At 38.4% G+C, this 288358-nt stretch overlaps 3 protein-coding genes and 1 pseudogene across 7 annotated transcripts; 2 read left to right on the top strand and 2 right to left on the bottom strand.

The window, feature by feature from the left end:
* The first annotated feature begins 25914 nt into the window (after positions 1-25914).
* Hnrnpa3 (heterogeneous nuclear ribonucleoprotein A3) lies at positions 25915-34724 on the top strand. 3 transcript variants are annotated; one of them, XM_042688260.1, is made up of 11 exons: positions 25915-26004; positions 27780-27902; positions 27988-28134; positions 28210-28420; positions 28728-28817; positions 28900-28995; positions 29084-29164; positions 30028-30171; positions 30864-30986; positions 31070-31138; positions 31231-31601. In XM_042688260.1, exons 1-10 carry the CDS (start codon positions 25999-26001, stop codon positions 31120-31122), a joined length of 1074 nt encoding a protein of 357 aa, XP_042544194.1. In that variant the 5' UTR covers positions 25915-25998; the 3' UTR covers positions 31123-31138; positions 31231-31601. The 3 variants fall into 3 exon arrangements, with proteins under 3 accessions (XP_042544194.1, XP_042544193.1, XP_042544192.1); XM_042688259.1 differs by lacking the exon at positions 31231-31601 and adding an exon at positions 33879-34724 and having other exon boundaries at positions 25937-26070; XM_042688258.1 differs by having other exon boundaries at positions 25937-26070.
* A 5741-nt stretch (positions 34725-40465) lies between these two features.
* On the bottom strand, positions 40466-75375 carry Nfe2l2 (nuclear factor, erythroid 2 like 2). 2 transcript variants are annotated; one of them, XM_042688256.1, is made up of 5 exons: positions 75211-75375; positions 44945-45211; positions 43777-43866; positions 42785-42976; positions 40466-42169 (listed from the first exon to the last, which is right to left on the bottom strand). In XM_042688256.1, the coding sequence occupies exons 1-5, from the start codon at positions 75253-75255 to the stop codon at positions 40937-40939; spliced, it is 1827 nt and encodes a 608-aa protein (XP_042544190.1). In that variant the 5' UTR covers positions 75256-75375; the 3' UTR covers positions 40466-40936. The 2 variants fall into 2 exon arrangements, with proteins under 2 accessions (XP_042544190.1, XP_042544191.1); XM_042688257.1 differs by lacking the exon at positions 75211-75375 and adding an exon at positions 74124-74146.
* Positions 75376-177841: 102466 nt separating this feature from the next.
* On the top strand, positions 177842-285224 carry Agps (alkylglycerone phosphate synthase). 2 transcript variants are annotated; one of them, XM_042688231.1, is made up of 20 exons: positions 177842-178203; positions 204820-204909; positions 210247-210337; positions 213722-213842; positions 214038-214112; positions 218298-218369; positions 221204-221283; positions 223833-223913; positions 227772-227897; positions 230717-230825; positions 236268-236395; positions 243307-243358; positions 247232-247308; positions 249223-249335; positions 255572-255641; positions 257358-257419; positions 258769-258858; positions 267114-267213; positions 270554-270611; positions 283290-285224. In XM_042688231.1, exons 1-20 carry the CDS (start codon positions 177872-177874, stop codon positions 283409-283411), a joined length of 2049 nt encoding a protein of 682 aa, XP_042544165.1. In that variant the 5' UTR covers positions 177842-177871; the 3' UTR covers positions 283412-285224. The 2 variants fall into 2 exon arrangements, with proteins under 2 accessions (XP_042544165.1, XP_042544166.1); XM_042688232.1 differs by lacking the exon at positions 270554-270611 and having other exon boundaries at positions 177859-178203; positions 283290-283412.
* LOC122114970 lies at positions 192504-192918 on the bottom strand (annotated as a pseudogene).
* Positions 285225-288358: the final 3134 nt, after the last annotated feature.

The following is a 288358-nucleotide window of genomic DNA, read 5'->3' as shown; positions in this document are numbered from 1 at the left end:
ATGTATATATATATATATTAAAAGCAAAGAAGTCAATAGATCATATAATATAATAAATATTTATAGCATTCATCAATTTCAAAGGCTTGCAGTTATTTGACCTGTGCTGCTTGATTAATGATTCATGGTCATTGTAATTATCTCAGGGTAATAAAAGATTTTTTTAAAGGACATTAGTATATTACCATGATCTACTTCTTAGAAAAGAATTTCCAGTTATAGCTCAAAATAGAGCATCAAAGAATATTATACCTCCAATACAATTGTACTGTACAATTTAGGAAACATAAATAGTGAGATCCCAAAGTCCACAAAACACAGTCCAAGTCTATGCTATTCACTAGACTATGTCTAACATTTTAAAACACTAGTAACTAGCTGGGTGCTGGTGGCTCATGCCTGTAATCCTAGCTATTTAGGAGGCTGCAATCTGAGGATTTGAAGCCTGTCTGTGCAGGAAAGTCTATGAGACTCTTATCTCCACCTAATCACCCAGAAAGGGAACTGTAGCTCAAAATGATAGACCACTAGCCTGGAGCAAAAAAGCTCACAGACAGTGCTCAGGCCCTGAATTCAAGCCCCAGGACTGACAATGAATGAATGAATGAATAAACTACTAAGACTTGGGAAATAATAGTAAATGTATGCTTAGTAATAAAAGGCAAGAAGGAGAGAGATAATATCATAGAAAGTAAAGGAAAGAGCATTACACAAATTCTACTATCAAGCCTTTTTAGGGTGTGGCAAAAGTTATTACACTTTTTTTTTTTTTTTTTTTTTTGGTTGGTCGTGGGGCTTGAACTCTGGGCCTGGGCGTTGTCCCTCAGCTCTTCAGCTCAAGCTCTACCACTTGAGCTACAGCGCCACTTCTGGTTTTCTTGTGGTTTATTGGAGATAGGAGTCTCACAGTCTCTCCTGCCCCGGCTGGCTTTGAACTGCGATACTCAGATCTCAGCCTCCTGAGTAGCTAGGATTACAGGTGTGAGCCACCAGCGCCCGGCCAGTTATTACACTTTTTATGAGTAAGATGCTTGATAGAAACCAATGTACCAAAGTGGCGCTGTAGCTCAAGTGGTAGAGCGCTCGCCTTGAGTTGAAGAGCTGAGGGACAACGCCCAGGCCCAGAGTTCAAGCCCCACGACCGACCAAAAAAAAAAAAAAAAAAAACTACATAGAGAAACCAATGTACCTTCCACCCTTTATTCCAGTGGTGGGGACTGAGCTCAAGGCTTTGAGCAATATAAGCAAGAGCTATTCCTCTCACTCCAAACTCAAATCTTTTCAAATAATGATTATTAAGATAGAGATGTAGGCTGGGAAGATGGCTCAGTGGTAGAGTGCTTGCCTTGCATACATGAAGCCCTGGGTTCAATTCCCCAGCACCAGAAAAAGCAAGAAGTGCTTTTTCCCTTAGAGCAAGAGAGAGGCATGGCCGTAAAGGTCACCTGCCAGAATAGGTATCCCCATGGAAAAGCATTGAGAAAGCCCATGGTATTCTGTAGGAACCAGTCATGGGACAAGCCATTTATGCTCAGGTATTTCAATGATCCACTAAAGCTATTTTTATGGCTTTATTACAGAATGAAAAACAAACTGTTGGGGCTGGGAAGGTGGCTCAGTGGTAGTGTGCTAGCCTTGCATGCATGAGGCCCTGGGTTCGATTCCTCAGTACCACATAAGCAAAAAGAAAAAAGCCAGAAGTAGTGCTGTGGCTCAAGTGGTAGAGCGCTAGCCTTGAGCTGAAGAGCTGAGGGACAGCGCCCAGGCCCAGAGTTCAGGCCCCACGACCGGACTCAAAAAACAAACAAAAAAAAAAAAAAACTGTTACAGAAACCCCTTGAAAACAGTTTGGACTTGGTCTTTCCCTCTATTCCTTAAGCCTGATTTGTCAGGCAGGATATTTATAATGTGGGTGAGGCTATTGCTAGCTGGAAGAGATTGAATGCAGTCAGGATGGAAGGTGAATCATGTCAGGAGAACAGACAAAAAAAGGGAACAAATATAACTAACAAAAATATGGGTGGAGGAAGCCAAGATAACGAGAAAGTAGATATGGCATGAGTTGCTTCACTCAGGCACCTCCAAAGAAAAGCTAGATAAACTGATGCAGTCTTGCTAGTATTGGGGAAGAAACTTAAGCCCAAACAACAGTTGGAACCTTTTCTCTCTGTTCCCTCTATAAAGGAAAGAAGAATTCCCACACTAACATTTTGCTTACAGATGGATTCCCTCACTCCCAAAAGGAGGGATAAAAAGAGGTCGCACATGGATCTCACTACATACTGGTCCTCCAAGAATAAGATGATCATTGCTCTAGTAGATCTGGGTTCTGAATGTTCACTGATCCACGGCAACCCAGAATGCTTTCTAGGACCCTGGGTAGTTATTGAAGGTGGGCATATAACTATCAAAGTAAAAACAAGAATTGGAAAGTGCCCTCCCCCTTATTTAGTCCTAATCTGTCTGGTCCTTAAATTATAGTGGTGTGTCTTCCATTAGGAAAGCCATTACAAGCCTCTCTAGGGGAATTCAACCCAAAGCATATGTAGTAAATGTGATATTGACAGAGAAGCAGTATTGGACCCTGTCAGCCTTCCTACCTCTAGACAGGTATAAACACTAGGCAAGCTGCTGGGAAGACATGCTGAGATTGGAGAGACAATAAAAGAATTAGACTACTTCAGTAGTCTAATTTCTTGTCTGTGAAAAACACTGACTAGAACTTGAAGAATGGGTACAGACTCCACAGCACCAGTTTGTCTTCCCTCAAGAAAGCATGCAGTGGACATTCGCCACTGATATTGTCCGGCTTCATTAAAGCAATGATAACCCTAATTGCTGAGGATTACATATTCTTACAGGACACGGTAAAATGACTTCACACTAACCTATGCACAAGGGGGTGGGTTGTTATTATCACTGGTCTAATTGCCCTCTATCCCTTTTTCAAATAAAAGTTTTTACTCCAGCTACGGCCACTGCTTACAAACAGCCTCACAGCATGCTACCTAAACAATGCTAAAGCTTTTCAGGCATAGTCATATGCAGAAGGGCTAACACATGAGACTGTAAGAACTGGCTAGGAGGAAGAAATTTATGGATTTGACTTAACATGACTGAAGCCATCTTGAGTCATAATCACTGTGATTGCCCCTGAGTAGCCATGCTTGGTTTTCCAGTATAATTCCCCATTAAACTATTAATAAACAGTCCATTGCAGTGGTATGATATAAAGCTTTGACTGGATCCAGTGCCGAACTTTTTGATAATAGCTTGAAATAAAGCATGTACATTCTTGTGTCACTTCGTTTTCTTTTAACACTTTGTGCTTATAACCACTTTGCATATTTTCGTCTTTTCTAAGGGCAATATTGGGGATAAAACCTAGGATCTTGTGTATTCTAGAGACAAGTATTCTGCCACTAATCTACACCTCAGCACATGTCCTGATCACTTCATAAATTCCTGTCTTTGGACTCAAATCATGGGGATCTATTTGTTTTTTTAATTTTGTTTTGCTTTGTTTTTACTGCTAGGGATCAAATCCAGGACTTCGCACTTGCCTGGCAAGTGTTCTAACACTGACATAAATCCCTAGCAGATCTACTTGATCTTGCTGCCACCCAGGACCACCTTTTTCACAGTAAGACCCCAATCAGCTGAGCTGTATAATCCTAGGTCTGCCTATTCCCTCCAGTCTCCCAACCTTTAGGGATGTTCTAGAACAGGTACCTTTGAAGCCACAGAAAGGCTTGAAAATATAATACTATGCTTGTTAAAGTGAAGTAAGGAGGCTGAGCCTGAATACTTTCTTACAACCATCCTGGTGGCTAGGCAGGAGATGGGGGCTGTCCACCCAGCTCCAAGGCCCAAAGGTGAGACAATCCATCTTTTGAAGTGCCAATGCCTGGCTCAATGGGGTGAACTAAGAGGCCTCTGCTTTAGAGAAATGCAGATGTCACAGCCTTAGGAAAGATTTGCATATAGACACTGCTCTGATTCTGCATTGATTAATTCCCTAAATGTCTTGAATCAACAGCCTCTGAGTAGCCTCTAAACATATACTATAAGGAAGGTTAAGGCCCATCTTCCCTAGATGGAAAACTTCTGCAGGTACTTGGGTATGTCCATTTAAGGTCTGACATCTTGTCTACATGGTGGGAGAGGGTGATCCCCCCAGGTGATCAGCATATAGGCATAACTGGATCCCTGGAGACAGGGGTGGGCACTTGGCTGATAGATTACTGAACCTGTTAGTCCAGTGCCTGAGACTGGGAGTGCCCCCTGGCCTGGCCCTATTTAGGCATGGAAGAGTATTGGCACTTGGATGCCAAACCACCTGTGTCTTCCTGATTGTGTCCTGTGTCCTGTCTCCGGGCTTGTCTCCCATCATCATGACATCCCAATGTAGAACTGAATTGGTTTGTTGGTATTATTTTTGTTCTTTCTTTCCTCTCTGGCCTGTTTCCTAGCTGTGTTAAGTGTGCTTGTGGGCTGCAGGCTTTCGTAACAACTGGTTCGTTGTGGCCTGTTGTGTAATCAAGACTCCAAAATTCCATCTTTTAAAGTGTGGCTTCTCTGATAATGTACCTTACAATCAAAGTATGCAAAATCAAGTATTGATAATACAAAAAGCCATCCTGCCTAAAATCCCAGTATATGTAACTTTGTTAGACTAGGGCAATAATACAGGCTCCTAATAAGCCAAGAATATGCTTTCTAGGATATTAATACATTTAATACTTCACGAAAATAGCAATACTTCCTCCTTATGAAATACAATAAGAATAAAACAAGAAAAAGAAATGTTAGAAAGTGGCACTGTGGCTCAAGCGGTAGAGCGCTTGCCTTGAGCTGAAGAGCGTAGGGATAGCGCCCAAGCCCAGAGTTCAAGCCCCACAACCAACAACAACAACAACAAAAGAAATGTTACTGAAGAAGTGAGTGGTTTTCAAGGCAAAGAAAGATGAGGTCTCCTAGTAACGTATCTCAGAATCTGAGGTCTGCAGGGAGAAAGCCTTGGGAAGAGACTTGCTTCAAACTATGTATGACCCACCATTTTGGATATACTGTCCATGGTCGGGTGGGGTGGGGGTGGGGGAGGAATGGTAAACACAGAGAAAAGTTGCAGAAAATATAATGTTACAAAATTATCTATTTGTCAGATATTAGGCCTCTGTAGCTTACCACAACTGATGACCCTGGAAGAGATTAAACATTGTATATTGCTTTAGGATACTAACTAGTCTTGCATCTATTCATAAGTTCATCTTAGCATTCCTGGTTCTGTGTGTATTTATCAATACAATACTGATGCTTACTGATAAAATATATTCTTCAAATCTTTTTTGAATTGGTCTTGTTACAGATTCACATCCTGAGTTAGGGAAATTTTTGACACATGTGAATTTTATAAAGCATTTTCATATTTACATGGAAATGTCCTTTTTCTTTTTAAAAATTATAACCCCACAGATGTTTCTAAAAACATTTTTATTCATCTGTAAAGTTCAAAAATAAATTTTGGTTTTTCACTTTCAAAATGATACCCATTTTGTAATTAATCTAATTTCCTAATTTTTTTTTTCAGTTATGGGGCTTAAACTCTGGGCCTAGGCACTGTCCCTCAGCTCTTCAGCTGAAGGTGAGTGCTCTACCACTTGAGACATAGTGACCCTTACAGTTTTTTTGGTGGTTTATTGGAGATAAGAGTCTCACACACTTTTCCTGCCCAAGCTGCCTTGAACTTGGATCCTCAGATCTCAGACTCCTGAGTGGCTAGGATTACGGCGTGAGCCACCGGCACCTGGCAATAATTTCCTAAATTTAAATAAGAAAAAGTGCCAATCAGAAACTTAACAGAGGGGTTTGAAAAGAAGAAATTACAAATTGCTTTAAGATCAGATCTTTGATTAAAAATGACAAGGGAATATAAAGAGAATTAAAAAAGGACCATTGCTTGCGGTCTATGGTTTTAATACCTAACCTGGGTAAAGATCAACAAGGCAATTAGTTAAATAGATGATTGGTGAGTATTTAAGGGGGAAAAATGATTGTTCATTGGCCCAGAATCATGATTGCAGTGAGAATTACTGTGGAGCCAAATCAATACACCCACTCAGAATAGAAACCAAGTAAGTGTGCAAGTGTGCATGCGTATGTGTGTATTGGTCTGAAGCTTGAAATGAGGGTCTGGGCATTGTCACTGAGTTTTTTGCCCAAGACCAGAAATATACTTCTGGAGCTACAGCTCCATTTCTGGCTTTTTGGTAGTTAATTAAAGATAAAATACTCACAGACTTTCCTGCCCCAACTGGCTTCAAACCCTGATTCTCAGATCTCAGCCTACTGAATAGCTTGGATTACAGACCTGAGTCACTGGTGCCTGGTTCCAATACACTTTTGTTTGATCCATACTTGTATGTAGGTACTTGTGATCCACAAAGATGCTTTTTTATTCTTCAGATCATTTACATTTCTTCCTAAATAGTTTATTTTTAGTAATCTCACAATTCTGGATCCTTAAAAGAAATTATTTGTCATCCAGAGCAAGTGGCTCAAGTCTATAACCTCTACCACATGAGTGATGTCCTTAGGCCTTCTTTGTTCTAATTATTTTTCAGATAGGGTCCATTGTTCTTTTGGCCAAGGCCAGCCTCAGGCCTCACTCTTCCTACTTATGATCTCCCAAGTAGCAGAAAGGACAGACAGCAACCACTGTGTGTCCAGCCTAAATTCTTTAGTTTTCCTTCCAGACTAACAACAACAACAAAAAAATATATATATATGACATATATAACATGTATATATAAATATATGTTAAATAAGGACGTGAAATATATTTTCCAATTGTTTAATTCACTCATCTCCAAGATATTCTGTAAATTGTCATATGTTTTCTTTCTGACGCAAATAATTTTATGACATAATTCAACTTAATAAATATCTATTAATTCTTAGTGAGCAAGAAGTCACCTTCCCATCAGAAATGGTTGTTTTTATTAATACAATTTGGAGCAGAGCTAGTTGCTGGTGGCTCATGCCTATAATCTTAGCTACCCAGGAGGCTGAGAGCTGAAGGTCCTGGTTTAAATTCAGCCCTAGCAGGAAAGTTCATGAGACTCTTATCTCCAATTAATCCCCAGAAAACCAGAAGTAGGACTGTGGCTCAAAGTGATAGAGTACTAGCCTTGAGCAAAAGAACTCAGGGACAGCACCCAGGCCCTGAGTTACCACAATTGGAAAAAAAGAATGGAAAGAAAAATTTAGAGCAGGGCCTGGTAGTACATACCTCTAATACTAGCAGTTCGGAAGTAGTAGAAGGAGGATTCAAGCTTAATGCTAGGGTGGGCTACAAAATAAGACCTTGTCACCAAAATTAAAATAAACAAACAAAGGAGATGGTAGGGGAAAAATAAAAGAGGGTGTAACAATGCTTGATAGGAAATGAATTCATTACCTTGCTCATGTAACTGTAACCCCTCTGTACAGTATCTTTACAGTAAAAATATATATTAAGAAAAAAAAAAACAAAGAAATGAAAATTTAAGCCAGGCACCGGTGGCTCACGCCTGTAATCCTAGCTACTCAGGAGGTTGAGATATGAGAATCGCGGTTCAAAGCCAGCCTGGGCAGGAAAGACCGTGAGACTCCTATCTCCAATAAACCACTAGAAAACCAGAAGTGGCGCTGTAGCTCAAGTGGTAGAGCGCTTGCCTTGAGCTGAAGAGCTAAGGGACAGCGCCCAGGCCCAGAGTTCAAGCCCCATAACCAACAAAAAAAAAAAAAATGAAAATTTAGAGGGCCCTTTGAGAAATTAAAGAGCCAGATTTGAAGTATTTATACAAACTTGGTTTATTACTATTCTTAATGCTTTAAGAAAAATTGTCAAATTATGAATCTTTTTATATCATAGTTTTTCTATCATAAATTCTATAAGTGAGATGTAGGGGATCTATAATAAGCATCTTGATGATGACAAGAAGAATTCAGGGGCATACTCCACACTTGGGATATAGAGGAAGAAGGATATCAAGAGTTCAAAGTCAACTTGGGCTACATCGTGAAACTGACTCAAAACACAACAAAAGAAGAAGGAGAAGAAAGGAAGAGTAACAAGAAAGAATGGGAAGTAATGCACAGGTATACTACATGGAAAAGCTTCCAGGAAGCCAACAGTCAATTCTGTATTGCATCATCCAGAGATTTTGGCAATCATTTGTGAAACTAGAGAGCATGCGCCTTGGTGTAGTGTTCTATCCAAGTCCCAAGGTGAAAAGCCAGGAATTCCAAACACATGACTAGTACAACACTTGCCAAGTAGAGCTAACCTCTTGGGTATGCAACTGTAGTCAGAAAATATGCTGATGGTTAAGTCAGAACAGCCTGCCCTGGAGCAGGGAGATTGGAGGAAGTGTTCATCTTAAGCTATCTCTACTGTGAGCTTGCCTATCAAAAGGTTCAGAGGACAGGAAGAACTTCTCTGAATTCTTTCTCAGAATACTCAAAGGCAGCTTGACGTGTTAGGTACCACAAACAAATAGGGCTCTCTTCCCCAACTTCACTTTGTCTGCACATATCAAGTTTTCAGATCACTTAAATGTAATTTTACTTTAAGATAAACAAGGATCCCTTCTAGCTAGGAAGCAGCAGGAGCCAGCCTCTCTATGTTCTGTGAAAGACATGTTATATAAAAAAGCTATGACAAATAAAAATTTATTCTATGGCAATTGGATACATTTATCAGAAGATCCCCAAGGAGCATCCCCAAGGAAGTAAGCTATTGACAAATTGTTACAAAAACTGCAGGAGAGGAAAACTCACTTTGGTTTTGCTTTTCAATGACAACTTTCCATTGTAGGACCAGCCCCTTAGGGAATGGAATAATTCTACTCTAAATCCACTCAGGGTAATAAGGCATTATTTCAGGACATGGAGTATGAATAGGAAGGGAGGCCATCTTCTCTTTCAATCTCCTGTTTATATTCACACTGGAGGACCTCTCAAGTATTTTTGTAGATACTCTAATCCATCCATTTATGGGGGGTACACATAGAGGAGTAAAGTACTGTAGGGAGGACAGAACAAAAAGGATACATCAGGCTCTGATGTGTGCTCTAGAGTACTGGATCAAGAAATGCAGGGCTTCTAGAAAGCTAGAGCACCATCTGGAAGAAAATTATGAAATTGCCTATTTTGCCTTGTGGCTACTCTTTTCCAAGAATTTCTAGCGGTGTCCTTGTACTGCTTATTGTCTGCACATGACACATTGGCATTTGAGGTAAATGGCTATATACATTGCTTATTAGGGGTGAAAGGCTATTTGTTGCATAGCATTTTTGTCTTGTCATCCTACTATGTAATCTAGCCGAGGAATTTATCACTAATATTCAATAGTTTACAGAGCATTTCTTTTTTCTTTTCTTTTTTTTTTTTGTTTTTGCTTTTTTTTTGTGCTTGTAATGGGACTTGAACTCAGGGCCAAGGCACTATTCTTGAGCTTCTTTTGCTCAAGGCTAGCACTCTATCACTTGAGCCATAGCTCCATTTCCAGCTTTTTTTGGTAGAGATAAGAGTCCCACCAACTTTCCTGCCCAGGCTGACTTCAAACTGTGATCCTCAGACCTCAAAGGCCAAATAGCTAGGATTATAGGCATGAGCCACGGGAGCCCTCTCTCAGAGAATATTTTAAACACTGAAAAACCAAAGCTTATGGGGAAAAGATGTTAGGAGTTATGTGATGAAAGATTACTAGGTAAAAATTATAGCTTCATTTTAAATTGCTTATTGAAAAATACCTGCTTTGTTTTCTTGTACAGAAGCAGGTAGAGAGGATGTGAGGATTTAGCCAATCTTCCAACCCAGTTTCTCAGGAAGAGCCCTTGGAAATAATTCATTCCTCTGACATAAGTTTTATATGTTATTTTGATCACCATTTGTGCCATTTTGTCTTCAATCTGAGAGATCTATTATCTCCTTTTAAGAAAGTAGCTCATGGTTTAATTTATACTCCTCAGCTCACACATCTAGTTACTTGAGCAAAATACAGTTAACCTCTAAATTTCATATTAATTTGGAAAAGAGAAAGAAGTCTTTGCTGAAAGCCAGTTCTGAGCTATAAGAAAAAATTACCTGGGACTGAAAGAAATGAGTGGGGAAATATGTGGAGCAATAATAATTGAAAGCCTTGTTCAAAGACATCCAAGAAAAAGCAGCTCCAGTATAGATGTCCAACATTACCCTGCATCTCAAACAATAGAGTCCCATATGGAGAATTTCACTGACAACAGAAGAATTTAGTACTATGCCTATTCACTCATTCATTCATTCATTTATCCTTCCGGACAAGGTTTTGCTATGTCGCCCAGGCTAACTGGGAACTCATGCTCCCCATCTCTGGAATTACAGGTATGCACTGCCATGCTCAGTATCCTAATTTTCTTTTGTGGTATTTTAGTCAAAGTGACCTTTATTTGAGAAAACTGAAGTTTCTACTGAACAGCCATTGTCTTCCTCCTACACAGAGGCCAGAGATGACTTAGCCACTGCTAGTACAACTGTTCATTGAGGCACAGTCAAGAAGAAGGGCCAAGCAAGTTGCTTATAGGGTAAGATATTTATATTACACTCTGTTCCTGGCCCGACCTCACATGCTCCTCTAGTCTTTCATTAGATAGACAATGATTATAAGCAAATTGATTAATTTCTCTGATTCACAGTGACCTGATGTCTTGGATAGAGATGATTAACCCACCTACCATCAGTAAAAGGATTAATTAAAACAGTACACATAACATTTGTTTGTTTTTTGTTGTTGTTTTTTGGCTTTTGGTGGGGTTTTTTTGGTCAGTCTGAGGTCTGAACTCTGGGCCTGGGTGCTGTCCCTGAGCTCTTCAGCTCAAGGCTACCATTTGAGCCACAATGCCACTTCCTATTTTTTCTGCTAATGTGGTGCTGAGGAATCAAACCAAGGGCCTCATGCATGCAAGGCAAGCGCTCTACCACTGAGCCACCTTCCCAGCCCCACACATAACGTTTTGACAACTAGTATGTTCTTAATCTAAGTTTCCACATAACCTCCTATCTTTTAAATATAGGTGGAAATGGGAAGTTTCATTGTACCTACTTTATTAGCTTTGCTGCCTAGACACTCAGGCTCACAACACAGGAAACAATCAGAATTTGAGAGCTGCACTGCTCTTCCAGAAGAGTTCTTAAATCCAGCAAAAAAAAAGTTCCCAAAGGAATGAGCAAAAGAGTTTGTTAAGCTAAGCATGGTGACAAGCATGGTGACTTATGCCTGTTATACCAGTATATGGGAAGCTAAAACACTAGGATTAAGAGTTTGAGGCCAACCTGGACTCTGTCTCACAAAACAAACAGAACACAGGATTTAAAAAAAAACATCAGGCCTGGGGACATGAGAACCATGCTAGGCAGATTCAGGCCTAGTAAATTTGAGAACCAGTTCATATCTCAATCTCTCTCTCTCTCTCTCTCTCCTCTCTCTTTCTCTCTCTCTCACACACACACACACACATACACACACACACACACACACACACACACACACACACACACACGGTAGGTATGTAAATGGATAGATTATTTTTTAATGTTTTGCTATTTAGTACTTTTAATTTTTGCATATTTTTTAGAAATAATCCTTGCTACTACACACATTAAGGGATACATAATGACACCCAGGTCTCAGTGTAACACATACTTCAAAGTTGCATTTGATGAAAAGCATTGACTCCTCACTTGGCCCCGGAAATTGACTGACTAAAAGCAAAACACCCTAACTTCCATTTTGTTCTCTTTCTCCCCTTCTCTCCCCCTCTCTATCTCATTGAACAGTTCTGTTCAATTATTCTTTCATGAGGAAAACTTTCCCCAAGAAAGGAACAGCAAAGTCTCCCAGAGCAGACTAGCTGCCAGGCAGCAATGAATCTCTTATTGTAACAAGACCTTGCCTGATCCATCCTGAGGTGCTCAGCAACCAGACCACCTGAGATTACAAACTCTGACCACTGGTGCCTACCTGGGGCCAACACTGTTCAATAATTACACATACCTTCTCTTCCTACCTCCTAATTCTCCCTCTACTTAAGCCTAAAACACATGTCTGATCAGCAAAGATTGGCTAAAATGCTCCCTGGAGTTGGGATTGTGACTTTAAATTATGGTTTCATTAGCTCATACTATCATATATATATATAATATACATCATATATACACACATACATACATATACATATGCACACATATATACACATATATATACCTATGAGTATATGTATATATATATATATACATGTATGTGTGTGTATATATATATATATGTATATATATATATACATATATATATATACATATATATATATGTATATATATAATCTTTACTAGAATGTGATGCTCTTGGGACCTAAAAATAAAATAGCCTGGTTTCTGTCAAAGCCATCACTAAAATACAAACAAAACTGAAATGTTGTCACAGAACTTTAAATGCTATTAGAACATATATTCCTAGAAAATAAGATGGTACCTATTCGAGAGCACTGTAAATATTTAATAAATATTTAATCAATCTTTTGTTATAAAAGAGCATAAAGCACAAAACAAAAAATTTAATATAAAAATTAAAATATTGCTGGGCACTGGTGGCTCACACCTGTAATCCTAGCTACTCAGGAGGCTAAGATCTGAGGATGGCAGTTCAAAGTCAGCCTGGGCAGAAAACTCCGTGAGAATCTTATCTCCAATTAACTGTCACTAAACCGGAAGTGGTGCTGTGGCTCAAGCAGTAGTGCGCTTGCCTTGAGCTGAAGAGCACAGGGACAGTGCCCAAGCCCAGAGTTCAAGCCCCATGACTGACCAAAAAAAAAAAAAAAAAATTAAAATATCAATATCAATAACATGTTTAATGTCTATGTATATTTGCTACTCTATTAATGATAGTTGTAGAAGAATCATCTAAAAGTTGGTTTGTTTGCTAATATGAAAACCATAAATGTAGCCATGTTCTTATTTTGTAATCATGGACATTATGATTCAGGGAATACAAATTAAAATGAAAATCTACCTTGCTAACATTCAGGTAATTTTTATTGTTGTTTTTTGTTTGTTTGTTTAGGATTTTTTTGTTGGTCGTGGGGCCTGAGCTCTGGGCCTAGGTGCTGTCCCTCAGTTCTTCAGCTCAAGGCTAGCACTCTACCACTTGAGCCACAGCACCACTTCCTATTTTTTCTGCTAATGTGGTGCTCATGCATGCAAAACAAGCACTTTACCACTGAGCCACCTTCCCAGGCCCACATTCAGGTAATTTTTATGGTACAAACAAATGCAAATCATTAACAAAGAGGAGGCCTCAGTGTATTTCCTTATGAAACAGTGCTTTATTTTATGTAGTCCAAGGCTTTTCTTATTACTTTTGCCACCTTAGTACCATGTGGTAATAAGAACTGGAAGAATAAGCCAGGCTTCTGGGTCTTATGCCTATTATTCTAGCCACTTAGGAGGCTGAGATCTGAGGATCAAAGTTTGAAGATAGCCTAGCGGACATATCCCAGAGATTCTTATCTCCAATTATCTAGTACAAAGCTGGAAGTAGAGCTATGTTTCAAGTGGTAGAGCACCAGTCTGGAGCAAAAAAGTGAAGGGCAATGTGAGGCCCTAAGTGACAAGAAGCCTAGCCTGGCTGACATCTGGCCTAGAAACCTGAAATAAGCCATGACTCCTTCTCCTTCAGGGAACATTCTCCTGATAAGCAAAACCAGCCACTGTTGTAACCAATTTAGCTATTAAGGAGCCTGAACAAGCTTGGCCATTCACTAGCTTCTGTAATCACACTTGCTTCCTGAGCTATTTCCTACATTCCCCTCCCTACCTAAACTTGCTTACAAATACTCTGTCCAAACCTCTAGTTGGCACTCAGACTTTAAAATGGGACTCCTAGGACTGGGAAAGTAGCTCAGTGGTAGAGCGCTTGCCTTGCATGCCTGAGGCCCTGGGTTCGATTCCTCAGCACCACATAAGCAAAAAGAAAAAAAAAAAAAAGGAAGTAGCACTGTGGCTCAAGTGATAGAGTGCTAACCTTGAGCTGAAGAGCTGAGGGACAGCACCCAGGCCCAGAGTTCAGGCCCCACCACTGGACCCATAAATAAATAAATAAGTAAATAAAACGGGACTCCTCTGGCCCTTCTGGTGTAAAGTAAACCTGATTTACTACAACTGCTCCTAGTATTCCACTTGGTCTCTTGATGGTCCAGTCATCTTTCCTTAACAGTACCAGCATAAAAAAAAATGTGAAGAATGATATATGGTATATAATTTATGAGGGAAGAAGGCAATATATTTTCTATAATTTCTTCCAGATCTAATATTCCAAATTCTTTATTAGTAAAACTTCATAAATAATATTGTTAGAAGAGGAAAACATCATCATAATGATAGTAACTGATTGAAACTCCAAACATTAGAATCTTTCTGGTAACTCAAGCAATTTTTTTTTTGTTTGGAATTACATCGACATTCATTATTATGAAAAGAATTATAGTAATTCAAAGATATATATCAATTTAAATTTATTAAATATCAAGAGAGAGAGGCTGGGTGCTGGTGGCACACACCCTGTAATCCTAGCTACTCATGAGGCTGAGATTTGAGGATTCGGATTGAAGCCAGCCCAAGCGGGAAAGTCCATAAAAACTGGAAGTAATGCTATGGCTCAAAAAGAGTGCTAGCCTTGAGCAACAAAACTAATAGCCCATGACCAACAACAACAAAAAGAAAGATAGAGAGAAAAACTTGCAGGGCTTGGTGGTATACCCTTGTATTCTAAGCTAGGAGGCAGAAGCAGGAAGATTAAGAGTTTGAGGCCAGCCCAAGAAAAGTTAGAAAAACTGTCTGGAAAGCAAGAGTTGGGCATTTGGCTCAAGTGGTAGAACACATGAGGCCCTTGGTTCAATATCCAGTACTGAGATCTAAAAAGAAACAAACAAAAAAAAAACCCCACAAACAAACCAACAGAAACTTTTCAGTAATCTTACTGGATTTTATTTGTCCTTCATATAATGTGCATTATTTGCTAATAGAATTTTTGAAACCTACATGTATTTACAAACCCAGTGACAGGAAACAGAATCCAACTCCAGCTCCAGTGAGCTGCAGAACCTTACATCACTATTTCCCTTATCAGTGCTCCTATTGTGCTTCTGTAAAACCAGGAATGAACTACATGACCTGTAAAGACTTTTCCAGCTCTAAAATACTGTGATCACCCTTAATGAGGGTTACTCCTTTTGAAAATTCTAAATATTTTCAAAAATGTCAAAGTATCAAAAGCCTCTCTAGTGTAAGAAACAACTTACTTTTGCTGGGTCCTGTGAAATAACTAAAAGTCTCTCAACTTTGTATCTGTGGCCTTTGATCTGAGCTCTAGTCACTTTATAGCCACCTTGGGCTCCAGGAAAGAGAAGATTGGATAAGTACCTGATAAGTTTATTGTTTGGAAGGCAAATTACCCCTCAAATAATCATCTTATCATCTTAAAGGAAACAGCCAAAAACTCAGGAGATTACTACCAGGCAACTCTGTCTCAAGAATAAAGTTCACCAGAACTCCTCCAGAGACAGACTGAGCTAATAGTCAAGGAAACAATACCTGTGAATTGAGACTCTTCTAATTATACATATTTTTCTCATCCTCTGCCTTAGTTCTCCCTATTTAGCCTGAGGCCAACATCTGTAACTCAGAAGATGGATGAAAATGTTCTCTCTGCCATGTAAACTCCTTTTTCTGTCTTTCACCATGTCTCCTTGGCCATTTAAGGCTGTGGCCAGATCTGACATTTTGGGCCTTGGGCCTACAAACTCGGTTTCAAATATATTTGATTTTGTGAGGTGTTTATTTTTACATATTCCCCATACTATATTTAACTAATTGGCATAGATTTCAGTTCCTTATTTACAAAGAAATAAAGATGAAATGGCTTGGGCTATAGACCTACACAGATTTGTGAAAGGGAGTAAGGAGAAAGCAATACTTGAAATGAATCATAGTAATACCTAGAGTCTGAGCATGTACTAAGTTGCTAGATTATAAATGCCTAGCCAGGGATACTGGGAGTGGCTAGCCTGGTCTTTTTTTGTTGGTGGTGGTGATAGTGCTAGTACTAGGACTTGAACTCAGGGCCTAGGTGCTGTCCCTTACCTATTTCTGCTCAAGGTTTGTGTTATATCACTTGAGCCACAGCTCCACTTTTGGATTTTTTGGTAGTTAATTAGAGGTGAATTTCAGAGAGGGCTGGGAAGGTGGCTCAGTGGTAGAGCGCTTGCCTTACATGCCTGAGGCCCTGGGTTCGATTCCTCAGCACCACATAAGCAAAAAGAAAAAAGCCGGAAGTGGCGCTGTGGCTCAAATGGTAGAGTGCTAGCCTTGAGCTGAAGAACTGAGGGATAGCGGCCAGGCCCAGAGTTCAGGCCCCACCACTGGACCAAAAAAAAAAAAGAATTTCAGATAATTTCCTTCCCAGACTGGCTTCTTATTCTAATCCTCAGATCTTAGCCTTCTGAGTAGGTAGAATTACAAGCATTAGGCACTGACACTCAGCCTAGCCAAGTCTTAACTAACCCTAAATGCTCCCTGAGCTGCAAGACTAGAAACCTACAAAGATGGGCCTGAATCCAGGAAACACAAACACCCACCAGGGAAAGGTACACTTATCCACCCCACAGCTACATCAAGGTGGTAAACTTGGGTTAAGAAATGAAAGTATAGGGCTGGGAATGTGGCTTAGTGGTAGAGTGCTTGCCTTGCATTCATGAGGCCCTGGGTTCGATTCCTCAGCACCACATAAGCAGAAAAAGCTGGAAGTGGCACTGTGGTTTAAGTAGTAGAGTGCTAGCCTAGAGCTGAAGAGCTAAGGGACAGCACCCAGGCCCAGAGTTCAGGCCCTACAACTGACAAAAAAAAAGTGAAATGAAAGTATAATTGGGGATGTTCAGTAATAACTATCTCCACTTGAACTATAAGAATGATAAATAGGAGGTTTCATAAAAAAAAATCAGAATGCAGGAGTCTTTAACTCCCATTTCCTTCATGGGGAGCAGGAAGTATTTTTTTTCTATTTCTCCCTATTTTAGACTTAAGCTAAAATGAATCCTTACTCAAACTTATAAAAAGAAAGAAAGGGAAGGAAACGAGGAAAGGAGGGGGAGATAGAGACAGATTGAAACAGATAAAGGAAGGAAGCAAGAAAGGAAGAAAGAGGAAGGGTGAGAGACAGAAAAGAAAGAAAGAAAGAGAGAGAGAGAGAGAGAGAGAGAGAGAGAAAGAAAGAAAGAAAGAAGAGAGAAGGAGGGGAGGTAGGGAGGGGAGAGAGAAGGAAGGAAGGAAGAAGGGAGGGAAGGAGAGGAGAGAGAGAGAAGGGAGGGAGGGAGGGAAATAGGGAGAGAGGGAGAGAATCAGAGTGCAATTAGCAGAAGGGAACTATGCTAGATAAGTCAAATCTCAGAATCTACCCCAGAAGGTGTAACTAAGGAAATTCAGAGAAGTTGTGGTAAAAGCTAATATAAATATTTATGCCTTTTTAGAGTTCCATATAAGGCCTATTTGAAAGAAAGTTAGTTTTCAAGATTCCTAATAGGAAAGCATCTCCTACTCCAGTTAATTACTCATCCCTGGTGTGTGTATGTAGTGTTGGTAGGGAGAGTACTGTAACTCATTATCTGAACATATTAATCTGATTTGATTACTACTTCAGCCTCTGGAGAGGAGGCTGGACAATTCCTGGAAGATTCTTAGGAGTACACAAGCACTGTACCAGGAAAACAGAGAAAATAGCCACACCTCAAAGAACAATAGATCATTTCACAAAACCCTTCAGAAAGTTCCATACTTCAGTGTTACAAAACTGTAGGTTAAACAGAGGGAAAAAAGAAATGAAAAAGAGAAGGATCCAGAAAGAAGCAGTTATCACTGAAGGGGAAAATCATGTCTATAATAAAGATAAGGCAGAAGAACATCATGAAGAAAAGTATCATTTTGTGTGTGTGCATCTGACACTGGGACTTAATTTGAGTATCTCATGCTGTCACTCATTGGCTGGCACTCTAACGCCTGAGCCATGCCTCTAATCTCCAAGAAAATAAATGTCACCTCTGGGTTATGAAGGGTTAACAGTAAGAATAGGAAAATAGAGCTGGGAAAATGGCCTAGTGATAGAGTGCTTGCCTAGCATGCATGAAGCCCTGGGTTCCATTCCATAGCATCACATAAATAGAAAAAGCTGAGAGTGGTGCTGTGGTTCAAGTGGTATAACACTAGCCTTGAGCAGAAAAAAAGCTCAGAGACAGTGCCCAGGCCCTGAGTTCAAGCCCCAGGACTGGCAAAAAATAAAAATAAAAAGGCAGGCAGGCAGGCAGGAAGGAAGGAAGGAGAGAGGGAGAGAGGGAGGGAGAAGGGGGGAGGGAGAGAAAGAAAAAGAAAGAAAGAAAGAAAGAAAAAAGAAAGAACGAAGGAAAGAAAGAAAGAAAGAAAGAAAGAAAGAAAGGAAGGAAGGAAGGAAGGAAGGAAGGAAGGAAGGAAGGAAGGAAGGAAGGGAGAAAGGAAGGAAGGGAGAAAGGAAGGAAGAAGGAAGGAAAATATATTTTATAGTTTGGTAAACATTTGTAATCTTGCAGAAAGAATTTCTGTAGCCCAGGCCAGAAGTAGATTACTTAAGAAATGGGTGGCAAATCCTTCCCCAAAGAGCAAATGATAAATTATCCCAAAGAGGAGAAAGACAGACAGACAGAGACAGAGAGACAAAGAGAGACACAGAAACAGAGATAAAGAGAGAGACAAAGACAGAACAGAGACACAGAGAGAAAGACAGAGAGGGAAGGCTAGAGGAAGGGGGGGGAGAGACAGAGAGAAAATGAGACCCCTACAGTCTACTCTAAACTAGGAACCTGTGGCCGGCTTCACAAGTATATGACTTTCACACTCCCACATGACATTGCTCATAATTTGGCTTAATATTCTGATGTCACTGTTTTAAAACACTGTTTTAAAACTTAATTTTAAAATTAATTAAGGGGTCTAGGTTTTTATTTTGTACTAATCCCCACCCAAAATGTGCAGTAAGTCATCTAGGGCTTTGAAGACAATCTGATATATTTCATTCATTGTTCATTTGTTATTGAACAATAAATAGTCTACTATACAACCAGACACTGTCTCTGGAAATAAGGCAGTGTTTTTGTGTGTGTGTTTTTGTTTGTTTGTGGGGGGTTTTGTTTGTTTGTTTTTTGTCAGTCGTGGGGCTTGAACTCTGGATCTGGACGCTGTCCTTGAGCTCTCCAGCTCAAGGCTAGCACTCTACCACTTGAGCCACTTTCAGTTTTCTAGTGGCTAACTGGAGATAAGAGTCTCACAGACTTTTCTGCCCAGGTTGGCTCTGAACCTCAATGCTCAGATCTCAGACTCCTGAGTAGATAGGATTATAGGCGTGAGCCACTGGTGCCAGGCTGTTTGTGTAATGTGTGTGTGTGTGTGTGTGTGTGTGTGTATTTTGTTTTGTTTTTTGGTCAGTTGTGAGGCTTGAACAGTGGGCCTGGGTGCTGTCCCTGAGGTCTTCAGCTCAAGGCTAGCACTCTATCACTTGAGCCAGTGCCACTTATCGTTTTCTGGTGGTTAAGTGGAGGTAAGTCTCACTAACTTTCCTGCCTGGGCTGGCTTAAAACTGCGATCCTCAGATCTTAGCCTCCTGAGTGGCTAGGAGTACAGGAGTGAGCCAACAGTGCCCAACCATGACAGATCCTTTTTTTTTTTTTTTGTCAGTTATGGGGCCTCAACTCTTGGCTCTTGGCCTGGGTGCTGTCATTCAGCTCTTCAGCTCAAGGCGAGCATTCTACCACTTGAGTCCAGCACCACTTTGGGCTTTTTCTGCTTATGTGCTACTGAGGAATTGAACCCAGGCCTCATGCATGCAAGGCAAAGCACTCTACCACTGAGTCACCTTCCCAGCCCCATGACAGATATTTTAATAGGAAGTTTTTTGTTATGTTTTCCTTTTTTTCTTTTTTTGAGACATCTGAACAATTTAATAAGGCACAGACATGGCCTTTAACCTACTATGGGTGTTAGTCACCACAACCAGGATGATAGAAAAGTCTTTTAAGGAAAATTTGTTACTCTTAACAATATTAAAATTACATGACATTCTATTTCATGCCAACCTTGGTCAATTTACTCATGTTTCTGAAGTCCTAGTTTTCTTACCTTTAAAAAGAAGACAGGTGCCAGTGTCTCATTCCTGTCATCCTAGTTACTCAGGAGGCTGAAGTTGAGATCTGGAGGATTGAGGTTTGAAGCCAACCAGGCAGAAAAATCCATGAAACTCTAACTCTAATTAGCCAGCAAAAAGTAGGGCCAGAGATGTGTCTCAAGTGGTAGAGTAACAGCTGTGAGCAAGCACAAGGCCCTGAGTTCAAACCCCAGTAGAGGAAAAACAAAAACAAGAACAAAAAAACCACCAGAAAGAATAATAACAGGACTTAACCTTTAAAATTATTAGGGGAGGGCTGGGAATATGGCTTAGTGGTAGAATGCTTTCCTAGCAGGCATGAAGTCCTGGGTTCAATTTCTCAGTAACACATAAACAGAAAAAGCTGGAAGTGGCTCTATGGCTCAAGTGGTAGAGTGCTAGCCTTGAGCATACAGAGGCTCAGGGACAGAGCCCAGGCCCTGAGTTCAAGCCTCAAGACAGGCAAAAAAAAAAAAAAAAGGATTATTAGGACAATTAAATGGGATCAGGAATAAAAGTAATTAGTACACTTCAATAATGTGAGTGTCAGGATCTCCTGGTACATAGCAAGAGTTTGATAAATAATTTTGTTTTTATTAAAAGTGGGAGTGAAAAAGAAATTTTAGATAAAATGAATAGATGTTTGTAAAAATGAAACACATTTGTTTATTCTACATATCGGTAAAGCACTGATTAGACCAAGAAAAGGTAAAAGAATATATGTAAAATTGTTGGTTATAGTCAAATCTAAAAATAGGATTTGGGAAAGGAGATATTTATTTTGCTTTGCATTTTACTTTACATTTTTCTTACTGAAAAAACTGTATTTTAGCTAGGCACTGGTGGCTCGTGTGGTAATCCTAGCTATTCAGGAGGCTGAGATCTAAGGATTAACGTTCAAAGCCATCCTGGGCAGGAAAGTCTATGAGACTCTTACGATTCAATTAACCAACCTAAAAACTGGAAATAGAGTTGTAGCTCAAAGTGGTAGAGTGCTAGCTTTGAGCAAAAAAAGCTCAGGGACAGCACTCAGGCATTCAGTTCAATTCCCATGATCAAAAAAACAAACAAAATAGATAACGAAAGTACTACCGTATTTTAAGTACAGGGATAGATAATGAAACTTAAAATGTATTATAATTCTCCCCTTCTAAGTATTACCTTTTTTCCTGTCCAAATATTTTTTTGTTCAATTTCCATTTGTGTTTGACTCTGCCATAATTTGCTATTAGTCTTGGAAAAATCAACTCCTTACTTTGTTTTGTAGTTGCATTACTCATAGATAAGACACATAATCTAGTTAGGGTATTCTGGTAGCTCTGAATGATATTAAGAAATTGACCCTGCAATGGAGGAGTTGAGAGAGGCTAGAGGCAACCTTGGCCAGTACTTGTTATAGTGAGCAGCCTTTTTAGGGTTCCTTAGAACATCCTGGGCAGCATGGTTTAGGACATATGCCAAGGAGGCAGTGAGTATTGTAGCACTTGCAGTTTTGCTGCCTGTGGATCACTTGGACAATAATATGTAAGGTACTCCATTGTCTATCATGGACCAGAGGCATTGGAGCCAATGCATAAATCTGTGTGTGCAAGGTAATATAGCACACAGCCCTGTGGGGCAGTGATAATGTTAGGTTTTTAAAAAGAGGTCATAAGAACTGCACCAGCACGCACGTGGTATTCAGGTAAGGGGTAGGTTTATTCAGTAGACCTGCTGGGACCAGGCAAGGTTGGCACTCCACGTGGCTGGGAAAGGCCTGGGAATGAGAGAGAGAGCTGGGAAAGAGAGGAAAGAGCTAGAAAAGAGCAGAGAGAGGGGTAAGAACAGTAGCACTCACGTGGTATTCAGGTAAGGGGTAGGTTTATTCAGTAGACCTGCTGGGACCAGGCAAAGTTGGCACTCCACGTGGCTGGGAAAGAGAGAGGAAAGAGCTAGAGCAGAGAGAGAGCAGAGAGAGCTAGAAAAGAAGAGCAAGACAGCGTCTGGGCCTGGGCTAGGCCTTATGTAGGGTATGGGCAGGGAAAGGTGTGGCCACATCAAATTCAGATGTGACCTCAGCGGATGCAGATGTGACCTCTTCCAGGTGTCCCAGTTGCATAGGTAACGCAGGTACTGGGTGGAGACTTTGATGCGAGGAGGGTGGAGTCTGCTTGCCATCCAGGGGCGGACCTTACAGATAAGAGATGAGCCTAGCAGACTAAAGCTTCTGGTGGGATTAGCTCTACCCAGAGTTTTTTTTTTTTCCTTCCTTCCTTTCTTCCTTCTCTCCCTCTTTCCTTCCTTCCTTCCTTCCTTCATGTTGTTCCTAACTCAGGACTTAGGAACTGTCCCTTAGCTTTGTCACTCAAGGCTAGTGTTTTAAAACTTGAACATTAGCTCTACTTCCAACTTTTTGATGGGGGGCTGGGAAGTTGGCTCAGTGGCAGAGTGCTTGCCTTGCATGCCTGAGGCCCTGGGTTCGATTCCTCAGCACCACATAAGCAAAAAGAAAAAAGCTGAAGTGGCACTGTGACTCAAGTGGTAGAGCACTAGCTTTGAGCTGAAGAGCTGAGGGACAGCGCTCAGGCCCAGAGTTCAGGCCCCACGATGGGACTCAAAAAACAAAACAAAACAAAAAAAACCCTACTTTTTGATGGGCTTTTCTGTCAGGCTAACTTTGAACTGAAATCCTCAGATCTCAGCCTCCTGAGTAGCTAGACATGAGCCACGGTTGCCTGGCTACCTGTCTTTATTATTTTTCTTCACATACAGTGGACGTTTCTATCTCTTTGCAGAACCAGTCTTTTTTTTTCTTCTTCTTCTTTTTGGTGGTGCTGGGGATCCAAAGCAGGGCTTTGTGTAAGGTAGACAAGCACACTGCTACGAGCTTTATTCCTAATTGCCCTTTTGGTGGCATCTGGGCTAACTGTTGTCAATGCATTCATGTTTGAGAGGTAATTTTTCTGTTTTTTTGTTTTGTTTTGTTTTTGGCCCTGGGTCTTCAACTCAGGGCATAGGGGTACTGTCCATGAGCTACTTTAACATTCTACCACTTCAATCAGAACTCCACTTCCTTCATTTGTGTTTGAAAGCTTGAGTTTCAATACAGAAATTTGGATTAAAAAAAAGTACTATGGAGTTTGAAGTCCATTTGCATTATCACATAAAATGACATTTGTCAATAAAAGTTTTGTTAGACTCTTTAAATATAACTGTAAATTGTGAATGGTTATAAAAAATGTTTTCATGTATTTTACTACTTATAGATCAGAATTTATCAATGAAATTGTTCAGAATATGAAGAATTCATCCATAAAAAGTTTGGATCAAAAGTGCAAAAAAATCAGGAACTAAGTGACTCACATCTATAATCTTAACTACGCAGGAAGCTGAGATATGAGGGCACCAACCCAGGCAGAAAAACTCTGGAGACTTGTTTTTAATTGACGAACAAAAAGCTGGAGGTGGAAGGGTGGCTCAAGTGATAGGATGCCAGCTGTGAATAGAAAGAGCATCAAGGGAGAGGGAGGCCCTGAGTTCAGGCTTTTGTACCATGGCTTGAGGGAAAAAAACAAAAACAACCCTGCAAAGTTTTAAAAAACAAAAGATACTCGTAGCTGGGGACAGAAGAGAAAAACTGGGAAAGAGTGAGGGAAGGGGTGACATTGTTCAAAAAGAAATGTTCTCATTACCTGACTTATGTAATTGTAACCGCTCTGTGCAGCACCTTTATATAATAACAACTTAAAAAATAAAAATAAATAAAAGGCAAGAAACTAGGTTCAATTCTAAGTGTTACAGGGTCAAGAACTGCAGGACTCTTCTGAGTTACCAAAGGGCCTCAGCTCTGGAGGAAATGCTTAAACAAAACCATGGTCTAAAAAACACATATACTCAGCATGAATAACAAATCTGGATGAATTCAAAGGTTGAAATAAACCCACATTTAATTAAAGGGCAAAAAAATCAGAATAAATGGACTGACATACTGTTCTTACCAGGTTTCATTCAAATGAAATACAATTCAAAGAGAAACAGAAGTTATTGATTAGAAAACACCTAGATAAGGCTGACCTATAGTGAAGTCAGGTGATCATTCTTAATGATACAGATCACCCTTTCAGTGTCTCAGTGTAAAGACTTTCTTACTAACGTCCTTAACACTGGGGTTTTTCTGTGTTCCCAGAACTGATCAGGTTATCAGATTCCCAAAATGCTGGTATTAACTAGATAATAAAAGTATTATCTTTCTAATCTCAAGCCTGATAGACTGTGTACATAAAAATTTGCTTGTCATGCTGGAATCAGAGCAGCAAGAAAATAGCATTTGGAAGGTATTTCATCCAAATTAAAAAACTAGGTGACCAGTGCTCACAATAGAGTATAGCTTTGTCCATGTTTCCCAAATAATGTCTGGCTTTCCTGGACATCTACACATTCTTACCCTTTTCTGGTCCATTTTCCAAAGTCCAAGCCGTCCACTTCGCACTTGGTAGCACAAATTTTCTTTTCAAAGAATTTACAATGGAACTAATTATATTTCTAATCCTTTTGAGAGAAGTCAAAGATACCTTTTTCTTTTTTTTTTTTTAAGAAGTTGGTTATTTGGATTGCTAAAGTGAAATACAAGACATTCCCTAGCAGGGAAAGGTTTGTCAGTTGTAGCATTTAAAAAGAAATTCAGTTTCTTTAACTATGGACCTACCATTTATTAACAGGCCTGTCGTGAGCCCTGGGAGACCACTTAAGCTTTTTTTTCCACTTTCACTGGGGGAAAACGAAGTTCATGCAAAGTACGGTAAAAAGACGTAAACGTTCCCTGGATAGGGAAAGTATTAGCTCTCTAGAGTTCTCATTCACAGTCACCTTCACAAACGTTGGCATTTGGCAGTAGGTGGGCCATTGACGGAGCGCTTCTATACCTATTTCCTCTCACTCGTTTCTCTAGATGCTGTGTCCTAGGGCAGACGTGACCGCTTGTTTGTTCTCCACAGCTAGAAAAGCATTAGCGAGCATCTGCGACCTAACCTGGGATCAGTGTGCCTAGCGCCCTGACCTCCGTCAGCCCGGCCTCAGGTCGTCAAGGGGAAAACCAGTGTGTCAGCCTCAGGCGAGGCCCGGGCCAGGCCCAGGACACAGGCAATGTCACCGTCGTGCGGATTTCAGGACAGGCCCTCCCCGGTGGGCGTCGCAGTCACTGGAATCCGGCAACTGAAAACGTTAGAAGTTATCCATTGGACACGGAGGGCTTTCTAGCAATTTACGGTACAGGAAAATGTGTTTTTTAACTTCAGAAACGGGACCGGGAAGGATTCGGAAACAGGGACGAAGAGGCCCGCGCGGGGGAGGGGCAGGCCGCGCGAGAAGAAAGGGAAAGGCCTTTCTTTCAGGTGACGCGCGGTCAGGAGACGTTCTCCCGACGTGGGCGCTCACCATTGGCCGAGACCTTTTTGACGTGCCGACAGCCGCCCAGGCGCGAACAGCGACCAGGGCGGCACTTCATTGGATGTTAGTGAGGCGCGCGCGCTCCCGCGACCCGCCAAACCTCCGCCCGCCAACCCGCTGGTCTAGTCCCCCTTCGCTCCTGCCTGGCCACGCCCCTTCCCGAGATCGCCCCTCCCCCGGCAGGCCGGCGGCGCGCGGAAAGAGCGTCACGTGACGACTAGCCCCGCCTCTTCCTCTCGGTCCCATATTGAACTCGAGTTGGAAGAGGCGAGTCCGGTCTCAAAATGGAGGTAAAACCGCCGCCCGGTCGCCCCCAGCCCGACTCCGGCCGTCGCCGCCGTCGCCGGGGGGAGGAGGTATTAGGGGGAGAGCGGGGGGTTGATGGGTAGCAACCGGCTTGGGGGGGCCTGGCGGGGAGCGGGGAGGCCGGGTGGACCGAGTCGGCCGTCCCGCGCTCTGCGTTGAGACGGGCGGCGGGTGGGGGAGGGGAGCAGGCCTGTGAGGCCTCCTCGGGGCTCCTGGCCCGCCTCGCCTGCACCTTCGGCCTCACTGGTGGCCCACGGAGACGCAGCGTGGTCGGGGGACCCCTTAGGAGGCCAGACGGCCCGCCGGCTGCGCGGCCTCGGATGCGTGGCCGAGAGCGGCATGGCGGGCCTTCCCGGGAGCGGTTGGGAGGAGGTGGTGGGGGAGGGGAGGGGACGAGCAGGCACATCCGGGCGACCGAGCAGGCGGGCGGCGGCCACATCGACTCCGATCCGCCGCCGCGTTACGAAATGGCGCATTGGTCCGCAATGGCCGCCGCCTCGCTGCGTCGCCGGGAAAGAGCGCGGGATTGGAGAGAGATGGCGGGAGGCGGCCCGGCGTTGCCGAAAATGGCCGAGAAGCTCCGGGGCGCGGTGCTTTTACTGAAGTTCTCGGGGCGCGATTCTAGGCCTTTACGGAGCACGGCGGCGACCAGAACTGGTGAAATTGTTTAGCCTGTTAACAGCTCCCGGTTGGGGTTTTTTTTTTTCGGAGAGCCTGCCGATTTAAACTGCTTCCTACAGTATTTAGAATGGTACTACTCAGATCACCATGTGGGTGAAGTGCTTTTTATTGTTGTAGAATTTGAAATTTACATGTGTAGTAGTGAAATAGGAACTTAGCTATTTGAAAAAAAAAGCCTGAATATCCCGTTGCTTGTTTTGGATCTGGTGGTATTTTATGAGTTCTAGTTCCTTAAGTGTTTGAGATTTGTGTACGTGTTCTATTTCTTCAGTCAGTTTTCCTGTTCTTACGAAATACTTTAGCCAACAGGGAAAGTGGATTAACAGGCTGTTAACCGTTTAACCTAGCATACGAAGATCTCCTAACTTCTGTTTCTAGAGGACATTAGAATATAAATGTGAACCCTTTAATTAAAGGACTTCAGATGATCGAAATTCGTGCAAGATTGTGGCCATTTTGTAGCATTGGGAAACAATTTCAGGTTGCATCTTAACTTTTTAATGAGCATTTCTGTTTTGTGCTTAACTCTGGTCAGGCAGTTTATACTGTACACGTCGTAAGTTGTATTTGGATCACTTTGACCATATGATGTAAATGCATATATTGTATCATGTAACATTGATAGCAGAAAGCTACATGGTTTGCTTATCTTTCAAAAAAAATTTTTTTTTTTTTTGTGGAGAGATGTTGGTTTAGCCTAGGAATATCTATTGTAATGTTGATTTTTCTCTAGATTTGCCAGGTGTATTTTGCAGGCTGTCATTTCAAGTTAGATGTTGGAAGTGTAGATTAGAAATACTTCAAATGGAGTGGTTGAACATTCTGGATACCATGCTTCTTAGAAAATGACTTATTAATTAAAATGACTTATTAATTAAAATAATCTCTTCCTGGACACTTAGTTGCAGCGTTGAAGAAAGGATTTTTTTTATTCTGGAATTATTTTGACTTAAAGTAATTCTTGGCGCCATTTTAGGTAAATTAATTGGTCAAACTGTTAATGCTACAGGAGCTTACAAAGAATGCAAATTTTAAAAAATTACAAGAAATAATAAAACATAATGATTCTTTTTCCTAGGGCCATGATCCAAAGGAACCAGAGCAGCTGCGGAAGCTGTTTATTGGTGGTCTGAGCTTCGAAACTACAGATGATAGTTTAAGAGAACATTTTGAGAAATGGGGCACACTCACAGATTGTGTGGTAAGTTAAAGGAAGAAAAAGATTCTTAGGAAGGGTAGAGGACCTGTGGAGGTATACTAAATTTTTTAAAATTTTTATTTTGTAGGTAATGAGAGATCCTCAGACAAAACGTTCCAGGGGCTTCGGTTTTGTGACTTATTCTTGTGTTGAAGAGGTGGATGCAGCCATGTGTGCTAGACCCCACAAGGTTGATGGACGTGTTGTGGAACCAAAGAGAGCGGTTTCTAGAGAGGTATTTCAATACCTTGTTGTATTATATGTGGAACAGTGAAAGTTTGGCTTTTTGACTTAATTTCTTTATCTGTAGGATTCTGTGAAGCCAGGAGCCCATCTAACAGTGAAGAAAATTTTTGTTGGTGGTATTAAAGAAGATACAGAAGAATATAATTTGAGAGACTACTTTGAAAAATATGGCAAGATTGAAACCATAGAAGTTATGGAAGACCGGCAGAGTGGAAAAAAGAGAGGATTTGCTTTTGTAACTTTTGATGATCATGATACAGTTGATAAAATTGTTGGTAAGTAAAAATACTGGAATTTGAATTTTTAGTTTCAACTAAATTTGCTAAGTTGCTTAGCAAATTTTGTTGTATTTACTAACCTAAAAAGTGGGTAGGTCACTTTCTGTAAATTGTACCTGTGTGACCAGCATCTAGTTCAAGAAATCAACATTTTAACTTCCCAGAACATTCCCTTACCCTCACTCAAGACTCAGCTGTCTTACTGACAGTGTGTTAATGAGGTGCATAATGACAGAGGTTATCATTTTTATGTTCTTTTCCAAACATAAAATAACTTTCTTTTGTTTGATTAAAAAAATTTTAGTTCAGAAATACCACACTATTAATGGGCATAATTGTGAAGTGAAAAAGGCCCTCTCTAAACAAGAGATGCAGTCTGCTGGATCACAAAGAGGTAAGTAGATCTGTTACACGTATATAATAAATGAGTGATGTTAGTGAAATTCTTAAAAACCTTAACTTGGCCTGTGTTAAAGGTCGTGGAGGTGGATCTGGCAACTTTATGGGTCGTGGAGGAAACTTTGGAGGTGGTGGAGGTAATTTTGGACGTGGTGGAAACTTTGGTGGAAGAGGTAGGATATATACTTCAGTTGTAAGTACAAATGTATCTTGAACAGTAACTTGCATATATAATTTTAATTATATCTTCGCTTTCCTTAGGAGGCTATGGTGGTGGAGGTGGTGGCAGCAGAGGTAGCTATGGAGGAGGTGATGGTGGATACAATGGATTTGGAGGTGATGGTAAGCTTACGCTTATTTTGTCTAAATTGGATTAGATGGATTAAATATACTTTTAAACTTCAGAAGAGTGAACTTTCCCCTTGGAGATTGACCGTTAGTCCTTTTTGGCCAAAAAGATATATTTTACTGTGGGCTAAGGATATGACTCATGATAGAGCATAGCCTGCAAGCTTGAGGGCCCTACTCCTTTTTTCACCCCCACCCCCAAGATTCATCTGTGTTAGCAGTTGAGTTATTGTGGCTTTTTTGGAGGGTGCAGGTACTCAGGCCTACTTCACTCAGTTTATTTGCTCACTACTTGAACCACACCTCCATCTTAGCATTTTGCTGGATAATTGGAAATGGAGTTTTGTGTGAACTGGCTTCAGACTTTGCCCCCCTGATGAAAGCACCAGGGCCAAGCTGGCCTTGTTTTTCTTTGTGAAATTTAAATATTTAACAGATGAATTTTGTTTTCAAGATTCAGTTAAGATTCTTACTGTTAATGGCTAAGCATTAGGGGTTTTTGTTTTTTGTTTTTGTCGGTTCTTTTTGGGGAGGGGGAGGGGCGGTCCTGGGGCCTGAACTCAGGGCTTAGGCAATGTCCTGGGCTTCTTTTGCTCGTGCCACTTGAGCCATAGCACCACTTTTGGCTTTTTCTGTGTATGTGGTACTGAGGAATCAAACCTAGGGCTTCATGCATGCTAGGCAAGCACTCTACTACTGAGCCACGTTCCCAGCCCTATTATCAGGTTTTCTTTTTGCTTATGTGGTGCTGAGGAATCAAACCCAGGGCCTTAGGCATGCAAGGCAAGTGGTCTACCACTGAGCCACCTTCCCAGCCCTTTCCCTTATAATGTTTTATGTGGCTTGTTTTCATTCAGGTGGCAACTATGGCGGCGGTCCTGGTTATAGTAGTAGAGGAGGCTATGGTGGTGGTGGACCAGGTTATGGAAACCAAGGTGGAGGATATGGTGGTGGTGGAGGAGGATATGATGGTTACAATGAAGGAGGAAATTTTGGTGGTGGTAAGTTTGCTTTTATTCATTTGATAAATATTCGATACTCTTTTTCATTACAACTGTTTAAAAGATGTTTTTAACACTTTAATAAAATACAATGGTAGAAAAATACAGACTGAAGCTAATTTTCCTTGGCCATAGAGTAAAGGAGTAAAAGTATCCTTACCTCTTAGAAGTTGTAAAGTGGGCCCTTCTAAACTAGGAAATAGAACATGCAAATTGAGTACTTGAATTTTGAAGTGAATAAGGGTACCATCTGTGGTCTTAGCTAAAATGTTTTTGGGTTTCTTTTTTTTTTGGTCCAGTCGTGGGGCCTGAACTCTGGGCCTGGGCACTGTCCCTCAGATCTTCAGCTCAAGGCTAGTGCTCTACCACTTGAGCCACAGAGCCACTTCGGCTTTTTATTTTTTGCTTATGTGGTGCTGAGGAATCGAACCCAGGGCCTCAGGCATGCAAGGCAAGCGCTCTACCACTGAGCCACCTTCTCGGCCCTGGGTTTCTTCTTTAACCCATTCTTGGGTCTGTTATGAAACCTCTGTGGTAAAGGGAGGTTGGTAGATTTCTATGATCTTGGTCATTACATTGCATGTAATTGTTGTAGAGTGTGCTACCATGGTCGTCAGAGGTAGAATTCCATAATTTTAAGGGGATAAAACTTGGGTCTGGGTAAACTACAAATAAAATCTTTGTAATTTTAGGTAACTACGGTGGTGGTGGCAACTATAATGATTTTGGAAATTACAGTGGACAACAGCAATCAAATTATGGACCCATGAAGGGGGGCAGTTTTGGTGGAAGAAGCTCTGGCAGTCCATATGGTGGTAAATAATTTTTAGTTAAAACTTTTAGAGCCACTTAAGCTTAAAAGTTTGTGTATTTGAAAATTCTGCCTTTGTATTCCCAGGTGGTTATGGATCTGGTGGTGGAAGTGGTGGATATGGTAGCAGAAGGTTTTAAAAACACCAGAAAAAGGGTAGGTATCTTTAAATTTTTATTATGATGATAAATAATATGTGGAACTGTTCACTGACTGTAATAATTTTTTTATCCTGTATTATTCAACAGGCTACAGTTCTTAGCAGGAGAGAGAGCGAGGAGTTGTCAGGAAAGCTGCAGGTTACTTTGAGACAGTCGTCCCAAATGCATTAGAGGAACTGTAAAAATCTGCCACAGAAGGAACGATGATCCATAGTCAGAAAAGTTACTGCAGCTTAAACAGGAAACCCTTCTTGTTCAGGACTGTCATAGCCACAGTTTGCAAAAAGTGCAGCTATTGATTAATGCAATGTAGTGTCAATTAGATGTACATTCCTGAGGTCTTTTATCTGTTGTAGCTTTGTCTTTTTCTTTTTCTTTTCATTACATCAGGTATATTGCCCTGTAAATTGTGGTAGTGGTACCAGGAATAAAAAATTAAGGAATTTTTAACTTTTCAATATTTGTGTAGTTCAGTTTTTCTACATTTTAGTACAGAAACTTTAACAAAATGCAGTTTTGAAGGTGTTTCCTTGTGAGTTAACAAGTAAAGATCATTGTTAATTACTATTTTGTATGAATTTTGCTAAAGTTAACTGTAAAGAAACACCTACTGACTTGCAGTTTAAGGGGAATCTATTCTCCTCATTTCCAAACCATGATACGAATGGGCGCTGACATGTGGAGAGAATAGATACTTGTATGTATGCATTGTGTGTTTTAGATACATAGGATTGGGTATTTAAATTAGCATATTTGTGAATTTAATAGCATTAAGATTACCTTCAAATGAAAAAAAAACCCTCAAAATCCCTATTTGGTTTTTGTGCATTTTCTTTCAATGTAATCATGGTTTTAGTGTGTTTTAAGATTTGCTGAATCGTAGCTGTGTTTAGAACATCTCCATTCTACATTTACCTTGATCACATTGAGAATGACTGCTACCATAGTTTTGGAGTGTAAAGCATGTCTGCTGCCCTCTATTTAAATTTGTAAAGGGTAGTGGATGTTTTCCTCATCCCTTTAGAAACCATTCTTAATTTTTGATTCAGGACCACTAAGTGTGCAATGTCTGAGCATATTAGTGGATACCTGATTTTATTCTGTTTTTCCTTTGAGGCCCCTGAGGCCTATAAGTTTTATTACTTTCCTTGGTTTAATTTCTCCATGCAAGTTTTCAGAGCAAGAGAATAAAAAGACACTTCATTGTCAAATCCTTAACTGGCTGGCATGCTTTCCTGTTTGTACCCTACACATTTTTCTGAGTGAATCCAAGGATAAGATATAATTGTCCAAAATAACAAATGCAGCAGATATGTAGCACAGTTGCTTAGTACAAGCTTCTCACTTCCCAAAGACCTGGATTGAAATTTGGGTAGTTTTTGAGTTCTTAGTTAAATTCCTACAGAACACACTGTTACTCCTGTGTATATTTCAATCTAAATCATGTTGGTATGAGTTAGTGATCTTGTTTGGAAGACTGGTTGAGAAGAGATTTCAATAATAAGGTCATACATTATATAAACCAATGTCTACTGTTTGCGCCAGCTAGTGCTTTCAATTTCACTCATACCCTTAGTATGTGCCCTGCTGTTACTCTTTATTTGACAGTGAACGTTGAATTCAAGATTTTTACGTGGTTTTTAAAGTACTAAGCAAAACAAGCAATAAAAAGGGGAATGGGGCGTGCTAGTGTTTGAATATGCTCTCTTGTTGCTCTAATTCTGTGCATTATTAATATTTGGATGCATGCAATGCCAGCATGGAAATCGGTCTTCACAGATACTGAAGTTTTCCAGAAAACACTCAAACCAATAAATGTATCAAGACAACATTCCATTGTTAATGGGCATATGTGAATAAGCAGTGTAGAAAATAGGCTTATATTAGAAAATGGTTAAGTCTTATTAACATCAAGTGTGGTATATAAATGGACACTGTCAATGTTCATAACTTGGGTACTTGGTCAAAATAATGCTTGGGAAACATTAAAATTGAGCTAAATTGTCTCAAGTTTTTTTTATTCGTTATAATAAAGGTTGAAGGAATGGGGAAGATTTAACATTTCCTGTTTTTATGTTTGTGAAATTGTTTGACACAACCTTGACAGTATCCTTTAATGGCATCTAAGGTTAATTGTACTGTTAACCAACTTTTATGTTCTGGAACTAGTTTAATAGTTAAAATATTTCTCAGTAAGTGGATGTTTACAACCTATAAGCAGGTGTGTTCTGTATGTGACCTGTTTATAAGTTGTATTAGGTTAGCTTTGATGAACAGTGTGGAAAAGTAAGCCATGAGGAGGGTGATTAACCAGCTTTAAAGGACCTAAGTTATGCTTTCTAAAGCACAGTGTGGATCAAAGGAAACTCACTAAGACAGGACTTCAGCAGCCTTTTGATTATGGACAAGTCAGCATAAATAAAGAATGAGAAGGCAGCAGCAAGAGCTTCAACTACAGAGGAGTGAAAGCATAAGATACTATGATGATAGTGAGCAGCTTTCCAAAAGCTAGTTAAATCTGCTTATTACAACTGAAATATCGAAGAAAGTCTAGCAGGAAGGAGTTCTTCGCCTTTTGGAACATCAATGAGATAGTTGCCACAGACACTAGGTCTAGCATTTAGACCTGCAAGGAAGGGCAATAAGGATTAGGTAAGGCTTGAATTTGAATTTTTTCACTAATTAAAGAGTGATTTTTTGTAAAGCAAGGTAAGAGTAATCTTTTTGATTTGCAGGTTGAATGTGAACCCTACTTGCCTAAATGAGGAATGTCTTTCCTACCATCTTAAATACGAAGGTTTCTGGCTGGGTAAGGTTTGTAGCTCACAGTAAAACCTATGACATTTATTTTCCCACAAATCTATTACATATTTAGAATTTCATCCCCCACTAGTAGGGACATTGGCGAGATTCTCAAGCTGAATTTTTGGTACCACATTCAAACTTTAAAGCCTTCACTTTTTTAATTCCCCTGCAATAACCATTAGTGTTCATAAGTTAGACATGGCATCTTTTTTTCATCTATATAGATAGAGTTCATTTTAAGTGTCTAGGGTAATACAATTTCCAGTAAAAGAAAGTATGAAAACGTTATTGTTGTAATAAGCATAACTTCTGACATGATTAAGCTGCCAATCCTCATGCTTAGGAAAAACACAATGAATTTAACAGTTGATGAAACAAGATCTCTGTTCAAGTGTCCTCAAGTTACCTTGCACGCAAACTCAATTATTTGTACCAGCAGGTTAAATTTTGTTTGGTTTATCTAAACAGTAAGGTTCTGATACTATTTCTAAAAGACACCTTTCCCCCCCCACATTTTGGTTGCTACTTAAATCAGTTGCTGATTGTCATAAGGGCTACTTTTTCTGCCCTAAAAGGGCTTGTTAAAAAATTGAGGTTTAATAACACTTTTCAGGGGACAGTCACTCCAAATGTACTAGTTTCTAAGTTGTAAGTCAGTGTCTTAACATGAACAGCAATAGCTCACCAGGGTGTATTTGCAGAGAAAGGTTGGGTCTAGATCAGAACTGGAATTTCTCAATCAGAATTAAGGTAATAACCTTTCTACATGGTTTAGTTAAAAAAGGGAAACTTTCTTTTAAAGGTATTTTCATTTCATCTGAAATAAAGTGATTTTATTTAAACACAGTTCCATTGTCATTTCTGAAAAATCAGTTATAGTGCCAATAAAGGATGTTATAGGAAATGGTCAGGGGAAATTTCAATCTTTAAACCTATAGGTTATTGTTTCCAATACTGCATTTTTAAGGTAAACTTTACATATTTTTCATGTCCTAAAAATAACTGGTAAAAGTCTCACTGTTAGAGGACTAAATAGAAATAGGCTTGAATTCAAGGTTTTCAGTTGTCTCAGTATGAAGTACTTCTCAACTTTCAGGTTGGTGTCACAAAGGTAGTGCATAAGCATGCTAATGTTGCAGAAGTTGTGTATGGTTTGTTAGCCTGTCCACAATTTTAGAGCTTGTTTTCTGATTTTTAAGACATAAGAGGTGGTCTGTAATGGATTTAAATGTTTCATTTGTAGTATAATGAAATGTTTACAGAAAGATGACTTTTTCATTAAACTATTTTTTAGAAATTTGTGTCTTGTTTTGTTACTTTAGTGTTCATAATACAGGTAAAACTTCGATAGCAAAAGCTTGCTTTTTTCAAAGGAAGTCTGTTGAATGGAAAGGTTAGAATAAAGGTACTTTTGAAGATTTACTGCTGTTTTTAAAAGGACAGTTATATCTTGGACAGGAGTAATTGGGCAATTGGGTGCATGAGAAGAAACACTGGGAAACAATTGTGTGTTGGGGGGTAAAGTGGTTTCTTACACCTGAATAGACAGATGGAACATAATTTTATGAGTAGGGGAAAGGTTATATGAAAACATTTTAACCTACAGCAAATTTAACCCAAGTGAAAGGTACAAGCATATGCTTATAGTCACTAGATTTGGTTATATTGGTTATAGTTTGGGTTGATAATTGGTTTTAAAACTGCAGCATTGCATATTGGTATTTCTAGCTTTAATAGCTGTTAGTATCATTTGAATATGCTTTGAGTTGAAGTATTCTAGAGTCAGATAAGGATTTTGTGGTTTGCTGTTAACAGGATCCTAAGGTTCTCATATCAAACTGGTTTTATATAAGTATTTGTGTTATGTACAGTTAAGTGATCTTAAGTAGATGTATATCTTAATACATGAGTCCTGAAGTCAGAACAAGAATACTTCCAGGAAGCATACTTTTTTTTTCAGAATGAAAACAACTGGGAAACATTTGAGTGTTGCAGCTATTAAATTGGAAAATGCAGTGTTTCTTTGCAAATATGGGACTTTGTTATATATTATATTGGTTTAACTTTGGATTGAATGAATTACGTCAAGTTTTGGGCCACTTAACAAAATAGGCCAATTTTGCTTATCCTGATTTCAGATTACCATGTAATGGCAAGGGGTGCAGTTCGTTGAGCTGCATGCATGTTCATGTAACTAATTGGCAAAGCTCTGAAAACTAGCTAGAAAATAATTCCAGTGTTGGTGTAGTAATGGGTCAAGTTAGGCAAAGGGGTGGGTTAATGGCTTTGGATTATTTTAAAGGTAGAGCTGGTTAAATTGGGCTAAATTACATCCATGTATAGTCATGAATGTAATTAAATGGTTTTTAACAGGAAAGGGTTCTGTTAGATATTAACAGGCTTTTCTTAACAAACATGTAGATTTACATTCTTTTACACCAGGGCTAGAGGTATGGCTGAAAGCCCCCAGTTTAAACCCTCGTACCACCAAGGCATTTGTCACTTTCATTGGGTTGTCGATTTGTAGTCAAATCTTGCTGTCTTGATTTCAATAGGTATTAAAGAATGTAATTAAGATTTTGTTACTCTCTCATTCTTAAATTTTGTCAATCCGCTTTAAACAACTTAGCTTTGTTTTGACCATTGTCAAGTTATTTGGAAGTTTTGTGTTCATTTCTTTCTGGCTGTTTGATAATACCAACAGACCTTCTCAAATGGTGACCTTATGTGCATACATGTGGAGTTTAGATATTTCAGTGACTAATAAAGTATTTTGTGACTTAGTAATGTGTGCTTTATACATTAAATGAGGTCTTAGTGAATCTAACATCTACATTTTGAGTTTACATGGTTGTCAACAACGATCAGATTTGTGCTGATTGCAATAAGTCAGCACTGAATCCCATTGTGGTTTGTTTCCAAGATTGTTGAAGGAAATACTATGAAAATAACCCATCAAAATTCTAAAACTTAAGTTCTATCCACATTAAGAACTTAAATTTCTGGAGCTTGGCTTAGTGGTATAGTGCTGCCTAGCATGCATGAACCCCTGGGTTCCATTTCTGCACCACATAAAAAGAAGTGCTGTGGCTCAAAATGGTGGAGTGCTAGTCTTGGGCAAAAAAGCCTCAGGGACAGTGCCCAGACCCTGAGTCCAAGCCCCACCCAGAACTGGCACCAAAAATTCATGTGCGGGCTGGGAAGGTGACTCAATGGTAGATTGCTTGCCTTGCATGCCTGAAGCCCTGGGTTCGATTCCTCAGCACCACATAAGCAAAAAGAAAAAAAGCTGGAAGTGGCACTGTGGCTCAAATGATATAGTGCTATCCTTGAGCTGAAGAGCTGAGGGACAGCGCCCAGGCCCAGAGTTAAGGCCCCACGACCAGACCCAAAAAAAAAAAAAAAAATTATGTGCAAAGTGAAGATAATGCTAACACCAAATGATTTGGCATTTTAATAGGTTGACTAGGTAGTTGAGCTAGTACCTAAAGTTTTGAGATTATTTTTTAATGCAGCACTGGAGTTTTACAGTGATTTTCCCTCTCAGTATAGTAAGACTGGTAGCTTGTAAGTAGGAAGAATCTTGAATATTAAGTGTGGACACATCTGAACAGCCCTTCAAAAGAGTTACAGAAATTTCAGCAAACATGTAGGTTTTATATTAATATGAAATGAAAGTTCACCTCATGGCACAATAGATGTGAACTACAGAATTGAACTTAGAACTAAAGTATGGTTTAATAGTTTGAGGTCAGGTATAAAAGTAGAAATGGGCCAGGTACAGGTGACTCATGCCTGTAATTGTAGCTACTCAGGAAGCTGAGTGCTGAGGATCATAGTTTAAGCCAGCCTGGGCAGAAAAGTCCCTGTGAGACTTTAATAAACCACTTAAAAACGAGTGGTGCTGTGGCTTGAGTGGTAGCATGCTATCTTTGAGCACAAAGAGTTTTGGGGATAGTGCGCATACCCTTAGTTAAAGCCCCACAACCAAAAGAAAAAAATGACAAACGTAGGATTTGTTCTACTTGGAAAGCTAAGCAAATCTTATGTTAGTGTTTGATATATGGCCTTAAAATTCTATCTAAGCCAGCTAAATTACATAGTGGAGCAATTTTTTTCTTTCTTGTCAGTAGTGGGGCTTGGACTTTGGGCCTGGGCACTGTCCCTCAGCTCAAGGCAAGTGCTCTACCACTTGAGCCACAGCGCCACTTTGGTTTTCTGAGTGGTTTGTTAGAGATCAGAGTCTCATGGAATTTCCTGTCTGGGCTGGCTTTGAACTGTGATCCTCAGATCTCAGCCTCCTGAGTAGCTAGGATTACAGGTGAGAGCCTTCTTTATGAAATACAGATGGAGATCTGCTTCCATTTGCTCGAGAACTGCTGTTCTCCCATCACCAATTCCAGGTGCTCCCAATAAGGCTGCCCCCAAAGATATGCCTCCAACTCATTTGCAATTTTGTAAGACCATTGTTCTGAGATTGGAAAAGTTCCTCTCCTTTGCCATCATCACTAAAGGAAATTCTTGATGGCACAAGAAAAATAGGACACAGCATTTTCCCATGTCCCAGATCCATTGGTCCTTCAACTCATTTAAAACCTAAGCCTTTTAGTCATGAGTCCAATTCTGCTACTGAGCTCATTTTGTTTTTGTCATATAGCCCCAAATACCCTATTGCAAGGCCAAATAAGATAGGTAAAAATACATTTATAAAAGTTCTCAACAGGTAGAACTTCTGCTTTACAAATGAGGAAACAAGCTTTGAGTGTTGAGTTGCTAGAAATCTTTCTAGGAATTGATGGGCAGTAAGCCCAGTTAGTCTATTTCCAGGGCTGGTAGACTTGTACACCGTTTGGTCCTAATGGATTGATAAGACCAAGGGAATGATTAGCTATGAGTGCCTATTCTAAACATTTTTTGACAGCAGACAGAGCACAAATGACAACTGTCTAGGTGGAGTAATTGGTGCTGTGAATGGTGTGTGTTAGTCCTGGTTTTGTGGGCTGTTTTTGCTGTTGTTTTGGTGCCACCAGGGCTTGCTCTCTGCTTCCCACTCAGGTTTTCTTGGTCACAGCTAATGCTATCACTTGAGCCACAACTCCAGACCAGCATTTTGCTTGTCAACTGGAGGTGGAATCTTAGGGACTTTTATGTCCAGTCCAGCTTTGAACTTCAATATCACAGGTATTGGCTTGAACAGTTAGGATCACAACAGATGCAGCACCTGAAGCCATCTGAAGACGTTCAGTTTAGCTATGTCAGATCCACATCTACAATTACAGCATTTCTGGAGGTAGAAGCTGGCTTGAGCTATGTGGCAAAACCCTTTCTCAAGAAAAAATGGGACTTGAGGATGTAGGTCTGTGAGATTGCTTGCCTAGCATGCACAAAGGCCCTGGGTTTGATGGCATGTTTGGTGGCACCCATTTTCAAAATATTTTGAGGGGGTCTTATTTTTGTATCCTCTATAATAGGTGTCCAAATACATTTAAATGTGAACTTTTTTTCCAACCTACTCTATTGAGTTCCCTATTCCTGGGCAACTCAATTCAATCTCTTAAAAGGTATTCTGAAATGCAAATCCAATACCTTCTACCCTTTGCTATTATGGTCCTGAATCAAAACCAAGCCACTGTGATAATTTATTAACTAACTTCCCAAATGGTCTCTCTGTCCCACTCTAAACCTCATCAACCAGAAGGGCCATTTCCTGCTTAACATGGTGATAGCTCCTCACTTGACTCTAGGCTAATGCCCTTCTAAAGGCTTACAAGGCTTTGTGTTGTGCCTGCCCTCCATACTTCCCCTGGCTTCACACTTCTTCTGGTCCATTAATGATGTCCATTTTTTCAATTTGGCCTTGGCCTTTGAACTTGCTCTGTTTGCAATTTCAGTATGGCTTCCTATTTACAACCCAGTTAACCTTTTATCTGTCTTCCCACTCTTTTCTAATAATGCTTAACTCCCCTTCATTAAGATTTAAGTTCTGGGAGCTCAGAGATACTAGTTTTGTTGTTGGTACTACAAATAATGGAGGCATTTATTTGTTGATCTAAAAAAAAAAAAAATCAAGGTTTTCATGTCAACAGGTACCAACACATTTACTTGGTTGAAATGTACTTGGCTATCAATACACTTTCTTTGTAACCTTAGTACCATGCTTGCACCATAACAGTACCATACTGTTCTTTTTGTGGATGTGTGTTCTGGTTCTGGGACTTGAACTCAGTGCCTGGGTGCTGTCCCTGAGCTTGCTTTGCTCAGGAGCAGATCTCAACTACTTGAACCACAGCTCTACTTCAGCTCTTTTGGTAGTTAAAAGGAGGTGAAGAGTCTCATGGGCTTTCCTGTCCCAGTGGGCTTTGAACCTCAGATCTTAGCTTTATGAGTAGCTAGTATTATAAGTGACAGCTACCAGCACCTGGCTCAAAACCATTCAAAAATAAAATTTCCATTGTGTTAAGTAGGTGATTATCCTATAGAAAATACTGTTGTGAATAAAAAAATGAATCCAAACAAGTAACAATCATAATACTCCTTTATTAGTGCCAGCGCTTTAAGTTGTTTTTTTGCCTGCATTAAACAATTTAATATAAAAATGCCATTTTTCATATTTATTTTAAAAAACTATGGTTAGTTTTGCAATGATTTGCTTTTAGCTGGAGGTCCTGTCCTATCATATAAATCTATGAATGTAACAAATGAGATTAAGAACAGTATAAATAAGTCCTGTAGTATTTACACTTACACAAAAACTAGCTCAAACTGTGTCTTAAGAAATTAACTTCACTGTTAAAATGAAACTACTGATTCAACATACTGATACTTTAATGTTTTTTAAAGTTTCATATTTTCTACACTAGTTTCGGCTATTTTGCATAGAATTACTTTGTAAAGTATGTTTCTGTATTTCACATCACAGGAGGTTTTAGTGTAAACAATACAAAAAACCCCACAAAATTCATGAGCTCAGAAAAGGTCAAATCCAAACCTAATTTTTCTTAACATCTGGCTTCTTACTTTTGGGAACAAGGAATACATTGCCATCTCGTGTTTGCTGCAGGGAATATTCACTTGGAGAGTAAGGTTTTCCATCTTCATCACGTAACATGCTGAAGACCTCAAGATACAAGGTGCTGAGTTGTTTTTTCAGTAGGTGGAGGCTTTTGTCATTTTCTCCTTTTTCTTTGAGTAATTTTTCTTTTTCATCTTTTAAATGACCTAAGTCTTGCTCCAGTTCTACTATATTTTCCAGTTTTCTTTTTCTGCAATTCTGAGCAGCCACTTTATTCTTACCCCTCCTACGTATATCTCGAATTAAGGCAAGTTGAGCTTCATTGAATTGTTCTTTGGACATCATTTCATTAAAGTCATCAACAGGCAGATTAATGATTTTTTCTACAGGGAATGGGATATGAAGAGCCTTTGCTCTAAGCTCATCTCTTGTGAGATGAGCCTCTAAACGGCTTGAATGTTTGTCTTTTGTGAATGGGGCTTTTCGATGACCAGGACTTACAGGCAATTCTTTCTTTGGTGTGTTTTCACACTGGACATCATGCATAGGAGCACTGTGCCCTCGAGTTGGTGACGAAGGTTCCACTGTATTCTCAGAATGCACTACTGGCTGTGTTTTAGTACTATTTTGTTTGACACTTCCAGGAGCACTATCTGGCTCTTCCATTTCAGAATCACTGAAGCCTGGTGGTGGGTCTCCATAGATGGAAGATTCTACTGAGTGTTCCGGGGATGCTATGCTGAAACTTGTGTTAAGTGAAATGCCCGAGTCAGAATCATTGAATTCTGTTGTGCTTTCAGAATGCTTTTGGTTGAAAGCTTTACAGAATGATAGATCAGTCTCATCAATGAACCCACTGAGGAATTCAGAGAATGATTGGCTTGTAGTAACAGAAGAGGGCAAGCTGTTGTGGACAGTGGGTTCTCCTATAAAAACAGAATAGCAGTCATCACCCAAATCTGTGTTTAATGTGGCATTTGGGTTTATCGAGTTCACTGTCAGCTGGCTGGGATCTTCTGTAGAGAGGATGCTGCTGAATGAATCCTCAAAATCATTAATAAAATGTGGACTGCAGTTTCCTACTTCCTTTTCCAGTGACGGGATTGAAGAGTACAAATGGTAATTGTTGTCAATTTCTGTTGGTTTGCCTTCTGGGCTTGGAACCTCACTAGTAGTCACAACCAGCTTTTCATTTTCAATATTAAGACACTGTAGGAAAGAAATTTATATTTATGATTCAAGATTAAATGTTCTTTAATAGCTAATCCAATCTGGTAAATTCCCTACTCTCTTCAAGATGTTCTAAAATTCAGAGATAATTTCCATTTTGAGTTGATGAATACACCTAATCTTTAGGTACCATTTTCAGTGTTCCTAGGGCACACTTCAGGTTTAGAACTGTTCTTAAATATTCAGCCCATTTAACAAAAGTGCTGTTAAAATTGAGTATTTGTTTGGGGAGAGGACAAAACGGCGGGTCACACAAATGGAAGAAGAGTGAGCACGTGTAGTTATATTCATTGTGCATTATTATATAAATTGAGGGTAGGGGTGGGAGGTGGGGTAATGGGGAAGAATGATGCGGGGGCGGGGGGGGGGTGACCAAGAAGCATTGTACTTGACTTACGTAATTGTAACCTTTGTATGACTTGATTTTTTTGAAAAAGTGAGCCTGGACAGCTCTCATGACTAATTTAAAAGCACCTTCAAATACTTCTTGTTAAGTAGGTAGCATATAACTAATAAACAGATCTCCCAACTTAAAGTATTAAATATATAATATACGAAATATGCTTCTTCAGTACTGCATTAATTCTTGGTTACCTGCAGTTCTGGAATGGAAAGTAGCTCTTCCCAAACTTGCTCAAAGTCCTGCTGTATGGTGTTTAAATCAGTCATGGCTACTTCAAACGGTGTTTCAAGTGACTGAGCCTGATTAGAAGCTGCAAAGCCTGGGCTCTCCATGTGACTGGGAATATCCAAAACGAGTGACTGATGAAACGTAGCTGAAGAAACCTAAAATTGACAGGACATTTACTATATGAGTAAGCTCCAAAACACTATCCTAACACTTTAAGACAGAACCAGCTAGTTATATACTTTACTGACTTACAATTCTTATACAGTATTTTCCCACTACCCAAATGACTTCAAATTTATAATTTAATGGCTTATTTTTATCCGAGGCATAAAAAAACCTTCAAAATGGGTAAGAACAAGTTTTAGAACCCAGTTTGTATCTGTAGTATCTAGTATAATTCATCAAACAACAGACTGAATCTGGGTGCTGGTGGCTCACACCTGTAATCCTGAGATCTGAGGTCAGATTCAAAGCCAGCCTGGGCAAGAAAGTCTGTGAGACTCTTATCTCCAAGTAACCACCAAAAAAGGAGGCAGAGCTGTGGCTTGAAATGATATTTATCCTTGAGCACAAAAGCTTAGGGATAGTACCTAGACGCAGTTCAAGCTGCAGGACCAACACACACACACACACGCACACGCACACGCACGCACATGCACTAACTCAAGTCTTCACTTGTTACTTAGCTTTAATGGTTCTTAGCAAAAAAATCTTTATACCTATAATAAATGAGTTATTTCCATGGTTATGCCTATTCATGTTTGTGGTTATGCAGTAACAAAGGTTTGTGGTTTTGTATTGTTTAAGGGTGTTTTTAGAGGCAGATATACTACTGCTTCCTTGACAAAATATTTCCTTGGTAGAAGTTTTCCTCCTATTGGAGTCACATTAAAGGGATTAAACTAGGATATGTTCAATGTAGTTACAGAATTTTACTATTAATCACATTTTATACCTCATCATCATCTACAAATGGGAATGTCTCTGCCATAAGCTGCATGCAGTCATCGAAGTACAAAGCATCTGGTTTGGGAATGTGGGCAACCTAGATTAAAAGGGAAAGACAAAAAGGAACAAAAAAGTTAAAATTTTAATTGTCATGCTAAAGATTTGTGATTTGTGTAAGGTTCATGATTAAGTTCCATAAATGTTTACAATCTAGTAATTATTTCAGCAATCAGTTTGGTGCACAAACTTAAACCAGACTACATAAATCTTAGCTTCTCCTTTTTAAAACCTAATTAATACATTGCTGGTAGTCAAACCTAGGGCCTCATGCACATTAGGCAAGCGCTTTACCACAATTCTTTTGAATGAAACAATCTGGGAAATTAATTTGAGCTTTTTTTTTGGTCAGTTGTGGGGCTTGGTGACTCTGGGCCTGAGTGTTGTAGCTTGAACTCAGTCTAGGCACTGTCCCTAAGCTTTTGTGCTTAAGGATAAGTACTCTATCATCATCACTCTCTTAGAACAGAGAGTATGCTTAAACATAGGAGTGAAACTATATCCAAGGTTGCAGAATAATGAAACGGGGCAGTTGGGCTTTGGGCCAGGGCTCTGACAAAACCATCATGCTGTTCAGTCTTCCATTTTTTGTTGTTGTTGTTGGTGGTGGTGGGGCTTGGGAGCTGTCCCTGCACTCTTCAGCTCAAGGTGAGCGCTCTACCACTTGAGCTACAGCGCCACTTCCAGTTTTCTGGTGGTTAATGGGAGATGAGTTTCCTGGACTTTCTGCCCCGGTTGGCTTTGAGCCACGACCCTCAGATCTCAGCTTCCTGAGTTTAATTTGAGCTTTATTTGCTCAGTTACATTAAGACAATTCCTGCCATAATATCACATATTACCACAAGCCTACATACTAGTTTCATTACTGTCTGCATTTTTGTTGCCAATAATGTAATTTACAAGGTTCTTTCATGTGATTTGTGGCTCTCTAATCTATAAAGTAATTAAGTAGCTCAGGTATTGAACTAATCAGGAGGCTGAGAATGGGAACTTAATAAATTGACAGGGTCACAAAGACATAGTAAAAGGCAGAGTTGAAACTCAAATCCAGATATTCTATTCTGTTTACATTTCCTTAAACCCTGCTATATACTTCCCAAGAATTGAGTATGTCATACCTGGGAGTAGTTGGCAGATCCACTGGTTTCTGACTGGATGTGCTGGGTAGACTGAACTGGGAGGAATTCACCTGTTTCTTCATCTAGTTGTAACTGAGCAAAAAAGGCTTTCTCTTGTTCCTTTTGGAGTTGTTCTTGTCTTTCCTTTTCAAGTTTTTTCTGTTTTTCCAGCTCATACTCCTTCTGTCGCTGACTGAAGTCAAACACTTCTCTACTTACCCCAAGATCTATATCTTGCCTCCAAAGTATGTCAATCAAATCCATGTCCTATGTTTAAAACAAAAACAGGAGAGATCATGGTTAAGATGGTCCACATAGGTCAATTCACATAGGTCAATTCACAGTATTCCATTGTTCACAGTGGGCAACTACAAGCAAAATGAGAATGAGAACACAAATTCAGTGTTCTGAAATAGCCAGTTAATTCCTTCAATCTTTTTACCACCACATACCCATCCATTCTAATGTATCTATCACTAATAAAATGATTAGGTTGGTAGAGGTGAGAAAAGTTAGAAAGAAATGTTCCACATGTCCTTGAATTAAATCTCAAGCCAGGCATTGGTGGCTCATATCTGTAATCCTAGCTACTAAGGAGGCTGAGATCTGAGGATTGCAGTTCGAAGTCAGCTCAGGTAGGAAAGATTGTGAAACTCTATCTCAACTACCAAAAGGCTAGAAGTAGAGGTGTGGCTCAAGTGGCAGAGTACTAGCCTTGAGCAAAAAAGCTCACAGATAGTACCGAGGCCCTGAAATTGAGCCTCATAAATGGCAGGTATGCACACACACAAAACAACTCACACTTGAGTCTTAAGAGCATACAAATTGCAGTATGACATATTATGAGAAAGAGGATTTCAAGAACATCACTGAAAACTCATGGAGTTTTCTTTTTTGGGGGGGAGGGGTCTGGTTGTGGGGCCTGAACTCTGAGCCTGGGCACTGTCCCTCAGCTCTTCAGCTCAAGGCTAGCACTCTACCACTTGAGCCACAGCGCCACTTCCGGCTTTTTTTTTCCTGCTTATGTGGTGCTGAGGAATCGAACCCAGGGCCTCATGCATGCAAGGCAAGCAGTCTACCACTGAGCCACCTTTCCAGCCCATCATGGAGTTTTCTTTACCTTCCTCAGCATGTGTAGTTGGTAGAGGGACATCTCCAAGTTAAACTGACAGTTATAAAATAATTTTTATTTTTCCCCTTATACTGGGTTATCTTCATTTCCTGTTACTCTTGTCTCTGTGATTTACCTATTAAATAATTTCCTGATGACTTGAGCTTTACTTCCCAAGACATGAACAAGTTGGTAAAGAGAAAAGCTGCCTGAGTTGAATTTATAAATACCTTTTTTGGGGTAAGGATGGTCTGGGGACCCATCCTAGGGTCCTTGGCATGCTATAAGTAAATTGTATATCACTAGGGGTGACACCTCTAGCCAAAAACTGAACATTTCTCTAAGGAAAGACTGATGGTACAAAAAATTTAAATATACAAATATTCTTACAAATAGGAAATGGTCATTTTGTCTTAGTAAGACACCATATAAGAAAGAATGTATATGGTACACTCTCAACCAAAAACATGCCAAAGCAGCTTTTGATTTGTTGCCAATTTTCTGAAAATTATAAACAAGTAGAAAATTTACATCAGTTTATATGTAATCATTCATATTGAAAATAAAGTGAAACTGAGGTTGGAAAAATCAAGACATGGGAAAATAGGAGTTGTCTGATGGCTGGTGGTTATGGTATGTAAAAATCCTAGTGCTAGCCAGGTGCCAGTTGCTCACACCGCAATCCTAGCTACTCAGAAGGCTGAGATCTGATGATCATGGTTTGAAGCCAGCCTGGCCATGAAGTGACTCATCTCCAAATAACCACCCAAATACTGGAAGTGGAGCTGTGGTTCAAAGTGGTAGAGTGCTAGCCTTGAGCAAAAAGCTCAGGGACAGTGCCCAGGCACTGAGCTCTAGACCTATGACTGACCAAAAAACAAACAAGAAACAGCCAATGCTTCAGTTCTTACTAGGGTTGGCACAGCACAAGACTGACTGCATGGTAGAGATCTAGAGCTCCTGCTCCTCTAGCTTTCCACGGACAAAAGTAACCACTGTTCTTCAGTCTGACTATTTTTACCCAACAAACAAAGCACAAGCTGCTTCTGGAACTAGCACTAGCTGGCCTCTAGCTAGTAGTTTGAATCCTAAGTGGTATGGAACTGAATTCATAGGAGTCACCCTAGTCTTGGACAATAAACTTGTTAAGAGTTTCCTTATATGCAAGGCACTGTTCAAAATACAAACAAACTATTACATAAACGATTACATTTTACAGATAAAGAATACTGAAGTTTAGTCTGAAAGTTACTCACCAAAAGTGGTTAAGTAAAAGTGTAAATCCTGGCAGTCTTACTCAGGAGTGTGATTTTTTTTTGGGGGGTGGTCCGGTTGTGGGGCCTGAACTTTGGGCCTGGGCACTGTCCCTCAGCTCTTCAGCTCAAGGCTAGCGCTCTACCACCTGAGCCACAGTGCCACTTCCGGCTTTTTTCTTTTTGCTTATGTGGTGCTGAGGAATAGAACCCAGGGCCTCAGGCATGCAAGGCAAGCGCTCTACCACTGAGCCACCTTCCCAGCCCAGGAGTGTGATTTTTTTTTTAACTAATTGACCAGTGGCTCCTAAACTGGGCAGATAAAAATCCACTGAAGGGAGTGCTAGCCTTGAGCTGAAGAGCTGAGGGACAGTGCCCAGGCCCAGAGTTCAGGCCCCACGACTGGACCCCCCCCCCCCCCATAAAAAAGAAATACACTGTAATGGTTGTGTGTGTACATATATATGTATGTATATCTGTATATAGATCTAAACACACATACACTTTGCCTTGCAATCTTGATGTCGTCAGTGTACTGAAGGTTGTTTTAAGCACTTGTCAGCTTCCCAGACAAGAGCAACAAAACATGCAACATAGGACAGTCTGTCATTTACAAATAGCTAAATTCGCAGTGAGTCCAACTTAAGCATAACTCCATTTTAAAACTGATTTGTGCCAGGCACTGGTGGCTCACGCCTGTAATCCTAGCTACTCAGGAGGCTGAGAGCTGAGGATCACGGTTCAAAGCCAGCCTGGGTACAAAAGTCCGTGTGACTCTTACCTCCAATAAACCACTAGAAAACCGGAAGTGCCTCTGTGGCTCAAGTGGTGGAGCCCTTGCCTTGAGCTGAAGAGCTGAGGGACAGAGCCCAAGCCCAGAGTTCAAACCCCACAACCGACATATATATATATATGTATATATATGTATATATATATATATATATATATATATAAATATATATTTGTGTTTCCATTTAATAGACATGTTTATCCATGTAAAGAGGGTCCAGAGTATCCAGAAAGCCACTTTAAAATTCCAATTTCATCATTTCGCAATGACTCTAGATACAGCATAGTATCCTATCTAGACTTTTCCCCCTCAAACTGAAGCTATCTGACTGAGAGATATTCAATATATTCACATCTAAATGCTAAATTAAGGAATCTAAGGAAGTCATGATCCTGTGATCTTAATTAAACTCTAGTTTCTCTCTACAAAACAGGTAGAACCTGTTCCTACACCTCTTGTTGGACTCTTCATGGATCAATATAACAAACCCAAATACTTCATCTGTACTTGAGGACTACTTCACACAACCTAGGCAGGAAAGTTTGTGAAACTTATCTCCAAATAACCACCAAAATGTCAGAAGTGGAGCTGTGTCTCAAGTAGCAGAGCACTAGCCTTGAGCACAAAAGCTCAGGGACAGTGCCCAGGCCCTGAGTTCAAGACTCATGACCAGCACAAAACAACCAACCAGAAATGGAGTGGTAGCTCAGTTGGTAGAGTGCTTGCTGCTAGCCTTGAGCAAAAAAAAAGGGAAAGCACCTAGACCCCAAGTTTAAGCCTCAGTACTGACACACAAAAGAAAAGAGCCTATAAATGTAAAATATGCAAATGTTGTTCAGCACGTTGACAATGATGGGTACTTGCTTTAGGTGAGAACAAACTCTAGGCCAGTGGATAATAACCTATGGTCTTTACAAGTGGGGCCTAAAATAACATTGTGATTAGTTAGAAAAAAATCACTTTTCCCAAATAAATAATATCACTGAAGCAATGAAGCTGTTTGGTCTTTCAAAGAACAAATCTGAAAATGACAACTAGACATGCACATGTAAGTTTAAACATTAAAATAATAAAAGGATTGAAGCACCTTCAGAAGCAAAGCAGAGGACATAATTTTTGTGAATGACAGTAGTGGTTCTGCTGTTTGTTACTATTATGACCAGATGTTAAGAGCAGTATACCTCAACATACTATTCTGCATCCCATTCGATCTCCACTCGGTTCTTACCATGACTGTCCTTCAAAGTACACTCCAAACAAATTCAGTGTTCTTTTGTTTTTAATTTTCTATAACATGATGAGAAAAGAACCTCTTGATGGATCTTTATCAACAGACAAGAAACATGAAGCAAGAAACATCATTTAGATCAGCTTTAGACCATCCTGTTTCTCAACACGTGATCTGAAACAATGCTAGATTCAGTTACACAGTGTCTACAGCCTAGGTCTTGTCTCTACCAGGATAGGGGCACCAAGAGTTTCTTTCAAGTAACATCTAATTGTCCTTACATCAGGCATCAGAGCATCTAGTGAGATCATAATGGCCCCTACAGGGGTTCATAGTATTTTGAGATGCTTTACCCTCTGTATTTGCAGGTTTATGTTGAGAGGTCTCTAAAACTGCTTTTTTTTTTTAAAGCTGAATTTTAAGCAACTACTTTGGATTTTTAAAATCAGACAATCTCACCAAATTTGGAATGCAGAAACAATGGGGTTTTATTATGGCTAACAATGTATCACTCAGATTGTCATACAGTTTTCAGATTGGAAATGCCTGCAGAGATTTAATATGTGAAACATTTTCAAGTGTTGCACTGAAAAAGAACAGCAGATGTTTGTTAACCTAAAGGCCTTGCTGGGTGGGCCAACAGGCTCAGTGCTGCGCTGTGCTGACCACACAGACATACATTTCCTGTTAGAAACCCTGTGACTGGGCGCATGACTTACACCACAAACAACCCATCTCTGACCCATCTCTGCTAAGCCTGAACATTATCTAAGAGGAAATAATAGTTGGGGTGTAGCCCATAACAAACAAGAACATGACATCAGACATCAGGGAAGGGAAGTGCCAAAGGAAGAACTAAAACTGCTCTTCTACATAGAAATCCAAGGCTTTGAAGAAGTGCAGCTGTCTGACCCTCAGTGAGTCCCTATCAGACAAAATGTCAGATAAGCAAAGTGTGAAGAGGGAGAGGAAAACAGGTTTGTTTGCACAGCATTTCAACAGGTATTTCCTTATAACTGGTGAAAGTTTCCCAAGGGAAACCCAAGAGCTGGTGTGGTCCTTCTAGTGGCATAATGCTGGCTACCACTTAATGTCTGAATTTTTTTTATCTGTCCTTTAGTGAATTTTAAGTGTGTTCTAGATTATGTTTCAAACTTGGCTTATACAAAATAAGGCACTAATAAGGAACAGAAATGTTGGACAATGTGAAATAACCATTTGGTCTAACAGAAAAATGTTGGGAGCCAGTGGTTTGTACCTCTAATCCCAGCTACTCAGGAGGATAAGATGTGAGGACAGCAGGGCAAAACCAGCCGTAGCAGGAAAGTCCATGAGACTCAGCTCCAATTCACCACCAAAAAGCCAAAAGTGGAACTGTGGCTCAAGTAGTTGAGTACTAACCTGAGCAACAACAATCAGGGATAATGTCCAGGCCCTGAGATTAAGCCTCAGGACTGGCATACAAAAAAAGTATACATTTGCCACCTTGCTTATTTTATGGGAAAAATGAAATTAACTCATACTACTTTGAAACAAAGTATTATAATAAGCAAAGATGAGATCTTGAACACAGAATCCATATTGATTTTGTATGTGTATGTGTGCTCACGTGTGCATGTGCCCTGCTACTTCTGGGGCTTAAATTTAGGGCCTCATGCTCTCCCTTACTTTTTTTTTTTTTTTATTAAATATATTATTATCAAGGCTGGTGATCTACCACTTGAACCACACTTCTACTTCCAGATTTTGTGCTGGTTAGCTGGACATTTAAGAATCTCTTGGATTTGTCTCCCCAAGCTGGCTTAAAACTGCAGTCCTCAGATCTCAGCCACAGGTACCCAGCAATATGTTAAATATTTTTGCAAGCCAATTTTAGTACTTTGAACAACACTGTCTGTACTCTAAATAAAGCTATTCAGTAAACTAAGACTTTGAAATAGTATGTGAAATAAAAAAGTTACCTTTTACACATATACACATATATAAGTAAGGCTTGTACTCCTCAACCCTTTCCTTTTAAGAATTGAATGGTAGCATGTTTCTTTCTGGAAATAAATTTTATGAAATTGCTAAAAATTAGTAAACTGTATTAGTAAACAGAAAATAAAAATTGATCCTTGCTTCTAACTTGACATTATTAAGTTAATTAAGTCAGTTAAGTTACTCCTTAAAATAATACATTCCTGGCTGGGCACCAGTGGCTCATGCCTGTAATCCTAGCTACTCAGGAGGCTGAGATCTGAGGATCTCAGTTCAAAGCCAGCCCAGGCAGGAAAGTCCGTGAAACTCTTATCTCCAATAAACCACCAGAAAACCGGAAGTGGAGTGGTAGCTCAAGTGGTAAAGCACTGGCCGTGAGCTGTAGAGCTGAGGGACAGCGCTCAGGCCCAGAGTTCAAGCCCCACAACCAACCAAAAAAATAAAATAAAATTCCTGTTTTAAAAAATCCTACTTTAAAGCATGTTCCATCTGCAAAACAACACTTACTCTCCTAAAATCTATGATCCATGTATTAGTTACTACAATTTATAATCTAAATTATACCTATATTTGTCCTTCATCCTTTTTTATTGTGCCCAGGTGACTGTATTTACCTAATTAAAATCTAATCTGCTTTAGTGTAGTTTTCCATAGGCAATATCAAATATTTTAAACAAAACCAGACAGAGAAAAGGAATTAATGTTTTTACTGTCAGTATGACCAAATTAAGCTATAGGAAGCTACAGAAGCAACAGAAGGCATCAGTGAACTTTGAAGAATTTATTAAACAGCAAAATAATCTCTTGACACTTTCATATATTTACTAACCTCTGAACAATGCCTAAAACTGTTGATTTTATGGAATCACAGCAAAAAGACTATTTTATTGTTTGATTCAGTTAGTGTATGAGTTATCTCTCTTGCCAGTTACCCTTAATTCCAGATAAAGCAAACTCCTGGTAGCTTCAGAGTTATGAGATGTGAAGTTTAATATACTTTCCAGTCATAATTTAGGAGGATATATTCCCTCCTTGTGGCTTGTTTTTGTACTATCTGAAGGCTAAATGTATATTCCATGGCAGGTAAATACATCAACTTACCATTTCATATAGTAGATATTTTTTTTGGGGGGGGGGTCTAGTCGTGGGGCCTGAACTCTGGCCTGGGCACTGTCCCTCAGCTCTTCAGCTCAAGGCTAGCACTCTACCACTTGTGAGCCACAGTGCCCCTTCCGGCTCCCCCCCCCCCCCCCCCCCCCGCTTATGTGGTGCTGAGGAATCGAACTCAGGGCCTCATGCATGCAAGGCAAGCGCTCTACCACTGAGCCACCTTCCCAGCCCTATAGTAGATATTTTATTACTAGACTATCACTATGAAAACCATGCCAAGGGGCTGGGAAGGTGGCTCAGTGGTAGAGCGCTTGCCTTGCATGTGTGAGGCTCTGGGTTCAATTCCTCAGCACCACATAAGCAAAAAGAAAAAAGCCAGAAGTGGCACTGTGGCTCAAGTGGTAGAGCGCTAGCCTTCTGCTGAAGAGCTGAGGGACAGTTCCCAGGCCCAGAGTTCAGGCCCCACAACTGGACCCCTCCCCCCCCAAAAAAAAGAAATTATAAAAAAGAAAACCATGTCAAGTCATAATCACATGGTAATATATGCTCAGAAATCATGCTGTTTAAAAATTATTTATATATATACCTTGATATCAAATACTTACTTGCAGTCACAATGCTCAATGACACCAGTGTTATTCAAGGCTGAGATCTGAGGCTCATAGTTCGAAGCCACCCCGGGCAGAAAAGCTCCCGTGAGACTGGTAGCTCCAATTAACCACTCAAAAAAACAGAAATGGAGCTGTGGCTTAAAGTATTAGAGTGCTAGCCTTGAGCAACAGAGCTCAGGTTTAGCACCCAGTCCCTGTATTAAAGCCCCATGACAAAAAATTTAAATGACACCAAAAAAATTAATAAAATAAGATAAAATGACACCAAGTAGACGTGTGTTTTAAAAATACATCTTGTTGGGGGCTGGGAAGGTGGCTCAGTGGTTGAGCGCTTGCCTTGCATGCTCAAGGTCCTGGGTTCGATTCCTCAGCACCACATAAGCAAAAAGAAAAAAGCCGGAAGTGGTGCTGTGGCTCAAGTGGTAGAGTGCTAACCTTGAGCTGAAGAGCTGAGGGACAGTGTTCAGGCCCAGAGTTCAGGCCCCATGACCAGACCCCCCCCCCAAACAAAACAAAACAAAACAAAACAAAAATACATCTTGTTGATGACTAGCCTGGGTGCCACTTGCTCATCCCTATAATCTTAGCTACTCAGGAGGATAAAATCTCAGGATTGCAGTTCAAAGGCAGCCCAAGAAGGAAAGTCTATGAGACTCTTATTTCTAATTAACCACACACATACACACACACACACAGCCAGAAGTGAAGCTGTGGCTCAAGTGCTAGCTAGCCTAGAGCAAAAATGCACAAGCCCTGAGTTTAAGCCCCAGTACTGTGTACATACACAAAAAAACTCTGTTGATAACCAACACAATGCAATTCTAATATTTATCTACAATTTTACTTTTGTGTTTCATATTATATTACAAGAAAATCTACAATAGTAATGTCAACTGTTTTCTCAGAATTCTAGAGAAGGCTGATAGATGACAGATCATTCTTTTTATTTTTATTTTTTGGGGGTCCGGTCGTGGGGCCTGAACTCTGGGCCTGGGTGCTGTCCCTCAGCTCTTCAGCTCAAGGCTAGCACTCTACCACTTGAGCCACAGCGCCACTTCCGGCTTCTTTCTTTTTGCTTATGTGGGGCTGAGAAATCGAACCCAGGGCCTCAAGCATGCAAGGCAAGCGCTCTACCACTGAGCTACCTTCCCAGCCCCGACAGATCATTCTTTACAGCCTGTTCCTATACATATATTTTGGGTATATGAACATATTCAAATGGTATATTCATTTGCTAACTCTTGATTATGTTGCTACAGTAATTATGAAGTAGATGATTAAAACTTTTATAGAATGAGGCTGGGAATGTGGTTTAGTGGTAGAGTACTTGCCTGGCATGCATGAAGCCCTGGGTTCAATGCCTCAGTACCACATAAACAGAAAAAGCTGGAAGTGGTACTGTGGCTCAAGTGGTAGAGTGCTAGCCTTCAGCAACAGAAGCTCAAGGACAGTGCCCAGGCTCTGAGTTCAAGCCCCCAGGACTGGCAAAAAAAATTATAGAGCCAGGTGCTAGTAGCTCACGCCTGTAATCCTAGCTATTTAGGAGGCTGAGATCTGAGGATCACGGTTCAAAGCCAGCCCAGGCACAAAAGTCCATGAGACTCTTAACTCCAATAAATGACTAGAAAACCAGAAGTGATGCTGTGGCTCAAATGATAGAGCGCTTGCCTTGAGCTGAAGAGCGCAGGAACAGCGCCCAAGCCCAGAGTTCAAGCCCCACGACCGACAAAGAAAAAAAATTATAGAATGATTAAAAATGCAGTATAGTAAGATGGAGAATGGTGGGAGAAAAAGAAAGCCTTACAGCATTTAAGCTAAGTGTACATGGTTTCTAGCTTCATTTTTTATTAACCATAGCACCATTAAAAAACAAACAAACAACTGATCTAGCAACCTGTTGTTATATACCAACAGATCTATATACATTCTCTCCCCATCCCCTTTCTGGACTGGGGAGTGAACTCAAAGTTTGACACTTGTGAGGGAAGTGCTTTCCCATTTAAGCCCTAAATAGATACTAATTATCACTAATCCAAGTTTTCCTTCTAGAGAAGTCTTACTATTATTTTCTTCAATCTTTAAAGCTAAGAGATTTTATTTGCATAAAATTTCCTAAATACATACCAAGAGGACTGACTCAGTAAGTTAAATCACTAAAGTACCTTTCCCTAGCTACAGAACCATCCATATCCTTTTCTTTTGTCTTTCAAATAAAAAGTGGTCATTTCCTCACAGTCTTGCAGGTTACTATGTACAGACATTTTCATAGGCTGCTTCCTGTTCACAAACAAGTTTCTCAGCAATGACTCAATCTAAGAAATCTGATCCAGCCAGCTTACTGGAACCCTCAGCCATTACGCTTGTCTGTAAACTGCAAAGTATGATGCAAAGATAAAGCAAAACCAGAAAGTGAAGGCAGTCGGCACCTGAACTTTCTCAAGAGACACATATGAAGTTTGGGCAAAAATGGAATCAGAACAGTTAACTGCCAAAATAGTAGGTGATTCCCCACTTTAAAATTTTCAAAGCTCTGACTTTTCCATGAGATACTTCATACGTTGTTCCAGCAGTTATTTTGTGGTTGTTTGTATTGGAGCAGAATGCTACTGCTAGGCTTCAGAGGGGTTATAACTACTTTGCCAAGAGAATCCATTATTTTGACAAGCAACCTTTAGGATATGGTTTTGTAATCTCTTCCCCATTTTGAATGAGCTAAATTGTACTCAGTTCTGAATGTTTTCCTCAACACAGGGAAGACATTCTTGGTTTCCATTACTGTCAGAATGATTCTACGGGAAAATAGGTACATGCACATCCATGTTACCAAAAGAAGCTTCTGGAACACTGGGTCTATTTCCCTAATCAACTTCACCTAACCTACAGGACATTGGGCATGGACTAAGCAGGTGGCTCAGATATCCACTTTGAAGTCTTGTTGCATGCTCCCTGGATCTTCTACAGGCTGCAAAGGCTCTTTACAGGAATTTCTAACACTTCTACACTCATCCAGGATATTCTTTTTTTTTTTTTGGGTCCGGTCGTGGGGCCTGAACTCTGGGCCTGGGCGCTGTCCCTCATCTCTTCAGCTCAAGGCTAGCACTCTACCACTAGAGCCACAGCGCCACTTCCGGCTTTTTTCTTTTTGCTCATGTGGTGCTGAGGAATCGAACCCAGGGCCTCATGCATGCAAGGCAAGCGCTATACCACTGAGCCACCTTCCCAGCCCCTCATCCAGGATATTCTTTACCCTCTTCCTAAGTTCCATTTCAAAAAAGAAACAGTGTAGAGTTCACTCTTTAGGGTCCCCTTCAGACTTAACAATTAGCTAAAAATAGAATCTATAGTAGCTATCCAATTTAGGGGTTCAGTAAGATTGAAATTTGTTGCTATTAGCCATAGGACCTTGGGTGATGTGGTAGGAACATAAATGGTGACCATGACTTGTAGATACATATATAATGATTACATTATATAGTATAGACCATCCAAAACATTCAGCTTTTTTTGTTGTTGGTGGTGGTTGTGGGACTTGAACTCAGGGCCTGGGCACTTCCCTGAGCTTTTTCACTCAAGGCTAATGCTCTAACAATTTCAGTTTCTAGTGCTTAATTTAAGATAAGAATCTCATGGACTTTCCTGCCCAGGCTGACTTCAAACTGGCTTCTTAGATCTCAGCCTCCTGAGTAGCTAGGATTACAGACGTGAGCTACCGGCACCTAGCACATTCAGCTTAAAAAAAAACAAAAAAAAAACAAAAAAAAACTGTCAGGCACCGGTGGCTCATGCCTATAATCCTAGCTACTCAGGAAGCTGAGATCTGAGGATCACGGTTCAAGCCAGCCCAGGCACAAAAGTCTGTGAGACTCTTATCTCCATCTGTGAGACTCTTATCTCCATTAACCACCAAAACCAGAAGTGGTGCTGTTGCTCACTGGTAGAGCGCTCACCTAGAGCTCAAGAGCTGAGGGCAGTGCCCAGGTCCAAAGTTCAAGTCCTGTGACTGACCAAAAAAACCATAAAAAAAAAACAAAACTATATATACCTTTAAAATAGTTTCAAAGGGGTATGTTTGCTTATTTTCCTTTCTTTAGGGCTTTTCAGGGTGTGAAATACTCTCTTAAGGTAATAAACTACTAATGACCAAAACTTCATTTTGTCAAAGTAGTTTAACAACTACTTTGTTAGTTATAGAAGTGATCAAGAGCCACAAGACTATAGTATAGTTTACCCTGCATGTATTATACTAGCCACTCTTTGACAGGAGACAACAATAAATAAGATAGTTATGAGGAAACATGATGAGAAACATGAAGAGCACAGGCAGCACAGAAGTGACATTACACTTACACAGAAAGATAACACAGAGGTGACAGCTGCCATAAAGTACAGTAGTCATGACTAAACATCCTGCCCATAAAAGAAGGAAAGGCCTGGCCCAAGTGAACCTTCAAATGAAAAGGAGCTAGGTATGGTGGCACACACCTGTAATCAATCACAGGACTTGGGAGGCTGAGGACTGTGAATTTGTGACCAGCCTGGGATACATAACAAAGCCTGTCAAAGAAGAAGAGAGAGAAGAGAGAAGAAGAAAAAAAGAAGAAAGATAAAAGAAGGCTATGAAAATGGCAAGAACACACAAAAATAAACACCTCTCTACTCTTTACTCATTCTTGGTTGCCACCCCCACCTGGCATATGGTTCAATTCTCCAGTTCAAGGAAAATTCTCACATGCAAAGAAAGAGACTTCCTTTTTGCATTTGGACTTTTAGGTAATAGTGACTCATCTCAGTTGACATGGGAATGGCTGTTTATGCCACACAGTCACGGAAGGCTACTACTGCAAGGGGCCACCAAAATCACCCAGACAGCACCTCTCATTTTGCATAGAAAGAAACTGGACTAGAGGATGAAGTAATTTGCACAAGGGTAGTAGGTAACATTATCCCCATCTACACTAATTTTACAACTCATACAAGTTACTTGACAGTGAGAAAAAAGATACACATACATCTTTGCTTTACTCACTTTTTTTTTTTCTTTTGATGCTGGTTCTGGGGAACTCAGGGTATGGGTGCTATCCCTGAGCTTTTTTGCTCCAGGCTAGCAATTTACCACTTGAGCCACAGTGCCCTTTATGGCTGTTTGGTAGATAATTGGAGGTAAAAGAGTTTCATAGACTTTCAACTGCCTACGCTGGTTTCCAACTGTGATCCTCGGATCTCAGCCTCTTGAGTACTAAGATCACAGGTATAACTGGCTTACTTTCCTTTTTTTAATTTTTTTTTTAAGCTAGCAATGTTTCTCACCAAAACCTCACTACCATAGCACAAGAGGTCATCTTCATTTCTGGATGAGCACATTAAAAGCTTCTAATCTTGAAATTCTGATTTTGAGCCTGGGAGACATCAGCTCACTTGCTCAACCTCCTTTGCTCCTTAGTATTCACATCCCAACATGCCAAATTCTGGAAGGAAACTAAGACCTGGAAGTCTGCCCCCTGGACACTCAGGTAGGTTTTCTAAAACTTCCTTTGCCTAATACAACAGTGGTAAGAGACTCCCAGTTCTCAACCCCTGTATGCAGATCATCACCACTACTAGGCCTCCAGAGTTACCAGATGAAGAGCATACATGGCCCAAAATTAGTTTAGACTCATGAACCATCAGATCATGTGGGTCAAGGCCATGTACCCACAAATGCACACTGTAAATCCCACTGACTCATCCAAGTGCTCCCCAACGTGGAATCAAGCATTAGCTCTCTGCATCCAAGGGCTGACATCTTTAGCACTTGAAGGTCACAAAATACTTTCAACTTACGTCTTTATGTTATTTAATTTCCATATTACTCTGTGTGAAAATAAGATGAAGATGCTGATATAGGGTAAATATAAAAGGATATACAGCTCATCAGTTGCATTTGCCACTAATGCAATTTCTTCAAATCTGAGAAATACAGCCACATGTATCAAACTGTCACTAGTAAATCCTAACTCTCCTATCTCATCCCTTGTACTCAAACAGGAAATTTTGAGGGGAAAACTGGGAGAGAGTTAAGGAAGGGGTGACATTGTCCAAAAAGAGATGTACTCATTACCTACTTATGAAATGGTAACCCCTCTGTGCATCATCCTTAGCCTAACAATAAAAAAATTTAGTGGAAAAAAATGAAGTTTCACTTCTAAGATATGTTCAATATAGTTGTGGTTGGTTCTTTATTTAAATAAGTTTTGTAAATAACACCATAAAAACAGGTCTGAACTTTTAAATGTTCTGTGACCCCTTTAACTAAATGATTATTACATAAAGTTAAGTTCTCAATCATTTTACTCAAGGACAAAAGCCACAGGTCTGGTAAAAGTCTTCTCATTTTGGGAAAAAATAATGTTAAAGTATCAAAACCAATTGTGTATAGTTTTCCAAAGAAAATTTTTACATAAAATATGGAATTTTTATCTTATTACTCTTCCTCATCATAATACATAGCAAATACCCAACTGATCACACTGTCCATCTACTGCTAGGCATAGTACCTGGTAATTTCTGCCACCCACAATAATTCTCTTTCTCTCTGGCTAGATTTCTGGTTTTTTACTTACTTTGATTGTGTTCACATCTGATTTGTTTTCTACTTTGTTAAGATTAATTCCATGCACCTTGTGTGAGTTTTGGCCATATAAGCCATATGTTAATGGTGCTTGGTATGGTAAGACTTTGAGACTGAAGTCCCCTGCCGCCCACCAGCACCCAAAAAAGACCCCAAAATTCAGCCCTTTAAGTGGTGGCTTCTCTGTTTTTATGACTGAATCTACCATACATTGTGTATGTGCATATGTGTAGGAACGGGGCCTGAGCTCTGTGCTGTCCCTTAGTTTTTTCCATCAAGGTTGTACTCAACCACTTCTTGCATTTTGGTGGTTAACTGGAGATAAAATACTCAAGTCTTTCCTGTCTGGGCTGGCTTCAAACCCCAATCCTCAGATCTCAGCCTCCTTAATAGCTAGGACTACAGGTGTGAGCCACTAGTTCTCAACTTCCCCCCAGGGTTTTTAGAAGGTTTCTTTTCTCTCTCTCTTCACTAATTGCTCTACTTCGTCTCCACTCCCCCCCCCCCCCCCCCCCAGTACTTAGGTTTTAACTCAGGGCCTTAAACTTGATGGCAGCACTCTTAACACATGAACCATACTACAAACCCTTTTTTACTTGTTATTTTTCAAGTAGGAAGTAGGATATCTCAGTCTCACTTGTAGTTCAAGACTACAGATACATACCACATACCACATCCAGGTTGTGTGTGTGTGTGTGTGTGTGTGTGTGTGTTTTCAGGTCCTAAGGCTTGAACTCAGCGCATGGGGTCTGAACCTGAGCCTCTCTGTCCTCAACGCTAGTGCTCTACTTGAATCAAAGAGCCACTTCTGGCTTTTTCTGTTTATGTGGTACTGCAGAATCAAACCTAGGACTTCATGCATGCTAGACAAGCACTCTACCACTAAGCCATATTCCCAGCCCACATCCAGTTTTATTGGTTGAGAAACAGACTTTCATTAACTTTTTGCACGAGATGGCCTCAAACCTTAGTTTTACAGGACCTCCACCTCCCAAGTATCTGGCTGCTTTGCCTTTAAGCCCAAAGACATTCAGGGATAGCTACTAGAAAAGGATATTTTAAAGCCTTTAAATAAAGGAGTGGGGCCCAAGAGAGGAGAAGGAGACATGTTCAGTTCATGTTTGAATTTCTCTTCCACTACTCTATTGCTACTCTTCAAACTCTTGTCCAGACATCTGGAGAGAACATTAAGTTTTAGGTCCTCAACTTTATAGAAGATGGCTTGTCACAAGTGGAGAAGAGGGTTTTGTAAGATGGCTATGAAGGACAAAAGATCCAGAAGACACGCTAGATCACCAGAGGAGTCTGAGCAGGGTGTAGGACCCTTGCTGAGCTGAGCAACATGAAAGGTCTGGCCAGGAGTTGTTTCCTGCCTCAGAGGACTGTCTCTGCAACAATTAGGTCAGACATGTGTAAGGAAAACTGTAGGAGAATGAGATGTTTATAGCAAAGTGAAAAATACAGCATGAATGTTTGAAATTCTGCAACTAGAGTTCAAGGAGGATTTCTTTTGAGTGAACCAAAGTCTCTATAAAATGATAAAATGGCTGCCATTTGTTCAGTATGTTCCATGTGCTAGATTCTATGTCTATTCCTTCATCTTACTGAATTTTACAGACAACGTAACCATGATGACACCCAAGCACATCCTACTGTGATGCTAACTTCTTTAAAGAAAACAGGGAGAATGCTCATTATATCTCAAGGTGGCACAAGATAAAAAGAGTCTGTTAAAGCACTTAGCATTGTGACCAGCACTAGGGAGAACCAGAACACTGCAACTGCGTTAACAATGTTAGACAGACACATCTGTTTGCTTGAGGCTCATAGGCTTGACGGAGTATACTGTTGGGTTTTTCTTTGCTTGGGTGAATACTGATAATCATTATGACTGAAAGCCAAGGAAAAGGCTGTTACAATTGGCTGCAAACTTATCTTAGAGGAAGACAAAAAGAGAATCTTTTTAAGAATTTATTTTGAAAGCTAACTGACAACTTCTGCCTGGATTTCTAGTCTATTAATGGAATGAATGAAGGTCAGATGAGTTTTGTTTTTTTTTTTTTCCTGAGTCAATATCAGAGCGTGCAAGGTTAAGTACAAGTGGTTTCATGGTGAAGCCAACTGGAAAAAATCCATTCCTCTCATTTTCAAAAAGGGTTTTGAAAAATGTTTAGTAAGAGCCAGGTACAGGTGGTTCATGCCTGTAATCCTAGCTACTCAGGAGGCTTAGCTCTGAGGATAGTGTCTGAAGCCAGCCTAAGCAGGAAAGTCTTTGAGACACTTAACTCCAATTAACCACCAAAAAGTGGTAGTCCAAGTAGTACCCTTGAGCAAAAGGGCTCAGGGACAGTGCCCAGCCGCAGAGCTCAAGCCCCAGCACTGGAATAAAAAAATGGCTAGCTAAAACGTCATTTTGTTACAATGACAGACCTTCAACTTAAGTGTTGATGACAAACTGATGAAGCCATCCTAAGAATGCTCACAGCACAGCACACATAGCACAGCAACAGCCCCTCACCTTCTCTCTGCCTCCAACCTGTCCATCTTTCTATTCATCACAAAAAATTCTTGACCACATCCAACTCCAGTGCTTTGCCTTTTCCAAAAGGGTCCAGTTTCCAGGTGCCTTGTATAAACCTGAAATGCTGAACAGGAGTGCCCATGGTTCTCTACACACCACATGGTAAATTACCCTTTCAGGCCTATGCACATAAGAATGCCATAGTCTAGCTTATGCCTGCTGCATTACTGGGGCTTCAATGGAGCCTCCATGCGAGAATCAAATGACACATACTAATCAAGTGCCCTCTCTAAGCATCTCAGGTGGAAATGACATTTTCTCATATGACACTATCATCGCCCTGCCATCCATCACAGACTAGCTTGTATTAAATATTAAGTTTCCAGAAGGTAGTTGACACTCTCACACTGAGCAACTATTAAATAGACAACAGGCACAGTGCTAGACATTAGTTACCAAAAGGAACATAGTCTTTACCTTAGGCAGAGACAACAAAGCCATTAACTATTATATTAATTGTGATATAAAATACACTTTACACTTCAGATGTGAAAAGTCAAGGGATAGATGAATTAGGAGGGACAATTTGAAACACAGATGATCTTGAAGGAGAACACTTGCTGCATTATCTTGGAATATTAAAACAATTTCATGTGCTCCAAGTTTCCCAGGGTGTGTACAAATGTAACAAATATTTGCAGAATGAGTAAGTATGTATTATTTAGGTTCAGAATCTATTATTTTCATTTTCATTGTATACCTAAGGTGTCTGAGGTTAGAGTCCAAATTACTTAAGTAACAAAGGCATTAAGTTTTATATCATTTATGACCCAACTACTTGTCACACAAACAAAAACTTGTCTAACTTATTTCCCAGTAACAATACTTCAATAACTTCAAAATTAATTGAAGTACAGGAGTACTCTACTATAAAGTATAATATCTTAAGAATCATTAGTACAGGACTGGGAAGGTGGCTCAGTGGTAGAGCGCTTGCCTTGCATGCCTGAGGCCCTGGGTTCGATTCCTCAGCACCACATAAGCAAAAAGAAAAAAGCCGGAAGTGGTGCTGTGGCTCAAGTGGTAGAGCGCTAGCCTTGAGCTGAAGAACTGAGGGACAGTTCCCAGGCCCAGAGTTCAGGCCCCACGACTGGACCAAAAAAAAAAAAAACCAGAATCATTAGTACATACTCCTTCACGTATGTCTCTTCAATGTAAAAATAAAACTGATTTAACAGAATAAATGTGACAGTATCTTAAAATGTCCACTGAAAGATCTTTAAGATTTGGAAAATATAGGAATATAACTACTGATATTAAATGTATTTTTCAGAGGATACTATTTCACTTAGGCTGGTGGTCAAAGAAAAGACAAATGGATACAACCACTTTGCCTTCATAACCTACACTTTTTCCTTTATTCTTTCCCATCCTGAGACTTGAACTCAGTACCTGGGTGCTGTTCCTGAGTTTTTGTGCTCAAAGTAAGCACACTTGAGCCACAGCTCCACTACTGGCTTTTTGGTGGTTAATTGGAGGTAAAAGTCTCATGGACTTTCATGCATGGGCTGGCTTCAAATGAGGATCCTCAGGTCTCTGCTAGGATTGCAGGTGTGAATCATGGGTACTTGGTTAAATTGTTTTCTTTTTTTTTTGGGTCCGGTTGTGGGGCCTGAACTCTGGGCCTGGGCACTGTCCCTCAGCTCTTCAGCTCAAGGCTAACACTCTACAACTTGAGTCACAGCGCCACTTCCGGCTTTTTTTTTTTTTTTTGCTTATGTGGTGCTGAGGAATCGAACCCAGGGCCTCATGCATTGCAAGGCAAGCACTCTACCACTGAGCCACCTTCCCAGCCCCCTAAATTGTTTTCTTAACACATTAAAATTAAAAGGATAATGTTTATCTTTTTAGGCCCAACTCCTTGCAGATGTGGACTTGGGTATCAGTCTAACAATTGCCATATCAAATAACATTGCTCTCTGTGTTAAGGAATCTGGACAAGTCACTCTACCTGACTAAATAGAATGAACCTATTCTATGTGGTCTCTAGAGTTTTCTATTTCTATATACTTTCTATGATCTCATTGCTTTTACCACCTTTCCTTGAGAATAAAAGTTATTAACAGGCAGCCATCTGGGGAGATTTGGTACTGATGGAGTACCTATATAAAACAAGGAAGTAAGATTCTGAGCTTTCTTGGCAACAAGCAGAGACATCCAGGGTTAGCACTTTCTCTGGAAATTATATCCTCCAGGATTGCATTGAGGATGACACCACCAAGCTGGGAACGTTTGGAATTGTGTGAGGTAGGAGTGGGGTGCTTCTTGGCAGTCATAATGATGCTAAGAATCAGGAAATGGGGACAGCCCTCTACTCAAAGAGAAGTTGGGTCCATGTGCCAACAGAGCTCCATTTTGAATGAGATCCTAAAGGGAGGAATTTTAAATTCTGTAAAGGAGTTCTTATTTTAATTTTTTTAGCATCAAGCAAAATGCCCATCATCCATAGAAAAGAACAGGGAGGAGGAGGGAAAGAGTAAAACTAACAAAAGAAGGATAGGGATTATAGACATTAAAAATCCTTATTCTGCCACAGTTAGCAGTGTGCCCTGAATAAGTGACTTAAACTATAAAAATGGAGAGGCCACCATATACTTAATGTCAAGATTAAGTTAGAAAAAAAATATAGGGCTATACATTTATGTTCATTCTATATAGTACTAGCAGAGTTTCTATACATATTCATTTCTTCTTCCTTTTCTTTCTCATTAAATTTCTACAGTCAGCCCTCCCTATCTCTGGGTTCCCCATTTATAGACTCAAGCAACCTCAAATTGAAAATACTTAAAAAAAATCTGAATGCTGAATGACACAATTTTTTTTTTATAATTCCTTAAACAATACAGTAAGAACTATTTACATTGAACTAGTTTATTATAAGTAATCTAGAGATGATTTAAAACACAAGGGAACATTTGCACAGATTATGTGCCAGTACTGCACTATTTTAAACAGGGAACTTGAGCATCTATGAATTTTGGGATCTACACGGTATTAAGAATCACAGGCCCTCAGATATTGAGGGGTGGTGTAATTAGATCTCTTACAACCCCAAAGATTGGCTCCCTTTAAAACATAGGAAGTGAGGGCAGGAGTTGGCTCAGTGTTAGAGGGCTTGCCTTGCATGCATGAGGCCCTGGGTTCGATTCCTTGGCACCACATAAGCAGAAAAAGCCGGAAGTGGCACTTATGGCTCAAGTGGTAGAGCACTAGCCTTGAGCTGAAGAGCTGAGGGACAGCGCCCAGGCCCAGAGTTCAGGCCCCATGACCGACAAAAAAATAAAAAAAATAAAATCTAGGAAGTGAGTTGACAACATGAAGTAGTTTCCTCCATCTCCTCTAGCACACAATCACTGACGCTTGATTGCTCAATTGTTATCAAGTGAACTTTGAAAACCTAAAGCACACACAGGCTCTAGGAGCCCCATACTTTTAAGAGTCTTGCCAGGACAGAACAGAGAAGAGAAGAAATTTTTACCTCGAGGAGTTATTTCTATTCATATCCCTCAGGGAGGAAAGACTTTACCTGTCAAAGTCAATAGAAGTGATAGGTGGTTACCTATTTCTTAGGAGACTTCCCTAACTGCTACATACTAGGCGTGGCCCTTGGATCAGTTGGGAAGCCACTGCCCCAACAATTCTCCCAAACATGCACTTCTAGTGAAGCGTGAGGTTCTGTCTCTGGAAGAAAAGAAAGACCCACAAGCCTGATTTCTGCCCTGAGAACTAATGAGAGAACAACTTGTGTCATTGTTTTTTGTTTTGTTTTGTTTTGTTTTTTAAAAATCAGTCCTGGGGCTTGAAGTCAGGGCCACTGTCCTGAGCTTTTTGCTCAAGGCTAGCACTCGACCACTTGAGCCATAGCATCACTTCTGGCTTTTTCAGTTTATGTGGTACTGCAGAATTGAAGCCAGGGCTTCATGCATGCTAGGCTAGCACTCTACTACTAAGCCATATTCCCAGCCCTGGACTTGCTCATTTTCACCACCCCACTCCCAGTGACATAAACTAAAATTGTCCAGTTTCAGTCCCTTGAGATTAGTTTTTCAATATGATAAAAATCATTTCATTATGTTTTACTGAGAATTACCAAGAACAAAAACAGCTTCTTCTCGGTGTGGGAGGGGGGGAGGGGGGGTATGATTGGGTGGGGGGGGAGGGGGGAGGCTGGGAAGGGATGTGAAGGGTAAACAAAGGAGGAGGCTGCAATGCTTGGTAAGAAATGTATGCATTATCCTGCCCATGTAATTGTAACCCCTCTGTACAGTATGTTCTCAAATAAAATAAAATTAAATTAAAAAACAAAAAAACAAAAAAAACAGCTTCTTCAAACGCTGACAGTTTTTCCTATTAAAAGTAAATAAAACAAAACTGTAATTAATTTGGGAGTGGTAGTTTTCATCACCAGGATTTGTTTGTGTGTCCAAATCTGGAACTTGAACTTGGTATCTGACACTTTCACTCAATGCCTGGATCAACTCAGCCACACCTTCAATCTTCATCGCCAGGATTTTAAAAGATCAGTGAAAAAAAAAAATCTTGTAGGAGAGGGGGTTAAAAAAACGTCATTCTTTAATACTCTAGCCATATAAGTAAGGCTTTGTGGATCTGGTATAACAAAAGGAAGCAAGAAAGAATACAGGTCCTGCATAGGCCCTCAAACAATCTGTAGTAGCAGTATAATCCATCCTTATCCTATCATTCTACCTCTGTGCCTGTTCCCCTCACAGAAGGCAACTATGTCCAAAATCATTCCCACTTTAGTTCTCCTCCCCCCCCCCCCCACCCCCCAGTCCTGAGGCTTGAACTCAGAACCTGGGCACTTTCCCTGAGCTTCTTTTTGCTCAAGGCTAGCACTCTACCACTTGAGCCACAGCTCCGCTTCCAGCCTTTTCTGTTTATGTGGTACTGCAGAATTGAACCCTGAGTGGTAGAGTGCATGCTAGGCAAGCACTCTACCACTCAGCCACATTCCCAGACTCCTACTTTAGTACTAATGCCTTCCTTTGATACAACATGTTTATACTGAAGCAGAGCAAAAAAGAGAATATCAGCCTGGAAATATGGGAAAACTCCTTACTCCCTTTTTAGTGGGATGATCACTGACATACACAATCAAATAACTCCAAACTCAGGTCATATATCTCATATATCCCACGTTGAATGTCAAACTACATGCCTGCCAAGGAAGGAAAGGACATGTGATAGAAGAATCCACTCCAGAAAATACAAGTATACATTACATTCTATACAGCCTAAATGTAACACTGAAATTCTCTATTTGAAAGATTTTTAAGGGGCTGGGAAGGTGGCTCAGTGGTAGAGCACTTGCCTTGCATGCCTGAGGCCCTGGGTTCGATTCCTCAGCACCACATAAGCAAAAAGAAAAAAGCTGGAAGTGGCGCTGTGGCTCAAGTGGTAGAGCGCTAGCCTTGAGCTGAAGAGCTGAGGGACAGCGCTCAGGCCCAGAGTTCAAGCCCCACGACTGGACCCAAAAAAAAAAAAGAAAGATTTTTAAACACATATCATGTGCATCACTAGTACAAAATTTTAAAGAGCAAATAAGATTTAAGATACCATTTTCAAAATCTTAAAGTAATAGAACATGAATTTCATCACAACTCCCTGAGAAGTGACTCCATACAGGATATATTCCACCAGAGAGGCACTGAACATGACTTTTGTTAAACCAAACATGATCTGCCCGGTAACTGTGGGGAAATGAGGAGGATGGCTGTGAGTACAGAGGGCTAGTAACTAGGCTGGCCTCAGATCTACAACACACCAAGGCCTTTCAAGTAGGACTACTGTGTTGTATCCCTCCCTTGTTTCCCCAACTTGCAGACCGTTTGGAATATAGACCTCAGTTCCAAGTGTGTGAACCAAAAACCATTCTGAGATGTACAAGTGGTAGTCACTGTAGTCAGGATGCTTGGAGTTTATCAGAAGGATGCTGAACAAAAAATAGAGCTGCTAAACATTACTGTTGAAACTTAGAGGTTCTTTGTAATGGAGAAAGATAATGAAGTCCAGGAACATAGAACACTCTGGAGTGCAGCAGAGTTCTGTCCTGGCCTTAAGAGTCCAACCAACACATTATCCTTGCCTCTAAGCCCTATATTCTCATTGACTTTTCATATTCTATCCTCCAATAATCTAGCCTGCAGGTTACCCATAGGCCACATTATTGAAACATGGAAAAATTCTGACTCACTTGGGGACAACCTTAGCAAGGTTATTACCCAAATCCTCCCAAGGTATTTATAGTGTTCAAAGTTGTGGTTACTGAATTTCAAACATTCACCAGAAACCTTAAAAAATAGTCCATAGATTTAGGCATTGATCACAGTGGTCAAATATAAAAACAATTATTTAAGCAAAACATCTAAATGAGCTTTTTTCTAAATTGACAACACATAGGGATCCATAACAATAGCAGCTAAGCCCATTCCCAAACATTTTGATTGAAGTGTGTGGCATGGACATTAGTATTGTAAATACAAATGGTGAGATTAATATACAACCAAGTTTGAGAACCACTGTTGTAGGAAACAAAAAGAAATATAAAGCATGGAAGTAACAGAAATGTCCATCAACTGATGCTGAGTGGACAAATTAAATATGGTTTATTTACACAGTGGAATAGTCAGTAATGAAAAGTAATGAAGACATAGGATACATGTTGTAATAAGACTAAATTTTGAAAACATCTTACAAAGAAGCTGGTCACAAAAAAGGCAACTATTACGTGGGTCTACATTTATGTGAAATGTCTAGAATAAGCAACTCCATAGTAGAAGAAAACAACTGTGAACTTGAAGAAAATGGGCAGTGGCTGCAGTGGGTTTGTTTTTTGTTTTGTTTTGTTTTGTTTTTTGGGTCCGGTCGTGGGGCCTGAAATCTGGGCCTGAGCGCTGTTGTCCCTCAGCTTTTCATCTCAAGGCTAGCGCTCTACCACTTGAGCCACAGCGCCACTTCCAGCTTTTTTCTTTTTGCTTATGTGGTGCTGAGGAATCAAACCCAGGGCCTCAGGCATGCAAGGCAAGCGCTCTACCACTGAGCCACCTTCCCAGCCCTGCAGTGGGTTTAGAACTTCTTTGGTGGGACTAATAAACAATGGGGTTGTACTACTAATACACTAAACTGCCAAATTAAGTGGGTGAATTGTATGGAATGCGAATTATATCTCACATAAACTGTACACCTAGTTCTCAAGAAGCTTACAGTCTAGCTCTAGAGAGAATCAACCGTACATCTAAGACAAATACTTGAAGGCCGAGACAACTGCCTAAATAATACAAAATATAAAAGCAATACACTCAGGATAGCATATGACATCAAAGCTGAACAACCTGTTGTTTTTCTTTTCCTACTCACTTTTCTTCTCTGACTTGAACATCACTAGTCAGATCTTGTTAGTTGTTATTGATTCTACAAACTCCAAAGTCTCAATCTCTAATTTCATATAAAAGGAGTGACTACTCAGCATTGCCAATGGATTTTAAAACAGATTCTTCAGAATGCAAGTTGTTGACACGCTGTGATATATTAAAGAGTAGTCTTGATGGACATGGTACTTCAAATCCTACTTATGTCCTGGATTTGTCTTCTTTACAACCATTGTCTGGGCCAAGTAAGGTGGCATGCTAACACACACACAGAAAGACTTTTAGGTCTAGAGCTGTAGTTTAGTGGTCAAACCCTTGCCTAGTGTGCACAAAGCCCTGGGTTAAATTATTTAGTGTTCAACATGTATATGCACACATACACAAAGACTTTCAGATATGAGGCTCTGCAACACACAAGTAATTATAGCATATTTGCTGTAATGATGGATTAGAAATGGTTCTTATCCTTCAAGAGTTCTTAAAATTATTAATGTAATCCGTTAAGTTGCTGTGGTAGGAGCTGAGACATAAAAATTTAATTTTAAGATAGGATACTACCACTTAAACTGGAGCTCCACTTCTGGCTTTTTGCTGGTTAGTTGGAGATAAGAATCTCATAGATATTCCTGCCCACAGTTGACTTTGAATCATAATCCCTAGATTCAGCCTCCTGAGTAACTAGGATTTAGGCATGAACTGATACTTGGCAATTTTTAACTTTTCATTTCCAGGAAACATATCAGTAATAACTGCAGAAGTGCTGGCCTATAAGTTTAAAGTCTTTTCAATGTTTGTTGGCACTTATTTAAAAGCAAGTAGCAATAAAATTGCAGTAATATTTGTTGATCAAAGTCCTATAGCACATTTAATTCAGAAAAATCAGACAATAATTTCTAAAACAATTAAAAAATAAACACTGTAAAATGATTTTGAAATGTACTACTCTCAAAGTACTAAGTAAACTTCAACCAGATAGACTTGAGTCCTTATGCTTGCTCCAATTCAGAAGTGCCAAAACAGAATTAGTATTTAATTTGAGCCAACTGGTTTCTGCTAGCTGTTTTCAAGTCAAATCCCCCTCTGTTCTACCTACTTTCCTTCAAAGGAGTTTAACCCTAGCAGTCAATACCACTGTTCAACATATCCTCACTATAAAACTTTTTTTGGTAATGAGCCTAATATTTACTAGGCAGGCATTCTACCACTTGAGCCAAAACTTAATTTGGGTAACTACTTCAACATAAAAATACTTAAACATAAAAAAGGCAGTGGAGGCTGGGTGGTGGTTCATGCCTGCAATCCTAGCTACTCGAGAGGCTGAGATCTGAGGATCACGGTTCAAAGCCAGCTGGGGCAGGAAAGTCCGTCCGTGAAACTCTTATGTCCAATAAACCACCAGAAAACCGGAAGTGGCACTGTAGTTCATGTGGTAGAGCACTAGCCTTGAGCTAAAGAGCTGAGGGACAGCACCCAGGCTCAGAGTTCAAGTCCCACGACCAACAACAACAACAACAAAAAGTCAGTGGAACTGGAGAATGTACCAACTAACAAGGCAAATAAAAGCAAAGGCTCTAGTAGCTAAGAGATTCAATAGAAGAACACAGTCACTGGCAAATGTAAGTTAGAAAACCACCACTGAAATCCTGGAATTTTAAAAATGACTGTTGTATTAAGAAATAGTCCTGCCTACCTAGATAAAATTCACCTATGTCTATTTCTTTTTGAGAAATACAGGAAGCAAGTACATGGTGGTTTTATTCCCACTCACTATAATTAACAGGGTCCACCTTCCTCCTCTCATAGTTATTATTAATAGTTCTGCTAAGTGGAAAAGGTATAGACATGCATTTTTTTCATTCCTGCCTTTCAATTTTTCCTCAGTCTATTCACTTATAAAGGGAGAGCTTTTACACCTGCTTAAACTCTAACTACTCTGGGTCCACTCAACAACTCAACAACTGGGTCAAGAAGCTTGAAGATTCTTGGCCTTCTCTTTTTGTGCCTCCTTCCTAACCTGGAAACCTGAGACAATAGTATTTCCTGTATGGATACTGTGAAATTATGCATGAGAAAATTATATTGCCTGGCATGTAGAGAAATACCCAATAACTTATCTATTATCTTGGTGCCAAATTCTTCTTGTCTGCTGAAAAGTTAACCTGGGTTCAGGAAAAATTAAAGATGAAGTATTTATGCAAAATCCCCTATAAATGCCTTCAGTCAAGTCAGAGGACAAATCTAGGGGGGAAAAAAAGTGGCCTGTAATCCATAAGGGCTTCTTTTCTCATGCAGCTTTGTTAAGTATAATTAATCTCAAATAAAAATAAATATTACCGAGGCTGGGAAGGTGGCTCAGTGGTAGAGCGCTTGCCTTGCATGCATGAGGCCCTGGGTTCAATTCCTCAGCACCACATAGGCAGAAAAAAAAAGCCGGAAGTGGCACTGTGGCTCAAGTGGTAGAGCGGTAGCCTTGAGCTGAAGAGCTGAGGGACAGCGCCTTGGCCAAGAGCTCAGGTCCCACGACCAGACCCAAAACAAACAAACTAACTAACAAACTAAATAAATAAATAAACATTACCAAAAACAATGTATTTGGCTTTCAACTCTTCCTAGTAATCCTAAAGAAAGAAGGGTTGCTTGATAACTTTGTTTTTAAGGACCCAGGTTAACAAGAAAGATGCTTCAAAATGGTCCTATTTTTAAGGCAGAAAGACTGGTAAGAATAGTGCATTTAACCCCCACAATGCCTCAAGAGATTTTCCACATTTAAAACAAGTTGTTCTTTGCTTAATATTCATTCTGAAGATAAGCTTTTCTCTTTGTCTAACTTTTAAAAATAATCTCATTAGTCCAAAATCAGCTTCATCCTTTATCTTCCAAAGTACTTGAATCTCTCCAAGACATCTCTCAGAAAGTAACAGTTCTATCTAATGGAGACACAAAATCTTTGGGTTTCCTTATTGTGTTGCTTAACAACATTCTCTTTTCTTAACAAAATTTAAATTAGCATATATTAATAATTCTATAGATGAGTACAGTGTACTTGACACAAGTTCATCCCCCTCTATTATATTCCCACACTATACCTCTCCTCCTCTTACCATCTTCAGAGTGAAAAGTTATGTATTAGAACCACGCCACTTTGGAGTTTCTCTAACTTTTGGTTAAAACTTTCAGCTCTGTTCAATTCCTTCTGGACTACAAACTTGATTTTTAATAGACATGAAGCTGATTCTACATTTAACTTTTCCTACTCTCCAAATATGTACACTGATGTCATTTTTTTTTTTTTTTTGCCAGTCCTGAGGGTTGAACTCAGGACCTGGGCACTGTCTCTGAGCTTCTTTTGCTCAAGGTTAGCACTCTACCTCTTGAGCCACAGTGCCACTTCTAGCTTTTGTTGTTGTTAATGGTACTGAGGAATCAAACCCAGGGCTTCATGCATGCTAGACAAGCACTCTACCACTAAGCCACATTCCCAGCCTTCCTGTCTGATTTCAAAGGTGGAAATGCCTTATGAATGGAAAAATTCACATGTAAGAGAAATCAGTACATATTTTATGCATTTCTGTATATGATATGCTGTTCTATGAACAGAGAAAAACTTAAAAACTGAAGTTCAGCCAAATAAGCATTCCTATAGATTGCTAATGAATAGCAGACAATCAAAAAGTACTAATTTTCTTCTTTATACTAATGAGAATCAAGAGAATAAAATCTTAATTGTTTCTGGGACCATGTTTAATATAAATAACTTCGAGGAGGAAAAAAGGTATACTTAATGCACTGTCAGTAACTTAAAACCTTACCACGGCTTTAGGCTTCAATGGCTCACATCTGCAATCCTAGCTACTTAGGAGGCTGAGATCTGAGGATCACGGCTCAAAGCCAGTCTGAGGAGGAAAGTCAGTGAGACTCTTATTACCAATTAACCATGAAGCTGGAAGTGACACAGAGGCTCACAGTGGTCAAGCGCTAGCCTTAAGCAAAAAAGCTGAGGGGCAGCGCCTAGGCAGAGTTCAAGCCCCACAATCGACCCAAAAAGAAAAGAAACAACAAGGACAAAACTTTTTACCACATATCTGAGATCTGCCTAAAACCTGACATTTAAGAGCATAAACAAATGTATCGTCCTATGAAGTTGCATTTTTCCTCGAATTGAACTTTATTTTACCTTAAAAATCCAATTAGTACGCCTAAAAATCCAAAAAGTACTCCTTTAAAAGTTCCTGCGAAGTGTGAACCAAGCTTTTCTTTTTCACTTTTACAAGAATGTATAAAACTTACTATCAAGCGTTCTAAACCACAAGTGTCTCACCCTCAGGCTCTTACAAAAGGAGAGGAACAAGGGAAGGAACTGAGGGGGCAAATCCTGAAACAAACCAACAAGAAACTACACAGGACCCTTGGGGGAAATAACAGTAGAAATCACAAAAACCTAGCAATAGCCAAAGAACAATAGACATTCTGCTCTCCTCTTACCCCGGACAGACAGAATAGAACAGAAAATCCTGCCTTACACATTTTGGAACTGCACATCTGTCATGCCAAATCCAAAGACAAGGCCGCGAGGGGTGGGGGTGGGGGGAATAACAATTGCGCAACGGATCCACAGCTCCAACTTGTCCCTCGGCCCCCGCACGAACCGGCTCGCACGCTACCAGGCAGGAAAGGGCCAACTGAGGGCCGCTGTGACAGCCAACCGGCCGCTGTCACCCGCGGCCGAGGCTCTGCACAAGCGTGGGCCACGGAGCTGCGCCGCTCTCCAAACAAACCCGAGTCCTCACATCTGAGTTCCCGGACCTCGTCCGCACTTTCTAACGCGGTGACAAGGGGACAACTTTGGGTCACCCACACCGACCCTTCGCCTGGCCCTTTAGGAGTGATGGAGCCCGGCCGGCCGGCCGCACGTCGAGGCTTCTGAACCCGCCGGGGGTCTCTGTGACTTTCTCCCCTGGCTCCCGTGAGCTGGGTTTTCTAGAACATCGCTTTCCGCGCGGGACCGCACGCACGGGTTACGGGGGAGAGGCGCCCGCAGACGGCGGGGCTGGGTGAGCGCGCCGCCCCGCGGGGAGCCCCGGCCGCGGGGGGCGCAGGTCTCGGCCGGCCGCAGAAGACCTCAGCTCCCCCGAGAGCGGCCCCGTGACTAGGCACATTCCGGCCGGCTCCGGGACTGGGGAGCTATAAGGCCCCGGAAAGGGCCGGGCCGCGCCGGCTCAGACCGCTAGCGTCCGCCCCCTCCTGCCCCATCGCTCGCGGGGACGCGCCGACTCTGGGGGCTGGGGCTGGGCATCCCGGCTTCGGGGTTCAGGCTGGCGACTGGATGCGCTACCGCAGCCCCCCACGCCCGCGGCCTCCGCAGCCCCCACCCAGCCGCCCTCGGGGGTCGCAGGCAAGTGACAGCGGGACCGGCCGGCCGCCCCCCTACACCTCTTCCCGTTTCACCGTCCTCGCCGCGCCCCCCGCCCGGCTCCCGCACACACTCAGCGGCCGCAGGGCCTGGCCAATGCGCTCCCGGCTCGGGCCGTCCGTGCGGGCAGCGCGGCCCACTCGCGCCCCGGCCCCCGCCCTGCCAGCGTCGCGAGCGCCCGGGGGCCACGGCAGCACCTGCTGGGACTGCAGTCCCGGCGGCGGCAGCTCCAGGTCCATCATGCTGAGCCGAGGCCCGTGTGCTGGCGGCTCCCCCGACGGCGACCCCGCGCTGGCGGCTGAGGCGCGGCGCGGACGGCGGCGGCTCCTCCTCCGGGATCCCTGGCACTCAGCGTCCCGCAACTCGGCCAAAGGTGCTGGGCGCCCCCCGCCCCGTGCTCCCTCCCGCCCCGCCCCTGGGGGCGGGGCCTGAGTTGGGCGGCGGGCGCGGCCGAAAACCCCCACCCCGTCACGGCTGACGCACGGGCTGAGGTCCGGGGTTGCGGCCGGGCGGCGGGCGTGGCTCCCCGCGGGCGGGGCGAGGGAGGCGGCGTCCTTCGCCGGCTCTCCGCGCTCGCCGTGTCCTCTCCGCGCCGAAGGACAGCGTTCTCGCCGCCGAGATGAACAGTTCTTTGCCGAAGGTCGCTCGGCCCCTGGCGCTTTGAACAGTTTAAACAGTTAAACAAACGCGCCGGGAGCCCCGGACTTGAGCCCCATGAGCTTTGATTTGGAGTTGCGGAGCCTCGCCCCAAGCTTTATCTCCCTGCCGCGGCCGCGAGTGGCGCCAGCTCCGGCGGAGGGGGGAGCCCAGGGCCCCGGCCGGCGCGAGCTGCGCGCTGGCCTCTGGCCCTCGGGCCCCGGCCGGAGGTGCGGGTCGCGCTGGGAGCCCCTGCGCGCCGCACCCCGGCCGCCCTCGCTCACTCCCACGCGCCCGCCACGGACGCACAGAGGAGGCCGTGGGCCCGCCAGTGCCGCCCGGCGAGGGCCCCGGGAGGACGGACACGCGAGGGGGCTGCACCAAAGCAGGGTGCAATACGAGGTGCTGTCGCCTTTTCCAGTTCCTTCTCGGGACTCGCGCCACTGTGGCTACTGCCGGCAGTTCTAGAGTTTAAACCGAGGGACGCGTGGCCATGTGAGCCCCACCCGGCTCCGGTCCTTCCAGAGAGGGTCTGCTGTGTCCACCTGCAGTCCTCCTGCCTCTGCCGCGGGCTTAGGATCTAAGACTCCACACATACCCGAGGTGACCTTCCCGCAAGAGAAGAACCTAACACGCGTCGGCTGATTGTGTGGGAACTCGCAGCGTCGTTGAAGGATGCTTGCTGAAATGTTGATAGTTGTAAAACCATGGGTTTTGTTGTTTTAAGAATGTGTGTTAGGCCGGGCGCTGGTGGCTCACGCCTGTAATCCTACCTACCCCGAAGGCTGAGATGGGAGGATGGAGGTTCAAAGCCAGCCCGGGTAGGAAAGTCTGTGAGACTATCTTCAATTAACCACCAGAAAACCGGAAGTGGCACCGTGGCTCAAGTGGTAGAGCGCTAGCTTTGAGCTGAAGAGCCGAGGGACAGCACCCAGGCCCAGAGTTCAAGCCCCACGACCGACCAAAAGACAAAGAAAAAAGGATGTGTATTTAGGTGTATTTTATTTTTCCCACATTTTTAATAGCATCAACAGTTATAAAGGGGGTTTCATTTTGACATGTCCATATCTGCATACAATGCACTCATCAAACTCACTCCCCTTAAGGGAGTCTGTTTTAAATCTACGATGAATATTTTATATGACTTACTACATTTAAAACATTTTTAAAACTATTGCCCACCACAAATTTTAGGAAATGAAAACAAATTTTGCAAATTTTTAAGAGTTTAAAGAGGAAAGGAAATGATTTGGAGAGTTACCATTATCAACCTAAACTCACAAACCTGACTTGCAGTTTCTAGTTCCTTGATACTATTTAAAAGCAATGGAAGACAGAGTGGAGGTGGTGGGAGGGAGAGGGAGGAGAGACTTACTTTCACTTAGTTGCATAATTTGACACTCCCAGGATTTACTTGTAAATTTATATGTACATATATTCCTCGAGATAAGTGGAGCCTAAATTAATTACTTGTGATGGAAGCAAGCTTCTTCAACCGTAATTAAATCTTTAAATCCTACAAAATGATCTATACCCTAAAAATAAGTTTGGGAGAACTTATTTTATGAAGAACTTGACACAAAAGAGACAGAAATATTATAATGAAATGTTTTTTCTGCATTAAAGAAGTACTCAAAAGTATGGGTTAACAATTTAGGTCACTTATTAAAACTGCAACATTAGCCAGGCCTTGGTGGCTCATGCCTGTGTAATCCTAGCTATTCAGGAGGCTGAAATCTGAGAATAAAAGTTCAAAGTCTACCTTTGCTGCCCCTCTCCTCCCACCCCCCCCCCCCCCAATCCAAGTCTGTGAGACTATTGTTTTAAAAGCCAGAAGTGGAGACAGGGCCTATTCTTGAGCTTAAGCCCCAGGATGGGCACAAACAACAACAACAACAATAAAACTACAACATCAGAAAGATTCACAATGAACCCTAGGGGGTAAAAGATACCTAAATCACTTTGACACTGCTCTGAAGGTTTTTGTTTTTGTTTTTTGTACCTTTTTTAGTACTTGATATATTTTTTTTCTACTGTGGCTTGATATTATCTTGTTAGAAGACAAAAATTTCTATTGGATGAAATAACCATTATCTTTATAAATCTGCAATTTGCTGGGAGTATATTATTTCATGCACCCAAAGAGTACAAAGGGAAAAGAGCAATATAAGAATCTGAACATGTTAAAGAAAAAATTACTACGGGCTGGGAAGGTGGCTCAGTGGTAGAGCGCTTGCCTTGCATGCCTGAGGCCCTGGGTTCAATTCCTCAGCACCACATAAGCAAAAAGAAAAAAGCTGGAAGTGGCGCTGTGGCTCAAGTGGTAGAATGTTAGCCTTGAGCTGAGGAGCTGAGGGACAGCGCCCAGGCCCAGAGTTCAGGCCCCACTACTGGACCCCCCCCAAAAAAAGAAGAAGAAAAGCTCTTTGAACGGTGGTTCAGCATAAGAAAAGGGAATCTCAGTCTCAGACCACCCATGTCAAGGTTTTCAGTCTGTAGACTCTGAAAAACAGTTGTCCTTCCTGTGAAAGCCCAGACTGATACATTGCCATCTAAACTTGCCACTAGTGCTGTGGAGTCAAGTTGTGCTCCTGTATGTTGAGAAGCATCAGGAAAACAGAGGAGGAAGAAGTAGCTTTTTTTTTTTTCTTTCCCATTTACTGCTAGGCTTTCACACATACAAAAGAATGGGGGGGGGGTTGGTTTGTTTGCTCATGCTAGTATCAAACCTAGGATTTTACATGTGTTAGACAAGTGCTCTACTGCTGAGATACTTACCTCCCCACTTACAGTTTTAATATCTCCTCAATTTGTTGGCTATTTTTTTTTTTTTTACTGTCTTTGAAAAGACAGCCCTCCATGCATGCTTGAGATCAGTCTAAACCGTGATTCCTTGATCCAAAATCTCAAAGAACATCATCAAAAGAAGGCTTCTGAGGGCCTTTGGATGATAATAGTTAACATTAACCCATTGTTCCCCTTTCTATTGCTGTAATGTGCCAACTACTTCAAAATTTGCCATTAGTTCAGAGCTTCTCCTTCTTACTAACACTTCCCCTCACTTATATTCCATATGGGAGTCAGAAGATAGTCTTTTGGAAATATACTGGAAATTCTACTTTGTTAGACTATTCAGAAACAAGTTTCTAAAGAGGGTACCCACCCAATCCAGAGCTGTGTGTGTAGTTCAAGGCTGGCACTGGGACTTGCTTCGATTTACAGAAGTAGCCTTTCAGTGCCACTGTTCCAATCTCAGTCTAAGCCTTTTATAAAAGGCCTGACTGCTTTCAATTTTATAACTTTGGGAGTTAGCCATTATGTTATAAGTCTGACTACCTTGGTAGAAAAGGAAGCCATGCAGGATGAATCTGAGTGGAGAGCATATATGAACATAGGCACTAGACATGTAAATGAAGAAACCATCTTGGAAACCTGCCAGCCTGCCTAGACTGCAGCTACAACTGCAAGCAAGACAACAGAAGCCTGCCCAGAAGTCAAACCAGAGAACTGAGAGATCATAGTAAATTGCTTTCAGCCACTAATTTGGGGATGGTTTGTTTCACAGCAGCAGATATCCAAAATGGCATATATTGACTACCAGATGGGACACATCTCTTGGGTGCTTTTGTTTGCTTAGCATCACGGGGAGCACATAGAAGGACAGTGTTTAGTGATGAAATAGAGTCTCAGACCCTCAGAAGATTTCTCTGAGAATGAGGAAGCTATCTTTCCCATAATGTGTACTTTTTGTACATACAAAGTAAAATGACTTCATCACACCATTCATCTGTTTTATACCATTACATAGACAACAGTAAGAGAGTCTCCTTATTAAGTTACACTAGAGAATACAGATATCTAAGTAGACAGTAATATAAATTAAAATAGAGGTTCTGACCCTGATATGACCTGATTAATAGTGGTTATATAAGGTGCTTGTTGAATATCTATCTGCTGAGGAAATTTGAACTTGAGGAACAACCTGCCCAGTGGCTAAACACCAGCATAGCAGTGTCCAAATAATTGATGTGTTCATTTCAAAACACACCCATAACCTTGGTTGCCTAGTTTGCACACTTCACTATGCAAACTTAAAGTACAAAGAGCTGCATGTCTACACAAAGGGAGTTTTAACTCATGCAGTTTTACCTGTTCCTAATAAAAAGAGTGCTCTGTAAGAATAGCAATGTAGGGAGGAAAGGAAACAAATAAAAAATCACCACCAAAAAAAAAAAAACCTGAGGCTTTAAAATAATTTTTTTAATGATAATCTTTGATATCCACATAAATATATGTATGTATGGGAAAAAAGGCTGAGTGGCTACATCTCAAAATATTGACCAGTATTAATCTAATTAGTTGGAGATTTATGCTTTTATTTTTCTCATTTTTTTCCTATTCGTATTTCCTAATAAACATACATTACTTTTCAATAAGGAGGAAAAAAAGGTGTGTGTTTAGCAGTGAGGTGTAACATTTCCTTTTATTTGAAGCCAGAAGATCTATTTTATTTTGCAATTGGAATTTTAACCACAAGCATTCCGTCTGTACTGACTTGAGTAGAGCTTAAAGAATTTAAGTATGGTTGTGGCAAGAGTCTGAGGAGCTGTGGTAAAGTGGATCATGGACTTAGGCTATGGCTTAGTGCCCTAGTGGGAAGAAAAACCCTAATAATTCTTTTTTCTTTCCGTTTACTGCTTTCCTGGAAAAATCTCATTCAGTAGAATAGGAGTTCCCAGACAAAGATGGAATTTTGAATAGAGATTAAACATTGCGGCTTTAGAGTGATCTACAAAGCTGCCCACCTGTAATATTTCCATGTGGGGAAAAGAAAATACAGGAAAACATTTAGGCCTACAATTCTATGCCTGCAATGCTGAATTGCAGATATTGATAATGAGGCTATTCTGGGAGCCAGTGGCTCATACCTGTAATGCTAGCTATGCAGAGGCTGAGATCTGAGAAGCCAGGTTTGAAACCAGAGAGGCAGACAAATCCCAGTCTCTTATCTCCAACTAATTAGCAACAGCCCTGTGTGATTCAAGCCGTTAGAGAGCCAGCTGTGATTAGAAATAGCCAAAGCAAGAGCTTGAGGCTCCCGAATCTAAGCCCAGTACTAGTACACATATGCACATGCATATGTGCACACACACACATTAATAATAATAATAATGGGAGTAAAGTATAAAATAATTTTAATTTCCATCTTTGTGCTTATCTGTATTCAGATCTTTACAGAAATTATTTTTAAAATTAGGGGAAAAAACAGTTTTCATTTTTGACAAAAAGCCAAACATAATGAATAGAAGAGTACACTATCCTCAAAAACAGCCTTTGCAAGTAAAATATATAGCATTCTTAAAGGCTGGAAAGTAACAAAGGCAAGTGACACTAAGATATTTTCTTTTTCTGTTTCTTCCCATTTTGTCCTTTGATATTAGAATTAAGAGCAATATTAAGCAGGAGTGCCAGTGGCTTATTATAATAATTTTAACTACTTGAAAGACTGAGAACAGAAAGACCAAGGTTCAAATCCAACTCCAGGCATAAAGATTCTCTAGACTTTCTCAACCCATTGCTGGGCACAGTGGCACGTGTCTGTCATGGTAGGCTGTTTGTGATGATCACAGTGCCTGGCCAGACAAGTAGAAAAGTTTGAGAGACTCCATCTCCATGGAGGAAAGTTGGCCATGTCTGTGATTCCAGTGACAACAGAAGGTCTAACACAGGTAGACCATGCGCTCAGGCTCAGGAACCTATCCTAAAAATAACCAACAAAAGATAGAGCTGGAAGTATAGCTCAGAAGTATCCACTTAGCCTAACAAGCTCAAGTTTAAAATTCCAGACGACCTGAGTTCAAACCCTCCATACACTAAAACAAACAACAACAACAAAAAAAACACACACACACAAAAATTTGACTGGTATCAATGTTCACACCTATAATCCTAGCTACTTAGGAGGTTAAACTCTTAAGGACCACAATTCAAAGCCAGCCTGGCAAAAAAGTCCTTAAGATTTATCTCCAATTAACTACCAAAGGCTGGAAGTAGATCTGTAGCTCAAGTGGTAGAACCACCATCTTTGAGTGAAAAAGCTAAGGGACAGCACCTAAGTTCAAGTCCAAGTACAGCACAAAAACAAGAAAACAAACAAGAAAAAACCTTAGCCATCTTCTATCTCAGAGATGACAAATAAGTTTCACTTTGGTTGTCAGCTCTGATCTATACACTGCCTACTATCTTATAAGACTTAGAAATATTCACAAACAGCTCCTCAACTTTCTTTTTTCCTATACTGAGGATCAAACCCAGGGTCTCATACATGTTAGGTAAGTACTGTAATCCTAAGTTGAGTATTTTAAGTCCCAACTTCCCATTTTATTAGATTAATAGCATCTGCTGTGGGCACAGAATTACAAAAGCACTGGCACTTATTAGGTAATTTTCCTCCATGATCCAGTTCAACCTCTGCCTTTACATCCTAAGTAGTCTCCTAATCACAGAGCCAGCTAATGACAGAACCCAAACCAATAAACATTTCCTGACTCTAGGCATTATGTTCTTCCCAGATAACAAATTGAGTTGGACTTTTGAAAGCATATCTTATACTCAACCACACTTAAACAAAGGCTAAGTAAAAATTTTATTTACATACTAGCATGCTATTTTTTTTAATTGTGAAAATACCTTACAGAGGTGTTACAATTACATGGGCAAGATAATGAGTACATTTCTTATCAAGCTTTGTTGCCTCCTCCTTTGTTTCCCCTTCCCATCCCTTCCCATCTCCTTCCCCCCTCCCCCCCCACCAAAGTTGTAAAGTTCATTTTTCAACATAACGAATTGTACATCTCATTGTTGCAATGGGTCCACCTGTATCCCAATTTAAACAGTTTGTTTTTGCCCTTCCCATCCACAAATTATACCAACATCAAATACAGTGAAAGCAGGGGTTATACCGTGGGGGAGGGACATATAAAGCAACAAAGAAATCATCTTATAAATATGTTAGAAACAATCGCATAAAAGAAAAAACATTTGAGTACTTATCGTGGGGTTCATTTCACCTAACATCAACTTACCTGACCTTTTCTGCTTGTCTCAGACATATACTAGTTATTGCAAATAAGGGAAACCATGGGACGTATATTTCTTTGGGCCTGGCTTACTTCACTTATAATTTTTTCTAAGTCTTTCCATTTCCTAACAAATGAGGCGATATCATTCTTTCTGACAGAGGCATAGAATTCCATTGTGTACATATACCACATTTTCTTGATCCATTCATCTACTGAGGGACATCTGGGTTGGTTCTATATCTTAGCTATGGTAAATAATGCTGCAATAAACATAGTTGTGCTGGTAGCTTTAGTATGGTCTTGTTTGTGATCATTTGGGTAAATGCCCAAAAGTGGGATTGCTGGGTCATAGTGCAGCTCTATGTGGAGTCTTTTGAGGAACTTCCATACTACTTTCCAAAGTGGCTGAACAAGTTTACACTCCCACCAACAATGCAGTAAGGTTCCCTTCTGGCCACATCTTCTACAGCATCTGTTATTATTAGAGTCCTTCATTATAGCATTCTAACTGGCGTTAGGTGGAACCTCAATGTTGTTTTGATTTGCATTTCTTTTATGGCTAGAGAGGTTGAACATTTCTTCATGTGTCTATTGGCCATCCTTCTTTCCTCTTCAGAGAAGTTTCTCTGTAAGTCTTTAGCCTACTTATTTATTGGATAGTTGTTTCTTTGAGGATTTGTTGTTGGGGGATTTAATTTTTTGAGTTCCAAGTATATTTTAGAGATGAGACCCTTGTCTGTTGTATGGCTAGTGAAGATCTCCCAATCTGTGGGCTTTCTATTGATCTTGCTAGCTATGTCCTTTGCCAAAGCATGCTATTTTTGAATGGATTAATAATTAATTTATTAATGATAGAAATTGTTATTGCATATATTTTGCAAATACTTCATACACATCAAGGAGATGTGACTGAAACCAATGAGGTAACAAAATAATTTTAAGTGATTTGCTGAAAACTCAAGAAAAATATCTGAAAATGGTTGGTTCCAAAGTGCAGGCCTTCGTAGTCCATGTAGGGCAATTCTCTGTAGTCTCTTTACTTGTGGTCTATTTACTGAGAGTATTCACAGCAAAGCTCCCTGAAGATTACATTTTTCCACATTCTGTTTAATTAATTCCCTGTGGACAGACAAAGTATTTTTTCACTAGAGAGAAAACTTGTAAACAAATATGAAAACAGGGTTTCTACACTGAAAAATTTTGAAATGAAGGGAAAAGAGAGAGTAAATGAATTCTTTGCAGCTGTAGTCTTTCAATAATGGCAGCGTTCTTACTTTTCACTTTTAATGAAAAGGCCCAAAAACAACATATAAAATATTCTAACAATACGATAAGCTATTGTAACTTTTGCAATTATTCCAATTAAATTCATTTTTTCTAATTGAATGCTTTTAATAAGTCTAACTTGCAGATGAAGTTTAGTGTCCGTTCAGAGGTATCCCTTCCTTCTTTCAAGATTCAGATTAGCGCCATCACATTTTTCTCTCTTCTGATTAAAGATGGAACATTTCAATTTGTGGAGTACATAAACATAAAGCAAATGCGCTAATTCTCTTGCGATTTACTTTTGTTAACATTTATTATGTATTTACTTTGTATCAGAACAGTAATTTTCATATTATTTTTTATACCATATTAGGCTTCTGAATAGCAATAATAACCCCAAACAAAAATAACATATATTTATTGATCACTGGGAATCATGAGCATTACATGATTAAGTTCATTTATTTTTTTCAAGAAACAAGACATAGATACACTATTATTCCACTTTAAAATTGAGGTGACAGAGGCTTTCAGGGGTTAGACTGTTTTGTATGTGGTAAAACATTAAGGACCTAAGCAAATCACTGACTTCAAAGTTTTTTGTTTTTTAAATGTCAGTACTGTGGCTTGACTTATGCTCATTTGGCTTTTTCACTCAAGGCTGGCACTCTACCATTTAAACTTTACCGCTTGTTCAGCCCTTTTGTTGGTTAATTGAAGAAAAGAATCTCTCAGCTTTGTCTTCCTAAGCTGGCTTCAAACTATTATAATCAGTTCTCAGCCTCTTAAGTAGCTAAACTATAGGCCTAAAAACCAGTACCTGGCTTTTTTTTAACAACAAAAGAAAACTAGGTAACTTATTATTCACTTAAACATCAGCAGTTGAGTATTTAGTGAGAGACATCATGCTAGGAATTTGAGGGAAAACAGAGTGGAGTTGAATATGGATTCTATCTTCAAGGTCCTGACAGTCCAGTAATAAAGCATCACAATGACCTACAGCTAGGAAGTAGAAAAGAAGCAGGCAGTTGATCTATCCAACCTGATGGCAGAGGAGTCTAGTTTTTTCCACTTTATGCAAGATAAACACAATTTTCTATTTTCTCCCCTTTATCTCTCAGTCTTCCTCCCTTTCTCAAGGGAGTGTTGAAGACTTAACCAAGGGTTGTACATATACTAGGAAATATTTTTTTTAAGAAAAAAAGCTGCTTTATTGAAGTGAAACTGACATACAGTAATTGACATATATATATTTATATTTAAGGTATATAGTTTGGTAAGTACACAAACATAGCTTCATGAAGCCATTACTACAATTAAGATAATGGACACATTTTATTCATCATCCAAGAAACTTGCTGCTCCTTTTTGTGTTGCTGGGGATTAAACCCAGGTTTCACACATGCTAAACAAGTGCTCTACCACTGAACTACATCCTCAGTGAGCTTTCTTTTATCTCAATTTGGTTGCGGGAGGGAGTCCAAGGGTTTGAACCTGGGGTCTTATGCTTGCCAAGCAGGCCCTCTACCACTTAACCCATTCCACCAGTCCCTTTTAGTGTTGGTTATTTTCAAGGTAAGGTAAAGTCTCACTTAATGCCAGCCTGGCATGAACTTCGATCATCCTGTTTATGCTTCCTTTTGTCTCTGGGATAACAGGCAGAGATATCATTGTGCCCAACCACTGGTTGAGATGTAGTCTTAATTTAGTTTTTTGTTTTTTGTTTTTTTTTTTTTTGGTTGGTCATGGAGCTTGAACTCTGGGCCTGGGTGCTGTCCCTCAGTTCTTCAGCTCAAGGCTAGCACTGTACCACTTGAGCCACAGTGCCACTTCTGGTTTTCTGAGAGGTTTATTGGAGACAAGAGTTTCACAGCCTTTCCTGCCCTGGCTGGCTTTGAATTAGGATCCTCAGATCTCAGGCTCTTGAGTAGCTGGGATTACAGGCATGAGACACTGGCGCCCAGCTCAATGTAGTTTGTTTTTTTTTTTTTTGTCGGCCGTGGGGCTTGAACTCTGGGCCTGGGCGCTGTCCCTCAGCTCTTCAGCTCAAGGCGAGCGCTCTACCACTTGAGCTACAGCGCCACTTCCGGTTTTGTGGTGTTTTATTGGAGATAGGAGTCTCATGGTCTTTCCTGCCTGGGCTGGCTTTGAACCGCGATCCTCAGATCTCAGCCTCCTGAGTAGCTAGGATTACAGGTGGGAGCCACCAGCGCCCGGCTCAATGTAGTTTTATAAATACATTAATCTCTTTTATAACCAGACTGGCCTCTAACCAAGCTCTCCTATCTCTATCTTCCGAGTAGCTAGAATTACAGGCTTTAGCCCATGTGCCCTGACATTTTTCTCTAAATTTCTATTCTTCATCTTTCTGCCTTAATTTTCTCCCTCAGAAACCATGATCTATTTTCTGTAATTATGGAGTCGTTTGATGTTATAGAATACTACAAATGGAATCATATAATATAGATTCCTCAATCTGGCTTCTTTTAGTCCACATAATTGAAATTGATCTGTGCTGCTGCATGTAGCAGTTCTTTTTCATGTATTCTGTTGTGTGAATATATTGAAATTGGTTTATTCATTCACATGTTGATAGAAACTTGGGTTGTCTTCATTTTCTTACTATTGAAAAAAGCTTTTGATTACTCATACACAAGTCTTCATATAAACAAACATTCCATTTCTCTTCAGTAAATACCTAGAAGTAAGATGGCTAGGTCACATTGTAGGAGACATTGACTTTATAAGAATATGTCAGGGGGCTGGGAAAGTGGCTCAGTGGTAGAGTGCTTGCCTTGCATGCCTGAGGCCCTGGGTTCGATTCCTCAGCACCACATAAGCAAAAAGAAAAAAGCCAGAAGTGGCACTGTGGCTCAAATGGTAGAGCGCTAGCCTTGAGCTGAAGAGCTGAGGGACAGCGCCCAGGCCCAGAGTTCAGGCCCCATGACTGGACCCAAAAAAAAAAAAGAATATGTCAGAGTTGGGTCCATGGCTAAGTGGTATAGCACCTGCCTAACAATGAGTGAGGCCCTGAGTTCAAATGCTTTTTTTTTTTTTTAAGTTTTTATACCATTTTACATTCCTAGGAACAGAGTTAATTTCCTCTCAACTTTAACAAGGCTAACTAGTATAGTGATTTTAATTAAATACATATTATAATGTTATACATTTTCTAGTTTTGCTTTTTGTTTTTTTCTTTTTGCTTATGTGGTGCTGAGGAATTGAACCCAGGGCCTCAGGCATGCAAGGCAAGCGCTCTACCACTGAGCCACCTTCCCAGCCCACATTTTCTAGTTTTTATAAATGCATACATACACATAATTGTGATTTTTAATTTGCATTTCCAAAATTCTGACTGCCTTTCCAAGGCACAGTGTTTTTAACGTATAATGTGCTGTTTTTATTTATTAACTGAGAGAAGAGATTGTATCCCTACAATGAACTTGAGTATTAGGAACTTTACTGTTAGATAATCAAATAAGAGTTATGGTAGGAAAATAATTAACTATGGATAAGATAATATAAAAATTCCAGGAAATACAAAGATGTACCTTAATGCAAAGTTGAGTTCTTAACAATAGAAACTACAAAAAAAAAAAGGTAAACTTTCTGTAGGTAGGGGCAACTAAGCAGCAGCCAGGTACTGGTCAGCATTCACGAGGCCTTAAATTTAAACCTTAACACCTTAAAGAAAATAAATGTTCTCTGCTACTGTTCATTGATGAACTCACTAATATTTCCTGAGCTGCCGTAAAAACCAATAACTCTTATTTCTATTTCCTCCTGACTATTCTCCCTGTAAAATCCCAATTGTTACTGCAAACAACTGTAATCAAGGTGGCTAAAATTACCTACTCTGACAGGATCACTGCAGTCTTAGCTTTTTGAAAAGCTCTAAACACTGAATAGAAATTTTTGTAACACTATTGATTTAGAAGGTAGAAGTTCTTTTGTTTTGTCTTGATTTTTGTATAGTATAGACTTTTCCATAAAAGCACATTATAAGGCTACTTCTTGCTAAAGTTTACACAATCCAGCCTTGGAGAGAAGTGTTATAGTAACAGCAGCAGTAAACATACTTTTTTTATTCAATTGTCCACTGTAGCTAGTTGAAAGTGATTACCAACACTTGATCTTTACATAATTAATCAAATTTTATTTTTAAAAAAGTTGTGTGTGCTGTGTGAACTGTCCCATGTGAAACTTGAAAAATTTGAGCACAATGTGTAAACTCTACTTCTTGATACCTTATATTTGCCATTACTAATCTTTGCAATAACTTTTTTTTCCTGGGAATAAAGCCTAGTTCAATCTGAATCAGGACTTGGCCAAGGTCACATAACTTTGTGATTCAGTAACTTAGCTAAGGGTCAACAGCAGAGTTCATGCGATATCCTACATGTAGCTCATTCAAAAAACCTTTGCCCATATCACTGGGTCAAAGTAAGTTACAAAACACTGCCCAATGTTTTGTGAATAATTAAACATTGTAGAGACTATACTTTTCCTACCTACCCCTTTGTCATGGTTTAAAGTGGGAATCATAATTTTTTGCCATTGAAATATAACAAAGCCATATATGCTATGTTTTTGTTTATTGTGAAAATACCGTATAGAGGGGTTACAATTACATGGGCAAGATAATGAGTACATTTCTTATCAAGCATTGTTGCCTCCTCCTTTGTTTCCCCTTCCCATCCCTTTGCTATTTTTAAAAATGTTTTTAAGACAGAATCTTCCTGTGTAACCCGGGCTGGCCTGGAATTTGCTGTCCTCCTTCTTCAGTGCTGAGATTACACACTTGTACTACAACATCCAACCATGCTATATACATTTCATGTTGAAATTCAATTTAATTTTGTAATAATTTTTCAATAATTTTTCTTTTTCTGTGTATGGAATATTTTTATTTTTATGGGGGCAATTGGTCCTGAGCATAGTAAGGGAAGTTCTACCTGGTGACCAGAAGAAAATATATTGAGAGCGTTTAGAGAATGTGCCCCACCTTTGATTGCTGCCCAGCAACCATCTACTATTGACCAAATCTATCTATAACTACATGAATTATAAGGGCTCCTAGAAACATGTAACTGATTGCAAATGGTTCGCAAATGGTTCTTGGGTGAATTTGGAGAGTATCTATCCTCCTAAGGAACATAATTCAGATTTATGGTCTGATTCCATGTTCTAAGGTCTTCAGAACCAACTGCCAACCTGTGCCAGAGTCAATCATGGGACTTTACTCCAATTACTTCTTTTACTATAGATCACTTTCATAATCTGAAATATTTGTACCCTGTCCAGAGAAAGCTGTGCATTGATAACTGACTACAGACTGAATGTCTTCAAACAAATGTGGTGACACATTACTGTAATCCCAGCACTTGGAAAGCAGAGGCAGGAAATTGGACATTTAGGCCACAGAGTACAACTGCCTTGCTTCTAAGAGAGCTCAGCTTCTCTGAATTTTTAAGTAGAAGAGAGAGTGTGTTGCCAGGAGAATCCTGCCAATGTTGAGAAAGAAAGGAAGGAAAGAAGGAAGAAAGAAAGATACCTTTCAAAAATCAGGAATGTAGGGGCTGAGAAGGTGGCTCAATGGTAGAGTGCTTGCCTTGCATGCATGAGGCTCTGGGTTTGATTCCTCAGAACCACATAAGCAGAAAAAGCTGGAAGTGGCGCTGTGGCTCAAGTGGTAGAGCACTAGCCTTGAGCTGAAGAGCTGAGGGACAGCACCCAGATCCACAGTTCAGGCCCCACAACTGACCAAAAAATTTAGTAATGTAATATAAAATACTATAGTATCTTTGAAGACATAACAGACTTGAAATGGGTAGAGATTCCCACTGTCATTACTCTCCAGAGAAACCACAGCCAAGGGTTGGCAGAGGGGATCATTGGGCAAAGGAGAAAAGTCTTTCAAACAAAAGATGACGATAGGACAGTTTGAGGAGAAAGAAATATGACAGGAAAGAAATAGTAATTGTACTTATCCATTGATCATTTTAATGCAAGGTATTGTAAGACCAAAACTAAGTTACCCAGCCTCAATTTATGGACCTCATAAATAGATTGTATTTACACTTATAGTAGTCTCAATAAAATTCTGCATAAAGCAATTGAGGTGTTACCAGTCAAATGGCAATCATGTATTCTTACTGTAGTAACACAATTATAATTTCTGTGGCCCATGTTTTGACAAATCCTGCTGGATACTATGGTATAAAGAGTGTAGATACTAGAGTCAGGCATATCCGGATTTAGTTACTTACTAGCTGGGTGGTCCTGGGAAAGTTGTTTAATCTCAAAGTCAGCAGTCTCCCAGGCTGTGAAATAGGGGCTGTTATGAAGCTGACTGGCAAAAGGCATTTAAACTCATAAAGATGAAGCATAGTTAGATCATCTGAAAAGATCATTTGAAAACAGATACTATGTGAAAAAACACTAACTTATTAGACCATTTCCAAACCATAAATGCAAAACATTTAGTCAGTATAGAAATTTATATTTGACATAATGAAAAGAAATACTAGTCTGAACTTGAGATATGTAGAAGTTCTTAAATGAAAAAATAAAGAAGTTAACTAAGGCTTCATTGTCTCAAGAGCTAGAGACTGCTATTCATCTTCTTAGCCCTATCACTTTTTACTTTACTCAATATGGGGACACACTGGATAAATAATAAATGCTAGTTAATTGAATGGCTGGTTATATGAGTCAATGTGCTGATTTCTAAAGTTTATTCTAACATCAACACATAGCTTTTATAAGATGGGGGAAAGTATGTTATATAAACACTGTTCTGTTGTGTTTTAAAATACCAACTGCTGGTTTGGCAAGAGATCTTGGTATTTATATGGAAATGGGGTGGCCATATATTTTATCATGTAGATCTTTTTGTTAACAAATATTTATTATACTAAATTTCTATCCACTGAAGAATTTTCTGAGGCAAAGAAACACAATCTCAAGTAGGACCTCCAGAATTCAGTTTGCTTTATTGTACCAGTGAAATATCAGGTTTCACTTAGGAAATACTTTTAGTAATTTTTAATAGTGGCAGTAGAAAATAAAGGCAGTGGAAAATAATCTTTGCAACTTAGTTTTCACAAACTTTGTATGTTTGTAATTTAGGAGCCTTTGCTGGCTGACTTCCGTGGTATTACTGCCAAGAATTTGCAGATAGCATAAACATTTTCCTTTGTTGAAATCTTAATGTTTTAATTTCAAATCTACACAATCTTAACCCATTAGGCCAAATGGCTTCTACTGTTTGTTTATTTTTAAAGGCAAACTAGAGTTTTCAAACTAGAGTTTGAACTCAGGGCTTCATGCCTGCCAGGCAGATATTTAATACTTGAACAGCACCAACAGCCCTTTTTTCTTCCCCCTCTGGTTATTCTTTGCCAGTCTGGAGATCCAGACTGATCCTATTTGTGATTCCTACCATAGCTTGGAGGACAAGTAAATGACCATTCCCCAGCCTTTTCTGTAGAAAGGGGGTCTTGGGAAAGCTGTTTTGAATTGTTATACTCTCAATATACTCTCAATCTGATTTGTGTGTGTGTATGTATGTGTGTGTGTGTGTGTGTGTGTTTGTGTGCACGTGCACACGCTATTCCTGGGGTTGAACTCAGGATTTCAAGCTCTTGCTTGGCTTTTTCCCTCAAGGCTGGCACTCTACCACTTGAGTCACAGTTTCACTTCTTTGGGTGGTTAATGAGGAGAAGAAGGAGGAGGGAGAATGCAGTCAAGAATTCAATGCATATCCTACAAAATTAAGAAAAATGACAGAAGGGATGTGTGAGACTGTTGAGAGGGTTGGCATTGATTAAGATGCGCTGTATTCATAAACTGCTTTACTTAGTGGCAACTCCTTCATTCAACTACTTAAAGATAATTTTTTCAAAAGTAAAGATTGAAAAAAAAAAAAAGAATCACACAGAGTTTTCTGCCTGGGCTGGCTTTGAACTGGGATCCTCAGATCTCAGCCCCCTGAGTAGTAGAATTACAGATGTGAGCCACTGACCACCAGCTATAATTTGTTTTTAAAATTGCTCCCTAATTAAGATTCATTTTCTACTCCCAAATTTAATATAACTGAGCTCATGTAGACGAGGTATGCTATGTAAGCTCTGGGGTTTACTATAAGCTTACAGAAATGCGTTTATCTCAGCTTTTTACTTTTAAGCTAAGTGAATGTGACATCAGAAAATGTGGTTTTCTTGCTTAAGATTTTTAAGTCTTTTATCTGTTTGTCACTGACTAAATCCCTTCAGATATTACTGACTGTTGGTAGTCATATTATTGAATGGTAAATTTAGGGTTATGGTAAATTTAGGGTTATAGGAATTTTACATCCTACCTCATATGCTTCTGAGTTACATGTTTGATGATTTATATATTGAACAAGCAAGACAGCTGGGAGGCTGATATCTGAAGATCGTAATTCAGTCAGCCCATATAGGAAAGTCCTTGGGACTGTTCAATAATACCAAAAAGCCAGAAGTCCAGCTGTGGCTTTAGAGCACTAGCTATAGTACAAAATCAGAGACAGCACTCAGGCTCTGAGTTCAGGACCTGCACAAAACAAAATAAAGAAAAACCGTGCTCATGTGTCTCATTGGTCCCAACCAGAATCCAGAGAGGAAGAAAGTCTGCAATAGCTTCTAGGAGCTTCGAGTTGGATAGGGAGGTAAAGAGTGGGTCTACAAGTGCACAAGGTGTGTCTAATACAGATGCCAATAACAGAGAACAAAATAGCCTCTCTCTTTTTAGTTAAAAACAAAAAAAATATTATGTGTGGCAAAGCAAATTTCTTGAAACTTTACCTTTGTTTACTAGGAAAAAATAGGGAAGGAGTAGGAAGGGGTCTCAGGCATTCTTTTTTTTTTTTTTTTTTTAATTTTATTTTATTTGAAAACATACTGTACAGAGGGGTTACAATTACATGGGCAGGAAAATGCATACATTTCTTACCAAGCATTGCAGCCTCCTCCTTTGTTTACCCTTCACCTCCCTTCCCAGCCTCCCCCCTCCCCCCCACCCAATCATACCCCCCCTCCCTCCCCCCCACCGACATTGTAAAGCTGGTTTTGACATGACATTTTGTACTTCTCATTGTTGCAACAGGTCCACCTGAATCCTTAAACGACTTGTTTGTCCCCGTCTCCTCCACATGTTATACTGACATCAAATATAGTGAAAGTGGGGGTTACACTGTGGGGGAGGGACATACAAAGCAACAAAGAAATAATATTATAAATGCGTTAGAAACACCTGCATGAATGAAACAAAAACATTAAAATACATATTTGAGGGTTCGTTTTCCTAACATCACATTCTCTGACTTTTTCCGCTTGACTCATACCTATACTAGATATTGCAAATAAGGGAAACCATGGGACCTATGTTTCTTTGGGCCTGGCTTACTTCACTTAATATAATTTTTTCCAAGCCTTTCCATTTCCTAACAAATGGGGCAATGTCATTCTTTCTGATGGAGGCATAGAATTCCATTGTGTATATATACCACATCTTCTTGATCCATTCATCTACTGAGGGGCATCTGGGTTGGTTCCATATCTTAGCTATGGTAAATAATGCTGCAATAAACATAGTTGTGCTGGTAGCTTTAGTGTGGCCTTGTTTGTGGTCATTTGGGTAAATGCCCAAAAGTGGGATTGCTGGGTCATTGGGGAGCTCTATATGGAGTCTTTTGAGGAACCTCCATACTGCTTTCCAAAGTGGTTGAACAAGTTTACATTCCCACCAACAATGAAGTAAGGTTCCTTTCTGTCCACATCCCCTCCAGCATCTGTTGTTGTTAGAGTTCTTGATTTTTGCTGTTCTAACTGGAGTGAGGTGATATCTCAATGTTGTTTTGATTTGCATTTCTTTTATGGCTAGGGATGTTGAACATTTCTTCATGTGTCTATTGGCCATCCTTCTTTCTTCTTCAGAGAAGCTTCTCTTTAGGTCTTTCGCCCACTTACTTATTGGGCAGTTGTTTCTTTGAGGATTTGTTGTTGGGTGGTTTAATTTTTTGAGTTCCAAGTATATTTTAGATATGAGACCCTTGTCCGTTGTATGGCTAGTAAAGATCTTCTCCCAGTCCGTGGGCTTTCTATTGATCTTGCTAGCTATGTCATTTGCCCTGCAGAAGCTCTGCAACCTTATACAATCCCATTTGTCCAACCTTTCTTAGGAAGGGGTCTCAGGCATTCTTGCACAGGAGCCTGCTGACACCAACCTTTGCCAAATCTGATGTTAGTAGGTCCATGAATTGCATTTCCTAATCTTGAACTCACTTTGAAGATCAAGCTTCTCGAATGTAATTTCTCCTATATCTATTAGCTTTTTTTTTTTTTTTTAACTTTGCCAGTCCTTCCTTAGATCTAAAAATAATGTTGTAGAGTGGTGGCTGTCAGACAGCTCAATTGTTAGCACAGGACCCAGACACTGTATCTTCTGGGAAGGATCCAGCAGAACACGCCCGCTTCCCTGACACTTTGGCCAGTCTCCAAGAGTGTCCTGCTTCAGAGGTCCTCTGGCATCAGCATGCTTGGCCATGGGAGCAATAGTTTCATCTGATTGTATCATGTGATTCCTGCCCTGATGAGCTGCTTCTTTTTCTGCCAGATATTTGGAAAGTATTCCAGACTGCATAGCATTCCTGGCCCCCTACCACACAAGCTGCATATTTGGAAAATATCATCAGTCACAAATAGGGTTGCCTGATAAAATGTAGGCTTCCTAGTTCAATTTTATTTTCAAATAAACATGGGTATACTTATACCAAAAATTATTTATTGTTTGGGTAAAATTCAAATTCAACTCATCATCCTGTATTTTCTGTGCTAAATTTGGCAACTCCAGTCACAGAGCTCTTCCCGAAATAATCCTCAGTTGTGCTTTCTGCCACCACCTCCTCCTTTCCTCCCAACTCCAAAATCCTTACCCACAAAATAGGTTCATTAAAATATTAAGATAGTCTAGGAGGGGTATTATTAGATCTATAGGTCACAGTGGAGATTCTCTTTGAGGGCCTCAAATTTAGCACAGAAAATACTGTGCTTTAATCCTTATCATCTGACTTTAATCCTTATCATCAGGAATTTTTTCTATCAGATCTGTAAATTTGTTACATAAGCACTAATGACATTTCAGAGATGGTTGAGAACAGGTGAATTTTTGAAATGTTGGATTTTAGCAGGCATGTATAGGAGTAGAGATGGAGATGGGGGTGTTCAGGGTAGCTTCAAGGAACACATTCAGGAAAAAAAACTACTGAGGGGAAAATAAAACTTAACCTTATATTGCCTGGCTAGGATCCTAGCCGTATTTCTCTCTTGCTTTCTCCTTTCATTTTCTTCAATCTTTAGATGGAGGATACGAGCTGGGTAGGTTCTGAAATACAGAAATCAGTAGACATTGTGAAAATAGGAAACAACTTTCATCTGGGGACAAAATAGCCTTGGAGAAACAAAACCAAGAAAAACTTTTAAATGAGGTGCTTGACATTTGAGAGACAAAAAGCCCAAAGTTGGCCAAGGATGCTTGCCTATTGCAGGATTCAAAACCTCTGAGTGACAAAACTTCTGAAAAAGGAAGTGAGGGTAGCAGGAGGCACCCAGCTGATCTGTTTGCACCCATCCCCACAAGTCAATACTTCTCTATTCTCAGCCTTCCTGCAGTCACACACCCTAGAGACAATGGTGCACTCTCCTTGAATGCTTTCCTTGTGAATACACCAGACCACAGCCTCACTTCTTTGGGTCAGCTTTCCCAAAGGCTGTGGCCCAATATACCAGAGTTTGGTCAATCTTGTGTCAGGATAATGTGGCTGCTCCCATGTGACATCTAAGACCATGCCCAGGAAACAATCATTCAGAGAAGCTGGCCTGGTAAAACTATGTTTGTGGTCCCCAACTACTACTTTTGAGTTATACATACAGCTTGGGGGCCCCACTAAAAGAGCCTGTTTAAATCCCACCTATCTAGAAAGGCAGAAGAGTTTTGGACTCCCAACAAGCTGGATGGGCCACTTGTTGCCACTTATGTCAGACTTTCCTGGTTTGAACACTAACAGTCCTTCTACCCTAGAACTCTCTCTTCTTCCCAGTTCCAGCAAGCTAGGATAGTTGGTTACTCTAAAATTAAGACATTTAGATTTGGTAATTGCATATCAGTTTCCTAATTTGTAAAATGCTAGGATTAGCTAATATAGCTTCTAAAGTTACCACCACATCTGAGAATTGGTAATTCAGCCTCATGTTCCTGTAGCCCAACTCCCAAAGAAATTCTACTTGAGCGAAGGCCTGATCCTTCACCCAGTTGTGTAAGTTATCCATCACTGTGTTAACAGGAGAGTCTATAAGGTTTACAGCCAAATTTTATCGATGGCTCAATGAGGAAGGCGTGTGGCTACAGCCAGAGGGCTCTTACAGTGGTGATTTCTGCTGGACCGGGGCTGAGGCTCTGTGTAATCCTGAGAGGAAGCTAATTTTAATATGGTAGGTTATAGGGCAGCTGGCCCAAAACATCTGGTTTGATGTGCTGCCACAGGGTAGGACGGGGCCATGGGCAGGGCAATGTTGTCAGACTTGAGCCAACTTTCACTTTAGGAATTGAATAAAAGTTAGCAATTAAAACCAGAGACTGCAGAGAAAGGAAGTAGCCTGCTAACAGCACTACTCATTTTTTAATGCATTTGCTGCAAATCTAGGTGTGCCATCTAAAAGACATGCAGCTATCATTCTGGGTAAGGTGAGAGTTCAAAATCTGTAATTAATGCCTACTAAATCTGTGCTACTGGATAAATAGTAGGTTCAATCATACGAATATGCTGTTTGACTTTCTTTTTCTTTCCTAGCAAAAGTAGCAACTCTACATGATTCAGTATCATAGCCTGTTGCTTTTTTTTTTTTTCATTTCCGTATGTGTGAAATATACCAACTTTTTGAGGGCATGTGAGAACTCAATGAAAAAAGACATATGTAAGGTAGTGAGAGCAGCTTCTGATTCAGAGTCCATGCTCAGCCCTGGCAGCTTTATGGTCACTACCTTGCCTACTGATGATTCCATCTGAGAAACATGGAAAGCCCAAGATCTTTCTAGAAGGGTCATGGACAAACCAAGACACTCTAGCTCAACTATGGAACTTTATTCCAATTTTAGGGTGAGAAAAGCACAAGTAATTTGGAGAAGTACAGGCTTGCTCTTCCTAGTATAATCAGTCACCAAGCAAAAGCACAAGTTGGGCTTTTGCTCCAACAGTGAACCACATCTGCAGCCTATTTATTTACTTATTTTTGTGCCAGTACTGGCACTTGAATTCGGGGCCTCATGCTCTCACTTGCTCATAGCTGGTCCTCTACCATTGAGTCATGCCTCCAATCTCTCATCGGCAGCCTTTGTCTCTTTCTAGCAACCATGGTTCATGACGATCTTATTCAGTTTTATTAACACAAACCAGAGTCCACAATGTTTCACTCCATTTCTTCTCTCACCCAACAGGAAGCAATAAAAGAAAGAAGCACAAAAGATTTGTTATATATTGTCATCATAATTAAAATTTATTAACAAGCAAATTTGCTTGGGCTTTTTACAGCTCAAGGATTCTAGGAAATAGTTTTCTTACATTTAATGAGGAAGTACATATTTAGGTGTCTTTATATGTCTCTTTAAGTTCTCGTTTGGTAATAAAGCAATCCATTCATGAAAAACCAGGAAGCCCTATAACCCACAGTTAAATAATGACTGGGCAACTGTTTGACCTCCTATCCCTCCCTCCCCACACTCCCACCCCTCCAACCCCTCAAACCACTGTGAAGATCCCACAGATATGTCAGAAATCTCAAACAGGAAAAAACTTTGAGGGCTGGGAAGGTGGCTCAGTGGTAGAGCACTTGCCTTGCATGTCTGAGGCCCTGGGTTCAATTCCTCAGCACCACATAAGCAAAAAGAAAAAAGCCGGAAGTGGCGCTGTGGCTCAAGTGGTAGAGCGCTAGCCTTGAGCTGAAGAGCTGAGGGACAGTGCCCAGGCCCAGAGTTCAGGCCCCACAACCGGACCCCAAAAAAAAAAAGAAAAAGAAAAAAAACTTTGAATCTAGCTTGGTTTGAACTTGGTCTCAAATAGGACTCATTCAAATGAGAGAAAGTTCAGTTCTGAACATACAAAAGGTGTTTACAACAGAATCCTTGGTTGTCCTTAATAATGGCTTTTATTTTTGAATTAATTCCTTCCTGAGGAAAAAGGCAAGGCTCTTGAACTGCTGAGTATGGCGAGGTACAGTATTTTTTTAAACATATTTTTATTGTGAAAATACTGTACAGAGGGGTTACAATTGCATGGGTAAGATAATGAGCACATTTCTTATCAAGCATTGTAACCTCCTGCTTTGTTTCTTCCCCTTCCCATCCCTTCATATCCTCCCCCCCTTCCCCCCCCACCAAAGTTGTAAAGTTCGTTTTTTTTTTGTTTTGTTTTGTTTTTTTGTCGGCCGTGGGGCTTGAACTCTGGGCCTGGGTGCTATCCCTCAGCTCTTCAGCTCAAGGCAAGCGCTCTACCACTTGAGCTACAGCGCCACTTCCGGTTTTCTGGTGGTTTATTGGAGATAGGAGTCTCACAGTCTCTCCTGCCCGGGCTGGCTTTGAACCGCAATCCTCAGATCTCAGCCTCTTGAGTAGCTAGGATTACAGGCGTGAGCCACCAGCGCCCGGCTAAAGTTCGTTTTTTTTGACATAATGACTTGTACATCTCATTGTTGCAATGGGTCCTCCTGTATCCCTGTTTTAACAATTTGTTTTTTCCCTTCCCCTCCACATATACCAACATCATATATAGTGAAAACAGGGGTTGTGAGGTACAGTATTTTTGCTTGGTTTGGCTCTCTTACATAGATAAAAAGCTTGGTTGGGCACTTGGTATTTTGTGGCCAATAATTACTATAATTGTTATTGTGTATTACTGAAATTTCATTTTTCGGTTAAAAGCCAATTGTAATTTTTTAAAACAAGTATCTTTTGCTTTAATGGGATTTAGAATGATCTTAAAGTCCATTTTACAAATAGCTTATAGTACATATTTAAGCTTTTGAAGTCAGATTGTTTTTGACCTTGTTTTGTCTTTGGCTATCAGTCAAACCAACTTTCCTCAGCTTTTACAAGCAGTGTGCTCTCTCTTCTGATGCTTTTGTAATGCTTCCTCTTCCCTACACCAGTGTGGATGTACTGGACACGGGGAAATGCTCCCATCTCGAATCTATGATGATCATAATTGAAGCAGGGGGAGTGATAAACAAAAGAGCCAAAGAAATATGTCATCTTTTCATGTTTAGAAGACCAGTCACAGGGCTGGGATGTAGCTCAATGGCAAAGCACTTGCCTAGAAAGTGCAATGTCCTATGTTTGATCCCCAGTAACAAAGAAGAAAAGACACCCCTACCCCCCCCCCCCCAAATAAAAGGAAGATCAGTAACCTATGGATAGTCTTTCATTGCTGTAGTTCTTTTCAAAAGATCAGGTCCCCAATCCTTAACTAAAAACCTTGTCACCAGGAATGTAGGATCAAGCCATAGATGGTAGAGCCATAGAGGATCAGGTGGACCAGGATGGTACATTTAAAGACCCATTGGGTGGGAGAGTCCTAACTTGCTAGTCTCCAAATGAAGAACTCTCATTAATGCCTCTTTTCCTCATTGTTAGCTTCAGAACAATGACACAATCACCTCACAAGGAATCGATGAAGTTAAATATGATATACTTGTGACTGAGAAATGCTTTTTCTTTTCATGGTATTCCCCTATCTCTTCTTCCCTGCCTTCATGCCCTGGAAAATAGGCCTCTTATTGCATTGTTTCAATGTAGGGAAATACTGTGATAGAATAAAACAAAATAAATTCCTTCAAAACAAGAACAACTTGGCTCTGCATGGTGGGGAACACCTAAATCCTACATATTCAGGGATTAGAGATAATGATCATGGTTTGAGGCAAAAAGTACTCAAGATCCTATCTTAACAAACAAGCTTGAAATCACTGCCTCTCTGAAGTCATAAATAAGATTTTGATATGAGGCTGGCCTGGGCAAGAAGTACAAGAGATCCTATCTGAAAAATAATTAAAACATAAAAGGGCTAGTGGCATGGCTCAAGTGACACATCACTTATCTATTAAGAGTAAGGCCCTGAATTCAAACCTCAGTAGCACCAAAACAACAATAACAACAATGCAGCTTTTCTGAGTTGTTTTATGTCATAAAACATACAACAAGGATTTGTAGTAAATCTAAAGTGTTTGGAAAAAAAGGGTATGAGGAAATGATATTTCCATAGAAACCTAGAAAGATTTCCTTAAGTTGATGGGAGAAAAGAAGAATGAAAAGGAAGAGGAATAGATAGGATTAGACCTCACTTTTACTATCTCAGTCCACCCCAGAAGGCAAAAAGCCTAGGGAGAAGAATGGCTGTGTATTAGGTCTGTAGAATTTCCCAGGATCTGCAATGTCTCAATGTAGCAGGAAGCTGGTGAATGTGACTGGACCATATAGTATAGGAAGAAGGCATAGAGTTATTAGTAAAGGTAGGCTCAGCTCTTGATATCTTGGTTAGTGACTCCTAAGAGAGAGGACTCCATCAAGGAACAAATAGATATATTAATACCTGCCCACCCATTCTACCTCATCCTATTCCAAACTTAGACACATACTTAAAGGCAGAGAAATAGTGAAATGATAGATGTCATTGACAACATCTTCCAACAAAGAATAGGAGCTTGAAACATAACTGGGTGATTTACAGAGACGCAAAGATATCTTACTTACACACTTAAATTCGTACACAGGGAGCTGTGTGTCTATTCTGAGCCTCTGAGGAAGATAGTATGATGGAATGGAGAGACCACTAAATAAATGCTGTCACTTACAAGGTGACTTTAGATAAGGGATGCAACTACACTGCGCTGAGTCTCAAGATGCTCAACTATAAAATGTTTGACAAAACTTGCCCTGACAAGTTATAGTCCTGTGGTAAGGCATGGAATGCTGCTAGTGTATGTCACAGAAGATATCTGGAGGCAATAAGGTAACTTACAGAGTACCAAGTGGGAAGCAAATTCCAAAGGTAAGTACTAGATAATAATTTCAACCTCTATGAATTTGTAGCAAAGACTGATTAAGCACTTGACAATTGAATGTTGTCTTCCTGGCATTTCTCAGCTTCCTTGTGGTTAGGATGGGGCTATGGGATTGGGTTCTGAATAATGAGAAGTAGTGATGATGCTTTCTGACATAGCCACAAATCCCTCAGTGTGGACATTATATACACACAAATATACAAATACACATACATATCAATTTATATTCCTACCTAACAATATGTATTAGAGTTATTTGCATATATATACCTATACATATGCATATATCTATCTATATTATATATTGTACACATATATCTATATACATGCCTATATATACCTACAGGTATATACCTATTTTATACATATATACATATACCTATATATATATAGATAGCTCTATATCCCTCTATATAAATATATATACAAAATATAGATATAGATACATAGGTACTTAGATATATCTATATATATATGTACGTATAGATATATATATACGCACGTATATATATATATATGTACAATACTACGACCTTTATATTTAAAATTATAATGTTAATTTTATTATATTAATCATATCATATCAATTATACTACATTTACTATTAATTATTATAATTATACATATAATGTATATGTATATATACCTAATATACATATATGTCATATATATACACACTTAGAAATGTGTGTATATATGTGTTTGTGTAGATGCTCTATCACTTGAGCCAGTCCTTTATTGATTTTACTTGTTTTTTATTTTTTTTCAGATAAGGGCTCCTATTATTCCGTAGGTTCCACCTTGGCGCACAGTCTTCCTACCTATGTTCTCCTGTATAGCTAAGATAACAGTCTGTGCTTTCATGCCCAACTTAATGATTAAGATAGGGACTTGCTAATGTTTTGTTTTGATTGATCTCAAAGCATAATCCTCCTGCTCTCTGCCTCTCTAGTAGCTGAAGTGGCAATAGTGGCAACTGTGACAACAGCTGAGGATAAATGTTGAAGATAATAGCATTTTACATCCTGAACCCCTCAGTTATAACATGGAGGAGTCACCTAGGAAAGTTACACTAAGTTACCATACATGAGATAAATTTTCATTACATTGTTAGTAATACTTTAGGACACATATGTTGATTCATCCTATGCTGAATAACACTATACTGTAAGAGTCTAGTAAATGGTGAAAATAGAATTTATTATTATAATAGAATATATGTACTTTTTATGTATGTCCACATGTACATATAAAGTCCCAAAGTTTGAAAAAGTGGATCAATTGACACAAAAGTTTACTTTATGCTGTTCTTGGGAAAAGATGTCATAGGCATCACGATGACATTCAGGTCCATGTCTGGCTTGCTCAGTGGCACCACATTCATTCAGAAAGCTGTGGGAAAATTCTCACCTGGAGCTGGAAAACACACCGGCCTCTGAACTATCTCACCTCAGCTGCTGAGGTTTTGTTCTTGATGCATCAGAATCTGATGCATCAGAGTCTCTTATGTCCCAAAGTCTCAAACTCTCCAGACACTCAGCATACTTGTAAGGAGAACCCAGGGGATGCTGTGGATCCAGATAATGAAGATCTGTACTGCAGGGAGTATAGCTGTTACAAAACATCTCAAAGCAGTAAGTTTTGCCTGTTTGCTTATTGCTATGTGCATTCCCCACATGGGTCCAACATGCATAATTGCTGCTTAATATCTGCTCAGGCCAGCAGAGCAGTTTGGTACAACTGATCACTTAGTCCTGCAGGCTTCCCAACTGCAGGCAGCAGGGCAGTAGTGCTTTCCCTAAACATTGTCTTTGTCCAGGCAAAGAAGCTCAGTTATCTTCAGGGCTTTAGGCTTCAAATTATCTCTACTATTAAGACTAGTCACCACTGGACAGGCTTTATTTCAATGCTTTCAGGTCAGGGAGAAGAATCCCTAAGGATTGCTGAGCACTTCATTCCTCCATTAGTAAATGGAGAAATGGAACTACTCTCCTTTGGACCAGTTAGCTCAGGTTGATCTATGCAGAGAATCCTGCCCAGGGGATATGCAGACTTGGGCCATTGGTCAATAAGTTGAATAAAGATCCATAAACACAGTAGGAAATCTGACAATACAGCTAAACAAAATCTCAAAGCTCCCATCCTACCAAAAGTTGGTAAGGATGTTAAATCATCTTCAGAGAAAGAGAACTGACCTTCAGAAATGGAAGGCATTAGTATAATTTCTATTGGTATTATCATAATTCTAATGAGAATTGGTAACCTGAAGAATCAAGATACTTCAACTGGCTTTTTTGTTGTTGTTGTTTTGTTTTGTTTTTGTGTTTTAATGGTTGTGGGGCCTGAACTCTGGGCCTGGTTGCTGTCCCTCAGCTCAGCTAGCTCAAGGCTAGCCTACTACCACTTGAGCCACATCGCCACTTCTGGCTTTTTCTGCTTATGTGATGCTGAGGAATCGAACCCAGGGCCTTATTCAAGCAAGGCAAGGCTACTTTAACTGTTTTTAATCATTGGTTGTATTTATTTATTTATTTAGTCAGTTGTGGGGCTTGAACTCAGGGCCTGGGTGCTGTCCCTGAATCTCTTTGTGTTCCTGGCTAGCACTCTTACACTTCAGCCACAGTGCTACTTCCAGTTTTTGAGTGGTTAATTGGAGATAAGAATCTCACAGGGAGCTGGGAAGGTGGCTCAGTGGCAGAGTGCTTGCTTTGCATGCATGAGGCCCTGGGTTCCATTCCTCAGCACCACATAAGCAGAAAAAGCTGGAAGTGGTGCTGTAGCTCAAGTGGTAGAGTGCTAGCCTTGAGCTGAAGAGCTGAGGGACAGCGCCCAGGCCCAGAGTTCAGGCCCCACAACTGGCAAAAAAAAAAAAAAAGAATCTCACAGGGAGTTTTCTGCCTGGGCTGGGTTCAAACCTCAATCCTCACGTCTCAGCCTCCTGAGTAGCTATGGTTACAGGCATGAGCCACCAGCACCCAGCTAATCATTGCTTTTTAATAGAAGCTTTTTTTTTTTTTTTTGTCAGTTGTGGGGCCTGAACTCTGGGCCTGGGCACTGTCCTCAGCTCTTCAGCTCCAGGCTAGTGCTCTACCACTTGTGTTACAGTGCCCCTTCTGGCTTTTTCTGCTAACGTGGTCCTGAGGAATTGAACCTAGGACCTCATGCATGCAAGGCAAGCACTCTACCAGTGAGCCACCTTCCCAGTCCCTCTAATAGAAGCATTTTTAAAATCATGAAACTGTTATGTGCTTATTGTAGTACACTTACAAAGTACAGAAAGGTATATAAATGTCTTGATAACGCTTAGCTTTCTGTCTTGTAATACAGTTAGTAATGTACATGTCCATCTTCCTTTATATGTTCTTCATGGAGTGTCAGCAGTGTTGCTCAAGTGGTAGACTGCCTGCCTAGCAAGCACAAGGCTCCAAGTTTAAATCTAAGTAGCTAAAGAAAATATGATCTGTCCCCTAAAAAAAAATATATATATATATATATACACACCAAAAAAAAATGTTCTTGCTGGGCATCGGTGGCTCACAGCTGTAACCCCAGCTACTCAAGAGGCTGAAATCTGAGGATTGTGGTTTGAAACCAGCTTAGACAGGAAAGTCTGTGAGACCTTATTGCCAATTTATCACCAAAAAGCCAGAAATGGAGTAGGTTCAACTAGTAGAGTACTAGCTCAGAGACAAAGCCCAGGCCCTAAGGACCAACACCATACAAACAGACACACACACACACACACACACACACACACACACACACACACTATCTATCTACCTATCTATACATGTATATATATATATGTGTGTGTGTATATATATATATACATATATATATATATGTTCTTGAGGGAAGAAATTGCATTTCTTTGTTTTCATATAACTCATAACAATCATCACAAATATTAAATGAGAATAAAAGTCATTCAATGGGTTTAGGATAGTTGCATTCAGTCCTTTTGTGGGCCAGCGCTTCCAAGGTTGAAAAAACAAAAGGAGAATTATATCATATACCACAGTGTGGGTATATATCTTATATACAGTGTGGATTAAAAAAAACACTAGGCCCCTGCTTTCACTATATTTGATGTCGGTATAATTTGTGGAGGAGATGGGGAAAAACAAGTCATTTAAGGATACAGGTGGACCCGTTGCAACAATGAGAAGTACAAGTTGTCATGTCGAAAACGAACTTTACAACTTTGGTGGCGGGGGGGGGGGGGGGGGGGGCAGCGGGGAGGATTGGGTGGGGGGGCGGGGAGAGGCTGGGAAAGGATGTGAAGGGTAAACAAAGGAGGAGGCTGCAATGCTTGATAGGAAATGTACTCATTATCTTGCCCATGTAACGGTAACCCCTCTGTATAGTATGTTCACAATAAAAAAAAAAAAAAAACACTAGGAAAAAACCTGCAATGAAGACGACCTATAAGCAAGTGCAAGAAATATAAAAATATGGGCTCTGTTCTGGTTACCCTCACTCTTGAACACCGCTGAGGTTTGATACTGAAGGTTAATAGTTGTTCTGGGTCACCCAACATCTAGTCTGTTTGGAACTGTCATAGTTTCAGCATTCAAAATCCCATACCTTGCTTTCAGGTAAACCTGGATAGTTGCTCATCCTGCAGAAAAGTTAGACACACCACATTTGGTTGATATAGTGCCTCTATAGAAGTAAAATATAATACTTTTGCTCATTTTGATGACCCCAAAAAAGTTATGTGGTCACAGAGAATTCCAACAGGTGAGGAAGGGGCATATTTTGAGGATGTATTTGATCATTGTTGCTAATGACTAGTACATATGCTTTTGCCTTCCTTCCTCCATCTAGGTTTATAGTTTCCCTCAGGTAGCAGTCCACTCCAACACACATTCCTAAGACAGTTATTGTCAAGGGACTGTTGATTATCCTCCTCTACTCCAAGAACAACTTATGTAGTAAACTGGGCAGTGGGTTTCAAAGACAAAATCAGATTCTCCCTTAATGAATATATATATATATATATATATATATTCATTTGATTAGTGGATTCATTTATTAGACCAATGTAGAAAAACCCTCTATTAATGATGGACATGTTCTATGTATTATGACATGATCTTCAGTACAAAACTGAGGTAATATTACATTTTTCCTATGCCATTTGTAAATCTCATTTCCCCTATTAAGTTATTCTGTGAGCAATTTGTTATTTTCTCTCTTGAATCTTCTCAAAACTTACTGAAGACCAAATTTATGGGCTTAAAGTATGTAACATTACTGAGATAGTTAATTGTTATTATCAACTTGATTGGACTTGAAAAGTATCTAGGACATAAGTAAAGCATATCTCTGGGAGCATCTGGGAGGGTGTTATGAAGACTGATGTAATAAATGTTTTCATTCACTGATGGATTCAAACTTTGAATAAAGTCAGGCACTGGTGGCTCAAACCTGTAATCCCAGCTATTCAGGAGGCTGAAATTGGAAGATCACAGTTCCAGGTTAGGCAAGAAAGTCCACAAGACTGTTATCTCTAATTAACCACCAGAAGACTGGTAGTAGAGCTGTGGCTCAAAGCGGTAGCACTAGCCTTAAGCAAAAGAGGTCAGGGATAACACCCAGATCTTGAGTTTAAATCCCACAACTGACAAATTTTTTTTGAATAGACTATTAGGAGGAAGGTGGAGTTTGACTGGAGAAAGTAGATCAACATAGGTATGTCTTCAGGAGCTATAGCTTTTGGTGGAGTTTTTTGAACCTAGCTCTTCAGATCTCAGACTCCTGAATAGTTAGGATTACAGGCATGAGCCAGTGGTGACCTAGTAATAGTTAATTTTGATTGTCAACGTGATTGGATTTGAAAAATGTCTAGGATGTCAGTAAAGCACATTGGAACATAAATGTGGGTGTTTTTATGAGAGCATTTCCAGAGATCATTGAACACTGTGGTCTATTGGGAAACAGTGGGACTGTGGAAAGTGGAGCCTGGTTGGAGAAAGGGTTGCTGGGAGCACTTCTTTGGGGGGAATATATCCTGTCCTTTTCCCTTCCCATGATTGTTCTACTGTTTCTGTCTATTAGGATGTAAGCTGTTCTACCATCTCTTCCCCATCATAATGAATTAAAACCTCTAAAACCATGATAAATATTTTCTCTTTTAAGTTGCTTATATCAGGAATTCTATTTCAACAAATGCAAAACTAACTAATTACTAAAATGCTCAAACTAATAGGCCTATACCTGCTATGCCCAAGAGCACTGCCTATAAATGCCAAATCAGGTGCTGGATTTTGGGAAGGGGTAAGACTTAAAATTCAGAAGTTTTGACCTCCCATGAGTCTTCTTAAAAGGTACAAAATAATAGGTATGTAGGATAAAAAAGTCTAGACATCAAACGTAAAGTCTGAGAACTATGGTTAATAAAATTATATTAGGGATTTATGCTAAGTAAGTAGATTTTATCTGTTCTTATCATATGGGAAAAAACTGTGTGAGGACAGATATGATCATTTGCTTCATTGGCATACCATTTTATGATCTGCACATATCCAAGAACTTGTTATAACTCCGAAGTATGCACAATAAAATGTATTTTAAGCTGGGTGTGGTGGTTCATAACTATAATCACAGCATTCAGGAAGTAAATGCAGGAGGATGATAAGTACTAGGTCAGCCTGAACTCCAATAGTGAGAACCTGTCTCCAAAATCCAAGGGCTAGGGCTCCATGGAACAGTGCTTGCCTAGTAGGCATAAAGCCTTTGGTTTGATTCACAAAACTAAACACAGAACTGTACTTAGGAAAAAAATAATATATGAAAAGTGTCTGTTATTTAAAATGTATATGTATGAAATGGATTGATGCCAGTTTGCTTCCCCAATGATTCCCACTGCTACAGTTCTTTTCATCAGAGACAATCACTCAAGGTTCTTGTATACAGCTACAGGGGTGTTAGCTGTACATAACAACTGTACATAACAACTGCTGTACATCCCAACTCTTTTTAGAAAGTTTTCATGATAGCATGCTATATATAGTATTTTTCAATCTTTTGTTTTTGTGGTGACTGAGAAAGAAACCCAGGCTCTAGGCAAGTGGTCTAGCTCTGAGCCACACCCTCAGCCTTAAAAAAAAAAAAGTCAAGAAAAGGAAGGAGAATTAGTCACATTCATCAGTACTTACTAGCATATCCTCACTAGTCTCCTCAATCTCTCTTCAAAGATAAGACCATGTGTGAGAAGGGAAAATCACATCCCCAGAAAAGAAGCCAGAGAGCGGGGACAGTGCAGTAATGACCTTCCACCAAGATCTACCATATCAACACTCCCACACTGAGGACCTCACTTCCAACACATAAATCCTTGGGGAAGAAAACACATACAAATCATAGCAGAGACATCAAATAAGATTTTGACCACTGCCGGGCGCTGGTGGCTCACTCCTGTAATCCTAGCTACTCAGGAGGCTGAGATCTGAGGATTGCGGTTCAAAGCCAGCCCGGGCAGGAGAGACCGGGAGACTCCTATCTCCAATAAACCACCAGAAAACTGGAAGTGGCGCTATAGCTCAAGTGGTAGAGCACTCGCCTTGAGCTGAAGAGCTGAGGGACAGTGCCTAGGCCCAGAGTTCAAGCCCCACGGCCAACAAAAAAAAAAAAAAAAGATTTTGACCACTGTTCTTGCTTTCCTCATTCCTGATTCACAGAGGCAGTCTAGCTAGATCCTACATGGATACAACATACTAATTTTTCTGCACTTGTCCTCAGGCTGTCTGAATGAACTGGTTATGTTGCAATATTATTGCCTCTAATCATAATATGTGCCTCTTGGAGCCTGAGCAATCTGACATCAAATTGAATTAAATTTTGGTTCAATTTGGTAGCAAGAGATTTAGTTCAATATGGAAGGAATATAGTTTAATGTAGGAGGCAACTAGGCTCATGGTTTGAAATTTAAACAAATCTCAGCTGGGCATAGTGATACATGTCTGTGATCCCAGTTACTGGGGAAAAATTCAAGTTTGAGGCCATTCTTAAGAATGTAGCTAGACCCTGTCATCTAAAAAATTAAAAATTAAATAAGGCTAGTGATATAGCTCAGTGGTAGAGTGATTGCCTAGTACGTGTGAGACCCTGGGTGCAATCCCTAGTAACACACATATCTTTGCCTGATGGCTTTACTTCTTTAAGCATTTATTTTGAATTTCTGAAACATCAGAGGAGGCTAACACATTTTCCTGCTTTCTTTTTTTTCAGAAGAGTATAAAAGTAGATCACACTTCCTTTGATCAGTTTCATTTGCCAGAGGTAAGATGTAGAAAAAAACGGTTCGAATCTAGGTCTGCCTGACTCTTCATGTTCTTGCTTGCTCCATCCCAGCTCTTTCTCCTCATTCCACTAAAATTGCTCTTTGAATGCTCATCAATGGCTGTTTAGTTGCCAGTCTAATGCCGGTCTCTCTCATTCTTTGTTCTGGTGGCTCTGCAGTGTTTGAAACTGATGACTTCTTTCTCTTTGAAGTTATCTCTCATATTTGCTGCTCTGAGCTTCTCCTGGGAAGTTTCTCCTCTGAGTTCACTTCCTTCTCTCTGTCCCCAGAGTGATCTTTTCTTGGCTCTGTTCTCTCTTGGTCATCTCATTCATTCTCTACTTTGCCATCTATTGGAATAATCTTGAAGGACATCTGAAAGTCTTTCCAGCTCTGAGATTTTTCTCTCAATAGTCACAACTGTCTCCTGGTTATCACTGCCAATTGTTTCTCTACTTAAATCAAATATGTCAATAAGTGAGTTAAGGTTTCCCCCAACGCACCTGCTACGTCTTGTATCTTCTTACTGACCCAAGCCAGAGATTTCTCACTTTATGTCATCTTCTACCTACCACCTATGTCAGTTCAGCTGATTCGAACCACCCAATGTTTCAAACATTTTCTCTATCTCAGTTCTCAAAACACATCAGATGTTGTTACTCTCACTGCACAAAGGGGTTTGGTTAGAAGTCAGTAACTGGCAGCTATGGCAATCCTATCTATCTTGCTTCCTTCTGATGAGTGTAAGACATGTTGCCACCACATTCTGAAAGGATGCTTGTGATCAAAAACCTTTAGTGGCATCTTCCTGCTTAAGGTATAAAATATACAAGGTCTATTGCCTGACATATGCCTCACACATAACCCTAACCTAGCTTTACAACTAAAATTTTCACCTTCATCTCCTTTAATGTAACTTACAGCAGTTAAACCGAATTATTTCTGTAGCAAAAACTGCCCACTTTCACACCACCTTTCCTAGCACCAATGTTCTCCTTTCCTCTAACTCTGCATTCCCAAATTCCACTTATTCTTCAAAGCTCAGCATCAGGGTCACTTTTCTAAAGCCATGAATGACAGCTCTGTCCTGCCCCACTAACTAAAAGTCACCTCTCAAGTCTCTGAGTTCTCATAGTTCTTTATCTAAACCTCTCTTGGAGACCAAATACATCATTGATCTATTAAAGTTACTTGCATAAGCACAACTGACATCCTTTGCTAAATTCTCCTCTCTGTCTCTCTCTGTCTCTCTGTCTGTCTCTGTCTCTCTGTCTCTGTCTGTCTCTGTCTCAATCTGTTTCTCTGTCTGTCTCTCCATCTGTCTGTCTGTCTCTCTCTCTCTGTGGTTTGCTGGGGAATGAACCCAGGTCCTAATCTATGTTGAGCAAAAATGAGCTTCACCCCACTCTCCTTTGTTAAAATTGTAATGTATTTTCTTGTTTAAGCCTCCAAATGATTTTATGAAATATATCATTATTCCCATTTTCCAAGTCAGGGAACTGAGCATGGGGAGGTCAAGTGACTTACCCAAATGGACTCAGATGAATAGAGCTCTGCCTCCAGAGTACATACTTCTGGCCTCTATGTCAAGAATACTATTCTGCCTTAGTATATTGGAAGTTCTTGGATGTCAAAACTGTGTGCTACATCTTGGCCCCTCTCCAAATCACTAATGTCATTCTTTACACTTCACAAAAAGATCTGGAAAGAGGCCAAAAGGTTTCTTGGCTAAATGTTCTTTACTTTGGAAAAAAAAAAAAAAGAGTAAATGGCATTTGGTGCAAATACTACTGTTGTTCCATTTTTCCTTCGCTTTTCCTTTATCTTTCCCCTTTCCTGCCCTCAGCCTGTGAGGAATTCTTAGGGGTAGCAGAAGCTTCCTGAGCAGCACTCAAGCAGCAGTCCTCTGTAGCTGGCAAATGTTCTACAGTTTGCAATCTTAGCTCATTCCAGAGAATGGCCCTTTAAACAAACACAGGGGAACAGGACCTTGTACTCCATATAGGACTGAGCCGACTTGTAGTTGTGGAAATGTTCTGCTATGCATTGATCATACTTCTGTTATCTTTCAAAAGGAAAGGATATTCTGTTCATTGAGTGGTAAATTGAGTTAAATACAAAGCCAACTTGTATTAAATCCTGCCGACAGACCCTGAAAAATACTTTCTAATTTGTTTTTGACTTTTTGTCTTTCTTCTCCTTTTTAAGACACAATTTTAGGTTGGGTTGGTATAATTATGTTTACAAATACATAAAGTTGTAAAATTGGTTTTAAGATACAGTCAAAAAAATATATATGGCAGGGGGAGGATGGGAAGGGATGGGAAGGGGAAACAAAGGAGGAGGCTACAATGCTTGATAAGAAATGTACTCATTATCTTGCCCATGTAATTGTAACCCCTCTGCACAGTATTTTCACAATAAAAAAGAGAGAGAGAGACAGAGACAGAGAGAGAGAAAAATAGAGACAGAGACAGAGAGACAGAGAGAGACAGAGAGATGATGTTATATATTTAAAAACAAAGATTAATTTGAGAGTCAAAATATATACTCTTTAGGGTATTACTGGAAAAGGAATTATGATAAGACATAGCTGTAGAACTTTTAATTTTACTTTTAGTGTTGGCTACTAGAGCAGCTTTCCTGTATTGAATAACATAAATAGGCAGAATTTCTGGCTACACCAATATTAAATATTATTTACAAATTGATAGTGCTATCATTGTCAATGACATAAAATATAAAATAATAACATGATTTATTTCATGTTTCATAATCATTTGTTAGTTATTTCCACTGAGACTTAAGGAATAATTGAGAAGCTAGAAGGAAAGCTTGGGCCACAGAGACACTGAGTTGTTTCTACTCAGTGCCTATGTGTGCTCAGCACTTTGGAGGACGCAAGGGAAGTGACGTTAGGACATTGAGGAGCAATTTACCTAGTTGGGAAAAGAGCTCAATACTAAGAACTGCCAACTAATACAACAAAATAAGAAACAGACTGTCAGCAAAGTATATGGTGCTCATTTCACATATGCTTTGTGCTTTTTATATTGAATTACAAAAAAGTCATACACCTAAGCTGCCCAGATTTGGGACTCATGCTTGTTAACTTAGCTATTCAGCAGGCTAAGATCTGAGGAACAGAGTTCAAAGCCAGCCCAGGCAGAAAAGTCCACAAGGCATTTATCTCAAACTAAATACAAAAACATCTGGAAATAGAGTGGTGGTCAATTGGTAGAGTGCTATCCTTGACCAAAAAGCTCAGGGACAGCACGGAGGCCCTGAATTCAAGCCCCATGACCAGCACACACACACACACACACACACACACACACACACACACACACACACCTACACACACTCATACATTTTAAAATCCACTGTCAGGAATAAGACTGTTATGGCCACCACTTACTCAAGACTAAATAACTAGCAATGTCTGGCACTTAGTAGGCAATTGATAAATACTACTAAATAACTGAGTAAGTCAGGTATCATGATGAGATATTCCTGCCATATAGAATATTTTAAAATAAAGACGGGGAAAACAAGGTCTGAATGTACTGAAACATGCCTGTAATACCAGCTATGTGGGAAGCAGAGATTGGAAGAATCATTGCTTGAGTCTAGACAATACAAAAAGTTAGGGAGATTCCCATCTTAGCAAACAAGCCAGACATGGTGGTGTGTGTCTGTAATTCCAGTTGTACAGACGGCACAGGAGGAAGATCATAGTCTGAAGCTGGCCCTAGGCAGAAGGCAGCACCATTCAAAAATAACTAAAGCAAAATGGCTAGAGTATGATTCAAGTGGTAGAGTGCCTATCTAACCAGTGCAAGACTCTGAGTTCAAACCTCAGTACCACCACCCAAAACCCAGCAAAATAAAATAAAACAAAGTAAACAACCAAAAAACAGATCCAAAAATACATGTAAACGTAGGAAATCTTATGGAACAAGTGGTCTTTAGTCTGGTCCTGGAAAATTCCTTAGAGGATTTATAAGCTAATAACACATTGGATAGCAGATTAACAACAGATTGAAGCCATCAGTGTTGGAGTTCTCTTGTAGTTTGACATTTTTGTGGTGTGTTGTGCCAACTCTTACTTTTTCCTCAGGCAAGAACTGGGTTTTTGTTCAAAGTCCAAAAGCAGAGAAAGACAGGAAAGCAGATGGTTGGTAAATGCAAAAGTGTAAACAGTAGTAGCTCTACTGTCAGTCTTTATGAGTAGGACTAAATTCCTCAAGTACACAGGTAACTTAGAAAGACTTTCAAGTATCCCTGTAGTATTTGGCAATGTATACCAAAGTCTTAAAATCTTTTTTTATCTATTACTTTCCCTGTTCATATCCAAGCGCTAATCAGAGCTTCTGAAATATTGTGAACTTGCATGTGTTCAAGATGGTATGGCTGTAGATACCTTCTTTTCTATGAAAATATGCTAATGAAATAATCAGAAATGGGAGCAGAGACTTTTTGGAGTGAATAAAAAAATCTATACTCAATATGAAATAGGACTTAAGATTATTAAAAAGTCATACACCTAAGCTACCCAGCTTTGGGACTCATGCTTGTTAACCTAGTTATTCAGGAGGCTAAGATCTGAGGAACAGAGTTCAAAGCCAGCCCAGGCAGAAAAGTCCACAAGGCACTTATCTCCCACTAAACACAAAAAGATCTGGAAGTAGAGGGTGGTCAAGTGGTAGTGTGCTATCCTTGATCAAAAAGCTCAGGGACAGCACAGAGGCCCTGAGTTCATGCCCCATGACCAGCACACACACACACACACACACACACACACACACACACTGTCAGGAATAAAACTGTTATGGCCACCACTTGCTCAAGACTAATTAACCAGCAATGTCTGGCACTTACTAGGCAATTGATAAATACTACTAAATAACTGAGTAAATCAGGTATCATGTTACAGATAGAAGCCCATTTGTACATGATATTAAAAACATGGCACAAAATTGTATATATATATTTATGATAGGTAGATGGATAAATTATCCTTGAATAAAATATTATAGGTTGTTTTGCTTGATTACATAAAATTTATAAATACAACAACTCTGGGTGGTGATTTAAAGGTTCTTCCAAAAACAAAACACAGGACTTCCCTATGACACAGCCATACAACTCTTGAGCATCTATCCAGAACATTACAAGTCAAGATATGGGAAAGACACATGTATATCCATGTTCATTGCCACACTATTCACAATGGCCAAGTTCTGGAAACAGCACAGATACCCTACAATAGATTAAAAATAATATGGTATACATATACAATGAAATTTTGCTCATGTACTAAAAAGTAAGATTATGTCATTTGCAGAGAAATGGCTGGACTTAGAACAAATCATGTTAAGTGAGGTAAACCAAGTTTAGAGAGACAAATGGTGCATGTTTTCTCTCAGATATGGAAGTGAGATCTAAAATACAATGGGGCATCATATATTGTACAGGACTCTAGGTATTGACACACGAGACTAAAAAAGGATATTCTTAGGGGAGGAACCCAAAACCTTAACACCTCTGAACATTTAAAATACTATTTATGTTGGGCTGGGATGTAGCTTAGTGGCGAAGTGCTTGCTAGTAAGTGCATTGCCTGAGTTTGATCCTCAGTACCAAAATGATAAGACAAAAAAATACAATTAAAGTACTATTTATAGGAAATGGAAACATGTTTTTTTGTTGTTGTTGATAGTGTTGTTGTTTGTTTGTTTATTTTTTTCTTGCTGCTTTCTTTTGTTTGTTCTTTTTTCTGTCTTTGAGGGGGACAAGGAGGGAACAGAAATGGAAGGAGGAAGGATGAAAAATGCAGGCATGGTACTCGGTAGACACTATATAGAAAATAAACTATGCAACTTGTGGGCAGGGACAGGAGAAAGGGAAGAAAGGTATGAGATTATCCAAAAAGAAATGTACTCATTATTTGACTTATAGAACAGTAATCCTTCTGTATAACATCTTAATAATAATAAAACTATATTTTAAAAAGTTATAAAAGTCTTTGAGGGGATGGAGGTATAGCTTAGTGGTAGAGTGTTTGCCTAGCATATTCCAGACACTAGGTGCTGGGTTCAGCACCTAGCATTGCAAAAAGTGTAAGTAGTCTTTAAAATTTATTAGAGGGCTAGGAATGTGGCTTAGTGGTAGAATGCTTGACTAGCATGCATTAAGCCCTGGGTTTGATTCCTCAGTATCACATAAACAGAAAAAATCGGAAGTGGCACTATGGCTCAAGTGGTAGAGTGCTAGCCTTGAGCAAAAGAAGCTCACAGTGCCCAAGACTTGAGTTTAAGCCCCAGGACTGGCAATAAATAAATTAATTAATTAAAAATTAGTAGATGTCTTGATTAACATCCATCTAAGTTACTTCCTTGTTTCATTATCTTTGACTGGTCTTTGATCAGAGTATTTCACAACTATAGAGAAAGAGATTAATATAGATAAAGCAAATACTTCTTGGCTGTAGCTATGTAGATAATTCCTGTTCATGTCTAGGCAAATGAATTTTGTCTGGTAGATAATGTAAATCAAATCCTTATTTCAATCACTTTTAACATGGCATTTCCTTCATTAATTAGTGTACTCAATAATTTTTATTATGGTCAGTTAATACTTATATATTTAAAGCACAATGTGTTTTCATATATTCAACACACTCATGTAATTAGTAGATAGCCCATGAAACAGAACATTATTACAACCCCAAGGTTAACTTTATGCCTAATTTCTTGTAGGTAAACACTATCCTGACTTTCAACATTGAAGATTCATTTTGTCAGATTTTGAATTTTATATAAATGTGATCATAATGTGTTTTCACTTGTATTTAGTTACCTTTGTTTATCATCATCTTTGCGAAATATATACACATTGTCATGTAATTTAGTTTTTTAATTCCTCTTCCTCTGTAGTATTCTATTATATAAATAGATGACAGTTTTTTTTATCCATTCTACTGTAGATGGGCAGTAGATTGTTTCTGTCTTGGTGCTATTATGAATTAATACACCTTTTGTACATGGTTTCATGAAAGTATAAATACATTTCTGCTGTCTATAACAGGTATTCACTTAAATCATTAAAGATTAACCAAAAAAAAAAGCTTCCATTTTCTCTCTACATATCATTCTATCAATATAAAATTCTCTTACTGAAGTCTTTTTTTTTTTTTTTTTTTTGTCAGTCGTGAGCCTTGAACTCTGGGCCTGAGCGCTGTCCCTCAGCTCTTCAGCTCAAGGCAAGCGCTCTACCACTTTAGCTACAGTGCCACTTCCGGTTTTTCTGGTGGTTTACTGGAGATAAGAGTTTCACGGACTTTCCTGCCCAGGCTGGCTTTGAACTGTGATCCTCAGATCTCAGCCTCCTGAGCAGCTAGGATTACAGGTGTGAGCCACGGGCACCCGGCTTTACTAAAGTCTTTTAATTGTAAATTCATTCCAGAAGAATTAATCCTTATTCACTGTTGGGAATTTCTATGATCTTATGAGATCAACAGCTAGTTGATAAGTTTCCACTGGTGCCTAAGGGTAGTAGAAAACCTGGGGTAAGAAAAGGAAAGTGGGATGGGCTGGGAAGGTGGCTCAGAGTGCCTTGCATGAATGAGGCCTTGGGTTTGATTTCTCAGCACCACATAAGTAGAAAAGCCAGAAGTGGTGCTGTGGCTCAAGTGATAGAGTGCTAGCCTTGAGCTAGCTGAGCTGAGGGATAGGGGTCAGGCCCAGAGTTCAGGCCCTATGACAACCACACCAACAACAACAAAAAGAAAAAAGAGGAAGGGAAAGTGGGAGATTTGGTTTTGGTAGAAGGTTTTGCGGGGAGCAGGAAGGGGGTGACTTTTCCATTTACTCAAGGTCTTAACTGATGCCCCGTAAGTAGGTTACAGTTGGCAAAGTGCTTTCATACTAGTTACCTCATTTTTGTTGTGCTCTTGACAAGGAGATTTGTGTTTACCTTACTGTCCTTGTTTCTAATGTTTAACACTTAAATTGGCTATCACAGTTGGACTATTGGATTAGCATTCCAATTCCTCTCTATTGAGGCCGGGCTACGTGATCTAAGTGAGTCTAGTTCATTTTCTCCATCAATTTGGTAACTCCCTAGTCAGTTTCCCTAGTTCTTTCTCTCAGAAGCAGGAAAAAGTTGCAGAATGTATGTCCTCATTACCTCTTCTATTATCAACTAGTGCAGATCAGTAGAATTTGAATTTTGTAAGTTATCCAAGGAGGAAGACAGTGTATTGGATGAGTGGGTGAGGGTGGGTGGATATTTAGGAGGGACCTCATCCAGAAGATCTGGTGGGGTAGGGGTTGGGAACAGCAGGGAGGGTGGCACTGGAGTTGTTCATCACAATCCAAATTAGAAGGAAATCTTACTGTACTCAGGAGAGTTGGGAAAAATGGTGCAATGGACAGAATGTCCTAGGGAAGTGGTATTGAATTTGGGAGTGGAAGTGTGATTTCTGGGGAGGAGGCTGTTGTGGGAGTGTAGCTACAAGTTTGAAATCTTGGAGGTGATGTACAAAGAGAGCCAGCTTGGGATGTTGGCAGGCACCCCAGGTCATATGAGGGAAAAGACTATTGTCCGCAGGATCTCTAGAACTCCTATTGGGACTTGTGCTATTTGAGATCCTGAACTGGTTTCAGTAGAGCTTGCCAGAAAGCACCCTTGGCAGTCCTAACATAATAGGGAAGGTGGCGGTGGCTTTCTATGGATGGCCAGGCAAGATGGAGACAACCCCTGACAGGTATTCTCTTGCATACTTTGCTTCAATGCCCTGAGAAAGGATTAAGTCTGATCCACGCCAACTCTGCCAATGGATTTATTCTAAATAGGCAAGCTTATTGTTCTTGCCAGCTTCCAAGTGTGTGTTTTCTTAGAGATGGAGTCCATGCAAGAAAAATGCTATTCTTGTTGCCAAGACTAAGTAAACAAATTGCAAAATGTTAAAGGAGAACATGAAGATGGCTTTGGACTTATCCCCTTGGAGCTATGGTCTAACCCTTCCACAGTAAAACAAAACAAATATGCTATCGACATGATGTGCTATATTCTTTTGTCTTTAAATAAATATTTTAAAGCCTGTTCTTACACATTAGGACCCTAGCACTGTATGCTCATAGACAGCTTCTTACTCAACTTGAAGAGTACACAGTATTGTTTCCATTTCAAATCTAAGACATCAAAACAATTTCTCAGATTAAAGCTATTAAAATTAGATCCCTTGCTTGTAACTATTCATCATCCATTCAAGCATTTGTCTTCCATAGGGAACATACAGTAATGTCCCTTCAGTGTCTCCTGATTGGGACCATTAATACCACAATCTGGCTAGGCTACCAAGTTGGACAGATTTCTACTGGGCTTTGCCGAAGCCTTTTCTTCACAAAGATCAATAGGATTTGGCTCATCTATAAGTCCCTGAGCTAAATGCCTGATTGTCCTTCAGGATTTCAGTGTTGTTCTTTGGGGGAAGCCCAACCCTAATTGCTCAATTTTTCAGGCAGAAATGCAGATTAATCATAAGTATGTGAATTTCTCTCTACATTAGCTGAAGTTTCTTGGATAACTTTTAAATGCAATATAGTGGTAGCTTGTTTAACATTTTGGCTACAAATGGTATTTTCTAAATATATGTTGAAAATCTAAAACAAATTTCTTACATTATATATATATATATAAAGTTTGAGTTGCATACAATTTCTTAAAACACTATATATGGAGAAAAACAATTGAGAAGCTAACTACCAATTCTAAATGTTTTATATTTGAGAAAACAGTTAATGCAAAATTGTGATGCTAGAAAGTACCAAACAAATAAATAAAATTATTTCCTAGCATTAAAAAGTGCCCCACTTGAGGTGGCAGCAGTAGGAGATGAGATGGTTATAAAAAGAGAGTTGACTACTCAAGAGGTTGAGAACTAAGAATCACAGATTGAAGCCAGCCTCGGCAGAAAAGTCCTTGTGAGGCTCTTGTTCGATTAGCCATTTAAAAATCAGAAGTGGAGCTGTTCTAGCCTTAAGCAAAATTGCTCATGGACAGTGCCTAGGCCCTGAGTTCAAGTACTATGACTGACAAAAAGAAAAAAAGAAAAAAAAAAGAGAGTTGAGTCATAAAATCTTGTTGAGTTTAGAAAAGAGCCCATCAACCAAGTGAAAGTGGAAAGGGAATCGTACTTACTGTTCCAACATGTTGTCTCTTTTCTTTTCTTTTTAAAATATACTTTGACAACAGGGGTTATACCGTGGGGGAGGGACATACAAAGCAACAAAGAAATCATCTTATAAATATGTTAGAAACAATCGCAAGAAAGAAAAAAAAACATTTGAATCTTTATCTTGGGGTTCATTTCACCTAACATTAACTTATCTGACCTTTTCTGCTTGTCTCAGACATATACTAGTTATTGCAAATAAGGGAAACCATGGGACCTGTGTTTCTTTGGGCCTAGCTTACTTCACTTAATATAATTTTTTCCAAGTCTTTCCATTTCCTAACAAATGGGGCATGTCATTCTTTCTGATGGAGGCATAGAATTCCATTGTGTATATATACCACTTTTTCTTGAACAATTCAGAGGTTGGTATACTTTGTGGAGGGGTAGGGAAAAAACAAATTGTTTAAATAGGGATACAGGTGGACCCATTGCAACAATGAGATGTACAAGATGTTATGTTGACAAATGAATTTTACAACTTTGGCAGGAGTGGGGGAGTGTGTTGGGGGAGATGGGAAAGGATATGAAGGGGAAACAAAGGAGAAGGCAACAATACTTGATAAGAAATGTACTAATGGACTGGGAAGGTGGCTCAGTGGTAGAGTGCTTGCCTTGCATGCCTGAAGCCCTGGGTTCGATTCCCCAGCACCACATAAGCAAAAAGAAAAAAGCTGAAGTGGCGTTGTTGCTCAAGTGGTAGAGTGCTAGCCTTGAGCTGAAGAGCTGACTGGACAGGCCAGTCAGCTGAAGGGCTGACAGGCCCCACGACTGGACCCCCCCCCCCAAAAAAAGAGAAATGTACTCATTACCTTGCCCATGTAATTGTAACCCCTCTGTATGATATTTTCACAATAATAAAAGAAAAAGAAAAAAATACTTTGAGCATATATCATCTAAAAATCTGAAATCTGAAATGCTCCAAAATCCCAATTCTGATTTCTGATTTTTAGTTTAGGGATGCTTCCCAAAGTACATGCAAATATTTCAATGTTTGAAAAACTGAAACCTTATATGTTTTTTGTTCTAAACATCCAAGATAAGAGCTACTGACCTTGTATATAATTTTCTTATTACAAAAAGAATTGTTCTCAAACTGGTTATTGGTAAGTCTCATCTGTAATCCTAGTTACTTTAGAGGCTGAGATCTGAGGATTACAGTTAGAAGTCAGCCCAGGCAGGAAAGTTCCTGAGACTCTTTCTCAAATTAACCACCAAAAAAGCTAGAAGTGGAGCTGGTAGAGCACTAGCCTTCAGTGAAAAACCTCAGAGATAGTGTCTAGGCTCTGAGTTCAAGCCATAGCACTGACATAAAAACAAAACAAAAACACAACACAAAACAAAATTATCTAAACAGAAAATCTGATCTCTCTTTTCCTCTGTCTGCTTCTCTCTCTCACACACACATACTCACACAGAGACCAATGGATAGACATAGAATGTTAACATCATCATCAAGGATTACCAGTATCTGTGCTTTCTGGGTCTTTTGTTTTAAAGTTAACTTCTAAATTAAGAGGAGAGTAAGAATTACCCATGAAAATTTCTGAAATCACTCATTCAGTGTTGGTACATAATGTTGTTTGACATTTGGCAACTAATGAAGTGTTATGATGATAAGCTATGTTACTTCAATGTTGGCAAACAAAAATAAATACTGTTAACACTAAATTTACTCTTAGCATGACCAGATATTCAAAGTCAGAAAAGCAATGGGACCAGAAATGATCAAGTTTGAATCATCTCTTTCATATTTACTTTAAGCTAAGTTCATGGTAATTGAAAAGTCAGATAAAAATCACCACGCCGTTTTAAATACCCTCTCCTGTTCTATCTCTCCCATTGCATTTTTTTTATTATTAAAGATACTATACAGAGGGGTTACAATTACAGAAGGAGATGAGTACATTTCCTATGGAGCATTGTTACCCCTTCTTTTTTTCCCCCCTACTATCCCTTCCTTCCCCACCTCCTCAACTCCTCTCCTGTTCTATTTCTCCCATTTCATTTTTTCCTCTTTTTTCTTTCTCAGTTGCCCCCCAACCTACCCCAGTTTAGGTGAATACTAGTTTATCTAAATACAAAATGATATGATACTATTGGATTATTCTCATTCTCTCTCTCTCTCTCTCTCTCTGTGTGTGTGTGTGTGTGTGTGTGTGTGTGTGTGTGTGTGTGTGTGTTCTAGGGCTTCAACGCAGGACTGGGGCACTGTCCCTGTATTTTTGTGCTCAAGGTTAGCACTCTCCTACTTAAGCCACAGCTCCACTTCTGGCTTTTTAGCAGTTAACTGGAGATAAGAGTCTCAGGGAGGGGGCTGGGAAGGTGGCTCAGTGGTAGAGCGCTTGCCTTGCATACCTGAGGCTCTGGGTTCAATTCCTCAGCACCACATAAGCAAAAAGAAAAAAGCCGGAAGTGGCACTGTGGCTCAAGTGGTAGAGTGCTAGCCTTGAGCTGAAGAGCTGAGGGACAGTGCCCAGGCCCAGAGTTCAGGCCCCACGACCGGACCAAAAAAAAAAAAAGTCTCAGGGACTTTTCTGCCCAGGCTGGTTTGAACTGTGATGCTCCCATCTCAGCCTTCTGAATAGCTAGGATTACAGGTATGAGCCACCTGCAACTCTGCATTCCTACTTTTGTATGTATCCTTCATAAAATACTGTTTTCTTTTCCTTTTCTTTTCTCTCTTTCTTTTTTACAGTATTGAGATTAGAACTCAGGGTCTCAAGATTACTTCTGGGCTGGACTCTACAGTTGAGTCATGCTTTCAAACATCCCCCCCCTTTTTATTGAGATTACAAGTGAGAACTGCCATGTTGGGTTATTATTTAGTGGTAATGAGACTTGAACTCAGGGCCTTGAGCTTACCAGCAAGTATTATACCACTTGAGTAGCTAACCCCTCTTGTTCTTCAATAACTTCGAAGAACTTGGCTCTTTGGTGCCGGTCCTGGGATTTGAACCCAGGGCCTGGACACTGTCCCTGAACTTTTTTTGCTCAAGTCTAGTGCTCTACCACTTGAGCCACAGCCCCACTTCTGGCTTTTTATTGATTAACTGGAAATAAGAGTCTCATGGACTTTCCTGCCTGGGCTGGTTTTAACCGGCCAGATCTCAACCTCCTCAGTAGCTAGGATTGTGAGGGTGAGCCTCAGGCACCAGCTTTCAATAACGTGTGTGTATGCGTGAGTGTGTGTGTGAGTGCGCGTGCATGCACGCCATTCCTGGGGCTCTGAATTCAGGGCCTGGGCAATGTCTTTGAGCTTCTTTTGCCCAAAGATAGTGAGTCACTACTTAAGCCACAGCTACACTTATGGCTTTTTTTGATAGTTTATTGGAAATAAAAGTCTCATGAACTTCTCTACCTAGGATGGCAGCAAACTTTGATCCTCAGATCACAGCCTTCTAAGTAGGTAGGATTACAGTCTGAGCCACCAACACAGGGCAACATGTAGTAACTTTTAAAGTCACAAGATTTCATAATACTAATGAAAAGCATCCAAGTACAATATTCCCCCATGTATGTGGTTTAGCTTTCTGAGATTACAGTTCCATAGGCAACCAAGGCCCAAAAATAATTCACAAGTTTTAAATAACTTTCAGAGTTACTGTTATGGTACCATCATTTATGTCTTACATGTTTAATTTACAAATCAAATTACTGTAAGTCGTTAGAAAAGACATTAAATTTGCTATGTATAGGAATAAACATAATATATATAGTATTTGGTACTTGCTGAGGTTTGACACATCCACTAGGTATCTTAGAACATGTCTTCTCTTGATAAGGAGGAATTCACAGCTCAAAAATCATAAAAAGAAAGGTTCATCTCCTTTTTTAATTCTCTTTTTTTACTTCTCAGAATTCTTCCCACTTCGGAGATGGAGACAAGCCCCAGACATGGGCAGAGGGAGTGAGCAGGGACTTCTTTTTGTATTTTATATAACCTGTGTGCTTTGTGACTGTGTGTGTGTGTGGGGGGGGGGTTAAATCATTTGGGAAGGATCGAGGTTAAAAACATGAAGTCAATCTGTCATTTTGAACCACAGGCCCTTTAAGGAGCTTTTTTGGGGAGGGGGGTAGGAGGAGCTTCTCCTTAGCCCAAACTGGCCTTGAACCCAAGGTCTTCCTGCTCTACCTCTTCTGAATGCTGGGATTATAGGTATGTGTCATCACATCCTGCTCTTTAAGAGGTTTTAGAAGCACACATACACAGGCACACATTTATCTATGTTGCTAAAATAAAATCAATTGAATACATATTTGTTATTTAAACATGTGTTTTTCCTTAATACATTTTAGACATCTTATCACATTAATAAATATTTATCTATAATAGTACTGGAACAAAGTGTAGACCCTAGACTCAAAGTCCAGGAGTCCCAAATCAGGTCTGGCCACTCACCTCCATATGTCAAATAAAGAGACATGGTGAAGGGCAGTGGAAGGAAATTTATTACATGGCAGTCATGGGAAGACTGCAACCGAAGTGCAGACATCTACTTCAGGTTAAATAGGGAGAATGTGGGGGCAGTAGGTGAGAAAGGTATGCATAGTTAAAATAGTCTCCTGTAACAGATATGCCTAAATTGATCATTAGCTCAGTCTTTGTCCTGGATTCCTGAGAAGTTGTTATCTTATTAATGGAACAGAAAAAGAGCCAGATGGTCTCCTGATTTTTTGGCTGATTTCTTTAAGACAGTAAGATGAAGACATTGCTTATTTGAGTGGCAATTTGCCTTCCACACAAGATTGCTTATCTGTGAATCTGGTCTTTCTTGGAGCCCATGGTGATCACCAAGTTGACTGCTCAGATATAGCTCAAATCAAAGGACACAGGTTCAAAGTTGGGGGGGAGGGCTTTTAATTAATTCACAGGACCCAGGAAAAATCTCTTTTCAGTTGCCTCTGACACTATTTTAAGTGTAAAAAGCATAATATTATACGGATATGTTTAATTAATCTCCTATGTTGGGAACTTAAGTTGTCTTTAATGTTTCTGTATGTTAAGTATACCTTGAATGATTTGCCTAGTAGCTCAGTCTTTTTGTATATTCTTAATTACTTCCAATAGTAGAGTTATATAAACAAATGCGTATTTCCCCTCTTCCATACAGATACTAGGGATCCAATCCATGCAAGCCTTATTCAAGTGCTCTACCACTAAACTATATCTCCCTCAATATATTCCTTTCTAAGGCCTTTGAATACATCAAGTACTTGTTGTTTCTTATATTTTATTGTATTCATTGCTTTTAACATTTAATTTTTTTGTTAATATGTATAAATTGTATATACTCCTGGGGTGTTTAGTGTGATATTTCAACACATGTACGCCTTAATCAAATCCAGCTTCTTTATTTACCCTACCTCCATTTTTCTTTTTTTACAGTCTGGGCCTGGGCACTGTCCCTCAGCTTTTCAGCTCAAGGCTAGTGCTCTACTACTTGAGTCACAGAGCCCCTCCAGGCTTTTTCTGCTTATGTGGTGCTGAGGAATTGAACCCAGGGCCTCATGCATGCAAGGCAAGCGCTCTACCTCTGAGCCACCTTCCCAGCCCACCTACCTCCATTTTTCTTAACCTCTAGTAATCAATATTCTACATTCTGGCCAACTTTCTAAGCTTTCACATATGACACAGAACATGTGGTACTTATCTTTCTGTGACTAACTTAGTTCACTTAATGCCCTCCAGTTCCATCTATTTTGTTGCAAACAACAGGATTTCATCACTCTTTGTGACTCAATAATATTTCATCATGTATATATGCCATATTTTCCTTACTCATTTATCCATTAATGAGCACCTAGGCTGATTCCATATCTTAACTATTATGAATATTACCTCAATAAACATGGTCATGTGTGCTCTTACATTTTAACTGCGTAATCTAGAAGCTAATAATGAGTGTAGGTTTTTTCTAGGTTTTCTGCTTTCATGTCAAGATCTGCTTCATCTTCTGAAGTGAGAGTTAACACCATCAGGCTTGTGGGAGTGGAAGCTTAATCCCTTTCAGAATCAGCAGTGAGTCACTACCAGCTTCCTATCTCCACCCTTCCTGAGTCCACACATATCCCTGTTTCTTTTTTTCATGAAGTAGAATTCAGCCTATAGGGTCACCAATTCTAGATCATTATTATTTCCAGACTGGAATTCTCTTGTCTCTTAAAGCAAAGCTACCTAAAATTCTTAAGAGGAAACTCAAGAAATCTTGATCAGTTTCACATATGTAAGCAAAATCTTCAAAAGTTTGTGAAAAGTCTTACTCATGAAAATTGTATTTTTGATGATGCTCAATGGATGAACTAACTATTCCTAGTACTATAATTGTCTTGATTAGATACCAGTACTGCCAAAAACAAACAAGTAAATGTGGTGCTGAGGACCAAACCCAGGTCTTCACATATGCTGAACACATGCTTTATCACTGAAAAGTAATGAAATGAACTTAGGATGGACAGCTGTTTGGGTGGTAAGATGAACATATGGATAGATTCTTTATCTGTTTGGTGTTCCTTCCTGTTTGAACAATGTAAAATGAAGAAAACTCAGCATACAAACATGTACACTTTGCCTATCCTACATTGTACTTTTTGTTTTTCTTCCTATTGCTTTTATCAAACTACTACCACTGAGATCTAGCAATGGTTTTAGAATATAATGTCTGGCTGAGCAGGATACTTTCTAGAGTTAAAAAGCAAAGAAAACATAACATTTTCTTTTCTTCTTTTCTTTTTGGTTGTGGGGTTTGAACTCTTGGCCTGGGTGCTGTCCCTCAGCTCTTCAGCTCAAGCCACAGCACTACTTCCGGTTTTCTGGTGGTTTATTGGATATTAGAGTCTCCTGGGCTTTCCTGCCTGGGCTGGCTTTGAATTGCGATCCTCAGATCTTAGCCTCCTAAGTAGCTAGGATTACAGGCATGAGCCACTGGTTCCTGGCTAACATTTTCAAAAATCTATAGTGTTTTATAGCTTCTGAGCTATAAAACACATCCACCTATACTATCTCATTTGTTTTTATAATAGCCCTGTTAAGTAGGTAGGTACTATGACCCCTTTTATTTTTATTTATTTTATTTATTTATTTTTTGGCTGGTCATGGACCTGAACTCTGGGCCTGGGTGCTGTCCCTCAGCTCTTCAGGTCAAGGCTAACACTCTACTACTTGAGCCACAGCGTCACATTCGGCTTTTTCTGTTTATGTGGTGCTGAGGAATTGAACCCAAGGCCTCATGCATGCAAGGCAAGCACTCTACCACTACGCCACCTTCCCAGCCCACTCTGACCCCTTTTTTACAGACAACAAAACAGGTGGACGGAGGTTTAAAACTTTCTCAAGTTGAGTGTGGTGGCGCATGAGGTGGATATGAAAGGATCAGAAGTTCAAGGACAGCCTGGGATTCATTAATGAGGTCTTGTCTCAAGAAAACAAGAGCTGAGGATGTAGACCAGTAATATAGCATTTGCCTATCATATGCAAGGCCGTTATTTGAACACATTCCCCTCTAGCACAAATAAATCTCTCATGATAAGATCTCTTTCAATTTAGCAGTCTTCCTTCCCTGCATGTGTGGTGCTCATGAGTCTCACCCTCCTGAAATTTCTCTTAATTTGAAGGGAAAGCAACAAAATGAATTGATCACTCAGGAAGAGCTATGGATTTTTTGTTATGTGTTTCTTCTTCTGTTGTCCATAGGATTATGAACTGTTTGGCTATACCTACCTGACAATGGAGAAAAATAGTTCAGATTCTCCCTTTCATGATAATAAAATCTCAGATGAATGCTTTCAGCAAAAAAATAGGTCCTAGAGTAAGTGATCTTACCTGGGCCAATTAGGGATTAAATTTCAGGAGATTTCAGATTTTTTTTAGTAAAGGAAAATTAGAAAATGATAGGTCATTGCTATAAAATCTTAAATAACCTTTTCCAGAATAAACTGGGTGTGAAGGTTCAGGCCTAGAATCCCAACTATTCCAGAAGCATATCGAGGAGGATCAGAGTCCAAGGCTGGCCCAGGCAGAAAGTAAAGCCTCAACTGAAAAGTAACTAAAGCAAAAGTTGCTGGAGGTATAGCTCAAGTGATAGAGGACCTAACAAATACAAGGCCCTGTGAAAGAGACTCTTGTACTTTTGTGCCTTCTCCCACTTAGATATCAGAACTCATGTTGCATTCATAGCCAGTCCTTAGAAATACTTGCTTTGTGAGATTAACTGGGATGACTGGCAAATTTTGATGTGATGGGTCTTGGCAAAGATGAATTCTTTGAGATGGTAATAAGAGGTTTGTCTAAGACCTGAAAGGCAGAGCAAGGGTGGATTACTAATGAAATAGATTACTAATGAAAATTCACATAAAAGAATATAGAGTCAATCTATAGCAAAAGCTTCGTCACTAATCAGACCTATTGTCTTCAACTCTAAGATGTGAATAATAAGAGCAATTACAATATAGGCTCATTATGTGGATTAAGACAGTGCACATTGAGTAATTAGTAGAGTGTTAGTCAAATAAAATTGGCAAAAGGTCAAAAGCTATTTACATATGATCATATAAGATGATGCTAAGCGAAATGAATCCTAAGATAGTAACATAAGAGGTTTTATCTTTGTCACTGTTGTCTTTAATATACTATGTGATTTTTTTTGTTTCTTTTGTATAATAACTTGTGTAAGACTGAGAAAACTTCAATTGTTCCATTTTTTAAAACCCTGCAGGGGTGATTGTTTGAGCTTACTTAACAAATTTTAGGAAAACATTCCCTCATGCTTTTTAAAACAATTACTTGCAGTTACTTTCTTAGAAAAGCATTCTTCCTCATCCCCTCCCTCCCTCTCTTCCTTCCTTCCCTTCCTTCCTTCCTTCCTTCCTTCCTTCCTTCCTTCCTTCCTTCCTTCCTTCCTTCCTTCCTTCCTTCCTTCTTTCCTTCCTTCCTTCCTTCCTTCCTTCCTTCCTTCCTTCCTTCCTTCCTTCCTTCCAATAGGCAAGCCCATTAGCAGTCATTTATTTCAGCCCAAAGCTACATTTCTTAAAAAGTATCACATTCACATTTTCCCACCATGTCTAACCATGGTTTTCTTTTATTCGTGAGCAGATGGATGCTTGCTAAAACTTCTGAATGAGAACACAGGGCAACAAGATGACATTCAAGAGGCAGGGCAAGAAAGAAGAGGCAGAGCAGCTGTTGGAGGTGGCTATTGCATCAAGGAAGCATGGTAATTGCTACGAATTGCTTTTATAGATCACATTTGAAAAGGAGCTCACAAGGCGGGAGTGTACCCAGTGGTAAAGCATTCACCTGGCATGTACTGAGACTCTGGATAAGAAACTTTAATTTCCAAATTTAGAATCAGCTGTCGTTTGTTTATTTGGGGGCTCTTTTGTTGATGTTGTTATTATGATTCTTGGGTTATTTGTTTTGGCAGTGCTGGAAATGGAATCCATGACCTTATATGCTTTACAACTGAGCTATATTTGTAGCCCATAGCAACTGGTTTACTAGTGTAAAACATAGTATGCGGGAACTGGAAAGTTAAAAACTTTATTTCTTACTTTTCACCATACATAAAAGCCAGTATCAGATGAATTGTAAATCTAAATGTGAACAGTTAAGCAATACATTTTCAAAAGGAAACCCAGGCAAATACTCTTCTGACCTCTGAGTTAGCAAAGATTTCTTAACCTGAGACATAACAAAAAATAAATGAACCATAAAGGAAAACATGTGACAAACCGAGCTATATAAAAGAATAAAAAAACAAGTCACAGAGTGGCAAAAGAAACTCTCAATACATATCAAAGGACAACAATAAAAAATGTCAGGCAATACAATAGAAAAATCAAATGAAAGGATTAAACAGGCATGTCATGGAACAGGATAGCCCAATAGCTAATAAGTATATGTAATAGTGCTTAACTTATTATACATCAGAAAAATGAAAACTACGACCATAATGTGATTTCAATACATTGTAATTAGCCTTTTGGAAGAATGGCTAAATTGCTAGGTGCGGCTGTATACAATTGTAATTCTAGTACTCAGGAGGCTGAGGAAAGAGGACTAAGAGTTTAAGGCCAGCCTGGGCTACATTAAAAAAAAAAAAAAAAAAAAAAAAAAAGAGCCAGGTACGAGTGGCTCAAGCCTGTAATCCCAACTACTCAGGAGGCTGAGATCTGAGGATTGCGGTTCAAAGCTAGCCCTGGCAATAAAAGCCATGAGACTCTTACCTCCAATAAACCACTAGGAAACCAGAAGTGGCGCTGTGGGTCCAGTGGTAGAGCACTAGCCTTGAGCTGAAGAGCTGAGGGGCAGTGCCCATACCTAGAGTTCAAGCCCCAGGACCAAAAAAAAAAAAAAAAGGAGTGAAAGAAAAAAGAGAATGAGAGAGAAAAAGGAAGAAAGAAAAAACAATAATTGTATGTTAAAAACTATAAGTCAGAGCAGCGCTGGTGGCTCCCGCCTGTAATCCTAGCTACTCAGGAGGCTGAGATCTGAGGATCGCGGTTCAAAGCCAGCCCGGGCAGGAGAGACCGTGAGACTCCTATCTCCAATAAACCACCAGAAAACCGGAAGTGGCGCTGTAGCTCAAGTGGTAGAGCGCTCACCTTGAGCTGAAGAGCTGAGGAACAGCGCCCAGGCCCAGAGTTCAAGCCCCACGACCGACAAAAAAAAAAAAAAAATTATAAGTCAAACCATTGCAAGTCAGAGTCCATCTGTCCTTGGGAAGATTTAAAAAAATAATTATTATTACTATTATTTATGTGCCTGTACTAGAGCTTGAATTCAGGATCTGGGCATTGTCTCTTAATTTTTTCCCTTAAGGATACCACTCTACTACTTGAGTCAAAGAAACATTTCTGGCTTTTTGTAGTTAATTGGAGATAAAAGCTTCATGGACTTCTTTGCCTGGACTGCTTTGAAGTGTGACCCTCAGATGTTAGCCTCCTGAGCAGCTAGAATTCTAAGTGTGAGCCACCAGTGCCTGGCAAGAAAACTAATGGTATTTATTCAAGCTGTTCATATGGGTAGCTGAAATTCCAATTTTACACTTCCAAATGAAATGAATTCATGTGTTCACCAATGTTCACTATAGCAATATTTGTACCACTCCAAACTTGCTAACTACCCAAATGCCCATCTGCAATAAAATGTATCAATTGATCTTTGTCCTATAATGAAATACTATATAGCAATAAAACTAGATAAACAACATCACTAGATAAAATCACTTCATACTACATGTAGGAACCTCACAAATATAGTTTTGGCAAGAAAATTCAGTCATAAAAGAGTATATGCTGTTCCATCCTATTTTGTTCAAGATTTGAAGCTAGGCAAAATGGTCTGTGATGTTTGTTTCATTTTGCTTTCAATGCTGAAAAATGAACCCAGGGTTCATTCAGTCAGTTCCAGGTGAATAATAGTTAGAAAAGAACATAAGGATTGTGTGATATGCTAATGATTTCTATGTGCTGAGTTGGGGTCTGGCTACATGTGAGTGTGTTAAATTTATAAAAATTTATCATGCTTCTTAAATTATGATTTATACATTTTTCTGTACTTATATTATACCTCAACAAAACTAATTTATAGATTAAACAAGAACAGGAATTATTTGTTCTTAGGCTGTCCTGCTAAGAGAATTCTGTATACAACTGAGATTTCACCAGCCAGATAAGTGAATAGATGAAGAAGATAAAGGGAGATGGAAGCTATTTTCCCTTAGTTTCACTGTCATATTTTGAGATACATGCTACTTTAAGTGGAATTGTCAGTTAGTAGATTTTCTATGCCTCATCAACTTCCTTGGTGAGAAATAGTTGTGACAATAGCAGTGATGTCTAGAAATCCGAGCTTCCTGATCTCTAGACTGTAGCTGTGTGGCCTGAACAGGAGGCCAAAAAGCAGTCATCCACCTTCTGTTTACCCTGTCCTTCTAATGTTTTCATAAGAATATGATCCTAGTATTCAGTTTCTAAAATGGCATGTGGGTAGGTTCTCAACTGATAGATCAACTAATAACACAACTGAAAGGCAACCAATTAGTACTGATAGATCAATTAATAACACAACTGAAAGGCAACCAACTAGTAGAACTGTGATTGATTTTATTTGGCTGGGAGAGAAGAAGGAAGGAGGTGACACTGTCCAAAAAGAAATGTATTCTTTTTTTTTTTTTTGGTTGGCCGTGGGGCTTGAACTCTGGGCCTGGGCACTATCCCTCAGCTCTTCAGCTCAAGGTGAGCGCTCTACCACTTGAGCTACAGCACCACTTCCAGTTTTCTGGTGTTTTTTTTATTGGAGATAGGAGTCTCACGGTCTCTCCTGCCCGGGCTGGCTTTGAACCGCGATCCTCAGATCTCAGCCTCCTGAGTAGCTAGGATTACAGACGTGAGCCACCAGCACCTGGCAAGAAATGTATTTTTTACCTGACATGTATCTGTAACCCCTCTGTACATTACCTTTATAATAACAATTTTTGGGGGGTCCGGTCATGGGGCCTAAACTCTGGGCCTGGGTGCTGTCCCTCAGCTCTTCAGCTCAAGGCTTTTTTCTTTTTGCTGATGTGGTGCTGAGGAATCGAACCCAGGGCCTCATGCATGCAAGGCAAGCGCTCTACCACTGAATCACCTTACCAGCCCTATAATAACAATTTTTTTAAAAATTTAAAGAATACTTGGAAAAGGAAAGTACCATTAGCAATCCTACCCCCTAGGCTCATCATGAATCAAAAATAAGTTCTTCTTTGCTAACTTAAATCTACTGATGCACTGTAAAGCTATTTGCTTCATAGGTTTCTGCTGTTATTTAATTACAATTCTTAAGGTATTCTTTTTGGTCTCTTCACAACTAAATAATGCCAATGCTTTTAGCTTTCCTCTACATCTTCTGCTCTTCTTCCCAGCAGTGGATATTTGAATAATGAATTTATATAAAGACTCTCTTTTCTGGAAGGATTAGCTGTCCCTTTCTTTTGGTTACTCACCCAAGTTTACACTTGCTTATCTTACCAAAGCCCTTCATTGCTGACTCGGGTTTAGCTTATGATCCCAGCCTAGGATTGTTTTACTATTAACAAAGATTTCCCATAGGTTTATGTACATTTGTAAATAGGTGAAATAAAAGTTTTTACGTGACTTCCCAATACAGAACAGTACTTAAAAATAACATATTTAAACAATGAGAATCAGAAGCCTAAAGAAAAATTACTTAATATGTGAAGAGGGATTATTGAATCATAGAATTGTACAATTAGGATGGACCTTTGAAATAATATACATAAAGTCAGGGGGAATAGTGAAAGGAGTGGTGACACTGATCAAAATGCATTGTTCACATAAATGGATAAAATTGGGACTCCTTTGCACAACTGCTAGAAGAATTTAAAAAAAAAAAAAAAAGAGGAAGAAATTGTTATCTGGGCACTAGTGGCTCATAACTGTAACCTGCAGGATGCTGAGATCTGAGGATCATGGTTCAAAGCCAGCCCAGGCAGGGAAGTCCAAGAGACTTTTTATCTTCAGTTAATCACCAAAAAGGCAGAAGCAAAGCTGTGGCCACTCAAGCCTGAGTTCAAGACAGGGCAGATACAAAAAAAGCAAAAAAAAAAAAAAAAGAGAGAGAGAGAGAGAGAGAGAAGAAAAGAAATTGTCTATATATGCCAGGAACCAGGCTCCCAGTTAGTGCTGAATTTCTGCCAGTCTGCATGCCCCTTCCTCCTCAATGTGTGACTCAGACCTTCAGCAGGCCCTAAGACTTATCAAATACCATCAGAAACTGTGCATTAACAAGACCTTTCCAGGTGATTTGTATGTATGTTAAAACTTGAGGACTATTGGCAAAAACCTGATCTCTTTGGGGAATGACCTGTAATAATAGATTACATGAATAGCTGGATTAAAGGAAAAAAAAAAAAGAAAACACTCTCTAATGATCTCTGGAAAAAGAGGGCATCTGTTTGAGTTGTGCTAGTTTTTAAGTGTACCCATTCAGATTTTAATCCACCAGTCAAATTAATAGCCTATTTGGTAGTAGCATGTCCTACAAAAATAAGTGCAATAAAATTGAAAGTATTTAAATGAATATTTTAAGTAGGCAGTCATCAGTGATTTAGTTTTCAGTTACACAAAGATAATTATACTAGAATCAACATCATTCACCCTTCCGTGAGAAAATGCTGGAGTGTTGTAATAAGCTGATGCTTTCATGCAATGACAGATCTCCACTCCTTTTTGGCCAGGACCTGAATTCATTTGTTTTGAGCAGTTTAGGGTGTATACTAGGAATATAAATGATGGAAACACCCTTCATGACCCTTCTCAATAATGAAGACACCTCATTATTCAGGATGCTTGTGAGGCTACCGGCCAAGCTCTCAAAATTGGAAGCATTCACACAGCTTTGGGATTTGGCCTGTGAGGAAAGGTGGGACCCTGGTGAGAAAAGAAGGTTCCAACTGGGCTCTTCCTGGAATGGTGTTTCTTGCCATTGGCATGAAGAGGGAGCTTCTAGGGTGCTTGTAATGTTGTTTCTTGATCTAGGTGCTGGATTTTAGTGTAGATTATTTTGACTTTAGAAGTTTGAGGACTTTATAGAATTAAAGAGTCCATACTGCAAAGGTAATAAGACTCAAGGGCACCTTCTCCCCTCTCTCCACTCCCATCAACCTGAACTGATTTATTCTAGATTTAAACCTTGTCCTTGAGCCACCTAGACATCCATTTGACCCTAGTGTTCAGTGGTGAGAGTACAGAGGTGATTATGTACAGTCAATAACTTCGCTATCTCATCTGTTGAGTAGAATAAATAAGTTGATAAAGTGGCTTTTTTTTTTATTGGAGAGTTAATAACTTACTCCAAGGTAGACTTTAATTATTGGACCTTGTAACAACCAATATATGAATTAATTACCTTAAATCACTGCCAAACACAAGTTTGAAGGAGAACCTTACAACACTTAAACCTAAAGAAATTAGGTTTAATTAATGACAAATTAGGTTTAGTTAATGACATAAATGGCAAACACAATTTAAGCTCATTTTCATTCTGGGGCTGGGGGGCTAGCTCAGCGGTGAGGCACAAGCCCTGGATTCAACACACACACACACACACACACACACACACAGAATGGAAAAGTAAAAATGGGCAAATAAAGCAAAATTAGAACACATACCTTTTACCTAGCTTTAGTTTCCCAATTTATTTAAATTTATGATTTGTCCAGGTAAAACCATCCCTAAAGAGAAAGAAAGCTTCTATCTGCAGTAGAATTTTCTGTTGTGTTGGGGAAACAATATTTAAAGTAATTTTGGCTCTAAACTTCTTGATTTAAAAGAATTTCAAGCCAAGTGCTGGTAACCTAGTTATTCAGAAGGCTGAGATCTGGAAAATCATGTTTCAAAGAGACTCCATCTTTAATGAACCAACAAAAAAGCTGGGCTGGTAGTGTGGCTTATGGGGTAGAATACCAGCTATGAGCAAGTAAGCTGACCACCGTGCGGCTCTGAGGAACAGACCTCATACCTCAGTCTTACTCTCATAGTAGGAAAAAAAAAAGAACAGAAAGAAAGAGAAAAAAGAAAGAAAAACAAGAAAATTGGCCTTAGAAGTCTTTAATTCCAGTTTCATGTACTGGGAAGAAGAAATGTTCTCTCCATTTTCCCCTACTTTCTCTTATTATACTAAAATAAACCCTTGATAAAAGTTTACTTTGTGAAAAAAAATACAAGAATTATAGTAACTACAAGGAGGATGAAAATGTTTGAGGTAGATTGCATCTAAGAAAATTTGTGAAAATATTTTGGGTAAGGAGTAAAGGGGGAATGAAGAACAATGATGGATTGAAATGTATACATGTATAAAAACAATGCAATCCTCCCCTATATAACTAGTGTAAGACAATTAAAAAGATAAGTATTGGTTAAAAAAGAATTGCAGTAACTTGTGATGTGACCTAGAATTTATTATTTTAGAAGAGAAATTATAAATATCAGAAAAATGGTTTAAAAACTTACACATTGATTTTTTAGAGTTAATTGATTTGTGATTCGGGTATGAAATAATAGAGAAAGAATAATATTTTTCAGAAATGAATCTAGGACAACTGGTTATCATTTGCAAAAGAACGAAGTTAGATCTTTACCTCATGCCCAGTAAAAAATTACTACAAAATGAAGCAGAGACCCAAATATAAAAGCTCAAATGATGAAAACTAGGGAAAACAAAAACCTAAATATAGGGGCTGGGAAGGTGGCTCAGTGGTAGAGCGCTTGCCTTGCATGCCTGAGGCCCTGGGTTCAATTCCTCAGCACCACATAAGAAAAAAGCCGGAAGTGGCGCTGTGGTTCAAGTGGTAGAGCGCTAACCTTGAGCTGAAGAGCTGAGGGACAGCGCCCAGGCCCAGAGTTCAGGCCCCACGATGGACCAAAACAAACAAACAAACAAACAAAACTAAATATATGTCAACTTAGATAAGACAACAGTGTCTTATCTAGGACATCAAAACACAAAGGAAAAAATAGATAAACTTGATTTTTTTAAAGTTTAAGACTTACATTTCATAGGACACCAGCAAGAAATCTATAGAATAGGTGAAATACAATTGATAGTGGATTTATACCTAGAATACATAAAGAACTCTACAACTCAATAATAAAAAAGAAAAATATTCCTATTTTAATAAGTGAACTCAATAGATATTTGAATAAAGATTATGTACTGTGAACTTTAAGAAAGGTATTTGCTAAGAAGAATCCCAATAGTCTAGCTGGACCTAAATTGTGGAGAAAATCTGATGGTCATTTACTGATTAGAAATCACAAATAAATACTTCTTTATTTCTAGAACTCCAAACTCAACTTTTAGTGACTTGCCCAGGCATGTCCCTGTTTCAACAACCAAAATAAACAGCTTATGAAAAGTCTTATTTTGCTACCTGGACCTGACCAATGAACTGTAATCTGCAGCCAATTCATTAGGACTTTGTGCTTCCCTTTGCGCTTCCCTCATGCATGTGTTCCTCGTTTATGTAAGTAGAATGGACTGAGAAACTGTGTGAAACTTTCTCTGTTTCTTCTTTGTTCCTTAGAGCAATTTTATATTAAGTTATCAATTTTATATTAAAATTTGAGTCACCAAGTTTTGCAAAATGTTTGCTGGTGCTGGAATTTGAATCAGAGTCTGCACTTGCCTGGCAAGTGCTCACCATTGAGCCATGCACTAGCTCCCTTTTGCTGTATTACGCTTTGGACAAGCCCATGCTTTTGCCTAGGATGGCTCAGATTAGTCTTCTCACCTCTGCCTCCTGTCTCCTACCCAAATTTAACATCAATAAAAGCTCTGGAATAGAAAAATTAGGTAGGTTTGCCTTGTGTCACTCAACCAACAATCTAACTATCACTTTAAGTCAAGAACTTAGGCCTTCTCAAGCTTAGATAAATGTTCCTTTTTTATTCCTTAGAAATGGAACTGCCTACTTTTTAAGTTTGGTTCAGCTGAAAAAGGCTATGAGATTCTTTTACAGATTCTACTGGAAGGGTAGTAGCACAGATTCTCCTAAAAGATGCAATTTGAATGAGAATATGGATTCTGTAAGGTGATCCAAGGCTCATCACTTTCTTTCACTTTAGTGATGAAACATTTTCATTGCACTTGATTTTATTCCTTTAATTAAGATGTAATATGAAAGAAGGAATATGTAGTACATGGATTTGGAGGACAAGAGTCAAAGACAACATTGGTTACATTGAATGTGTCAGAAAGAATTTTGAACTTATTTTTCTTTAAGTGTGATAAATAGCCCTCCAAATCAAAACAAATGTTCTGATGTGTATTTATACAAAAGACTTGACTGTGTACCTTAGATATCACAAGAAGATAAAAATAGATTCTTTTAGAAAATGTAGCTTATATATGAACATGAGTAAAATAGAAAAACATGTTCTATCAAATAATACCAAATGATATAAAAAATTGGAGGAAGGGTTTAGATGACCAAATCTTCTAGGAATACAAAGAGGAATTCAATAGGTTTTTGTTTGTTACCATCTTAGGATATAATTTGGACCTATTATGTCAAATAAATTTAGGATGATAATGTTGTAGGGCTAATTCTTCATAATAGCTAAATAACACATTGCAAGAACCAGGCCTCTCCCTAACATTTCTAGATTCTATGGAAGAATGCAAATGAAGATCAATATTCCCTGTCTCAATGTAAAAAAGCCATAAATCAAATTACTACACAAAAGATTCTATTTTCCTACTTTGATAACTGTCTTCCTAAAGTCATAAAGAAAAGGTTTGAATATAGTTTTTGGACTCTTTGGGCTTCTACACCAGGACTTGCAGAAAAAGGAGAGCTAGACCCCAGTGAGAGGCTCCCCACTTCTCTTTCCATCCTGACTATGAAAGGCCTCTTGTACATGCATGAAGATGCTCCAGGCCACACTCTTGCTCTGTACATTTCTGCATATAACTTCCATTTGGTCACCTCTCAGGTGGATTGTACATACTAGTAGCCTTGACTACCCTGAGGAAGATAGGTCTGGGGAAGAAGCCGAGTTAGGCTCTGGAAGTAGTCTTGCAGCATTTGAGCAAGAAATTCTGAGATAACTCACAATATGGTAGGTATGGTCTAGAAGGAAGCAATGTGTTCCAAGTGAGTACACTCCTGTTTTCCCACAGTTTTGTCACCTGTGGAAAAGGGGTCAGAGCAGGGCTCTCTATGAGCCTACAGGCAGTACCAGCAGGAACCTCACATTCTGGAATGTGGTAATTAGTTTAAGACATGCAATCCGGGCACATACCTTTAGCCTACTTTGGCAGGAGGAGAGAGGCCAGATTGAACTTGTCCACACAGGGAAGGCAGATCATATCTTACTTGCCCCAGAGGGGTCACAGAAGTTTATCACTTAACCAGGGAGAGTCTGCCCAGAATTGAATGCCAGTTTAGTTAATGATTTAACAGGACATTTACCTTTTTACTTTTCAGAGAAAATATCTGGAAGATTCTGGTGTTATTTTTATTGGGGCCACTGAACTGCCAGTTTTTCCACTGTTCGCAAGGTGCTAAGGATCCATCTGCCTTTTTATGCTTTTCTCTAAACCTGTTACCTATGCTGACCATTTCAATAATGGTTCCCATTCCTCTGGTGCTCCCTGCTCTCATTGCTCCCTGTCTTCCTAATGGATTGTTTCTGGCTGAGCCCTCACTAAATTTTCTGTTCAAAATTGTTCTCCTACCACATTCTCCCATCACTCCTTTTCTAAATCTTTCGTAATTCCCATCTGCTCCCATACTACTTTTATGACTTTCTTGCTTAATAGAAGAAATAAAAAATTTTCCAACGTGAGTCTCCTCTTCCCGTTTCTTTGGTACTGAAAAATAAAAAAGATACTGAATATTCTCTCTCTCTCTCTCTCTCTCTCTCTCTCTCTCTCTCTCTCTCTTTCTGTTCTTCCTAGTGTTTATTTCCTCTTGGGTCTTGGATTTCTTGACCTCCAATTCCCTGTGCACATTGAATTATACATGACCCCCACTCTGTTCTCCATTTTCTGTTTCTAATTATACAAGTTTTCTTCCTTATTCTTCATTACATAACATTTTAATAGGAGCTGGGAAGGTGGCTCAGTGGTAGAGTGCTTGCCTTGCATGCATGAGGCTCTGGGTTTGATTCCTCAGCACCACATAAGCAGAAAAAGCTGGAAGTGGCACTGTGGCTCAAATGGAAGAGCACTAGTTTTGATCTGAAGAGCTGAGGGACAGTGCCCAAGCCCAGAGTTCAGGTCCCACAACCAACAAAAAACAAAAAACAAACAAAATATTTCCATACCCTTCCTTCCTTCCTTCCTTCCTTCCTTCCTTCCTTCCTTCCTTCCTTCCTTCCTTCCTTCCTTCCTTCCTTCCTTCTTTCCTTCCTTCCTTCCTGTTGTTCCTTCTTTCCTTCTTTTTCTTTTTTTGTGGTGTTGGGAATTGAACCCTGGACCCAGCACTCAATACTAAGCCATACTCTCATCTCAAGAGCCAGGTTCTTGGTCCCTCTTGTACTTTCCCTACCCTTTCAATCTATCAGCATTACTGCAATTGAGCCTAGATGCCATTGACCCCAACTTTGAGCATTTGTTGTTGTTGTTATTGTTGTTGTTGTGGGTCCTGGTAATTGTCCCTGGGCTTTTTCTTCGAACTAGTGCTCTACCTCTTAAACCATCTCTATTTATGGTGTGTGTGTGTGTGTGTGTGTGTGTGTGTGTGTGTGTGTGTGTGTGCGCGTGTGCATGCACACATGCACGCATGTGTATACGTGCATTTCTCCAGGGGCATGAACTCAGAGCTTAGATGCTATCCCTGAGCTATTTTGCTTAAGGCTTCTGGTCTACCACTTGTGAAGCCAAAGCTCTACTTCTGACTTTTTGGGTTAGTAATTGGTGAGAGTCTCAAGGACTTTTCTGCCTAGTCTGGCTTTGAATGGTGATCTTCATATCTCAGCCTCCTGAGGGTCACCAACACCCTACTGGACTTGGTCCTTTGTTTAATTCTTTTTCATGTCCTCCTTGGTAATAATTCTAATCCTGTGGCACTCCTAATCGTTTGTCACCATCACCTCAATCTCTATCTCTCTTTGCATTTGACAAATCTTGGGATAAACTCTATATTCCTCATTTCCTTTTTCTTCCAGCAAAATCCACTCAGTAATCATATCCTGTTTATCTTCCTTGGCCAACATCTTGTAAACTCACATTTCTCCCTTCATTTTTTATCATTTTCTTAATTCAGGCTACCATTTCTGATTGTCCTCATTTAGTTTTACTTCTAATGATACTGCCTCAACTCCAATTCTTTCTCCATAGTCCTCTCACAGTAATATTTGATTAGGAAAGAGAAGTAGTGGCTGAGTTGGAGGCTGGTGAGCAAGAAGAAAGGAGAATCAAAAGAGGAAGACCCAAAGAGAGTCAGTAAGAGTCAGAAATGTGTCCTTTTTAATCCTCTTCTCTGTCTTGTCATGAACTCTTTAGTTAAATCTGCATTGCCCACTTCTGCTTTGTAGAGTTGATTTGCTTTTGGGGAAACACTGAAGTTCTGAGTCCTTCTATAAATACTAAGAGTGCACATGACATATTACAGGAGTAATATCTGACTTACACATTAAATTTATTTTTTAATTGAACAAGTATTTATTGAGCACCTATTAGGTATCAGGCACAGACTAGCGGCTAGAGAATGAGCTCATAAGTGTTTATATTATAGTGGGAGATCAAACAAATAAAATGATAGTAAGTGTTACGATGTGAGAAGCTTATGGAAGTACAACAGAGAGGTACATTTTATCAGCAGGAATGAGGTACCCGAGAACTTCCTGAGAAGATGGCATTTAATCAGAGATTAAAAGAATGTGCAGGAAGTAGCCAGGTATAGGAAAAAGGTGAATGGAATCGTCTAGGAATGTGAAAAAGTCCTCAGACAAGAGAAAGCATGGACTGTGTTAAATGGCAATGCCTCTGTGCAACTACTTAAAGATAAAAAGAAAATAAAAAAAGAAAAAGACCTGAAAGAAGAGAGGAGGTTATAATACATGAGACAGGAGAGGTAATTTGGAGACAGAACATAACTATATGTCAAGTTGTAAAGTTGACTTTGACCTAAAGATGATGAGAAGCTACAGGCTTTAGGCAGGTGAACAATGTGCTGCTAGGCAACGGGAGGGGCTATTTCTGGATTGTTTTCTGGGATGCAGAGAATGTGGCTGTCCTTCTGGGAGATAAATGCATACCCAATCAGCTCATCATCACTTATCAGAGTCAAAGGATCAAATATTTTAGAAGATACACTGGGGCCTGCTTAGGAGGACAGACAATGACATGAACAGCTCAGACCAGCATGGAGACCATCTATGTTCACAACATGAGTAAGAAGCAAGAACAGGAGAAGGAAGGTCCAAAACTGAATTCTAAAATGAAATGTTAATGTAACATTAGTTGACAGACAAATCTCTAAATCTAGATTATATTGTCTTCCTGGAAGCTTAGAGGTTCAGTTTCAGAAATCAAATTTATTCCAAGAAAAATTTTTGCATACAAATGTGGAATCTTGAGTCTGTGAGATTCCTGCACATTATAACCACACAGCTACTGTGTGGAAGAGGGCTTGAAAGGCTGACCGAAAACAAGGGCTTAGGTGAGGCATGATGGCAGCAGAGGAGAAGATAAGCAAAAGGGTATGAGGCAGTTAGAGGACAGGATAAAGAGTTCTTAGTGATGGAGGTGAGAGATGGTGAAGAGAACACTCAGGGCTGACATACCAATGTGGCTGCAGCAATCGTCCATAATATTGCTTGCCATTTACAATTCAGGAGGAGGAACAGATCTGAAGAGAAAATGAGTTGAGTTTGTGATGATGCCTGAAACTCAAGTGAAAGGTGAGAGTTAGATATTTGGGAGCATATAGTTGGCATCATAGATGATGGGGCGAAAGGAAAAATCAAGAAGAGAGATATGTCAAACTTGGGTCTCAAAGACAGAACTGAACAAAACAGTGTTCCTTGAGTTTAGCAATACAGAGATCACGGGTTACCTTGCAGAGAGCAATTTTGGGGAAGCAAGGAAGTGAAACTACTGCAGATAACATTTCCAAGAGGTATAGCTGGCAAGGGAAGAGAAGATGCAAGGGATGGGGCTGCTGTTAGTCTGAGAGGGAAAGAAGGGGCATGGCCAGGCATCAGTAAATGACCAGAACAGAGTGTGGTGCAATGGTTCTGTAGTTGTGGCTCTCAAAGAGCAGAGATCTAAAACGTCAGTGAGTACAGAAAAACAGTCAGTTCCACTTGTAAGGATACAGCGAAAACATCTATTTGTGTGCATGTGTATGTGTGTTGCAGGGGAGGGGAAGGGTGGCTAGGTTTCCTAGGGTTGGAAAGTGAAGAGCTGGGGATCTGAGAGTTTGTTGATGGAACAGGATTTCTGAAGTCATGTCAGAACCAATTATTTTTTTCTCTTATAAATTCAACCAGTACAACACTCTGGTCACCAAAATATGTGGGATTTCTCCTCCAACTAAAAATCTATTTTACAGTGGACACCAGTTGCGTGTTTTATAATGTAACTAAATTCTGACACCGCCTGGAGACCATCTGATCTCACAGGTTAAGGATTCAGCCCATATAATTGCCCCACGCTTTAGATGCCAACTTCAAGTAGTAGGTTGTCACTTTGTACTTTTAATTGATAGGGTATAAAGTAAGTTCCCATGACTCCCTGCTCAGGATCAATATATTTGCTAGAGTGGCTCATATGGAAACACATGTTCTTTTTTGGGGGGCGGGTCTGGTCGTGGAGCCTGAACTCTGGGCTTGGGCGCTGTTCCTCAGCTCTTCAGCTCAAGGCTAGCACTCTACCACTTGAACCACAGTGCCACTTCCGGCTTTTTTCTTTTTGCTTATGTGGTGCTGAGGAATCAAACCCAGGGCCTCAGGCATGCAAAGCAAGTGCTCTACCACTGAGCCACCTTCCCAGCCCTGGAAACACATTTTCTATATTTGTTCATTTATTACAAAGGAAACAGATGAAGAGCTAGATAGATGAAAGTTTGGAGGAAGGGGCATAGAGGATGGTGTGCCACCTTGTGGCACATCTACATGTTCAGCAACATGGAAGATCTCCAGACTCTGTCCTTCAGATTTTTGTGGAGGTTTCATTTACATAGTTATGATTAATTACATAGTTGATCATTGGCTATCAACTCAATCTTTAGCCTGTCTGATCCCTTAGAGTTAGGAGAAGAGGTGAGTTTGAGAGTCTCAACCCTCTAGTCTGGATTTTCTGGTAACTAGCCCCTATCCCTAAGCCAACAAGGGGTCTTATGAAATAAGCCATTACTCATTAGCATACAAAAAATACTCATCACTTTGAAGATTTCAAGGGATTTAGATGTTGTCTGCTAGGAACAAGCATGAAAACCAAGTTTCTTGTGTTTTTTTTTTTTTTGAAAAACATTATCATTATATCTCATAGGGAAATAAGAAACAGAGTCAAATATGAGGATGATAAGAAGATAACTCATTGCCAGGGCCTCTGTTTTTACATGCATCAAAGATCACAAGGAATTGATAGACAGTGATTTGGGCACTCTGTACAGATCTGGAAAAATTAGTGGGAGGAGGACAACATTTAGCTGCTCAGGATTCATCTTTGTCCTGGCTGTACAATTTTTCCAAGGCTCCTGGTTCTCTGGAAAGAGTGAGGTGAGTTACTCCAGGGCTAAGCTAAGGCTGCTGACCTGAGGCTTTTGAGATGAATGCAGCCTGGGGGCTCGGAGACACGCTCAGAATCAGCTTTTACCCCTTCTCTGTGTGCTGTACTACCTCAGTGGCTCTGCCTATCCATTTTAGGACTCAATTTCATCTCTAACCTCAAGGTTCCAGAAAAAGCATTCAGTAGACTTAATCAAAATGAGTAGCTTTAGGAAAGGCAGACAGATGCTACAATATTAACTAATTTTAGCTCTCTCTAATTATTATAGGTATAGCTCATGGAAAGATGTTACATTTATAGTAGTTTCCTGGAATTATTGCTTTTATTCTTTTATTAAGATGAGACAGAAAAACTCTCCAATATATTGTAAATCAATATTTTCTTAAATAGGAACTGAGATTCACTTCATTTCTTACTTTGGCCTCAGTTTGGTTTTATTTATAGATTATATTTCTTTTTCTTCCCTTGGAGAGTAGGGTGCTATACTATTTGAAAAACACAGGTTATCTTAGCTTCTGCCCAGTCCACTACACATGAACAATTTAGTGTTCTTTGAAGTTCTCTTGAGCCTTTCAAATGCCCTAGTTGTAGGGATCAGCCTCCTAATATATTTTTTTTCTGTCCACAGATTTTGTTAAGAACATCTTATTGGTAGATACCATTTCATTCCTTAATGAAGAGGTTCAATAAGCCACTGTAGGGTTAACCTAGGATAAATCCCTATTGGGGTTTTGATGTCAAGTATAAAAGTCTTCTCTATGAGTTTGTTACACTTCTTTTTCTTTTGCATTATTAACTCAACTACAAATTAAATACTTCTAATGACATGTTACTTTCATGCTAACTTTCTAAGCCCCACAGTGGCAGCTAGTGATCCAAGGATTACTTAACAGAAGGTTTAAAGCATCCCTTGACAGGAGGGTCAGTATATAGCAATGTCTGATATCTCATCTCAAATGAATTCAGTACAGGTGACTTGGGCTTAGCTGTTTCAGATGCCTAGTGTGATGATACAAATGATCTTACTTAACGGTATTCTGAATTACTTAGGAATATAGCTGACATTATTTTTTGAAAATATAACCAACATATGAGAAAGAGAGATGCTGACAAGGACATCCACTGATATCAGTTTGTCATTAATTCTTTTTTTTTTTTTTCTGGTCGTGGGGCCTGAACTCTGGGCCTGGGCGCTGTCCCTCAGCTCTTCAGCTCAAGGCTAGTGTTCTACCACTTGAGCCACAGCGCCACTTCCGGCTTTTTTCTTTTTGCTTATATGGTGCTGAGGAATCGAACCCAGGGCCTCATGCATGCAAGGCAAGCGCTCTACCACTGAGCCACCTTCCTCGCCCCTGTCATTAATTCTTTACATTATTTATGACCGATTGCATCTATTTGTGGGAAACAAGCAAGAATTTGTTATCATACCTTAGGTTCTGGTTCTTGAAAAAGCAGAGAAAATATAAATTGGAGAAGGGCTGTGGATAGCAGTTTGCTGCGGGTAGAACCATCCTGTTCACAGGTTCTGAGCTCTTCTGCCATTTTTCTCATCTGTGCTGCCACCTAGAGAGGAGAATTAGAAACATAAAAAAATAAGCTGAAAGTTCCCTGATGGAATTAAGGGAAAATATTTGTCTGTTTTAAGAAGCATTGAAATTTAGAAGAAACAATGTTATGTTTTTCTCTTCTTTTTCTGTACTGACCAGTAACCAAACAGGATTTGGGTGCCTGGTTTGGGTTTCTATGACAACATTCTAGGCATTGTGGGGAAAGCATTTCTTGGACTCAAACTGATTTCTCATATATGTAAAATTTATTTTGTGTGTGAACGTTCTGGAAGTTCAAAGTTGTTGGTCCACGGCCTGCCTCATTTTTCTTTAACTAAAGCATTTCTAGAAAAATGCTCATATTCCTAGTCATTCAGGGTTTGAAGATAAAATGAATATCTACTATTATGATTATCATTTTGGTGAATGGAAAAGAGAAAAAATCTTTTCAACACAATGAGAAGTTTCCTAAAGTCTATGTGTTTGACAGGACTTACTGGTTCTGCAAGTTGTTCATAGGTGAAACATTGGCCAAATAAATTTTGCTAAGGAAAACATTGCTGGACAATTTTCTTTATAGCCTCTAAATAACCATTTTGTGGTATGAACTAGTAAGAGGAAAATGCTGGGCAAGCATTCCTAAGCTTTCTTGACTTTTCATAGAATTGGTATTGTGTGGAGCATGTTTTAGGAAATATTACAATGGAAAAAGGAAATTGGTCTGTGGCTATGGCATGCACACCACTCACAAGCATACAAGTTCCCCCTCCTGTCACTAACTGCTGCTCCTAACAACAGGGATATAGCTTTATGAGAACATTATTGAGAGTACTTGCACAAGGCTAGATGGTATAGGTCAATTACTCCAGATATGGTCTCCTATGTGATTGAGAGATGTGGTGATCATAAGATGTATGAGACTGCTCCTGGCTTAACATGGCAGACTGTGTTTACAGTACACTGCCTCTGCTGCTGTTTCCTCCTCCTCCTCCTCCTTCTCCTCCTCCTCCTTCTCCTTTTCTTCATCTTCCTCCTCTTTTTTATAAACAGAAGCACTACTCTCTAGGCTGGACAAGGTGGCTAATACTTGTTATCCCAGCTACTTAGGAGGTACAAATGAAGAGGATCAAGTTCAAAGCTAGCCTAGGCAAAAAGACTTGATCTCAATTAATATGCCAGGTATGTTGGTTCTTGTCTGAAGGCCATAGACAAGAAGCTCATGGTCTGAAGGCAACCCTGAACAAAAATACATGACACTACATAAAAAATAACTAAAGCAAGAGAGAGAGAGAGAGAGAGAGAGCTGGAGGTATGGCTCACTTAAGAGTGCCTGCCTACCAAGCACAAGGTTCTGAATTTAAACCCCCATGCCACCAAAAACAAAAAGGCTACACTCTAATGATAAAAGTTGAGGTATAGCAAATAATTGTTTATGTATTTGTTGGTCCTTGAACTCAGTGCCCAGGTGCTATCCCTAAGTTCTTTTGCTCAAAAGAGTTTTAGAAACTTTCCTGCGTGGGCTGACCTCTATCATATCTCTTTTCCCTAAGCAGCTTGTTTTATGAATGTGACCCAGAAGCACCCAGCTGAAAATTACATTCTTCATGAAACTAAGTGAAATTATTGTTTCTTTTTCAATAACTTTTCTGCATTTAGAAAAGGAATATATAACTAATTCATTTGACTCAAGAAATAATGCCCCTAATAAGGCATTAATAAGGTCGGTAAAGCCTGGTGCTGGTGGCTCATTCCTGTAATCCCAGCTGCAAAGGAGGCTGAAATCTGAGGATAGTGGTTCAAAGCCAATCTAGGCAGGAAAGTCTGTGAGAGTCTTATCTACAATTAATCACCAAAAAGCCAGAAGTGGAGCTGTGGCTCAAGTGATAAAGTGTTAGCTGTGAGCATAAAAACTCAAGGATAGTGCCCAGGCCATGGGTTCAAGGCCCAGATTCCGCCCTCTACCCCTGCCCCACCCTGCCTCAAAAAAAGGAAGAAGATAAAAAGGCACCAACTACTACAAGGGAAATATATGGTTTTCATTTTTATAAAAGCAACTAGGACTCAGGGAAGTTAGTTTATGTAATAGTTTGCAAAGGTCAGACTAGGGTTCCAAGGTAACCCCAAATTCTTTTTTTTTTTTTTTTTTGAGTTGGAGTTGGACATGCTGACCTTGAACTCCTGGGATCAAGGGATCTTCTTATTTAGATGGGATTATAGGTATGTACCACCACATCTGGTTTTCCCTAATTTTTATAACTTAAAAATATGTCTGGGGCTGGGAATATGGCTTAATGGTCGAGTGCTTGCCTAGCATGCACGAGGCCCTGGGTTTAGTTCCTCAGTACCCATATAAACAGAAAAAGCTGGAAGTGGTGCTGTGGCCTATGTGGTAGAGTGCTAGCCTTGAGCAAAAGAACCTCAGGGACAGTGTACAGGCCCTGAGTTCAAACTGCAGTACTGGCAAAAAAAAAAAAAATGCTTGCAAAAGTAAAAACTAAAACAGTTTTGCTGGGATTTAGAGAACAATGCATAAAAATATAGGAGACTTTCTGAGAGCAGAAACTATGGGCCCATGTCTATTCTCTTTACCATATCCAGTGCTTAGCACACAGAATGTAGGTCCCCAGTAAAAACCTGTTCAATGAAGTACGCACATATGACAACATTTGAGAATAGGTGGTAAGCTTGCATGAAATACTTTAAATAACTTACTGCATTGTTTTTGCAAGATAATTCACAGTTATGTGTCTGTAAAAGACAACAAGATAATTTAAAGCAGGATGTTTAAAAATGAATTTTCGCTCTCCAGGAAATAGTCTGAACCTAGTTAGATTAATTAACCACATTGTGAATTAATTTATGATAACTGAAAACTTTCCTCTTCAGATCTTTCTGGTCATTCCTCAACAAATTCATTCAATGAAGATGGCTTCAATGAAGATGAAAGAAAATTAGAGATGAACGCAAAGACAAAACATTTTTTCTATTTGTATTTTAGCACCTTTCTTCACAATAGGACCCAATATATACTGTAAAGGAAGGTATTCCAAAAATACAAGGATTCTGAGAGAAATGGGGTAGTTAAACATCTTAGGTTTTATCCTTGGTGGCTCGCTCATGTGAAGTTGAACCAATCCGTTCTCCTTTTTTATACTTTAGTACCTTAATCTGGAAGTCAGAGATTTTGAACTAATGGAATGCCGGCGCTGGTGGCTCACACCTGTAATCCTAGCTACTCAGGAGGCTGAGGTCCAAGGATCGCGGTTCAAAGCCAGCCAGGGCAATAAAGTCCGTGAGACTCTTATCTCCAATAAACCACCAGAAAACCAGAAATGGCACTGTGGCTCAAGCGGTACAGCGCTTGCCTTGAGCTAAAGAGCTCAGGGACAGCGCCCAAGCCTAGAGTTCAAGCCCCACAACTGACCCCCCACAAAAAAGTTGTTGAACTAGTGCATTGTGGATGGGCTGAGGTCATTCTTGGTATAAACAAAGCCATACCTGTTTGTGTACACTAGGGGGTACTGTAGTACTAGTGCAGTGACCTTGGTCATTCAATTTAGTCAATTCTATTGACCTTTTTCCTAAATTTATTCCTGTGGAAAAAATTCCTTACATTAAACCTTCAAATTCAAGTGTATACTACAAAGCCTGATTTAACTGGTATTGGAAATTAGATAAACCTAGGAAAAAGTCACATAATAATTTATATGGCTCAACAGGAAAATTTGAATTGTAGAGCTACTTGCCTAGTAAACAGCACTTTATGCTTTTGCTTGAGCCAAAAGGAGGGCCTTGGAATTTGCTTCCTCCCCCCCCCCCCCCCCCCCGTCTTTCTCCTCCCCCTTCCTTCCTTCCTTCCATCCTCCTCTCTCTCCTCCCTTTCCCCCCTCTCTTTCTTCTTTCTATACTGGAGTTTAAACTCAGGGTTTTGTCTTTGTGGTTGCCAACAGGCATTTAACTCCTAAGTCATGCCTCTGTCCTCCTCCCCGTTTTTATCCTGCCACCAGAGTTTTAGGTCAGGGCTTCATGCTTCTTGATTTGCTTGTTCCACTGGTGTTGTACCACTTGTGTCACTTCTGTGGCCTGGCTTTTCATTGGTTAATTTTGGAGATGGACATTTCTGTCTAGGCTAGCTTTGAACCATGATCCTCTGGATCTCAGGATCTTGAATAGCCAGGATTACAGGTGTAAGCCACCAGCAGCTGGCTCCATCCCTGTTTTTCCTCTGGTTAGTTTTAAAGAGTCTCACGTTATACCCATGTTAGCCTGGACCAAAATCCTTTTATTTATGCTTTCTACTGCAGCTAGGGTCACAGGCTGCGTCACCATGCCCATATTTTTCTGTTGAAACAGGGTCTTATGAACTTTTCTGCCCATGCCAGCCTTAAAACATGATCTTCTTGACCACTATCTCTAGGGTAGTTAGGATTACTAGTTGACCGACTGGCTCCTTGCTGAAATTCTTCCAAAGGTAGATAAATTAGAACAAATTCCAATTTACATAACATGAACAATATAACTTAAGTGTGCCAAACTCATGTTAAGAGAAATAGGTCAAAATTAGAAAGAAAATGATGTATGTTTTCCCATATATGTGGAAGCTATATTTAGCTCATAAAATTACAAGTAAATGTACACAAATATATACTTGCATACAAGAATATTAACTGAAATACAACAGATTTGAGGGAGAATTCAAATAGTATAATTCTTTAGAAAGGCAAAGTCAAAGTTCAACAAAGTAAACAGCAGAAGGTGGGATGGTGCAAGAGGAAAGGAGTAGACCAATGAAAAGAAGAGGGGAAATACAGTGACAAGTTCAGGGTATAACCTACACAATTAAGGAAAGGGAAGGGTAGGTAGGGGAGGAATTGATGAGAATGTTGAAAGGGGTGACATTGATCAGCAGGCATTGTATTCATAAACTGTATTGTTAAATAGAAATTCCAGGAGACAAGAATGCTGGAGCAAATGTATGTCTGACCCAACTACTCACCCAGCTTCCCAAAGTCCCTGAGAAACTAATCTACGAGAGAAAAGGCAACATATCAGAAGGCAATTCTGAAGAATGTTTGTGTAGAAAAAGAATGAGGCTACAGCTGAATCTGGCTTAGTGAATTTCATGGTAATAAGAGAATTCTAGTATTTGACAATTGCTTGTGGTTAACTTTGAAAGCAGTAAAGTCAGTGTAAAACCAGAGTGCTCTGACCCAGAGATCTTGGTAGATGATGAACTGAAACATGGAGCCCCTAGAGATGCCCACAAAGGTCCTGCTTGATTTGAATAATGAGAAAACAAGCAAGCTTGAAAAGACAGCCATTATCCTAATCTCAGATATAGACAGACATTATCCAATTTTCAGATACAAAAGAAATATTGGAACCTATGAAGAAGTGCCTATTCAACATTTCCTCCTGGCATTTATTAGGATAATTGTGAACAAAGATGAAGCAGAAATAGTTTGCTTAGTAAGGTTACTAAGGGTCTTTCAATTTTTGTTGATTTTTTTTCAAAGAATCAACTTTTTGTTTTGTTGATTCTTTGTATTTTTTTTAGGTTCTAATTCGCTTATTTCTGGTCTAATATTTACCATTGTTTTCCATCTACTGGTTTTGAGTTTGGGTTTGTTCCTGTTTTACTAGGAGCTTGAGATGCATCATTAGAGTAATGACTGGAGATTTTTCTAATTTGTTGATGTAAGCACCCATTAAATATAGTGTCTTTGCTGTGCCCTAGAGGAGCTGATATTTTATGTGTTCATTTATTTCAGAAATGTTTGGATTTCCCTCTTTATCTTCAATGACCCACTGATAATTCAGCAATGTATTGTTCAGTTTTCATGAGTCTGAGTATTTTCTGTGATGCTTTTGCTGTTGAGCTCTAGTTTTATTCTATGGTGGTCAGACTGGATATAGGTAGTTAAGTTTGATCATCTAGAATTTGCCATTTTGCTTTGAGATCTAGGATATGGTCTATTTTGGAGACTGTTCCATGGGCTGCCAAGAAAATTGTGTAATGTACTGCTGTAGGTGGAATATTCTGTAGATAACTATAAGGTCTAGATGATCAATGCAGTTATTTAGACCTTACAGATCTTCTTTCCTGAATTTTTGCCTGGATAATCTATCCAAAGAGGACAAGGATGTGTTGAAGTCACCAATGTATTTGGATCTATGAGTGTTTTTAGCTCAGTGAGTATTTGTTTGATGAAGTTGAGAGCTCTAACATGTGGTATATAGATGTTTAGAATTGTTATGTCCTCCTGATACAGAGTTCCTTTTTTTAAAAAAAATATAATGTCTTTTGACTATTTTTACTGATTTTAATTTGAAAACTGTTGTGTGTGTGTGTATGTGTGTGTATATACATAATATATACAAAAATATATATGTATATATTTGGCCTGTTAATCAGGGTTGTTTTCTTGAAAGACTGGTTAATATCACCTTCTTGTAATAGGATTTTATCACTTGGTGACATGACCTTTGCAATTTCAATCACCAGATCTGAATCTGAATCTACAGAAAGTCTCTAATTTCCTCATTTTATAAGATATCACATTGAATCAGAAAGCTGTTAATATATGCAGATGAGAACAACAAAAGAATTGAAAGTAGTCATTGATCTTTGAACCTTGAGAGCTATAGAGGAGGAAGTTTTTAGGGTCCAATAGCATAGACAACATGTTGCCTATGAGACTAAAGTGGAGATAAAATCATACTTGAGCTCTTTACCAGTAATGAAGAGGCATTATTTGGTCAACCTCTTTTTTATTGAGTGCCATCTAATCTTGAATTACCTAGTATCTTCGCAATCTAAATTGGTCCAGATATTAAGTAAGACTCCTAACTCAAGTTGAAAAGATGACTACAGTTCAAAGCTTGAATAAGGCAAGTAAATTTAATGGGCATGTTGCTCATATTCTCTTACTGCCTATACAGTCAATTTTACATGTCACTATGATCAATTGACCTAGAGGAAACAATAAAAATCATGGCTCAAGAGGATTGCTTCAGCATTTATAGTTCATTCAGAGACTTTGAAAAAACTCCAATCCTCATAATGAATAGAACCTTAAACAATATATATTTCCTTGTTTGGTAACTTGGCTAGTGACTTGGAGAGACAGATTAGTCATGAGCAAGTATAAAAAAAGGTATGTGTAAGGACCACTAAGAATAGACAAGAAAATGCAAGTATTACATCTTATTTGTCATGGAAAGAAGAAACAGAAATGATAAGATTTCTTGTTATAATGTTTAAAATTTTAATTTAGCTTTGGAGCTTACACTACAGATTGATAAATCAAATAAATGTGATCATTTAGTGGTTGAATCTGGCTCTCTTTGTATATGCCTACGTGTGTTAATCTGTGTGTAAAATCCTACCTTTTCCTTTCTCACTCTACTTTTATGAACCCCTAGGCCTCCTAGAGTATAGCTTGAAGTCATCAATTAATCCAATCTCATTTTAGAGAGTAAGAAAAATCTAAAGGATTGAATTGATAGGTCTCTGTCTATACAATTATTGGCATAGCCAGATCTGCCTTGTAAGCTAGTGCTTTCTCCAAAATAACACGTTATTTCTGTAATTGGGAAGAAAATAAATTTAATAGCAATTCTATTCTCATTCATATCTGATCACACCATCATTTTCTATTCTTCAAAACATGAAAACTGAATAATAGGGTAGGTATTTGGATGGTCACTGGTAACATACATCATTTTCTTCTGACTTGGAATAGCCTCCCAACTACAAAGGACAAAGATTCCACTTAGCATGCTGTGTTTAATTGAAAGAACAGACAGCTTAGGTCTTTGAAAAATGTCTCCGGCTGTGAGTCTTCCCTTATTTTAAAGTAGCTCTGTCTAGTACAGTAGTCAATAGCCCATATGGCTATTGAATACTTGAAATCTAGCTAATCTGAGATTTGCTAGAAGTATAAAATGCACTCGATTTTAAAGACTCAGGAAAAGAAGGACAAAGCAACGCATTTAATTAGTAACTTTTTAATGTTAGCTACATGTTAAAATGCTAACATTTTAGAAAACTATGATTATATAAAATGCTTTATTAAACTAAATTTTACAAAGAAACCAGTCTGAGAAGTCTGCATTCAGCATAATTCCAACTGGATGACATTTTGCAGAAAGCAAAAGTATGGAGACAGTGAAAAGGTCATGACTGAAGGGTTAGAGTGAAGAACAAATGAATAGGTAGAGATGGGATTTTCAGGTCAGTGAAACTATTCTATTACTATGGTTAGATATATGTCATTACAACTTTTTTCCCAAACCCATAAGATACACAACATTAAGAGTGAACTTTTTTTCTAAAGAGTGGACTTTAATGTAAGTTGTAGTCTGTGAATAATAGTGATGTTTAAGTGTAGGATCATCAGTTAAAACAAAGATCACTGTGGTAGAAGGTGTTGGTAATGCTATTCATATGCACAGACAAAGACAATCTGTACCTTCCTCCTAATTTTCTTATGAACCTAAAACTGCTCTAAAAAATAAGGTCTTCCAAATTAGTATTTTAGGTTTTTTCTCATCTAATTTATCTAAATTATTGAAATTATTGAACTATCTATCTTAATATTCTAGATCTAAAGACATCATTTTCCCTATCTGAATACTTTCCAAAAGAATTATTGTTGCCTACAGGATAGTTAAAACTTTTTAAATATCATATTTAAGGTTTTATATATTCTACTTTTAATTTACTCTCCCAGACTTAACTTTTTTTTTGCTCCCATCATACTCTAGATTATAACTAGCAAAGTTACAAAAATCATATAAATAAAAATCCATCAAAATTCTGAATTATTTCTTAAGATTGATACTGTGGGAGAAATGGAATGGATTTGTGTATGGTACAATGAAATGAATATTACTCAAATACAAACCTATTATTTATGGGAAATTTATTTTATATATTTCAATATATTCTACATTCAAATTGGTATTTGTTGTCACAAAAAATGAGTAATTATTGCCTTATAAATTTCAAGGAGGGGTTTATTTATTTATTTTGGGGGGAGAGTCCGGTTGTGGGGCCTGAACTCTGGGTCTGGGCGCTGTCTCTCAGCTCTTGGGCTCAAGGCTAGAGCTCTACCACTTGAGGCACAGCACCACTTCCGGCTTTTTTCTTTTTCTTATGTGGTGCTGAGGAATTGAACCCAGGGCCTCAGGCATGCAAGGCAAGTGCTCTACCACTGAGCCACCTTCCCAGCCCTTCATGGAGGAGTTTAAAAGCTAACTCCTGGGCTTCATTCCTGTAAATCTTAGCTAACTAGGACACTGAGATCTAAGGATCATGATTTGAAGCCAGTCTGGGTAGAAAAGTCTGTAAGACTCTATTTCCAATTAACCAGCAAAATGCAGAATTGGAATAAAGTGTGGTTCAAGTGGTAGAGCAGCAGCTGTGAGGGATAGCGCTACACCCTTAGTTCAAACCCTAGTACTGAATGACACCAACGGGTGAAAAAACTCAATTGAAGAAGTGAAGACTGCATTTGTACCTTAGGAATGATTGGCGGGACATCATTGTCATCACAATTCCCTTTGTGAACTGGGTTGGCTCTTCTATATGCATGTCAGCCTTCTCCTCTATTCCCATTGCAGATAGGATTTCTTTATGAAGCAGAAAAGAAAATGAATGTCAATAGTTCCTTGGGTCAGTATTCTTTTTTTTTTGTCAGTCCTGGGGCTTAAACTCTGGGCTTGGGCGCTATCCCTCAGCTCTTCAGCTCAAGGAAAGTGCCACTTGAGCCACAGTGCCACTTCTGGTTTTCTAGTGGTTTATTGGAGATAAGAGTCTCATGGACTTTCCTGCCTGGGCTAGCTTTGAACCGCAATCCTCAGATCTCAGCCTCCTGAGTAGCTGGATTACAGGTGTGAGCCACCGGCACCTGGCTTGGGTCAATATTCTTTAATAATTAGATAGCTATCTTTCTTGATTGCAGTTTGAAAATTTCAAGAAAAAGAATCTGCTTTTACTGGCATAGGTAAGGTGCCTATTCTTGATTCTACCAGGTGTTATCAGGGGAGTAGTATCACATAAACACAAAAAAGTTCTGGCTATAACAATGTAGTTGCCTGAGCTGAAGAGCTGAGGGACAGTGCCCAGGCCCAGAGTTCAGGCCCCAGAGCAGACTCCCCCCAAAAACAAACAAACAAACAATGTAGTTTGTGGCAGAGGAAGGGGGCTATGAGTTTTAGGCAAAAGAGCTTCTGAAGGAAGTTATTACAATTCCAATGCAATTAAGATAAACTAACAGAAATTTATCATTGTTTTTCGCTTCAATTATAATTACTGATTGGTCAAAATTAGTTAATGCTGTAGTTGGATCTACCTTAATAGATATTTAGGTCTGCTTGGACTATATATTTGTACCCATATTTGCTTATTCTATCTATTTATTTTGTTTTTAGGTATCTAATCATTTGTTCAAAATACAGATAACTCTGTTTCCCAATAATCATAGTTAATATTTGCTTTGTTACTTATTTTATTGGTCTTAATCTCATAATCAGAAACAATTATTTGTATTATTATAGAGTTTGTTATTATAAAACCTAGTATGATAAGGATGCAGGAAAAGCATATCTCCATTGAATGAATATATAAGAGCCCGTCAGAGCTAGAACTTCAAGATAGGCTTGTAAGAAGACATTATGCAGACTACAGCACTCCCAGCTTTTACAATTTTAAAATATTTCACTATGGGTTAGTGAACTGCTGTTGCTCTGAAGTATTATCCTTTTTCACAATTCCACAGTGTAATGGAAAATATATTCTAAAAGAAAAATTCATCTCTTCTTCCTGATAATGGAAGTTCTAAGATTATTTTTCCCTATAGGATCATATGGTTTCTATATCATTGGGTTCTGATATAAATAAACCAGTTGGAGACAGGGAGGCCGGCAGAAAGACATTGAGAAAGATAAAGGGAGGGAAGAAGGAAGCAAGGCATAAAGGAGAGAGAGGGGGAGAGACAGAGGGAGAGAGAAAAAGGGGGAGAGAGAGTGAAGGAGAGAATACCTATAGGAGCATATGACTGTCAGAAGGAAAACAAGACAGAAAGCAAGTGCAGGCCCCATTCAGGAGGTAGTAATTACCCTCATATACCAGTTTGGAAAGCAATACGGTTTTGAAAGGTTGCTCTGAGGGCAAAATGTAGAAAGAATCAAAGTGAGACAAGAATAAATGTGAAAAGAATATTCAGAATCCAGGCAAAGAAATGAGGGTGATGTATATAGGTAGAGACAGTGGGGATGAGAAGAAAGGATGGGAGGAGAGCAAGATCTAAAGAGAAAATATGGCTTGACAGAATCAGGGTTGGTTTATTTTTTCTTTTTCTTCTGGTCTTGGGGCTAGAACTCAGGGCCTGGGCGCTGTCCCTGAACTTTTTCACTCAAGGCTGGTGCTCTACCATTTTGAGCCACAGCTCCACTTCTGGTTTTCTGGTGGTTAATTGGAGATAAGAGCCCAGGCTGGCTTAGAACTGTGATCCTGGGGGGCTGGGAAGGTGGCTCAGTGGTAGAGCGTTTGCCTTGCATGCATGAGGCCCTGGGTTCAATTCCCCAGCACCACATAACCAAAAAGAAAAAAAGCTGGAAGTGGCACTGTGGCTCAAGTGGTAGAGCACTAGCCTTGAGCTGAAGAGCTGAGGGACAGCGCCCAGGCCCAGAGTTCAGGCCCCATGACCGGACCCCCCCAAAAAAACCCCAAAAAAACCCAAAACAAAACAACTGTGATCCTAGGATCACAGCCTACTGGATAGGTAGGTTTATAGGTGTGACCCACTAGCACCCAGTTAATCCATTTATTTTAATCATATTTTCTTTTCCCTCACATTCCAAACCAGACCCCAAAGCAGATCAGAATTTCAAGAATCAGTCATCTTTCCCTAATCCCTGTATTCTGAAACTGTGTAAGAAATTGCTTGTACAATCACACCCTAATTAATTACTCTCAATCCTTTCCCAGAACCTTGTGCTCAATTTTAAACAGAGTCATATAGTAAAGGCATCCAAAAGACAAAGAAGAAAATTAGAAACCTGTAATCAGCTGGAAAGAAAAAACTGATGGGTAAATATGGGTTAACAGAACTGAGTCACAGAAACATTTGGGCACAAGTTCTCCAGGTCTTCCTGTTTTGGGTGGAGATGCATAACTAACTTTATAGAAAGAACTTGAGCTGCAAGTATGTTTGCAGCTCTTATCTGCTGTAGCAACACCCAGTACTAAGGTAAGGTTTGGACCCTATAGTTTCTTGCCAAATATTTGTTGAAGCATAAGTTTAACAATGTATGTGACAGGAAAGTCACAAGGTCTCTAGGGTTGTATATTTCCATCACAAATGACTTACAGTCTCCAATTTTTATCAGTTCATTACAAAAAGGAGAAGGACCTGGGTGCCTGTGGCTCATGCCTGTAATCCTAGCTACTCAGCAGGCTGAGATTTGAGAATCGCTGTTCAAATCCAGCCAAGGCAGAAAAGATTGTGAGACTCTTACCTCCAATTAACTACAAGGAAAAGCCAGAAGTGGTATTGTGGCTCAAGGGGTCGAGTGGTAGCTTTGAGCAAAAGAAATGCAGGGACAGAGCCTAGGCTCAGAGTTGAAGCCCAAGGATTGGAAAAAAAAAAAAAATTAAAGAAGGAGGCAGGAAGCAGATGAGGGCTTAGCTGTTGTGGAAATAGAAGCTTTCTGGAATACAAAATAAGTCCCATGCCTGGAGTCTTAGATCTCAGCCTCTTGAGTAGCTAGGATTACAGGCATGAGCCACCAGCATCCGGCCTCATGAGCATTTTTGCTTACGGATAACACTATATGACTTGATACACAGCTCCACTTCCAGCTTTTTTGGGTAGTTAGCTGGAGAAACAGGCCTCACAAACTTTCCTGCCCTGACTGGCTTGAACTGGAAACCTCAGATGTTACTCTCCTGAGTAACTAGAATTGCAGGTATAAGCCACAGTGCCCAGCACCCAGCTTTCCTCATCTTTTTTTTTTTTAATAGAACAATATCAGAAGGGTTAACAAACATAATCTCAAATAGAGATTTTTAACAAAGAACCTATAAAATTATATTTGTCAAAAGCAAATTTTCAATGAAGAGTCTTTAGACAATGAATCATTCTCTCTCCTTATAACAGATATTCAAGTTACTTCTTGGAAGGGATCCAGATTCCTTGTGAAAACACAATATACAATAGACACAGTCTTCTAATTCCAACAATGAGAAAAAAGAAGTGGTTTCTGGAGGTCCTTGGTCATAGGGAAATTTTTTTTTACAGGTATCTCATAATCGGGGTTGACATAGAAAAATGAAAATCTCTCAGTAAGCATAAATTTAGGGTAGCATAAAAAACTCCAAGTTGTATTTATTTGAATCACTGAAAAAAAAAAAAACCAGAAACAAAGCAAACAATCCCTTCTTTCAACAATTAAGTAATTCTTTGGTGTATTTTATTCAGAGCTTAGAATAACTGAGATGATTCTTTTAAAAGTTGCTTAAAAGAAAAAGCTATGTTCCAGTGGAACTATGAGTAAGGAGAGGAAGAGGTCCTTATTAGTGAAATTCGATCCATATTAAAAAAAAATCTTCATTTTCCAGCATTTGGAAAGAAGCTTGAGCAAAAGGTCTGATTTAGGGAACCCAAGAAAATCCTCTTGTCTCCTAAATAGATCTGTTCTACTTACTATATTCATGGGTAGCAAATGTAGGTAAAAGTGGTACCCAACTAGCAATTCTTATACAATGAGATGGCTTTTGCCTAGTCTTACTCCAAGGGCTGGTCCTGAAGCACTCAAGTCACTTCCTAACAGCTGAATTTTTTAAGATGTAGAGACCAGGATTTAACTGGAAACAAATATATAGAGTTTGCTTAAAGTAGCAATATATTTTTCCTTTTAAAATGTGCAACCTTATCATTGTTTGGTGCATATAAGTTGATGACTGATTTCCTCTTCATGGATTGTTCCCCTTAATATATAATAATCTTCCTTGTCTTATTGATTTTAATGAGAAGTCTATTTGATCAGATATCAATATGGCTACTGCTGCCTTCCTGCTGGGTGCATTTGGAAGATCTTTTTCCACCCTTTCACTTGGAGTTTGTTTTATCTTTGGCTGTGAGATAGGTCTCTTGGGGATAACAAATGGATGGATTTTGTTTTCTGATCCAAGCTATAGTTCTTATCTCTTTATTTGAGAGTGAGTCAGTTAATGTTTAGGGTTATTATCGAGGGATGTGTTATATTTCCTGACATTTTCTTGCTTTCCTGTATTTTGCTTCTTTCCTTTTCCTGTGCTTAATAAATTGATCTTCTAGTGATTTCTATCTAATGTGGTTCCCTGATCTTTATTGTTTTCTTCATCTTGTATTCCTCCTTTTAGTATTTTTTTGTAGTGCTGATTTAGTGTTCATGTATTCCTTTTGGTTTGTCATGAAAGGTTTTAGTTTCACTGTAAAATGTAAATGCTAGCTTCACTGTGTATATCAGTTTGGGTTGGCAGTTGTTGATCTTCAGGACTTGGATAGTACCTTTCAAGGCTCTCCTTGCATTGAGGGTTTGTATGGAGAGGCCTGCAGTGATTCTGATTTTCTTCCCATTGTAATATAGCTCCTTCTTTGATTTTGCAGCATTTAAATCAGCTGCTTGCTACTCAAGTCTAATGTTTTTACTATGATGTGTCCAGAGTGTTTCTTCTAGGAGCCTGTCTACCTGGTGTTCTATATGCTTCTGTTATGTGGGTGAGATTTTTCTCCCTTAAGATTGGGGAAATTAGTCTGGTGCCAGTGGCTCACACCTGTAATCTTAGCTACTCAGAAGGCTGAGATCTGAGGATCATGGTTCAAAGCCAGCCTGGGCAGGAAAGTCCATGAGACTCTTATCTCCAATAAACCACCAGAAAACGGGAAGTGGTGCTGTGGCTCAAGTGGTAGGGTGTTAGCCTTAAGCTGAAGAGCTGAGGGACAGCCCCCAGGCCCAGAGTTCAAGCCCCAGGACTGACAAAAAAAAAAAAAAAGATTGAGGAAGTTTTCTGTAATAATCTCATCGACTAAATGAAGATGGACTCTGGCCTCTTTGTCCTCTTCAAGTATCGTGTCCTTCTTGGGTGGGAGAGGTAAGGATCTAGGTCAAGCTCTGTGGCTCACTGCCAGTGTTGGTCTCCCATGATAAGGGATGTCCAGCCATGCTGTGGCAGATCTTTGTATCCATGCAGCTTGGGACTGGTTGCTGGGCCATCACTCTGTTCCACTGTCATGATTGTGGGCTGAGCAGTGGGGCAGTGGGAACTCTCCAGATCTGGGTTTTTTGGTGCTTCATCTCGTCTCTTGTCTCTGTCTGCACTGTCCAGGTCCAGCGCTGTGGGAGTTTTCTGCGTCTGGGTTCTACTGTCTGCTGGTGTTCCTGAAGTCCCAGGCAGTTGCGGGCCACTTTCACGGCTTAGCCACTGTGTCGGAGAGGGGTGGGGTATGGGTCTTCGAGATTTTCTGTGTGTGCAAATTCTTAGTTTTTTCTTTTTCTTTGTTCAGTTCCTGTGATTCTCTGCCTGTTCATTTATTCATTGTTGTTGATCTCTTGGGGGAACTGTGTGTTGGGACCCCAACTCTCTGGAGAAAGCCAGAGCGTTTCCCTATCATCTTGGCACTATCTTCCAAGTTCCTTTTTCTTATAGACACACTGGCTCTTGTCCAAGTTTTATTAACATTTGAGACCAGTTCTCAAATTTTAATGTTAATAAAAAGCATCAAGAGTATTTGTTCAAACAAAGATCTGGGATTGGTTGTGAGAATTTACATTTATTACAAATTCTCAGAAATCCTGATGCTTGCTGGTTTGAGAACTACTATATACTGATGCTGGGGGCTTACCCCCAGAGATCTGAATATATTAGGTGTTAGGTACGACATTGCTGTATGAAAATACTTCCCTGGTATAAACCATTAGGATTGAGAATCACTAATCTAGAGGTTGATCACAATTAGACTTTAAAAGGCTAGCATGCCTGTCTACCTGTTTTCCTACCTCTTTCTACCATCTCCTTAGAACTCATTCCTTTCAGACATTTGGCAAGTTGCTCTAATGGGAAATGCATCCTGCCAAGATTAACCAAATAAGAGTTGTATCTAGGAGTTTGCCACATTTTATGGAAGACATAGGTATGTTCATAAACACACTAAAAGAAAATATAAAATCTACTGAGCCATATGAGTTTGAGAAAAACATATGAAACAAATAAAGTATAAGAGAAAAGCTCAGAGGGGAAAATAACTTATAAAAAAGGAGACATTATAAAGGTGTGTTTCCTACATATTGGATTGTTTGGAATAAACATTTTTTGGGAAGAGAATAGCACACACAAAATCTTGAAAGGTAATTTGGGCCAAATTGTAAAAGGCACAAATGCAAGAAGATAATGGGGATATTTAGTGGGTTTGAGAGAACAATGATATATTCAGAGTACTATGGGCCTTTCAGCATGGCAGGAGTTCGTAATATAAACCAAAAGTGAAAATTATACTGGAATCTTGTTTAGGTATTGGAAACATTTCTCTGAACTATGAGAGTAATTGTGATATTGGGACTTAAAAAAATGAAAACACAAGGAAAAGAGTTGACAATTGTTTTGAACTTATGAGAGTATTTGTTCATGTGTTTGTTCTTTTGTAAGTTATTAGAGGTGGTCTGCATTTTGGCAGAACTTTGACAGCGGGATTAAGAACTGAGTAAAGATACGTTCTATCTAATCTTTCCTAAACCACATTTTGGGACCTGGTATTACTATTATTTTTTGGGGGGTCTGGTCGTGGGGCCTGAACACTGGGCCTGGGCACTGTTCCTCGGCTCTTCAGCTCAAGGCTAGCACTCTATCACTTGAGCCACAGCGCTACTTCCGGCTTATTTTTTTTTTTTCTGCTTATGTGGTGCTGAGGAATTGAACCCAGGGCCTCAGGCATGCAAGGCAAGTGCTCTACCACTGAGCCACCTTCCCAGCCCCCTGGTATTCTTATGAAACCTTTATCTCTGGCCTATCAGAATTTGGTCTTAGGATGGAATCTGATATCAATCATTTATTCTTTGGCAAGATATATTCCAGAGTATTTAAAGTTTCTTTTACATGTTTATATAAGGCAAGATTGATTTCATACTCTCCCATCACTGTCCCTTGCCCTCAGAAATCATCTAAAACAAACTTTATTTATAATTAAGGCAAAGTCAGTCTGTAGAATTCTTAAAAAATAAACACATGAAAAAGGAATTGGACCTATTGTTATGATCAACAACTTTCCCTGGGAAAAAGTATGCTGAAGAGAACCTAAAAAAAAAAACACAAAACACAAAAAAAAAACCTATTCAATTTGTAGTATATAACGAATGAGGCAAAGAAGAGATGCTTTTGATCTTAAGGTATTTAATTCTCTTCTAAAATATGAAGAAACGTATTTTGACTTTTTTGAGGGGATGTTGTAGAGATACTTTATCCTTAGAATAATACAAAAAATCCTATGAAGAAATACCAATGAATTAGCTTAACAAGAAAAAAACATCTGACAACACTAATCCCACATGTTCTGCTAACAACAAGAGAGGACAGACTCAAATGAAAGAAATCCAATTTTTTTTGATACTGAGAATTCTGTTAGGTTGGAAGAAGATAATGATTAATAATGTCTATTAAAGTCAGATTGAATGGTCACATTTATCAAACACTTTCCACTAAAGATAGCTAATTTATTATCTCACTGACTGTAAAAATGAACTAGTAAATTTCTTCTTTATCAGTGAATAAAATTATTATAGGCTATTTCTTTCAAATAGCTGTTATTAAAGTAAAAAGAAAATACTCTTTCTATCCTATACCTCAAAAAACATTTTTCATAGTTTATGATGATTAGGGACAGTTATGCAAATATTATTAGCCTCTAGTTTTGATGAAATATATATATACAAAATACATAAAAATATATGAATATGTAATATATACTATAAATATATATATAATATATATGTATAAATAGAAGCTCCTTAGGAGTCTCAATGTAAAAATTACAAAGGAATCCTAGAGACCAAAAAGTTTTAGTAGTACATTCCTATAAGAGTAGCTACATAGCCGGGCGCTGGTGGCTCACGCCTGTAATCCTAGCTACTCAGGAGGCTGAGATCTGAGGATCGCGGTTCAAAGCCAGCCCGGGCAGGAGAGACCGTGAGACTCCTATCTCCAATAAACCACCAGAAAACCGGAAGTGGCGCTGTAGCTCAAGTGGTAGAGCGCTCGCCTTGAGCTGAAGAGCTGAGGAACAGCGCCCAAGCCCAGAGTTCAAGCCCCACGACCAACAAAAAAAAAAAAAAGAGTAGCTACATAAAAATAAAATTAAACCAAACCAAGTGATGGATTCAAGATTAGTTGGTAAAACCATAAAGAAAATGGCAAGTAGACAATAAAAGGAGAGAGCTTAAGGAGAATTGTTGGGTTGCTAGCAATACTTCTTGACCTAGATGCCAATTATGCAGGTGCTTGCCTTATGATAATTAATGCTTTCATAATATTTGGTTTGGTTCACATTTCTCTGTATTATACTTTATAATATAAATAATAAAAATGAAGAATTCATATATTTAGGTATCAGTATCATTGAGCAGCTCTGAAGAAGAGTAATAAAAAATCAGTGCAGAAAAGAAATTTGATACCTATTTCAGATAGATATTTATATATCTATTTATATCTCTTCTATGCTTCAGAAAAAGATAAACGCAAATAAAGGCGTTTTATTTATTCCACATGGCTTGGGTTTCCCTTCATTTTTGTTCATGTGATAGCTCTACACATGGCTCCAAGTTATTACCAAAGGCTAGATGTCTGAAGACTCAGAAGAAACGGGCTCACTGAAATGGCTTTTCTGAAATGTGAGGTTTTGATTTTTGTGGGAATCATCTTAATAAACCCAGTTTCATGTGAAGCCTAAAAAGATGTTTCAATATGAAACATTCCTGATAGGTAACACAAAATAAATTTTAGGCACTATTTTTGGGATCTCTTGTAAGGGGAGGCAGGAAAAAGCCCTTTACCAAGGTCACTTATATCATACTTGTCCTATCCAGCAGTATTACACTTTTTTCCCCCACATATATTCTATCTCCTAACTAACCCAATTATACCATGTTGATGAGCCACTGGCTTAAATACTTTTTTTGGGGGGGGGGGGCGGGCATTCTGGTCATGGGGCCTGAACTCAGGGCCTGGGCGCTGTCCCTCAGCTCTTTAGCTCAAGGCTAGCGCTCTACCACTTGAGCCACAGTGCCACTTCCGGCTTTTTTCTTTTTGCTTATGTGGTGCTGAGGAACCGAACCCAGGGCCTCATGCATGCAAGGCAAGTACTCTACCACTGAGCCACCTTCCCAGCCCTGGCTTAAATTTTTTTTTTTTTTTGGTCCAGTCGTGGGCCTGAACTCTGGGCCTGGGTGGTGTCCCTCAGCTCTTCAGCTCAAGGCTAGCGCTCTACCACTTGAGCCACAGCGCCACTTCCGGCTTTTTTCTTTTGCTTATGTGGTGCTGAGGAATCGAACTCAGGGCCTCTGGCATGCAAGGCAAGCGCTCTACCACTGAGCCACCTTCCCAGCCCCTGGCTTAAATATTTTTGCATCTCATAACACCTAGTAGTTAGTTAGGTGTACAATAGATTCTCCATGAATGCTTTTACAGACTATATTACTTATTATATAGTAAATTTCAATATGTTAGTATATTTAACACTATACATATTTGAAACATATGTAAATTTTATATCAAGATTTATTTAATCATGCATGATAATGCTTTTGGTTATTCTGTTGTTTGCCAAACTTATAAATTTGGCAAGAATTGGTAATCCATGATATACCCAGACTTCAATTTGAACAAGACTGAAGAAGTCAGTTATATTTGTACTTAATAGTAATGTTAAGACTGGGGAGTCTGGCAAACATATTTATTCTATTCTAAATAGACTCCTCTTTTCTATTGAGGATACTGTGCCTTACATTTTGATTTGAAAAAGAAACTATGGATTTATGTGACTGCAAGAAAACATGCTAGTTGGTATTGCAGTACTGTTCTAGAAATATATATACGATTGATGACTAGTATTGCTGAATTGTCAAGTTTGAAGATTTTGCCTTGAGAACTCATCAGTTTACTCCATCTCCTGTTTCTTTTCTTCATTCCTACTCTATGTGAAAAAGCCAATTACTTCTAGGAAAAGTACAGTGGCTAAAAGTAAGTAGTAGCAAACAAGAGTTGGGCTCAGTGATTCTAGAGCTGGATTGGAGAGTCTAATACTGAATTATGTCTTTAGATCTGGAGATGAAGCATTTACATCAAATCCTCCTCATTATTGTCTGATTTTTTTTTCCACATCATTAAATATTTCTTTTGCACTAGTTAAATAATTTGGAAAAGGTCTTAACTCTTTCACAGAAGCTATTTTAAAAAGGAAGTGGTTTGTCAGAAAAGAGCTACTTCATCAGGCTTAGAACCTTTATAGGATTCCTTTCCTAAGACTTGTTTTATTTAAAATAAATATTATGTAAAAATATATTTGTATGGTTAGATCTGTAAGGCAGTTTATGAAAGCTTTCTGATCTGGCTGGAGGCATGGTTAAGTAGTAGAACACTTGCCTAGCAAGGACTAAGATAGAGTTCATATCACACTCCAATACTACTAAGAGGCTATCAGATCCATAATATACTGTAAGTTGCATTATTTTGCCATATGTAATCATTAATAGCATTTTTGCATTAAATATATTTATAGCACTAAGTCAGTAAAAAAATATTTGCTCTTACACATTCCTCCAAAGTTAAGTGTGGATTATACAAGGAAATAAAAAATGATAAGGTTGGTATTTCCAAGTACCAGTAACTTATTAACTCTCTATTAACTCTCTATCCAATGCAGTCAATGTGAATAACATACGTCCATTTAAATTTCCATCAATTTAAAAAAAAACACAGTTTTTCAATCATCCTAGTCATATTTTAAGTTCATTTAGTTACATGCAGCTAGGGGTTGCTGTATTGGACAACACAGACACAGGACATTTTGTCACTGTGGATATAGTTGTTCTGTGAAATGGATAACTTTGTATATTAATTGTTAGCTAGGCATTTTCTATTTTCTTTTCTTTTTCTTTTTCTTTTTTGTCGTTTGTGCTGCACTGGGGTTTGAACTCCTGGGACTTGAACTCTAGGCCTCAAACTCTTACTTGGCTTTTCCCACTCATGGCTAGTGCTCTCACTTGAGCCATGCCTTCACTTCCCTCTTTTTGCTAGTTCTTTCTGGAGATAGTATTTAAAACCAGAGTTGAGTTTTGAACTTCGATTCTCAGAACCCAGGAAAGTGTAATCCTGAGTAGCTAGGATTATAGGCATGAATAACTGGTTCCTGGCTAAAGAAGCATTTTCATTTGGAATAGAAAAGAAAAAACAGTTGTTATTAGGCCGTGGCTCCAGTCCTCTTCAAACTCGTTTGTAGGTCTCTTCTAAATTACGATTAAGTTTCAGCTTCTTGCATACTATATGTATTCTGCTTTCATGGAGATTTTGGCCAGGCTGGAGAAACATATACACAAATTGAAAAAAATTAACAAATAAGATAGACTATGATAAATAGTGAGAAATTTTAAGGAAACATTGCATTATGGTAAAGAGGCTAAAGTGCTGTTGAAGCACTGATTGTAACTAGGAAAAAGACAAAGGCTGAAAATACCTGTTGGAACAGGATGGTGGGATGCTGGTGGACAAGGAAAGATAAGAGGAGAAAATGGTTTCTGTTCCTGTCCTATTTGAGGAGTCTTAAGGAGAATCAATACACTTGCAAAAGCAAGTGTATATTGAAGTTCAAGGACATCTTAACTCAGTAAATGATTAGTTTATCATTCTCTCTGAAATTATATCACTAGTGAAATCTGGGTTTGTTTTGTAAACTACAGGAAGTAAAACAGAGGGAAGAGGTAATGCCCAGATAACCAGAAGCAGTTAGGAATAATCCTTGGGTCATTAATTCTTGGGAATGAGCTACTTTTACCAGTTTTGATTACTTTTATCACCTCAAAAGATCTGTGATTTTGTTCAAGCTGCACAAGACAAAAATGCCACTAGGATCACAGGCGTGACATTACAATTTTAAAGCAAGAGACAAATTCTGTAACTGACAGTGAAATCAAGTAAACAAGAACTAAGATCTCTTTTGTCTGTTATCAAATGTGCAGGAGTGTATATCATTTTTCTAGTCATTAGCTGAATCCTGAAAATGTCAATCTTGACAAGTTTTCATTTGTGAGAGGGTGCACCAAAGCAGGGTGCATGTATGCAAAAGTAAAACACTATTGGCTCCCAGGTTTCAAAATTTCATTCCACAAGAACTATGAGATTCTTTCCCAGTCATGATGAAATGGATACTGGGTCTAAGAATATCATCTTGTCCTCACTGCCCTCCAGGCGTCTTAATAGATGATGAGCACTTTTCACCCAGATCTGAAAACCCTAGAAGTAAAATAGGTCATTCTTCAAATTGCAGATGTATCATGTTGTTTAGTTCCAGGAAAGTTTTGTTCCAGAGAATACTTGCCCTTGATTGTTTGCCTCAGATAAGTGGCTCAATGTTAGGCCCACCCAGAAAAAATGGCACCTTCCCCATTGTTCTTCCTGGGTACATAGGTGACTCATTTTCTAGAAAGCCCGGCCCACTATTCATAACCCAGGTTATGAACTGGTACACCTGGGGGCAGTGGGAGGTCCCCAGGCTCTGCAATCATCCCAGTAGCTATATCTCCAACCCACCTTCTTTCTATATATCAGTTTCCATCATTAGTTCCACTCCTTTTCCTTGTTTTTCCCCTGGCCCCCTTGCTACCTTTCCTTTGCTCCTTGCCCTTCCCTTCCCTTCCCTTCCCTTCCTGTCCCATCCTTTCCCTTTCCCTTCCCCTGCATCTCTTGCACTCTCTGCACACCTCTCCCCACTGCAATAAACTCTTTTCTGCCTGAACCATGTGGTGGTTTCCTTTGGGCTGAACCTTAAATAATGGTTCTGTGACTGGTGCCAAACACCAGAAGGGGTCAGTGTCAGGAATGGTGGGATTCCCTCTGCTTTTCCTTTTTCTGGGGGCTAATTCACATCCTGACAAACCCTTTTGAACTGAACTACTGTAGGAATTTTGTGCCAGACTTCCCACCTTTACTATTGATGGCCTTGAATCCATGCCACATTGGTCTCCCATCACCCTCTACTTCTGGTTAGTGTCTACTCTAAGCTTTCTGACTCTGTCTCTCTAGATGTGGCACCACACCAGAGCGTCCCTATACTTCCTTGGCCTATCATTTCACTTTGGGGATGCCTGAATCAGAAATCAGAAACCTCTAAAAGAGGCATGTGTGGATAGGGACACCTTCTATCCATCACCTCTTTACACTCACCGGACTCCCTTCCTGTGTTTCTTATTCCCTTTCTACTCAGGACATGCCTTTGGAGTGTCTCCTACACTCTCTAGATGTCCTTTTCACTAAAGGACTGAAACACCTTATTTTTATTGCCACCGTTTCTGCTACTACAATAGTAAATGCCCATAAGTTCTGCACGTTAATGCTCTCCTTGCTCCTCCTTCTCTCTGTCTCCTGTCTCATAAGCCTCTGAGCCTTCTCCTCTAGAAAGGTAACCTTCCTTATCTTGTAGGAGTTCAATCTCCTCTCCCTCTCCCTCGCCTTCTGCCTCTCCTTCTCCCTCCTACTCCCCCCCCTCTCTGCTTGTGTTCTTGAGAGTGAGCTGCAGGCTGGGTCCCAGGGACCCCTCCCAGACTGGTTCCCTCTTAAGGCTAGCCATCCTGGCTTTAATTCTGTTAGCTAAAACTGTCTCTCCTTAAGAACATCCTCACTGTTAACAATGTGCCCTGCCTTTCTGCTTGTCTGTGTGTCTGATGCTTGTGTGCTTGCTTGCTTACTTAATAAAGTTCTTTTTTTAAAATTTTTTTTGGGGTCCGGTCGTGGGACCTGAATTCTGGGCTTGGGCGCTGTCCCTCAGCTCTTCAGCTCAAGGCTAGCACTCTACCACTTGAGCCACAGCGCCACTTCCAGCTTTTTCTTTTTGCTTATGTGGTGCTGAGGAATCGAACCCAGGGCCTTAGGCATGCAAGGCAAGCGCTCTACCACTGAGCCACCTTCCCAGCCCAAAAGTTCTATCAAGTTTTCTTACCATCCTGATTTGTTTTTTGCCATGTGATGGGTTTTCATGAGACTCTACACTTCTAGCAAGCGTTCAAAGGTCAATTTGTATGCTAACCCAGAAATATGCCATCTTGACCATGTGATGGGGTTTTGTGCAACCTCTACCCACACACCAAGTGTTCAAAGGTCAGTTTGTATGCTAATGTGTCTCTTGACCAAAATTGTTTTAAAGGTTTTCTGTAGGCCAAAGGAAAAAATGGGCAGTTTTATAAGATAGAACTCGTGAGTAAAGTTGGTATGTAACTAAAGTTGTCTGTGATTTAAATAAGGTCAAGATTAATGTAAAACCAGAATGTCATTCTTTATGTCCATGTATGAAAGCAATTTTTTGTGCACTAATAAGTTTGTCAAGTTTTGATATGTGTTTCCCAAGTATGTAAGCCACCTTAGATACAGATCTGACAATGGTTTCTAAGTAACATCCTAAAGCGCTATATTTAGTTAAGCAGTTACTAATTGAAAACTCTCATCATATTACTGAATTTTGTCACTACAGATTTTATCCTCTGCAGCATTTAGTCAGACCCATAATGAGACAAGTAACTCTGGCAAGTATTTGATGCTCAATTCTTAACAAGTTCCAGGTAAATCCTACTTAAAAACTTTCTATTGATCTCCTTGTTGCTTCACTTGGGAAAATAAAGGGACATTGGCAAAGGCTCACTTGATCTGAGGATTGCAGTTTGAAGCCAGCCTGGGAAGAAAAGTCTCTCTGAGACTCTTATCTCCAACTAACCACTCAAAAGCCAGAAATGGAGCTGTGGTCAAGTGGTAGAGTGCTAATCTTGTGCAAAAGAGCTCAGGGACAGTGCCCAGGCCAAAGAGCAAAAATGTCAACTAGGACAATTCATACTACCAACAAGCACCGAGATGCCTCGGGACAAAGCTATTCCTGGCAGTGAGGGATCATGGAGAGGAGTAAGAGGGAAAGATGTCACATTCTAAATGGACTCACTTTGTGCTGCCCTTTCAAAACTTAACAGAGCTGGGGAGATTAAAAGGAAATAGTTAATGAGCATACCTATCTAATATTTATACCTGTCTTCTAATTGGATAGGAAGTAAAAATGAGTCTTAGACTCAGGACAGTTAACCTTGGCAGCTTTCTGGGTCTCCCATACATACTCTATAATCCAGACATCTACAAGGCCTCCAGCCGGGTCCTTAATCACTCCAATCTAGCCACAGTTCCTGCTGTTTGTTGGTCCTCTATTACTTTTTCTTATTGCTCAGCCCCTGCCTTGTAAGATTTCTTTTAGGTTTCATCTAAAGACACATACATGTGTTCACCACCAAGGAATAGTCACTGCTGCCTTCTCCCGACTGGACAATTTTGTCTTCTACCCATAATGTTGATGCTACTTGCCAGCAAAAAGTAACCAAAGAGAATCAGTGCCCCTTTACAATTATCCAAAGACTGGAATGTTAGGCCTGCCCAGAAAAAATGGCCCATTCTCCACTGTTCTTCCTGTGTTCACATGTCCCTTTCCCTAGAAGCCTCTGCCCACCATTCATAACCCAGATTACTGCCCTCTCCTCCCTGCTTTCTCCCTCTTCCTATATAATAGTCTCCATCATTAGTTCTGCCCCTTTTCCTTGCTTTGGCCCTGACCCACTTGCAGCCATTTCCTTGCTCCTTGCTCCTTTCCCTTCTTCCATGCCTTGCATCCCTTATATCCCTTACACAACTCTATCTTGTGCAGGATGGCAGTATGCTCTCCCCTCAATAAATACTTTTCTGCCTGAACCACGTGGCTATCTCCTTTTGGCTAAACCTTACACCTTATTGTTCCCCTCATATGCTTTGCTTATGTATAATACTTTCGTTAGCTTAAGCTCCCCACTCTAATCATGTGGTTTTTGTCTTTATAAGCTTTGTGCTAGCTACATTTAGGGCTGCAGGTTTTGGGGACAGGAGTCTGCTTGCAGACTCAAGATGTGGCTTCTAGCCAGGTGCTGGTGGCTCATATCTATAATCTTAGCTACTCAGGAGGCTGAGATCTGAGGATTGGTTCAAAGCCAGCCTGGGCAGGAAAGTCCATGAGACACCCCCCCCCACACACACACACCCGTGAGACTCTTATCTCCAAAAAACCACTCAGAAAACTGGAAGTGGCACTGTGGCTCAAGTGGTACAGCACTAGCCTTGAGCTAAAGAGCTGAGGGACAGTGCTCAGGCCTGGATTTCAAGCCCTTAACTAACAAAAGAAAAAAAATTGTGGCTTCTCTGTATCTTGCTGATTGAATTCCCACATAACAATAAGAGAACAGGAAAGTGCATGATTAACAAAAGGAATTTTTTAAAGACTATAAGCAAATTTTGGACCCTTTGTAAGTCAAAATGCCCTTCATTTGGTGTAAGAAGGGGATTACTAGACCCTTCTATGGAAAATAATTTAGGAGAGGTACCTCCTCCTCCCCTTGGAAATCCTGTTTGGGTACCCTCCCTACTCCAATTCTCTCTGCTGGCCCTGGAGAGTGATACCCACCTAGGGAGTGTTCAAAGGTCCATTTATATGCTAATGTGCCTTGTTAGTACAGTTGTTCTAATCATATTCTGTTCTTGGTAATCTATGTATAAGTGTGGAGATTCTGTTAAATTCTGTTTGTTATTGACAAAAGTTGTGTTTTGCATTTTGTCTTATATATTGTTTGGTATTACTGATTTTTTTCTAGCATTAACAATGTGGTTTTATCATGCAATGAGCAAAAATATAATTTGCAACTGGTATTCCAGAAAACTTACAGGCAAATTCAATTTTGAAACCTAAGTGTGTTGGGTATTGGTAGCTCATGCCTGTAATCCTAGCTACTCAGGAGGCTGAGGATTGTGATTCAAAACCAGCCCGGGCAGGAAAGTCCAAGAGACTCTTATCTCCAATTAACTGGAAAACTGGAAGTGGCGCTGTAGCTGAAATGGTAGAGCGCTTGCCTTGAGCTGAAGAGCTGAGGGACGGCGCCCAGGCCTAGATGTCAAGCCTCATGACTGACAATAAACAAAACAACACAAACAAACAAAAACCTCTAAGTGTGTATTAAAATTTTTGTGCATAAGTGAGTGTGCTCATGCATGTGTGTGTGTCTGTGTGTATATATGTGATAACATGTTCAAAACAATCTCATTTTAATGCATAAAAAACTGTCAGCACTGTAAGCAGGAGTTAACTGGCTCAGCATGCCAAAAGGAAAAGAAATGGTAGGCTAAACTGCAAAGAAGGTCATCAGATATGGTTTTTTACCAAATGTGTCTAAGGGTAATTATGACTTTAAAAACTTATCTAAGTATTTTTCTTAAGGTCTAGATTAATACACTGAAAACCAGGTTCCCATTGTTCATGTCCATCCAAAAAAGAAACTACTTGTGAAATATTAAGCTCATCAGGTATGAATCACATAAGTAAGCCAAAGTTCATTTAATGATCACCTTTTAAATAGGTATTTAAAACTAATGTGCTAATTTTTGCTGTCTAACATGTGTGTTTCCCAAGTATGTAAGCTGTCTTTGATACAGAGCTAAAAAAATCATGAAACAAGCTTATGTTCTTGCATGCCTCATTGTAATCAAAAAAGGTTAGTGACATCTACAGTGGTTTCAATCTTAATTAGTATCCTAAAATGCTATATACAATTAAAAATAACTAGATGTTTAACCAGTTGCTGTTTTAAAACTCTCATCATAACTACTCTTTAAGTTTTCCTATTACAGATTTAATCCTCTGTAGCAATTACAGTCAGACCATAGAGGGACAGATGACTCTTATTTGGCAAGTTCAACTTTGAGTCTTACTAAGTTCCAGGTAGGCCCTACTTAAAAACTATTTCTATTTAAACCCACAGACCTATAGCCACCTAATCTTCGATAAGGGAGCTAAAAAAAGAATAGAAGAAAGAGCTTCTTCAGTAAATGGTGCTGGCAAAATTGGTTAAACACCTATAGAAAACTAAAGCTAGATCTTTATATAGCACCCTGCAACAGAATCAACTCCAAATGGATCAAAGATCTGATAGTAAAAGTAGACACCCTGAATACATTAAGGAAGGAATAGGAGAAACTCTAGGGCTCATTGGCAAGGGCTGAAATTTTCTTAATAAAGACCCAAGAACAAATCAAAGAAAGCTTGGACAAATGGGATTGCATGGCAAAGGACATAGCTTGCAAGATCAATAGAAAGCCCACAGATTGGGAGAAGATCTTCACTAGCCATACAACAGATAAAAGCCTTATATCTAAAATATACTTAAAACTCAAAAAGTTAACTCTCCCAACAACAAATCCTCAAAGAAACAACTGCCCCATTAATAAGTCCGCTAAAGACTTAAAGTGAGACTTCTCTGAAGAGGAAATAAGGATGGCCAATAACACACGAATACTCAACATCTCTGGCCATAAAAGAAATGCAAATCAAAACAACATTGAGATTCCACCTCACCCCAGTTAGAATGGCTATAATCAAGAAAACTAGTAACAATAGATGCTGACAGGTATGTGGACAAAAGGGAACCCTTCTGAATTGTTAGTGGGAGTGTAAACTTGTTCAACCACTTGAAAACAGTATGGAGGTTCCTCAAAAGACTCCACATAGAGCTCCCCTATGATCCAGCAATCCCACTTTTGGGCATTTATCTAAACGATCACAAACAAGGCCTTACTAAAGCTACCAGCACAACTATGTTTATTGAAGCTTTATTCACCATAGCTAAGATATGGAACCAACCCAGGTACCCCTCAGTAGATGAATGAGTCAACAAAATGTGATTTTATACACACACACACTCAGAATGGAATTCTATGCCTACATCAGAAGGAATGACACTGCCCCATTTGTTAGGAAATGGAAAGATTTGGAAAAAATTATATTAAGTGAAGTAAGCCAGATCCAAAGAAATGTATGTCCAATGGTTTCCCTTATTTTCAATAACTAGTATATATCTAGGATAATCTTACCAGACAAGCAGAAAAGGTCAAAACTATGTTCATATGACCATATATGATGATGCTATGTGAAATGAACCTCAAGATAGGGACACAAGAGGTTTAATCTTTATTGCTGTTGTTTTTAATGTACTATATGATTTTTTTTGTTTCTTTTGTATGTTCTTCCCCCTTGGTCTAACCCTTGTTTTCGTTGTATTTGATTCTGGTGCTCTGCATCTTGTATATACATTTTTTTCTAATTTGGGGAGTGGAAGGGAAATAACAAAATGCTTAAATAAGGATACAGGTTTACCCATTGTAACAATGAGATGTACAAGACACTATGTTGAAAACAACTTGGGAGGGGGAGGGAGGAGTTGGGGAGGTGGGGAGGGAAGGGATAGTAGGGGATAAACAAAGGAGGGGGTAGGAATGCTTGATAGGAAATGTACTCATTACCTTACTCATGTAACTGTAACCCCTTTCTGTACAGTATCTTTACAATAAAATACATATAAAAAACAATTTCTATCCATCTACTTGTTGCTTAAATTGAAAATAAAGGGGTCTATTGGCACCAACTCTAACCCAATCTGTCAGCCATCTCCCTTCAATGTGAGATTCAGTCAACTGGGACAGGTCATCCCAGATCAAGCAAAAATGCCAACTGGGAGATTATCCCAGCAAGAAGAAGAGATCTGTCAGACCTGCCAAGACAAAGTTTATCCTGGCAATGAGGGACTATCTAGAGGCAATTGGGAACAACTGCTTAGATAAAACTGAATGGTGTCAGATCCTGAATGGAGTCACTTGTTCTTGACCCTTGAAAAGTAACTAAAGAAAACTAACAGTGGATCCCAGCTTATCACCATGCACTAATATCAATTCAAAGTGAACTAAAGACCTTAATGTCAGACTTGAAACTTTGAAATTACTACAAGAGAGAATAGGAGAAACATTAGAATTTATAGCTATTGGTATTAGCTTCTTGAAAAGAATCCCATGGCACAGAAGATAGGAGGGAGACTTGACAAATGGAATTATACCAAGACAAAATAGTTTCCGGGAACAAAAAAGTTTAGCTAAGGACATAGCTATTAAACTAGAAAGACAGCCAACAGACTGGAAAAAGATTTTTACCAGCAATACATCAGACAAAGGTTTAAAACCATATACCTACATACATACATATATATGTATGTATGTACGTATATATATATATATATATACACACACATATATATGTATGTATGTACGTATATATATATATATATATATATATATATATATATATATATGGGACCAATACCCCAATGTCAGCAGGAAGTAGCCAGAAAAGACCACAATGTCACAATGTCCCTCTACTTTTTATATCCCCTTCAGGGTCTCAGGGAATCTGCTTTGTTCTCATAACTCAATATTACTCCCATAGCTTGACCCACTGATTACCTTTCCTATCCTTCAGGAAGGGGTACCTTCCTGAAATTCTTCAGCAGAGTTTCCAGCCCAGAATCTTAACCTACATATGAAAGCTCTTTCTGTTCTCTTCCCACCAGGTGACAGGTGCCTGAGTTCCTTTAAGCAGAAACGGGCAGGGCAGGAAACTTGTTCAAACAATAGGTTTCTGCACCAGGCCTGCACCATAAACTCCAGAAAGCCTGGTATCTCCTGACTCTCTTCAGGTCACCATTGCATCCTTCTTCAACTTCCCACCTGGTCTGTTGAGTTCGCTTCCTACTTTTTCTTTATTCTAATACTTTCATGACTCAGTTTCTTAAGAATATTGACATAATTTATTCTATTGCTGGTCATTTGTGCTGTTTTGGATGTGGGATTGGCATCTCTTTTTATTATTATTATTTTTTATTTTTATTTTTTTGGTCTGGTCGTGGGGCCTGAACTCTGGGCCTGGGAACTGTCCCTCAGCTCAAGGCTAGCACTCTACCACTTGAGCCACAGTGCCACTTCCGGCTTTTTTCTTTTTGCTTATGTGGTGCTGAGGAATTGAACCCAGAGCCTCATGCATGCAAGGCAAGCGCTCTACCACTGAGCCACCTTCCCAGCCCCTGGCATCTCTTTTTATTTCTCAGAACAAAAATGTTTATGTGAAGGTCAAAAAATATGTATTTTAGAATTTGTGGGACCATTTGTACGACTCTCTTAGATATTTCTTGTCTTCCTTTTCCCCCACTTAAGGAAAGGTTTTCAAACATAAAACTAAATAGCTCTAGGGTTGTATAAACACAGGTCATAAGCTAGAGGTAATTTTTTAATAATAGAAGCTTGCTTTAACGGACATGGGCCTGTCTGGAAGTTCATTATAATGATAGCTTCTCAGTCTTAGAAGCTGGCAAGACCCTCTGCTAATATTTTCCTTTTCTAAGTTAGACATAACTTGAAAGTGGTAATACCATGTAAAATGACAATAGCCTGCACAGTCTTTAAGCTAACTCTTAGCAAGACTGGCTGGAAATGGTTCTGAACCATGTTTGTATGGAGATTTCCCCAATCTCATGACAATCTACTATCTAAAACTGAAGTCAATTTGTCAATAATTGAGAAATCTTCACAGCAGCTCTTGGGTAATTTTATCTGTAGCAATAAAGATCGCCTACAGCTGGATTAGGAAACAGAATGTAAAATGCAGCCCAGTTTTAGCATTTACTGCACAGTAAGCTCTTAAACTAGTCACATGTTTCTGAGTCTCAGTTTTTGCATCTGTAAAATGGCGATTACTTACTTGAAGTCTGGCATTAAAGCAGTGTCAGGCGCACAGCAAGCCCTGAGCAACAAGAAGATGAGAGCTACTTGCACTCTTAAGAATTAAAGGCAAAGAGATTCAGTTTGGATTTGAGGTGAGTGATCGATCCTTCAGGGGTAAAAGCTGAGGTAGGACAACGCCTGGAAGGCGCGGCTGGTTCAGATGCCCCAGGGCGTCCCCAACCCGTAAGCGCCTCCAGAGTTTCAGGCAATACCCCAGGTAACCCAGACCCCGCGGCGGGGAGAGGGTGGTGCTTGTGGTTTGGCTCCTAAACTGGTGGGGCCACGGCTCATCCATCACCGGTTGTCGGGCGACTCACCTGCCGGGCTGACGCTCCAGGCCGAGGCGTGACCCTGTCGGGGCGGGGCGGGGCGGGGCAGGGGGCGCGGTGGGCGGGGGCACGGAATGTGAAGCTGCGGGCGCGCCGCACCCTCCGCCCAGTCGCCGCGGTGGCTGCCGGGAAGCGCCGCGGCGAATGGTCGCGCCGGGCTCCGCTCTGAGTGACCTTTCACCCGCGTCCAGCGCTCCCGGGCGGCGGCACCAGGCGGAAGCCATGGCGGAGGCGGCGGCCGCAGCTACAGCGGGCGGGACCGGCGCGAGCTCGGGCTCCGCGGCGGACCCGGACCCCGACCCGGACTTGGGTCGCGCGGGGCGGAGGCTGCGAGTGCTCTCGGGCCATCTGCTGGGCCGGCCCCAAGAGGCTGTAAGTGCCAATGAGTGCAAGGCGCGGAGAGCCGCGGCGGCGGCCCCGGCGTCGCCCACGGCCACTCCCGCCGCGCTGGAGACTGGCTCCATCCCGAAGAAGCGGTGAGTAGCGGGCCTGGGGTCGGAGCCGGCGGCGGCGGCGGCCTGGCCGGGCCTGCGCTGCGGGAGAGCAGGCGGGGAGCGGGGCGCGAGCTGACACGGGCGTGCGGAGAGCATCCCGCGTCCCCAGAGTACCGGGTGACCTCGCGGAAGACAGGCAGCGCGGGAGGGGAGGGGGGATTTCGGTCACGATTTGAGGCGCCGAACTGAGGACAGGGTTGAAAAGATTCCCTTCTCGTGAGTTTCAGCTGCCAGCGGCCCCTTCTGTGTCTGAAGTGAGCGCTGGGGGGCTGCGGCGTGGAACGGGTTCGTGGTGTGTTAAGTTTGCTCTCGAGGGAGACTCCCAGGAACGTCTTGTAATTCGCAAAGCCCGGGTGCAGGGGTGTGGCGGTGGGGATGGCGGGGAGCGCTGCGCTGGGGAAGGTGCTGACCGTGTCGGCGGGGTACGCTTCCGCATCCGTAGGGGACATTTTTTTTTTTAAGCGGATGGATGAGAGATAAACTGCAAACACTAGTTTATGATTTTAGGATGAGTTGCAGGGGAAAGGGTTCCTTCATTCTTGATGAAAGCTACTGCGAGTCGCTGTGTTCTGCGATGTAGCTTTTTGTCAGCGTGTGTAAACTTGGAAAGTGAAAAAAAAAGTGTTCCTGGGATTAATGTGTACTTTCAAAGCAGCAGAGTTTGTTCCCTGTCCGTTGTTTGTTGTACTACTTCGGAAACTATGAAGTAGGTGTGGTTATTACCTATTTTGCAGAGGAAGAAACATACACAAGTAAAAGGCTAAGACACCTGCTGCGTGAGGAGTCCTCCCCCCCCCCCCCAAATAATATAAGCTACTTAAAAGTCGGTTGCAGGCGTGTCAGATGTACTTTGTAGTAGGTTAGAATTAAAAAGCCCATTAAACTGATTTTGGTGCCAAGTTGTTCTCATTACTTTTTTTTTTTTCCTCTCTAGAATTCAGGTTTCTTCTCTGCGTCCTAAGTGCTAGAATTGTAGGTATATGCTACCATGTCTTACACAGTGTTTTAATTTTTAAACTACATGGCTTCTCATGACCCTAGATCTTGGTTAGAATTTCATGCAGCAGTTTTGCCTGTATGACTAGACATTTCAGCCTCAGAGTTTTAGTCACATTATTTTAAGAAATGAGTATAGTAATCATAATCCCTGCCTCGCCAGTGTATCTGTGAGAAATGTAGAATTAAAAGGTCCAGTGTTTTCCTGTTATATAAGCTCTTAAACAGTAACTATGATTTTTCATTGTGTCCAAAGGTGGAAAGAGAAACTTGGACTGTATTATCTGAAGGAGGCAAACTATTGGGAGTAGGCAACCTATTTGGAAAATAATTTAGAGGTTTATTTTCCCAGAACTTACAGTGGTGATGGAGAGAGGGATGAAGGATCATATCTTATTCTCTGGCTAACCTCACATTATATTAGCTGTCACTGGGCTTAAGACTTTTCTCTTTTCCAGATAGCTTCACATATTTTTTATATCTACTCATTTGTATGCATCTGTGTGTGATTGCACATTTATGTGCAGATTCATACTGTTGGAATTAAGTTGGGAAGGTAGGTTTTCTTTGTGGTTGGGTTTAGTGGCCTTCATCCACAGTATTATGAAGAAAAAACAGTGTTTCTACTGGGTCAATGAGTGAGGCATCTTAGGACAGAAGGTAACTGGTCCAAAGTTGTCTGTGTTGCTGCCAAGGACTGAAGGCATCAATAGCCTAGGCCCAACTGTAGCGTGTTTATGGCCTAGGTTATAGTTGTTGAGGAGCTCAGGTTTAGATGGCTAGTGGTAAAATCTAGTCCTGTATAAATACTTTGTAGTTTACTTAGAATGCTGGGGTTTTGACTAGCTCAAAACACAACACCAACTTGCATTAAACAAAATATTGCTATTATGAAATCCAAACACTTCTTTGAGAGTGATCTTAATAGATTATTCATGGGAAATTCAGGTCTGCCTTCTGCTTCTTACTACTTCGCTGGGCTTCCGGTTTCAAGCAATAAAAATGAGCCTAAAGGGAGGGCAAATGATGGAGGTAAGTGGAGCCAGAATGTATTTCCAGTAAGGAATAATTACAGCTATATGATTCATTTTTGAATCCTTTGGTAATTTGTCCATTCTTTTTTATTATTCTGGATGTTGGTATTGGTTGTATTTTTTTAAGTTAAGTGGCTGTGCAATGAAGTTACAATTCCATATGTCAGGTTATAAGTGTAGTGCATCTTGATCAATGTTACCCCTTCCATCTTTCTCCCCCATTGTTTCCCCTCTCATCCCTAGCCTCAAGTTATTATGTAATTGTTATCTTATCATGGACTCGGAGTAGTGACTTCTTGATGCAGCATGCTTTTAGTCTTCTTCCAGAGTAGGTTGTGTACATTAATTTAATGAATATTTGCAGAGTAATTGCTCTGTGACAGGGACAGCATAGGCACTGAAGATGAAGAGAGAAATCCTTAGCCTCAGGGAATTCAAGTTTAGGTCTGGTGTTGATGGCTCACACTGTATTTCTAGTTAATTTGGAGGATGAGATTAAGAGGATCTTGTCTGAGGCTAACATTGGCATACACAGGAGACCTCAGCCAGTAGCTGGGTGCAGTTGTTCATGCCTGTCATCCTAACTATATGATCAGGAGGATTGCAGTTCCAGGTCAGTCTAGGAAGAAAAGTCTGAATAATTCTATCTCAAAGGAAAAAGCTGGATGTAGTGGCACCTATCCCAGAGCTATGGTCAATCTAGGTGAGTTCAGGTGCTCACTTAATAGGGAAACAAGGTCCTATCTCAAAAATAACTAATGCAAAAAAGAGCCGGAGGTGTGACTTAGTGGCAGAACACCTGCCTAGCTGTGTGAGGTCCTGAGTTCCCGACAAAAATCCCCAAGAATTCACAGTCTAGGAAAGGAGATGAAATGTTTAATAGTTTAATTAGAACCAGTGTAGACAAAGGTACAGATAGACAAAGGTACAGATATTGCACAAAAGAAAGTATGACTTATTTTGTCTGTAGGGTCAAGAAGCCTTCTGGAGGAATGATTGGATGATGGGGAGATTTTATATTCCAGGCAGAGGGAATAGCATGTGCGTATATAAAAGTAAAGGAGCGTGAAAGTGAGTAATTCATTGTTGATAGAGGTAGAGATTAAATAAATAAGAGAAGAGCATTGGTAGGTCATGGAAGCCTTTTGCATGTAGTTCATTAGCCCATTCCTGCATTCATTTCACTCATTCAAACAAGTAACATATAGCAGTGAACAAAAACTGTCCTTATGGAATGTGCATTTTAGTTAGAGTATAGACACTGGACAAATAATATAGCATATTAGAGAATATAAACATGAGAAAAATGAAACAACTTAGGAATTTGAGTGATGGAGAATCCTAGGAGTTAAGCTAGTCAGATTGAATTTGAGGTTGAGAAAAGTCACTTCAGCATTAATTATTGTTAGGAAAGGATTGGAGAAGGTAAACATGGGGAAATTAGCTGGAGGAGGCTGTTGTAGCACAACAGGTAAAAAGTCTTGAAGGATTAAACCATGATCATGGCAGTGAAAATAGGAAAGAAAGGATAGATTTGAGAGTTTTGGAGGAGAGTGCATTAGGTGATACTTGAAAATTAAATAACTAAGTTCCATGGAACTTTAGGACACTGATCAAAAATAGAAAAGGGATGAGAGAATCCTAAGGAATGAGAAGCTGATAACCCAGACCAGTGACTTACTTGTCCTATGGTCTCCTATGAGTTAGTTCCAATTACTTTTAGCCAGGTATGGATAGTTTTAGTATTTGAAGTTGATGAGCAGAGTTTTGACAGTGAGTTACTTGTGTACTCTTCTTTTTACTTTGTGTGTTATTCATATAGCTTTTATTTTGATGTTCTGAATGGAACTTTAAGTTCTTTAATATCAGTTATGTATGTGACTTTTTTGTCTTATTTTTAGATTTTTTTCAGTTGTTTTGAAAGCAATTGTAATGTGTTTATAAATTATTTTCGTTAATATGCATCGAGAAGACAAAACTATGTAGGATCTGGAAGAGAGTTGATGTTTAATAAATGGCTATTGTTTTTACACTGGTAAAATGAAAAGAAAAAATAATTATAATGGCAGGTATTTATTCTCCTAGCTATTCAGGAGGCTCAGATTTGAGAATCTCAGTTCAGAATTAGAGCTATTGTAATGTTATGAAAAAGAGGAGGAAAAACATTGCTTGCTACCATACATTTTTAAGCGCTTTCCCCATTTTACCCTTGGCCACAATCTCATTGTGGTTTACATTACTAAGAGTTGCTCTCAGTTTTTACAGAAGTCGTAAACTCTGGTTCAGATTAAAGTAATATCCGATTAGGAATGATATGAGTTAATTGACTTGGTTATGCTTTTCTTCACATAACATTCTTAACAAGTATTAAAATATCTACTGCAGCTATAGTTTTTTTGTTTTTTTTTTGTTGGTCATGGGACTTGAACTCTGGGCCTGGGCGCTGTCCCTCAGCTCTTCAGCTCAAGGCGAGCGCTCTACCACTTGAGCTACAGCGCCACTTCCGGTTTTCTGGTGGTTTATTGGAGATAGGAGTCTCACGGTCTCTCCTGCCCGGGCTGGCTTTGAACCGCGATCCTCAGATCTCAGCCTCCTGAGTAGCTAGGATTACAGGCGTGAGCCACCAGCGCCCGGCATGCAGCTATAGTTTTTAAGAGGGAAGAAAGCAGAGTTAAACTTTTGGGTTTTTCAGATCTGCATCCTGAAGCCTACAAGAGCTTAATGCGTTTTGAAGCAAAAATTATTTGTGCACATGACTTTTGGCAAAATCATTTTGTTGACTATATTTAATGGAAAAGCATGCTATGAGTTATCTAGTAACGGTGGTAATAGGATTTCTAAGTTGAGTAAGTCAACCTAGTAGGCATCATTCTAAAGCTATGTATATATCTCATTGAGTCTTATATACTAAATGATGGGGAAGTAGAGGGAATATTTTACAGAACACCTAGCAAACAAGTATTGTTCCTTTTAACTTTATTTTCCTGTTGAGAAGATAACTTCTGCTGTTCATCAGATTAGTAAACCCTAAGTCAAAGATTCTTATATGGTCTGATACCTTAAGGCATTGGTAATTGCCCTCCTCTCATTATTGCTCTTTTCTTATGCTTTAGTGGTATTATTTAATCATATTACTGTTCCAATAGCTAGTCAATTGATAATGTGTATATGCTACAGAAAGATGAAAAGTAAAATTGTCAGCTTTATTTCTGGTGAAGCTGGTTGGAGAGCATACTTTAGGTCTGTACCACTAATAATAATACTTGCTCTGACTTAGACTGCCTGGGCACGGGCAGTACTGGGCTACAGAAAGCCTACTCTTCAGGGGCAAAGCCAGCTCTGGTAAGCTACCTACCATCTACCTCTGACTCTCTAGAGGAAGTAGGTTCTTTTTTTTTTTAATTTTAATTTTATTGTTAAAGTGATGTACAGAGGGGTTACACTTACAGAAATAGGGTAGTAGTACATTACTTGTTGAACTTGTTACCTCCTCCCTCATTTTTCTCCCTCTTTCCTCCCCCACTAAGTTGTACAAATCATTTCAACATAGTGTCTTGTGAGTATCACTTGCATTGGTTCCCCCTTCAGTAAATGGTGCTGGCAAAATTGTTTAAACACCTGTAGAAAACTAAAGTTAGATCCTTATACATAAGGATCACCCTGCACCAGAATCAACTCCAAATGGATCAGAGACCTGAAGGTAAAAGCAGATACCCTGAAAACATTACAGGAAAGAATAGGAGAAACTCTAGGGCTCCTTGGCATGGGCTGAAATTTTCTTAATAAGGACCCAAGAACAAATCAAAGAAAACTTGGACAAATGGAATTGCATGGCAAAGGACATAGCTTGCAAGATCAATAGAAGGCCCACAGATTGGGAGATCTTCACTAGCCATATAACAGATAAAAGCCTTATATCTAAAATATACCTAGAACTCAAAAAATTAAATCCCCTGACAACAAATCTCAAAGAAACAACCACCCCACTAATAAGTGGGCTAAAGACTTAAAGAGAGCCTTCTTTGAAGAGGAATTAAGAATGGCCAATAGACACATGAAGAAAGCTCAACATCTTTGGCCATAAAGGAAATGCAAATCTAAACAACATTGAGATTCCACCTCATCCCAGTTAGAATGGCTATAATCAAGAAAACTAGTAACAATAGATGCTGAAGGGGATGTAGCCAAAAGGGAACACTACTATACTGGGAGTGTTGGTAGGAATGTAAACACTTTGGAAAGCAGTATGGAGGTTCTCAAAGAGCTCCCCTGTGACCCAGCAATCCCACTTTTGGGCATTCACCCAAATGACCACAAACAAAGCCATACTAAAACTACCAGCACAACTATGTTTATTGCAGCATTCTTTACCATAGCTAAGATATGGAACCAACCCAGATGCCCCTCAATAGATGAATAGATTAAGAAAATGTGGTATATATACACCATGGAATTCTATACTTCCATCAGAAAGAATGATACCTCCCCTTTGTAAGGAAATGGAAAGTCTTGGAAGAAATTATATTAAGTGAAGTAAGCTAGGCCCAAAGAAATACAGGTCCCATGGTTTCCCTTATTTGTAATAAATAGTGTACATTTGGACAGTCTTAGAATAGCTCATATGTCATATGTACATATGACCATATAGGATGATGATAAGTGAAATGAACTCCAAGACATGGACATAAGAGGTTTTTCTTTGTTGTTGTTTTTAATGTACTACATGATTTCTTTTTTCATTTGTTTTCCCTGCCATGGTCTATCCCCTGTTGTCATTGTACTTGACTTTAGTACCGTGGGTATTGTATATATGTTCATCTGAATTAGGGAAGGGAAGGGAACAAAAAAATGGTAGGACAAAGGGAGTAGGTTCTAGCTGGGCCCTGGTGGCTCACGCCTGTAATCCAACTCAGGAGGCTGAGATCTGAGGATCATGGTTCAAAGCAAGCCCGGGCAGGAAAATCCGTGAGACTTCCTCCAGTAAACCACCAGAAAACTGGAAGTGGCACTGTGGCTCAAGTGGTAGAGTGCTAGCTTTGAGCTGAAGAGCTCAGGGACAGCTCCAAACCCAAAGTTGAGGCCCCATGACCAACCAAAAAAAAAAGGAAAGAGAATAGGTTCTAAAGAGAGAAAGAGTTTACCCAAGTGCTCTCAGAATTCACTCACTAGCCATATCATTCCTCCCTGAGAAGGTGTGTATAAGTATAAAGGCTGGAGAGAGACAAGAGAAATTACTTTTGCTGAGTATTTTCCTACATTGGCAACTGGAGAAAGGAAGTATTATTGAAATGTGTTTGGAGAAATTAGGAAGAATGGTTGAAACTTAAAGGTAACTGAAGTGTCTTCTACCTTCCTCATTAGTATATATGATCATCATTATCAACAGATTACATTACATAAATTTTTGATAGGGCATAAGGTCTTCCTAGATAAAGTGTCCTAGTTAGCCTGTTTAGGCCTACTTCTTATTTCTTTTGTTTTTGGTTTTTTTTTTTTTTTTTTGGGTCCGGTCGTGGGGCCTGAACTCTGGGCCTGGGGGCTGTCCCTCAGCTCTTCAGCTCAAGGCTAGCGCTCTACCATTTGAGTCACAGAGCCACTTCCGGCTTTTTTTTTTTCTTTTTGCTTATGTGGTGCTGAGGAATCGAACCCAGGGCCTCAGGCATGCAAGGCAAGCGCTGTACCACTGAGCCAACTTTCCAGCCCTCCTACTTCTTATTTCTTGATACCTACTATGTATATACTTTAGCTACATATCAGAATTATTATACTCCTGGAGCATGCCTTTCTCTTTCCTTCTTTTTTTACCTTCCCCCATCTCCCTACCCTCCCTGAGTTTGTTTTTGGTAGTCCTGAGAATTTGAACCTATGACTTTGAACATGCTAGACACCACTGAGCTTAGCTCTGCTTCCCTTTCTTTGGTTTATTTGACCCTCATAAAAACCTATTTCATAGTTTAGGGACTAAAGTTTATAGATACTTGCCAAAAGTTAGTTCATAGATACTTGTCAAAAAACAATTACTTTCTAATTAGTGAGTGTAGAGCTACATCTGAATCTAGATCTTTTATTTGAAGTTTAGAGCTTTTTCTTTAGTATTACACTGATAGCACAAGTTCTTTTTATTTTTTTCATAACTCTTTAAAAATATTTTGTGCTTAAAGTAATATGTTTTAGATACTTTCTCTGCTCTCGTAAAACTTACATTCCAGTGGGTACAAGAGATAAACATAATAAAAAAATTATTAAGCATTATTAGGTTATAAGGTGATGTGTGCTCTGAACAAAAAAGGAGGTAGGGTTCAAATTTTAAATAGGACATTACTAAGAAAGTGAAATTAGAACAAATATTTAAAGATGATGAGAGAGCTTACCTGTAAGGATCTTTAGGCAAGTGAGTATTTTAGGTAGAGGAACACATGTACAAATACCTGAGGAAGAAGTGCATTTGTGATATATTTGGAAAGTAACAGAAAAGTATCCTAATATCCATTGTATTATCCCTTAATCATTGATTAAAGTCTTTTAAGCCTGAACCTTCAACTTACCTGCTTATTTACTGTTTTAGGCAAAGTCTATTCCTGCCACATGGTCCAGCTTTCACATCTTTTTCAGTGCTATTCTTTGGGAAACTGTAGTTGTTGATACTAGGATGAAGGATATATTGTTTAGGATCTTTCCTTTTGAGTTTTTTGAATTGGGAGGCATGGTCTATTTTCCCTTACTTTTTTGTTAGGATTTCTCAGGCTGTAAACAGTAAATCTTAAATTATACAGTCAAATGCTAAGGGTCGGGGATGTAATATTGAGATCTTTGATTCATTTAAATCAATTAGGTGCTCTCCTTATATTTCGCTTACTTAAAATTTCATTTGTTGGCAGTTTATGCAACATGGAATTTTTGCCTTCAAGCTTACTTAGGTTTTCTAAGAAGACGATTTTGACTTCTATAATTACAAGGTGATAAGTCCTATAACTGAAGTATACGAGGTACATGGTGATTGGTACAGCTATGGAAGAACAACTTTATTTCAAAGAAAGATAATACTAGAAGAATTAGAAGAGTACTATGTTGTATCAGGATGTTATGCAACAATCCTTAAATGTGTGACTAAAATCATTGATAGAATTGGGATAAGAACAGAATTAGAGTTTGGGTAGGACAATCTATAAACAATATAATAGTGATTATAAAACTGGTATGGAAGGGAGGGGTGATGGGAGGGCAGGGATGGTAAGGAGAAACAAAGGAGGAGGTAACAATGCTTGATGAGAAATGTACTCATTATCTTGCTCATGTAATTGTAACCCCTCTGTATGGTATTTTCACAATTAAAAAAAAGGAAAAAAACTGGTATGGAAGATGGAACTGTTAGTGTCTGGATAGCCTTTAGAAGTTTATTTCTGCTAACAGAATAACTGGCAGTTATTAAGATAAAAATGGAAGGATAAATAAAATTTTGTTATTCTGAAACATGCATTTTATTAATAGAAAAGTAGATAATCAAAATGAAGACAAACATCTAGGCTAATTAAGGTATCACCATTGTAGTATAATTAAGCATAAGCATATGGGTATAAAGTATTTTAAATATCATGCTTCATTTACTATCTTATGTAAAACTTTCTGTGTCAAGAAATGCTAACATTGGGCGGGGGGGAGGGTTATGGGGGGTGTGGGGGAGGAGATAGGAAGGGATAGGAAGGGGAAACAAAGGAGGAGGCAACAATGCTTGACGAGAAATGTACTCATTATCTTGCCCATGTAATTGTAACTCCTTTGTATGGTATTTTCACAATTAAAAAAAAAAAGAAAAACTGTAAAAAAAAAAAGAAATACTAACATTCAATATTATTTTCAGTGGCACAAAAAGTATTGTAGCTGGGTGCTGGTGGCTCATACCTATAAGCCTGGCTACTAAGGAGGCTGAGATATGAGGATCACAATTTGAAACCAATTCAGATAGGAAAGTTCATGAGATTCTTAGGGCCAGTTAACCACCTAAAACCAAGAAATAGAGCTGTGGCTGAAGTGATAGGGACTAGCCTTGAGAACAAAAGCTCAGGGACAGTGTCCAGTTTAAGTCCCAGTAGCAACACACACACACACACACACACACACACACACACACCTTTGCTACTGAGGAGCTGAGATCTGAGGAACACACACCTTGAGCAAAAAAGCTAGCCACACACACACACACACACACACACACACACACACACACACACACACACCTTTGCTACTGAGGAGCTGAGATCTGAGGAACACACACCTTGAGCAAAAAAGCTAGCCACACACACACACACACACACACACACACACACCTTTGCTACTGAGGAGCTGAGATCTGAGGAACACACACCTTGAGCAAAAAAGCTAGACACACACACACACACACACACACACACACACACACACACACACACACATACACACACACACACACACACACACACCTTTGCTACTGAGGAGCTGAGATCTGAGGAACACACACCTTGAGCAAAAAAGCTAAGGGACAGCACCCAAGCCTTGAGTTCAAGCCCCAGTGGCAGCAGCATCCAAACCCCCCCCAAAACAAAGAAACAAAAAACATTGTAGCTGGGCACCAGTGGTTCATAGTTATAATCCTAGCTATTCAGGAAGTTGAGATCTGAGGATCTTGGTTTGGCGCCAGCACAGGAGGACAAATTGGAGAGGCTCTTTATGTCCAGGTAACCAGCAAAATGCTGAAAGTAGAGATGTAGCTCAAATGTTAGAAAGCCACCTTTGAGCAAAAAAGTCACATAAGCGCTGGAGGCCCTTAGATTAAGCTTCACCACCAGCATACACACGTAGAAAAATATTGCATTACAAAAGTAATGCAGGTAATATACTCTTTACCTCATAAAAAGTATTATACTTAATGTTTCCAATTTTTCCCAGTTAAAACGAAGGCTATGGTAAACTTCTTTTTTTGGGGGGGGGGGGTCCGGTCGTGGGGCCTGAACTCTGGGCCTGAGCGCTGTCCCTCAGCTCTTCAGCTCAAGGCTAGTGCTCTACCACTTGAGCCACAGCGCCACTTCCGGCTTTTTTCTTTTTGCTTATGTAGTGCTGAGGAATTGAACCCAGGGCCTCAGGCATGCAAGGCAAGCGTTCCACCACTGAGCCAACTTCCCAGCCCGGCTATGGGAAACTTCTAAGAATTAAATCATTAATAATTTCCTTTAAAAGGGCCTAAATGAGTAGAAGACCATTCATTGGGATACATCATTTACTAGTCTCTTGGGATGGAGACAGAACTAAAGGATAGCTGTTTGCACTTAACTCTGACCAAGAATAAAGAACTGAAAATGATTAAAATACTTGGAGAAATAGTATATTATGTTCAAGTAGATATATGATTTAAGAAAATAGCTTTCACAAAAATCTAGATTAAAGAAAATTAGTTTGGTTTGATTCTCTAAGAGAACGTAGCAGAACACCAGAGAGAGCATGTCCCAGACATACACTAGTTATTGCAAATAAAGGAAACCATAGGACCTATGTTTCCTTAGGCCTGGCTTACTTCACTTAATATAATTTTTTCCAAATCTTTCCGTTTCCTAACAAATGAAACGATGTAATTCTTTCTTATGGAGGCATAGAATTCCATTGTGTATATATACCACATTTTCTTGATCCATTCATCTTCTGAAGGGCCTCTGGGTATAACTAGTATATATCTAGGATGAGCAGAAAAGGTCAAAAGCTATGTACATATGACCATATAAGACGATGTTAAGCAAAATGAACCCGGAGATAGGGACACAAGTGGGTTTTTCTTTCTTGCTATTGTTTTTAATGTATTTATAATATACTATGTGATTTCCTTTTTTTTTTTTTTTTTTGTTTCTTCCCCCATATTATAACCCCTGTTTTCACTGTATTTCATTCTGGTGCCCTGCATCTTGTATATGCATTTTTATAATTTGGGAAGTGGAAGGGAAATAACAAAATGCTTAAATAAGGATACAGGTTGACCCATTGTAACAATGAGATGTACAAGACTCTGTTGAAAACAAACTTTACAACTTGTGGCAGGAGGAGTTGGGGAGGTGGGGCGAGAAGGGATGGTAGGGGAAAAAACAAAGGAGGAGGTAACAATGCACAATAGGAAATGTACTCATTGCCTTACTCATATAACTGTAACCCCTCTGTACAGTATTTTTACAATAAAATATATAAAAATGATTTTTCTGTAAGAATACTGTGTATATCAAATGTATATGGATTTCAGTTTTGATTTTTTTTTTAAGGCTCTTGCTGGTTTGGTAGTCTAACCTTGAAAGACAACTGAGAAAGAGAGCTCCAATTTTGTTTCTGCTATAAAATGGCACACATTTTTTGGAAACAATCACATTTTCTTTGTGTTCTATGTCATAGTTTCTGCAGAAATGTAAGCCCATACCAGAATTGGCATTTACTCACTTATAGTCAATAGAATAAACTCTTGTGACTTAGTTTGTTTTCATTACTAGCAAGCAGGGATTGAGCAATGAAAGTGAGTTATGCTTTACACTTAGTGCCAGAGAAAGGCTAGAGTGGTTACCAAAATTACTTCATTGATTAGAACAAAATCATGAAATTTAAAGTATAATTGAGAAAATAAGAGTAATCAAACAAAGTATATACCTGTATCCTTTTGTCTTTTTCTGACTGTTTCTGACAGTGATTTTGGTGGTTTTCATTATACAGAGCAACAAATGTTCATAGAAATTAAGATAGATGTATCTTTTGCAGGCCTTCAGAATGGCAAGTATGAATCTTGTGTGTGAGACAGTGCATATCCATACCTGCCTGCCTTAACTCAAAAATGTTATTATTACAAATATATATTATTACATTATTATATTATTACATATGTATGAATGACTATGTCTATTTCCATTTTGGAAGACATCCTTCAAATGACAATAAATATCTAATTGGCAGCATTTGGCATAATGTTTGAAGTTTTTGGTTCAAGAAAAGTAACCAAGGAGGGCTGGGAAGGTGGCTCAGTGGTAAGAATGCTTGCCTTGCATGCATGAGGCCCTGGGTTCGATTCCTCAGCACCACATAAGCAGAAAAAGCCGGAAATGGCAGTGTCTCAAGTGGTAGAGTGCTAACCTTGAGCTGAAGAGCTCAGGGATGGTGCCCAGACCCAGAGTTCAGGCCCCACGACCGACCAAAAAAAAAAGAAGAGAAAAGTAACCAAGGAATCCAATGTGAGTAGTAACTGCCAGTGTGTAAACCTAGAATTGCTTTTTTTTTTGTCAGTCCTGGGACCTGAACTTTGGGCTTGGGCGCCGCCCCTCAGCTCTTTAGCCCAAGGCCAGTGCTTTACCAGTTGAGCCACAGTGTCACTTCCTAGAATTGCTTTTCTTGTTCCAGTCTTCTCTTCTTTGACTTTGTACTTTTGTCTACAAGAAATTTTCCCTTGTACATTCCATTTTTAAAAAAAATTGTAGTAAATATAGTAGGATTTGGGCTTTTGAGACACAATTTTGACCTTTGAACTCAATTTTTTTTGGCAGTATTGGGATTTGAATTTAGGGCCTGATGCTTGCCATGCAGGCATTTTACCATTTGAGTCTTGCCTGCAATCGTTTGAATTCAAATTCATAGTTTCAATAAAGTGCCAGTTTCTTGCAAACTATGAAAACTTAACTATGCTGGGTATGGTGGCTCATACCTGTAATCTCAGCACTCAGGTTATCGATGTGGTAGGATGACAAGTTTGAAGTCAGCCTGGCCTATGTTAGAAAGACCATATCTCAAAAAAGAAAATAAAAAGTTGACTGTAAGGAGTTAAATATATAGTAGAAGCTGACTTATCATAATGGAATTCTGTCATTTAAAAAACTTGTTGCAGTTTCTAGGAACAACTGCAATGGGTTTTATAATAAATTCATGGAATTCATACATGTATATGAAAGAAAGGATTGTTTTCTAACAACAGAGAAACTTCACTGAGGTCAAAGGCTGGCTGAGGATCTTAATTTCAGGTTCAGAGTTACATTGTTCATGGCATTTGTCTATGTGAGGTCTCTCATTTTTATTTTCTTCTCCAGTTCCTAACCCTATCAGCCCCTCCCATGGGCATGAATTTTTTTTTATTTGCCAAAATGTTTAATGTTTGATAAAAGGTTAATTAAAATTTGGCAAAATATGAAATAATCAGTTTTATTAGATGAAATCATTACTAACATTAAAATATGCAAAAAAGATACAAGTTAAAATATCACAATCTCATACAGTTAAACATACAGCAGTGTTTAAAAACAATGAATTGTAGAATGGACCCCAAGATTTAATGCAAACGCACCGTACACACAAGTTTCAGGCTTCTAACTTCACTGAATCCAGTACAGAACGTGCTTCTTTATATTCCTCAGCTTCTTCCAAGTCTTTCTCACTTTCTAGTATCTGCTGAAGATCGGTATATGCAGCTTCTAACCTGCGTTGGCAATCTGGAATCATCATCCGAGACTCTTGAAGGATTTCTGCCTGCTTCTTAATGGCATAATTTTCACCATCTTCAGCTTTCATTTTTTTCAATCTTTTCTTCTTGCTGTTTTGCTTCTTTTTTATACATTACTTTTTCTTTGACCAATCACTTCACCATGCCGGTCTTGATCTTGATCTGCCTCACTCGAGGGTCCACCATAGCCTCTGAACTGTGCGGGAAGGAGGGGCAGAGAGCAAGAGTCAAGGTGGCGACAGCGATGGATCGGCATGAATATTTTTATATATGTATTTTGTAAACATTCCTAAGTGTACTGAGTATTTGTATTTTCAATTTGCATAAATACTATCCTGTTTCTACTTTGCTTTGCATTTACTGTTTAAAAGTAACTGGGTTTCTGTATGTTTCTCTTACCACTTTCTTCTGATTTTTGTGTAATATTTCAAAGGATACCTTTTCTGTTTAATTTATCCATTCCTCTAATGATGCTTGTAACCATTTTTTTTTCTTTTTTTCCCTGGTCCTGGGGCTTGAACAGGGCCTAGGCACTATCCCTGAGCCTCTGTGGACTCAAGGCTAGCACTCTACCATGTGAGCCACAGTGCCACTTTTGGCTTTTTCTGAGTAGATTGGAGATGAGAGTCTCACGGACTTTCCTGCCTGGGCTGAGTTGGATCTAGGAGCCTCAGATCTCAGCTTCCTGAGTAACTGGGATTACAGGTGTGAGCCATCAGCTCCCGGTTGGAGGAGGCTGCAATGCTTGATAAGAAATGTACTCATTATCTTGCCCCTGTAATTGTAACCCCTCTGTACAGTATGTTCACAAAAAATAAAAATTAAAAAAAAATAAAAAACCAGAAAAAAACAGTGCTTCCGAAAATATATAGTAGACATGTTTCCCTTTAAGACCCAGGAGTTATATTGCTGGGCCATTGAAATTACATAACCCAGGAAAGCCTGGTATGTAATTACTCTGTGAAGTGACTTTACCAGTAGTATGCTAAATTCCATTGTTCATGTTATCTTTCTGTGTTCTTAAATCTCATACTTAAGTCAATTTAGACACTCATACTTGGAAAAATTAGTCACTATATTAAAGGACTAAATATTTATTTTGGCAGCTAGAGCTAAAAACTTATAATGGGAATATTGAGGGAAGTTTGAAATTGGTGTTGAAGTTCAAAATATGGTAGGTTAATATGCAAGTCCACCCTCTGGACAGTGAATCTTCTTATAAAACTTGCATATTAGAAACTTCATCTTGTCAGAATTCTCCAGCCAATCATATTTGGGAAGTATGTTTGTTATTAACTACCCAAACCCATTGGTTCAGTCATTACTGAAGTTAATTAGCAAACTAGTACATTTAATTTATAATGAAAAGTAAGGTTTTGCTGTACCTGATGGCCATTTCAGTTGGCCTGTTTCTCTCTTTAGGAAATAAAACTATAATCAGATGAGGATATCTTGATGAGTTTTATCTTAGACAAGAGGAAAAATTATGATTCAGATGTTTGATGCAATTAGAGCCTGGTAGCATTATTTTCTAAGTCAAATGTAGCAGTTTTGAAACATGAGATATATAATAGCATTAAATTGTTTTCCCTAAAAGAACTCAGAAATTATTACATTTATAGTATATTATTTACTTTATTTGAAAAGGAATGTGTGTGTGTGTGTGTGTGTGTGTGTGTGTGTGTTCGCGTGCTTTAGTACTGGGATTTGAACTCAGGGTCTGAGTCCCTTAGCTTTTTTACTCCAAGTGGGTGCTCTGCCAGTTAAGCTATATTCGTAAGTCCACCTCCAGCTCTTTGGTGGCTAATTTTCTTCCTGGATTGGCTTTTTGAATGGTAATCTTCAGATCTCAATAAAGGAGCTGGTACCACAAGTGTGAGCCAGTAGTACTTGGCTATTTTTTGTTTGTTTTGTTTTTTAAAGGCAACATCTTGCTATATAGCCTAGGCTGCCGTTGAACTCAAAGTCTTCCTGTCTTTTATTTCCTACTGTTGGTATTATAGACATTCACCATCATGCCTGACTGTAGGAATTTTTTAGTATGTCTTTAATAGAATATATCTGTTTACTGATCAGATACATAGCTTATCAATTTTGTTTCTTCACTTTTATGATTTAAAGATATCTTGGATTTTTGTTTTTTTTTTCAAAATTTTTGTCTTTATTTAAAAAAAATACATTCTTATTGTAAAAATACTGTACAGAGGGGTTACAGTTACATAAGCAAGGTCATGAGTACATTTCCAATCAAGCATTGTTACCTCCTCCTTTGTTTTGTCCATACCCTCCCTTCCCTCACACATTTACTACACTGCCCCCCCCACCTCGCCTGAATTGTAAAATTCATTTTTCAACATAGTGTCTTGTACATCTCATTGTTACAATGGGTCAACCTGTATCCCTATTTAAGCATTTTGTTTTTTCCCTTCCCCTCCCCAAGCTAGAGAAGTGTATGTACAAGATGCAGGGCACTGACATCAAATACAATGGTTAGATCATTGGGGAGGATCATACAAAGAAATAAAAATCACATGGCGCATTATAAATATGTTAGGAACAGTAGCAATAGCAAGCAAGAAAAAACCACTTGTGTCTCTATTTTACGGTTCATTTTGCTTAACATCATCTTATCTGGTCATATGTACATAGATTTTTGACCTTTTCTGCTTGTCCCAGACATATACTAGTTATTGCAAATAAAGGAAATCATAGGACCTATCTTTCCTTGGACCTGGCTTCCTGGCTTACTTCCCTTAATATATTTTTTTCCAAGTCTTTCCATTTCCTAACAAATGGAGCGATGTCATTCTTTCTGATGGAGGCATAGAATCCCATTGCATACACACACACACACACACACACACACACACACACACACACACACACACACACACACACACACACACACACACACACACACACACACACATTTTCTTGATCCATTCATCTACTAAGGGGCATCTGGGTTGCTTCCATACCTTAGCTATGGTAAATAATGCTGCAATAAACATAATTGTGCTGGTAGCTTTAGTATGGTCTTGTTTGTGATCATTTGGGTAAATGCCCAAAAGTGGGATTGCTGGGTCATAGGGGAGCTCTATGTGGAGTCTTTTGAGGAACTTCCATACTACTTTCCAAAGTGGTTGAACAAGTGTACACTCTCACCAACACGCAGTAGGATTTCCTTCTGTCCACATCTCCTCCAGCATCTGTTATTAGATTTCTTGAGTATAGCCATTCTAACTGGGGTGAGTTGGAATCTCATTGTTGTTTTGATTTGCATTTCTTTTATGGCCAGAGATGTTGAGCATTTCTTCATGTGTCTATTGGCCATTCTTATTTCCTCTTCAGGTCTTTAGCCCACTTATTAATGGAGCAGTTGTTTCTTTTAGGATTTGTTGTTGGGGGATTTAAGTTTTTTTTTTTTTCCATTTGTGGGGCCTGAACTCTGGGCCTGGGTGCTGTCCCTCAGCTCTTCAGCTGAAGGCTAGTGCTCTACCACCTGAGCCACGGCGCCACTTCTGGCTTTTTCTGCTTATGTAGTACTAAGGAATTGAACCCAGGGCCTCATGCATGCAAGTCAAGCACTCTACCACTGAGCCAACTTCCCAGCCCTGGGGATTTAATTTTTTGAGTTTCATGAATATATTTTAGATATGAGACCCTTGTCCGTTGTATGGCTAGTGAAGATCTCCCAATCTGTGGGCTTTCTATTGATCTAGCTATGTCCTTTGTCATGTAGAAGCTCTGCAATTTCATGCAATCTCATTTGTCCAACCTTTGTTTGATTTGTTCTGTTTGTGGGTCTCTATTGAGAAAATTTTGGGCTGTCCTAAGGAGACCTAAGGTTTCTCCTATTCTATCCTGTAATGTTGTCAGGGTGTCTGCTTTGACTTTTGAGGTTTTTGCTCCATTTGGAGTTGATTCTGGTACAGGGTGATATATAAGGATCTAGCTTTAGTTTTGTACAGGTTTTTAACCAATTTTGCCAGCACCATTTACTGTCTTCTTTTGGTTCCTTTATCAAAGATTAGGTGGCTATGGGTCTGTGGGTTCATTTCTGGGTTTTCAGTTCTATTCCATTAGTCCTCAGGTCTGGTCTGTTCTTGTGCCAGTACCAAGCTGTTTTGATTACTATGGCTTTGTAGTAGAGTTTGAAATTTGGTATTGATATTCCTCCAGCACTGTTCTTTTTGTTAAGGATCGTTTTTTCTGTTTGGAGTCTTTTATTTTTCCATATGAATTTTTGGATTGCTTCTTCTATTTCCTTGAAGAATGAGGTTGGAATATTGATAGGTATTGCATTGAATGTGTAGATATCCTTGGGAAGTATTGCCATTTTCACGATGTAGATCCTTCCAATCCAGGAGCATGAGAGGTTTTGACACTTTCTAAGTTCTGTTTTGATTTCCTCTTTCAGGTTTTTAAAGTTTTCATCATAGAGGTCCTTCACTTCTTTGGTTAAGTTAATTCCTAGGTATTTTATTTTTTGTGGGGCTATTATGAATGGAGTTGCTTTCCTGATTTCAGCCAAGCTTTTCTCATTGTTGGCATTCAAAAAAGCCATTGATTTTTGAGGGTTAATTTTATTCCCTGCTACTTTGCCAAAGTTTCAAATCAGCTTGAGTAATTTGGGAGTGGAGTCTGTGGGATTCTTTAAATACAAAATCATGTCATCTGCAAGGAGGGAGAGTTTTACTTCACCTTTGCCTATTTGGATCCCTTTTAAGTTTGCATCTTGTCTTATTGTTGTAGCTAGGCATTCTAATACTAGATTGAAGAGAAATGGAGAGATGGACATCCTTGTCTCGTTCCTGAGTTAAGAGGAATGGCTTTAGTTTTTCACCATTAAGTATAATGCTCGCTGTAAGTTTGTCATATACAGCCTTTATTGTATTGAGGAATGTTCTCTGTATTCTTAATTTTTCCAGAACCTTCATCATAAAGGGGTGTTGGATCTTGTCAGATGCTTTTTCTGCATCTATTGAGATAACCATGTGGTCCTTATCCTTGGTCTTGTTGATGTGATGAATTATATTAATTGATTTCGTATATTGAACTAGCTTTGCATCCCTGAAATGAATCTTGTTTGATTGTAGTGTATGATTTTTTTGAGTGAATTGTTGAAGTCGATTGGCCAAAACTTTGTTGAGAAGTTTTGCATCAATGTTCATCAAAGAAATGGGTCTATAGTTCTCTTTCTTTGATGAGTCCCTGCCTGGTTTTGAGATGAGGGTCATGATACCTTCATAGAATGAGTTCGGTAGTGAACTTTCTCTTTCCATTTCATTGAAGAGTTGGAGGAGTATTGGTGTGAGCTCTGCTTTGAAAGCCTTGTAGAATTCCGCTGTAAATCCATATAGTCCTGGGCTTTTCTTAGATGGGAGGTCTCTTATTACTGTTTCTATTTCAATGCTTAATATGGGCCTGTTAAGATGTTTTAATTCATCTTGGTTTAGTTTCAGCATGTTGAAATTTGCTAGGAAAAGGGGCATTTCTGCCAAGTTCTCAAACTTACTAGCATAAAGGTTTGAGAAGTGTTGTCTTATAATGTTCTGAATCTTGGTTGTTTCTGTGGTGATGTTTCCATTCTCATCCCTGAGTTTATTTATTTGGGTTGTGTTCTCTTCTTTTTCTGATAAGATTTGCTAAGGGTCTGTCAATTTTGTTAATTTTTCCGTTTTCGAAGAACCAACTCTTTTGTTGATTCTTTCTGTGGTTTTTCTTGGATTCTAATTTGTTAAATAATTTCTTTCCGTCTACTAGATTGGGGTTTTTCTTGCTGTTCTTTTCCAAGGAAGTTCAGCTGTTTCATTAAGTTGTTGGTTTCAGATCTTTCCAGAGCTATAAACTTGCCTCTGAGTACTGCCTTTGCTGTGTTCCAGAGGTGCTGGTAATTTATGTGTTCATTTTTGTTGAATATCATGAACATTTGCATTTTCTTTCTAATCTCTTCCATGACCCACTGGTGATTCAATGTGTTACACACACACACACCTAAACTGAAAATTATGAAAGCAAAAAAATAGAAAACAATGTTTTAAAATATAAAAAATTATAGAAACAAGTTGATTTTTTTTTGGGGGGGGGGGGGTCTTGTATCTTCCCTGTGTCTGTAACCCGTCTCTTGGTGGAGTCTCTGGTCTGCTTGTGCTGTTTGGTTTTCCTGTGGCTTCATTGGTTTCTTCAGTCAGTTTGTTTGAGCAGGCATAAAAAATGCTCTGCCTTACCCAGGACTTTGTGATTCTCCTCCTAGGCTAGTTCAGTGGGAGGGATCTGCCTTGAGTATCACAAAAGAGGGAGAGGGCTGTTTCCTCTAATTTGGAGTAGTTGTGATGAGGCTAGGTTCTGGGTAGGGTTGAGGCCTTTCAGCAATCAGTAGCTTTTCCCTGAGGGGCTAGCTCCTGAGACACTCACAGTGCCCCCCACACTCACAGTGCCCAGCCTGGAGCCATTCTCAGGGTTTACGTTTACTGAGTTTCAATTTTTTGTCTTTTACCTCTCTTGTTGCTGTCTAGGCTGTAGTGGGAGGGGCAGCCTCTGGCTCTGTTTACCCAGTGAAGAAAGTCACTCCTCTGGGGGTAGAACTATCTCTGCTTGGGCCTAGTGACTTTCCCCTGGGTGGAGCTGAACCTGTCAGGTCAGAATCCTGTGACCTGGTGAATGGCTCCTATTGTTTTCTTCCTAGGCCTGAGTTGGAGCTAGCTGCTTGGCTGGGCCTTTGTCAGTATCAAAGATGGAGTTCTCCAGTTGTAGGGGAGGGTCTATCTTCCCACCACTGCTCCATGAGAAGGGGTGAGGATGCTCATGCAAGCTTCTTGGTTTCTGGGCGTCCCTGGTTAGTGATCAGCAGGATGAAGATTTCTGCTCCTTGTCTATTCTTACTGGTGGTGAATAGAACCCGCTCGCAGATCACGTCTGGCGCTTTTGCTCCAGGCTTTCTCTGTTTATATAGTGGCCATGGCAGCGGCAGCAGCCACCCCCTCCTCAGACACTGGCAAGTGCTCAGATCTGTTTCCTTGATCAAAGTTCTTGCATTTTTCCTCTCTGGCCACACTCTCTGTACTGTGATGGCACACTTGGTGTGATTCTGTAGCCTGGAACACTAAAACTCCTTTCTTTGCAAGAGCTTGTTTAGCCTCCAGCTTCTCCTCCGCCCATCTTCCTCCAGACTTGTTATCTTGGTTTTAAAATAAGTATTCATACAAGATAAAGATTTTAATCAGAATAAAAGTCATTTAAGAATTTTAAAAAAGTATGCATATTTTACTATATGGAATCGATTTAAATTGAAGCAGTATTGACATTCGATAGATAGAAATCCAGTACATTTTTGTTTTTACATTTCAAAAATACACCACCTGATTTTTTTCTAGTTTTATCTAAAATAATTTTTGAAGTAATTTTGATTAAATGTTTGTTGGAAATTTATCAGAAAATCTCTTTTATAAAAGTTACTAGCTAATTGATAAACCAGAAGGTAGACCAAAATCTTTTGGGACCTCAGAGTCTCTATGTGTGGCTTAGTCTAGACTTGAACTTGCCCTTTTCTTGCCTCAGTCTTCCTAGTGCTGCAATTACAGTTGTGTGCCAATGAGGACCAGCCTTTTTCTTCCTTGAAAGTCAAAGCATATCATGATTAGCTATCAAATAGTGGAATATATGCATTTATACTTTGTATTTGCAACTTCTTACTAGGAGAGGAATGATAACTAATGATTAACCTTTATGTAAACAGACTTAAAAATGAAAACTCTATTTAAGATTGAAGAAAGGAACTCTATGGTCTTAGTAACAAAATAAATCTAAATATTTAGTGATTTACAAATGAGCTTGGAAATGCAGAAACCTGAATATATATATCATGGGCAAATACTGCCACCTTGTGTATATGTGATGTTATTTTATGTCTCCACTTTATTTTATGATATCAGTAAATACAATGTTTTTGCACTATTTGTTACTGTAGTCAGATGCATAAATGTGTAAGACTTTTTTTCTTTGATGGTATAAAACCAAGCCTACATTTTTTTGGCAGTTGGAGGAGTCTTGAATTTTTTTAAGATGAAAGAATTTTATTTAAAAAATTAATACTAGATAGATATAATTAAATCACCTTTTTTCACAGTATGAATTAAGAGAACGAAGTCTCAGTTGAAAAACCAAGAACTAGAAAAGGAAGTGGAAATTACAGATATCTGTATTAAAAAACCGTTAGGCATTTTCTTTTAAAATACATATTTTTAACATTCTTGTCATTTTTGGCACTGTTTTTAACGAGAAACTCCTTTATCCCAAGCAAAAAGCACAAGAGGTAGAGTTTGGCTTCAGGAGATGGGATTCAGATTCTCAAGTATAGCTTATTTATGGAGAATTGCTGATAAGGGCTTTTTTTTTTTTTTTTTTAAGACATGAAATCCCTTTAGTGGACTGGGAAGGTAGCTCAGTGGTAGTGGTAGAGTGCTTGCCTTGCATGCCTGAGCCCCTGGGTTCGATTCCTTAGCACCACATAAGAAAAAAGCCGGAAGTGGCGCTGTGGCTCAAGTGGTAGAGCGCTAGCCTTGAGCTGAAGAGCTGGGGGACAGCGCCCAGGCCCAGAGTTCAGGCCCCACAACCGGACCAAAAAAAAAAAAAAAAAAAAAAGAAATCCCTTTAGTAAATTCTCAAGTCAGAGGCTGTAACCACCAGTTAAATCAGAGGACACAAGGACTTTTTCAGTTTGTTCTCCATGCTGGCCCCACTTCTCATCTTGATGTGAGTCTTGAATTTTGAAGACATCAAATTTAGTGTAGTTATCTGCAGGAATTGAAATGCCTAAGAGGTCATACTGGTTAATTGATGTGGTTACTCATGGGACGATGGAGATTCTTCTGTCATTCTTTTATTTAGTGCTTGCAGTGCTTTGGAATTTCTGTTGTAGATGACAGAATTTACTGGAGTTATTGGGTATCTCGCTTATTGGCACAATTCTCTGATTTTTAAATGTTTTACTTCAGGTGAAGTGCAGAAGAATAACCTCAGAATAATAGTACTTTGAAGAAACAAATAGTGAACACAGGCTTGAAAATTATTTTATTTTCTTGAGGGTGTGTCTTGACAGTGTTCAGATCTTACCCCTCATGGGACTGCAAGTAAGTGCTTGGATGCTCACAGCTAGTGACTATGGGCATTATCCTGGGTAGTTACTTTATTTGAGTAAGGAACAGTCAAACTAGGTGGTTGTGTTTCTTCCTTCTTTTTCTTTGTTTTATTGGTACTGGGCTTCTAAAGTTAGGGCCACAGCCTTGCCAGGTAAGTACTATTACACATTGTTTTAGTTTTGCAGACAAGTTCTTACATTTTTGACAGCTAGCATTGGACTCTGATCCTTCTTCCTCACACATAGCTGGGATTGTAGGTGTGCAGAATTATGCTTCTAGCAATATTAGTAATTTGATGGATTAAATGTGAATAAAAGTTTACAATAGCTCAGTCCCCAGTGGCTTATGCTGATAATCCTTGCTACTCAGGAGGCTGAGATCAGACAGTCACAGTTCAGAATCAGGTCAGGTAGACAGATCTGAGAGACTTAATTCCAGTTTACAAATAAAAAGCTAGAAGTAGACATATGGCTCAAGTGTAGTGCCAGTGGTGAGTGAAAAAGTCATGGAGCAGCTTGTGGCCCCTGAGTTCAAGCCTAGGAAATTTACCTGCTTTTATTTAATTTTTGAAGATCTCAAATGATTTAATTTTGGATACTCTATATTTTAATTATATACTGCTTAAGCAATATGACAATGGATTATGCACAAATGCATTCCAAATGCCTATTGTTCACGAGCATAGAATTATGAACTTATTGTTGGCTCACAGTCTTGAAGGTTTTCCTGACTGGTTGCTCTGTTGCTTGGGGCCTGTAATGAGGCAGCACCTAATGTTTCAGAGCATGTAGTGGAGTATAAAGTGCAGTGGGAATGTGGTAGAGATAGAAGAAAATATTGGAGCCAGGCACTGGTGCCTCGCCCAATTACAGTTTGAAGTTAACTTAGGCAGTTTGAAGCTAACCCAGGCAGACAGTCTGTGAGACTCCATTTCTAAAATAACCAGCTGTAGGCTGGACAGGTGACTCAAGTGATAGAGCACCAGTAGACCATATTTGAGGCTCTTGAGTTCCAGCGTTGGAAAACAAAACAAAACAAAAAACAAGAAAAACAACAATGGAAGAGTATTGAGTTGTAGTCTGATTCATCTACAAATCTAGTGTCTGGATTGATATGCAAGGTATGGGGGCCCCTTGTTTTGTGTGGGCCAGGGACTTGAACTTTGAGCACTCTTCCACTTGAGCCTTAGCTCCACTTCTGGCTTTTTTTTTTTTTTTTTTTTTTGGGTCCAGTTGTGGGGCTTGAACTCTGGGCCTGGGCGCTTTCCATCAGCTCTTCAGCTCAAGGCTAGCACTCTACCACTTGAGCTACAGTGCCACTTCCAGCTTTTTTCTTTTTGCTTATGTGGTACCGAGGAATCAAACCCACAGCCTCAGGCATGCAAGGCAAGTGCTCTACCACCGAGCCACCTTCCCAGCCCCAGGAGATGAGTTCTTTAGCTGAGTAGTGGCGTGTGCCAACAAATTTGTGTTGAAATTTTAATGAATTAAATAATCTTCTGGCTAAAGAACAGTTTTGATCAAGTTATTTTCATCATAAACCACATGACTAAATGAGCAGTAGGAAGATTTATTATGGATTTAGTGCTGAGCCAAAGATCACAGTAGGATACTGTGGTGAAACATGATAAATACTAACACTCCATTTGAGTGTGGTTGCCAGGCACAGGCTTACATATTTCTTGTGTAATGTGCAAAATTGAATGATTGAGTTATTATGGAGTTTGATTGAAGTAATCTTTAAAACTATGAAATGTTAACATTTTAGAAATTAAAAATAGAACCTTGTTTGGAATATTGAAAAGTTGCTTAGTTATTAACTATTAGGATGTACAGGTGAAGGTAGAGATTGATAGTTTAACGGAAGTAGAAGTTTAAGAACCCAACATTAATATTTTTATTTTTAAAAAGTAATATTTTGTCACTGTATTTGATTTTGGTACCCTGCATCTTGTATATATATTTACCTAATTTGGGGAGGGGAAGGGGAATAACAAAATGCTGAAACAAGCACACAGTATGACCGTTTGCAACAATAAGACTCACAAGACACTGTTGGAAATGAACTTTACAACTTGGGTGGGGGAGCCAGGGGAGTGAAGGGATTGTAGGAGAAAAACAAGGGGGATGTTTACAATGCTCGACAATGTACTCATTACCTTATTCATGTACCTGAAACCCTCTGTACAGCATCTTTACAATAAAATAAAATTTAAAAAAGAACCTATAAAAATAATATTTCGATTTAGGATCTCACTAAGTAGCTTTGACCTCTCTTTCTCTCTCTTTTTGCTGGTCCTAGGGATTGAACTCAAGGCCTGGATACTGCTTCTTAGCTTTTTTGCACAAGGCTATCACTTTACCACTTACTCCATATCTCCATGTTTCAGGCTTTTTGATGGTTAATTGGAGATAAGAGTCTCACAGATTTTATGCCCAGGCTGACTTCGAACTGTGATCCTCAGATTTCAGCCTCCTGTGTAGCTAGGATTACAAGTTTGAGCAACTTGTGCCTAGTTCACCTGAATTATTAGTTTTAATCGAGAGCTTCTCAAGATACCTTACAGTTTATATATTTGAAATTTAGGAGACTGAACCCAAGAACTTGCACATGCTAGGGTACATTCTACAATTTAAACTCAGTAGTGTACAAGATGAACTATATTCATACTCTTAAGCACTTCTTCCATTCTCATTCGAGTCTTTTTTTTAAAGGCATATTTATTGGTGTAGTTCTCTATGTAGCATGTATGATGCTACATGCTAATTCATCACAGTGATTCTGTATTTAAAAATAGTAATGTTCCCATGTTTTAATTTGTATTCATTTAAAGTGATACTGTATTATCAGGCATAAGGTCTTTTAAATGAGTTTGGAAGTTTATTCATACTGTTCAGTTTTGAAATGTTTAGCATAGATCTTATGTATTTTTTTCCTTTCTTTTTAGGCAAGAAGTTATGAAATGGAATGGATGGGGATATAATGATTCTAAGTTCTTCCTCAATAAGAAGGGCCAGGTTGAATTAGCTGGGAAAAGGTAACACATTTTTTTTGGTTCTTTCCCCTTGTTCTACAGGAATATTTTAAACATACATAAAAATAGAAAGGATAATGTAATAATTTTTCCTCCAATTTAAAAATTATTAACATTTTGTCATAATTGCTATTTTTTTTGTGTGTGTGCCAGTCTTGGACTCAGGTTCTGGGGCTGTCTCTTGCTTTTTTTGCTCAAAGCTAGCACTTCTGGCTTTTTGGTGGTTATTTGGAGAAAAGAGTCTTATAATTATTCCTGCTTGGGCTGGTTTAGAATCAACATCCTCTTATCTCAGCCTCCTGAGTGAGTAGGATTATAGGCATGAGACATCAGCACGTAGCAATTCCCTTTCTTTTTCTGTAGGTTTTTTTTTTGATGGTCGTGGAGCCTGGGCGCTGTCCCTCAGCTCTTCAGCTCAAGACTAGAGCCCTACCACTTGAGTCACAGCACCACTTCCAGCTTTTTCTGCTTATGTGGTACTGAGGAATTGAACCCAGGGCCTCATGCATTCAAGGCAACCACCTTCCCAGACCCTTCTGTAGGTTTTTTATTTTCCTAACTTAGCTTAGCTAAGGGGGGGAGGGGATAATTTTAATTATTACATATATTGTGTATTTACAATATATTCCAGTTAATCTTACCCCCTCTGTCACTTCCTGCCTTTCCCACCCATTTTTTTATATTATTTTTAATTCTGAAATTGTCATGACCCTTCTAAATAAATATATACCTCCTTGTTGCTGTTCACACAGTGAGACCCGGGAACTCGGTATCTGGTAGGCAGAAAGAGACCATACCATGCATGTATAGACAAAGCTTATTGAAACATCATGTACTTATGGGAACTCGGTATCTGGTAGGCAGAAAGAGACCATACCATGCATGTATAGACAAAGCTTATTGAAACATCATGTACTTATACAGGGCATAGGGGCATAGAAGGCAAGGCTATAGTCAGGCCAATCCCAGGACAGGAAGGTAAACAGCTTGAAGGAAAACAACTTGGAAGTAAACATCTTGAAGGTAAACAACTCTTGGGGGATATGGAGGATTAGCAACTTTTTTTTTTTTTTTGTCGGTCGTGGGGCTTGAACTCTGGGCCTGGGCTCTGTCCCTCAGCTCTTCAGCTCAAGGCGAGCGCTCTACCACCTGAGCTACAGCGCCACTTCCAGTTTTCTGGTGGTTTATTGGAGATAGGAGTCTCCCGGTCTCTCCTGCCCGGGCTGGCTTTGAACCGTGATCCTCAGATCTCAGCCTCCTGAGTAGCTAGGATTACAGGCGTGAGCCACCAGTGCCCGGCTGGATTAGCAATTTTTAATCTGTGACTGAAAAGAGTCATTCAGGGCAACAAAAGATGAAGTAAGGTGCATGTGAGGATCTATTTAGAAGAACACAAAAGGAATCTTGATACACAATTAACTAGGAGGAGCACAAATGGTATATCCTGAAAAACACCACTGGAGCCTGGCACCAGGTGCAGGATCTTTGCCAGCTTGGAGGAAGGGACGTCCCTCTTATCCTCCAGAGGAATGCATGCCAGCATGCACCCTCACGGCACACAGGAACTCAAATGGGGTCTTGCTAGTCAAGGCCTCCTGAATATTGGTTATGTTTGACTGTTAACATAATTCCACAATAACAAACATTTTTATAATATCTGATTATTTGAGACCATATTTAATCCATATTGCCCAGTTATCTCACAGTTGTCTTTAATAAGCAACTTGTTTGAATTGAGTTATGGATTTTGATGAAAGTAATCTTTCAGAATCTACAGTCACCCTGACACCCAGTCTTCATGGCATTGATTTATCGAAAGTAATTTGATATATAGAATTGGTAATTTACATTGAAGTATGGGAAATAATAGAGGACTACAATTTTAGGTCTGTGTGAATATAAACAGAATTAAAAAAATTAGCTTCTGAGGTATAATTGGAAAAACATAGAAGAGATCAGTCATTTGTATGATAGCTTTTACATTTCTGAGATGGTTTTGTTAATGTGTTGATAAGAATTATAAAGGCTATTCATGTCTCAATAGAACTGTGAAAACTTAAAGAATTTGAAGAATGTTTGTTTTCTGGACAGAATTGTGAAGGGATATCTTAGTTTTTGTTTATTGAATTTTAATAGAACTTTGAAAAAAGAATGAGTACCAATAGGCAATATTTGAACTCTGGCTCTAAAAAATTAATTCAAAATTCAGACTGAGGAAAAATTTGGATTTGATAATATTGTGAATTTATTCTAGTATTCACTTTGATTTGATATATATATGATATATATATATATATAAGGCATTAATATGCTAAGATTAAAGGCACACGTCAATATATGAAAATGGAAGAGGCTGAGATTACATAGGTGGTACATACCTGCAATCCCAGCTATTTGGATTATGGGAGTGGTGGATTGCTATTTGAAGTATTCTAGGGCAAAAAGTTATTTAGACCCTATTTCAAAAAATAAACTGGGAGTCAGGTGCTGATGTGCTCATGCCTGTAATACTAACTGTTCAAGAGGCTGAGTTCTGACTATCTCAATGTAAAGCCAGCCTGGAAAGGAAAGTCTACAAAGACTTATCAATTAACCACCAAAAAAATGAAGTGAAGCATTGGTGTGAGCAATTGGTGTGAGCTCAGAGTTGAAGCCTCAGGACCACCATGTCTGCTGGCCCTCCCTCCCCCTCCACACACACACCCTAAATAATAAACTAGGTGTTGTGGTTTATGCCTGGAATCCTAGCTCTGAGAGAACAAAGGTAAAGTAAGAGTGTCATGGTCTGAGGCTTACACAAGACCTTATCTGAAAAATAAAGCAGGAAGGGTTGAATAGCGTGTTAAAAGGCACACCCAGGAAGTTTTAAGTCCCTGAGTTCAAACCCTAATACTGCCAAAGAAATCAGTTTTATAATTCACTTGGAGAATTATTAACTAGCTGGAGGTATTGCTCAAGTGGTAGAGTATCTTATCTGTCTAGTAAAAACAAGTCCCTGAGTTCAAGCCCCCATGCCACCAAAAAAAAGCAAAATTAAAATATAAAATTTATTTTTATCAAAAAACATGAGAATGAAAAACATAAATCACAAAGAGATTGTTTAATATCAGCTCTATAGTAACTCAGTAGAACCAGATGCTAGTGGCTCACACATATAATCCTAGCTACTCAGGAGGCAGAGATCTGAGAATTGCAATTAGAAGCCAAACCAGGCAGGAAAGTCTCTGAGTAGTTTATCTCCAATAAGCTACTCAAAAAAGCCAGAATTCTCACTGTGTGTGTGTAGTGCTAGCCTTGAGCAAAAGAAGGTCAGGGTGAAGTAAGGAGGCCAGGTCTGGCTGGCGCCATATTGGCCATATTGTAGAGTCTGACATCTTTTCTTCATGCTGGGAGAAGGAACCCTCCCCGCTCCCCCATCCCCTGCCTCCCAGATAATGGGCACCCCTAGAGGCAGGGGCAGGCACTTGGCAGATAGGTTACTGAATCTGTCAGCCTAGTGCCTGGGACTGGGAATTTTCTGAGGATCTGTCCCCTGCTGACCTATTTAGGCCGGGACCAGCCTAGCCGCTGGACTCCATGCTATGTGTTGTCTCCGTGATCCTATCCTGTGTCCTGTCTCCTGGCTTGTTTCCAGTCATCAAGGAGTCCCAGTTCAGCTCTCCATTGGAGCTGAATTGGCTTGTTGGTATTGTTATTTCTTTCCTCTTTAGCGTGTTCCCTAGCTGGGTTATGTGTATTTGCACATTGCAGGCTTTTGTAACCACTGGTGGCCTGCAGCCTGTTAGTATATAATAAAGACTCCAATATTCTGTATTTTAAAATGTGGCTTCTGGGATGATTTACCTTACAACAAAGGATAGTGCCCAGGCCCAGAGTTCAAGCCCCAGGACTGGCAACACAAACAAACCAAAAAAAATCTCAATAGAAACATGTTTCACAAACTTGAGCTGGCAACAAAACAGCAAAACTAAGTGGACAAGAGGCTCAGTCACACGGTAATTAATGAAATTTAATAATTTTTGTTTTTCTTTCTTTTTTTTTGGTTGGTCGGGGGGCTTGAACTCTGGGCTTGGGCGCTGTCCCTGCACTCTTCAGCTCAAGACAAGCGCTCTACTACTTGAGCCATAGTGCCACTTCCGGTTTTCCAGTGGTTTATTGGAGATAAGAGTCTCATGGACTTTCCTGCCTGGGCTGGCTTTGAACCGCGATCCTCAGATCTCAGCCTCCTGAGTAGCTAGGATTACAGGCATGAGCTACCGGTGCCCTGCTAATTTTTGTTTTTCTATTGAGACTATTGTTACTCAGTGGGGCGGGGGCAACATTTTTTTTCCGTTATAATTAATATAGCTAATTTAAAATCATTCTGTGCTACTTTTATCTTGAGTTATCTTTGAGTCAGTCATTAATTGCCCCTTCTCTTTGATTATGGATCACACATTGTTCATGCCTTGTTATTTTGGAGTATCTTGGCTGTTGTGATACTTGATTCTGTTATTCCTCTAAGGAAGCTTTCTCTCTGAGTTTTGTTTCATTAAAATCAAGCCTGATTTTAACTCCAGGCCTGATTTCAAACTCCAAAATCTGTTCATCTGTCTCTGTTTCAGTGAACAATGTAATTGTTGTTTGGGCACCATTAACATATTACATGTGTAATTGAGAATCATTTAGACATTCTGCCAGTGTTAAAAGTCCTTATTTCATGTGTGTGCTTTCTAGCTGCTGTTTTCAATCCTCTCTCTCTTGGTTCTTCAAGCTAGAAGGATGGGTAGCTTGTCAGTATTTTTGTTACCTTTTGGGCACCAGCTGGAGCTCTCCCTCTAGTTAAAATCCTAACAAAAAACCAAAACAAAAGTAGAAACTTAAGTAATGTTTTCCTCCTTCTTCCAAATACAATATGCCTGGTTCCTCTACTTTTTGCCTGTTTTTGGTCTATATATATTGCCTTGCCTTTTTTTTGGCTGGTCCTGAGGCTTGAACTTGGCCTGGGCATTTTTGTTCCTGAGCTTCTTTTGCTCAAGGCTAGTATGCTACCACTTGAGACACAGTGCCACTTGCAGCTTTTTCTATGATTTAATTGGAGATAAGAGTTAACAGACTTTCCTGCGCAGGCTGACATTGAACCACAGTCCTCAGATCTCAGCCTCTTGAGTAGCTGGGATTACAGGTGTGAGCCAATGGCGACCAGCAGCTTGTTGTTTGTTTTTGTCCTGAGTTTGTAGTTATATATGGGAAATAGTTGGGTTGATAGTTTTTTGACCATTTCAAGAAGCAGAATATACTTTGCACTCATATTTTCAAGAAGATACCTTGCTCTAATAATTTATCTTCTTTGTACCTTAGGTACCCTCTTAGTGGCATGGTTTTACCATCTTTTAGAGAATGGGTCCAGACTAACCTTGGAATATATTGGGAACATAGAACTACCTCTAAAGTAAGCACATAATAATAACTTCACTGTGATTTTTTTAAAAATCTCAAATTAATTAGAGTTGTCTGTAATTTCTTACAGTTGCTTTAATACATAGTTTCACATTTTTATTATGGTGAAGTGTTGTAATTATATTGGCCATGTTAGGATTTCTAGGAGCATGTTTTATCTGAGCCTTGATAATTTCAATTTGAGAAGTAGAGGTAAAACCTGCTGTACCTCTTACAAGGTAATAGTGGAGAGAAATTATGAGAGCACTTTGTTACAAAAATGTAAGTGGCTGTTCTTTTAGATAATAGACTTATTTGTAAATAATTGACCACAATCTGGAGTAAATGTGAAATAATTTAACATAAAAATATAATGTTACATTTAATGTTAGAACTTCAAGAGTATAGAGAATTACATAAAGTAAAATTTGTATAAATGGTAGAGATTTTAATTTGTTTATGTGGCTTTGAATATCAGAAGTGAGATTAAAAAGCTGAACTGAACTGGGCATGGTATCTTATGCCTGTCACCTCAACATTGAAGAAGCAGAGGCAGGAGATCAGGATATTGAGGCCAGCCTAGAATACAGAAAAAAAAAATCAGTAAAAAAATCCCAAACTCTTTCAAGTATACAGAAATGAAACTTTAAAAATATCTGGCATTTCTTTACATATTAATATTACTTTTTGTTATTTTGCTATACTTTTCATATTATTCCACATTGTATTTTTCATATTGTTTCAGCTGAATATAAATCTAAAAGTTGGAGGCTGTGTCCTATACAATATTCACCATTGCCTACAGCATATTATTAAGTGTTGGTGTTCGGTTCAATACTGTTAGATTTATTTAGAAATTTAGATTTTTATTTAGTTTAGACAGCTAGATTTAGAAATCTAGTTGTTGTATTCTTGTAAATAAATTAGACCGAGCAACTAGTTTCTTACCCATTCTTTGAACTTTTCTTGTCTTTTTCATCTCTTAAATTTTTTCTTTCTCAACTATTTGTGATTTTTTTTACATTCTTACAGTTGCCGTCTTCAAAATTTTTGTTAGTTTTAAGTATATACCCACTTTTCTACATTTGATTGTCTTTCAGTTTTTGTAACTGAAAATAATAATACATTTTTTTAGAGTTCTTTTGGTTATTTCCCTTCTACTGTAGGATAAATTTCATGAGGTCAAACTTATTTTATGTTTAATTCACTGCTGTATCTCCATGCTTAGGATAGTACCTGATTTATAGGAGCCATCCAGTATTATATGATCTTAATTATCTTAATAAGAGAGTATAGACATAACATGTATGACTTTCTCTCTTTCTTTCTCTCTTTTTTTTTCTTTCTTCTTTCTGGCAATATTGGGATTGAACTCAGGGCCTCATGTTTGCTAGTGCTCTATCACTTGAACCATGTTTCCAGGTCATTTTTGTGGGATATGTCTGTGTTTGTTTATTAGGACTTGAACTCAGGGCCTAGGTTCTGTTCCAAGCTCTTTTGCTTAAAGCTAGTGCCATGTTACTTGAGCCACAGCTTCACTTCTAACTTTTTGAAGATTGATTGGTGATCAGAGTCTCACAGATTTTCCTATCCAGACTGGCTTCGAATTTTGATCCTCTCCTCTCAGCTTCTTGAATAGCAGGATTATAGCCCTGAGCCATCTGCTTCTGTGATCCAGGACTTTTTTGATTGGTTGTTTTCAAAGCAAAGCCTTCCATGCCCTGGCTAGCCTATGCTGCAATCTTCCTACTTATGCTTCCCCATGTTACTGTGAATGACAAATGACAGGCCTGTACCATTTTGCACAACCACTGTGCTTTTCTCAGAGCTAGGATAACAAGTCCCAGTCATCTGTCCATCCATTGAATGAGACAGGAAATCTCATGAACTTTTTTTTTTTTCCTATCCTGATATGGCCTTATATCTTGATCCCTTGATCTCTACCTTCTATATGGCTAGGATTACAGGCTTGAGCCATTGTGCCTGGTATCATAGAATTTTTTTTTTCACATATTCTTGTACATTCTTTTTCTGAAATACTGTATTACAGCTTTTCTTCTATATCAGATTTAATATGCTAGGCATACAATTTTTTTTAACAAAAATTGGCATGTTTGAGCTTCTCCCCTTAACAATAGTCCTACACATTTGGTAGTGATAATATCATTTAACGGATTGAGAAGCTAAGGCTCACAGAAGTTGAATGACATACCCAGTGTCACATAGTTTTGTTTTTTTTTTTTTTTTTTGTGAACATACTGTACAGAGGGATTACAATTACATGGGCAAGATAATGTGTCACATAGTTTTTATTTGTGGTTTTGTTTTTTTGGGGGGTGGAGTGGGGGTTGGTCTTTGGGGCTTGAACTCAGGGCGTGGGCTCTGTTCCTGAGCCTCTCTGTGCTCAAGGCTAGTGCTCTACCTCTTGAGCAACAGTACCACTTCCAGCTTTTTCTGAGTTGCTTATTGGAGATAAGAGGCTCATGGACTTTCCTGCTTGGGCTGGCTTTGAACTGTCATCCTTAGCCTCCTGAGTAGCTAGGATTACAGACATGAGCAACTGACAGGCTCAGTGTCACATAGTTTTAAATTTAAAGCTGAAAATTACCATTCAATATACTTGTAAATTAGTATCAAGTTTATGTATATATTTTTTTCTTTCTTTTTTTTTTCTTGATAGTACAGAGGTTTGAATGGACAGTTTACACTTGCTAGCCAGGGTCTCTAGGCAAGTCACCTGAACCACATTTTTGCTTTAGTTATTTTCAGGTAGGATCTTACATTTTTGCTCAAGCCTGGCCTAATTGTGATTCTCTTACCTATAGTCTTCTGTATAGTTGGGACCATAAGTGTACAGTATACCACAATGCCAACTTATTAAGTAAAATAAAGGTCTTGCTAATTTTTTTTTGGTGGGCTGGTATTATTCTCTGAATTTCTTCTGGGATTACAGGTATGAGTTATGGAGCGCTGCATGACTAAGTTTTAAAATAGTTCTGTAACATTGGTTTTATACTTACTCTAATACTTTTTGTTGATTGTTTTAATTTTTTTTATCATTCTGAAGTTGTCATTAAAGAAAATGTATTTAGTTCAGGAAAATGTATATAGTTCAAAAATAAGTAGCTTCTTTCCAGTTTCCTTGGTCTAAACTGAAGATTTGAGGCTTCCCTATTTTTGATTGTGGGGAATGCAAATACAAGTAAAGAGGAAACTGATTTAGGTTATAGAATGTGATTAGCCAGGCAATTTGCTACTTTCATAAACTTTGTTTCTGAATTTGTCTAACTTAGGATGCGGAAGGAGAAAAATGTACATTTCATAGTCATTCTTTTTAACTGAGGTATTCAAAATTTACTTTTTACAAATAAGCAAAAATAAAAAAAATATTTTCTAGGCATCTTTGAATCCTAGTGATGCACCTCCATCTATTGTAAATGAAGATTTTCTTTATGAACTTAAAGAAACCAATATTTCATATTCACAAGAGGCAGATGACCGAGTATTTAGAGCTCATGGTAAGCCATTTTATATCAATACTGTTTACTTTTTTTGTTTTGTTTTGGAAAAGATTGAGAAGGTTGCATGTTCTTTTTAAAATTATTTTTACATAGTTTACAAAGAAGTTGCTATTTAACAAAATAGTTTATCAATTTGAATTTTTACTCTCATTTACGATATTTCTGCACTTTTCTTTTTAAATCACCTAACAGGTCATTGTCTTCATGAAATATTTTTGCTCAGGGAAGGAATGCTTCAACGAATTCCTGATATAGTTGTATGGCCAAGTAAGTTATTTTACCTCTCTGCATCATTAATTTACTATTATTAAATCTTAAATAAATTTAGTATTGGAAATATTGCTTTTAAACATGAGTTGTAAAAAATATAAAAAAATATAAATGTCATGAAACTATTTCTTGATCTGATTGTCCTGAACTGTTTTAAGGGCTGCATCTATTGATGATGATTAACTCTTCATTGTACATGGAAGTAATTATATTTAGAAATCACTAACATGCCATTTTAATTTGGAAGTGAAATTATTATTAGTGAAATTATTATCTCTCAGTGGTATATTCTGATGTAGAAATTATTAATTGACAGAGCTGGCTACTATAAAAATAATAATAGCAACAATTTGAATTAAGTTACGGGGTAAAAACCATGGGTAAATGGTAAAACAAGTTATTCCACGATGTATTATTTTTTTTTTTTTTTTTTTTGTCACGGGGCTTGAACTCTGGGCTTGGGCGCTGTCCTGAGCCTTCAGCTCAAGGTGAGCGCTCTACCACTTGAGCCACAGCACCATTTCTGGTTTTCTAGCTGTTTATTGGAGATAAGAGTCTCACGAACTTTCCTGCCCAGGCTGGCTTTGAACCGCGATCCTCAGATCTCAGCCTCCTGAGTAGCTAGGATTACAGGCGTGAGCCACCAGTGCCCAGCTACGATATATTATTTGTATGTACATACACAGACATGGATGTTTTGAGAAATTATTTATGTTTGGCTTAGGATAGAAGATGCAGGAGCTTACCCCAATAAGGTTTAGGCACACATCTTTTTCATGGCTGTTCTTGTTTTAATCTGTTTCTGTTACCAGATAGTTTAAGTCAGGACAACTACATTGTTTTTTGCTGTCCAAGACTGCATCTTTTGAAAGTTCTATTGATTTTTTTTTTTTTTTTTTGTCGGTCGTGGGGCTTGAACTCTGGGCCTGGGCGCTGTCCCTCAGCTCTTCAGCTCAAGGCGAGCGCTCTACCACTTGAGCTACAGCGCCACTTCCGGTTTTCTGGTGGTTTATTGGAGATAAGAGTCTCACGGTCTCTCCTGCCCGGGCTGGCTTTGAACCGCGATCCTCAGATCTCAGCCTCCTGAGTAGCTAGGATTACAGGCGTGAGCCACCAGCGCCCGGCTCTATTGATTTTTTTAAAACTTGTTTTGCTCTTTGGATTTTAATTTTCAAAACATCGGCTCATTCATGGATAGTCAGGTCCTAGATAATATCTTTCTCCTTTGCAAGGACTATCTGAAGGGAAAATTATGTATTCATATGGTGTTAAGAGTGGAGGTGAGATATACAGCAGGAAATTCCTAGAGCATATAGAGCAGAGATTAGTTTCCTGATACTTAGGATATATAGTCTCTTGTCTATCTCTAGTTATGAAATAATTCCTTTGTTTCTGTTAGCATAGCAATTTATTTGTAAGAAAAAAAGAGCTATCTCAATAGAAAAAAAATTGTTTTGCGTACCAATTTTTAAGTAGCTTTAGGCTACTTCTCTACCAGGATTTGATACCATCTTACTAAAAAACAGAAGGCAAAGATCCATCAATTTTCAGTACCTTTGGAAACTTTAAATAGTATAAGTAGTAAATAGACCTCTTTCAACACATGAAAAAACTTTTACTTGTGCTCTTTATTGATTTACTTCATGTTTGAATGTTAAAATGTTGAGAGAATAAATACTATAAAGGGAGTTTGTGTTTTGCTTTAAGATATCTAAATGTTTAAGAACAGACTAAGGAAACAAGTTTATCAAATATTACACAAGTTTTTTTTTAAATTTAAAAAATAATTTCCATTTGGTTATTGTTATTTCCTCTCACCTTTACCCTTCTTTTTATTTTCCCCTTTCCATTCCAATTTAGTTTCTTAGCAGTACTTAACTGTGTTTTTGCAATGACTTTAACTATTTTTATTCCTACCATTCCCTCCCTCCCTCCCATCCTAATTTCCCTTTTTTCCTCTTACTTGAACTTACCCTATCTCCTTCTCTTCCCTCCCATCCCCTCCTTTCTCTCCTCTTCTTCCTCCCTTCCCTGGCTTCCTTCTTGGTGGTACTGGATTCTTGGCCTTGTAGTTGCTAAGCTGTTCATGAACTACACATCTTCAGCCCTACTTTTTGTGTTTTATTTTGTTTTTGAACGAGGGCTTTGAGGAATTTTTTGTTCTTTTCTATCAAAGTGGCTTGAACCTTGATGCTACTGCTCTCAGCCAGCAAGTAGCTAGAATATATAGACATGAGCCATCAATACTTGGCATCTTAATATTTTCTTGACCTTTTAAGCTTCCTGTACATATTTGAGAAGCAAATTCTAGTGAAAAAATTCCTTTGTCATTTTGTTTTACACTTTAAAAATATACATGAATGTTACATTTCTGGATGAATGCAATTTGTAAATTTTGCAGAATCTTAGGGTTATTTTAAGGACTTCTTTGAAATAGTTTCTCAACATATTATCAGTTCATTGAGGCCTTAATTCAACTTTAATGTAAATTTCCTGTTGATTTAATATGATGAGGATAAGCTTTGAGAAAATGTCATAATTTAGGGCCATGGGCTTTGAGTGATAAAACAGTTTGGAACGGATTCCCGAGGTATCTGATCTCAGTTTGTAATTTAAGAGCTGCAAAAGAAATCTATCATTATACTTGTCTTTAAATCTGTTCAGTCTGAATCAAAATTCTGCATCTTGCTTTATTAGAGTATCTGATGTTTAAAGTAAGAATTTATAATAACATATAACTTCTCTGATTTGGGGTTATTCTTAATCAGGATTTTTACCACTTGTGACCTTTATACCCTGTGAATATTTTTAGTTTGGACAGATAGTTATTCATGTACTTCACTTTCCTAGTAGTAATATAACTGACACTGGTAGAGAACCTTCCAGCTACATACAATAGAAATTCATGTGCTAGTCTATTTTATGTAAAAATTTTGTTTGTTAAAAAACAGAACAAGGACTGGACACTTGTGATTCACACCTATAATCCTAGCTACTCAAGAGGCTGAGATCTGAGGATCAAAGAGACTCCTATCTCCAGTTAAGCACCAAAACAGCTGAGAGTGGCAGGCACTCAGGAACAGCACCAAGGCCCTAAGTTCAAGCCCAAAGACCAGCACCAAAGAATTTCAGACAGAATATAGAATCATTGATGGGGTCTAGAAAAGGGATAGCTCAAGTAGTAGAGCACTTGTCTAGCATGTGCAAGTCCCTCGGTGTTAGCTCCAGTGTGGGGAAAGAAAAAGAGCAAACTTAAGGGGTGAAGTATGAAAGGAAACGTTCTGTTTACATAATCTAAGGATATTAATTTCAAGAGAAAATATAGTATCATTTTGATGGAGAAACCTAGCAAATACTACCAAATCAAACTATCAAAGAGGACATTAGAAATGAAATATGTCAATTGCCACATCATGTTGAGAAAAGCCTAGCACTTATTCCTGCAGCATCTTTGCAAAGATTTGTGAGGGAACATATACAACGTCAAACTGAGGGATATTCTATGAAGTAACTGACCAGGGTTCAAAAATACCATTGCCATCAAAGTCAAAGACTTAGGAAAGGTCTACCTTAAGACTAAGAAACCATGACAACTCAATTCAGTGTGTGATCTTGGATTAGACTGTGGGATAGAAAAGGAGACATTAGAGTGAGGTCTGTAGGTTTGCTCATTGTTTTATGTCAATGTTAATTGTTTGGTTTTGCTTTAGACTGGAATTATGTAATTACAGTGGTAATGTATGTTTGAAATTATTTAAAAATAAAAAGTTGGAAGGAATCTAACTTTTTTTTTGGGGGGGGGGGGTTGGTTGTGGGGCTTGAACTCTGGGCTTGGGCGCTGTCCCTGTACTCTTCAGCTCAAGGCGAGCACTCTACTGTTTGAGCCACAGCACCACTTCCGGTTTTCTAGTGGTTTATTGGAGATAAGAGTCTCATGGAGTTTCCTGCCCAGGCTGGCTTTGAACCGTGATTCTCAGATCTCAGCCTCCTGAGTAGCTAGGATTTACAGGCGTGAGCTACTGGCACCCGGCTGGAATCCAACTTTTAATATAGCTAGTTAATATGTTAATAAGTGAATAAACAAAGGAAAAGTTCAGATGTTAAAGAACTGTAAATCCTCATTTCCTAAGGTAACCAGAGTTAATATGCCTATCAATTTATTTTTCTTTTTTTTTTCAACAGTGTGTCATGATGATGTAGTTAAGATTGTGAATCTAGCATGCAAATATAACCTTTGTATCATACCAATTGGTGGTAAGTATTGTGCTTTCAAATTTTAATATGATGTAAATTATTGTATTTTAAATACTTGTATTTTAAACATTCTTGTATCTCTTGGAAACAAACATTCTTTTTTTTTTTATTTTTATTTTTTTTTGTCTGGTCGTGGGGCCTGAACTCTGGGCCTGGGCGCTGTCCCTCAGCTCTTCAGCTCAAGGCTAGCGCTCTACCACTTGAGCCATAGCGCCACTTCTGGCTTTTTTCTTTTTGCTTATGTGGTGCTGAAGAATCGAACCCAGGGCCTCAGGCATGCAAGGCAAGCGCTCTAACCACTGAGCCACCTTCCCAGCCTGAAACATTCTTATAGTTACGTTTATTTTCAAAAATTGGCTTATCATTTTCATTTCTGTAACAGTAGATCTTCCTAAACTGAGACTTAGTTTACTCTTAATTCATGGCTTATTACGAGATCATATTTGAAGCTGTGATGTGATGACTAAATAAGAAAATGTTCCTGTGTTACTAGTTATTTTCTGACCTAGCATTTTCTTGGTGTGTGTTTGTTTGTTTATTTTGGTGTGGATCCTGTGGCTTGAACTCTGGGCCTAGATACTGTCCTAAGCTTTTTTGCTAAAGGCTAGCACTCTACCACTTGAGCCACAGCTCCACTTCTGGCTTTTTTGGTACTAATTGAGAGATAAGAGCATCATAGACTTTTCTGCGGGATGGCTTCAAATTGTGATCCTCAGATCTCAGCTTCCTCAGTAGCTAGGATTATAGGCAGGAGCTGCCAGCATCTAGAAGCATTTAAATTTTCAAAGATAAAATATAAATATACCAAATGTAAATATTTGAGAGCAGAGTAATCATTATACGCAGTGCAACCTAAGATATCATCAATATAATGATGACTAAATCAGTATCTTCCAATATAGAAAACATTGTTTTGCATTGTTTCATTGTTATTGTTTGTTTTTGATGGTCTAGGGTTTGAACTTAAGGCCTAATAATTGCGAGGTAAGCTCTTCAGTACTTGAGCCATGTCTCCAACTCTTTTTGTTTTGTTTATTTTTCAGATAGAGTTTTGAGTTTTTGCTTTGGCCTTGGGCCACAATCCTCCTACTTATTTATACTCCTGTGTAGCTGAGATTATGAATATGGTCACCATTCTGGGCTTTGTTGTTGAGAAAGGGTCCTGGAACATTTTTTCTTAAACCTGCGTTCTTCCTGTCTTTGTCTCTGAAATAGCTACTTGAATTAGCATTGCACTCAGTGTTGTTTTGTATTTTTAAGTGAATTTGATCTCTTTTGATCTTTTATTTATGATATTTTTAACTATTTACACAAACCAAAGGAAATCACTTTCACTCAACAATTTGGCATTGATAGAATGAAAGGAAATGGATGTTCATTATTTCAGAAACTCTACTCCCACAGCTAGTACTATATATTGAATTCATTCAAAAAGGCACAATGATGCTACTTGCGATAAAATATTGTATTTTAGATGGTAAGACAAGCAAGTAATGGTTACTTATCACAGGCATTTTGTTTGTAGCTGATGTTCATTATCTTACCTTCTGAAATTAATACGATCCATACAGATCACTTCTATACTACTTATGATAGGTGACATCATAAGTAGTAAAATGCATGAAATTCCAATTAGTATTATTATATTTGCTGTAGGATGATATAGGTCTAGCTAAGACTGTAAAATATTCTTACTTATATTAAGAAAACATTTTGCTTTTGACAACAAAGAGAAAGCAGCAAGCCAGGCAACCAGTGGCTTATACATGTGATCTTAGCTACTCAGGTGGCTGAGGTCTGAGGATTGTGGTTTAAAGCCAGCCTGGGCAGAAAACCACCAGAAAACTGGAAGTAGCACTGTAGCTCAAATGGTAGGGTACTCACCTTGAGCTAAGGAGCTGAAGGGGCAGTGTCCAGGCCCAGAGTTCAAGTTCCACGACCAACCATTTAAAAAAGAGAGAGAGAGAGAGAAAGCAATAAAACAGTATATGGTTTAAATACTTCTAGGGGCTGAGCGTGGCTTAGTGGTATAGTGCTTGCCTTGCATGCATGAGGCCCTGGGTTCAATTCCTCAGCACCACATAAACAGAAAAAACCAGAAGTGGCACTGTGGCTCAAGTGGTAGAGCATGAGCCTTGAGCTGAAGAGCTGAGGGACAGCGCCCAGGCCCGGAGTTCAAGCCCCACAGCCAACAACAACACAAAAAGATAGATACTTCTATGTATTACACATTGTATTTTAAAATCACTTTTTCGCCAGAGAATTTGTAACTTTGTTCTTAAATATCACCTAATCTAGACATTTTCTTTTTTTTCTTTTTTTCTTTCTTTCTTTCTTTTTTTTCTTTTTTGTCGGTCATGGGGCCTGAACTCTGGGCCTGGGCACTGTCCCTCAGCTCTTCAGCTCAAGGCTAGTGCTCTACCACTTGAGCCACAGCACCACTTCCGGCTTTTTCTGCTTATGTGATGCTGAGGAATTGAACCCAGGACCTCATGCATGCAAGGCAAACACTCTACCACTGAGCCACCTTCCCAGCCCCAGCTTAGAACTTTTCTAATTATATTTTTGGAGTTCTACAAATTGTTAGGAGCTTCACTTTAAGTATGTCATGACCAGGGGATGGAGCCATATAATATTGCATCATTATGGCATTCAGCATGAAAGAAAGATAAGTTTACTTTTAGTGTGTTAGCATTTGCAAATCATATTTTGTAAAGTAGAAATAGACCTCATTTCTTAGGCAGCCTCACTGCGTAGTCTAAATTAGAGATTTGCCCTTAAAACATAGTTTAAGTAAAATATTTAAGTAAAATAGTTGTCTTTTATTTTGGCAGGAGGAACAAGTGTTTCATATGGCCTAATGTGTCCTGCAGATGAGACAAGAACAATAATTTCTTTGGATACTTCACAAATGGTATATGATAATTTAAGATGTATTTGAAGATAGTTTTTGAAGGGGGGGGGGAGGTCCGGTCGTGGGGCCTGAACTCTGGGCCTGGGCGCTGTCCCTCAGCTCTTCAGCTCAAGGCTAGCGCTCTACCACTTGAGCCACAGTGCCACTTCCTATCATTGCTAGGATCATGCGTCACTGTGCTCTGCTTTCCTCCTGAAGATGTAGTCTTCAGATTTTTATCTTCAGGATAGCCTAGAACTCTCTGATCCTTCTGATCCCAGCCACATGTGGTTTAGGATAACAGACACATACCACTGAGCCCTGCTGTGTGTAGAGAAGAGGTCTTATGACCTCTTCTGCCTGGGCCGTCCTCAAACCTCAGTCCTCCCATTCAGCCCCCAAGTAGTCAGGATTACAAGAATTGGTTTCTCTTTTATTATTACTTTATTTGTATTTCTTTATTATTTTTACCAGAACATACTTAGACATTAGATAGGTACAAGATCTGTATTTACCATGAATATATAATTGCCTCAGGACTAGTCTTTTGGCTGTTGGGAAAGATATTACTTATTACTAAGAAATTGAATACACCAAAATTCAAAAGACTTTCTTGAAATCCAGTGAAAAATTACTGAGGGAAGGACTTGATTGATTGATTGATTGATTTTGGTTCTAGTTCTAGTGCTTGAACTCAGGGGCTGGACACTGTCTCTGAGCTTTTATGTTCAAGGCTAGTGCTTTGACAATTGATCCACAGCTCCATTTATGACTCTTTGATGGTTATTAGAAGTAAGAGCCTCAGACTTTCCTGCTTTTGGCTGGCTTTGAACTGCCAATCTTCAGATATCAGCCTCCAGAGTACTTAGGATTACAAGCATGGACCACTGACGTTTGGCTAAGGAACGCCATTCTTCTTTTTATTTTTTTAATTTAGTTTTATTGTCAAGGTGTTGTACAGAGGGGTTATAGTTGCATATGTAAGGTAATGAGTACGTTTCTTGTTGAACTTGCTAAGCCCTCCCTCGTTTTTCTCCCTCTTCCCCCTCCCAATCCCGCCCAGGAATTTCATTCTTAATAATAGAAAATAATTCATGAACATTCATATATATAGGTAAAAATTGGATCAACTAAGAATTGCAAAAAGCACACCTTTGTTGGCTATCTTACATTTGGTAAGCTGAGTCAGAAAATACTCAGTTGTTTTAAGAATGAGGCAGGGATATGCTGTTTTCTACATGGGATTTCTGATTCTATTTCAGATTAAAGCAGAAATGCCATTTGTATTAAGATAACTTAGCAGGTGTATTTTTTCCATCCATTTTCTGATTTTTTTTCTTTTTGTTCAAGTATGTGGGTTTGAATTCAGAGTCTTGTGCTCTCACTTGCTTTTTTGTTCATTGCTGTCACTCAGCTACTTGCACTTGCTTTTTTGCTCATTGCTGTCACTCAGCTACTTGAGGCATGCTCCATTCTAGCTTCTTAGAGGTTGTCTTGAGAATTTGTCTGCCTGGGTTGGCTTTGAATTGCAGTCCTTAGGTCTCATTCTGAATAGCTAGGATAAGCCACTGGAGCCTGGCTTCATTTTTTTTTTGATTGGTTGTGGGTCTTGAACTCTGGGCTTGGGCGCTGTCCTTGTACTCTTCAGCTCTAAGCCAGCACTCTACCACTTGAGCCACAGTGCCACTTCTGGTTTTCTGAGTAGTTTATTGAAGATAAGAGTCTCACGTTTTTTTGTGCCCAGGCTGGCTTTGAACCTTGATCCTCAGATCCCAGCCTCCTGAGTAGCTAGGATTACAGGCGTGAGCCACTGGGCCCAGCTCTTCATTTTTTTTTTTTTTTAAACTTTTAAGTAAATATGATTGCTTTGTTAACAGTACTGCTGATAGTATTGGCAGGCTTCATATATGCTATGTTTTTCATGCACAGCATCTCATGTTCTTACAACAACCCTGTCAGTACGTATTACTATTGTCTTTGTTTTGCAAGTAAATAAGCACTTCAGCCTGGACAAGGTTTTTTATTTTATTTTATTTTTTATTGGTCTGGGACTTGAATTTAGGGTTTGGGTATTATCCTTGAGCTTTTCTTTTTCTTTCTTTCTTTTTTTTTTTTTTTTTTTTGCTTAAGTCTAGCACTGTACCATTTCAGCCACAGCTCCAATTACAGCTTTTTTGGTGCTTAGTTGGAGATAAGAGTTTCACAGACTGTGGCAGCTAGGCTGTCTTCAAACCGTGATGCTCAGATCTCAAATCTCCTGAGTAGTAGGATTAAGGCATGAACCACTAGTTCTAGGCATAGAGTTTTTGACTAAGCTAAAAGATTGAGTTCAATTCAAATTAATACATGCATAAAGACAGTCTTTTTTTTAACCAGCCAACTGCCTTGATTAATATGACATGTTATATATTAAGGTTTTAGTGGAACTCATTTCCCATGTAGCTGTCCATTGGAAAACCCTACTTGCTTAATAGTCTTTATCATTCATTGCTTTGGATTTAAAGAAATTAAATATTTCCTGAGGAAATATTAGTTCATAGAGATAAACTTTTCTCTTTCTTTTGTAACAGAATCGAATTCTGTGGGTAGATGAGAACAATCTGACAGCTCATGTAGAGGCTGGCATAACAGGACAAGAATTAGAAAGACAGGTATGACATCTCTGTATTAAGGTTTAAAAAACTGCTCTATGTTCTGTCTGAATAAAGTACTTTTCACAGTATATTGCATTGTTTGGATTCTTTTTTTCTCTTTTCTTTTTAATCCTTCCTTCCCCCTCTCCTTCCCTTCTCCCTTGCTCTCCTACCTTTCCTCCCTCTGTCTTACTGGGAGTTGAACTCAGGACTTCACACTTGCTAGGCAAGTATCTGCTGTTTGAGCTGTATGTACTCTTAGTCATTTTGCTTTTAGTTTGTTCTTCAGATACATACCATAATAGCTAAAATCTCACGGACTTTTCTGCCTGAACTGGTTTGAACTACAGTCTTCTGATCTTAGCTTCCTGAGTAGCTAAGATTACAAGTGTGAGCCACTGGTGCCTGGCTTGCACTGATTTTTAATATGTATAAGGAAAGTCATTAACATGTCCGTTCTGAATTTGGGGATATTTTTCAGGTTTATTACACTTTTGGCTACTTTACTAGTTAATAGTCTGGATGTGTTTCTGTTTTTTGTTTTTTTTCCCATCCAGCTTCCTGTTATATTTTTTGTTTCTAATGGATATTAGCTTTTACTGTAAACTGTAGCTCCTAGGTGTGTAACTTTGAGCAAATCACTAACCTTTATGCCTCAGTTTCTTTTATAAAGTGGGAATAATTCTACTTTATGAAGTTTTTGTTAGGATAAAATAAGTTAATAATGTAAAATACTTAGAAATTTTAATTCAACTAATTTTAATTGAGCATTATTTGCCTCATCTAGTCATACATGACCTTAAGTATTCTTTTTATGTACTATAGACCCCCAAATTTGTATCATTGATATGGACACTTTTTCTGAACATACATCCTGTTTCCTAGTTGGTCTCTCTACTTAAATGTCTAATAGACATTTCAAATTCACCATTTTAAAGCCTGAATATTTAGGGGTAAAATTTGTAATATTTTCCAAAATTTGTTTATTCTGTAATTGCTTAATTCTCACTTGATAGAGTTTATTTCTTAGGGATCTTAGATCAAAATCTGAGTCATGTGTTTTTGTTTTATAGTATGCTACTTCATAATAATTTAAGTGAGGTATAACTATCATATAGTAAATGTTTCTTGATAAATGTGTAATTTGGTAACCTTTGACATGAGTACAGCCATGAAAGCATCAGCACCATCAGGATAATGAATATATCCATGAATTCCAAATGTTTCCTCTTGCTTTTCTCAGCCCTACTCAAAGTCCTTACCTAATCCATGACAATCATGGTTTTTTGTTTTTTCAGTGTAGATGGATTTTTTTTTAATTTTTATTTTTTTTATTGTGAAAATACTGTACAGAGGGGTTACAATTACATGGGCAAGATAGTGAGTACATTTCTTATCAAGCATTGTAGCCTCCTCCTTTGTTTACCCTTCCTATCCCTTCCCATCCTCCCTCCCCCGCACCCAACCCTCCCCCCCCCCCACTCAATCCTCCCCCCCCCCCCCCCCCAAGTTGTAAAGTTCGTTTTCGACATGACAACTTGTACTTCTCATTGTTGCAACAGGTCCACCTGTATCCTTATTTAAACGACTTGTTTTTCCCCATCTCCTCCACAAATTATACCGACATCAAATACAATGAAAGCAGGGGTTATACTGGGGGGAAGTATAGATAGATTTTAATTCCTACAGTTTTATTGTAGTATAATCATATAGTTCGCTTTTACAGGTGCAGTGTCTCTGGTCATAATTATTTTGAGATTCATTTTTACTATTTCATGTATTATTTTTATTATTTAGTGGTATTCTATCATATAGTTAGTATTCTATCATCTAGTTTATCCTTTTGCTTGTTGATCCTTACTTTGATTATTTTCTTTCTTTTCTTTCTTTTGGGTCTGGTTGTGGGGCCTGAACTCTGGGCCTGGGCACTGTCCCTCAGCTCTTCAGCTCAAGGTTAGCGCTCTACCACTTGAGCCACAGCACCACTTCCGGCTTTTTTTTCCTTTTTTGCTTATGTGGTGCTGAGGAATCTAACCCAGGGCCTCAGGCATGCAAGGCAAGTGCTCTGCCACTGAGCCATCTTCCCAGTCCCTGATTATTTTCATTTTAAGGCTATTTACAAGTAAAGCTTGCAGCCAACAGTCATGTAGAAATCTATTGTATATTGTCATGCTCTTAGATAAATATCTAGAAATGGAGTATGTAGCCAAAACAGTTAAAAAAAAAAAGAAACTTTTTCTAAAAATGATTATTTTCTTTTGTATTCCTACCAGTATTATTTGAGAGTTTCAGTTTCTGTTTTTTCTTGCTAGTACTTTGATTTTTAAACCAAAAAAAGCTCAAAGTGGAGATGTGGGTCAAGTGGTTTAGAGTGCCAGCCTTGAGCAAAAAAGCTAAAGGACAATATGCAGGCCCTAAATTCATGTCCCAATATTGTGTACACACACGCCAGACACACACCAAACACACACACACACACACACACACACACACACATGCACAAAATAGAATGTTTGAGGATAGAGTTCAGGAAGAAATGTGACAGTCTAGATTTTGTTTTGTTTTTCTTTCTTTTTTTGCCTGAATTCTGGGCCTGGGCACTGTCTCTCAGCTCTTCAGCTCAAGGCTAGCGCTATACCACTTGAGCCACAGTGTCACATCTGGCCTTTTCTGCTAATATGCTGAGAAATGGAACCCAGGGCCTCATGCATGCAAGGCAGGCACTCTACCACTGAGCCACCTTCCCAGGCCCTGTGACAGTCTGATAATGTTCATTTTAACCTAGCTTATTTGTGAATGGTTATAATCATCTTAAACATAAATAAGATGAATGTTTAGTGAAAAACTTAAATAACAATGTTTTTCAAATCTTGCTTTCCTAGAAACAAAATTAGAAAAGGTGAATAATTTCCATTGCTAGTGTCCAAACACTAACAAATGATATTTGTCTAAATAGACTAAAATTTTGGATTACAATTTCCCTATCATACTTAAATACATAGGTACAAGCAGAGCTGACATATTATACATCTCTGCATGGTTTACTTCAAAAACAGAAGCAGTTGCTTCACCGAATGACTGTCAAAATGGTCAACACAGATTGATGGGCTTGAGTGCAGTAGACAGTGGGTATGCAGATGGTGGTGTCATACCATTTGACAGGAGGTAGTTGAGTCTTTAAAGTGATTTCAGTAGAATGGCTTTGGTGGTGTTTCAGTAAAGGGCATCCATTCAACCTCAGGTGTTGTGCAGATGGCGCAGCCAAACTAATATAGAAAAATGAGGAACAAGTGACTGTTTAATGTACAGGAATCCACGATCCACATCCCAAGTAAATGACAGTGTTACATGCAGGAAACTTAGCCAGATGGCTGTACATTAAAACACATGACTCCTTGAGAGAATTAAGTACAGGCAATTTGCTCAGATTTTCTGTAGACCTACTGCATATTATATTAGGGTAGGGAGTAAAGAGATTAAGTGCTTTATTTATTGAAACTGTTTGGGTGAACTTGGCAGTTCTTTAAGCATAATCTGATCTTCATACATATTGAAATTGCCTCTGTGTAAAAAAAATGTAGGAGGGACAACTGGCATTAAAGTAAAATAATGTAAGGAGTAAATAATTGGAAAATACAAGTGTCTTTTGGTCTACCTTTAGTTTTATAGTTATCCAGTAGGCAAAATTATTAAAAATTAGTAGTAGTATGATAAAAATTTTATTTTTCTAAACAAGATTATTGAATCTAAACAACAATGACATGGAAATTTCAATATAGGAGCGGTTAATGTATTGAATGCTGTGTGAATGGTAGTAAATGGTTGTAAATTGGTTGTAAAATTTCAGTAGTAAAATGTTACATTTTTACTTTTCAGCTTAAAGAAAGTGGTTATTGTACAGGTCATGAACCGGACTCCCTGGAATTCAGCACTATGGGAGGATGGATATCTACCCGGGCATCAGGCATGAAGAAGAATATCTATGGCAATATTGAGGACCTGGTAATTTTTTATAGTTATCGTATAATAATTGGTTAGTGAGTAAAGTCTTTTATAAAATGATTAAAAGCCTTTAAAAATTAAAAGTTGGATTCAAAAGTATACCCTTTTTGATTATAGTAATATTAAACATGTATAATAGAAACAATCGAAAGACACAGCTCTGCTCATTTTTAAAGGATCTTCCCCTTTCCAAGTGACTAATATTTAAGCAATTAAATAACACAGCTGTGGCCATTATTTTAGAATGCCCCTTTTCAAGTGACTAATATTTAAGCTTGTAAATTTTTTACAAATATTTATTTAAATATTCTTCATTTATTTAGTTCATTTATTTAGATGATCTCATTATTGCTATATGTTACATTAGGAGATTTTTACATTCATTTTTTTCTGGAAAAAATTTTAAACTATGGAATATGGCCCAATTGAAATTATTCTATTATGTAGTAATAAGACTTGTAATACTTAAATGTGAATAAATTTTACTTTGCCTTGTGCCAGTTTGCTAATGTGATAGTAATGTAACTGTGAGCACACTAGTTATATTTTTTGTTCCATCTATAACGTTTCCAGTGATTAACAGTGTTATATAGATTGTTTTGCCTTTCAAAACCTGTTTCTTTTTTTTTTTTGTAAAATAGAATGATAGTGTAGAATTCTGAGCATAGAATTCTAAGAATTAAAAGAATATAAAATGAAAATTTAAGTCTTTGGTGTTCCTTGGGTTCAGGACCACCTTTAGTATTTGGTAACTTCACTCATTCATCCATCCATTTGTTTGTTTTTTGAGTCAGCATCTTACTATGTAGCTCATGCTGGCCTCAGACTGAAAATTCTTTCTTAGCTTCTTGAATGCTGGGATTGCAAATGTGTCATAATGCTTGGCACATTTTAGAGAACTTTATGTTCAGTTTGGTTTTCAATTCTAATGTTGCAGCATTTTTATTACTAATAGTAATAACAAATACTTCTTTAATGAAATATACTTTTATCATTAACACCAGTTATTTAAGATATCAATATTCTGCAGACTTTAAAAAAATGTTTACCTAATCTTATTTATTTTATTGAGGAATTTTAAAAATTATATTCTTTTTGCATTAAAATAAACTCTATTATTGAATAAGAGTTACTATATACTTGCACACATTTTTCATGCACTTTGATCATATTCATATCCTCCGTTCTTTTGTCATCTTATTAGTCTTTCATATTTTATTATATATTTTTTGGAATAGTAGGTTTTGGACTCAGGTTTGTGATTGTTATTCAGGCATTCTACCACTTGAACCATGCCTCCAGCCTCTTGTGCTAAGGTTATTTTTGAAGTAGGGTCTCATTTTTCCACAGTGCTAGCTGGGACTGTGGTTCTCCTCTTTATGTTTCCCACATAGCTGGGATGACAGATAAGTAACCCCAGGTACAGCTTTTTCTGTAGACATGAAGTCTTGCATACTTTTTTTGTCTGGGCTGTCTTGGAACCTGAACCTGATCCTTCTGATCTGTATAGCTAGGATGTTAGCATGTATCACTGTACTGAGCTATTGGTTCACATGGGGTTTCATGAGCATTTTGCCTTATGTTGGCCTCAAACTGTGTTCTTCTCAATCTCTGCCACCTGATTGGCTAAGGTTACAAGAGTGGATCCTGGCTTCTGATTCTGGCTTGTTTTTGAGATAATTTTACTAGCGGTTTTTTTAGCCCTGGCAGGCCTCAAACTTAATTCTTCTATATCCATTTCCCAAGTGGTTGGGTCATAGGTATGCACCACTATGCCTAGCCTTACCTTTTTAAAATTGCTAGTGAATGTAAATTTTTAATATGTCCTCTTTGGCAATTTTATTTTCTGCTTTTTAGGGAATTGTTTATTGATGCTCTTTGCTTATTTCCTTTAGTAATAAACATTTATCTGTTAGAATCTATTCTAAAAATGTGTTGGATATTTAGCCAGCTTTTTCTTTTTTCTTTTTTTTTTTTGTCGGCCGTGGGGCTTGAACTCTGGGCCTGGGCGCTGTCCCTCAGCTCTTCAGCTCAAGGCGAGCGCTCTACCACTTGAGCTACAGCGCCACTTCCAGTTTTCTGGTAGTTTATTGGAGATAGGAGTCTCACGGTCTCTCCTGCCCGGGCTGGCTTTGAACCGTGATCCTCAGATCTCAGCCTCCTGAGTAGCTAGGATTACAGGCGTGAGCCACCAGTGCCCAGCAGCCAGCTTTTTCTTCCTCAGATACTGGAAACTATTTTTTGGAATGACTTTTCTCAGTATACCTGCTTTCTCTTTCTCTTTCTCTTGTATGCAGTGTGCCTCAGGCTTCTCTAGTTACTTTTGTATGTGCGTATAGGAAGGGAGGGGGAGAGGGAAGGGTAATAAGGGGGGCGTCGGATTGTGTGTGCATGCTAGTACTGGGGCTTGAACTCAAGGCCCAAGTACTGTTCATTAGGTTTTTCCTCATGGCTAATATTCTACCAGTTAAGCCACACCTTCACAGCTTATCGTTTATTTTGAAAATAGTGTTTTATGTATTTATGTATTTATTTATTTATTTTTATTTATTTATTTTGGGTCCGGTCGTGGGGCCTGAACTCCAGAGTTCAGGGACGCTGTCCCTCAGCTCTTTTAGCTCAAGGCTAGCGCTCTACCACTTGAGCCACAATGCCACTTCCGGTGATGCTGGGGAATCGCAAGCACTCTACCACTGAGCCACCTCCCCAGCCCGAAAATAGTGTTTTATATTAAAATACTTTAATATGTTTGTAAGCACACAGGCAAATTTATTTACAGATATTTAGAATTTGTATCATGTATGTATTGCGTTAAACAGGTGATTCATATGAAAGTGGTCACACCTAGAGGTATAATAGAAAAAAGCTCTCAAGGACCTCGTATGTCAACAGGCCCTGATATCCATCACTTCATCATGGGATCTGAAGGTAAATAACTATAAGTGAAAATTTATTATGAAAAATAGAGGTTAGTGACTTAGTTATATGAGAATCTGTGATGTTATGATATCAGATATTTGAAGGTAATGTTTTATGCATTTAAGGAATAAAGAGCCTTGAAATTTTTAAAAAAGTTTTAATTAGTACTTCATTTATTGTGAGAACATTTTATTAAAGTTTATCTTAGGTTTTGCTTTTTATATTTCTAGAGACAGTGTAATCTTTTTGGTTTTATATCATATTGAAATTTTAAATGAATTTTAAGAAAAGTTATTAGGGTTTAAAATGATTTAAACTTCTCTTCATTTAATATTTTACATTGCAGGTGGTATCCTTGCTTGTTTACTTAATATTCAGTAGATGAGAATGTCATTCTTCATTTCATCCAAAGCATAGAATTCCTGTACAGATCAGAAGAACATTGACCTTATTTCTTCTGTTTTGCGGAATGTTTTCTAGGCACAGTGTTGTATTATATGCATAGCATAAACATGGGCTTTTTTTTCAGATTTTAGTTTAGGTTGAAAACCTCCCTTAAATTCAGAGTAATAAAATAGATATAAATAAGAAACTTTTCTAAGTCAGCAAAGTCTGAGCTGACATAAGATAGATTTTGGAAGTATTTAGCTTTATTCAGGAATAATGGAATACTTTTAGCAAAGTAAGATATTGTAGAATAAATTCTCATCTTTGATGGTAACATCAAAGAGGGAAAAAGTAAATTATATCTCTTGATAAGGTAGAGGCTATATCACTGAGCCTGTGCTAGGCTGATGACCAGTAAGTCATATAACAGTTTTTTTTTGTAGGATAATGAATTACAGATCTTTGTCAAGATATCTCACCAGTTTACTGTTTAATCCTGTTCTGATCAGCATATTATATGAGAAAACAGTATTGCTTTTTTAATAAGGAAAAGTAAAACTATTGAATTCTTTAAAAACATGTAATTCTTGATTATTTTTCTGGACTGTGTGTTAATATGTCTAAGATAAATTAACCTAACCTTTTACTATCAGATGTCAAATTGAATAATAGATATCACAACTCTTAATTTTATTTTATTTTATTTTTTTATTTTTTTTGGGTCCGGTCATGGGGCCTGAACTCTGGGCCTGGGCGCTGTCCCTCAGCTCTTCAGCTCAAGGCTAGTGCTCTACCACTTGAGCCACAGCACCACTTCCGGCTTTTTGCTTATATGGTGCTGAGGAATTGAACCAGGGCCTCATGCATGCAAGGCAAGCACTCTACCACTGGGCCACCTTCCCAGCCCCACAACTCTTAATTTTAAATTAATGATTGAAGTATATATATAATTGGAGTTAACTTTAAAAATACATTATCTTGCTGGGCGCTGGTGGCTAATGCCTGTAATCCTAGCTACTCAGGAGACTGAGATCTGAGAATCAAGGTTCAAAGCCAGCCTGTGCAGGAAAGTCTGTGAGACTCTTATCTCCAGTTAACCACCAGAAAACCAGAAGTGGCTCTATGGCTCAAGTGATAGAGTATTATAAGCCTTGAGCTGAAGAGCTGGGGGACAGTGCCCAGGCCCAGAATTCAAGCCCCACGATAAAAGGACGGAGGTGGGGGGTGGGGTGGGGACTTCTTTTCAATTAACTTCATCAGACAACTAGTATTTTAAAATTCTGTATGCTAGATACTGTCCACATAGACTTAAGGACACAAACTACTATACTGCAGACGATATAATCTATGATTGAAGTAAATGCTAGAGAAATGCAGACAATTAAGGTCCATGGGTGCTATAGGGAAGCCTAGAAATAACTAATGTGGTCCTAAAAGATTCATGAGTAGGAAGTAATTCCAGATCAAGTTGCCTTCTAGAAAGAAGATGCAGGTAGACACACGTAGAAGCGAGAAGGAACTCTATCATGCTATTGCCAGATTTTAATTATAACTGGAGCAAAAGGATCGTTGTAGGATAGAATATACAGCAGGTCTATTTGTGTGTATTGGCTATTCCTCTTGCATATTCAAGATAGTTTTAGTTTCTTCCTATTCTCAAACTTCTCCCTATAGGAGGGCTTTTGAACTTTCCAAGTGTGATTAGAGTATTTGGGGATTTTTTGTTCCAAGTTTGCTTTTTAGATGCAATTTTATCTGTATTATTGTAAGTCTTCAGTTAGCTTATACCTTCTACCCTTTGTTGTGTAAGTTTTTAAGCTTATATTACTTTGTTTTCAGTGTTACAATCCTACGGCAGCTGGGAGGCTTTAGGAGAGCTGTTGGATTTCTCTTTCTTTCATTTCTATGTAGAGATTTGATAGTTGCAGTATTTTTGTGTCACAGTAATAAGTTGTAGATCCCATATAGGAAGTAGAAGGAGAGGACAGATTCAGAAACTAATGATACTGATTTTTTTCTAATTATGTTACCAGTTAGTGCATTTTCAAATTATGATTTTGCTTTAAGCAGCTACTTGGATTTTATAGCAACTAAGAGTTGAAGCCTTTAGTTTTCCTCCAGAGCAAAAAAAAAATTTTTGACAAATTCTGAAATAAAATGGAAATTTATTAGAATATTTTAAAAACCTCAAAACATGTATAAACCTCTATTATGTTACATTGCCATGAATTTATTTGTAAACAGTTACATGGAGTATCGACTATTGGCATGATGTGCGTATATTCAAGTAATAAGTAGCTAGGGTTTTTTCCTATTTTTGTTCTTGAGACAGGGACTCTAGCCCCACATTAGTCATAAACATGAATGGACATGCCTCCTAGCTCAGCTTCCAGTTAGGATTAGAGATGTGTATCATCATACCTGAATTGAACCCAGGAATTCACACATGGTAGCCAAGTGTTCTGCCACTGGAGCTATGTTCCATCTCCACTTTATTCTTTTTTGTGATTGGATAATATTACATTGCATGGATATGCTACATCTTGTTCATCGTTTGTCAGTTGGTGAACATTTGTATTATTTCTACTTTTTGGTTGCTATCAATTATGTTATAGTGATCATTCATGTATAGATTGTTGTGTGGACATAATATTTCCATTTTTCTTGGCTCTATATCTAGAGTGAAATTACTGACACTATCCAGTTAGCTCATAACTCTATATTTTATAGTTTGAAGCACAGCTATTTTCCTGCCTGCTTCTGAAACAGTTGAAATATTGACAGCAATATTATAATTAAAGCAGTTTCATATAACAATAAAAATTCAAGACTAAAGAAAGAAACGATATGAAAAACAGGCAGTGAGTCCAGAACTATATGCCAGTAGCAAAATAGAAAAAAGTACTCACCAACACAGAAGATAACTTAATCTTGAAGAAAGGTATTATATACATCAGGATTTTTTCCCCCTAAAACTAGGAAAACACTTGTTTAAAGTGACTTAGATTTACAAAAGGTTGTAAACAAGTTCTTACCAAACCACAAAAAAAGGAAAGGTCTTTGTTATTGTGCCACAGCATCCTTGCTTATAAGGGTACAAACGTCTTGGCTTGTGCTTGAACCCATTTCTTGTAATTTATTTGTTTTGGCAGTAAAGTATGTAGGCTCCTATTTTAGCTGAATCTTGGATATTTTGTTCATTTAGAAGTATAAGTGGACAAGGAAAATAGGTAAAAGTTAGATTTCTTTTCCTGTCAAGAAATCAGATAATGACAAGCCAGAGCAAGGGTGATTAGGGTCCCAGCATTAGTGTTCCCTTGATCCAGAAATGAGTTCCACATTTGGCTGCAAGTTATCTGAAACTTAAACTTGGGAAAAGATAGCTTAAACTTAATCTTGAAAAAAAGTATTAGAAGCATTAGGAAATTTCCCCTAAAACTAAGAAAGTTTTTAGTCACATACCCAAGAAGAAGAAAGAAATGCCACATAAAAACTTGTGTACAAAAACCAGTAGAAGTAGTACATCTGTAATTCTTGCTACTCTGAAGATGAAAATGGGAGGATTATGGTCCAAGGCTGACAAAGTAAAAAAAAATAAAAGAAGGTTGGAAGTGAGGCTCAAATGGTAGAATGTTTGCGTAGCAAGAATAAGGTTCTGAGTTCTTTCCTGTGTTCAAACCCCAGTGCTTCCCAAAGCAAAAAAAAAAAAAAAACCCTCGCATAATATATTTATAGTGTAATATACTCATAGTATTTTCAGTAGCCAAAAAGTGGAGTTCCAAATTTTTTATCAACTAATGAACAGATAAAGTGAGTATTACTATATAATGGAATAATAGTAATTACCACTGTTTTAAAAACAGTGAATAAATGAGATAACACATGCAGACCTTAAAAACATTTAAATGAAAGAGGCCAGTCCCAAGGCCATATTTTGTGAAATTTCTTTTATGTAAAATGTCTTGTGTGAATATGTATCTAGACAGGACGTAGATTAGGATTGACTGATGTAGGTGTGGAAATTCATTGTGACTTTAATTGGTATAGATTTCTTTTGGAAAGTTTGAAAATAGCCTAAAACTTATCGTGGTTGTGCGTATATGTGAATGTACTATAAAAACCATTCAATTTTGTACTTTAGGTAAGTTTTATTGCTAGATTATATCTCAGTAAAGAAAGATGTTAACCTAATATTTAAAATTTGTAATAATGCTTTTTTGTGGCTAATATTGGTTATATCTTTATACATGTCTACATTGTGTATTCCAATCATTTTACCCCCTCCATTACACTCCCTTCCTCTTCTCTCTAAGAAATAGTGTCCCCAACAGATTTCCTTGTTTTATAGTCTTCGTTGGAAATAATCTTTTGACAGTGCTCAGTCTTCATTATCCTCCTCTCAGCCATCTTCCCCTCTAACTAGTCCACTAAGTGCTTGTTTCTCTTTCCTTCCATTCTCCTATTTTTTTTTTTTTGCATTTTAATTTGTTATTGTAAAGGTAATATCCAGAGGAGTTACAGTTACATAAGTCAGACAAAAAGTACATTTAACTTTGAATAGTATGACCCCTTCCCTTGCTCTCCTGAATTTTTCTCTCCTGTTCCCACCCACAATTTGTATAGTTCGTTTTCAACATAGTGTTGAGCGAGTCCATTCTCCTATTGGCCATTAGTTTTTGGTGAGTCTCTCTGTGTTGCTCTCATATATACTTATGATGTATTACAGTTATTCATCGTCTTCATTTTTCCCTTTTCCCTCTCCTTCTGAGCAATCTCTTAGTTTGATTCATGTTCTGTTTAACTAATTATGTACATGTATATTTATACTTATATACATGTTTATAAAAACATTTTTAAGGCCTAGCATCCACATATAAATGATAAAAAATTTAAATTTTATATGGTAACTGTTTTAGGTTAAAATATTAATTGAACCAAGTTGCAATCATACAGTTATAGGAGGGCCATTTTATATAATCTCAGTGAGAAGATCACACATACACACATAAATATGATTTAGAAAATCCTCATGATGTATTGGATTATTTCTCCCTTCTTTTTCAGGAACTCTTGGTGTAATAACAGAAGCTACAGTAAAAATCAGACCAGTCCCTGAATACCAAAAGTATGGCTCGGTAGCGTTCCCTAATTTTGAACAAGGAGTAGCTTGTTTAAGAGAAATTGCAAAACAGGTAAAAAAGTTAATATATGTATATACTTAATTTTTATATTTCTATATAATTATGTTACAGTAATCTTTATGTTTAGCTGTGTTATATTTGTGTTTTTTACTCAGTTGTATATGAAAAGGTAAAGCCCTTAAAGTATAGTTACTTCTTTCAGTAATTATATTGTATCAATTTTTTTTCTTAGTTTAAAGAAGGATATATGATTTTAAGCCAATTATATCTCTGTGTGTATATATATATATATACATATATATGTATATATATATAATTGATGGCCTTGATGGCCTTATACTGAATGTATATTTAAAGTTACTTGGAGGTAAATTTTTTGTGAGTAATTGAAAAACTTAATATGCCTTAAACAAGATAGTTGTTGAAATCAGAATAATGGCTGAATATCCATGGCCTCAAAATTTGGAATTTTATTTTATTTATTTATTTTAATTTTAATTTTTTGTGAACATACTGTACAGAGGGGTTACAGTTACATGGGCAAGATAATGAGTACATTTCTTATCAAGCATTGCAGCCTCCTCCTTTGTTTACCCTTCACATCCCTTCCCAGACTCCCCCCCACCCCACCCCACCCCTCCCCCCACCCCCCCTGGAATTTTATTTATAAAATAAAATTTAAAAATTATAAAAACTTTATTAAAGATTCAGTTCAAAATATTTTGTTCAGTTTTGAATAACATTTCTAGCTATTCATTGCTGCTTCCATATTTATGGAAAAAGAAATGTGAATGCCAAATTAAAACTTTAAAACATTGTAGAACTTTTGTTTAGTGTTGAGTAATATTTCTATCTTCTTTTTTGTGTCAATCATGGGACTTGATCTCAGGGCCTGGGCACTGTCCCTAAGCTTTTACACTCAAGGCTATCAGTCTACCACTTTGAACCATAGGGCCACTTCATGTTTTCTGGTGGTTTATTGGACATAATAATCTCACAGACTTTTCTGCCAGGGTTGACTTCAAACAACAATCCTCAGATATCAGCCTCCTGAGTAGCTAGGATTACAAGTGTGAGCCACCAGTGCCTGGCTTGAATAATATTTCTAAATAATCATTACTACTTCAATTTTTATGACAAAATAAACATGAATATCAAGTTACAATTAAAAAAAATCTCTTCTTAGAGGCTGAGGCAGGATGACATGGGATCAACCTGGGTTACGTAGGAAGAAAACAAATAAAATTGTAGAGGTTAAAAAGTAGTTTTTTCAAAAATGGATCTTCATAAGATAATTCAGTCTATTGGGCCAATTCTGTTCCTTCATAATATCTGTTATAAGAACACAGATTTAATAGATTCATTGAAACGTATTGTTAAGAGATCTTTGGAGTAGACGTATGTATGTTTTGTAATTTTCTGAGTGCTTCATTGCAAATACTCACATGTAAATATATCTTAGGTTTCATCATTGAGAAGCTTTTTACAAATACACCAGAACCTTAAGTTTACATTTTCATTAGAATGCGTCTATTGGATTTAAACATAAATAGTTGGTATAATCTGATACAGTTTTGTTACATTTTGATAGACTCCTAACAGAAAGTGACTGACAAGGAAGTACTTATCAGTCCTGTTGAACTGTAGGGAATAGAATTTTTCTTTGTCCTTATACAAATCAGTGAAACTTGCCCTTTTATTAATTTAAAAACAAATAGTATATTTACTCTATGGCCATAGTCTAAATTACCTGGACAATATTATTTTAGGTATGTGCATCCTGGAATAAATAAAGGTAAGAAATGACTAAAGAAAGTGCCACAATGAAGTTAAAAAGCAGGTTAAAAAAATGAGAGCACTTTTCTGTAGTTTTTATATTAACAGTTTAGTTTTGTGTACATAGTAATGGACAATTACGGTAGATCTACTGTGGACCTGAAAGTTTGCCTTACTGAAACTGATTTAAAAGTCTATTGATAATATTTTCTCTCAAGTATTTCTTTGCTAAGAATAGTTACTCTGATTTAGAGATAATCATATTATTTTTCACATTTGCGTATTTTATTTTTATATATAATGTACCTGTAGAGAAGCATTATTGTGTACCTAGAAATGGAATAAAATGGATGAAAATATTTTATAATGGCTTAGGGATATATCCGCCTTATGAGTTCACTGAGTATACAAATCTCATATGTCAAAGGAGTAGAACACCATTTTTTTTCCTTTGTAACAGTATTCTTAGGTTTAAAAAATAGAAAATTATCAGATTTTGGCACTAATTGTTCAGTTTGGGATTTGGAATTTCAGCTGATAGCTGGAGAATTAAGGTTTATTAAAATAGATGGTACATTGTTTATGATCGTGCCAAATTCTTGATTGAATAATGAGTTGACCATTTGTAATTCTTCATTGTCATTTCTTAGCACTTCTATTTTTACAGTGTTTTTGTTCTCGAGGTGCTTTTTTGAAATTGGAAAGTCTATTTTGGATGACTGTCTTTTGGAAAAGAACACACATGATTTTTCACATATAGCAAAGTGGGCTTAGTATATATTTGTACTATTCTTACTAAAGAAAGTAAATTAAGCAACCTTACAATGGCAACTGATGGATTCTGCCGCAGTCTTGTCTGTGATCTTTATGCATGTGAGGAATTGTACTTTTTCAATGCTTTACTGCCTTGTGAGGATCTATAGGAAGATTTAGTGTAATATTAATGAGACTGTGTCTCCTAAGTGGCAGTCCAGTCTAATACCCTTCTTTACTCAGTAGATGGGTAAGTGATTTTTAAGACTTTCTTAGATAATAGATTTTCTGTTAGTCTTTCAAGAGGGTAGAGGAAATTGGGTTTTAAAATTGGAATATCAGTATCAGATAGGACATTTGATTTTGTTGTTGTTTAGAAATGACAATAAGCTGGGCACTGGTGGCTCACGCTCTGTAATCCTAGCTACTAAGGAGGCTGAGATCTGAGGATCGCGGTTCAAAGCCAGCCCGGGCAGGAGAGACCATGAGACTCCTATCTCCAATAAACCACCAGAAAACTGGAAGTGGCGCTGTAGCTCAAGTGGTAGAGCGCTTGCCTTGAGCTGAAGAGCTGAGGGACCGCGCCTAGGCCCAGAGTTCAAGCCCCACGACCGACCCCCCCCCTCCCCCCCCAAAAAAAAAAAAAGGAAATGACAGTGATATCTTTACAAGGTTTCAAACAGGCCCACAAGCAGAATTTTTTTCACTGTGTGTTTTTAGGGAGAATAATGAAGCATGCATTTTGACATTGAAGGAGGAACCATTCTTCCAGTTAGAGAAAAAAATGGAATATTTGAGATAGATTAGTACTCAATTTCCTTAAAAACTGTTTCAGTATTAGTGTGTGTTTAGAATTATTTGTTTAAAAAAATAGCCTTTGGCTGGGAAGGTGGCTGAGTGGTAGAGTGCTTGCCTTGGATGCATGAGGCCCTGGGTTCGATTCTTCAGCAACACATAAGCAGAAAAAGCAGGAAGTGGCATTATAGCTCAAATAGTAGAGCACTAGCCTTGAGCTGAAGAGCTGAGGGACAGTGACCAGGCCCAGAGTCCAGGTCCCACGACTGACCCCCATCCCCTCTGTCCCCCAAAAAGTCTTTTTACTCATTATTTTTGACCAGGGGTGGCCTTTAATACTTTCTATCACTTTAATTTTAAACTGATGATTTTTTTCTAGCAAGTTTAGATCATAATTAGGAAAAACTGTATCATAAATTGTTCTGTAAAAATTAATCCTGCAGGAGTTCAAATTAGGTAAGAGGAGTTTCAACAGTTTTAACACATACTTATAAACACTAAAATACTTTAAAACACTTATAAAACACATGTATATTTAACAGTAATTATAGGAAATATTGTTACATATAGAAAATGGAATTATCACTTTAAATCAGTACTTGTATCATACTTTTCTCTCTCTGAAGCAGAAAGTATGACCTTAGTTAAATGTTTCATAAGCCAGATTCTTTACTATCAGATCCAGAAAAATGAGAACAATTTTAAGATGTGCTGGCTATCATAAGCTACTTTTTACTTTTATTAAGCTGACAAAATGTGAGAATTAGGAAACTCGTGCTAAAGTTTGATCCTTTCATTAATTTTAAGTGAAGGGAAATGTCTGGACAATAATATGTTTGTTTCCATTCTTTAAAAATCAAGTTTTGATTGTCTTAATAAGAGTTCTTTTTGTTGTGGACTCTTAGCTCTTAGGGTCATATGTCCTTTCTAGTATAATCAATCAGTAATAACAATAGCCTTAAATATTGTGTGATTTTTTTTTCTCTAATATCAACTCTGACTTCTAAGTTAGGAAAAATCTGTTAAGTTTTTATCTCAAGAATTTTGCATTTAACAGACTTAAGCTTCTTTGGAAGTTTTTTTTTTTATGATTAGTTTTATCATTGCCGTTTTTGTGGCTATACTGTTCTTAACTTCATAGGACACATAGTGAAATGGATGGTATGTATTTTCTAGTAATCACTAAGGTTATTACATACCATAATATCTTCTGCATTTATGTATCATGCTATACAAAAGTTTATGGTTTTTAGTACTGAAGCATTTGCTTGATATGATACGAGATTATCAGACCATTTCTATTATAGCCTTTAGGCTCAGGAATCTACACAGAAAGTTTGAGTTACTTTTTGAAGAAACAAACTTTTTCAACTCAAACATGATTCAGTCCTTAGTCCTTACACTACAAATATAATCCATTCAATACTCATCCTTTAATAATTCATCTTAAAGAAGCTAAAATAGGGCTGGGAAGGTGGCTCAGAGTGGTTGCTTTGCATGCATGAGGCCCTGGGTTCTATTCCTCAGCACCACATAAAAAAGTTGGAAGTGGAGCTGTGGCTCAAGAGGTAGAGGGCTCACCTTGAGCTGAAGAGCTGAGGGACAGCGCCCAGGCCCAGAGTTTAGGCCCCATGACCCACAAAAAAAGCAGAAGCTAAAATAATAGAAACCTCAGACATTGAAATATATGCCAATACTGAATTTCTTTTCCCAGTCACTAACCATTTGAAATAATTTGTCCCATCTGAACTGCAAATAGAAGCCATGACTTGGTCCTAGGAAAACCTTTTTTCAGCAATCTTTTGAAGTATTTCATGAAGGGCCTTTTTTAATAGTGTGTTTGTATTGAGTAATTTGATGCTTTTGTAAGTTAGTACATAGAATACTGCTAATACTTAGTAAAATAAGAGTAATCAAAGTGGTTTTTTTAAACTGTCTTTTTTACATTATACAGTTAAGTAAGTTTGTAGCCTCCTTGAAAGAAATCACCAGCAATTTGACTTAATAATTTATTTTATGGGGGGTGGCGGGGGAAGGATGGGAAGGGATGGGAAGGGGAACAAAGGAGGAGGCTACAATGCTTGATAAGAAATGTACTCATTATCTTGCCCATGTAATTGTAACACCTCTGTACAGTATTTTCACAATAAAAAATAAAAAATTTAAATTTATTTCAGCTTGGAGTAAGCAGATTTTGTTATTAAATTCCTTGAATTTCTCATTAATTCAACAATAAAATTGATTGAAATATTTCTTTTCATGTGAGTTTTGATCACCTACCAGCAGGGGTCACTTTAACTCAAGGACCTTTTCTCCCCTTTTCTGTGGGATACTGCAGTCTTACTTCAGAATACTAGAATAGGATGAGAATGAAATTAGAGCTACAGTTATTACAGTCTGTGCTATCTTCAAAGCATAAAGGTAATCTTGAGTTTGTAAAGGAAAACTTTAGATCTTTAACCTACAAACTAGTTTTAAAACATTGGTAACAAAAGCTAATCTTAACTTTAGATACAGCAACTCAAATTGAATATTAAAAAAATAATGCCCTTTTGATATTTGTTCTTTTGAGCCACTGTCTCAAAGAAGAAAGAATTTGAAGTTCAGTGAGAATTAGCTTAATTTTAATTTTGTAGAGAAATTGTAGCTAATATGACCCTTATCAGCTCTGTTGTAGTTCTTTATTATAATAAAATTAGTAAGAATGAAAGCTAAATATTTCTTAATAAAAAAATTGGAATGTTAAGTGTATCAGCTTTCAGATTTATTTTTCCACTTTTGAGTATTTGTATACACTAGGATTGATGAGCACCCCTTATTTGGAAATCCAAAATGTTTTAAAATTTAAAATTCTGTGTGTGAAAAGTAAGTGCTCAAAATGTTTTCAATATTAGTGATTTTGGATTTTAGGATTTAGGTTAAGGCTAAATCAGCCTGTACCTGCATTCTTCAGTTTTTCTTTTTTGCAACTTTAAACACATGGTTATATAAATAAGACACTGCAATATTTGATTCTTTAGATACCTCTTCTTATCCTTCAAAGTTTCTATTTTTATTCATGTAACCTTGAATAAAAATTAAAAATCTGGATACTGTCTGGCTGGTTTCTATGTAAAATAAACTATGAGAAGGGATTAAAAAGAAGGAATGATCACGAGAGTTGTCTATGGAGATACTACAATTAATTTTTAGAAGTTTTTTGGAAAATTGCCTCCATTATCTCTCATTTTTAAAATATAGTTTAAAAAACTTAGATAATATAGTTCATAAGCAGTATAATTTTTCAGGCACTGTGTTTAATCTTAATTTTTTTTCTAAAATGGTCCACCTTGAGGGCTGGTATTTCTTTTGACCTATTCCCATAGAGCTTTGCTAGGCATTAAACAGATCTTGCTGAAATAAAGATGTGATAAATTAATGTTTATGTGTGTAAGCAGCTGTTTTATATGTAGATTTCTCTTCTAAACACTTTATAGAAGCTAGTAAATTTTGTTTTTATATTATACGAAAAGTTAAGGTGTGTTTTTAAAGTTTTTTTTCTTTTGATCTCTTAGAGAAAGACAATGTTCATATTTTGCTTATGTGGATTACTAGTATATTAAAACAATATTGCTTTTTTTGTTTTTATTTTTAAACAGAGATGTGCTCCTGCATCTATTCGTCTCATGGACAACCAGCAGTTTCAGTTTGGTAAGTGTCGAGTGGTAAATTTAAAATATACTTAGCCTCCAAAATTTGTAGAATTGGAAAAGTAAATATCATGGTTCCTGCTCCCTAGTAAGTTCTCAGTTCAATGAGTTACAAAAATGAATGAGTACAGCAAGACTGCATTGACTACTAGGGACCATAAATGAAAGAATGCTTATTCTACTTGAATTTGCTCAAAGTGGAGTTAGAAAGTAAAAAATGGTTTCTAATGGATTATGATGTTTGGGATAAATTTTCCAAGGGAAATAGAGGTTCGCTACCACACTTGTTTGTCAGCAAAACTATGACTTTATGAAACTGCAGTAGTATATTTTAGTGTACTTTGAATAGTTCTGTGTGCCTCAAATAGAGGGTAGGGTTGTTATGTGGAATTAAAGGTAGGATTTTGCAGAGTAGATATTGATTGAATTTTATTAACAGTAGGATTTATTTGTGCCTGGAATATAATCTATCAGCTTTCCATTTAGAAAGCTTATCTGGCAACATTGTTAGGGTGGAGTCAAAGGATACAGGAGATCAAACAATTCAAGATACAAATTGGGGTCCTTGAGCAGAGTAAGAACAATTGTGATTGAGTATAAGGGTAGATTTAAAGAAAAGTCAGCCAACCAATGATGTGGAAAGTTAAATTGGATAGATTAAATAATAGCACAAAAGAAATGGTATAGGGAAACAATTATGATAGGCTGGTTATCTAAGATGCCATTGAGATATTGGATGGAGAATTGCATTGGCAATGTGCAAACATTTTTTTTTTTATTTTGTCAATGTCTTTCTGACATAATTTTAGTTTTACTGCTATCTTTTCTCTCTCTCTTTTTTTTTTTCCATGTGTTTGTGTGTGCGTGCGTGCACCCCAGGCCTAGGGCTTGAATTTAGGACCTGGGGACTGTTCCTGTCCCTGAGCTTTTTTTGCCAAAGGCTAGCACTCTACCACTTGGGCCACAGTTCCACTTCCTGCTTTTTGGTGCTGAATTGGAGATGGGAGTCCATGGATTTTCCTATTTGGGGTGGCTATGAAATGTGATTCCATCTTCAGATCTCAGCCTCAAGAGTCGCAGCATTTCAGGAATGAGCCTTCAGTGCCTATCCCTGTAGTTCTTACAAAACTTAAAACATTTGAAATAATTTCTGAGATTATGGGAATGATTGCTCAGTGATAGATACTAAAGGCTAAGATAGACAGACTTTTGTTTATCATGTCTAAGAGAACTTAGGAGTTTTTTTTTTTCTTTGAGGGGGATGAGTGATTTATACTTAAATAGAAACAACTAAGGAAGTCAGGCTAGTACCATCAAAAGATAGTTTTTAAATTTGATTCTTTTAAGTCAGTTATGGTTGTCTGGTATGTTTTTTTTGTTGTTGTTAGTTTTTTTTTTGTTGTTGTTGGTCATGGGACTTGAACTCTTGGCCTGGATGCTATCCTTGTGCTCTTCAGCTCAAGGCTAGCACCTTGCCACTTGAGCTATAGCTCTATTTCCAGTTTTCTGGTAGTTAATTGGAGATAAGAGTCTCATGGACTTTCTTGCCCAGGCTGGCTTTGAACTGCCATCCTCATATCTCAGCCTTCTGAGTAGCTTGGCATGAGCCATTGGTGCCTGGCATTAATTTTTTGTTGTTGTTTTTTTTAAGTAAATTACGTTGAAAACTCAATACTACGCATAATGAAAAATTTGAGTTAAATGTGCCTATAACAAAGAAAATATTAAAAGGAAATTCAGCCGGGTGCCTGTAATCCCAGCTAATCAGGAGGCTGAGATCTGAGGCTTGCAGTTCAAAGCCAGCCTGGGCAGGAAAGTCTGTGAGTATCTTATCTCCATTTAACCACCAGAAAACTGGAAGTGGTGCTGTGGCTCAAGTGTTAGAGCACTAGCCTTGAGCTCAGGGGCAGCGCCTAGGCCCAGAGTTCAAGTTCCACAAGCGACAAAAGAAAAAAGAACAAAAAAAAGAGGAAATTCAGCTCTCCTCTGTGTTGGCCTACATATAGAGACCTTATTTTTGAGTCATGTATAGTATAAGACTTACTTATTTATGATTATTGTAGTGAATTGTATTAGATATAAACTGCTTTGTAATATTAACTATAATTTGGGCAGTTTTTTTAAAAAAAAAAATAAGTGGAATCTGCAATGACTTAAAAGATGAGAGAACAGGTCTTTCTAGATATCTGGGAAGTGGCACTGTGGCTCAAGTGGTAGAGCAGTTGTCTTGAGCTGAAGAGCTGAGGGCAGAGTTCAAGCCATACAACCGGGGCGGGGGGGGTGGGGGGGTGGCGGGGGGAAGTGGGAGAGGGAAGAACTAGGTATCTGTTGTTCCTGTTCTTATTTTTATTACTGTGCCTAGAAGTATGCAAACACACTTCCTCCTAGTTCTATGGTAGGTTCACTTAAAATAAAAAGTAAATGGATGGTGCCAAGTGCTGGTAGCTCATACCTGTAATCCTAGTACTCAGGAGATTCAGAGCTGAGGATCAGAATTCAAAGCCAGCCCTGGCACGAAAAACTGTGAGACTCTTATCTCCAATAAGAACTACTAAAAAAGCCAGAAGTGAAGGTGTGGCTCAAGTGGTAGAGTGCTTGCCTTGAGCAAAAAAACTCAAGAAAAGTACCTGGGCCCTGAGTTCAAGCCCCCAGGCTGGCACAGACACACAAAATACATGTATTAGATATAATGACTAACTATAATTGCTGTTATAGAAATGACTAGTTTACTATTTGCATTTATTTATTTTTTTGTCAGTCATGGGGCTTGAACTCTGGGCCTGGGTGCTGGCCCTCAGCTCTTCAGCTCAAGGGAAGTGCTCTACCACTTGAGCCACAGCGCCACTTCTAGTTTCTTGGTAGTTAATTGGAGATAAGAGTCTCATAGACTTTCCTGCTTGGGCTGTCTTTGAACCATGATCCTCAGACCTCAGCCTCCTGAGTAGCTAAGATTACAGGTGTGAGCCACCAGTGCCCTGCTATTTGTATTTATTTTAAAGGAAGAGCTTATACTTTAAAAGGAAAATCCCCATTTAAGGCTTAAAAAATATGCCTTTTATTTGGAAATAATTTTATATTTATTAAAGACTTTAACTTTTTTCATAAAAATTACATATATAATGCCATATTTTTCTGCATTGAGCTCATAGCATTAAAGCTAGATGTATAACTCTTAAATGAGGGTCATAAGAATTGGGAAGTTGCTACTCTTTAAAAAGAGAAAACAGCAAAGGTTTTTCAATCAAGCTAAATATGTAGTTAACAGATTCTGATATGCCATTTATCTTATTTTTGCAGTTTTAACTATTCATGTATGATTAAAAAAGAAATTGCCCATTCTATGCCATGAATTTTGGATGAGTTAAGATATAACATTAAATTCTGATTATAACTGAGTTGTTTCTGCATATTAAAAAAATAAAAGTTAAACCAGCCATCTTGGGTGTTTTTTGTTTTTTTATTTTAAAGGTGATGAACAGGGGGTTACAGTTACATAAGTAAGGTGTAGTAACTACATTTCCTTTAAAACACGATTACCTCCTCCCTCATTTTCTCCTGCTTACCACTCCCCACTTGTGTGTTCTTAATGAAATAAAAATTAATGAAGTAGTTTTACACTGAACAATAACCTAAACTATATATCATGATTGCATTTGATAATTTTTTGCAAAAATCAGTGGGTTTCATAAATGAAAAGTTGTGACATTGGAAAGAAAATGAAGACAAAAGATAGAGATGTTAGTTATAAGTATATATAAAACATTTAAAAACATTAGTCATTTAAGCCTGTATCATTTTTATAATAGTAAGTTGACATAGCTTTTTGATCTTCTTTCAGCATAATTTTATTTAAATATAATTTTTTTTCTTTTAGGTCATGCTCTTAAACCTCAAGTTTCCTCTATTTTTACATCATTTTTAGATGGGCTAAAAAAGTTTTATATTACAAAGGTAAGCCTTTTTAATAAAATGCTAAAAATTTTAGATGCTAATATCTTGTTTCTTACCTTCTCCTTAAATGAACTTGCTGCATAAAAGTGTTTTTTCGTGTTGCTGTCTACATTTTATTTTTCATTTTGGAATAAATATTTGATCACATCCATCTTGCAGTTTCAGAAATTTTTCTTTTCCAGTTAAAAAAAAAACACTGTATTGGACAATCTAATGGTGACAACATTTCCTATTTTAATTTTTACAGTAAAAACTTGGATGTGAAATTTTTTTAACACCTTTGATTACTAAATTGCTTTCCTAACGAGTTACAGTAGGTTATATTACCACTAGCAATAAATGTGCATTGTTATAACCTTGTCATTGCATAGGATTTTTGTTGTTTATTATGCTTTAAATTTACTAGAGTGAAAATAGTATTGTGTTTTAGTTTATGATTCTTGAAACTAAGGAGAGACTGAGCATATATCTTTTTATTCCAGATGAAATTTTGTGTGAATTATTTGAATGTAATTTGTTGAGCAATGAGATTATTAGAAGCCCTTTGTAAATAGCTTCACCCAGTGAAGTGCCTCCATTTTAATAGGATTTTTGTTGTTGTTGTTTTGGTGCTTGTTTCAAATTTATATTTTTTCCTGTGGTTATTTAATCACAAATTTAGAAAAGTCTTCCTTTCTTTGAAATATAATTAGGATTGCTTGTTTCTGGCTCCCTCTTTTGTTAAGTAAAAATTGAAATTTTCTTTGTTATTAATTCTGTTTTAATTTTATGATGTGAGATAAAGATATTAATTGATCTTCACTTCCTGCTTTCTTATGCTAATCAGCTGTATGAGCACTGTCATCTTTAATACCTGATACTCTTTTTTTTTTTTTGGTGGCTATACTAGGGCTTGAACACAGCAGCTTACATTTTTGACTGGCACTCTGCTATTTGAGCTATGCTTCAGTTCTGGCCTTCTGCTTGTTAGTTGGGGATAAGAGTCTCCAGGATTTGTCTGACAAAGCTAGTTTTGAATGGTGAGCCTCAGATCTCAGATCCCAAATAGTTAGGTTTGTAAGTGTGAGCTACCGACACCCCTATCGACTTCTGCTACTCATACATTGATTTGTCTTGCCTAAGACATTTGTTTGTATGGTACATCTCCAAGAAATAGTTTCATTTTAATATTTTAAATTATTTTAAATGAGTCATTTATTTTTGAAAATTTAAATAGATTTAATTGTTGTAGGTCTGGTTTTTCCTATTATTGTGAATTTTGATAGTTGATCATCATTAACTACCTGTTCATTTTCCATAATTTTAGAAAGTCCATTGGGATTTTTGAATTAGAATAAACTAATATATTAACTTAAAATATTGGCAGGCTTAGAATAATTTATGCATTCAGGAACATATCTTTCAGATTTTTTTTCCTACTGAACTTACTTATTTGCAGATCTTTGTTACCTTAATTTTATATACAAAATCTTTTTAAAAGTATTACTTGTTACTACTGGGATATAGGAATTCTGTTGATTCTCTTCCCCTTATGTCCAGCTACTTGTTTCATTTTGTAGCTCTTACTTGGTTTGACATTTTTAATTCTGATAAGTTATCTGTTGTATTTATATACCATTATGTCAATATGATTTAGACATGCAATACTTCCACATAAAGTTTTTGTGGGTTTGTGTTTACTTTTTGTTTTTGTTTTTTGGGGATCCAACTCAGGGCCTCTTGCATGGCAAGTGTTGTATCTTTAAATGTGATTTAATGACACTAAACATTCTTATTGATTAACAAAATGTAACAAAGCTCAATTTTTAAGAGATGGGTATATTTAAGCCCAGATCAGAAAGAAAAATGTAAAAGTTATTTTGATTTACTGTTTTATAGGATAAAACTTAGCTATAATAATATTTTATTTTTTAGTTTAAAGGATTTGATCCCAATCAAATAAGTGTCGCCACATTACTGTTTGAAGGAGACCGTGAAAAGGTTCTTCAACATGAGAAACAAGTATATGACATTGCTGCAAAATTTGGGTATGGTTTTAAGTTCATAATATCAAGAGAAAGTCAAGCTGGAATGCTAATATCTCAAGCATTTATTAATATACTAGGGATTCATATCTCTATGAGACTTGTATGTCTTTTGGTAGCTATTTATTTAAATTTGCTATTGTGGAAAATTGTTTTACTGCCACAATTTGTAGGATGTTAGATTGATTAACTTCTCTTGTCTAATTATACATACACATACTTAATATTTTATTTTTATTTGTTGTTTATACAAGAGTAAAATAAGAAAAAACATTTTCATGTTATTCTTGAGTTATAGTATGTATGAATAAAGCATGCTATTGGTGTGTTTTAAAAGGCAATTGTACTTAATCTATCGTATTTGATAAATCATTGCTGCTCCATTTCCTGTCACTTAGGTTTTTGTGCTGGTATAAAGAAACAGAAAACATTTCACATTTATAACCAACTGAATAATGATAGGGTGGTTTCTGTCTGTCTTTTTGATAGATTATAAGGCTGATGGATGAGAATTACAGTGGAAATGCCATTTATCAGAAGTACATTTTCCCTCTTTTAAGTACATAAACTAACAGTTTTCTGGACATTAACCTTTCTTATTACCTTTTCTGTTTTATACATATTATACATGTATATGTGTGTAGCATGGGTTCTTTATATTTACTTTCATTCCTTTTTGTAAAAAGAAAACAAATGAGCATATGGTTTAGAATGTTCCAGTCTTATGTATTTTTTCCACATATGAAATAGTTTAGCTCTTTACTGGTAGGATTGATTGAGCTTAGTGAGGTGCTGATGGCTCATGCCTGTAATCCTAATGGTGGCTGCTAAAATCTGAGGATCATAGTTCAAAGACAGCCTGGGCTGGAAAGTCTATGAGACTCTTATCTTTAATTGATCACCAAAAATCAGAAGTGGCGCTATGACTCAGGTGGTAGAATGCCAGAATTGAACAGTGACAGTGGCCAGGCCTTGAGTTCAAACCCTAGGATCTGCACATAGCAAAATAAAAAATATTGTTCTTAGAGTGACAAAGGTTCTAATTTTGAACTTACTAGTTTACTTTTTTATTTTTTTTGAATATTGGAAACTAATTGTTCACTTTTATTTTTATACTATTTTGAAAAATAGCAAGAAGAATTTTGTTTTCTTTAGTAAAAGATAAAGTTCACTTTACCTTTTACATTGTTTCCTTTCTTAGTATCTTTTTAGGAGAGTTACTGATGTTTAGCTAAATTAGTTAAAAGTAATTATTCTAAAGGGATTTATTTAATAACTAAATGTCTTGAATTTCAAGTAATCTCATTTTTGTTTCAAGTGTTGAAATATATTTTTTCCCAGAATTTATTTAGCCTATGTATACACCATTTTTTTACTTCTTAAATTTTATATATATACGTATATATATATATATATATAATACATGTATAATTTAATTAGAGTTTTTTCTACAATTAGTCAAAAAAAATTTAAGTTAAAACATCTTTTTTAGTCTTAAGTATTCAAGACTCAAGGCTGACAGCATGGTTCAAGTATTAAGAGTACTTAAAGCACAAACCTAAAGTACTTTAAAATTTTTGAATACATGTAGGATTGAAACTTAAAACTTTTTCCCGGACTGGGAAAGTGGCTCAGAGTGTAGAGCGCTTGCCTTGCATGCATGAGGCCCTGGGTTCGATTCCTCAGTACCACATAAGCAAAAAGAGAAAAGCTGGAAGTGGCGCTGTGGCTCAAGTGGTAGAGTGCTAGCCTTGAGCTAAAAAGGGCCGAGGGACAGCACCCAGGCCCAGAGTTCAGGCCCCACGACAGGACCCCCCCAAAAAAATATATATATATATAAATAAAACTTTCCCTTATATATTTACATATTTAACTTCATTAAAAAATTTCTAGATGAACTTAAAGGGAAACAAAATAGGACATTTTGCTGTTAATACTTGAATCACTGTTGATAGGATTAAATTTATATGGTTTTACCTCATTCTCCCATCCCGAGACAGACAGACAGACAGACAGACACACACACACACACACACACACACACACACACACACTCACTCACTCACTCACTTTATGTGATCAATAATTATAATTGCAATTCAGAGCAGCTAGGCAATCATTACCAGTTAGCAAATGTGTCTCTGATGCCTGTTTTCTGCTTCATTTATGCCTAATCACTATGGTACTTGTAAAACAGTATATTTTATTCTTTAGGTCTTTGCCAGAACCATTCCATTGGTTTTGTTTCATAAATGTTAATGCCAGTTTCTCACAGAACACCATTCATTTGGAATTTGTTATGTTGCTTCTAATAAGCTGTTACATTGTAATTAATTTCTTATGTATTTTCACCTTGACTTCTTTCATGTAGATATAAAATTATCTGTTCAGAGTAACCAAGATGATTATAAAGGGGATATTTTGAATTTTTTAATACCTGGAAACATTTTTATTTTCTAGTAGAGGCCCCAGTTTTCTGTAGACAGTATTTTGTTCTAATTACTGAGCTCAGTGTATTTTTGTTATTTTAGCCCCACTCTGCCAACCTATTATTGTCACTTCTCCATCTGTATAATAATTTGGAAAAAGCTATTTTTTTCTGCTATTTTGGGGGGGAGGGGGAGGGAGCAATCCTGCAGCTTGAACTCTGGGCCTACACACTGTCCCTGAGCTTTTTCTCTTAAGGCTAGCACTTTACTACTTGAGCGTACTACTTCCAGCTTTTTTTTTTTTTTTTTTTTGGGTCCAGTCGTGGGGCCTGAACTCTGGGCTTGGGCGCTGTCCCTCAGCTCTTCAGCTCAAGGCTAGTGCTCTACTACTTGAGCCACAGCGCCACTTCCGGCTTTTTTCTTTTTGCTTATGTGGTGCTGAGGAATCGAACCCAGGGCCTTGAGCATGCAAGGCAAGCGCTCTACCACTGAGCCACCTTCCCAGCCCACTTTCAGCTTTTTCTGAGTAGTTTATTGGAGATAAGAGTTGTATGGACTTCTCTGCCAGGGCTGGCTTCAAACTGTGATCCTCAGATCTCAGCCTCCTGAGAAATTAGGATAACAGTTGTGAGCCACCAGTGGCCTGGCCTGCCAAAGTTTTTATATGTTGTTTTGGTTTAGGTCTTTTATTTTTTCTTTGGGGCATTAATAATTTTTCTTTCCTTCTGTTCCTCAGTTTAAATTGGTTGCTTTTAAAGAAATGCTTCTACCGGTTTAGAATTTTTTTCCCTTGGTACTAGAGTTGGAAGTCTAGTCCTCAGGCTTGCTAGACTTTGCTTGCTGTACTGGAGCGCTACCACTTAAGCAACAGCTACAACCTGGTTATTTTAGAGATGGAGTTTCAAGGACTGACTGCCCAGGCTGGTTTTGAACTGCTGTTCTCTAGATCTCTCTCAACCTCCTGAGTAGCTAGGATTGTAGATTTGAACCTTTGGACTTAGCTTAGAATATTTTTATATGTTACCTGTTTTGTTCCTTTCCTTTCACTCCTACCCAAGATTCAACAGACAGTAGTATCTAAATACTGAATGGTCATACTTTGGTTGTTTATTCATGTTTGTTAGTAATGTTTTTTCACCTTTCTAAGATCTACACAGGATAAACATTGCCTGTCAGCAATCATAACAGGTATTTTGATATTTAGTATAGAACTTAAGGTGGTATGTTATTATTTTTAAGGAGACATCTGCGTTGTTTAACATAATTTCATACAAGAGTGATTAGGCTCACCAGATGGCCCTTGTATGTAAGGTGATTGTCTCTCGTTCTTTGACTTGTCTTTCTAGTCCTTCCTTATAAACAGCTTTAAATACGTTTGAGTAACTTGGAAATTGATGTTTGACATTTCTGCCAAGAGCAGGAAATAGAGGATGGACATTCTCACTTTAAAACAGTTTGAATCAGAGCACACGTTTTTGGATTGTCTGCAAAAATGACACCTTGGAAGAATTTAATTTCTCAGCTCTGCAGTTTTTTACCTTTTGTATCTTAAGATAATTCTGGTTGGGGCTGGGAAGGTAGCTCAATGGTAGAAAGCTTGCCTTACATGCATGAGGCCCTGGGTTCGCTTCTCAGCACCACATAAGCAGAAAAGGCCGGAAGTGGTGCTGTGGCTCTAGTGGTAGAGTGCTAGCCGTGAGCTGAAGAGCTGAGGGAGCGTCCAGGCCCAGAGTTCAGGCACAACCAACAAAATAAAAAAAGAAAATTCTGGCTAGATTGATAGTTCTGAAAGCTCAAAAAGGGAGCTTCTACAAGCTAAATTTTCAAGGAAACGTGTGTGTGTGTGTGTGTGTGTGTGTGTGTGTGTGTGTGTGTGTGTGTGTGTGTAATTTTTTACAGCATGTCATTGCTTTTTCTTCTCTTAGGATTTATGACTTCAGAATGAGAATGTAGTTAAAAGGTTTTTTTTTTCTGAATTAAAGAAAAATGTGTATTTCTATATGATTTGTACCACTAGATCTCAATGTGTAATACTCCCTGTCTACATATCAAATATTAGATGATGATTTTAAAAAATGATGGCTTGATCAGGGACTAGAAAGAAGATGTAGTCTTATCCTGATGTAGAGACAGGCCTATTAAGTGTTCATGCTTACAGCTTTTTACCACAGAACATACCTTACATGATCCTTCTAAGAGATTCCAAGCACAGATCTCTAACATATTTTCTCTTTTCATTCTCCCTCTACTTCCAGAGTGAACAGCTTCTACTTCCTAAGTCTGAGTTGTTTTTCTCTTTTACAGAGTCCAGCTTTGTGTTGTCTCCTTGAGCTATGAGCTTGTATATTTTCCTTCAAATATTTGTCATAATAATTTTCTCCTTTGTTTACCTTTGGTTTGGGGACTTAGTTTGGTTCTTTACCTCCAACCTCACATCAACCTAGGGTTGTTTTTTGTCTCTTTATGTTTGATGACTTGACCTAAGTTCTGTCTACTTTGCTCTTTAACTTTGCCTTAATACCAACAATCTTCTTATTCTGTTAATTCTTCAATCCAGAGCTGCTTTGGTCAGGTCTGTCACTCCTGGATGCCTCTAACTTGTATACACCTTAAACACATGGCCTGAAGTTAATTTTATACAGTATTTTTTTAGTACACTATTATTTGGTCCCTAATCTATCACTTGAAACCTACTATAAAATTTCCTATTTGGGACGAAATGTTGGTCAGAAAGTTTTGAAGTTTGGGGCATCTTGGATTTGAGGCGAAAGATACTCAAACTACCTGAATAAATTAATAATATTTTAATTATTTTATGTTAGTGAAGGTCATTCTGATTTTTTTTTTTAAGATTATTTCTCATGCCTGACTCCGAAGTAGTTGAGTTCATTTGAGTATTACTAGCTTGGTAGATAGAATTTTTTTTTTTTTTTTTTTTTTTTTTGGTCCAGTCGTGGGGCCTGAGCTCTGGGCCTGGGCGCTGTCCCTCAGCTCTTCAGCTCAAGGCTAGCGCTCTACCACTTGAGCCACAGTGCCACTTCCGGCTTTTTTTTTCTGCTTATGTGGTGCTGAGGAATCGAACCCAGGGCCTCATGCATGCAAGGCAAGCGCTCTACCACTGAGCCACCTTCCCAGCCCCGGTAGATAGAATTTTTAACTATTTTTTTTTTTTTTGGTCAGTGGTGGGGCTTGAACTCTGGGCTTGGGTGCCATCCCTCAGCTCTTCAGAGCAAGGCGAGTGCTCTACTGCTTGAGCCACAGTGTCACTTCTGGTTTTCTAGTGGTTTTTTATTGGAGATAAGAGTCTCACAGACTTTCCTACCCAGACTGGCTTTGAACCATGATCCTCAGATCTCAGCCTTCTGAGTAGCTAGGATTATAGGCGGGAACCACCATCGCCCTGCTAGAATTTTTAACTTAATGACTAGATTGAAATATAAAACGTATTTTCAGCTTTTTGCTACCCAATCTTATTCTCTTGATAGCTCCTTGATATATTTTTTATTTATTTTTCTCTTTTTTATTTTTATTTTTTGTGAACATACTGTACAGAGGGGTTACAATTACATGGGCAAGATAATGAGTACATTTCTTATCAAGCATTGCAGCCTCCTCCTTTTATTACCCTTCACATACCTTCCCAGCCTCTCCCGGCTCCTCCACACAATTCTCCCCCCCCTCCTTGATATATTTTTGATAAATGAAATTAGGATAAAAATGAGATGTAATACATGTTAATGTGTGAAATAGTTGGATATCAATTTGGTAGTTTAGTGATACATTTAAAATAAATTTGTTCTTAAATTATAGTGGACTGGCAGCTGGAGAAGATAATGGGCAAAGAGGTTATCTGCTGACCTATGTCATTGCATATATTCGAGTAAGTTAATCTGTTTTAAAGATTCTTTAAGCTTTAAAGTTTTGCCTTTAAATTCTGATTTTTGTTTGTTTCTTTTTTCTCTTCTAATACTGGATCTTGAACTAAGGGCCTTATGCTTGCTAGGTAAACACTCTTAACACTTGAGCAACATTCCTCATCCTATTGTTTTTAGTGTTTTTTGTGGTTTCCACCCACTCCAAATATTTCATGTTTTTGTCAGGGTCAGACCTGGATAATGATCCTACCTTTTCCTCCCAACTTGAGATTTCATTTTTCAGATAGCCTACTGAGAATTTGCTCCTTCTTAATTTTCTCTAAGTAGCTTTAAAATGTTGAAGAAGAATATTTTTAAGGAATTTTACTGAGTTCAGAATTCTAGAAAATAAAATATAACTAACATATATAGCATAGACACAATTTGGAGTGTCTTAGTTTTAAGGTTCTAGTTAAGATTGAAGAAGGGACAAAACTATGATGGAGGGTTTTTTTTTTACCCTAGATTTGTTTTATCCTTAAAATATTTTTCTGAGGGGCTGGGAAGGTGGCTTAGTGGTAGAGTGCTTGCCTTGCTGCATGCGTGAGGCCCTGGGTTTGATTCCTTAGCACCACATAAGCAGAAAAGGCCAGAAGTGGCTCTGTGGATCAAGTGGTAGAGTGCTAGCCTTGAGCTAAAGTGTTGAGGGACAGTGCCCAGGCCCAGAGGTCAGGCCCACAACCAACAATATATATATATTTTTTTTCTTCTGATGTATATGCCATTGTCACAGGTATTTGTTTACTGAACAAATGAATGCATAAGAGAAAAGAACAATAATCTAGAGATTTTCATTGTTTACCATTAATGGAGTTGAAATGATTCATCTTACTGGAAATGAAAACACATATATAAATTTTTGTCTCTGATAAATTTCCTTTAAAATACTTGTATATCGTAATCCTAGCTACTCAGGAGGCTGAGATCTGAGGATTGCGGTTCAAAGCCAGCCTGGGCAGGAAAGTCCGTGAAACTCTTATCTCCAATAAACCACTAGAAAACCGGAAGTGGCGCTGTAGCTCAAGTGGTAGAGCGCTCGCCTTCAGCTGAAGAGCTGAGGGACAGCGCTCAGGCCCAGAGTTCAAGCCCCACAACCAAAAAAAAAAAGAAAAAAGAAAATACTTGTATATCTATAGCAGTTTATGAATCTTTCCTGCTCTGGTAATAGAACAACTTTAATTTGGCTAAATAAATTGAGTATTACAAGTTAATTATTATATTTTGTATGCTACATTTTCGTAGCAGAAGTAGTTTCAAATGCTCTATGTATTGTCACTTCAAAAAGAGGCACTATTATTTTCTAAATTTGTTCTTAAAGTATATGAGGCAAAACAAAGATCTCTCCAACATTTTTACTTCCTCTTCCTTTCATGTTGGTGCCCAATTTTTAATTTTATTTTGCTATTTAGGCCTCTGAAAATCTATTCTTTAGTCCTCTTAATATATACCTAAGACTTTGACTAGATAGAGATTCTGTTTATAGAGCTGTGTATGTTGCCAAAGAGAACAACTCAGACAAAGCTTCTGTACTTAGAGAGGTAATATACCACTCAGAAGTTTCCAGTGTTCTTCTGAACACTTGAGGTTAGATTAGAAATATGTTATATTAAGTGTCTTGAAATGCTGACAGTATTATTGATTATTGTATTTGTTGTGCTTTTGTGTTTTTTGTGTCTTAACAGGACTTGGGTTTGGAATATTACGTAGTAGGAGAGTCTTTTGAGACTTCTGCTCCTTGGGACAGGTAAAATCTAATAAAATACTTCATTTAACTATGCTTTCTGAGTTGCTAAATGTATGGGTGCATGTAATGTATTTCTCTGTGAATACATAAGCTTGGAATTTGATGAAGAAACATTAAAACAAAGTAGCTACTTGTCTTTAACTTAATATCCTCAGAAGGATGCCATGTTTGCAAGCCCCCCCCCCCTTTTTTATTTGAGGCAAATTTATCTGTCTGTAAGCCAAACAAAGAAGGTACTCTTGAAGTTTTATGTTTTGAAAAATTTTACTAGACACTAAATGTTACTGTGTAGTTTTACTTGGCTTTGTTTAAATTGTTTCAAGATTACTGTGCTTAAATACTTAGTCAATAAAAGTTCTCCAAGGTTATAAAACAAGTAAACATTGTTTTGTAATATAGCACTTAGCTAATGATATCATTGTGTGTATATTTAAGATCTTACTGGATTTAAATGTAGTAAAATATTAGTTATAGCAATATGTTAGAGTGTGTCTAATAGATGAGATGAATTTAAAAATAGTTAAATATTATCAACTCCACATCACCTTTAAGAATTATTAACTATTCTTCTCTTTTCATTGTTTTTCTCTTCCTCTTCTTTCTGTCTCTCTTTCTCGGTCTTCCATCATTTCTTTTTGAGTCAAAGTTTCACTATGTAGCCCAGGCTGACCTTGAACTCATTGTATAGTCCACATTGGCCTTAAACTTGAAATCTTCCCAAGTGCTGGGATTACAGGTGTACTCCTTGCTTCACAATTTAATATCAGTATATCATAATACATTAACATTTTACATGTAGTTTGTATAAAATAAATGTCATATTAGATGTTAATTTAAGAATAGGCTTTTGAATGTTTAATATAAAACCATTATTATTGATTGAATTATTTTTAAATCAAGGTGAACTTCTTAGGCATGGATAAAGATTGGTATTCTTATAATCCAGATTTGAATTTTGGTTAACATGTTCCACATTTGCATGTTATGTCCTTATTTTTATTGTATTAAGATATATCAGTTCCTCACTAACATGTTCTTTAAAGCTCTTGTATTTAAATTTATTTTGAAATTGAACTCTCCTAATGTAGGAAACTACAAGAGATTTGAATATGTTCTGACATGCCTTTTTCCTATAACAAAAAACAAAGCAAAAAAAAGGAACAATTCTGTTCTCTTTGAAATTATGATCAGAGGGTCAAGGGTCAATTTGAATGATTCCTGTTCATTTTTGTAAGAATAAGAGATTTAGTTAAGAACATATTGGTCTTGCAGGGTATCATGAAAACTAGTACTTAACAGAATTTGTATTGTTTTTATTTGAAAACAATATTATTTTAATTTTTTTCCAGAGTTGTAGATCTTTGTAGAAATGTAAAAGAAAGAATAAGAAGGGAATGCAAAGAGAAAGGTGTTCAGTTTCCACCTCTTTCTACATGCAGGTAAGTTTTCTTATTATTTACCTACTCCTTATTCAAAAACAAAAACAAAAAAAAACCTGTTTCAAATTAGTAGAGAAATACAGTTTTGCCAGCTAAGGAGAAATTTTAGTCTATTTCAATTAGTAACCTTCCCTGAGCTTTCTTTGTCATCTTGTCAGGATTTTCTCATTAAAAAAAAATTAGCATCAGTTAGTTGTACAAGGAGGTTTTATTTTCATAGGTCCATGCATCAATGTACCTTGATCAAGCTCAGTCTATCACTTTCCATCTCACCATCCTACTTCCCACACCGATTTTAATAAGCATGAGTATTCTATTTTCACTTGTGTACATGAAATATTATGACCATATTTTCTCTCCTTCACCCTCTCTGTTTACCCTTACATCTCTCTCTCACTATTATCTACACCCTGAACAAGACCAATTTTCCATTCCTGATATTTTTTAAGTGTGTGCTAATTGTTCAAAGGAGTTTCTCCAAGATATTTACTCATTTAGCATAGAAGGTCAAGTCACTGTATATGAATCAATAAATGTAATACATGTAATACATCAATAACATAATACAGTGCCCCCAGGATTTAACATAGTTCTGAGCTCTTCAGAAGCAGGATATCATTCATGATTCTACCATGGAACAGCCTGGTAGTGAAGAGCCAAGTGTCTCAGCTCCTGGAAAAAGAAGACTTTTATTTACTAATGCTATAAACCATGTGTAGGATCAAGAAACTATACATTATATACATAGTCAGTGTAGTCTTGGCCCTATTTTCATCATAGGAAAAATATCTTAACCATTTTGATTGCTGATTAATTGACTATTAGTGGAATAAAGGCATGAAAGGAACAGGAGATCCAAATGAGTATTAACTTGATGCTTTCTAGTAATTCTTTTTTTTTTTTTCTGTACTGGAGTTTGAACTCAGGTCCTTGTCCTAGTTACCAGGTACTCTACCACTTGAGCCATGTCTCCATCCCTTTTTGCTTTCATTATATTTAATATATGGTATTGAATTTATGTCTATGCATGTCTAAACTGCTGGCTTCCTACTTAAGCTTTCAGTGTAGCTGAGAATCCTCCACCATGACCAGCTTTTCATTGGTTGAAATTGGTTCATTAGAAACAATGTGTGAACCTTGTTGCCTAGGCTGGCATCAAGCTTTGATCCTCCAGATCTCTACCTCCCAAGTAGTTAGGATTACAGGCATGAGCCACTATACCCAGCCTGGATATTTCTTCAGAAATATTTTCTGTATCCAGTTTGTTAATCACATGGAAAGATTGAGACATTGTTAGTGTAACTAGAACTGAATTTTAAATTTAATTTTTTTTAGTTAATTAAAAAATTAAATTTAACAAAGGAGGAGGCTACAATGCTTGATAAGAATTGTACTCATTATCTTGCCCATGTAATTGTAACCCCTCTGTACAGTATTTTCACAATAAAAAATAAATAAAAATTAAAAAAATTAAATTTAAAACACTACATGTGACTGCTAATATCTTCCATATTGGGCAGTGTGTGGTTATCTGATGATCCCTTCTTTGTTAAATAATAACAACTCTAAAGTAAGCTTTTATGAGAAGGGACACTTTTGTATTTAGTCTTTTGACTGAATACAAAGGCTGTGTAAACCCCAGGAGATTAATGTCTCAAGACTGAATTGAACATTTGATTACTCTAGAAAGTTATAAAATTAACTGGATAGAGAATAAATGGAAATCAGAACAGATCATGAAAATGAGAACCTTCAAATAAATGATACCATTTGTAATCTAGGATTCTGTAAAATTGTATAACTACCTTACTTTTTCCCCTTTTATGTGTGTAGGTGTGGTTTAAGTATGTTTCTGTTCAATAGCATTTTCTGTATAAGAACTTGGCCCTGGTTTATGATGATTTGACTTGGGATTGCTATACATTATAATAGTCCAAATATATACCTCCTATATAGCCAATCAACTTTTCACTTTCAGGATAGCATTCAATTAATCACATGAGGTATTCAACACTTTGCTATAACATAGCCTGTGTTACATGACTTTGTCCAGCCACAGGCTAGTGTAATGTAACTGTTACAAGTATGTGCTTGGCTAAGCTATGGTGTTTAGTATGTTACATATGCTGGATGCATTTTGAATTTATAGTATTTACATATTATAAATGGGCTTAAAGAGGCATAACTGCATTCATGAAGTCAAGGAGTTTCTATATTTTTATTTATAATGTTTATTCCTCTGATTTATCTGGCATTATTTAATCTCAACCCAGGAAGCCTACCTAGTCCTATTCCAGCACAGGAATGAGGATTTGCCCACCAACCTTATTATAACAACTTCCTATCAATTTTTTTTTGGGGGGTGGGGGGGTCCGGTCCTGGGGCCTGAACTCTGGGCCTGGGCGCTGTCCCTCAGCTCTTCAGCTCAAGGCTAGCGCTCAACCACTTGAGCCACAGCGCAACTTCCGGCTTTTTTTTCTTTTTGCTTATGTGGTGCTGGGGAATTGAACCCAGGGCCTCAGGCATGCAAGGCAAGCGCTCTACCACTGAGCCACCTTCCCAGCCCCGTTCCTATCAATTTTTTTGTGTGAGTGTGGGCCGGTTCTGGGGCTTGAACTCAGGGCCTGAGTGCTATACCTGATCTTTTTTGCTTAAGGCTGGTGCTGTACCACTTGAGCCACAGCTTCCTTTCTTGCTTTTTTGGCTGTTAATTGAAGAAGAGTCTTGGATAGCTTTAAACTATGATCCCCATATCTCAGACTCCTAAGTAGCTAGGGTTTATAGGCATAAACCACCCACAGCTGGCTGTAACTTTTCATAATTTGTGTTGTAAAGCTGAGAACAAGTGGCACACACCTGTAATCCTAGCTACTTAGGAGGCTGAAGCCAGCCTGGGCATACAAACTTCCCCTTTCATCCCAAATATGGCCAGAAGTGGAGGTATATTTAGAAGTGATTATTTTTTATAAGAATGACTTTTGTATAAAACCAGATTAGAATGCCCAAAGTTCAATTGTTTGAAAAGCTTGTAAAAATACATTTTGAGCAAAGTGCCAGTGGCTCATGCCTGTAATTCTAGCTATTCAGGAGGCGAGTTCAAAGCTAGCTCGGGCAGGTAAGCATGTGAGACTCCTGACTCCTATGTCTAATAAACTACTCAGGAAATCTAGAAGTGGTGCTGTGGTTCAAGTGATAGAGAGCTAGCCTTGAGCACAAAGAAGCTCAGGGACAGCACCCCGGACCGGTAGGAACAAACATATAGGCCATACTCAGTTAAATTATCATTTACCTGGAGTTTGATTTTAATTTAGTTTTATTGCCAAGGAGTCATTTTTATCCATTAATAGGTACTTTGTATATTAGGATAGCCATTTTAACTCAACTTTCTGAAGAAATAGTATGGGAATGAACTGTTAGTGAGCTCAGAAGGAATGTACTATAAAAAGAAATTTAATTTATGTAATGACTAGATGACTGCATTAACTTGTTTGGAAGAGATTAACTTAAATGATAGAATTTATGTATTTCTTAAAGGTATTAAATCTGAGTTACTTTCTGAAATGGACCCACATGGAGATTTTCCAAAAGTTTTTTTAAATATTTAAGCATGGTTTGAATTACTGATCCAGGAGGCCCATTATGTTTGTGTGCACTTTAGTTTACTTATCTGTGAGAACTGATTAACATACAGACGTAAGATTTGTTGTTGAAAAGTGGCAATGCCCAATAAATATTCAGTTCAATTTTCTGTATATGAATATTAATGATCCTGAGTGATGTATATTTTACTCATTTTATTCATCTTTCAGTTTTTATTTGAATTTATTTAGTCTAATGATAGTGCCCTTATAGCTAAATTTTTTTTTTCTTTTTGTCGGTCGTGCGGCTTTAACTCTGGGCCCAAGCACTGTCCCTTAGCTCTTCAGCTCAAGGCAAGCGCTCTACCACTTGAGCTACAGCGCCACTTCCGGTTTATTGAGTGTTTATTGGAGATAAGTGTTTCACGGACTTTCCTGCCCAGGCTGGCTTTGAACCGGGATCCTCAGATCTCAGCCTCCTGAGTAGCTAGGATTACAGGCGTGAGCCACCGGCACCCGGCTTCCAGTTTTTCTTAAACCTTGTAAATCTGGATCTCAAAGTACAAAAGTTCAGGAATTTTTTTTTATGAGAGAGCTAACACTAGAGAGAGAAAAAAAACATCTGGCAAATTGACAGTAGCATTGTTAAACAGTTCATTTCTTCTGTTCTGAGGCACCTAACATTTGGCCTAAAAGGCTATTAAAATTTTAGATTGGATTCTGTTTGTATTGTGTAGTAAAAAGAGTATTTCCTATGTATTGGCTCCTTCTGTTTAAATTAAATTCTTTGTGGGAACCTCTGTAGATTACATTTGGAGAATTTTACTGTTTATCTGAGCTCTCTTTTAAGTGCTTTCCAATTAGCTTTTGAAAGCCCACATACTTTTCATATATGACTTAATAATTTAACATTCTAGTTATACATACACACACACACAGTATATATGATCTCCATATATACATAGAGCCATAGATACTATTAAGGTCATGTTGCTGCATTTAATATGATCATTTAATTTGTTTTCCAAGTTCTTCCTTATTATTAAGGTGAACTTGATGAAGAGATAATAGTTCATCTTTTCTGATTCTGTTTGCTGTTTGAACATTTTTTCTTATTTTTGGCCATATTTATTTCCATTAATTTCAAGGAAGCTTGGAAAACTTGTAGCTGATAACCCAGGGAAATATTTTTAATGATAGTGTACTTGCTGCTGCTGCTCTGATAATGATGACAATGCAGTATTTAAAAATTTCTTTAGTAGACATGCAACTTTTGCTCATTTCAGGCCCACTGGAGAAGGATTTATGTTGTTTTTTAAATTTTTATTTGTTGGAGTAGCAGATAATAATTTAGACTCACAAAAAAGTTACAAAAATAATACACGGTTTCCATATACTGCTCACTATTTTCCCAAATGTTAATATCTCAATTACAATTGAAACTAAAAAAAAAAAAATCGGGGGGCTAGGGGGAGTATGGGAAGGGATGGGAAGGGAAACAAAGGAGGAGGCTACAATGCTTGATAAGAAATGTATTCATTATCTTGCCCATGTAATTGTAGTCCCTCTGTACAGTATTTTCACAATAAAAACTAAATAAGAAAATAGAAAAGTCAGTGCTAACACTGTTAATTAACCTACAAATCTCTCTTTACCATTTCTCTTACTAATGACTTTTTCTAATTCAGGATTTAATCCATTATTATAGTTTAGTTTTCATTTCTCTTCAGTAATCTTGAATATAGAACAACTCTTGACTCTTCCTTTATTTCCCATAACCATTACAGATTTAAAAATATTGACCAGTTATTTTACAAATGTCCCTCACTTTCCTTGGGATGGAACACATGCTGTATATATTGACAGGAATACCACAGAAGCCAAGGACTCTCCTTAGTACATCATGTCAAGAAGAGCATGATGTTGACATGTTTTATTATTGGCTATATAAACTTCAATCACTTCATTAAGGTGATGCCTGCTTAGTTTCACCATCCAGAATGACTGTTTTGCCTGTTTTGTTTAATATATATTTTATGGGAATAAACTTAGAGATTTCAGATATTTTGTTGTCTCCTAATCACCAATCTCCCAAAGTGATTCCTAATCATAAGTTGTTTTTGATGGTACTGGGGCTTGAACTCAGGATCTTGTGCTTGCTAGGCAGTTGCTATAGTCCTAGAGCCCTATCTCTATGCCTTTTTGCTTTAGTTTGATTTTCAGATAAAGTTTTATACTTTGTGCTTCAGGACTAGTCTCCTGCTATGATCCTCCTCCTTTTGCCTCCTGCCTAGGCTTATGTGCATGAACCACCATGTCCACTTAAGTTTTTGAGATAGGATCTCACTAGCTTTTGCTCAGGCTAGTCTTAAACCACAGTCTTCGTATCTGTGCCTTCTGCCATGTAGCCTATTTGTGTTATTATTGTGATATTTGCATATGGTGGTGCATATTTTCATTACCCTCTTCACATTTATCATTTGGAAGTCACTTTAAAGAGTGACTTCCAAATCTCCATGTCTGTGTCTGTGTGTGTTCATGGGTGTTTTCTTCACTGGATTATACACATGGTTATTATTGTTTACTTGGATGCTGCAATTTTTCAGATTTGGCCATTAGAAATCCCTTTAAGTTGGCTTCTGTGTCAGGAGGAGGAGCTAGTTTTTGAGGAGGAAGGGCTTATACTAGGAAGGGCAGGATGAGTGCCATATGAAAAGATAGGAGGTCTAGAGAGACAAGGAAAAATGAAAAAAACAAACCTATGTGACACAAAAGATCTGGGTTGTAGAGTTAGCACTGAGTGAAGATACATCTCTCCACGTGGTATCCCAGCAGTGATAACCATTGCCTACTATCGCTCTTTTAAATTTGGTTTCTCCCTCAAATTCTCTTTCCTATCCAACTGTCTGTCTGTCTGTCTACTTATTTATTATAACTCAGGGTCTGGGCACTGTTCTGAGCTCTTATAGTACCACTTCCAGTTTTCTAGAGATAAGAGTCTCCTGGACTTTCCTGCCCTGGCTGGTTTATCCTCCTGAGTAGCTAAAATTATAGGCGTGAGCCACCAGTGCTTGGCACTTTTGTCTGACCCTTGATGTCATAATTGTGATTTTTTAATTCACTCTGCTTTGTTCTCAGTCTGTTTGCTCAGTTGTCTCTTTAGTTGACTTATCCTCAATAATTACCTCAATAATAAGGCCTCTTCTCCCTTCCCTCCCTCCTTCCTTTATCTTTTTTCCTTTCAGTTTCTTCTCTCCTCCCCTTTCCCTCTCCTCCCTTTCCCTCTCTTTCCCCCTTTTGCCTCCCCTTCTCTTTTCTCCCCTTCCTCCTGAGGCCCTTCTCCTTTCTTCCCCTTCCCTCTTCCCTCTTCTCTCCTACCTTCTCCTCCCCTTTCCTTCTCACTTGTCTTCTCCCTACCTCCTCCTCTCCCCCCCTCCCTGCCTTCCTTTCTCTTCAGGTATGGGGTCTTGGACTCAGAGCCCTCATACTCTTGCTTATCTCTTCTACTCATAGCTAGCACTCTACCTTCAGTTCCATACCTTCAGTTCCAATGGTAGTAATACAACACTTTTCTTACCAGAACTATAGTCTACATTCCCTGTTAGTCTCCACTCAGACACACACACACACACACACACACACACACACACACACACACACACACACACACACACACACACACACACACCCTGTTAGTCTCCACTCAGACACACACACACACACACACACACACACACACACACACACACACCCCTTTCCCATCCTGACCCCCCAGATTTTCTGAGTGTTCTATATACTTTTTTTTTTTTTTGTCGGTCGTGGGGCTTGAACTCTGTGCTTGGGCGCTGTCCCTCAGCTCTTCAACTCAAGGCGAGCGCTCTACCACTTGAGCTACAGCGCCACTTCCCCCCCAGATTTTCTTAATATTTATAAAATCACTCATGATTTAATTACTTTAGCATTTTCTATCTATATAGTCCTTCATAATCCAGGCTGGTTTAAATTGATGAAGTTGTTATTGCTTTGTCTTTATTTTATTCAATGGGGTCTTTCATTTTCTAAACATGCTTTTGAAAAATAATGGAGCTTTGTCATTTGAAATATATCTGCAACTCAATTCTACACAAAATACATGAGCAACTAGTTGGGCATAAAATTAGTTAAATACAGTAAAGAGGAAAAAGTGAAATTGTTTCTTTTTTGTCAAGATATGTTAACTTTTAAGAATGTTTTTGTTAACTGTTATTTGTTATTTTGATTATGCATTTTAAACCAGTACTTGTCTGACTGTATTTTAAGTGTTTTCAGATTTGCTACTTATTTGCCTATTACTTCTAGATAACATGATTGCTGAAAGGCATTCTATAAGGATGCTAAAATTTTTGTTATATTTCCTAGTAGAAATTGTAGTAATATGGTGCAAACAGAAGTCTTAGTGTGTACTAATAGTATTGACTAAACTCACTTAATGATAAAATACTTTGTTTTTCGCAGTAGTCTTAGTTCATGTGTCCTGCCAACAGCGGTAAAGAGAGCCAATCTGTTTCCCTTCTTTGGATTTGGAAGTTGAATAGAGGAGTTTATATTTAAGTGAATTCAGGAATCTTGTCTTTTAGTTTTAGGATTTTAAATCTGTTTTCACTTAAAGTCCTTGTGGACATTTTGTCTGTTTTTTAGGGTAACACAGACATATGATGCAGGTGCATGTATCTACTTCTATTTTGCCTTTAACTACAGAGGAATTAGTGACCCACTGACGGTGTTTGAACAAACGGAGGTAATTGTGCATATAGCTTCACTCAACTAATTCTAGTAACTATGAATTTGCTTGTTTTTTTAAAACTACCTGTGTTCTACCTGGCCTGTTTGCCACAGAAAACGAATGTACTATATGATATAGAGAATTGAGACCAATAGCTTGTGATTCTCTGGGTGCTACAATGCATGATATTAAATTAAATAACAGTAGGAATTCTATGACTATAGGGATCTGATATGACTGGCTATTGACCCATCTCCAGTAAATGACTGCAGGTTGAGGTCAGCAGCTCTTGTCCTTTTGGTCTATGCTGTAATGTCATCATTCTACATTTTCAGTGTTTTTGTATGCTAATGCTTATGTAAGCCATGGGGACTCATTTGCTAGCAGGTTTTGTTACAGTTCTTAAATGACTTTAAGATGCTAATTTTTATATAGCTGTTGATGACCAGTATATCTCTCATAGGTAATTATAAAGCTCTCTATTCAACTATGGAGAGATGTGTGGCAAACAGCTTTCTTTCTTTCTTTTTTATTGCCCTAATGTTTTAAGTTTGTGCTTGCCAAAGATAGCACTAAAAAATAATTCCAGTGCCACAACATACTTCTAGATCCAGACTGTCATGGATAGATTGGTTGTCTCTCAGTCCTCGGTTATTTCCCCACCTCCCCCCTTTATTTTTTCCCAGCTTTTTTTGACATATAGCTGAAATGTATTAAGTGATATATACTTAAAGTATACAGCCTGATGAGTTTTAACATGTTTGTATCCATGAAATCATACTAAAATCAAAATACTGAATGTATCCATAACTCTCAAGTTTCAGTGCATTCTCATCCTTTAGCCTGGTTATCAAAAATCCCTTTTGTGCAGTGACCCCAAGTGACATTTGTTCTTTTTCCTAGTCCAAAATGCCATTTGCTTCGTGGTACTGATCTTAAGAAGCTACTTTATTTGCAGGAATTTGTTTGAAACAGTAAATTCTTAGAAAAAAGGTTAGCATTCGGAAAACTTTTAACTCTTATTTCAGAGTCTATAATAACTTTGTAATGGGATACGATCCCACTTTCCTACTTCAGGCTATTTCTACCTTGACCTACCTCCTGATAGTTTAAATGCACTTAAGTAATTCTGAGAAATTCGAGTCACAGTAGGCATTTCACCTCATGATTATTGTGTACTCATGAATCATTAAGATTAGGAGATGAGCCCAGTTTCTATTATTCTTTCTTACTCTGCATCTCTATTATTTTCTTAAAAATGTATGTGGTTCTTTTCTCTCTCTATTTCTTCTTTCTTTCCTCCTTCCTTCCCTCTCTCTCCCTCTCTTTCTCTCTCTTTCTTTCTTTTTTTCCCTCCCTCCCTTCCTTCCTTCCTACCTTCCTTCCTTCCTTCTTTCCTCTTCCTTTCTCTCCTCTTCCTTTCTCCTTTTCTCTCCTCCCTTTCTCCCTTCCCTTCGTTCCCTTCCCCTCCCCTTTCCCCTTTCCCCTTTCCTCTTTCCCCTTTCCGCTTCCCCTTCCCCTTTCCCCTGTCCCCTCCCCTCCCCTTCCCTTCCCTTTTCCCTTTTCCCTTTTCTCTTTTCCCTCTTCCCTCTTTCCTTTCCTTTCCTGTCCTGTCCTGTGTTGGAATTTGAACCTAAAACTTTGTGCTTGTCAAGTAGGTACCCTGTTTCTTGAGCTATCTCTTCAGCCCTCTTTGTTCTGATTATTTTTGAGATAATCTCACTTTTTGCTCAAGCTGTCCTGGACCACAGTTCTCCTATGTATGCTTCCTACTGTAGCTGGGGTGACAGGTACAAGCAACTATGCCCAACCTTTTCTATGAAGATGAGGGGTCACTTTTGTTTTTTCCTAGAGTGGCCTGGAAGCATGATCTTCCTACTCTCAGCCTCATGTATAGCTGGAATGATAGGTGTCTACCACTGTCAGCCTCTTACATAGTTAGAATGACAGGTGTCTACCACTGTCAGCCAGAATGACAGGTGTCTACCACTGTCACCTGTCAGCCTCTTGTATAGTTAGAATGACAGGTGTCTACCACTGTCAGCCTCTTATATAGCTGGAATGACAGGTGTCTACCACTGTCAGCCTCTTACATAGTTAGAATGACAGGTGTCTACCACTGTGCCCAGTGTTGGTTGAGCTGAGGTCTCTTGAACTTTCCCAGGCTGGCCTCCAACCACTGTCTTACCAGTCTCTCCCCTGAAGTAGCTAGGAGTAAAAGCATCAGCCACAAGTGTCTGGCCTATTTTTTACCTAACACATTTAAAGAATTAACACATACATATATTTGATTATTACAGAACTGCCAAGTAATTTGTCAATATCCTTGGCCAAATAAATGTTCTCTGTAAAGATGAGATTTGAACTCAGGGCCTCACACTTGCTAACTAGTTGTTCTACCACTTTTTTTTTTTTTGGTCAGTCATGGGGCCTGAACTCTGGGCCTGGGCACTGTCCTTCAGCTCTTCAACTCAGGGCTAGCGCCCTACCATTTAAGCCACAGCACCACTTCTGGCTTTTTCTGCTTATATGGTGCTGAGGAATTGAACCCAGGGCCTCATGCATGCAAGACAAGCACTCTGTCACTGAGCCATCTTCCCAGCCCCTCTACCACTTTTTATGTACTGGTTATTTTTTAGATAGGATTATTTCTTCCAACATCTTCCTGTTTTTTTGCTTACTACCATAGCTGGATTGCCACCAGCTTCTTCCATTCAAATGGAGTCTCATGGACTTTTCCACCTGGACTGATCAAGAACTGTTTCTTCCTGATCTAGGCCTCCCGTGTGTAGCTAGAATTACAGATGTCAACAACCAGCACCCAGCTCCATAAAGGTTTTTCTCGTTGATCCCTAATATTTTGTGGGTAATCTTAACTGTCATGCCTCCAATATAATAATAGTTCCTGTGAGATGGAGTAATTATAATTATTCCATGAAGTTATCATGAAAATAAATGAAATAGTATGGGCAAATTTCTTGATGTTTCCTGAGACAAACAGGAAATAGTCCATGTTGGTTATTAATGCCTCTTGATATGACTTTAATAAACATAAAACCCCACACTTTTTTTTTATTACTATTTAACAGTTTAGTCCTGCTGAGTTAATTATTTTGCCTTTTTCCCCCGTCCCTAGAATCTTTGTAGATACTGTGACTGTTTACTAGGGGAAAAAAATACAAAACTAGGTTTCATATTTTAATTGCTTTAATTTTTTTTTACAAAGTGGGAGGGAAGTGAGGCTGCTTGATTATTGTTTAACCTAGTAAGTATGCACCTCATTTGAGAGTTGGGTCTTACTGTTTCTCTCCCAAGTGAAATCTAAGTGGCAACACTCTGTTGTTTCCAAATCCAGGCAGCTGCTAGAGAAGAAATCCTTGCGAATGGAGGGAGCCTGTCACATCACCATGGAGGTACTCTTTTTTGGGGGGAGTAGGATTTCTAATATTCCTACTTCAAACAATCTTTGATTTGATAAAATGCTGGGGAGAATTACAATGTGAGTCATTGAGAGGACTAATATGTCTTAAGCTTTTTCATGTGTTTGAATAGCTATGACTAAAATACAAAGATTAGTATACACCTGTAGAAGCTTGGTTTGACAAGCCAGCCAAAATAGGGAACCTAGCCAGATTTCTGGGTTCTCAGGAACCTCACAATAGCAAGAAATAGCCCAGCTTACAAAGAAGTTGTTTGACCATTACAGCCAAAAGTTTTTTTTACGGAAGTGGAGGAAAAAAACAACAAAAACTGGATGAGAATGTTTTTTAGACTATTGAAGTATAGCTGGATATCAGCTATACATTTATTAAATGTTTTTTGTTCTGCTAACCCAAACTTAACAAACTAATCAAGACAGGATATCACAAAACACAATATTATGTTAATTACTTGTTGGTGATTTTTGTTTTAGGGTTTTTTTTTTTCCAGTACTAGGAATTAAACTCAAGCTTTCTAGACAAATTTTCTATAATTTGACCTATTTCCCAGTCCCCAAATTTTAATTTATTCTTGTTTTACTTGCTGACTGCTTTTATAATTGTAATAATATATCAGTTCTATCTGGTAATAACAGAAGTCAGCTGTTAAGACTAATATATCCTGTATGATTTCTATGCATTTTTAGGTCCTAGATTTAGAGCTCTTTATTTGTTAAGAACTTCAAGTATGGGGATGTAGTTTGCTTTTATTTTTGCCAGTCCTGGGGTTTGAACTCTGGGCCTAGGCACTATCCCTGAGCTTCTTTTGCTCAAGGCTAGCCCTCCACCACTTAAGCCGTAGCACCACTTCTGGCTTTTCTTGAGTAGTTTATTGGAGTAAGAATCTCATGGACTTTCCTGCCTGGGCTTGCTTTGAACCCTGATTCTCAGATCTCAGCCTCCTGAGTAGCTAGAATTACAGGTGTGAGCCACCAGCATCTGGCTAAAGTGGTTTAGTTTTTAGAAATTATTGACATAAAGTTGAAGTTAGCAATATTTTCTTATCTATCAGAGAAGCTCTGCTATATTTAACCATAAATCCTTCATTTTAACCATTTCTCATGTTTCTTATTTTCTGTGTGATCAAAAATATGACTTTTTAGAAACATACTCAAAATTGCTTACCTGCTTTCACTAATGCTTAGGAAAAGGAATTAGGTATGCCTAAATAAAGAATACATTTCAGATATGCTGATTCAATGAAAATGTTTTCCCTTTTCCAAACTGCTGAAAATTGGATTTTTTGGGGGCTTAGCCCTTATCCTTTTATTCTTCTGTATTCCTTACTTCCTTAGTGATTATTTCAGTGTTACAATTTAAGTGATTTTCTTTCTATGGATACTGCTCTTCTCCTGCTGGGGCTAGTGCAATAGCCTCCTAACTAATCTGTCTGTACTTTGTTCCCTGCTCTCAGAGCTCTGCTGCCAGAGTACCTTTTTTTTGTTGTTTAAATCAGGGCTAATGACAATTTGCCTCATGAAGGTTAGAATGTGTTTGTGACTTTAAGTATCACTATCTCACAATACTATGAAATTTTTGAAATGTATGTAATCAATCACAATAAAAAAATTTTTTTTAAATCGGGCTTCTTCTCACATTCAGAAAAAAATCTAGATTCCTTACCAGATATAAATGGTGGTTATTCTCCCTCCTTCTCCTCTCCTTTCATCTCCTCCTCCCTCTCCTCAGCTACCTCTCCCTGCCTGTCTTCCTCTCCCAAGGCCAGAATTAGCCTTCCTGCTGTTCCTCAGACATACCAATTTGTTTTCCCCTTCAAGGCTTATAGTAATTAGTTCCCTCCTTTTTTCTTTTCTTTCTCTCCTTTTCTCTTTTTTCATTTTTTCTTCTCATTTTCTCTTCCATTTCTCTTCCCTCCCTTCCTTTCCCCTTCTCATCTCTTCTCTTTTTTTATGCTGATACTGGGACTTAAATGCAAGGCCTTGCATTCTCCCTCAGCTTTTACAATCATGCTGGCACTCTTACCTGTTGAACCTGACCTCCAGTTCTCTTCCCTCTTTTTCTAATATTCTTTCTCTTGTTTTTTTCCCTTAAGTTTTGCATGCCTCACATCATTTGAGTCTCCAGTTCAAAACATAACCTTTTTAGAGGTGTCTTCCATGTATGTCCTCTTGTGTAGAATTTGTTAAAATTCACTGCTGTATTCCCCAGTCCCTAGAGCAGTGTTTGGCTGCTGTACACAGTTGTGTGTAGTAAATGTATGTGAAAATGCTACATGAGTGCATGTCCAAGTATTTAAAAGAATTTCTGACAGCTCTGTTTCACATTAGAATGACAGTTGTACTCTTATTACTAATTACCTTCAAGCATGTTACCCAGCTTTGATTGAATATGGGATCATATTTAATTTATTAAGATTAGTTTACTTAATAATATTTCTGGAAAGAGTGAGAGTCAGCTTATTCAGTAGAATAGAGTAAAATAATGTACATTTCTTTCTCTGCAGTTTCATGCCTTTGGTCATTTCAGTGTTCTTTCATAGGTGAATGTCTTGGAAATAAAAGGTTTCATTCAAACTTTGTTTTAAAATAAATATAAGTTTGAGGGGCTGATAAATAGAAAAAATACAGACTTCGGGATCAAATCTATATTGGACTGCTGGTACTTAACTGTGTAATGTTAATCAGTAATTGTTCTGAGCTGCCTCAACTGAAAAACAGGAATAGTAATAGTGATAATGTAAACATGCATAAAAATGGTATATTAGTCAGGCAATAATGGTGTTCCTATAATCCCCCTTTCTCGGGTGGCAAATCCTGGTTTGAGGCTAGCCATGGCAGAAAGTTAGCAAGACCCTAACTGAGAAACAAGCTGGGTGTAGAGGTACAGTCCTATAATCCCAGCTACTCAGGAAGTAGATAGGAAGATTGCAGTCTGAGACTGGCCCAGGCAAAAACTGAGACGCAATCTAAAAAACTAAAAGCAAAAAGACTAGGAATATGATTTAAGTGGTAGACTGCTTATCCTGAGTTCAGTCCCTATTAACACTCCCCTGATTATAAAAATGTAGTATATTTTGTATCAGTTGTAGCAACACCAAGTGGCGTTCTTGTTTATATTTTTTGTAATAACAATGAAGAAAAGATTATAGTTTATTTAGGAATGATCTATCCATTAGATTGCTCTAGAAAAATGTCTCTCTTAAGTTTTTCTCTTTAAAGTTACTTATTAGCTTGTGAATTTCAAATGCCCATTGCTATTTAGTATAGTTTCACAAAGCAAAAATCTTTTTAGTATAAATTTTAAATAATAATGTTTAATTGTTCTACTAAACTCACACTAGAGTTTTGAGAGAACACTTACTTTATGTGCACAAATGATTATTTTTTATTTTGAACTCTAGGCTGAAAACTAAGCTAACTTCATAGTAACATCTTTATTTACTGACCTTCAGGCAATGTCATGCCACTCAGTTTTTGAGTTGCAGAGTGGAAGAGCTGGGGGTTGCAAGAATATTGATGCAATTTTTCTTGGAGGAGTTGGCCTGTAATTGTGATTAATGACAGTTGCTTTCACTATCTGGAAACAGACAGACTGGTTTGTCTGCCTACAATCATGCTGTGATAAATAGAGCTATTTTAACTCTGGTTTTGTGTATCAAAGAAAACAGATGTAGTCTGGAACTGGAGGCTATCAGAAAATATAAACCTGCATAACTGTATCTTCATAGTGCTTGTTTTCTAACTGTCCAGCTGGTCAGTTTAAACAGCAAGGTTTATGTCAGCCACATATTTCACTTTATGACTTAAATTTTAAACTGCTCATTTGCTAAAATTGAAACTGTCATTGTCAGAAAAGAAAATACTCTGATTAATAACATTGATATCTTTACCTAACTAAATTATTCACCGGACAGCTATTTTTAGCTCTTTTATGGTCTTAAAAAGAATCTAATAATATTTTAAAGTAAAAGAAGACCATTCAAAAGGAGCTGAACAGAGCATCAGCTTTGAGACCATTGTTAAAAACTTGAAGGCATAAAAATTAGAAAAGAACAAGCAAAGTTATTTCTGTTTTTAGGCTTGATGGTTAATGTGGAATATCCCAAAGAATATATAAACAGAGTCAGTAAGAATGTAGAATATAAGCTCACATAGAGAAATTAATTGAATTTCTGTATGCTTCCATCAGAATATTTGTACCATTCATAAGGAAATGAAAAGACTTAGAAAAAAATTAATTAAGCCAAGTAAACCAAACTCAAAGAAACATAGATTGCATGTTTTCCCTCGTTTGTTATAACTAGAATGTGCCTATAAATCTACAAGTAAACACACTGGATGGTAAAAGACAAAAAATTATACTTGGACATGATAACTTACATAGGACTCTAAACATTCACACAGTGAGACCAAAGGAGGATATTCTTGGGAGAGGAGCATAAAGGTTCAATAGCTATGTGCATATGATCTTTATATATATAACAATGTTTTTCAAAATGGACTCTAAGAAATAGAAACAACTTTTTTGTTGTGTTGCTTTTTTTTCTCCTTTGTCACTGTTTTTGATTTCTGTACCTTTTGTAAGTTTATGTGATTTGGGGAAGGTAGGGGAGAACATAAAAGTGGTGGGACAAAGGGTGAACAAATGCAGCAGTAGACAAAAGCATTGTCTACTCACTAGACATAATTTTGAAAATGAACTATATAAATTGTGGGGAAATAGGGTCGGGAGGGAACAATTAGGAGAAAATAAGGGAAGAGATGACACTTCAAAAAGCAATGTACTCATTACCTGACTTACATAACTGTAACTCCTCTGAATATCACCTTTACAATAATAATTTTAAAAAATTTAAAACAGGCATATTGAAACTGAAATGTAAAAAATACCACTTACAGTTGCTCAAAAGAAAATGAAGACAGATGCTGGTGGCTCATGCCTGTAATCCTGGCTAATCAGGAGGTTGAGATCTGAGGATCGCAGTTCAAAGCTAGCCTGGGCAGGAACATCTGAGAGACTATCTCCAGTTAACCCCCAGAAAACTGAAAGTGGTACTGCGGCTCAAGTGGTAGAGCACTAGCCTTGAGCTGAAAAGCTCAGGGACAGTGCCCAGGCCCAGAGTTGAAGACCCACAACCGACCAAAAAAAAAAGAAAGAGAGAGAGAGAGAGAGAGAAGGAAGGAAGGAAGGAAGGAAGGGGGGAGGGAAGGGGAGGGAAGGGAGGGAGGGAGGAAGGGAGGAAGGAAATGAAGTACTCATAAATCTAGTATACACACACACACACACACACACACTCTCTCTCTCTCTTAGGCATATATCTGACTAACTACAAGATTTATATTCTAAAAATTGTAGAACTCTGGTAAAAGAAAGCTAGTAAGACCTAAACAGATAAACAGAGTATGGAGTATAGAGTGTATAGAGTTCATGGACTTACTTAATATAGTAAAAATATCAGTTCTGTCCAAAACCGTTTATTTATTTATTAATTTACTCATTCATTTTTACTAGTATGGGGGCTTGAGTTCTTGCTAAGCTGTTTTGCTTTTGGCTGATGAGGTGGTACTCTTATCACTTGAGGCTTTTTTTTTTTTTTTTTTTTTGGCTGATTAGTTGGACATAACAGTTTTTTTGTCTGCCTGGCCTGTATCTGAACTTGGATTCTCAGATCTCTGCCTCCCTAATTGATAGGCTTATAGGTACAAGCTACTGTTATAGGGCTCAGTGTTTAAATATTGCCTATTTAAATTTCAGCAAGAATTTTTTGTTACTATTTCAACAATAATTTTGAGGAATGATTCTTGCAAAAAGTATATGGTAAAGCAAGAGAATTAGAGAACTAAAGCAAATTTGAGAAAAGACAAAGTAAAAGTAAACAAGTTTTTTTTTATTTCAAGCCTTACTATAGAGCTTAAGACTATATAGTACTATATAGTAGTCAACATACAGTACTAATATAGTACTATATAGTAATTAAGAAAATGTTGTATTGGAACAGAACAGAGAACACAGAATTAGACCCACACAAATACACCCAGCTGACTGACAAAATAACAGAAGCAATCCAAGGAGGAAACATAGCCTTTTTAAGAAATGGTGCTGGAGCAATTGTACACAGAAAGAACAAATGGTGCTAGAAATCATACATCTGAGATCTCAAAATGGGTAGTGAACTTAAATGTAACATGTAGAATTCTGAACTTGTAGAACAAAAGCATAGGAGAAAGTCTTCAGGATTAAAGAGTTTCTTAGGTTTAAATTGGTCAGCAAAAGGGTAAAAATGATTCAGGGAAAACTATATTCAATCAAAAGTAAGTTTTACCATGAAGAACTCAGGAGGATGGAAAGATAGACCACAGAATGGGAAAGAAGATGTACAAACTACATACCCAATACAGACATATCTACCTTAAGAACTTAGTAGTAAAAGGCAGAAATATTTCACATCAGTTTTATTCATAATAGCCAAAACAGCCCAGATGTTCTTCCTCTGGTGAATAACTAAACAAAGTATAGTATAGTACATCTATGTCATGGAATACTACTGGACAGCAAAGAGGAATGAGCTGTTGCAATGTGAACTGCTTGGCTGAACAGGCAAGGACTTGTGCTGGGCTGGTGAAAAGGCAGTCCCCCAAATGACATCCTGCTGCCTTTCATAACACTTTTGAAATGATAAAATTGTAGAAATGAAGAGCAGACTACTAGTAGTTTCCAGGAGTCAGGGCTGGGGAGGAAATAACTATAACTAGGAAATAAATAAATCGTATCAAAATTTATTGTGATATTTTTATACATATATATGTATATATATATATATATATATATATACATATATATATATTTCAGATTCACCTCTTCTTTTAATCTTTCCAAAACCCTCCTACTTACTGGGTTTCATTGTGCTATTTTCATATGTATGTATATTTCAGTCATGTTCATTGTCATTCTCCATCATCCTCTCCTTTCTCCCTCCTGTCTTCCAAACAGTCCTTTTAAATCATGTCATGCCATATTGTTGTGTGTGTGTGTGTGTAATATTTCCTTTATTCATTGATTGTTGAGTACTTAGAGTTACTCTACAGCATAGCTACTTTAGATAGTGTTGCAGTGAACATGGGTATGCAGATACTGCTCTCATATATGACTTATAGTCCTTCAGTATATGCCCAAGAATGGTACAGCAGGATCATTATGGTAGTTGTATTTTTAGTTTGTTGCAGAGCCTCCTATTCATTTCTGTCACGTTCCCCTTATCAAGGAGCCCACTATAAAGGGTTCTCTTCCCCATCCTTACTAGCATCTGTTTTCTTCCTTTTGAAAGGGGGCAGTACTGAGCTTTGAACTCAGGACCTTGCACTTGTTAGGCTGGTGCTTTATCACTACAGCCTTGTTCTTTGTAGTTATTTCATAGATGAAATCCAACAGTCTTTTCTGCCCAAGTTAGACTTAACTGTTATCCTTCAGATCTTAGCCTCTTGAGTAGCTAAGATTACAAGCATTAGTTACTGGCACCAGGCTATTTGTCTTCTTGATGATTGTCATTCTGTTTGGGATGAGATGGTTTTCCCCCCTGGTCCTGGAGCTTGAATTCAGGGACTAGGGCCTGAGCTGCTTTTTCCCAAAGTGAGTTCTCTACTCCATAGCTTTGCTTGCAGCTTTTTTTTTTTGTTTTTTGGTAGTTTATTGGAGAGTCTCAGACTTTCCTCCCTGGGCTGGCTTTCAACCACGATCCTTAGGTCTCAACCTCCTGAGTAGCTAGGATGACACTAAAGCGTGTGGTCTCCATGTGGTTTTAGTGTTACTTCCTTTATAGCTGAGATGTTGAATAATTTTTGTGTATTATTTGTACTTCTTTTTTGAGAACTGTCTGTTCAGTTCATTTGTATTTACTAAGTGGGTTACATGTTTGGAATTTAATTTTTGAGACTGAGAATTAATGCTTTCTCAGATGAGTATTAGCAAAGTCATGATTTGATAGAACAGCTGTATCATAGGTTCAGATTTGAGGATTGACAGAAATTTTATAGGTAAAATTTTCTGCTCCCTGCCCTTCCTAACCATGCAACTATACATGCTCGGTATTAGATAAAGGTCCAATGACAACATTGTGTCTGTTGTCTCTTACCACCTGTTCATGAAAACTATGCCTTCAGAGATAACTTTAAGAGAAGATAGATAGCTTGAATAACCACTCCTCTTCAGACCTCTAAAGAGAACTTACTCTTCTTGGCACTTTTTTTAAAGCTCAAGTCTAGCGTTCTACACCTTGAGCCACAGCACCACTTCCGATTTTCTGGTGGCTAATTGGAGATAAGAGTCTCACAGATGTTCCTGCCTAGGCTGGCTTTGAACTGTAATTCTCAGATCTCAGCCTACTGAGTAGCTAGGATTATAGGCATGAGTCACCAGTGCTTGGCTCTTTCTGACACTTTTATGTCTAAGATTCTTATAAGTAAGATATTTGTTCATCCAAGAATACCTGCACTCTATTATTATAGAATACTTTTTGTAGTTTTATAGTATTAGCAAACAGATAATTCTGATAAGAGATTTTCAAATTTAACATCTTGTTTCTTTTTTTTCTTTTTCTTTTTTTTTGTTGGTCTTGGGGCATGGGCATGGGCCTGGGCACCTGGGCCTGGGCGCTGTCCTTCAGCTCTTTCAGCTCAAGGCTAGTGCCCTACCAGGTGAGCCACAGCACCACTTCTGGCTTTTTTCTGCTTCTGTGGTGCTGAGGAATTGAACCTAGAGCCTCATGCATGCAAGGCAATCACTCTATCACTGAGCCAACTTCTCGGCCCAAATTTAACATCTTTTAAATTATCTTAGGCAAACTTTATTTACCCAGAAGCTACATTGTATTTTTCAGTTTTAGCTTCAGCAATTCTAAATATATGTCCCATTTCATTATTTAGTCTTAAATGTACAAGTCTTCTTGGCTTTAGAAGCAAGCTTAGTGTTTAAAAAAGTTAAATTATATCAAGCTAAAAGAGACTTCTGTGACAAGCAGACCCCAGATTTGTCTCTTTTAAGTGGAGCCTTTGGTGCTTTCTGCTAAATCTTCATTCCCTTAAACCACAAAGAGTTAACTCCTGATAATAATTAGTGGCTATGCTGACCAAGTCCACACTTTCCACAAACAACATTACTTCACTGCTGCCTTCACATACACATCTGTTTAATTTTTTTGTGCTGTTGATTACACTACAGAATATATTGTTCCTTAGAATGGTTAACATCCAAATGTGAATAAATGAGCCTTTGATTTCAAAGGATATCTCTGGAAGTTTCTGTTTTTTTCTCTTTCACAAGTATATATATAAATTAATTGTATATTGGAGAACACATATACCCCCAGGGAAAAAAGAGAGAAAAAATCCAGCCTGTTTATCCAGTTGGTATGTATGTACAGCAATAGAAACAAAATTGTAAAATGTGAAAGTGTGAGCCCTGTTTTTAATTTAAACTGCAAAAGGTCCTCCCTGGTATATGTTCAATAGTTGAATCCTCATTTTTGTATCTTATGCATTTAAGACTTTTAAATATATGAATACTGTGGGTATTCTTATTTATAATAGTTAATTGTGGAATACATGGTTCCTATAGCTTTTCTTTTTTTCAGAAATGGTGAACTTGGCTTTTTATAACTATGTTAACTCGAAGGCAGCAAAATTTAAACATTGAGAGAATCAGAGATCAAAAGTTAATAACAATAAATGCCACCACCTCAGATGATTCAGATGTAGAAAGGAAACAAGACTCTATGTGGTCCAAATGTACATGCCTTTTGAGCCAATAGCCATCATGCTTTGGTATGCTAAAATAGTCTTAGGCTATCTGTTATTTGTTATTTTTATTCATTCTCCTTTCTCTGATGTAGCATACTTCAGAAAATGAACATGTTTAAGCTACTAATATATAGATATGTGCACATGTGTGTTGCATATATACAAACTGTGTAGGCAGCTAATTTCTGAGTGCTTAACAGTTCAAGAATTGTTCAGGGGGATTTGTGTGTGATGGTGCATGCCTGTAATCCCCCCACTCAGGAGGTAGAGACAATAGGAGTCCAGCCTGAGCTACATAGCAAAACTCTCTCTCTCAAAAAAAAAAAAACCCTCCCCAAAAGAATGTACAAGGGCATTACTGTGATTGTGTGGCTATAGAATGAAAGTCTACTTAGATTGCAATGTCTTTTTTCTCTGGGTTTGGGCTTGTGTTGTTCTAGGCATCTACAGAAAATACTCCAGATCTCAGTATCATTTGCAGTAATTGTCTTATTAAGGCACATTGAATGTTTTTACTGAAACTGTTTTCTACCTATACTCTCATTATACAATGTACTTGACTTAATTTGGTAAGCAAAACAAAACATTGCTAGTCTGTAATTGCAGCTTATGATTTCTAATGCCAGTCTAAATCTAGTCTATAGCAGAAATTCATATACCTGTTTACCACCAAGGAGTTAATTCTTTCATCAAGTATGTTTCTGAGGGGCCACAGCTATGTTGGCTACTTTCTACTTCACTAATCAAATGTATGTTAGATTGATTATTGTAAAAGTATAAACCATAGAAAATTTGACAAGATAGATGTGTAAATTATCCTTCTGACAGAACTAATGATGCACTCCAAGCACCTTCTGTTTTCTAGCGTTTGGTGAGAGACTTCATTAAATATGCAATGGCTTTTGGGTGGCTTCTCAGATGATGGTTGAGTTCCTTGTGGAATTGCATTCTTACTAGAGGTGTAAAACCAGCAGACAAGCTAGCTATTGGGCATCCTGCTGAGCTGCTAATGTGCTCCATCTTGTTGGAGCAGTTGTTTGCAATCTTTTCAGGACAATTACATCTATAACCATAGAACACGTTCAGTGAAACTGTATTACAGATAACAGTGGAGACAGGCATTGACTGCTCTTCACCCCTCTCTAAGTTGCCTCAGTATGAGAAGCATGTAGGAACATAGTAGGGCCACTTATATTTGTCAAGAGAGGTTGTTTTGATTTTTTAATCTCACAGAGCAAATCTGGAAATAACTAATTTTTAACATTTAAATATTAACATAGAGTATTAGAACTGAAGACTAGATTCTAATCCATTTGTAAGTGAGAAAATTGAGATTAAAGCATAGTCATGGGTTACTCCTTAGGAAGATGGATGTTATATAAATAGTTCAGGTAGCATATTTTTTAGCTAGTAGATATAATATGAATAGTGTCTGGTTTAGTGCTTTCTTGAACAAAATTTTTTTATTAAGTTGGTTTTTGTTTTTGTTTTGGCCAAACCTTATTTTTTCTATCTCAACACCAACAGTAATTTTACTTCCAAAAGCCAAGGAGAAATATCTTGCTATTTAAGGGTATCATGCTACTTATTATTTTGATGACAGTTTGATGATTTCATGGAAAACTTGGCACAAAAGATGGTTTGAGTTGAACTGAAATGGTATTTAAGGTTTCCAGAAGGGAGATGCCATAATATATTGCACAGCCTGATAAATGAGACTGCATTTTAGGATGACAGGCTCCATACTTTAATGAAAGAAGGTTTCTCATTTCAGTTGGCCAACTAAGTCACTGTTTATGACTGGATCATTAATGAACATTTGTGGAAAATGATGACCATTTGAATCATACTAATGCATATGTTTGAGAAGTGCTAACTGCAAAATAACACAACTATAAATTAAACGTTACCCATTTGATACATAGTCAGCATTTTGCTTTACTTTTCAAGGCCAAGAAGTCTTTTACATGTAAGTCTTTTACATGTATGTAAATAAACTTACGTATACACATGTTACGTATACATGTATACGTAATGTGTATATGTAAGTTTATTCATTGCTTTCACTATATTATATATGTTTGTTAATGGGCTTTAAAATGATATATGTGTATAGACTTTTAAAATAGAATCATATCAACTTATTTTCCTTAAGGTAATAAAACCAAGGAGGGACATTAGAGAGTTTTAAAAAACAAAAGGTTAAATTTAAGAGAGATTTAGGTATCTGATACTTCCAATGCCCCCCAAAAAAATCATAAATGCAGAAAGTAACCATTTTTTGGGAATGTGCAATTTTATTTAGAAACATTGTGAAAAAAAATATAAATAGACTTCATAACTAGTTTTCTTTCCTATAGACATAGCTAAGGTTCAGATTTTCTTATGTTTTTAAAGATCATGTTTTCATAAAATATTTTAACGATCTGTATCTTGTCCTTTTTTGTATAGTGTACCCAGCAAATTCATTTCTATGTGGGTTTTTTTGTTGTCGCTAACATCATTTTCTCTGAAACATTGGCATGTTGGTAGTTAAGATACAATCAAATTTTTTTTAATCCATGTTTTCATCCTACTGTTACTTGTAAAGTAGTCTGTACTCTCAGTCCAGGCTTTCTTCAATCTCTGTTTCATAGTTTATAGAGAAAGGAGACACTGAAACACAGACTTCCCCTGGGAATGCATTGCGCTTAATGAGCTTGATAGTCTGGTGGGCTCAATAAATCAAATAAAGCAAAACATTTCTCATTTTTTGAATAAAAACATTTATCACACAGTGTTTGTGCACTCATGGTCACAAGATTGATTGGTTTCTAGCATCATAGTGTATATTGAAGCATTTTTGATTTTGTCTTTCCAGTGGGCAAGTTACGGAAGCAGTGGCTAAAGGAAAGCATTTCTGATGTCGGCTTTGGGATGCTGAAATCTGTCAAGGAATATGTGGACCCCAGTAACATCTTTGGAAACAGAAACCTTTTATAAGTCCATTAACATCATTATAAAAAAATAATACTTTTTATTTAAGTATTCATCTATGGTTATACCAGTAATCAAATATATCATGGACTGTATTCAGCTATATTTGTTTGTTAGTTTAAAATGTTTGTATTCGTTCTGTACTTTGTTTTGTTTCTACACTTATGGGTTGACAGATGGTATTCCTCAATCTCTGTCACTGTAGGTATATCAGCTTACATCCAATTGTTTGTTGTTGTAAATTTTAGTCTGGCAGCCCAAGGCTGCAAGTTATTTTAGAGAAAGGTGCTGCCAGCTGTCTAGAAAGGCAGATTTGGGTACCATCTATTGTTTTAGCCTTTTATTAAAAATGCACATTACTAGGAAGCAGTTACCTAAGGAAAGATTCCCCTGGGGAGTGATCTATGTATATGTTTTTAAGAACATATTCGACTGGGAGTAGACCATTGAGGGAGTACATTCATGAATGAACATAGGCAACCTATTGGGATGCCATCTTCTGTAAGTTGGTTGGTTTACAGTTTTCTTTGAAATTACAACATAGTTACAAAACCTTAAATCACCAGTATGCAAATTATTCTATGAGAGGACCTATTTGTTCTCCATGTTTCTGTTTAAGTTGTGTTTATATCACGGATATATATTCTAGATTGTGTTTGGTGAGAAAAGCTGATGTACCATTCATTGTAAGTGAAGAACAGGCTTCTGTGAAATGAAGGCCTTTATCCTCCCTAGCGTTCTGATATTTCTGCTGTTGCATGCTTGTTGCTGTGCTGCAGAGGAAGCTGCAACAGGAGCAGAACAAAGATCCTGACCCTATGTGACAAGTTGAAAGAATTTGTTTGGCTAACGAAAGTCATCATTTGGCTCTTGAATTTGAAAGCCTCAGCGATTTCAACGACGAAAGACCTTTTTTTTAAAAAAAAATTAACCTAAATAGCATGATAAATTTTCATATAAAAGTAACATTTCAATTTTGTTCTTAATAAAGGTTTAATGCCTTTTATGAATTACTGGTTTAGCCTAAATTTTAAAAAAATGTATTAATGCACATGCCATAATCAAAAGTTTAGAATATCCTGTTTCTTAAATTATAAAAACATTAATCACATTTAGCAAACATTTTTACATTCAACCTGATATTTAAAAAAAAAAGTGAAATGATTAAATCACCGTCAAGCTTCATGATTCACATTTGGAGATGGATTCTTTTCTTAATGCAATACCAAACTTTTGATAATTTTTTAAAATTAATATTTAATCAGATAATGTATGTGAAAATGCAGACGATCCTTTAAAAGGACTCACTGTCTGTGTATGTAGCAACAGCTCCAAAGTATTTTTGGGCAGTTTGATACCTTTTATATCTGAAATAGCCTTAACCAGAAAAGTAAAATTTGAAATTGACAAAATGTTATTTTTAAGACTTCAAAATTATGAATAATTTTTAACTATTAAAATTGGCCACAAACTAACAAAACTTAAACCTGTAGGCAAATCAAAATGATTAGTTTAACAACAAAAACTGAATATTTACTTTTTAGAACTTGTGTCTCTTTGTTGGTGATTTAGTTTGAATTATCAAATTTCCAACCAATATTTGCTTAATCCCTTGATTGTTTGAAATAGTTGGACACTTAATAAGAAAATGCCTCTGGAATTATAAGATCTTCAGTTTCATAAAATGCATCTGTTCATTAAGGTGATTTCTAATTGGTGATCAAAATGTAAAATTTACTAAGGTACTAATATCTCACTGATTGTGTGTATTCATGTTACTAAATAATGTTTTAATAAAACAGATTTATTATTAGATCCATTCCTTTGCATGTGACTGGTACAACATTCTTTCCCAGAGAGTTCAGCTTTTGTCACAGAGATCTGTATTTGATATTAGGATTTATAAATGTAATATCTGAAATTGTTGTGTTCACTATTCTATGTGAACCTTATGGAAGTTAGTGAAATAAATCTTTGTTTTCCTTTTTCCATGTATGCCAGGATTCCCCAACCTTGATTTTATAATGGTGACTATATTTTATAGTTGGAATCATTTATACAGGTATCATTATGAAGCACAGGAATGTTCATCGGTATTGTTCATTCTGATTTACTATATCAGAATGCCTTCCCCAACTTCTCACAGACAGTGGAGGACTACGAAAATGCACAGAGCACTTAACCCATGCCTCTTATTTCTGAAATATTTGAAAATGCCTTCATAAAGCTAGGAGAATATTGTTTATGTTAGGCTTTTTAATTCATTTTGAATAATTTTATTTAAAAATTTAAAAGCCCATAACTTAGTTGGTTTTCAGTACTGGGTAACACTGACTTGTCTTTTTTAAGTTAATAATATTTGTAGTATCTTTCTTAAATTTGATGATGTTACCTGTGGATTGGGGTTTCAGTGGGAATGGGAACTTGCTGCTAGTAAGAAGTAGCACTGATACTAAAGATTCAGTGTGCACAGGCTTTATTGTGATTGCCTTAATGTTGGTATACAAGTGAATTTACTTTGGTTTTAAGTATACATGAGCCATTTCAGTTTAAGAATTGTGGAGGCCACGTTTTATTGTTCTCAGTATTTGAACATAGCAAAGAGGATTAAGTTATTTCCTCTTGAGGAATTGGAAGTTTGTTTCTAAGAGTGATTACAGTAGTATAGTCCATTACTCTGAGGTTATTTATGAAGTGGGAAGCCTTCTAGTATGTATATTCTAGTGTTTTGATATATTTTGAAAAACAAAAGTGGAATAAAGAATGATGTTCTATCAATGTGTATATTATCTCACATACAGTTGATTCCAAGTAAGATTTCATTTTAAAAATGTCTTTCTCCCTGTTGACCCCAGAGATTTTTTTTTCTTTGTTATCTTCTTTCACAATTAACAGCTTCTGAACTTTAGCTGATCAGAGAAGCTCTCAAGCCCTAAGCTGAAGTATGTTGTTCCCTTAGCTGGTCATCTGGAGCTGGGTTTGATTGAGCTCAGTATTAGAGCACTGTTACTTAGTAGGGATAGAGTAAAAATCTTGGATGAGCAGGTATAGAATCAAAACTTGGTGCTTTAGACTGCCAGATGGAATGCTGTGGAAAACATTACTCCATTCTAAGAAGCACTGAGACAGAAGTTAGACAGTTTCATTAACTTTTTACTACTTAATCTTTTAGCAATTCTGACTTTAGTTAGGACTTAGCTTATGGTAGGAGAAAAGCAGACGCATTCAGTGTCCTACCTTTGGCTTCATGGGTGTGGGGGGCTAGTTTTGCTCAAAGTTTTATGTTCTCCAGTGAGACATATGTCCACATATTTATTTCTTACTTGCTTCATATTCCTGAAAGGGAGAAATGCACATACAGTGATGCTGAAATAAAGAAAGTTCAAGCTTACTTAAACTGTTGAACTATACTATCTGATGGGAAGGATGTAACTTACTCAACTTTCTATTTCCTAAGCCAAATAGTGTTTGTCTTCATTGTGAAATTTAACTGTAACAACTGCTTGTATAATGTCAAGATATTATAGAAACATATTATTAATAAAATGGACCTGATCTAAGAGTTTTTTTATTCAAAGGGGATGTGAAGCTGTTTTTTCTTCTGTTTGTATATGGATTTTTTTCAACTTTAGTTTTTCATCTTCATATTTCTACTTATTTGAAAACAGGAAATAACTTTTATAATTTGATGTTCGAAAAATAAAGTTCTACCTAACTGATGAAATCCCTTTGGATTTATAGCTAAATATGACATTCCATAGGTTGTATCAATGTTCTTTTTTAAAAAAAAATCAATGTTAAATTCCTAGTTAGTGTTTAGTCTTATTTGGTTCAGAAGCATTCCCTTTGAAACCTTGGAAGATCCTCAGTGAACAAGCATTCTTAAATGCTTTTCTAACTATAACAATTCCTTAACAAAGGAGAAAAAGGACCTTGGATATTTGCCACACCAAAGAACTGTCACAGTAACTTAACTTCTGTGAATATGGAAAGACTTGGTTCCTAACATTTTTTTTTTCCCACAAGGAGAACATAACTATTACTGGTAAAAAAAATTTTGGATTTTTTGAATTCCCATTCCAGGCCTTTGCAAAAGGGATAAAACTGTTTAAGTGCAGATTTCTAAGCAACATGCATAGTTTTTAAGGCACCTTATTATCATTGTTTTTCATAAATACCACAAGCACTCTGTGAAATGTATTTTTAACCTTTAATCTGATTAGCAAAAAGGTTATGAAATACTTGTATTAGTACATTTGCTATGAAGCTATTAAGTGTCTTAATATCCCCCAAAGCCCTCAGTGCCTTGTTGGGATTATTTTTTCCATGAAATAGCCATTTGAAGAGTGGAAGAGGGTAAGTCTTTAAAGATAGAGGCTGTTTAGCAGTCCAAGGCTATTCCTCCTCAAGGTGGGTGTCAGGAATTAACTAGTTGTATGTAGAAACATTGGTATTCTTTTTCCACAATGTTGGTCTGGGTCATCTAGAATATTTACATAATTGTATGGTGAACATGTACTCTGACACATCTAATCAGTGGGATTTGTAACAACTTTTCATTCTTAATGCTTTCTTCTGTCCCAATATAGTAGCCCTAAGATGTGGCCTGGCAAATGTGACAAACTCACCAAGTCTTGAGATGCTTATTACATGCTGTTGGAGTTTTGCTCACACAGCTCCCTAGAAGAGCTGAGCCTAGAAGGATGGTTTTTATTTCTTACGTTCTGTGTCCTTTTTGTGTGATGGTGCCTTCAAAATATTTCTGTTCCTGGGCAATAGTAAATCTTATAAGAAATGTGTGTAGATTCGATTTTTTGCTAAGTCTGTGAAATACTTTGGCTCTGAATCAACTTGACTTGAATAATATCCTGAGTCTTCCTCCAAGGCAGCACATATTCCTGCCAGTACTGTAGTAGCCTTTTGGGAGCTACATGTGGGTAAACATTTGTATGT

The sequence above is a fragment of the Dipodomys spectabilis genome, unplaced genomic scaffold (genome assembly GCF_019054845.1).
Source record: "Dipodomys spectabilis isolate Male_0828 unplaced genomic scaffold, ASM1905484v1 ptg000115l, whole genome shotgun sequence".
Classification (NCBI taxonomy): Eukaryota; Metazoa; Chordata; class Mammalia; order Rodentia; family Heteromyidae; genus Dipodomys; species Dipodomys spectabilis.
This window is presented reverse-complemented; position numbering and strand designations above follow the sequence as displayed.

Bases quoted from the DNA above. Each gene is read 5' to 3' on its own strand.
- Hnrnpa3 (XM_042688259.1), top strand. From the start codon at position 25,999: ATGGAGGTAAAACCGCCGCCCGGTCGCCCCCAGCCCGACTCCGGCCGT. The intron at 27,903-27,987 runs GTAAGTTAAAGG...TTTATTTTGTAG, and splicing joins GCACACTCACAGATTGTGTG to GTAATGAGAGATCCTCAGAC. The intron at 29,165-30,027 runs GTAAGCTTACGC...GTTTTCATTCAG, and splicing joins CAATGGATTTGGAGGTGATG to GTGGCAACTATGGCGGCGGT.
- Nfe2l2 (XM_042688256.1), bottom strand. From the start codon at position 75,255: ATGATGGACCTGGAGCTGCCGCCGCCGGGACTGCAGTCCCAGCAG. The intron at 43,867-44,944 runs GTATGACATACT...CTTTTAATCTAG, and splicing joins GATCTGCCAACTACTCCCAG to GTTGCCCACATTCCCAAACC. The intron at 42,977-43,776 runs GTATAAAATGTG...TGTCAATTTTAG, and splicing joins CATTTGTAGATGATGATGAG to GTTTCTTCAGCTACGTTTCA.
- Agps (XM_042688231.1), top strand. From the start codon at position 177,872: ATGGTCGCGCCGGGCTCCGCTCTGAGTGACCTTTCACCCGCGTCCAGC. The intron at 214,113-218,297 runs GTAAGTTATTTT...TTTTTTCAACAG, and splicing joins TGATATAGTTGTATGGCCAA to TGTGTCATGATGATGTAGTT. The intron at 267,214-270,553 runs GTAATTGTGCAT...TTCCAAATCCAG, and splicing joins CGGTGTTTGAACAAACGGAG to GCAGCTGCTAGAGAAGAAAT.